This window comes from Apostichopus japonicus, chromosome 13 (genome assembly GCF_037975245.1).
Source record: "Apostichopus japonicus isolate 1M-3 chromosome 13, ASM3797524v1, whole genome shotgun sequence".
In the NCBI taxonomy this organism is placed as follows: domain Eukaryota; kingdom Metazoa; phylum Echinodermata; class Holothuroidea; order Aspidochirotida; family Stichopodidae; genus Apostichopus; species Apostichopus japonicus.
Window position 1 is genome coordinate 16,620,117 of NC_092573.1, and position 243,793 is coordinate 16,863,909.

The window sequence follows — 243,793 nt, forward strand, 5'->3', positions numbered from 1 at the left end:
GATAGATAGATAGATAGATAGATAGATAGATAGATAGATAGATAGATAGATAGATAGATAGATAGATAGATAGATAGATAGATAGATAGATAGATAGATAGATAGATAGATAGATAGATAGATAGATAGATAGATAGATAGATAGATAGATAGATAGATAGATAGATAGATAGATAGATAGATAGATAGATAGATAGATAGATAGATAGATAGATAGATAGATAGATAGATAGATAGATAGATAGATAGATAGATAGATGCAGTAAATACAGAGTCATTGAGATGATCATGTATAAGATGCAAAATACATCTTAATCTCAATCACAGTCAACCTTTAAATAAATCTGGTTCGTAAGAAATATGAGCACACGAATCAATCAACTCGTTGACTTTGTGCACGGCTCCGAAGATAATTGTTTCAAAGTTTGACGTAATGCAACCTTCCAGTTCCCTGTATGCTTCGAGCTGGCTCCCAAGTAGTGTGAAAGTAAATTACGCCCCAAAATAACCCGGTTAATGTACATTTTCAAGCACAAACCGTGAAAGGAAATTCGATAACAATGACGCCGTGACCATTGACTAAAATCTGTCTGATACCGAAGCAAGAGCCTTGTTCAAGGGTTCTCACCAAGACATGCAGATCGACATAAGCTCTTTCATTCAATCTTCGGAATTCTACCGTCGTCAATGGTTACGGGAATTAATACACACGTCAGAAAACAAATTGATCCACAATTCGAAACCACGATAAACATGGAAGATAGTTGTTCGTCAGCTGTAGCTTTCCTCTCGGCTGTAGGAGAGGAAGTTAAGAACCATACCTCTTCCCTGATTTACTGAAAATCTTAGCCATTTCGAGGGCAACAGTCATCACTCTTTTCAAGAGATTATTTCCTACCCAAGATTTCACAAGACTGGCGGCTACTAAGATAGGCCAATAATTTGTGGCAATGGCACTCTTACCAAAATGTCTCAACATTTTCGGATTTCCTATTTAAAGCTTCTGTTCTTACTCTTCTTATTAAAGGACACTGCTAATTTCATTCCTAAACCAACATTATAACCAGCGAGGATATTTCAGCTTACAAAGAGTTCTGATGTTAAGATGTTAGCGATTTTATCCGATAAGTACTGACCAACAACAACTTTGCCTTTGACACCGAACATTACCATCAACTGTCATGGAGACGAAAATGGCACCATAATAATAAATGAACTTATAAAGCGCTAAAATCTACGAAGTATTCAATAGCGCTGTACAACCCTAATAGAACGCCAACTTGAAAAATGGGTCTTCAAGAAAGACTTGAACTGACTGAGAGTAGGAGAACTCCGCACAGATATGGGCAGACCATTCCAGAGCTTGGGCCCGGCTGATGGAAAGGCACGGTCGCCATAGGATTTCAGTTTAGTTCTGGGAACAGTGAGAGTGAGTGTATTGCTAGAACGCAAGGTATAACGAGTATTGACCTGGAAGGACAGATCGTCTGACAAATAGGCGGGTGCCATTCCATGAATGCACATATAGACCAGAAGCAGTACTTTGAACTTAATTCTGAATTCAACAGGCAACCAGTGCAAAGAATGGAGGATACTCAACGATGGTGTGTTGATGTCATAGCAGTCTACAACAAGCCTGGCTGCGCTGTTCTGCAGACGTTGCAGTCTCTGAATCAGATACCCTGGAATACCATGGAGCAAACTATTGCAATAATCCAAATGGCTATGAATGAATGAATGAACCAAGGTGCTCATAGTTCTAGAAGACATATGTTTCCTAATCTTCTTTAGATTAAAAATATAACAGAAACCAGTCTTGCAAACTTTACTGATATGTTTATCCATTTTCATGTGTTTGTCGAAAATAACCCCGAGGTTGCGGACTTGATCACAAGAAGCAATGGAAGCACCACCAACTTTGATAGACTTATTGACGACCTTTGTGAGCTGGACTGGAGTGCCGAGAATAATGAACTCAGTTTTACTATCGTTCAGCTTCAATTTATGAGCAGCCATCCAATCCCTAATATCAGAGATACAATTTTGCATAAGATTGAAAGCATCAATTTCTGTGGTGTTATGCTGCGTGGATGTGTGGAAATGAGTTTGAATAGAGATGCAGTGTACAGCGTGAAACACAGCGGACCTAGACACGAGCCTTGTGGAACCATATTAAGTATGGGACATTTCGAGAACACTTTCCTAAACCAACAAGTGTCAAAACCGAACACTTGTCTTCATCATGTTGACCAATTTTTTTTATGATTTGGACACATGGCAAAGACCGTCTGAAAGCATTATCACATCTACAAATAAATAATCCTCGACCAGTAAGTTTCAAGTTTATTTTTTTATTCTCAACTGACAAGTAAAAATACAATATACATAACATATAATAGTGTGGACAGTTCTTGTGTGCGAGGAAGTGTTCATAAAACCTGAACAGGTTTAACAGAGTAGAACACTCCCAACCAAAAAGAAACATAAACAATGTGTACATTTACTTATTACATTTGTGTTCACAATTACACTACATTAATTTAATAATTTGAATCCCTTGTCAGTTGTTGTATAATAAATCGGGTGCTAATTAGATAAATAATATGAATACCATTTATAAGCTCAAACAGAGTAATGAAAGATATAATTTAAAATGTTCTTTGTATTGTGTAGTTGTCATTCTTTTTAATAGAAGCAGACTTTAACATGTTAATATTTGTTGGTATTGTATTCCAAGCGCTAATGACACATCATCTTTAGCTAAACATTCCAAAATGTGTACGAGCTGGACAACAGCGAATGTTATCATGTCTTGTGTAGTAGTTATGAATCATTAGAAATAACAGTATAACTAGAGAAACACTCTTTAAATACAAGGGTTCGATAGTTATTTAAAGGTTTGTAAACGAAGCATGCAGTATTTATTTTAATAAAATCATCAAGTTATTAAAGATTTAAATTGCGAAATAAAACACAGTTCTAGTGTGATCACGAGATGCCACATTGACAATATGAAAAATGATTCGTATTTGTAAATATAAACAACTGGTTCAAATTAGATTTTCTAGTTTACAGCATAGTAGTAGGTGAGGAACAATCAACGTTTGATACAATACTCTTAGATCACACTGTGGAAGTAAATGTCTTAGCTTAGAAATTATTTTAGAGAGTGTTGGCCAGATGAGTTTTGAATCAATATACACACCTTCAAAATGTACAGTTTCAACCAGAGTAATGCACTTACCGACTATTGTAATCTGACGATCATACTTATGCTTATGATGTGCATTAAAAAATATCATTTGACTTATCAATATTTGCAGCAAAATTTCAAAATATATTAAGTTCATTGCAAACAGTTTACTTTAAAAAGAATATATTACTGCCATCGGCAAAGAATATAGTGTTAGCTATACCTTCAATTATACCTGGCATATATCATTGACATGGATGAAGAATAAGAGGGTCCTGAAATTAGAGTCCTTTGGAACTCCACATTGAATTTCTCGAAGCTGAGAATTATGTTTTTGTATAGATATAAACTGGTGCCTTTTTTTAAGGTAGCTCTGAATCCATTTGATAGGAACACCTCTTATATATCATACAATAAGAGCTTAGATAATAAAATATCATGATCAATAGTATCGGTGGCCTTGGAAAGGTCGAGGGATACACCTATAGTAATTTTGTTGCTGTCAAGATTAAAGATCCAAGGAGGTCCAAAGTTATTTGGGAGGGTCCAAAAGTCAAAATATCAAAATGAATTTCTTGATTTTACCTTCAAAAGAGATTATACATTCAGTTAGTAGATTACCCAAATGATAAGTAAAGTTGCTCCACAATTTGGTATAGGTGAGAGTTTATTTAAGGAGCGCAGATTCAAACCCTACAAAAATTATAAAGGTCATGAGGTCTCACTAAAGCTTTGAAACTTATGCTGACTTAACTTCCCCATATGTAGTAGAACCTCCTTGCTGTTTTAGGTGGAGGTCAAAGGTCGGCTTAGGTACATACAGTATAAACTTCAGCCAGGGCTATTAGCTTGCAAACTACTCTTGTGCTGCATATGTATTATGTTTTTAAAGGCAAGTAACTGCTTGGGCGGAAGGGTGTTTCCTCTGGATTCTATTTACAATGGTTTGGAGTTCGTTCCTTAGAGCTTCGATCAAGCTAGCATTCCAGTCCGTGGATGCGCCCTTCGTGGCGATCCATCCTTCTTGTGAGGTGTTCGTTGGATAAGATAAAAGCCTCAGTAACCGTCGATTTGATGACAGTTTTGAGTTGATTACTCTTCAGTAAGGTTTGATCAGGTTGTCCCTGTTGGTTCTGTCTTGCATTAATTATTCTAGCCAGTATAGACGAGGTAACAAAGGATGATAATCGATGTCTACAAATGAACATTAAACGGAGACACCAGAGGTTGCAGTTCATTCCAAAAGTAGTGTTCAAAACAGTTTCCGTAATCGTGACATGTCTAAATCAAAGCTGGCTTGTTTCGGCCAAGCCCTCGGACAAGCACGACCACCATCTTTCTAGTAGCTACCATCCAATTGTATCATAATATTTCCGTATAGTAAGACATTGTGCGTTATGAGGCTTTTACTCTCGAGGACTGGCACAACATCTTCAAAATGAGCATTTTCTTAGAGGAACTACTGAATACTTCATCAATAGGCTATTAATATCCCCCGCCCCCAGATGATTGCGTACAACATACGCAAGCAAAACCCTAGTTGGGTACCTCGTATCCTTCAGTACCACTCCCTTGTTTCTCACCATTGGGAAAATTAATTCAGAAACACCTACCCAGTCACTATAGTATACATATACCGAATACAGGCAGTCTTTACAGAAACTCCTATAATTACTTATTCCAAACCGCCCAACTTACGCGACAGCCTAGTTCGAGCTACCTTCAGGGAAAAAGCAATATCTACAGACTACTGTGTAATGAGCGGCTAAAATTGTCCTTTGCATTATAAAACCTGTGCTATAGTTGATTATCCACGAACATTCAAAAGCAACACAACATCTGGAAGCTTAAAACTTGGACAACAAATCAATTATCTGTCGAACAATGTGATTTACCTGATACATCACATCGGAGGTTCTAAAATCACTACTCATATGGGTATGACTCAGCACAGTGCAGCCATCCGAACCAATGAGCTCTCCCAGTCAGCCCAAAATTATTTCAATTTGCCTCAACATGCTATCGAAAATTTACGTGTAACAGGTACTGACCAAAATATCAAATTGCGTGATAAGTAAGAAAAGCCAAATATAATTTGGGGGTACTGTTCTCTGAAACGAAAAGTTTCCTTTGGACGGAACATAGGCAACGACTTGTCGACTATTTTAAATTACGGCACGGCAACTAACCAGTAATTTTCTTATTCGCCAAATAACTGTTGCAATCTTATTTGCAGATAGTGTTTTTAAAATTTACTCCCATTGTTGGCCTATGTAGTTCTTTATGGAGCCGATTTTCCCCAATGGAACCCTCCTGGGAGTAGAAGAGGGTCACTCGTATCGCATTCTGGGCAAGCCGTATTGATTATTGCCTCTATATGGTAAACAGCTTTCAAATGATAAGCGTCTGTAGCTCTCTGTACCACTGTATCAGCCTATACAACAGGCCTATACATCAACGCGTATGTTTATATATGAACGTCTGTTAGCAAATACCGGTACAAAAAATACCTGGGCACAAAAGAGTTACTTGACTCTATGACAAATATCCCACACATCACCATTAATTAATGGAATAGAAAGAGAATTATAAGAGCAGGAATACTCTAAAACCGAAACATAGTGTCTAATTTGATAAGCCATCTGGAAAGGTGAAATTTTCTTAACTAATCAAAATGACCAACAATCACTCAAAATCATTCGAAACACAAAAATGAAGAATACTAAAACAACCACAAAACATTCAATGTTTGAAATGTTAGATGATAAGGCATACATACAAACACAACTTGAAATAACATGCCAATGACTCAGATGCGGAAAAAGTCACATATTCAAAAATTGTCAAAAAGAAGGTGAACAAACCAAATATGCAAACTCATATAGGGACCGCCTGTATATAGGATGTCCCAATTATAACAGCCCAGCAAGAAGGCCAAAGAAAACAACAAGCCAAACGAACGTGCGCATATTACACGAAAACAATTCCTAAAATCAACACCTTCATAAAAAAGAAATCAATATATAGCCTACTAATTAAAACTTTTGGATAGTTACACTTAAAACACCACTACCACTGAAGATCTAGAACGTCTCAAAAAACCTTCAATATAATGTCTTAATCCTTCCAAATTTGGATGAGAGGTAGATCACACACACACACACACACACACACACACACATATATATATATATATATATATATATATATATATATATATATATATTTATATAGCAAGGATCTCAAGTCTTTGCAAGCGCTACCAGAAGACCTAAAGACCAACCCCTACCATGGTACCTAGTAAGGTATGTTTAATTATATAACGTATCCTGTATACCTAAGCTCAAATTAAGTGTCAAATTAATTACAGTAAATGATCTTACCCTAACAATTAGACTTGTACAGATTAGTAAAAGACAGTGGTTGAACGAGAATTATATGTAACCGAAATATAATACATTAAGTATCTTTCAATTAATTGTCTACCTGGGTATATAAATTATTTGCATGTTTGTTTTCTGTTGCCATTTATTCAAGTTTGGGTACGATCGCCAAACTTCTTGTCTTTCTTGCACGACTTTATATTTCAATCTCTGGAATTGATTTATATTTCTTCTTAAATTTCAAGAAGGACAGTGGGCGACTATATGCATTCTATCCAATACGAAGGAGATATTTTGGTAGTCACACTGCTCGTGCTCCAAATTCGCAACAAAGATAAAATAATTGTTCAAACTAAAATTTAGAGAATGAACAGATTTTGTCCGAAAAGAAATGCAACTTGCATGTCCATCAGTTTTAGATGCTGAGTATCCTGTGAGTCACTTCATTCAAGTGTGTATGCCTTTAGCACTGGCAACGGTATGTAAATAGAAGTGTCTGAGCACAAATTGAAGAGCCTTCTCATCATGCAAAATAACTAAGATTGTCAGCATTCTAACCTGCGGTCGTTCCACACTATAGGCAAAAACTTTCTTCGTTCTGTACTCGACAATGGGCTCTAAAAATAACAGGAATAAGCAATCTGCCGATGAATGCTCTTGGTCCATAGTCTCCATCATTGTACCTTACAGCAAGGTTGGACTTGCTAATTATCTATCCCGCGAGTCAACCAGGGACAACCATAGCCCCTCTTCTCCTAGCTTCTTTCATCCCCAAAAGTTATGACCTATGACTAGATTGATTACAATTTTATCAAACAGTGCTCACCTCATCAACGAGTGAAAACCTGCCGTGGAATATACGCTTTCTTCTGGATATTTTTTCGCGACCCTCAATTCATCCCCAGTATGTCATTCTACCGATTTTTTAATTTGTTTGCACATGACATTTAAAATAATAGTTAGAGATATCTAGATGCGTAATCATAGCCACCTTCTAATCGAAACAAAATGGATTGAATTCGAATTTAAAAGGCGGAGGTATGTAGAGAAAACGATTTTTGGCAGGTATTACAACTTTATGTTCCTTATTGCAAGTGGTTGACTCGACTTACTTGGTTGAATTCGGTAGTGGGTTTATATATTAGTTAGCTTTGTTCTTTTTTTTTAAATAAAAGTGGAATTGGCAAACATTGATCAATTTTTTTTTTTTAAGCCATCATTTATTGTTCATCTTTTGCAACAACAACATTCATTACACATTTTTCCTTAAAGTACATAAACGCAAACATTCTGCATTAAAACCTTTATGCATATAAACATAACAGTAATGGCATAACAGCAACCACTATTCTTCAAATAAAAATGGGTACGTACTAAAAGTGGCCTTTAAGGTCTGGAACGGAAACGGCCCACGTAATTTGTTCTTATGTAATTGATGTTCCACTTGTAGTTGAAATTTGAACTTATACAAAAATTCGTTTACAATTAACGAACCATTGTTAACTTTCTTCTGAAAAATGTAATATTTGATATAAAAAATTAGAAAGTTCAATGGATGTTTTGATAACAGTTGATATCCAAAGAAAACATCTTTCTTGGAAAAAACAAACTGTCTATTGAAAAATTTTTGCTCAACGTCTAAAATAAAGCTAGCACTAATATTACATTCCCAAAAAAGATGTTCTATTGTTTCATCATTAACTCCGCAGAAATTACAACGAGGGTTATCTGTCATTTTCATTTGAAATAATAAATAATTTGTTCCCAAAATACGGTGAAGAAAGCGATACTGGAAATACTGTATCTTTGTTTCCTTAAAGACTTAAACGGAGTTTGAAAGATAACATTCCATTGACTCTCATTAAAATCAAACGTATCATTCCATTTAACAATAGACTTAGGGCGAGTGATTACTCTTTGAATAAGCTGCTTATAAATGAACCAAAAAAAACACATTGATCAAAGTAATATCGCAGTTTATAGAGTGTTACCTAATAATGTCGTTTGTGTTAGCAACAACGCATATTAATTTATCCAAGCAGACGAAGGGAAGACATCGCTTTCAACTGCAAGCGACATTTTGACGACATTCTCACTCTACAACCAACGTACCGGTAACATGACGAAGCAAGACGGAACAAAAATTTTCGTCGTTTGGGGAATTCTGTTCATCAGAATGCGAGTCATTATCAATAAAATATGATTTTCTAGTATACTTCATTGGACGATCTTAGTTGTGTCAACGAACATATCTCGCCTGGTACCGTGATCTATTCTAACGATATTTTAATGTTACAATAGAAGACAAATTCCCAAAATGTGACATTGTGCCACATAACGCTTTGGTGAGATGTAGGTAGATCCCTTTTCAAGTTTGTTTGATACTTTCTTGTTTGATACTCTGAAGTATAAATTACTAATATATATGTATATATATGTAAATAGATATCCGCATATAAAGCGGGAGGCCCGGGTTCGAATCCTGCAGGTGGGGGCTGGAAGTTTTTTCACTGTTCTGATTTTCCAACTCACTACGATTTCAATTATATATATATATATATATATATATATATATATATCAATATATATATATATCAATATATATATCAATATATATATATATATCAATATATATATATATATATTGAGATATATATTGAGATATATATGAGATATATATGTATATCTTGATATATATATATATATATCAATATATATATATATATTGATATATATATATATATATGTGTGTGTGTGTGTGTGTATATATATATGTGTATATATATATATATATCAATATATTGATATATATATATATATATATATATATATATATATACATATACATATCAATATATATATATATATATATCAATATATATATCAATATATATATATATATATATTATATATACTACTACTAATGTCCTTTAACCATATCATCTGTTTAACGATTAATGCATGTTTCATCTCAAAAAAGAACAAAATGTTACAACATTTTGACAACAGAAGTACAGCATGTATCCTATTGCCTCGGAATTACCATTGGAATTATCAACGAAGAAAGTTCTTCTGTTGTGTTCAAATAATGTCAAACACGCAATGGCTGCAAACTTCGACATCGATGCACTTCCTTGATGCCTAGGCTCAAACAATATTTGTTCTGGTTGAATATACCAATCATACTAGTTACCTCTACAGGCTTCAATAGTTTGTTCTAGCTCATTAAACATATTCAGAACAAAGGCTAACGACCGCCCATTCACTTAGGCGTAACCGTGTAGTTACTAGTTCATAACACTTTTCAACTGGAACTGCAATGAAATGTTGCTTAATCTAAAAAGTTCCTTACGGTTCCGTGAGAGCATACCATTATAAAGGCGTTGCATATTGGACAACTGAGTCACACGTTTCCAAATAAATATACCATGGAAGGCGTATTGTATTTGTCTACTCTGTGCGTAGGCTTAAATTTGAGCCTCTAATTTGAGCCGTCGAATTGGAATCCCAGACCGTTTCTGGAAACGAAGTAATGAATTACATAAATAAAAGGTAATTCCTGATACCAACATTTGAATTACATGTCTTCTCCAGACATAAGTACCTAAACTTAAAAATTAAAGCTACAAATGATGTGTATAGGAATCGTCCGCTTCCCTGTGTTAACTGTGAAGTTCAATTTAAATCGTGATCATTCAAACAAATTTCTTATTTCAGTTTCCGAGTAGGCCAATACACAAACTACTGTACTTGCACTGTTGCGTGTATGAGCACCCTGCATCATACTAAAGAAAAGATGATAACAACTTGTACTAAGAGAACGGCTGATGCATGGTTTAGAATGAGGACAATGTAACGTAGGTCTGGAGGTAAGCGCTAAGAGATGATAATTGATTTCAGGAAATGTAATCTGAGGCCGCATGAGGTAATTATCAAAGACATTGTCGTTGAACGTGTATCAACTTACAAATATTTGGGTATTGTTATGGATGATAAACTAGCCTTGCATGATCACGTTAGTTACTTAGTCAAAAAGATCAATCCGAGTATGTATTGCTTTCGCAAACTTAATAAGTTTAATATTGACTATCGCATCGTTACTATGTTTTATAATTCTGTCATTAGCAGTGTGTGGTTATATTGTATTCTTTGCTGGGGTGGGAACATGGGCTGCGAAGATAATAAAAGTATCGACACAATTATTAAACAAGCTAGTCTTATTTTAGGAGAAAATCAGCCAACGGTTGACACATCCTACCAAAGTCTTCTTCAAATTAAACTTAATGCAGTACTTGCCGACAATACCCATCCCCTATATGCAGATCTTGCCGGGGTAGTAAATTCCTCGTAGTGGACGGATGAGACTCCCGTATGCTGCCACTAACAGACACAAGTCATCTTTTATTCCACAGTGCATTATACTCTTTATAACAACCTTTTCATTCGTTAAGCTCTTTCTATTCTTGTATATATCTGTTTTGGTTTGGGGCTGTGCATTTTCATGTTTGACAATTTTAACTATCTTACTTGTTAACTTTTATTTCTGAACTTTCCTTTATTCTACTTGTAAATTTATCCTTTTACATGTTGTATTCTTACTCTTTTAAATATGTACTATTATGCGAGCATACAATTTCCCTCTGGGATATAATAAAGTTATACTTACTTACTTCCCCCAAAACACACAGATTCATTGATATGGCTGCAACACGTTGGTTTGTCATACACATGACGAACAACGAAAGTTGTTTGCCGCGAACAAAACGGATCACATTTAAAGGCCAAGAAACAAGTGTTTTGTATGTTGCCTAATTATTTCTTGTTCACAAGACGCATCAAACTTCATGTTTCGTTAGATTTACCTACCAAAGGTATCCCCTGTTACATTAAGCCAATGTTAAGGCACTCTAATTTTGGTTATGCTGTGGTGTATAGCCATTTCATATTTTCTACCTTATGCATATGCATTTAACATGCAAGCTCTTTCGCTATCAGTGTTCTTCAACATACAACGTAGATCGTTTATTATCTCACTCATGAAAGTTGTTTTTTATCCACATATAATCACATTGTCTGATAAATCAGATGACAATGTCCTTAAGAACAAAAGCCTTGCTATTAACTCGAATAAATATGTTGTTCGTAGGAAGATTTGAGACGTTAAAGATAATTTCACAAACTCAAAACATCTTTTCACTTTATTGCAGATCGAACGCTTTACTAAAATAGTCATAGTTAGAGGTGGTAAGTGACGATGCATACGACATTCAACTTCTTAGTCAAAGTTAATCTTAAGAGCCCACCGGTGGTTATTAATTTGAAGTTTGTGTAAGACTGTTTCATTCGTATTGTGTCACATAAGCACGTAAACATGCATTTCTGCAAACCAAGAATACATTGGCATATTTTCAGCAGAAGCAGGCGCCTTGCGATCAACATACTTTACAGAATAGGTAGTTTATGACATGTCTTGTACATTATAGTTTAACCATAGGCCGTTCAGTATTGAGTTACGTGGATCAACATTCGTTGTGTCCGATTCACGTCCCTCGTTAATTGCTTAAAGATTAAGGAATGCCCAAGTAGTTCATGCCCTTTAATGTCCACGAATAGTTTTCTAGTTTTAGCAGAGAAAGGGAAGTAAACAGTGTCAGACTTAGTTTTTATTTTTTATATTTTTGTACTTTGATATTCCAGGGATCTCGTCACCCGATACTCATAGCTAGTACAGTAACTACTGTTCATGTTCCACAACCGTGCATCAGTAACTACTGCGCTGTGTTCGTAACACGGTAACATGTGTTACAGATGGCAGAGTAATTACTGCAAAGCTGCACGTTCCCATGTAAGACAAAGAACTGCGCGACTGGACAAGGAGTCTATGAATATTTGACGTGGTAAACTATTACTATATTAAGGCCTAATTTAGACATGGAGCTACCCATAAGGCTAATCTAGGTCCCCCTCCCTCACCTTAGGTCCCATTTTGTGTATCTGTTTTGTATCTACTTGAGACTTGCACACAATCACCTTTCCGTGAAGAATTTTCAATCAAATGGATTTACTAATACGATTAGAAAAAAGTTAGGCTACCATCTGAATCTCGCATGCAGTATAAAACTAGGGAGTAGTCTTCGTTACCCAGCCACCGCCCATTTTCACCTTTCGGACTCGTAGTTCAACGTGAAACAGCTTTGCAGTAATTACTGTGCCACCTGTAACACATGTTACCGTGTTGCGAACACAGCGCAGTAGTTACTGATGCACGGTCGTAGGACATGAACAGTAGTTACTGTACTAGCTATGAGTATTGTGTGGTCTCGTAGTCTACCTTGCCTCGCCCCTTGAACGCTCAATTCTTCAGTAACGATGGATGTGGCCCTAACTAGTGGTACAGAAACGTTAGAGCTAGGCCTATATAGTACATGTGGCCTTGCTTGTGGAAGAGCTCACAGAAGCCCACAGTGTACCAAATGTCAGACGTTTGGTTAGACTCAGTCTAACTTTTAAGGGCCTAACTTACAGGCCTATTAGATTCTGTGCCGGTCAGAAGTTTGCTATGTTAGCCTTACTCTGGTGAACAAATAGTGTGTTGCTCCTCTTATTACGTTGTAGGTTTTTTCGATGTTGTTGCCAAATAGTTGCTTTATTTGTTCTGAGCCTCCATTCCACTTGACACGAAGACGCAAATCGTTTATTTCAAGTTTAAGTTTAGCATTTTACTGCATCTTCTAGCATATTCTAGCATGTTTTACTGTGTTGTTAACTAATAATTTAGTTTTAATTTCAAAATTTGCTACTTTGGCACATCACCTACGAAGCCAGATTAAATTATGGTGAGAAAATTTTTTTTGCAACTGACTATGTTGCATAATAAATAGTTTAATATTGCAATAATCCATACTTCTTGAGCAAGATATGTTGTGATGGTTCATCGACTTGTTTCTTACGTGTGCTGTAATATTTACTTTTAGCATAGATAACAACGATTATATAAGCAGGCCGTTTAGGCTTTGCTGTAATATTTGCAGTCAGAAATATAGATATACTAGTTTAATCATTACATGCTTGATTGTTATAAATGGTGTAAAAGTTTTGCTAGGTGATTCCTCTGGTGGTACACAAGCTGTAGAAAGTAGCTTTGGTCAGTTTAATGTATCCTGAATATTTCATGTGTCATGATTGCACTGTTATATCTGTCATAGATTCATATATTTATTGAGACAGGGATGGAGATGTACTTTTATAACAACAAAGACGTGTGACTTGACTTGACAACAATGAAATGTTTACAACACTGGGTAAAATTACGGGCAAACAGAGGTACAGCATTCCCTTAACATTTTCGGGAAGATCTCTCAGAGAGTTACGGCGCTTATGCGATTATCCGAAACGCCAACAAGTGACACAAGAGAGGCAACTCACGTTTCAAACATGTTATAATCTGGTAGATTCAATTCGAGCTGTTCACTTTATTTAGTATTGAAGTTGCTCTTTGTATTTAGCGATTTTATAGCGAAATAATTTTCTACTCTTTATATATCATATTTCTTCACGACCAGTTATTGTCTGTAAGTGTTCCTCGCTGCACCCCCACTGTCCCATCTGTACCTCTATTTGAAGAACCCGACACATAACGAAACATGATTTATTTTTACTTCAAAAAGTTCAGATATGCCTACATAGGCGGGATGAATAAATTTAGTGACCATTGAAGCGAAACTTTACGTTTCTTTTGGTTACATCCCAGCTTCTTGGGAAGAAATATACATATCCTTATACCACAAGGCATGTGTTTTCATCAAATTCCAGCGAGAGGAAAGAGAAAATGCAGCTCGATTAAAGAAACAAGTACACATTGTAAACTGTAAAATTTGATAACTGTTGATTCTAAAACCTAAAGCAATCAGTATAGTGTGGGAAACTATAACATGGTAAGGGAAGGGTAAACAACTGGTGGTGTTTGGGGTTTGGGGTGGGAATCGTCCCAGAAAAGAAATTTAGCTTTGTAGTTGTTACTGCGGTCCAGACGGGAAATTCAGGCTGTAATACTTTGCTCATATTTTTTACTTTATGTATTTAACGTTTGATATTTTGAGAGCCTGAAATTTCTATGGTATAGTAGGGTCTTATTCACTGACGAATAACAACGATCGAACGACGGGACCCATAAATCCACAATTTCACAGTGTCATCCTTAAACATATAATTTCTTTCACGGATAAGTTTTCTTAAGTATTTGAAGAAGGTGATCATCAAAGGTGCCTCTATAGCTGATTTGATTATCCTTTAACCAACCTTTGTTGTTTAATGTATCTAATAGATGTAACTTCTTTGACTTCACACAAACACCTGGTATATTTCAAGGTTATGCATCGATTTCGTTGTTTGGTACATATTTGCTATTGTACTGTTCGGAGAAAGTTGAACATAAACCAAACAAATATTCATCACGACTACAAGAATAACAATATAAAGTTTGTCATGTTCCACAACATTACCTTAAAACTGCATTGAAGTGAGGAAAGTTAATGGCCAGTCCTGAAATTAAAATTTGGATCACACAATATAGTAGTTCAGTGATAATTCAAGCAGGACTTAGGGCAAACATCGATATATATATATATATATATATATATATATATATATATATATGTATATATATATATATATATAAATGAAAATCGTAATGAGTTGGAAAATCAAGAACAGTGAAAAAACTTTCAGCCTCCGCCGGGATTCGAACCACGGGCCTCCCGCTCTGTACGCGGACACCCTAACCACTAGGCTATGGACGCTGATTGTATGTCCAGAGGTTCGAAACCGGTAAGGTAGATCGTAATTCCACTGTAGGCGTTTGTCACCTGTATCGAACAATACTAGTTCTGTTTTTGGTGACATATTTTGCCTTACTCTAGAGATCAAACATGATAAACCAACTCGAAAATCATTTGTGATTCCTAAAGCCGGATCTCGAAAGAGATACTTTGAACAGACTTTATGTAATGGAGGTAAACGACAAAGGCAAATGAATATATGTAAATGAAAATCGTAATGAGTTGGAAAATCAAGAACAGTGAAAAAACTTTCAGCCTCCACCGGGATTCGAACCACGGGCCTCCCGCTCTGTACGCGGACACCCTAACCACTAGGCTATGGACGCTGATTGTATGTCCAGAGGTTCGAAACCGGTAAGGTAGATCGTAATTCCACTGTAGGCGTTTGTCACCTGTATCGAACAATACTAGTTCTGTTTTTGGTGACATATTTTGCCTTATTCTAGAGATCAAACATGATGCTAACCAACTCGAAAATCATTTGTGATTCCTAAAGCCGGATCTCGAAAGAGATACTTTGAACAGACTTTATGTAAATGCAATGGAGGTAAACGACAAAGGCAAATGAATATAAAGCAAATGAATATAAATGAACATAAAGTCTGTTCAAAGTATCTCTTTCGAGATCCGGCTTTAGGAATCACAAATGATTTTCGAGTTGGTTAGCATCAAGTTTGATCTCTAGAGTAAGGCAAAATATGTCACCAAAAACAGAACTAGTATTGTTCGATACAGGTGACAAACGCCTACAGTGGAATTACGATCTACCTTACCGGTTTCGAACCTCTGGACATACAATCAGCGTCCATAGCCTAGTGGTTAGGGTGTCCGCGTATAGAGCGGGAGGCCCGTGGTTCGAATCCCGGTGGAGGCTGAAAGTTTTTTCACTGTTCTTGATTTTCCAACTCATTACGATTTTCATTTACATATATGCATATATATATATATATATATATATATATATATATATATATATATATATCAGTGCGAAAAAGTAATTACAGTTATAGTTCAATATACCCATGTGCCCACATCGGAACAATAGTAAAATAAAACCATACTTTGATTAGTACATGTGATCTTGATATGAAAACAAGGTGTTTGCTAGATTTATTGGCTTTGTATGCAAGTATTAGTCAAGAAGAACAATACCAAAGGGAAATTGCATGGCTGTAAGGCCAACATGGGGTGTTTGGAGTTAAATGACACATTAGAGTAGCTGAAACAGTTCAACATATCCAACATTTGAAATTATCAACAAAAACCAGCTTAACTCAACAACCGCTTTCAAGAGAATGAAAACTTTGCCATCGGTGTTCAGTTGACAGTTCATGTGCGTTTGTGGTGTAAAATAGCTTTAATTAGGATGGTCTATATGCAAAGACATTAATTTACCATTAAAAGTTACCAAAAGAGTCAATAAATTTATCAAGTGTATATAACTATACAAAAAGACTTCCTCGTTCTTCTTGACATCACAGTAGCAACAAATAAGAATATTAGTGCAGTGTTTTCGTGTAGACATAATGACGATAAAAAGTCGCAGCACACAGTGTGATGCAATAAATATTCACAATATCTAATCTGTATGATGCATTAACTGCAACCGCGGGCAATAAACCTTCGTGTGAATTTTTATTTCACTCACAAGTTACTTTTTTGTTGTTGTTAATATACCATGTCAGGTCACAAAATACATTCTTGGAGTTTAATGCTTCCAGCAAGTTATTCCTTAGTGTAGAAATACCTAGAGTAGGCGACAAAAGTACCGAAGCTGAAGTATAATTTCAGCTCAGAATATGGATGAGGGATTTTTTGGGCAAACTTCCCAGCAATTCTCTGCATCTATAACTGAGGCTCCTTGGGTTTCACAAAAGCTACAAAATATACACACGAAGTTGTTTAATAGTCTACCATTAGACAATTTCGAAAGTATTAACTATTTAAAAAGATATATAACGTCAGACCATACAGCAGAATTATTGCCTATAACCCTTAGGATTCTCGCAAGACATTTAAACTCATCGATTATTGATGCAGGAAAAAGAAACTTTTTCAAACTAATGTGTTTGTGGTCTATAATAATAATCATAATAAACAGCAGTTATTTTTTAGGACGCTTAAGCGACCACAGATGGCTTATGGATTACAACTTACACGTCGGGTGGCTTCCAATTCAACAATTTGGAATTTTTTAAATTAAGATTCATTTCAGATGGGAATAACCGTAGATTGCTCTTGGATGATAAACCCACCTTGGGTTTTTCATCTAAGAGTAATCCCCCGCCGGGGATCGAACCCGGAACCTCCCAATTGCTAAGCTTCATTGATTCAAATGCCACCGCCTTTATCCACTCGGCCACAACACAAATTAACACATTATTTTAGTTCTCTGTAATGTTTTCGCGACGTAATATTTTTCTACAATGTACCAAACCATGGAAGTGTGCTAAAAGGCACATCGAACGTCAGAAAGAAAAGACCGCCAAAAGCCGGTGTAAATAATACATCTGAATCTGGTAGAGCCAAAAGCTTGATAATAATTCAGCAAGGACGACTTGAGCAAAGATCGCCGGCCATCGTAACCTTTTTAAAGGTGCAAATTCATACCTACCGAAAGTAGGGGTAACCCCGGTACATCACAACCAACGGATCATCTTAGCGCTTTCAAATACTCCCATAAGAAATGTCTCCTTCTCTATAAATTTACTATGTATCTGTATCTTTTCGTTTCCTCTAAGTCTGTCTATATAGACGAATTTCCATGAGGTTAGGTCAACTCCATTTTAATTATAGAAAACTCAAGACTATGGGTTAAATTAATGACCGTAACCATTACAAGGAGTCCAATCGGATAAAATAACATCAGAAAATATATTAATGTATCAATCAAAAAAATGATGGCCAACTAAATACCAATTCCGAGAAATTCAGTACTATACTATGCTTGCGATTTGTTGGCGATCGACCGCACCGAAGAACTCACCATCAACGCCGACAAACGATCCCTCCTTAACAAACTCCGGAACTCATCAAAATGGTGCCAATGTGGTCAGAGTGTGACAAACCTGCTCGAGCCGTGCAAAGCACCGCTCATGCAGGTAAGCAATATAATATTTTAAACAAAAATGGACTATTATTATTACTTTTGCAATATTGGTAGGCAGACGAACAAAATACTCAGAATGGAAGCTTTAGTACTGAAATAAATACTGGATGGCTGCTCCAGACCTGGCAATAGGCACCCTCCCGAGATGAGACCATTAGCTAAGAAAAACAAAAAAGTTCCGGTGGCTAGGCTGTTCCCCAGAAGAGAACTGTTCTTAAGGGTCTTCACTCAAAAGCTCTCTAGCCGCCGGGTCCCTAAACAAGGGGCCCTCTCTCTAGTATATCTAAGGAGGATTTTTGATTTTTTTTTAATAGGATTTATTAATGAGGTACTTAAGATGGAGAATTTGAATTGGGGGTCGAGGATGAGGGTTTTTTTTTAAAAGATATTTTTGATTTACAACTGTTAATTGATCAATTAGAGGGTATGTGTTTGCAACTTCATGTAGCTTGTTGGTGGCAATATAACCGGGGATATTAACGTAAATTCTAAGGGCTTTATTATTAATTAAGTATAAAATAAATAAACAATGGCGCCACGATGTATTATCTATATAAAGAGTGGTTATTCTGTGTAAATTGTCAGATTCAAAAAGCACCAAGGGTGCATTCTGTACAATCATAACACTTGGGTAATACGCCCTCAATACCAGTTAACAGTTATACAAAGCCAATTTATACGCATTCACACACCAGTGAATCACTGTAGTCGAGTGGTACGGACTTCGGATTTATATTTATATATATATATCGGTGCGAAAAAGTAATTACAGTTATAGTTCAATATACCCATGTGCCCACATCGGAACAAAAGTAAAATAAAACCATACTTTGATTGTGTGTATATATGTATATATGTATATATATATATATATATATATATATATATATATATATATATATATATATATATATATATATATAATTGAAAACGTAATGAGAAGGAAAACCCAGAACAGTGAAAAAACTTCCAGCCTCCACCGGGATTCGAACCCGGACCTTCCGCTTTGTACGCGGACACCCTAACCAACAAGGCCATGGACGCTGATTGTATGTCCAGAGGTTCGAACCCGGTAAGGAAGGTCGTAATTTCACTGTGGGCGTTTGACACCTGTATCGAACAATACTAGTTCTGTTTTTGGTGACATATTTTGCCTTACTCTAGAGATCAAACATGATGCTAAAAAACTCGAAAATTGTGATTCCTAAAGCCGGATCTCGAAAGAGAGATACTTTCAACAGACTATATATATATATATATATAGTTATATATATAGTTATATATATAGTTATATATATAGTTATATATATAGTTATATATATAGTTATATATATATATATAGTTATATATATATATAGTTATATATATAGTTATATATATAGTTATATATATAGTTATACATATAGTTACACATATAGTAATATATGTAGTTATAGTCAGATCGTAGTCATTCTTGTACAATGGCCTAATGTAGGGTGCATATACGTCACTTATATTTTCTGCCTGTATATGGACATAACTAGTTGACTTAATCGAACTTTTATGCCTTATTTTGCATTTTGCTTGTTTGACATATGAAATCATTGAAATATTGAGATGTTTATGTAGTAAATCGAGTGAAACTCGTAAAAATGATAAAATGAACTGTGGGTTAGCCTTGTTGAGAGCTTCCGGTGTTTTCATATAATGATCATTGTAAGAGACCTAACATGAGTTCCTAACGTTTGGTTTTCAGGACAATACTGCTTCCTTAACTGCGGACTAAAAAAGCTCGTTACAAAGAAAGCCACTCGTTGTAATTAAGAATGTCACATACATATTGAAATTGGTGTCATAAAAATTCTTTGTCATCATATATTGCAGCAAAACGTCATTTGTTCTGATATGCGCATGTCCCATCATTACAGCAAAACCTGATGTGCATCTTTATCAAAAGTAATCTGTCTTGTGAAGTAATTAAACAATCCGTCCAACCAACGGCGTTGAGTGCTTCTCTGTCTCGGATTGGTTACGAATCTGTGTGCACCATTTCCTGAAACGAGAACAAGCGAGAAACGCCGCGATATGTATGTTCTTCATTTAATCATCGGTTAGACGTAGCAACAGACCAACAGGCAACTTCTTTCGTTGGAGATTGTTCCGCTGCTGTGGTATGAGCTCATTACAAGCGCCATCAGGTAGGTTTAAGTAATAATCTGTATCTGCCTCGAAAATTCTCCAAATGTTGTCCATTGTTGGCATTTTGCTCACTGAGATTCTGAACCTAGGGACATCAAAGACTCATGCGATAAGATCAATAGGGTTTGTTTATACGCTCGATGCTCCGAATAAACGACAGATAGGATATTACTTATTACAGGAAAACTGTTCTTAAAATTTTCCCTTTTCTCAGGACAAGTACAATTAAGAATGAGCGTCTGTTGGCACATATATTTCAATATTCAAAATCGATGGTGCAAAATGTTTGATACAAATTCAATTACCTTGTTTCACGTTGATAACGCTTCAAGTGGTACATCTGGGGTTTACTTTCTGTTATAAATGACACAATAGCAAACATTGGATTATGAATATGTTATTCTCTGTTGAACAAATGTAGTGAATACTAATATTTAAAAGCTTTGTCTTTGTGAGATACATTTCTGCCGATGGCGTGGAGGAATTTGTGGAAACTTTACGATCGTTAATGACTCGTTTGAACTAATTTATATTTTACAACAATGTTTTTTTTTCTTATTTCCATGCATGGAGTCAGAGCGCAGACTGGAAAATTCTACTATCAATAGTAACGAGTTCCAATTTCAAAATATCTTTCGTTGAACGATCCGAAAATCAATTAGTGCAACAGAAACACCACATAGACATTTTAGATTTTGTCTTACAATATGTTTGGGACAGTTTATGTCATAATAACCGGAGCTGCATTCGTTGTCAATAACTTGCGACCATTTTGTACATGACCATAGCGAGAATTAATTTAGTACCATGTCGATATAAATACATTTGCCCTACGTTGCTGGCGCATAGATTCGTACATTTTATGTAGTTCAAGATGCCCAAAGGGATATATGAAACTATATTAAAGAAATACAATCTGAAAAATACTGACCATTCAAGGTTTAGCTAATATTACAGAAGGTAAGTTGTGAGACGCTTAAAACGCAAAAGGTCCCCTCCCCTTTTTTCCCTTCTTCTTCTTCTTATTATTGTTGTTATTGTTTTTTTTGGGGGGGGGAGGGACATGTGCTTATGGTGTCAACACGAATTGCACCTTACCACTTTACAAGGAGTAGCACGAACCTCAAGGAATAGGAAGTGAAATTATTGATGCCAGGGTACTTTAAATGATTAATTTATTGTCCTGTACCTTATGCGTTATTTTCTGTGAAACGGGACCCTTGTTTATAAAACATCTTTCCTTCTTCCAACAGTTGTTACTTGATCCTTTTGGTGATTATTTGATAAATCCGAGCGGAGAATCCGATAAATAATTGACATTCTCAAACATCAAGGAAGCTTTCTATACCACCCGTATACATGATGTCTCTCCAAACCACCGAGTTTTTTGCAACCGTCTTCGATGAAGAGAATACGAAGATGGAATATGAAGTTACTACTATTCCTTCCTCTCCTCAGCCAGAATACCGAATAGCTACTCTTCTTGCTGCTATCATTATGTGTACGATATCGGTTATTGGTTTAATTGGAAACTCATCCGTTTTGTTCATCATACTGAAATATAAAGAAATGCAGAATATAACTAATTACTTTATTGCAAATTTAGCGATCACCGACATCGCTATGTTGACAATCTGTGCTATACCAACCTTACTGTTTTCTAATGCTGTTATACCGCTCACCCCGATCATTTGCAAGACTGTTCAGTACATGCAGTTTGTGAGTATATATCAATTTTTATATCATTCTATTACAAAAAAAATGGTGATTAACTTTTTTTTTGTAGCAGTCGTCATTTTGGAAGAATTAATCATTACAATAAAACTAAATACTAATGTAAACCTGATCAACTTAAATTCATGATACTGGTATTAGCAGAAAATCATGTGACAAAGTAAGTAGCTTCATTCAAAATTCCTTCAATCAGTAATCGAAAATTCTTGTTCGTTCTCTCAAGAGTTTGTGTGACCACTTATAAAATCCTGAAGTACATGTTCTACTAAGTGGTCATGTAGCTTTTGAATAATTTAGAACAGAAATTATACAATTTGTGATTTTTACTATGGCCTTCGTCATACCTAGATCTACTTAACAGTTTAAAGCCGCATGGTTATGTGTAATTACTTCACAGTATCAAACTAATGGAGTTTTCCTAGCCAGAGCACACTGCTTCCTTTGACTAATGAAAGTAAAAATCTATCAAAAGTGTTTGGATATTTTGTTTTGCCGTAATGTCATCTTTCCTAGCGCGATATTTAGGTTAATGAACTCCAATATTGACAAACTCATCAACCCCTGAAGCTTTCAATGATTAATCGAAAAACGATTGGATGCTGGTATTTAATCATTCTAAATGAGACACAATGGTGACACTTACCATGCGTGTCAAATTTCCACTTGTCTACAGGGGTTGTGCAAAATAGCATTGATAAAAGTAGACTTATGGTAAAAATGTTATACTTTTATGAGTCATCTTTATTACAAGATCATTGTCAGATCGTAAGGATATACCGTACTTGATATCTATTACATTGTTTTGTTGTATGAAGAAACCGAGTTGCAATTTCATTGTCATGCCCTCCAAAAAACTCATCTCTCTAAGATGCGAGCCATGCTGGTGTACAGCCGAATCAAACATAATTGGTTGGGAAGTTATAATCATATTACATCCCTTCACGCACGACGATATATATATATATATATATATATATATATATATATATATATATATATATATATATATATATATATATATATATATATATATATATATATATACATATCACTGGATATTTATTAGAACTACTCAAGACTATATTGACGTCTATTCCACGAACATTTCAAACTTTATAAATTGTTCGATCTCAACGCCAGTCCCAACTTGTGGACAACTTCTTTCTTGTCCAGTTCAACTTTCTTTAGACATCATTGTTGAGCTATTTTCGTATCGAGTGGGAATTAAGAGACTGACTATCAAGTAATGTTATATTTTACTATATCAAGCAACTGCATGGCGGTTTCTCAAATAAGACCGTGTATGAGCAACGTAACACCAGCTGGTGAAGAACTGTTTTCATATTGTAATCCTAAGATATAACGGTGAAAGTCTAATTCTTTCACAGGATAATTGATCTCAAACAATTAATAGACACATATATACAAGTAAAAATTATTATAATTATTTTAAAATAAACAGTTCGAAAGAAGTTGATAAAATGAGCAAAAGTTGTCAGCTTCAAGTTAAAAGGGCGCCATAGAGATATGAAAATGTTCTGAAATTAACAAAAGAAACCCGGGAATTCTTCGTATTCTTTTCCGAAAGCGTTGTACAATCAATAACGTGGCATTATACTTTTCGTTGGGAGCTACATGTTAAGTACATGCAGGACATAATGTAAAACCTCTTGTTAACCAAATTGTCATTTTGCCGCTGTAGTTAACATAACTGCAATTATCAATCTTAATTTCTTGAAAGCTTGAACGTCCTTAAGAATCTGAAATTGCTGACTTGAAGTACAGTGTATCCGGACATCGATCAAAGGTCGTTTCTGGGAACAAATAGGCTATACAAGATATAGCCTACATATCTTGGCTGGTAAAACTGTGTGATATATTCCTTCATTGCTATCAAATATATTCGTTGTTTAGAAAACATAGGATGAGACTCATTGTTGGTCAGGCTCATTAAATTCAGCGGTGGTGTCTAATGTCGAATATTTCACAAGCCAATGATACATTCTCTTCTAAAATGGGTGACGGGAAGGAAGGCAATGTATAAATAATGTAAAGAAAACACTTAGGTTCTATAAATTACGCACTCGCCGGCAATCGAGTCTTTTTGAAATATGGGCTAAACTGATCTCCCTACACATGAAATCTGAACACATTCTTTGTTTATAAACATACAAAAAGAAATTAAATATGCTTCCCATAATTTTGACATTATTAATTTAGTTAAAAATTCAGCCATTGTGAAGGGCAACTGTTGATTTTTCTTAAATACTCCTTTTTCTTGTGGATTGCTTGTGCACATTTTTTATTTGATCATGTAAGAACTTTTCGGTTAACCATTTGCTTAAGTTATATATTTACGAATTGCTGTAGCAACAAACCGGACGGAAGAGAATTAGAATTGCTTCCATTTTCCAGATATGTTAAAGAACGTAGAGAAAGGGTAGAAGAAAGGAGATTTATACATATCTGCGCCAACTATTTCAACCACAAGTTTCTGCGTTTTAAAATTTCATGCGTACACACTTTTGACTTTGCCCTTACCATTTACGTTAATCGACTTACTGGTAAAGAATGGGGAAATATTCCGACATTATTTTTATAAACACTCAATGATTGTTACCGTGTGTTCTACTTTTCGCGAAAATAAAATGTCGCGACCGACATATAATGAAATAATGCTGTCTAATTACGTCACAATGGTGAAAACATAACATTCAATGATTTGGATGGCGTTGCAAAATTGTTTCATCCAGGCACTTTCTGTGCGACATACAACTTGAGAGTACTGAATCGATACATTGCAGAGTTCTCGCAATTTTCAATCCAGATGGCCTCTCCTCCGTTGGCTAATTTCTACACTGACTATAATATATACGTTCTTTATTTGAAGAATCGTGACTAGATTATTTCACTTGAGGTTTAAATATACACACAGACACCTACACACAAAAAGTTGAAATGACAGCCTTCATAACAAATGTGTTATTATGTATATTGTATTTAAGTTGATGCTACTCGATTTTACCCTTGTCAAAGAAGAATTCTTAGTTGAGTGTTAAACCTTCCTCGATAATTACACTAAAAATTACCTTCCGTTTTGAAATTTGCTCTGAAATGCACAAGGCATTTACGTCCCCCGTAAATACTCCCTAAAAGAGGCTCAGATGTGTGCACGGGTATTAAGGTGCCAATCAACTGGATGGTGTCTACAATGTGTCCCGAAAATGGTTATAAAGTGATACCCTTTCGAGCACTCTCACTGAACGACTTCTTACAAACAAACGATGTCACTGAGTCCAGTGAATAGCCCAAAACGATTATTAACCATTCAATTCTTAACCATGCAAGGGAATCACATGGGTCTCCAGTTTTAATACTCTAATAGTCGTGCCTATTATCATTTAGGTTTTGACGTCAAAGTCTTAAATCTCTTCCCCAATAAAGGGATGTGCTATGTGAGGATCATACATCATTTCCGGTCCCCTCCCACACACCACCTCCCTGGGAACATGCACATGCATTTACAGTGCGACTGATACGTGTTTACTGCATGTAACATGAACTACCAATATCATCTTTCCTTTTAAGGATTTTTCTGGATAAAGAGCTACCCATCACCAGCAGCCAGATCAGGTTATTGATTGCCTGCCTCTTTTGCGGCGTCTTACTCTGGCGGAAAATAACTATTTTATAGATTGAATCTTAATTGTGAGTGTATTCTTGTACTAAACATTGGTAATTACCAAATCTAAAATATTTAAACGATTGTGTATACCAGCACGCAGTTGCGGCGCCACGCGGATACGGGTGCATTTGCCACTCCAATCATGATGCTTGCTCCCCCATCCCCCCCCCAGCCCCTTCCCTCCCCCAGTCGGCTGCGGTCAAACAATCTGACTCTCGGCGAACAAGAAATACAGTACTGCAGCTTAGGAGCCCTGCTCTCCAAGCCAATAACACAGTACAGTTGTAAGTATAAACAAGTTGCCGCTTTTGTTGGTTTATTTTTCGAGCGATTGCTCAGCTAGTTACTGCAGTCACTCACAAAGAGCCAACTCGGTCTAGAAATCAGTCAAGCTTCCCTCTTGAAGAATGCTGAACGTAAGACCATGATTATATGAGTAACAGTTTTTAAATTCATGCAAAATTTATTGAATTAAAATTTGGTTCATCGATGCAGCATGGGGCGTGTGAGGGGTATAGAGCGTGTTTCCTCTCTCCCTTAATGTTCCGGTGCTGTACGATTTCTACTTTTTCATTTATATTCATTTTCTCTGGTTGTTTGTTATGTTTATGATCGAGAATGACACATGAGGGGGAAACGTTTTCCATTCACCTTGATGATGGAAAACTTAAAGAATTAGCTCAAGTGAACACCTAATGGAGAAATTTGTTATATGGTAACGTTTGTGCATGAATATTATATAGATTCTTTATTACGTTAAAAGAGCCTGCCTCTTACGCGTGTAGTTTTACTGAACACAAATCGTTTGCTTTCCATTTTTAAATGTCACCTTGCTTCATTTGCGGCAATCTACAACCTTTTGTAGCCAAACAAAACTCATGTTAAGGTTCTGAATTTAATAAAAGTACAAAAAAGGTGTATACATTGGATATGCATATTCATGTAGCCTACATACATACAGAACACAATGTGTAAAATAATGTTATGTAGATCACGGGTTATAAAAAATACATGGCATTTTGTTAATATTACACAACATTCAGTAAAAGTATACGTATGCATACGAAAGAGGATTGCCGAAAACTATAGTAAAAGTCCACATAGTCATTTTACATTATTAAAAGTAACTTTTGCCAAAGCGTTAATCAACGGATGCAGAGTTAGATAATGCAACCTAACTAATTGTACCAGTTTGTCAAGTAAAGTCATTTATCGTTACTAAATATACTAGTAATCCACGGCCATACACGCGCAAGCCACATTCACTTCGCTACCACTCGAGCTACAATGGCATGGAAAATCACGTCAGGACTGGGGCCTGGAAGAGTTGATTGACAAATTCGAAGGTAAGTTTAGTTATTCTGTAAGTGAACGTGACAATACTGAGAAATGCTTCTAGACTCACGACTAAATTAAATAGAAGACTGCTTTTGATTCGCTTGCGTAAACGTAGACCTAACGTTAAATGTATACATTAAGTTATATAATAGGCTAGCAGCTGTTTGTCATGGTCAACTCATACTTGTCAGAGAATCACGGACGAACGGAGGATTTATACTGCTACTTAGTGTATTCTATTCGTAAGTTTAGTTACGCCTAGTCCTATAACTTAGTGTATCCTTCTAGTCCCTTTTACATAGTAGGGCTTATACTTAGGCTATACTAGGCAGTACGTTTTAAAATGGCCTTGAGCATTGGCCTATCGTAACGCTAAAACCATTTTTTTTTAGAGTAAACGTATTCATTAGATGCAATTTATTATTACTGGTTTGCCATTTTAGCAGGTAGCAAGTATACCAAGGCTGATGTGGATTGGTGATACAAATAGACCTAACTAAGGCTATAATATGGTAGTGATCTAGCCCTTATCATAGCAGTGTATGCAAATGCAGACAGTTGGAGTGAGTATTTTGAAAGCATTGTATCTTCCCAATACTTCATCCTGCATACTTTTTTTTGAACCAAAATGAAGCCCAGAGAACGATCTTACCAATGATGTATATATTTTTTTGGAGGGGGGGGTGTGGTTATATTGAACATCTTTCCAAACTATTCATTTGAAAGTTTGTTTACGTTTAAAATTCTTAGAAATTTGACCTATGACCTATTCATGTTTCTAAAAATCAACTGGAAGTTAGATCAGCCCAGCAGCCTCATTAATCTTCAGAAGAAGCTAAATACATTACAAAGATACCTTGAAAAGCATTGGTCTATTTAGTGTGGCAGAAATTATGACTGAAATTTCCCCAACAATCCTGAAATATTTGTCAAAATCCAGCAAATTACCGACAAAAGTACTGAGTATACATACTATACAGACACAGACTACACTCTCCTTAAAGAAAAACAACTCATATCTCTGCCATTTTCCAACCAATTTCACCACAATTGGTATCAGAAGAAAGGAAATTTTATAGAAAAATACAAAATAACATAAAAAACAAGATGACAACCCAATTCATTGACGTTTAGTTAATTGCTATTAGACAGAAGAGATGCCATTTGGGACCTAATTTGCATATTTGCATACAGAATGAGCTCAAATTGAATAAAAGTCATGTGCCATGAAATTCTGAACTTCGCACCTGTCCATTGATATATAGGTTCCTGTACAAAATATTCTAAATTATTCTAATATTCTAAATTACATTAAAAGAGACACCCCCCCCCCCCGAAGACTGCATTATTATCTCATGAGTTTACAAGGAGTTAAATATTCTGAATGTTTACCACTTTGAAAATCGAAGCAAGCCAATTATATGTAAATGTGAGTGTCACCATGCCTACCTGTACTTTAGGGCTAACTTTAACTTAAGCTGTGGCTGTATGCAGTTAGCACACTAGATGTCTCATTTTTTCTTTGATTGCTTAAATAATTCGTTTAGTTGGTATAACACTACTGTCTGTGGATATCAAGGAAACTTATGTACATATAATATAGTCAACAAAAACCATAGTGTTTAAACTTGTCTTTTTTTCAGATGGGAAAAACAATGCTGCAATCCATTTGTTACCACATTTGTTTCCTGAGAGACGCAAAGGGGCAAACTATCTGTAAAGGAATCATGTGCAGCCATCGTAGACTTGCATTGTGTAAGTTTGCATGTCCTTGTGCTCACCAAATTTGTAATTATGTCAGTTTGTGTTTTAAATTGACTTCAGGAAGAGTTGTTTCTTTGTCATTACATTTTCAGACCCGTCACATCGGATGACTTGAGGGATTGTTGTTATTGTAAGAGTGTTTAGATTCGTTGTGCTTAATACTCAGCAGTACAATAAAAAATCCAATCAATGTGATGATTGTGTGTTTTACATTGTAAATGTAATATTTAGTACACAAACAGTAACATGAAATTGATATACTGTCATAGCATTCAGTGTCCCAAGAATGCTAATGGTCAGTTTAATGCAAATATGTTTCATGTCACAAACTTCACTATTGTTCCATTTTCTTTCAAGAAGATTATATCGGTTCATTTCATTCTTCATTCTTTATTTGGTCCTGGTTGATTGTTGACTCTTAATTGAAATAAAACTATTATCTCTGCAGCAGATTATGAAAATACTGCTTCTGTATGGGTGACTATAGGAAAGTTTTATCTTTGTCATTTTCGTCATGGCCGACAGTTGATTATGATTTAAGTTTAGCTTTAAAATGATATTTACTATAAACGTTGAAGAGGTGGGGTATTTATGTGAAAAGTGAAGGCAAAATAACTTCAGTGTTAACTGGCTACCACCAAATATTCAAGATCCTTCCTCTTACTTGAGGATGTATAAGTATTGATCCGTTGTGCTTAATAGTATTACATCATAATCATGTCAAAGAGCTGATAGTAAGTTTAATTTGTTGGAACAGTACTACAGTGCTCCATTATATACCAGCATGTTTAAGTCACATGACATAGAAGATTATGTTAACTTGGAATGTTCATGGGTTGATGTTTGTAATTGAACCTAAAGTAACTATGAACAGATCATTTTATGTATCTTTGCAAGAAATTTTAGCTAGTGCTGCTGGTAGAGTTGTATCTTTGTCAAATTTTACAATCAGACAGTTGATTATGTTAATTTTGGTGAGCTTTCAATATCTTACTACATGTCGAGGGAGTTGGTTGAAAAAGTCGACCAAATGCTTTTTGTACATGCATCTCAGAAAATAAAACAATAAATCAGTTAATTTTCGTAAGCATGCACCTTTAAGAGATAGTACCTCTTGTTCATGTTTTTGTTATTACCTTTTGTTTATGTTTTTGTTATATTTTTGTATTATAGGTAAAAGTGGGATATACATTGCTGAAAGATTTCAACCGTTTGAAAGTATGCTATCAATGTGGTTACGACCGCCTAATGTATCTGATGCAAACTGTCATCCATAACTGGACACAAAAGTCAAAATATCATGGCTGTAGTTCACTATTCATGCATCATTGTAGATGTACGGGATACCATCTTAAGTGTTGAAATAAAAGGTTTGAATTCATCGAATGTTCTGAATTATTTGTGTTGTCATTCCTTTTTGTTGTCTCTTAAATGTGCCTTTCTGTGATCGATTTAATAAAAAAAAGTGCATCAATCTGCTTTTAATAATTAACCTAAAACATGTGTAATCGCTTACTGAACGGGTGCTATGTAGAAATCGCTGCAAAATTTTACATAATAATTTTGCAGTTGCGTTACATGCTGATCAAGTCAAACTTTACAAAACAGCAGTAAAGTGATATGTTTTAGTGTTCTTATTCGACATGAAAATCAAGTAAATTTTTACTTAACCTATGTAAACAATTTTCTCAGTGTAAGAAAAAGTATAAGCGGTGATAATTTCAACCTTTTTAAGGACAATTTGATAGAGCAACTTCATGCATAGTCACTAGTTTACACTTTACCCGATCTTATTTCTTTATACATTAAGCCGCAAGCAATTATGTATACCGACATGAAGAAATCATGTTTACAACACTGCCCTGCATACTTTGTCTTCAGTATATATTTTTATGCTGATACTCCGAAGAACTTTTTAAATCTGGTTAGTTCTAGGATGAACCCATGCATATGGATCATCGAGTTATCGAATTGTCTAAGATTGAATATAAGAAGGAAGCTATGATCACCAAGCATACTGACTCATGTTGACACATTTCAAAGACAGTTTTAGTCTCTATAATAAGACCACCAGTGAGCATCCTCTATAACAGAGATATAGTTCACGGCTGTCGCGGCTTGATCCTAACTTACAGAGAGGATTCATGCATTCTTTTAGGCGTTAACACACACAAACACAACTGCCCGGATAAACGTCTCGAAATAGCAAGATCCTTGAATGACAGTGCGCATGCATATACGATCACTAACGTCTAAATTTTATGTTCTCAACGGAAGGGAATAAATCTTATGTAGATCTGTAGAATACAAGAAGTGTCTACAGGCTAGTATTTCATCATTTACATTTTAGTTAACGTTGCAACTGATATGATTACCCTTGCAGACTTAACCTAAGCGAAATGTTCATGTTTTTGATTGCAGTTGTCAAATCAGCGGTTAAGGCACATCTACCGATGGGTTTACTTACCAAAACAATGTGACGAAAGGTATTCACAAACAGCTGGCTATTGAACTAATACAATAACTTTTTGTCACATGTTTGTCCTTCGTATTCACAAGAATTACCTGACATATATGCATTGCCATGTACGTCGCTTTCTTTCAAGTGGGTCGGTGACATTGTAAATGAAATCTGAGTGCCATTTTTGGGTCGGTCCTCAGCAAAAGTGTGCAAATGTGGACCATGAGCAAGTTTTTAGCGGCCTTTCAGAAACAAATGTATTGAAAAAATTTGTTTAGACCCTGTCACTATAGTACCCTAGAAATACTTCTGTTTTTATTCGGTCAGTGCGACTCTAGTTTGGGTCAAAGTCATGACGTATGTAGGGAAGCGCGGAATTTGGTAAATCTCGTTGAAGCGATGATAATGTCAGGCTGTCGGATAGATTCATGCTCGCCTGTTTTTTTTTCGGATAGGAATTGGTAGTGTCCGTGTACATTTATAATAATAATAATACGATTACGAAAGTTTTTATAATTTTCATCAAAGCTTGGTAAATATTAGGATTATACAAATCACTTCTCCGATCTGAATTAATAGTTATGGCTTGATAATGTTCGATAGACCGAGTGTTCCGAATCGTCGGAACCACCCACAGTTTAGACGTAATAATAATAATACGATTACGACTCGAAAGCTTTCCTTTAGTTGACGTTTTAGCGTTTTATCCAGAAATTTCTATATGTTTATGAAATGGCCACGTTTAATCCGACCATTATCACGTCCTTTGCCAAATTTCGAAATTGTGGAATTACTCCTTTTAAATAGGCTTTATTTCACGCACGAATTTGTTTGCCACCATCCTATAGTGCCTTACTACTATAGGCCTACCTAGGAATATAGCTCTATCAATGTTACATATATGGGCTAGGTCAAAGGCGCTCCCAAAGTTGGCCAAACATTGGCCCGACTATTCGTGATTGTCCCATTTTTGCATCGAACAACACTAACAGAGGAACAGCCCAGTCACAAACTGGGCCAAAAACACTAAGTTAAAACTTGAGTTAAAACTTAATAGTTAATCGTATTTGGCTAAACTATACTATTTAACTAAGTTTGCCTAGAAAGCTGAAAATGTCATAATTTATGTAGCAAACTTTAAATCCAACATTTTCTTGTGGGGGTTGCCTTATACCCCTCCTCATGACTCGTTGTGCAACTAAAGAAATATTGTTACCCTATAGCCAGGCAACATATATATAAACGAAAAGACAAGAAGCTAGCCGGGCAACCGTACACTACAAGACACCATCGGTAATGTTGTGGACAAGATTTACTAAAGTATTGACGACCAATTCTACCCTCCCTGATCGACTAGATGGAAAAAGTAATTTAATGAGGATAGCCATTTATTTGGTCGAATAATAAAGCTGGTTTGTCAGTTATTACTTGGTAAATATGGTCAACGAATATTTATTGAATATTGTAAGGTCAGCTACAGCACTGAGTAGAAACTAGGAAAACTCAATTACCTGCGTGTGAATGCGGGTGCGTGTGTGGGTGTTTTTAATGTCGATTTCTCGTTCCGAAACATATGTTATATAACTCTAATGAGCGGCAGTACTCAGAATGTAGTATTTGTGTAACAAAATGTCAGTTAATTCTGAAATAACAGCTCGAAACTTCCGCGCTTGGTCAGTCTAATGTTAGCTTAAGCTCTGGCAGATTCTTGCCGTATCTGAAATCTATCGCGTTGACCAACTACTACCTTTCTATACCATGTGCAGCACTGAATCGCTAGGGGCACTTACCGTGTTATGCAGAGATACGTAGGCCATATTCTTTATATTTTCAGTTATGTTTAAAACCAACCATAGCAATTCGTTTGGCATTCGCTTGGCACTGAACTCGGCGTGAAGTCATGTTAGAGTGCAGTAACATATGTACGGTTTAGTGTACAAAATGTGCCATGTTTATGATTGTTGTACAGTACGATATCCCCACAAAATTGTATCGTTGCCCTAGTCAGTATAACCATGAAAGGTGTATTTTGTTTAGTTGGCGATCTGTCACTGAATGTTCGTAACTAAAACGAAAGAAAGGAAAGAGAAAAAACAGAAGAGCTTGGAAGAAATAAAGTATTGTAGCAATCACAAGAATTCGTGGGCATCCCAAACTAACACAGCATTATTTTGAAGCATACAAACTATCCGTCTAAACTAGTTTGCCCAAAATCAATCACATCTGTTTTGATCAAATGAAAGCGTTATCAATAAGAGAAGAGCATATGAATTTCGTGGGCACCCCCAAAGTAAAATATTCTGCGGTTTATGCTCGCAGCATAGAGTCAATTTCAACAAATCTCATACCCTGAACCCATACCGAAGGACCACCGGAAAGTACGGAATCAAGTGAAATGACACAACGTTTGGAACATTATAGCATGTCACATCCCCGCCTACACCCCTCGATGTCCATATCCGTTGTAACATGTTACATAGTTTTCTTTTTAAGGCTACAGTAATAACGTGCTATAGCCTTCTTCTAATAAGCTTGTATTTAATGTATATGTAATTTACAGAAAACAATTAATTGCGCATAATTGTAAATGATGTGAAACGATGTCAAGCTTATGCTACATTGATTAAATGCCGTAATGCTGCTAACATGTCAGCAATCATCTCATTAAAATTTACAATTACGGATGTTCAAAGCGTTCGATTTACTCTAACGTGCAAGGAATTACTCCACACTGATCCATTTGTGATGCAGAATCTAAACAAAATACACACTAGAGTGTATTGATGCAGATAATTCAGTTCATGTAAGATAATTTCTGCACCGCCCTTGTGTCGACTGCAGGTTCACCTAGTCGATAATAATGTGCTTATAAATAATGTACATAGATACTGAATATACAAATGCTTCAAGAGCTTTAAGAAGAGAAGCATGTTAATAACTGATATCTTCATTCTAATTAGTGATAGTGATGCATCATGGTAGTCTCTCTGAATCACTAACTTGTCGCGGCCAGCCAGTGAAATGATTTTGCTCGGAGTGTCACCCTTCACTAGACCTTCACCCATTGTTGCGATGTTTCAATGTAAAGGGATTGAGACTGTAAGTTCGAAACCAGAGTTAACTTGATAAATGTTCAGACTTGAAGGGCCAGGTTTTACAGGTATCATTAAATCTCGTTTTGATGGATACAAAGGCAAGCGTATAGAATGTAAGACTTATTGACTGAGGTCGCAGTAATATTTGGGCATTCCTCCAGTTGTTGGACTACTTTCCTATGATGTATTGGTAACAACAGTGATTTTATGTGAACCTCTCAAAATTTTAACTCGATGGTTCGTCACAACGTTACAACAGATAGTACGGAAGTATACACAGGGCATTTTCATAAACTTACTGACTTCCTGAACATGTTCAGAAACAAACACAATGAGTTGTTTACGCAAGAGTGTGATTGCTTGGCATTCTAGATTTCAGTTCGCTGTGGAACAAGCATGTACATTATGATTGTACACCGCGGACTATAAGCAACTGCAGCTGATTCTTAAATCACGTAAACTACCTTTCACTGACTAAAAGGCATGACTTATCGTTTATCTCATGGTCGATATAGATCGTAAACTTCCGTTGAAGGTTGCGGAGCCTCTTCATGAATCAGACACCCATCAAAGTTAAATTGCAATTTCAGGCTCCTCTATCCACGATGTGTTTGAAATCGATGTTTGCTGTAAAAATGAAAGGAAAATCAGACCTCTTAGCAAAGTAATAAACAATTGGAAGGTAAGTTGACGAGATCAGTGGCAACTCACGAAAGCTTTTAAATGTATTAACATAAAATGAGCGACTTTGCTAGCAATTCAGTGTTTTCATTACTAATCTTCGAATATTTCAAATAATAACAATACTGTTTTTTTGTAATGAACATTCGATCACGGTTCCTTTTTTTAGGGAATGTTATTTTAATATGCGGAATGAAATATATGCTACTTTCATTTAAATATATCTGGAGATACATCTATTAAATTGTATTGAATTTATTGAGATCAATTCTAGAAAGTTATTTTGAAAGTTGATTGGTCCAATGACTCTTATGTTATTTAAACTAATTTGTGAGTTTTTTTTATATATTTGGTGCAACCATCATTTCATAATTTGAAAGAAATGATTTTGTTTGAGTCTTTAAGAGTTCGGCGTTGTTCGTGGCGAGTGGATAAGGACAAACTGCACCATAGAAACGTATTATCCAAGAAAGGTTTTATACATATATTTTTTTTAAATTAAAGAATCGTTACATGCAATTAATGACTGTGGAAGCATTCGTTCTTTGTAGTCATGCATCCCCTTTAACGGAGAGTAGTTTTGTATCACCTTCGCAACAGCGTTGCCCACTATCCACTTATGTGCAGATAAGTCAGTTACAACCATTTTGTTCAGTGCAAATTCAAATTTATATATATATATATATATATATATATATATATATATATATATATATAGGGACGGAATCAATAGCTTTTGTGGTACCGGTACATCACTTCAACTGTTTTCAAATGAATTTAACCGCAAGGAGTTATTCACAGGATTTATTCAAATATTTACGGCTGCATACCTTTGAAATGAAGCCGTGAACACGTTGCCAGTGGTTACGATCTTGCAGCAAACAAATATTAAATGAAATTACATGACTGCAAGTGCTACTGCGCTACAATTGATCATATTATAGATATGTCGTCCACAGTCGTCTGGAAAAATTCATTTCAAGTCAAAGACATATTCACATATGTACGTACTATACAAAGGACACACGAAATGTATAAGAGACAGTATCATGGTTGAGCCTTGAGTTAGCCTCTCATGATCATGAATGATGGATCAAGATAGCACCTGCTATAATCAGTGGAGCAAGACAAACGACCTCATCATGATTGTCGCAACCTGTTGATTAAACTTTAATGTACATCTATAGACTATACTTGAATTTTAGAACTTTTTTCTTCAATTTTCCAGCAACGTCCAATGTCAAGCTGTAGTATTGCGCCAGACCAACCGTAACTTGTTTTCATTAAAATTTACCTTAATTTAATACCTTTACTTGGAAACGTTAAGGAAAGTAAAGTTTTATTCAACCATAGAAATATATCAAAGTCATGAGGGGTTTTCCTTAGCGATTAAATGCAACATTTTCTAAACGTCGTCTCCATCCCCCGCACCAACCCCCTCACTTCTTTGCAGCTACAAATGTTCTACAGCAAGAGTGAGTAACATAGATACAGTCAATGTTAACAGCCATCATCACCTTACATTTTAACGACATGCCATCCATTTTTTGTTTAATGTTACTGTTTATTGGTTTAGTAGTTATCTTAGTTCTTTCCGTTTTTGTACACGTTAAATGCTACTGTTACAAATTAAAACTCTTGCTTGGGCGCTGTCTGTTTCAATTAAATCTTAAGATTTATCGATCATTCATCGTGGATACTCTATTACTTCCTAATTTTGTTCTTTATATAGATTTACGTGAGTCGATTTCTCAGTTGAATTAACAGTGTTTTTTTTTTATAATCATCAAATTTTTTAAAGTACTTGTCAAATCAAGAATGGATAAAGTGGATTCCATGAAGTTGTCAAGGGCATGAATATGCCACTAATTTTCTATGAGTCGCACTTAACCGACCCACCTGCGATCCACTCTTTCTTTATTTGCTTTATTGATTCAATTATATTAAAACCATCGCGATAAAGAATGTTTATTTCAAGTGTGCTTTATGTGGCCTTAAAAGATTGTTAGGAAAGTCTGTAGTTTTAAATTTAATTTAGCTGCACAAGAGTGAGCTGCGAATCCCCAAAGGTTGAATAATCACAAGGACATTGCATGCATTGACTTTGTGTCTTTACTTTCACTGAAAGTGGTCAAGAGAAAACATTTATTGTTGATTTAAGGACAAATGCATATCTCTCTACTTTTCATTCTGAAAAGATATAGCAAATATGAAAGATACCTTTAAAGTGATGTATTGCTTACATATAGATGTATTTATTAAGCAATGGAAATGTTTCTCAAAATGCACTTTCAAACTGAATTCCTACGAAAATAAAGTATGAAATACGATGCCTCCTGTTTGTAGATATGCATGTGTGCATTGCCAGTAAATCTCTAATGAGATGGGAGATTCCAAATGCATAATCTTATATTTGGAAATTTGTATTTCGTCTCCACTGTTAGCCTACAGATTTTGAGGATTATGTCCTTATATAAAATATCGTGAAATGGACAACAAAGAAGTCAGATATGATAACATGTAGCATATTTATCAATTTATCAATACTTTCAATGTGTTCATTTCACTGTATCGAATAATACTAGTTCTATGATGTGACGTATTTGCTATACTCCAGAGATCTATCATGAAGCTATCCGACTCGGAAGTCATTTGTGCATCCTAACATCGGTTCACGGAACAGATTATGTGTGTCTTACTTTGGTTGGGGGGGGGGGTGGCCTGGACATGAGAGTAAGTACTACATGTGTAGCATTTCAACCTTGTGTCAGGTTGGATTTTTGAAGGCCTTTGGGAAGATGAGCTACGGTTAACCATATAACCCTGTTCAAATTACGTTTCCCATAAAATCATGACACATACATTTACGTTATGGGGAAGTTATAGCAAAACGTTCGATATGACATGAAAACGGGCTAGACATACCAGTCAAGAATTAACTGCATAACAATTATACAAGTCAAATTCAAAACGATTTCAATTCAACGCGGCGATATTAAGATAAAGCCCAATCTAGATCAGCAGTTGGAGCTACCAAATCACGAATAGGCAAATTCGTTTGAAGAGCACACTTGTGTAAAGGATGCTAGGCATTTCAGTTTTTATTATTCTAACAAACGAATCATCGATATGAAGTGGAGAAGTTGAGACAGCTATGAAGCATCTCCAAATCTGAAGTGTTTATTGAGTGTGTTCTGCCGTTTTGGGTATAATATCTGCATGAAATGCAATCATTCATCCTGCTTGAATAATCTGAATATCCGAGGGGAAATTGGATGCTGCTTTACATGTTATGCAGCCGTTGACCCCTTCTTAGTGTATATTTCACGTGTTGTAATACAAGCTGTAAGTTGTATAAATCAAGCTAACGATTCTCAACCAAATTATCAGACACATGTTATTATTTGCATACCAGTTATACATTTTATTTCAAGAAAATGAACTTGCGCTTTCCTTGCCTGAGAATATGAAAATATTCAATGCAAGGTAGTATATGAAACGCTTCATATAGCTTACTGTCTAAGAGTAAAAAGTTAACATAGGTTTAATATAGCCTATTTGTAGGTTGTGAGACGTTTGCCTGCAGTTTTGAGAAATACATGGACAAATACAAAGTTAAGACTTGAAGATAAGATAAGAGTGATAGATCTAGATTGTTTACAAATTTGCATGCAATCAGGGTGTAGGAAGCTTCCAAAAAGTGGGGGTGGCACAACATCAGGGGGGCCCCAGTGCCCCCCCCCCCCCCGCTCCTACCCCCTGCATGCAATATACATCGACCTCTCGATACAATCAGTATGTGCTATTTCGTGAAATGTACTACAGAATTAATGTTAACGTGTATGACTTTTCACTTGACATTGTATAAGAACAATGATATATATTGCTTATAATCATTCCTCCTAGTATAGGCATTTAGCTATATATAGCGTCAATCATCATGTTCAGCAAAGTCTAGCAACTATTGAATTCTAATTGCTTAATTAATTACTAAATGTTTATAGTGACTTTATCGTAAAATGTGTGCATAAAATATGAAATTGGGTAAACGAAATGTAAATCTCATTAATGCGATAGGTTCAAACCAAAATCCAAACGTTTCTCAGATTTAAAGATTTTTTAACATGTAGACATTTTGTTGATGTTATTTTGGATATGCTGATATTATTGAAACATGAAATGGTTATATTAATATTGGCATGGTGATGTTACTTACTGATTCCAATTTTGGGTACCTTTGTTAATAAGGTGGTGTTCCGTAGGAGTTGACTTAAATAATACAATATACGATGCACTAATCACCCAATTGAGACAATTTTCTACATATTTTACTTTCACGTCATGCTTCAACGCATATATACTCGCAGTACGAGTAGCACAGATATAACGGTTTCTATTTGATAAACTGTTCAATGCTTTGAAGCTTCGTATATAAGAGGATAATATAGAATGATATTAGCATTGGAAAATTATCCCAACTGAAGTATGACAAAGGTTACATAAAGTCAAACAATAATATGCTTGGTTCTGACCCTAAACCAGCCTAACCCTATCTAATGGTAGCAATTAGTGCAATTATTATAACAGTGTTGATTATCAAAATGAGTCATATACACATCTCAAGGAAACGCATTCGATCTATGAATCTTATGTTCCTTAGACGTTACATGCTACAGTGTGATTTTTGTTGCTTAATTTCATAATACGTTGACACAGTTTATGTTATAAACACATGACTATCGATTGTTTTCTGATGAAACAATTACAATGTTTCTATCAAATCTTCCTGAGATCGCAGAAAACCGACTGTCTGATCATTTTAAAACGAGAAGATTGCATTGACTGATTCGCTATTCTCGAAAATTAATATTAGGGAACCCACTTTGAGTGAAAATAGTGCATTTATTTTGAAGACATCTTGACTCCAATTAGATCGAAAATGTTTATATGAACACAGGTTGCATATTTTGATATTACTTAAGCACTTTTCTTACGAGGCTCTCCATGATTATGTCTAGGCATATATGTTAGACAAAGGAGGTTAGTTTTTTACTTAATTGCTTTAGGCAAAAAATTAATTTTGATATTTTGCCACTATTGAAACACACTGCTATCGGCACGCGTTGTAGTTTTATACCACTTTGGATTGTTGAGGAATGACCCTTAAAGCACGTGAGGCTGGCCAATTTAAGTGATTGGACTATCGAATGAAACACACCGGCCATTAGATTAGTTCCGCAGATGCAAAACAATTACTCAATAGGAGAGCAAGAGTGTTCAAACCTAAACTACTATACGTTTAACGTATAACAAATTTAAAATAGGACACTTGATGTTGAATATCATCCAATGGTGCTCTGTTCTTCGTAGTATTTAACAGAACATGTTTTGAATGCAACATTAGAATTACTAAAACAATTGATTAGCATCTACATGTAGTCCTACACTATAAGGATACCACATATGACAGCCAGGTATGTTTTATGCAAGTATATGATTCACCATACGACAGACAGGTATGTGCATATAAGTACATAATGAATACATGATGCACTATATGACAGCCAGGTGTGCATATATAAGTACATGATGCACCATACGGCAGCCAGGTATGTGTATATAAGCACATAATAAAAACATGATGCACCATATGAAAGCCAGTTATGTGTATATAAGTACATATAAATACATGATGCACCATATGACAGCCAGTTATGTGTATATAAGTACATAATAAAAACATGATGCACCATATGACAGCCAGGTGTGCATATATAAGTACATGATGCACCATACGACAGCCAGGTATGTGTATATAAGCACATAATAAATACATGATGCACCATATGACAGCCAGTTATGTGTATATAAGTACATAATAAATACATGATGCACCATATGACAGCCAGGTATGTGTATATAAGTACATAATAAATACATGATGCACCATACGACAGCCAGGTATGTGTATATAAGCACATAATAAATACATGATGCACCATATGACAGCCAGTTATGTGTATATAAGTACATAATAAATACATGATGCACCATATGACAGCCAGGTATGTGTATATAAGTACATAATAAATACATGATGCACCATACGACAGCCAGTTATGTGTATATAAGTACATAATAAATACATGATGCACCATATGACAGCCAGTTATGTGTATATAAGTACATAATAAAAACATGATGCACCATATGACAGCCAGGTGTGCATATATAAGTACATGATGCACCATACGACAGCCAGGTATGTGTATATAAGCACATAATAAATACATGATGCACCATATGACAGCCAGTTATGTGTATATAAGTACATAATAAAAACATGATGCACCATATGACAGCCAGGTGTGCATATATAAGTACATGATGCACCATACGACAGCCAGGTATGTGTATATAAGCACATAATAAATACATGATGCACCATATGACAGCCAGTTATGTGTATATAAGTACATAATAAATACATGATGCACCATATGACAGCCAGGTGTGCATATATAAGTACATGATGCACCATATGACATCCATGTATGTACATAAGTACATGATGCACCATATGACAGCCGGGTATGTGTATATGATGCACAATATTACCGCCAAGATGCAGAGCATATGAATGAATTAATGAACATAATTAACGTTTGATGTTGGGATTAAAATTGTTTGATATAGTCCTTGAATAAGTTCATGTAACATATATCACTTGTAATAAATAAATATGTTGCCAGTTAAAAAAATCACCTTTCTAATTTTGAGTGCCTTTCCGATTGAACTTATTCTCATAGTTCAAAGAAAACTTTAGATGAAATTACAAGTTTTTCTTTACTAACTTTCTCATTTTCTCAATCAGAAGTTTTAGTTAAATATCATTAAATTGCTAAGGAAATTTCTTGTTACAAAATGGGAATTATAGATGTTATATCCTTAATTATCTTCTTTCGTAATTGAGTTATTGATGCATTTGTTTGAATCATTTAATGCAAGTAAGATATGCGCCACATGTTTCCGGGATTTACACTAAACTCCTTTATAAATTCTTTCGCAAACAAATTTTTAATAAAAGTAGTTGTCAGTATGACGTATTATTGACGTATGACAATTGCAATATGATCACCATTTAAGCTCCAGGTTACTACTTTTGATATCAATTGTTCCAATTGTGATCTTTCAGTTATTTAGTTAGCTCATAGTATTGTATTTGTAATGGGAATAACAATTGAAAGCGTTCCTTTTAAACAGCTGCGTGAAATTGAAAACTTTAAGTTACTTATTCAAAGTAAACTGATACCGACACGTGTAGCAAAGTATAGAATATTATCTTCTGGCGGCTTTAATGAGTTGGCTAGATCTGATATGAGTCTTTCATAACAGGGATGACAAATGTCTTTATTAGAGTTTGTGTCATTGCCGCTTACATCTTCTAATTATTTGGTTCCTCCAGGATTTCACAACACGTGTTTTTCAAACAAACAAAACTTGCTCCGAAAAAAGGTAACCTTGAAGCCAATACATATTTTGTTGCGCTTCATTGATCTTAAAGCAAGGTTTGATTCCCAAATTTTTAATAAGTTTCAAAAGTATTTCTGCATTATTCTGAAGCTCTTATATAACAAAAGCATCGTTACAATTCATCTTGCTTAAGACCTCTCGGTTTTTTTTTTGGGGGGGGGGGGGGGGTTTGCCATCTTCGTGTGTGAGGTTTTTGTAGTTAATTTGGAAACAGATTCCGACCCAATTCCAGCTTGCAGCTTACCAGTGCCCTTCAGAATAAAACTTAAAAAGTAGAACTAAAAATGACAGGCTTTGTATTTTTGGAAGTTTTGTTACTCATAAAAGAGTAAATACAGTGACCATGTTTGATTTATGTTCTCTGCAGTTCCCTCGTTAAAAATGACAAGGAAGTATTTATTTCACCTCAATATAGGCTATATGAAAAGAGGAAGCAGGAGGCAATATACATTGTTATTAACACATATACATGCATAAGGGACCTGGCGCGTAGGCAAAACTAAATGTTGTCCCTATTTTAAGAGTTACGGAAGTTAAGTCAATTGACGCGTGTATTGATATGACTTTTCATGACACCATATGTTTTGAACTCCGTATGTTACGAGTCCGGACTCGAGTCCATTTTTTGTCTGGACTTGGACTCGGACGACTCGGACTTGGCTCAGATTCGGACTTCTGTGGACTCGGGCTTGGGGCCGAGTCTAGTCCAAGTCCACCAGTATTATTTTGACAATGTGGCAATCAGAAGATATACTGGCTATTTTTGTGTGATTAGGAGTTTCACTCTATTACAAGTACAACAGTCAAGTTGAAACCACTTACATGTAACAGTGCTATGTTATGTTACTAATGGATGTGTTGTATACACTTCTACAGTGGTAGCTATACTACAGTAAGAGCTAATCACTGGTTTAACAGTTAAGAGCAGTTGGTTTGCTGGATCTGAAAGTATAAGAGGGGATTACAGAAAGCTTCAATCAATAGAAGTGCCAACGACACTATGATACCCAAGAGCTTGAACTGTCACCATGGCTTTGGTATTAAAATGTACTTTTTGACTATTGCAAACCTTGCACAATACAAAACAATGAACAGGTAGGCCATATAGTGCATTTTTGTCAGTGAAGCAGTGGGCTCTGAGGAGGTGATTTATTTTGAGACCTGGAGTGTTCACAGAATTGATTTAAAAACAAAGCCACTGTGTAGACTACTGTATAGTGTACAAGGCTTAACAACTGCTATAAAGTAGGTGCTTGCTCTTAGACTGGTAGTTGACTTGATCAGCTGTGAATAAACTACAACAGCATGGTTGCAGCTGGCCTGCCTATATGAAGTTTGTAGAGCAATTATCTAAAGATCAATCTGGATGGGATGTATGCATGCACTAACATCATGAACCTTGAATTTTGATATCTCATTAAAGTTTACGCAGGGCCTATATGGTACTATATGTTACTGTATGATATCTTCTTGATTTGTTGTTGTGGGTGCATGGGCTTGAGCACAGCACTGGGGGGGGGGGGGGGGCGCGGCACGGATGTAAAGCCCATCCCCAGGCCCTAATAAAAACTTTGTCAAACTAGTACTATAAGCTATACATCATATCATACTTTGAGCATTTCGAATGTTGTACCAGGGAGCTGTTAGGCCAACCCCCTGGTTGTACTAACTGGCTTACATCACATAGTTCTATGCTAATGTCTCCTAATGCCCATCGTTGTTTTGTACATGTGGTACAGTTCTGCTAGAATGTCGACTCCTACATTAAGTTATACAGTAGCTTGTTGCTACCTAGTCTACCTGGGAACATAGAGATAATATATGATTAATAGATCAATCGCGTCCATGAAAAATAAGAAATTTGAAGCCAACATGGAGGGTCACGTGCCGGGTTCCACTTACTCAAGTCTTCAAACCTGCAACATAACTTTCTCTGTAAAATGTGACGCCAGGATACCTATGAAAGCGGTAGTTTTCCTCTGGGAACATAGCTCTAACCGCCCAGTGTATATCCTTCAAACACCATTCATGAATTGACGTTTTTAAAATACAAACATACAAAGATTAAGACGACATGTGACAGTATTGCCGGCGTTAGGTTTGCGTACTGCGTGTACTGGTAGATATAATGCGCTGAGTCGAGAAACAATCGTCTCCTTGGCAACCATAGACATACAGGTCGCAAGTGTACAGTGAACGCGTAATGAAGTGTTTACAGCAAATTTCTAAATGGACTACGACTTGAGCAAGTGGAACCCGGCACGTGACCTATCGTAGCTGTTTCAGGTATACGTGGGATGAGCGGTCTAGCTTATAGTAAAAGTCTATGCTCCGAAATACTGTGACTTTGTTGACATCCTAGTATTGTAGTTCAGTTCTAAAAGCATCATCAAACATACTCTACCTTGCAGAGCTCACCCGTCACTTGGACTACATAGTAGGGAACGTTTAATTGTCAGGAAAGATCTAGCTACCGCTAGCTAGTTCTGTTGTACATCGCAAATATCATTGTATCACAACTACAGTACCACTCAGTGCCCGCATATCAACCACTTCTTTCCTACGCTATAACGTAGGAAAGAAGTGGTTGATTTTTTGTTTTTCGTGCTTCGTATGGAAGTTTATTGTCGTCATAAATTAAAGCACGTCACCATTTGGGTCAATGGCACGAGATACCTGCGTGTACCAACAACCACACGTACTTTTAAGTATTTGTAAATGTTTGATATCGTTAATATATACCGGTACTGGGAGCATGGGGACACGTGCCTCCTCCCCCCAAACTTTCTTCCAAATTGTTTACATTTTATAGCACACGCGCGCAAAGTCGTATACGCACATGTATAAATGATGCATGTAAGACCAATACCGAAACAACATTTTCTCAAAGGGGAGACGGTGGATTACGGTATGGTTACGCCGCCATTAACGTTGAAACACTGAATAACATAACAGCTGCATTACCAACATAATGTAGATATAAAGAAATAAGAGATACCCGCGTTTATACCTACCCACGCGTGGTAATGTGTATTTGTGAACGTGTCTTATACCGCGCTATAATACTTTAATACAACCAACAAAAGTGATGATAATAAATGTGGTATACCCACAGGAGTTTTACTCTAAAATTTCATGTTTATTGTTAGTAAACAGACAACTGTTCGATCTTGACAAATTACAGAAAGGTGTTTTTACACACTGTTTAGTTAGTACATACTATGGTAGTTTTTGGACTGAAAGTTGTCTCCAAAGTTGATAAGAAACCATTTCGTGACTGAAACATCACTTTTTGCAGGGGAAAGCGCACAAAAAAAGTGATTCACAAAAAGGAATAGTCTACCTACATAATTAATTTACTTCATTTGTTGTAGCTGTTCATTGGCTCAACCAGGAAGCAGAACAGACCGTGCTTTTACCGGCGATAATCTTGTGGTATCCGTTGTATTTGTCTGTACTACACTCATACGTAAACAAAAGTATGACGATGTTTATATGGGAAAGGCTGTTGAGCACGAAAGTAAGCTAGGTATCATGCAGTTAGTCTTGCTGAATAATTATACTTATACAGTTATTCTCAATGCAGTCTTTGCACTCGTTGTTTGCTTATAAGCCAAATTGGTAGTTTTCTGAAAATGACATTTTTTAGTATCCATACATGAACATATTTTGCATGATGTGGTTGAACACATGGTAAAATGTTTGAAATATATTGATTTCACGTGTTACCTTTAACTTATTGACAATTCGATCGTAAAAAAAACATTTATAGTTATACAAATTTATACAATATTTACCAACTTGGACATGAATAGAAAGAGATTTTGACATGTTATATCAAGTACAGTTGAGAGAAAACTGAATATGTCAAACACCGAGCAACAGAACTGTGGAATATCGAAACGGCATCGATGTGAAATTTAATATCTTTAATAAGAAACGACAATCTTTCGTTTTTGTTTATCCTTCACACAGGGAAAGTGACAAACATGACATGTGTCTATTAGTGTCCAACAGTATGACAACACATTAGTTGGCTTAAAGTTCCCTTTTTTTGGTTTCGATGATAATCGTAATATTTGAATCATGTATGTGTGTGTGGGTGTGGGCGTTTGTGACGCCCAGCTTGTAAACACGATTTCTGAAGAAGGGAAGGTCGGACCAATTTTATATTTGGTGTGCAGAAGTACCACATTGAGTACATTAGCAAATTATTTTTTGTGGAGGTCAAGTCATTTGGGGTCACCAGGGTCAAACTGTGAAAAACTTTGTAAACACCATATTTCAAGAATGTAAGCTTGGGCAGATCTCATATTTAAAATGTATATTTACCACATTGAGCATACAAGAAGCCTATAGGTTTGGTGGAGGTCAAAGTTCATTAACGCCTATTTTCAAAACTGGTGATCCCTCGGTGCTTTCAAACTACCGACCAATCTCGATTCTTTCAACAATTTCTAAAGTTCTCGAGAAAACCATGTATAAGAAACTCACAGACTTCCTAGACAAGAATGACATCATTTCATGACGTCAATTTGGTTTTCGTGAGAATTTTTCCACTTATATGGCGGCAGCAGATATAGTCCAGTACATCGATAATGGCTTCAATAACAATGAATTTACTATTGGTGTTTCTATATCTTTCTAAAGCATTCGACACTGTCAACCATAACATCTTACTAATGCAGGCGTCACACTGTCGCGAAATTGACACCAGATGGCCATACGAATATGGAATTTTGAATTTCGCACGAAGATAGCCCCGAAATTGGTCAACAGCCAATCAACAGCCGAAGCAAGTACGATGCCTACAGAAGGTCACACGATGGCACCCGAACCACACACGAAGGCAACATTTCTATTTAAGTAGTTTACCCGCAGGACACACGAATGCCACACGATGGCTACACGACGACGTATTGATAAGTACATTGTCGAAATGCTAGAAAGGCAAATAGCAAGAAATGACAAAGTGAAATCAAATAATGCTTTGTTATTGTAAGAGGAGGTGCTGGGCCTGTAAGAAGTGCTCATCATGTTCTCTGAGGTACATCAAAACAAGCAATGCTGCTGCTTTCTTTTTCCTGGTTGTCTCATCACCAAAGTATGCCATTCTGCAGGAACTGAATTGTGGTTAGTTGGGATTGTGATTGTAGCTTTGGGAGTTGCACACGCCTCTACTCTGTAGAGTTGCTTAGGACTGACTGAGGAAGATTCTTTGAGGCTGGCCTTTATATGTCCACGTTACCATGACACCTGGGAAACGCTTGAGGTTCACAAATTCGGCTGTCTTCGCCGACACCGTGGTCCCATCTCCATGTCATCGTACTATAATACGATGGTTACTCGACGGCATTGCGAGGGCTTCACGTATTCGTGTTACCTTCATAAGACAATCGGGCAGCTTCTTGTTTCCTTCGTATTGTCTTCGTGAGGCGAAAATGCCCGATAGCACCGATGATCACACGAAGTAAAAAAGAAGATGACACGATTTGATAAGATGCCCTCACAATGGCCTTACGAAGGGCAAAATGGACGCACGAATTCAACACGAAAATGAACCTTCGCAAGGTCTTCGGGCAATTTTTTGGCATGCCAAAGATTTTGCCACCACTCACGAAGTTGCTGCCGGAGCCTGCAAAACTCCACCGGAGGTCATACGATGGCTTAAGATGCCCTCACGAATGGCCCGATGTTTTTACGATCAGAGCCGAATTTGAACATTTTCTTTATCGTGTGTCCATCTGATGTCAACTTCGAGACAGTGTGACGCAAGCATAAACAACCATTATGGAATCCGTGGTGTTGCATATGATTGGTTCTTTTCAAGAGAGAACAGGTTATACGCATTAATGATCAAACTTCTAAGACTAGTACATAAGCTGCGGCGTCCCACAGGGTTCTGTACTTGGACCACTATTTTCTCATATCTACATAAGTGACTTGTGTAACTGTTCTCGTATCCTTGACTTTACACACTTTGCAGACAACACGAGTATTCTTTTTGAGCACAGTGATATCCATTGTGCTGCTCGTTGTCGTTAACTCTGAACTATTATTTATAAACTATATATTAATTTATTTTTCGTCCTGTTCAGCGAAAGGTTGATACAGTTAACTATGCTCCCAAATCTCAAAGAGTATTGGAATACTTCATAAAATTTGCTATGTTGTACCATCGCATACACTTAAAACGATTCTCTCATTAATTCAACGCTGTCTTACTGCAACATAATTTGGGGGACACACCTATCCATCTTACCTAAATCGCCTGTTTAATCTCCAGAAGAAAGCCATTAGACTGATTACAAATTCTGGTTATCGTGCTCAGAGTAAAATCATATTTTCAAACTTAAAAATCTTAAATATCCTCGACACATATATCAATCTCCAAGTTGCTCTATTTATGTATAAATATGTTAATGGACTTTTGCCCTCTAATTACTGATTACTATCTTTTAATTGTGACATTCATAACTACAATACACGCTTTTGTCAAAATTTCCGTACAAATTTGATCACTTCCAAGAGGACTCTTCGACTTTTCATCAATACTGGAGTTACAATCTGGACTAGTTTGGACAACACAATAAAAACATCCAAAAGTATTCATTGCTTCAAACAAAACATGAAATCCATTTAACTTACGATTATCATCATTGAGCAGTGTTTCTTTCTTTCTGGCTTATTTTCTAGGTTCTTTGTTCTTTGTTCTTTGTTCTTTTCTTCTTCCTCTTACTTATCCTTTGTATTCTTTCGTTTATTGTTTTTGTAAAGGGGGACTGCTCGTAAAAGCTCTGCTTCTTCAGTCCTCCTTCACCTCCTTGTAATTTAATTAAACACCATTGTATTTATATTATGTGGAAATAAATCAAACTCAAACTTGAGCCTATAGTTTGGTGGAGGTCAAAGGTCATTTGGGTCGGTTCACCAGGGTCAAATTGCGAAAACCTTTAAACATGATATCTCAAGGACAGAAGGCTGGGCAGACCTCATATTTGGTTTGTAGATGTACCATATCAATCAATGGGCCTATTATAGCTTTTGGTGGAGGTCAAGGTCATTTTGAAGTCAAGAACCGCAACACATTTACTTCACTCCCCTCTTAACTCTTTCCCCCTCTTGCCTACACGAACACCTCTTCCTAAACATAATATCGCAAGGGAAGCTTGGACAGATTGCATATTTGGCAAGAGGGGGAAAGAGTTAAGAGGGGAGTGAAGTTAATGTGTTGCGGTTCTTGACTTCAAAATGACCTTGACCTCCACCAATAGCTTGTTGAGGTCAATGGTCATTTCAGGACAGCCTGTGACATTGTGAATTTACTGTTTGTCACATCACACTGCTTTTTCACTGTATTACTAAGATCAAGTATGTTGTACACCCTCACTATACATTATACGTCAGATTCATGAAGAAAAATGCTCATGTTACATCATCGAAACCTGAAACGCATTTTTGTATTCTGGTTTGCAAACTATGACTTTTTCAATAACCAATATCTCGAAAACCTTGTAGAAAGTGCATGAAAGTTTCAGCTGGATGCTTAGAATATGTTCCTCTTTTATCAGTCAAAAACAAATTGAAGGAAATGAATTAAAACATGATTTCATACGGCTAAGGCTTCTCTTGCAAATTGTAAAAGGAAATAACTGACAATGTGTGTATATAAGTATATTTGAAATATTAATATCAAAGGTTACATTCACTGAAATCGAGGGCGACCGTCCCATTTTATCTTGGGTGCAATTGAAACGAGACCAACTACTATCACAGTATAGTTTGGTACAGGATAAGGTATCGCACATACCGCCATATATGTTTAATTTCCTCAATGTGTGAGGTCACCATAATTCAGTTTGAAAGTAGATCAGGATACAAATCATTATCAAGTAAATGTTTTCGTGCAATTTGGATCAATCTTTTGCAATATCAACATTTCTGTTCTTATTTCCTAGGTAGCCGTTCAAGCCACATGCTGTACTTTGACCGCAATGACAATTGACCGATATTACTTGATTGTACATGCTGTTAAATCAAGACAGACTAGAACAACCAGGAAAGCAGTAATTATCAATATTAATATTTGGATCGGTAAGTATGCTCCAATATCATTTTCAGCTTCTTTAAAATTGAACAATGGAACAACGTGACGACAGACAACTGCTGCTCATCACGAATGATTTATAAATTGAAAAGATTCGGTTTTATTTTTCTTATGGTCAATATCTACAATTGATCATCTTGTAACGATACTATATCGTTACTAGAAAAATATTGCAAAAGATGTTTACTAGAAAAATAAGGATATCTTTGGGGGAAAAAGTTTCAAGAAATGTTGATGAATATCATTTCCAAGAATTGCTTGTTACACATAAAGTGATAACATTTTCTGCATGTGTTTACTAGTTCTCTTTTGTCTTATAGGTTCTTTCGTGGTGCACTTGCCCGCGTTCATCTTGTCTGACATTAAGACAGATCACTGTGAAATGGCATTTACAGGATTCAAATATTATTTTCTTGGACTTGTCCTTCTCATGTACGTTATCCCGCTGGCTGTGATCTCTGCATGTTACGCTAACATTCTGGTCATCGTTTGGAGAAAGACCTCTGCTGGAACTGAAAGTGCTCAAGCACACGAACGATCAATCCGTCAAAAGAAAAAAATAACCAGAATGGTTTTCCTCGTTATTCTTGCCTTTGCTGTATGTTGGCTCCCAATTCACGCGTATAATTTGGTTAACGAGTTCAAGCCAGATCAGTTCAGAGTGACAAATGTTACCGTCTTTATGCAGGTGTTTGCATTAAGTCTATCGTACTCAAACAGTTGCATCAATCCTTTCATTTACGCATTCACAACTGCAACTTTCAAGAAACATTTTAAGAAAGTATTTAGCTTAAAGTTAGTCGATAGTGAGACATCTGCGGGTGCTAAAGATGATAGTGTCTCAGGATATCGTAAAATTGCTAAGGATGAGATGTCCTCAATGACCTGTGATACCAAGGTTTGATATTTTCGCATTAAGAAACTAATGCTTTATAGCTTTCGACAGGTTCCCATAATTGGTGAGAATGGAGTTTGCGTTTCACGTTTGTTAATTACAAAGTAATATTGCAAAGTAATATTACAAAGTAATATAATTACATAAGTCTGTTTGGCAACACAATAGGAAATTTACCAACTCCTCAAAAGGCCTTATATATAGAACAATAGCTTGAAACTATCAATTGAGAGGGAAAAAAACTTATCAAAAGAAATGTAATTCGTGAATCTTCACAACAGTTGCTAAAAACACAATAAAAAATTATTTATGAATGACAGTTTATAAAAAAGTAAGCAGTACCACAAATTACGTTAAAAATATTTTTTGACAAACTCTTCCCATTTATTTTTATCAATTTCTTCTTTAAATATTAATTCTAAGTAGTATTAGTGATTCCTCTTATTTAGGAATTTCAGTTATTGTATAGATTAGTAGATTGTCATGTTGCAACGAGGTCGTGAAACCTTACAAAGCTTGTATATGCTGCAAAGGCCAACTGTTAATGTGTTCAGTGCAATTCTGTACATATTTCATAATGGATATAGAACAGATATCAATGTATGTACTATATAAATTGTAACTTATAATTTGACTTTGCTAGATATGGTCTCATATGATAATTACATCAGGAGTGTGCGACCCACACAGACTTGTATCATACGAAATGTATCAATTGTATCAATGCTCATTACTTGTGTACTTGGTTACAGATAATAATCAATTAGTCCTGGTTTGATTACAAGATCACTGCATCTGAGAAGTTTAAACATTCGTGATGAAGATATATGTAATTTCCCTGCCTTTCATCCTTTCATGTTTGCAGTATGCCTGGAATACAATATGATTGTTCTTCTGTTGAGATTTCCAAGAAGGAATAGACCATGGTTAATGTTTGATATTTGTTCATTTATTTATTTGCTTCATTATAGCTGTGACTTAAAGGAACAGAAACACTTTGGTAACACCAATACCAAGATCGTTTACGTACATTCACTTCCACCAACTTTAAATCAACTCAATTTGAAGAGAATTTAAAGCCCTAGATCTCGCAATTGTATCCCCAAATGCTTAAAGGGATGACGAGGTTTGATTTTAACAAAATGTGTAATACAAAGCTTATTAAACGATTCACATTGATCTCCCAAACAGATTCGCAGTTCTGTTGTTGAGATACATAAAAAGACATTGTTGTATTTCCTTCTCTTATTTGGGTGATAGAATTACCCGATAATATATTTGTAATACCAGACTATATATAGACACACTATTCACCGCTTTTATATCCTCTTAAAAACTTTGTGATGGGATGTTATTTTTTTGTAAAATCTAAGGGACTTCATCAAATCAGTCAATGGTTTGAATGAATGTGTCCAGATCACATTAGGGAGAAACCAAAAAAGTTTGATATGTTGCCCACGTATTACATTACAAATACTGCAGCCCAAGAATAATGCATCCTCGAAGAGCTCTAAAACTCAAACAAATTCTCGGTATCAACTTTACATTTAATTTATATTCTTCTGTCAATGGCAATAGTGGTGTTTTCACTCACGGTTTAGTTCGTATACGACAGATTCCAGACGGGAAGATATCTCCAATGAGTGTAGGAAGTGCATAATTGTGCACTTTACCTTGAACTTGTATTACAAATACCTGCAGCGTAACAGAGGGCACAGCCTACATCATTCATGAAAGTCATATAAATACCACTTTCAACAATTCTGCGACTCTCAAAATTGGGTCAAAAATTTGACTTTTCATTTTCATATGTTAATTAACAATACGCACAGTTATGAAGCATCTATTATATAGTTCGTGTCATATATTAATTGATGATGCAGGTGCTTGGTGGTGCAATTACAACCCTCTCTGGTTCCATATCACATATGTGAAACCATTCTGGATAAGACCTCCCAAAATATAATTGGCTCTATACTATTTGACTACTGGCAATGGACATATCAGGTTCGGCCAGTGTGAAAAGGTCTACATAACTGTAAAATAAAAGAAGTCATGTGGAAAATTGCAAATTTTTCAGCAGTCTATGGACAACATTTTGTTGTCTATAGCTATAGGTCTCTTACTTCTATTATATTATAATATTTTCAGTATGTAAATTTGATCTATTTCGTAGCACACAGACGTAAGTCTCAGATTTAATCAGCGATGCATGGCGACTCACATGTTCATACTTTCAACTGTCAAGAAATACACATTATCAGTTCATCGCATTAAGAGGGCGTATTCATTTCCCACAAACATATAATCTGCCAACTTACATCGGTGCAGTGTACCACACCTTGCACATATGTTATCCAAGTAATTGTAATTAATGGCTAAAGGAAAGACTCAAAAAGTAGGTTCTGTACTTCTGTCAATGACTACACCAGAGTCAACACCTCCAAACTGTCAGAACAGTGAAGGAAGATATACCATGGAGTTTTAATTCAAGGTCTTTACTCTAGTCAATTAAATAATATCCAAACTTTTGAAACAGCAATTCATAGTTTCATTATCCTGGTTTTTTGCACAGGCAAATACAACTTGGACCAAGCTCATATATGGTGAGTAGGTGTAACACATTGAGAAGAAAGAAGCCTGTTGTTTTAGAGGAGGTCAAAGTTCATTTGGGGTCACTAGGGGTCACAATGTGAAACAATTGTAAACACTTTATCTCAAGAAGAGAACCCTAGACAAATCTCATATTTAGTATGTAGTTGTGACGTTCAGTACAAGAAGCATAATGAGCACATTAAATATGATATCGTTAGTAAAGTTGACCTCTCGTGACCTCAGTTGAGATTTGACCTCACAAGCAACATAATTGTTGCACTCAATATGGCAAATCCATGTGCCATGTATGAAAAGTATCCTTGATTTCTACTATAAGAAATCATGTTTTAAGGTTTTCAGGCCTCGACACTGAAATATTTTTAAAAATACTCGCTATTTGGAGACCGTTACTAAAAATATACTCCCCAAAACACAAAATTCACTCGGCAATATGATTGATGTTTAAGTCTGCATAGTACAGATCTAAAACATCAATACTTTCGATGAACAAAGGTTAGGCACTTAGGCAGATACATGGTACTACGTAATTGCAATTGGAAAATTATGTTTCTGTGCAGTATTAAATGTGCAGTATGAAATTTAAACTATTTTCCACCAAAGTAAATCATGAACAAAATCAAACATGTCGCAGGACCATAAATGATCAGCTAGGCCTACTGTAGTGTCTCAAACAAATACAAATAAAGCATCTGCAAAAATACCTACAAAGATAGCTTGGCTTCTGTTTCACTAGGGCTCCTCTAGTACTAGGTATGTACTATACAGTAGCTAGGTGTGCGCGCGTCCTAAGCCTATACACGTACCTCGCTGCTACTTTGAACCGTTACTCGATTAGCGCGATTCGTACATTTTCCCAATTATTTATCTTGTCTTTTACCTGCAGATTGGTGTGCGAAAAAAATATCACTATTACCCCATTACACTGCCTACATCATAGCGATCTTTTACGCAATGAAAATCTAAGGTTGAAAGAGAATCTATCTTCCACTTGCAACTGGTGTTGAGTGAAAATCTTTGCACAAAATCCTAGAGTAATAACAACAAAAGTGTCTCAAAACTCCTTAATTTTTGTTATATGTATTGCGAATTATGACTGATGGCACGTAGTAAATGCCTTAAGAAATAATTTTAGGAAATATTTGGCCAGCTTAGGTATTGGTATTCTGACACGAAACATTTTGACAATGCTTATTGTTTGTAGTCTACCTGCATATACTCTACTGTGCAGGGGTTGCTTACGCATAACCAAGCCTTCATGATATGGACGTTTTAATCCTATTTTCAAGTGGTTGAGAAATTAATATATGAACACAACATTTATGAATGCCTTTAAAACACAATACGTACTGTGTAAGCTCAAACCCTTCCTTCTAATAAATTGTTACTTTAGATTTTAAATGATGCTCTCGCTGTATGTTTGTAAATGGTCGTTGAAGTTGAACAAGAAGTTGAACAGGAAAACTTCCCGTACATAATGCACGTGCAAATAGCGAACCATTTTACACAGTTACTTCGCATTGAGATCAGTCATTGATAAAAATCTAACAAGGCGACAGTCAATTTTCATAAACGGCGCCTAGCCATTACCCTAACGTAACGACATCCAAACCTGAAGTTTTTATTTGGCACTGAATTTTGACAACTGCGATATAGGCTACGACGGAAAACTTCCAATACCACCGCTGTATGTACAAAGAGTACACCTTTTGCACGCAATGTATGTAGTGAAATTATGCAGCTCAAGTAACATGATGATGCCTGCGTAACTTTGTTCGCAAGAATTTCATTTGATTCCACCGATGTCTATAAGCTAATTTGCAATTGCCAACAGCCTCCTATTCTTATAAGGCGTAACGCAAATGTTATCGAATAGGCTGGTCGGTGGAATATACGGCGGTAGATTGTAAAATAGGTTTCGATAATTTGACCCCTGGTGACCCAAAAATGACCTTTTACCTCCTCTAAAACCATAGCCTTCTTCTACTTAATGTGTTACACCTATTCACCAAATATGAGATTGGTCCAAGCTTCCCTTCTTGAGATATCGTGTTTACAAGCAAGGCGTCACACCCATACACGCGCGCGCCTGATCACGCGCACGCTCACACACACACGCACGCACGCACCCACACACACACCCACACGCACACGAACACGCACTAGCATGATGACTTCCATGAAGAATGAACGGGAAGGAAGAAAATGCTATAAACATATTTTAACATATGAGAAAGAAAATGTAACATCTAACTGCCCAAAGAATCACTAGCGTGTATACGTGGTCTTTTATCTCAAAACGTTCGAATAATGGTATTTTATTCATAACTACTAATTAGTAGGATCCACGGGGATTTAGTATATCTCCAATCTATCAAGTTATACAAGAAATGGTATTAACCAGTCAGAGGGTAAAACTCTAACAAAGCACGCAGTACTACCCTTCATAGACCCCCTTTCGTGTTTTCATTGACACGTTTGTAGTACAAAAGTCTTTCCATTAGAATGTCAAGTCTAGCGGCATCAACAGACTCTAACTGCAATTAGCATTTTTTATGAACCGTATCTAATTGTATCCACACTGCATACACCCACCCATGCCGAGATTTCCTTACGAAGAGTCAATGACTCTTAGTGTATGGAATGCAAAAACAAAGTTATTTAAGATATGATAGTTTTCTTTGTCATCGGTAAGGACTTCTAGTCTATCTTCAAATGTTCCCTACGTGACAGATTAGTAAATAATATATTAGAGAGTATCATAACGCTCATCCTATGAGTGAAGGTAGTATTCTTTTTCAGACGTTCGTCATTCAGTGCAATTTCACGCGCATAGTTCAGCAGCAACGGACTGTTAAATGATTCTCACCGTCACATCATTCATTGCTGACTACTCCGTTTGCCAGCGAATAGTAAGTTCAATCAGCGCATAATCGTTTGACTAGAGTCATTGCTGCTGGCGAAAAGTTCTGTTTTGATAAATTGGATGGTGAGGCATTTATAGACAAGACAAGTAAGTATCTTGGTTTTCAACGTCCTGTTTTACTCTTGTGACATTTGAGGTACATATTGTTCACGTGAACACGTACACGTTCACACACACGAACACGTTCATGATATTATCGAAACAATGTACAACGAAAATAATATTTAAAGTAACTATTTAATTTCAATTGTCTTTTCTAACATGGTATGCATATTACAGATGAGCATATACTTTGCAAATATATTGTTATTCATTATTTTGTGGCCTGTTGCAAATTTGGCAAAGCAAACCATTTGTCTAAACGTATTGATAAGGGCATAATTAAACCGTAGAAAACATCAACGTAAAATAATTTGTTAATTGTTTTAAAGGGCCTTTTATTTGGCGGCCATTTACACAACTGTATACGTATAAAGTCCTGCCGTGCAGTGGTGTGCGCAAGAGGGGGGGGGGCATGACCCATAACTTCCATTGTTAGTCCGAAGATAATGGTTCAGCCGGATTTTTCTGTTCATTTTTTACATTAAGCCGGGAAGATTCAGACCACTGCTCCGGGTGTAAAACCCCTTTTCACCCCCCCCCCCCCACCAAAACATCAAGAATAATTATAAGCACATGCTTTCATTTACAGCTATTAATAAACTATGCCTCAGATTGCACAATGTTAAGTCTAAATTTTGTAAACCATTTTTTATTGGGAGACCACATGCGCACCCGCTTCATTGGAGTCAGCTTTCAACGACCCCAGCTTTCTGCTCCTTCGTCCAAAGCCCTATCTTAATCACTCGGTGGAATTAATAGGTTTGCTACAATCCCCACCGCCATGGGCGGCGATCATGGGGGGACGGGGGGACATGTCCTCCCCCAATATTTTAGGTGGGGGATATAGTATCTAATATCCCCCCCCCCATATTTGGTGGCATAGGTTTTTTGTGGCTATAAATAGAAAATAATGCGTGAGATTATTTATCCAAAACATATTTGGCGGTGGCTAAAATTTCATCCAACACATGATGCACGAGGTAAATGACTCTTCGTGGTCGTTTCTGTGACCTGTGACCGTATAGCAAGTTGTCACACAGGATTATTATCATAATGCCTGTACATCTCTGGTGTATGAGTGGAAGTACGTACAATCATATATATGATCCACATCGATATGGGTTCACTGGGTTCTGTTTAGCCTGTTTCCTACAAGATTTCTAAGCGCAGGCGCGTAGCCAAGGGGGGGGGGGCGAAGGGGGCGACCGCCCCCTCGAGCATATTTTTTATATTTTGTTGATGAAATCGCTAGTAATTCCAAATTCTTAGATGCAACTTACAAGGCCTGGGAAGTGCCATTTCCAGCGATCTGGGAGGCATTTTCGGCCACAATTTTCTTTTACGCTTCGCGCCAACTTATGGTGGCGCTACGCTTAGATAGTTTGTCTACAAGCTTCGCCCCTCCCTTGGCAAATTCCTCGCTACGCGCCTGTCTAACCGTGTCACAATTTGTTATTAAATATCACCAAAAAAGTCACAGACTTTCACCGAAAGTAGTTATTACTTATTTTCGAAATTAATTAGCTAGACGGACCGCATGCGTAATGAAATTTGGTTTGCCGATAAAAAAGGAAATTAGGGCTGTAGCAACCAGTAACCATATATATATATTTAAAGATATATATGTATATACAAAATATCACGAAGCGCGCGAACAATTTGGGGGATGAAAGTTGTTACGCGCCTGCACCCAAGCAACCTCCCAAATATTTGCAACAAATCGCCGCCCTGCCCACCGCCACCGCCCACCCCCCCCCCCGCCACTTCCCCTCAAACGAAATCTATTGACTTAGCTGCTGTCGTGAAGCAATTGGGGTAGAAGACCAGGTAAACAACATCGTTGAAGACTGTGGGTTCAGGAATATAGATAGCTCAGGGAAGCGAGGTACCAATATATGAGTAAAAGCGTATATAAGAGCATGGAGGTCTGTTTTACCTTCATGATAAGAGGTAAAGTTAAATATTACATAGAAAATAATATCTGCCAGGGACCATATACTGCTTGCGGACGCAAATTTGTATAACTTGAAGTCCGTGTCACGCGTGTTTCCATAGCTATAGGCTACTTTAGTGTCAAACCGTAGAGCGAAAATTTTAATATTACGCACAACACCTTGGAATTTCTCATTGCTTTGTCCAGTGGTTGTTGCGCCGGAAATGTTTGTCCATGTAGATGTGTTAATGCTGTCGTATTAATGTTTCTACTGTTGTACCTGATATGCCCTTTTTTATATACATATGATAATGATTAACGTATTCCCAAATAGAACTGCAAAGACCTGTTTTGTTGTCGATTTATGGTACGTTTCTCTTTAAGTTGTTTAAGTCCCAAAATATTTTCACACACCATTTTTCAACAGTCTCATCGGTGATTCAACATGTAGTGTCTTCGAAGTGGTTGCTAGCAAGTAACTATTTCTACTCTTTATTGGTGTATTGTATTGATATTGGTGTTGCTATATCACGTTTCAAGTCTGGTTCCGCTCCAACAATGATTCTTTGTTTCTCTTTCAATAAATAATACATTCTTTTGGTAAGTTTGTTTTTGTGTACTATCGGTACTGAAGAGTTTGTATAATACTCTGATATATATTATTGCAACAGTGATTGTTAAAATTGAACTATCCCTGTTACTGGGACAGTCACAAGCGACCTATGTAGGGGCGTGGTCGTCAAGAAATACCAACATGAATTTATTTTTCGATTTTCTTATTGGTTAAATATATTCCAGTTGATAAACAACGTGATTCATTATTATACAAGTAATTCTAGTGGGAAATTGACAGACATTTTATTGTTCAATGTTAAGCTTTTTAATGTTACAAGTATATATTACAACTAATATCATAAAAAAAATTATATCTTAATGTTTCGATCATCGTGACTCATGTGTTGGATTTTACTTTAGGTATGAGAGAACTGTTTATTCTATCTGACCACTACTTTCCAAGACGTCTGGCGAACGGTTTGCATACAATGTTACTCCAGTGCTTCGCGTGCACAGTACATGTACCCAACATACGCGACTTACACGTACAGTTCACATCGTACAGATTAATTTAGCTGTATTGTATGGACTTGGTTGGGACTGACACAGGAACTATCATAGCAAAGATAACACACACTGGCTGTCTGTACCCAACTGAATCTACTCTAACACATAATAATGCATAGCCTACCAACAAGACTATAGAATAAGTAACAACCTAACTATGCATAGCAATAATACATATCAACATAAAAATAATATATCAACAAGACAATATAATAAGCAACAACCTAACTATGCATATCAATAATACATACCAACTTAACAATACATACCAACAAGACTATAGAATAAGCAACAACTTAACTATGCACAGCAATAATACATACCAACATAAAAATAATATATCAACAAGACAATATAATAAGCAACAACCTAACTATGCATATCAATAATACATACCAACTTAACAATACATACCAACAAGACTATAGAATAAGCAACAACTTAACTATGCACAGCAATAATACATACCAACATAAAAATACATACCAACGAGACAATATAATAAGCAACAACCTAATTATGCATAGGAATAATACAACATTAAAGGTAACAGCAACATTATATGAGACAAAAACATCAAAAGAGACAACAACATGATAACAGAGTGCCCTTTTGGCGTTCCATACCTTGCAGCCCCTTTCTTCTAGAAGTTCTGCAATGGCAAAGCCTCCATTTCAACTGTAATTGTTACAGCTTCCCCGTAGGATCGCAGGCCCAGATTGGTAAACCCGCCATCTGTTATCTGTATCTTGCAAGAATTCAGCGAAATCATCTTCGCCAATGCATCATGCATAGAGCAGGGAGCATCGGGATAGGCCTTAACTACTTGTCTAATCAGATCTTGTTCCAATTCTGGTAGACTCTCGGACGTTTTACGGCTTTCTGTTCCGGAGTAGGGCTTTGTGCAGTTCGCATTGATTTTCTGGAGCGAACCTCTGCTTTTATGCTGCTTTTAGAGCCTGGTAACTTCTCCTATACTCTTCAGGGAGATCTGCCAATAGCGCTTGGGCTGGCCCTCTGAGATTTGCTGCCAGGTTTAATGCCATCGAATACGGGCTTCAGCCATGGAGTTCCGAGACTATCTCGAATTCAACGAGAAAGTCTTTCCAGGGGGTTGATTCGTCATATGTCGGAGTGTTCGCAGTTACACGAGCTCCGGATGGTTGGGGGTACCTGAACTGATTGTTGGATCTGGGCACATATCCACGACTTTCTCTCTGCTACGGAGTGTAGTATAGGGATTGATTATGTCCTATTTTTGCAGTCTTTGTTCAGGAAGGGGTTGGTCTGATGTCTTTCTACCTTCTGGAATGGATTCCTTGATGGCTGTGAGCTCACAGGTGACCTACATTCGTTCATTAGCAGCCAGTTCTCACTTGAATGTGCCTCAGACATAGTTGGTGTATGGCTTGATATCCTTGCAGGTAGAGTGTCTTCTTTTAGTATCTCTCTTCGTTGGCTGCAAGACATTTCTTTTTCTCGAGTTCCCTCTATAGTTGCCACAGAGCAGTTTTCTATATCTGTTCTTTCAGATAGGAATATTCCGACAAGTCAGAGTATTCTTCCACCAGATTCTAGAACTTTCCTCTATCAGTGGTTTATCTCTAGTTTTGTCAGACTGCCCATCTTTCCAAGGTATCTCAGAAAACTCCTCTTGTTTCCTCAGCATACAAAGCCAGGTTCCTCTTCTCTGCAAGAATCTTCAGAGCCACTTGATCCACCAGAAAACTACTTAACGCATATAGAGCCAGTGTCTTATCTGCTGCTAAATTCCCGGGAGCACTCTTGTTCCACTAGAACCAGCTGCCTCCTTCACACATAGCTGGACCAGCATGTAGACTTATTCGTCAGGAATCCAGATACAGACCACAGCATTCAGTGTCTTCTCCAGGAGATCCTATAGCACTTGCCACCAACAGGGAATGCTTACACCCTTCGCATTGATATCACTACTGCAGACGGACAACCTCTATATGATGAATATACAGAGTTTGCAATTGCATCGGAAACCACACACTACAGGATAAATCAACTATAGGCACCCACAGTGGTAATGCAGGTAATGCTTTCTCCCGCAATCAAGGGAAGTATTTCAGCACTTACGACAACGATAATGATGCCTGTACTACCTTCAACTGCTCTGACAGGCACAGGAGTGGATGGTGGCACACCGATGCGTGGTGTTTCATCTGCTGGCATCGCGTCTGCTCATGTTTCGAATCCGGTAGTTGCTATTTTTCTGCACGGTTGAAAACTTGAATGGAGATTACAACGGAGCAATTGGAGAAAATAGTTTTCTCATTTGAAGATGTTTACTGTAATATCAATTTTGTGGAGATAAAAATTCGACTAAACAACCTGACGCACAACGACTTTACAGCAGAAGCAAAGATTGCTCTCTTCTCAAAGTTATATTTTTACCATAAAAGTTAATAACACTAGCGATAATCCCCTAAAGAGCTGCGAAACATTGAGAGACACTAATCTACATTAGCACTTGGCACATTGGCCACTTCTACAAAGATATATATAAAAAACGCACCAGATAAATTTGTATGTATGATCCAAGACGAGGTGTTTAATAAAGAACATTGTTGCGTACTGTGATCATTTTATTCATATTTATTTGTATGTATTAATCATATACTAAATCGAAAGCTGGTATTTCACTAGTGTATTCTGTTAAAGATGTTTCTTTCTTTACTAACGAAACAATGCCAAGTGTGGTTATAAAGCACCACAAGACAAAATGTCCTGGCATATAACTTACACACATCACAAGTGTGTACCAACTCTCAAGAGCATGCTCACTTTGCATACATGCCTTCGTGTGGTAAATTCCCAGCCCTATTTTGGGGTATTTCTGATAATATAATATAATGTGGTGACATCATACCACAAGAAAATGCAGTTTGTGATGTCAATCAAAATAAGGAAACACACATAAGGTTCATATATATGTTTAAAAATACTTACTGCTTGTTAATACTGCGGCGTTTCTCTGTGTTCAGTCCATGCACGGAAATGTTGATACGTTATGTTGCAGGTGGTATCATCTGTACATTATTGTACTGTACATTATTAATCATATGCATGATCTCACTGGATGACGAAACAAATAAGTAGATACAGCCAATGAAAAGCACACCATTAGCTACTAGATGACAGTATGAATAAGTAACTCTAATTAGTGCAATATAATGCAAACATTGCCTAACTGTATGTCTCACCAGGTGCAATATGAGATGCAAGGGGAACAAATTATTAAACTATCCCAACACTAACCAAAATAATATATTTGAAGACATATCACTAAAAGTAGAATACACACTGAATAAATTAAACATTTCATCAGCAACAAATTTAGAAAAGAACAAAAATTTGCACACAAGTTCAATACCTCTTAATACATTTAAACTGGAACCAGAACCATTCAATTCATAGGAAAATTTCAGTAGGCAGGCAAATATTAATCTGAGGGATGAAGTTGTATACCAGCATTATAAGTCATTATTACAACAATGTTGTTAAATAAGTTATATACACTGTGTGAGCAGCAAGCTAGTACATTAATTTAGTTGTATGAACTTGTAACCTTTTTGAGATTCATGAGCACAGAGGTTATCCTCTGCATCAAAATACGGACCTTTTATGACAACAGAAAGGGAAATTCTCGAAATTGAATCAGAATGAATCATGTTTTCAAGACTATAGTTAAAACAAATTCCACTACAATGGTCAAGCTGCTTGCTATAGTAGATTGTTGTCCTGGAAAACAATGCAATTGACTTATTTAACAGCATATACCAAACATCCCGAAGGGTTCAGTTTTATCGCACCATGCTACAGGTTTATGAATGATATTTTAATTACGAAATAAAATGCAATCTTTCATATGCTTGTTGGAAAGTATATGTGTGTACAATAATCGATAAAAAGGAGAGGATAAGTGATGACACTATCTCGGTTCACTGTACAAATTGTGTAAGGCCGATTTCTATGTTGCACTAGACTGATGCTTGTTAACCAGAAATAGCTGTAACAATATAAATGGCCTGAACCATTATTTTGATGTACAATTACACTATGGCATGATAACACAGGTCAGTCTACTGTACGTGGCAATATATATATATATATATATATATATATATATATATATATATATATATATATATATATATATATATATATATATATATATATATATATATATATATATACTAATAGAGAAAACCAGAGAAATAAGACATTTTCGGTCCCCCTAGAACCTTCGTCAGCAGCACTACTTGGCAGTCGAAAGAAAAGTACAAAATGTAACACAATGAAAGTATGACGCTAGATAAGTGTAAGTTGCATTGATGGAATTAGAGCCAAATAAACCATGACTATACAGGAAGCGGATTAAGGAGCAAAGAACGGATTACATATGTATATATAACTGATAGTTGTTAAGGGGTCCCAAGTCCTTGTTGAGGCCGGTGATGTGAGACTTAATACGAAAGATCCAACGATTTCTTTACGTTTACGTTCAGTAGCGGATTTGAAGTTCGAGGCGATTAAAATACATTTTAGGTTTTTGAGAGAATGACTATGAAGATTGAAATGTTCGGAAACTGGGAATCCTGCAAAGTTATCACGAATAGATTTTTGTGATTATTTAAAACGTAAGCGGAACTGGGAGCCTGTTTCACCCACAGCATTGACCTCTTTGCAAAGTATGTTTCTCGAAGTTACATCAACGAATTAGATTATAGAATACAATAATATTCTATATTTTTATAAAACAGGACAAACATTTTAAACAGAATTAACTTACATACATTTTCACGGGTATTCTGTCAAGTAGGTTTGCATAAATACTGCAAGAATCGTTATCATATTTTATCACTGGTTGGAAACTAAGACTAATTTACAAAGGAAAATTTGGACCAGTCGGAACAATTGAGAATATTCCCTTAAATCCAATACATTTCATGTCGTTGACCTATCTTGTCGGAGAATCGACCTACTCATGTTTATACTATGTAGAGTTGAAACTTGATTTGGAAATCTTCTTCTCTGATCGATGCAGAAATTCAACAGCCATGCATTTTCATTGGCTTAACTAGAAACATTGAAGTGATGTGTGTGATTGTGTCTGCAGAATTTTGCCTGATTGTGACTAGTAGCCGAAATTATTTGCATGGAATGGAGCCAATTATTCTTGACTACGAACGTTTGTTTGGTAAACCAGAAGATTCTTGTCATCTTTTCATTATTACAAACCTTCAGGAAACTGGCTAAAAAAATCAAAGGGTAAATTTGAAATTGCTTCAATTATTTACAACATTTTGGGTATATTTTATCATTGGTTTCGATGATATTCATAACCTATGCATTCATGCAGGCGGCGAGTGTTAGTATGTGATTATGTATATATGTTCGGGTATGTGTGTTTCAGTGTGTGTAGTGATGTTTTAGTGTGTATAGTGATGTTTGTGTGTGTATGTGTATGCGCGTGTGTGTCTGTGACGCCTCGCTTGTAAACACGATATCTCAAGAAGGGAAGCTTGGACCAATCTTATATTGGTGTACATGAGTACCACTTTGAGTAAAAAAAAACCATTGTTTTGTGCAAATGAATGGTCATTTGGGGTCACCAGTAGTCAAGTTGTTTAAACCATGTAAATACGATATCTCAATAAGAAAAGCTTGGATCAATCTCGCATTTCGTGTGTAGGAGTACCACATTGAGTTCAAGATCCCTATTGTTTTGATGGAGGTCCAATTTGTCCATTTGGAGTCACTAGAGGTCAAATTGTGTAAAATCTTGTACACACGATAATTCAAAAAGGGAAGGTTGGACGAATCTCATATTTAGTATGTAGTTAGTACACGTTCAGTACAAGATTTTATTGGGGTCAAAGGTCAGTTGGAGTCACCAGACGCCAAATTGTGGAAACCTTGTTTTATAAGCTACCGTATCTCCCACAGACCAGCCTATCAGATAACATGTGCGTTACGCCTCATATATAGGAGGCTATTGGCAATTGGAAATGAGCTTATGGGCATCCGTATGTTCTAAAACTTAAAACTGAAAACTCGAACATATTTGCATTGGCTTCAACGTGCCGCTCGTTATGATTATGATTCTGCTTATTTATAACTTTTCGTGCAAAAAGGTGTACTTTGTAGTAGAGCGGTTCTATTGGACGTTTTCCGTCGTAGCAACGGTTGGGTAGAATAGGGTTCGTTAACACAACAGCGTGAAGAATACCAGTCAGAATACTAATACACTTAAGATGGCTAAACATCTTAATTATTTTTTAAGGCATTTTCCTATTGGTTATCAGTCATAATTCGCAAAGTAGAGAACAATTTAAGGAGTTTTGAGACAAGTTTGCGGTAGTTGCTGCTATGATTTTTGGAAGACGGATGCTCTTACAACCTCATATTTTCATTGCGTAAAAGATCGTTTGATTTAGGCAGTCTAATGAAGTGATAATGATATTTTTTTCGCGCAACAATCTGCAGCTAAAGACAAGATAAATAACAGGGGAAATGTACGAAGTCGCGCTAATCGAGTAGCGGTTCAAAGTAGCAGTAAGGTACTCTATAGGCTTAGAACTCGCGCACACCTAGCTACTGTATATATTATATGCCTAGTAATTTAGGAGCCAGTATGTAACAGAAGCCAAGCTATCTTAGTAGGGTTTTTTTACAGTCGTTTGACTGTTAATTGTTTAAGACATTACAGTGTGCCTAGCTGCTTATTTATGATTCTGCGACATGTTTTACTTTGTTCAACACTTACGTTTGGTGGAAAAGTTTAAATTTCATACTGCAAAGAAACATGGCTTTCCAATGCGCACCATGTATGTGCCTAACATTTGTTCATAGAAAGTATTGATGTTGCAGATCTGTACTTTGGAGAATTGAGCGACAATTATAGGCCTACTGGCGAGTGAAATTTGGTGAGTAGATTTTTAGTCACGGTCGCCAAATAGCTTGTACTTTTAAAAATATTTGTCGAGGCCTGAAAACTTTCAAAAAATGATTTCTCTTGGTAGAAATCATGGATAGTTTACATACATGGTATATGGATTTGCCATATTGAGTACAAGAAGCCTATTGCTTGTGAGTTCAAATCTCCTATAGGTCACCAGAGGTCAAAACTCTGAAAAACCTTTCACATGATATCTAACGATGGAAATCGTGGATACCTCTAATATACTTGGTGTGTGGATTCATAACATTGATTACAATACCCCTATTGTTTTTGATGGAGGTATGTATAGCCACGTAGACTGACCTGTGTTCATGCCATAGTGTTATTGTAACAGCTAGTTCTGGTTATACTAACAAGCAGAAGTCTAGTGCATTGAAGTCATCGAAACATCAATGCATTTTGCATTCTGGTTTTCAACGTTCAGTTGTAAGAATTTCATTTGTTTCATAGTATACTGAAACATGAACTAATTTGTCTACTTTTCGAGGTTGCCAATCTGCTAAATTTTGGTGTGTTTGTATTCATTATTATCACCTCTAACCAGCCACACCTGTCAAAATGCTATAATTTTGTCAGCCAAAATATGAAAAGCTGAAGAGAAACTCACAATTTGTAGGCCCTCGATCGATAAACAGGGAGAGGACTCATCGGACATCGCTTTATCTTTATACAACGATGTGAACATACAGCCTATTTCTTCATACGATACAAGGAAGTATTTATTGCAGATGGCTTACATAGTTCCACATCCGAAAAAACGCGTTTAATCCGCCTAAAACGGACGGCCCTGCCAAAGATAAACTTGGGATGTTGCAGTATATTACTGTGCTCTATTGGTTACCATGGCAACGGTTGCCGTGGACATGGAAGGAGTGATACTAGGACGTCTCTCATTGTAATCAAGGAATAGGTGGTTGGGTTTCATTGTTGGGTCAGGTGCTGTAGCATGTACGTTTACATGGTTGTATATGTAGTAGGGGTGAGGTCGGTGTGTTAGTGAGGGCTTCAAAGTGCAGTGCGAACTCTTCCTGAACGTGAACCAACGGACTTCAAATTTGGTGGGAGTGCGTTGGCATGGGATGTAGTGCTTCCGTTCCATAAGGAATCATAGCAACAGAGGCCAAAGGTCAAACAACCAAAACAGCATTTTGACCATATCGCGCATACCAAACTTATAAAATGACCGAAACCCTCATACTCATGTGGGAAATCAAATTGTATAAGTTTAAATCATGTAAAACACCAAATGTAACGTGATCAAAGAGGTTAAAAGCCAAACTTGGCAGTAGTTGTGCGACAAAGTGCTTCGGGAACAACTTCCAAGCCATGAGGCAGATGGACTTCAAACATTTTGCAAAGTTTTATAAACATTCAAGCCACAAAATGAAAAAAAACAAAACATTTTTATCATTATGTCCAAATATTGTATTCCCTTTGCTTTTACAAGGCGCGAGAGGAAGAACTTAAACTAACTTGTAATGCTGTATTTAATTAAAAGTATTAAACCTATGTTTTCTCCCATGCAAACCTTTACTTTGGCAGCAGGAGGACATTGTTTAGATATGAAAACGCCAATATAGTTGTTTAGGAACTACCTACGAAGTTCTCTCAAGTTCTTTAATATAGTACCAAATATATATCTTTGATGTAATTTCAAAGATATATATGATCAATGGTTTATCGACCGAATGCAAACAGAATGAAAACTATATGTAGAGTGTTCGATAATTAAACTTAAACAATATTTGTCTATTTTCTGAGAGAGGTATGCTTGTTATCTAATGTGGTTGATATTAATTAAATTAGGATATATGAACATTGTATGAAGAGACGTGTGGTCGTTCGCAGAGTAACAAAATCCAATGCGCAAACAGCCCAAAGAGTTAACCGTTTAACTAATTACATTTAAGAATTAACCGGTTAATTGGTTAACCGTGATATGAATATCTCAGCACCGGTTGAGTCTAAGAGGCAAAACCGCGGAAGCTGCAACATTTGGACAAATTTCTTGTTCTCTCGTAGTTATGATTAAGCAGAAAAAGTGAACATCAGAAAGAGTAATTAAATGTCATTGTTGTTTTCTGATATTTCTTGTTCCCTCGAAGCGGCTTTGGAAGCCCAAAACCGATTTCAGGAAAAGGAATTAACCCTACTGTAAAATTGTAACTATACTTGGAATGAATTGCTTCCATCGTTGTTCTGGTCGTTTGAAAATCTTTTGAGGGTTAAATAACCCTCCTACTGCCTTATCCCTACCTCCCCAATGTTCCTAAGTCCATTGGACTGGGTCCAAATAACATCAACTTGTTACCGCGCTATGGCAGCAGATCAGCTCTCTTCATTCAAATGAGTATATGAACTAGCGGTTTAATATTTAAGGTGTTTTTGATTCGAAACTCCGCATTTTCTTTGTCCACGTTGTTCTTCAATTACTCGTCCGTTCATTTCTTTAAAACCACGCTGAATTCTGCAAGTATAATTTGAGACCGACCTGTGATTTTCATAAGGGTGTGAGGCCCTGTAGGTTACATTCACACAGTGATGTGCCATCTTAGATTTCATTTACTGAATCTTATTGGATGGTTGTCATAGGAACATATAGCAGACCAAGTGCTGGCCTACATAGCATTCGTATACCTGGTTTATCAATCGATATCCCTTAACGATTATTCACGTTTATTATTACTTAGTTTGCCATATATAGTATGGTACCTGATAAGACCTGCTACATAATCCGGAAATCCTCGACCTTGACCCTGATACACACATTACCGGACCCAAATTCTCTATGCATTGATACCAAGATATAGAACAGCATATAGAGTTCTGCCAAATAAACTGACAAATCGCCCTGTACTTGAGAAAAAGTCGACAAAATCCGCACATTTGCATGATGTTAAGTGACAGATTATTGCATGGTTAGAATGTGACATTCAACTTTATGGGGTTTCTCCCAGGAAAAATGAGGTTAAATGGTGCATTCTGAGTCAAACTTATACCATAACTAAAGTTTTTGGTTTCGATGATAATCTTAACCTATGCGGTCATGCTGGCGGATGAGTGCGTGTGTGCGCGTGTGTGTGTGTGTGTGCGCGTGTGTGCGTGTGACGCCTTGCTTGTAAACACGATATCTCACAGCTTAGACCAATCTCATATTTGGTGAGTAGGTGAACAACTTTAAGTAGAAGAAGTCTATTGTTTAAAGAGAAAATCAAAAGTCATTTGGGGTCACCAGGGGTCAAATATTGTTAATAGTCGGGGCGGCTTTCGGGCGGCTAGTTCTATACTCTACTGTGTGCGGATGCCTGCGCAAAACCAAGCCTTGGTGATATCGATGTTTAATAACTTTTTAATTGCTTGAGAAATTAATATATGAACCTAACATATTAACGAATGCCTTTAAAACACATTACGTACTTCGTAAGCTTAAACCGTTCCCTGTAATTAATTGTTATTTTATATGTTAAATGATGCTTTCGCTGTTTGGTTATACGCTCCGTGAAGTTTTTGAACAATCTCCGCACATGAAAACCTCCCGTACATAATGCACGTACAGCTAACGAACCATTTTACACACTTAATTCGCATTGAGATTGGTTATTGATACAATCTAAATAGGCAACATTAAAGTTTCGTAAACGGAGCCTTGTCATTTTCCAACGTAACTACATCCAAACCTGAAGTTTTTATTTGGCACTGAATCTCGGCAATTGCGAAATACGACGGAAACCTTCAAAACGGAAAGATTTAGTAAAGGTATGTGATTCACGGTATGAACGTTGTATTTTCAGGCAGCACACGTTTGTAATGCAACGACGTAGGCGTTAGCGACATGGTTAATTCAACGTAACTATCGTCGTTGATTGGCTAATACTATCTACAGATGCCCATAAGTTATTTTCCAATTACCAACAACCTCTCCTATGTTATCGAAGTAGGCTGGTCGGTGGGAGATACGGTAGATTACAAAACAGGTTTCCATAATTTTACCACTGGTGACTCCAAATATCCTTTGACCTCCACAATAAAACAATAGGCTCCTTGTGCTGACGTTTCCCAACTGCATACTAAATATGAGATTGGTCCAAGCTTTCATTCTTCAGATATCGTGTTTACAAGGTTTTCACAATTTAGTTTAGTTTAGTTTAGAAAAAAGGATCAGGAGGGACACTTAAGTCCCCATCAAGGACCCTAAAAAGAGAGGGAAAAAACTGAAGACACAAACACTCAGACCCGATTACAATGCTTAAAGTGCTTGTCCAAAGCATTCTTAAACCCATTGACACTACTTGCAAGTACAACTTTCTCAGGCAAACTATTCCACTCATTCACAACCCTATTAGAAAAAAAAGTTATGCCGAATATTAATCCTACTATGCGACTTTTGAAGTTTTAGACAATGACCTCTAGTACAACTACTGTTTGCAAACATGAAAAAGTCGGTGAAGGATAAATTGTCGAAACCATACACAATCTTGAAAACCTGGATCAAGTCCCCACGTAACCTCCTAAGCTCCAGTGTGGTGAGATTCAACAGTTGTAACCGCCTATAATAAGGAACCCTCTTTAAGGAACTAATCATCCTAGTAGCCCTCCTCTGGACCTTTTCAAGTACTTTCTTATCCTTAGCAAAATAAGGGTTCCAAGCCTGCACAGCATACTCCAGATGAGGCCTAACCAACTGCTTATAAAGCCTAACTACGATGTCCTCTTTCAGAAAACCAATTTGACCCCTGGTGACCCAAAATGACCTTTGACCTCTAAAATATGCTTCTTCTACTCAATGTGGTACTCCTTCACACGATATACGAGTTCGATCCAATCTTCCCTTCTTGGGATATCGTGTTTACAAACACACATACGCACACACATACATACTCATCCGCCTGCATGACCAAGGGCGGCGGAAGCACTTTTAATCTGGGGGGGGGGGCACCAACGTCGAAGGGCACTTTGCAGAAATTCGATTGGACTGATGCAGCCTGACTTTTAGTACCCTTTATAACTCTTACTGTATTATCTTATTTGCGTATACACATCACTCCATCAACGCCCCCCCCCCCCCCCTCAAGGAAACAATGCATACTAGCACTGCAATATCTAATGTGCAAATTGGGAAATAAGGAAAAAGACAAAATGAGGTGAAATCATTATAAAGTCCAAGTCCCTGCACACGCGATCGATACATGCATGAAAGCAAATGAAATATGTCAAAATACTGAGAGAAAATTAATTTTCTATGTGCTTTGCAATGGTTAAACTGATATTATTATGATGATTATTATTGTAACGACTTTTCCAATAATTCTAACCAATTTGGAAGGGTTATAACACGGCAAATGATTGTATGTTATTGGCATGCGATGTAATAACCAACGCATGCCTATATGATATGCACATTTACATGTTGAACGCGCGCGTAGCGCGCGAAAAATGTTGGTAATGTTTTTCGGGCAAGTCGTTACAGCCCCCCCCCCCCCCAAATCAAATTGGGCTCCTACGCCTGTGGTAGTAAACATTTAAAAATTCCCGAAATATTTCATTCGACGTGGGTTTCGCTTTGTAAACTCTTTTTTATTTAGAAATTTTTATGTAGAAAAAGGGCACATTTTTAACCTGACGAAAAGTGGGGGGCACGTGCCCCCTGTGCCCCCCCCCCCCCGGTTCCGCCGCCCTTGTGCATGGCTGCATGGGTTACGATAATCATCAAAGCCAGAAATAGAATAGAATGAAGAGCTTAACTACAAAAATTGTCAGTTATATGTTGTAGTGAAACGTGGAATCAGCTCTACTACAAATTTGCCGCCAATTAAGACAAAATCTACGTTAATAACAATGTACAATTTTGTAATTGTATTCTGTCAAAGTTTCTCTATGTTTATATCGAGCTTGATCTAGATATACAGTGGTGTTTGATGTAGCTATGTATTCGTATATAAAGATTGCCTGCGCATTCAAACTTGTAGTGAATTTCATCACTAAGGATATCACTATCACATGAAAACATTTCATATCATGAAACAAAATGTCCTGATATCTTCTATAACAAAATGAATATTAGTATATTGGCACAATCGGACTGTGACTTATCTTTGTACGAAACTTTAACGTAACCATATATTTCTCAAATTCGTACTTTTCTTGTTTATTCTATTAGTTGTACACTAACTGTGAACTAATTGTAATAAATCACCTAGCCAATCCTGCTCAAAATTATCCTCATGTCCTAGTTTAATTACTTTTCTTTACTTATTAATTGCCAAGTTTTGGAGATTTTGTTGTCTGTAACTTTGAAAAGGTAATTGATTAGTAATATTCCAAATATAAGACTCTCCAAGCTTTGTCAAATATGGTTTTAAGTAAAATTGTGTGAGCTACCGTATCCATTGTTTCGTCGTGAAGGAATTTAAGAAAAATACGGGACACTTATAGAGCCGTTTACAATTCTTCACCAACAATTTATTGTTCTTGTCTGAAATATTTTCTAAATTTATGCCTCTCTTATTTGCCATAAGCCACACAATTCGGGGTTTACTTTTTAGTTTAAGAATTTGTTTGCAATGCCTTCAGTAAAGGCTTCAACTTTATTCAAACAACATCTCACAACCAATAATTTAAGATATGGACGAGGAGCTGATTAAGCAACTGTGCCTGTAAATCCAATGGTAAGTTGAATGTTGTATTTTATTTTGTATAAGGCTCGTCCAGCTTGAGTAATTGACTTAACTAAATGCCTCGGTAAACCTATTGTCGTAATCAAAAGCGTAGATAGAAATAGGTCGTAGGAAAAAGTAGGAAAAGTGGCTTATAAGTTCATCTCTGTTGCAAAATCACTCGATCTACATTAAAATCTTAGGTTTTTGTTGATAACACATAGTATTCCCCCAATTTAATTGTTCTCAAAATGTCAAAGTTGCATATTAATGTTTTACTGTACAAAATGGCGGCCGATTTTTTTTTAAAGTGTACAAAATGCAAAATATTTATGATTGTACACATTTTTTTCAGGGACAGAATCCATTCATATTGGAAAACCATGCATAAAGATCTAGGTACGGATTATTTACTTATTTGTTACGAATGTACAAGTCTTCTCAATGTCACAAAATAGCAAGAATACCAAATAAGGACATTGTTTGTGGCAGTATTACTCCCAATGACACTTTAAGAATGATTAAGTTAAAAATATGTTGTGATTGACCTTTTCACAACAGCATAATGTAATTAAGACCACCTTGCCAACCCCTTCCACCCCACCCCCACCATAGTCAGCTACAAGGTGCGACTGCAGTATTCTATTCCATTTATTTGTAGTAAACGATGATAACGAAAATGGATGCATACATTTATCTCACACCAAAACTAAATATTGTTTACAAAAAATGGTGGAAGAGAAGCTTACAAATATATCTCAACATTACTGGACTTAAAAAGCATGAACACAACATTTTGTTAAGACTATTGAAAAACAATAAATATTTCACTTTAAGTTTGTACAACTTCAAACTTTTAAGTTTTCCTGATTGATTCAACAGCCCCTCCGCCCCCCCCCCCCCCCTCCAAAGTGAATTGTGTTCTCCTTTACTATCTCATCTTACATATAATCTAAAGCAAAACTGTTACTGGAACAACAAAACAGTTATGAACATAGAACTTTGGCTTCATACATGCACATTTCACAACACTTTCAGGTGCAAGAGAACGGACCCTCCAGTCAATAGCAAGGTTATCTGGCCACCCCTGACCCTCCCCAACCAGCTGGTCTCAGAAGTGCAGGTACCATTTCCAAGCATGCATGCATGGAAGTCTGGTAGTTTTCATTTAAAATATGCTTTAAATGCTATATTGCAAGGTATTTTGTTTCGGAAGTATTCTAGCACCAATTAACATATTTATAAGATACGCAAACCTGCTTCATTCATAGAAAACAATTGAGTGCAATGATGTTAACAAATCATCTGAGACATTAATATCATCGAGAGATGAAAGGCTTTACCACGTAAGTACAGTGACTCAACTATTCAACAGTCCAATTAGTTGATCTGACCCAATCATATGACGCACTTCATAGTAAGGGAGAAATACCTTGGGACTGGGCTTTCATCTCAAAGGTAGCTTCATATCACCTGGGACACTGGGAGTAACTTCAGATGAACTAAATTTGCCTACATTCTCTATAGCGGGGACACTTCTTTCGTTTTTCATTTTGTGTTAAATTTCCAGCTTCCCCAGATCATTTTGCCTTTTCACTTCCTTCTATGTTCATACACCTACTAAATCTTTGGTAACCATAAATTGATCACGGTTATGTGTCTCCACAAGATTTAATACGATAGAACGTCTGCCGTAAAGGTAGCATCAGTAGGCCAAAAAAAGTACCAAAATTATACACTTTCATCTCAAAAACATTTAAAATAAGACTTCTTGCTTTAGACCTAAGTAATAGTTCTGTTTCACTTCCAGACCCAAACTAGGCCAAGCCACATCTCACAAGCACCTGTTCCAGTACCTAAGTTAGTACTTGTAGTGCTATAGACTTGACAGTCCAGCTAAAGGCATAGCCCATGATATACATAATTCACGAAGTCTAAGTTAGCGTTCGTGAACCAAGCACTTTAGGCAAGGCCTCTACCAAATTAATGTTAAATATGTACAAAAGACAAACATTTTGGTCAATATAACGTAAGCTACATGTGTACATTGTAGACTGTACAGAAAATGAAATCTCTGGATATTTTCCATTTCTTTCTGGTTTGGAATACCTCTGTAACGTTATAAACTTCAATATTTCGGTGAGGATGTAGACGTAGTATCGGCCTTGGCAATGCTAACGTTAACCTAAAGAGTGAAGAAGAGGTGAGGCAGATTTTCTGCATTCGACGTTAAAATTGTCTTTGCCAATTCTCCCCGTTTGCCGCCTATAATTTATATTCCTCAACGCAGATGTGTATCTTGACATTTATGGTTTCAGTCACTTCCCAAACGATATATTTCAGAGACGTGAATAACACATTCTAATTTGTTGCGTTGTCATCAGGCTGTCCCGGCAGCGATTTTTTTCTCGTAGTACAGCGAGGGGAAAGTATGAATTATTCATGATCTTACAGAAATATCCCAGCCAATCGCAAAAAAACTTGAGGTTTTGGTGAAATATCCACGTTGAGATATGAATTATTCATTTGCCACTTGTAACAGCGAACAGCGCCGTTGTACAACTTGCGCATGCTCGTGAACGTACTCTGAACCATTGGAGGAAAACAATCCACCTGTTGTCCATTGTAAATGTAATGAATATATGCTGAAAAAGTGAAAAGGGAGGGAGTTGGGGGGGGGGGGTTCTGTGAGGCCCCGTGCAACTAGAATTGGTTTTATGATACTTTGAGTCGATTTATTACATCCTCAAATATATGTTCCATCCAATTCAAAACTTTGCTTGTCCACAAAGGCTTCATCTCAATCAAAGGAAGCATAGGTATAAGGACGGCAGGATCTGGACTCATCACACCCCAATTCCCAAATTGTTTGGATGATTCGAAGCTTTTGCGAAAGCTTGGGCAAATTCAAGGTTCTTGAGGGAAGTTATTTGGAAATCAAAGGTGTTAAAATGATACTCGATTGACACTGTGCATCAATCTATTTAGGCCTATTTATACATTACTGGTGCACATGCCTTCTGCTCAGAATTTGATCAGAATTTTGGTGTTTTTTTTCTTCTATTCTATACACTCTCTACTATATCGATACAGTTACTGCATATGGACAGCCCTTAATTGTAAATTTCTATCCTGAAATTGCCAAAATATATTGTTTGTTTTTTTAACTCCACATCACTTTGGAGGTAATTATTGGAGAACTGCCACTTAAATGTTTTATTCCCATTGACTCTGCCGGCAGACGGCCCTACCACAGGCCAATGAATCCCACATGACTTAAAGGTTTGCACAATACAGCAATTTCAGGTTCAAAGCTTGCTACCACCCATCACTGGCAATGCACAAATATGAAATTTGGTCAAGCCCCCTTTCCCCTTCTTGTTATTTCAATAAACTTACATTCAAAATGCATGGTTCTTGTCCTGATCATCTTGGTGTGTGTGTGAAATTTTGGCAAGATTTCGCAAGAATATGTTCTCCTCCCCAAACTTAAATGATCACTTACATCATGCATAAAAAAGAGTAAACAATTTATGATGCGGGAGATCAGTTTGGTATGATTTTTATGTGGCTAATGTTAGCTTGTAGGCCTAGTCTGTTTTTGTTTCTCAAGTTATTATCACCCCACCGTGGTACGTTGCACCAGTTTGCCAGTTCATTTCATTTGATGTGATCCCTGAAAGCACAAGTTGAATCCATTTTTGTCAGTCATCAGTCAGGGGCTCACTACTTTATCTGGTAGAGGCACACAATCATTTATTTAGAATATTGTTTTACAGCAGATTTGATAGAAATCCGGATTTGGGCAGTAGCTATTGCAATTAAGCTTCCCATATGATATGGAGGGATTCTCCATCTTATTGCCGTATGTTTGATAAATAATTCACCATGGAATGTTAAAACAAAAGCCATTTGAAACATGAAATGGTTGTCTCTTTGGTAAAAATAATCATTTATATTTGGGTCTGTTATACATTGGTTTGGCATAAGTACTGCATTTTCATGCAAACTTGCCCAATCACCTTGCTAAAACAGGATTAGTTTACGTTATCAGTAAAGATAGGCCTATATCACTGTTAGAAATGCTTTTGGCATTGGAGTGAAGAATGCAATTTTCATGGAGTGATAATGGACTGAATTTTAATAAGAATATACTCCTCAACTGTTCAATGCTGACTCATTACACGTGTGTGGTCTTTGTTTAGTCGTTTTTAATGAAGATTACAACTTACTTCTTCCAAACCATTGAACTTGACTGATATAACTTTTATTTATATTGTTATGTGTCATTTGCCATAGCTGAGTCAGGCATGATTCAGTTCTTCTCGAACTTGAATATTGCTAATTCAATCAAGGTTATAACTAATACCCTCTAGAAGTAAACCCAAGGGGTTAGTGTATGAGTATACATGGTAGATACCAAATATATATTTTCCCATTAAACCTGAAATGACTCTTTTATCTCAAAAATTTGGAAAAAGTAAATATTTCCCCAGCAGGACAGAACTTAAGCTGTGATTGGAGTTGCTGTTTGCGACTGATTTTGTTGTGCCGGTGGGAGGAGGGGGGAGGGCTATCTAGGGGGTGAGGTATTCTCTGTCAAAGCGTTCAGGATGATTGTATAAAGAAAACCAATTAAAAAAATATTTAAAAATACATCTGAAATGTTCACTTTCCAGTTTAGCTACCTTTCTTGCTTTTAGACGAGCAGTCAAATTCAATATGTCAAATCCCTTATATGTTATATGCATGGGCAACAGAACCTTTAGATGACTCATCTCGCGGAAGGTCCCACAGTATACTGAAATATAACTCGGCGGGCAAAAAAGGATTAGTCCGGGAGCCCAGAAGGTTTATTCAGCTGAAGAGGTACAAAAGGTTTGGTGGCCTGATTGTGTTGGTAGGTGACCAAGCATCAATAAAATGTGTTGCTGCCGGGGCACACCCTGCATGGTAGGTGAGGGGGTCACAAAATAGGGGGGCAAAATATGCTTTTATTTAGCTGAAGAGGTACAAGCACAAAAGTTGCTGGATCTTATTCCCAGGAGGGTACCTTGCATCATGGTGGCAATGACAGCAATATCTGACTGCATGGGGCCCCAGACAGTAGCCCAAAAGAGGCCCGCCCATATGGTATTATTCAGCTGAAAAGGTACAAGGGTGAATTCTTTTGCATTTGAACTATTACACATTGTGGTGTACTAAAACACTAATGACAGTAAATTTGTCCTGCATAGGGGCCCAAACAGTAGCCCTAAGAACGGGCCATGCGGTACAACCAGCTGTTGGCTAATTTATCTAGCTGAAAAGGTACATGAAAAAAACTTGTTGGGTACTGCTCCCAGCAAGAACTAATTTCATTGCTGTAGCAACAACAGCAATATCTGACTGCATGGGGCCCCAGACAGTAGCCCAAAAGGGGCCCGCCCATGTGGTATTATTCAGCTGAAAAGGTACAAGGGTAGATCCTTTTGCATTTGAACTATTAAACATTGAGGTATACTAAAACACTAATGACAGTAACTTTGTCCTGCATAGGGGCCCAAACAGTAGCCATAAGAATGGGCCATGCGGTACAACCAGCTGTTGGCTAATTTATCTAGCTGAAAAGGTACATGAACAAAACTTGTTGGATACTGCTCCCAGCGAGACTAATTACATTGCTGTAGCAACAACAGCAATATCTGACTGCACGGGGCTCCAGACAGTGGCCCAAAAGAGGCCCGCCCATGTGGTATTATTCAGCTGAAAAGGTACAAGGGTAGATCCTTTTGCATTTGAACTATTACACATTGGGGTATACTAAAACACTAATGACAGTAACTTTGTCCTGCATAGGGGCTTAAACAGTAACCCTAAGTATGGGCCATGCGGTACAACCAGCTGTTGGCTAATTTATCTAGCTGAACAGGTACATGAACAAAACTTGTTGGATACTGCTCCCAGCAAGACTAATTACATTGCTGTAGCAACAACAGCAATATCTGCCTGCATGGGGCCCCAGACAGTGGCCCAAAAGGGCCCAGCCCACATGGTATTATTCAGCTGAAAAGGTACAAGGGTAGATCCTTTTGCATTTGAACTATTACACATCGGGGTATACTATAATGCTAATGACAGTAACTTTGTCCTTCATAGTGGCCCAAACAGGCCCGTATGGTGTTATTAAGTCAAAGTAGTACAAGGGTGAATCTTTCAGCATTGATGCTGATACATTTAGGTTTACCTAAGTAGATCTACCAATGACACCAACTTCGTTCTGCACTGGGGCCCAGACAATATAGCCCAACATAGCCCCTCCTTTCATGTTTATTGTCTCTTGCCACGATTGGACGAGCAGTGAGAGAAAACAGAAATGATATAATTGCAAGAGATTTATGATTTATTGGACCTGGTTAACAACGTTATTTGTCTTCTTCGTTAGAAATCCAGTGTAACGTACCTTATAATTGGATTGCGAGGCAATTCAAAACTGTGAATACCACCATACCTGAACGCTATGATAGGTGCACTTTTTTTAAATGTAATTTAAAATACTTTGTGTAGCCAGAATTGTATCTTTCAGAATGACCTAAAACATTGTACTGGCCCTAATTAACTCAAAGTTGGTCTCCATCGTTGTAGCATTGAACTGATATACTTTGATTCAAATTGCTCAATCATTGATCGTAATGATTTATCAGTGATAATCATATGAAGGCATGTTAACATCATCACTTGCTGAAATAACATATTTACAGTTTTGGTTAAAATGATAACATATAGTAACATCCATAATACATGTACACTAGGGTAATGTACCGTAAACAGTCAATTGGACACCATTTTGTATATCTTAGGCAACATTGATAACATAAAGTTTAGCACACAGAATTATAACGAAAGAGTGTTACTAGATTCCCATAGCTAGGTACAAAAGTTAGGAATGTACAGACAAGTAACAAGTACTGTAAGTCAGTGGAATTTTCTGAAATGTAAGCTGCTGACATTATTATTGTCCATTGTCACAGCAGTACATGGAAAATACAGCACTTGATTTAGCGAGTAATACACTAATGTTACATGTTAGGGTCAACCAAGAAAAGGCCAAATATCAAAACTACATCAATCTTCAACAGCCTCATAGGTTCTGGGTAACAGGTTTTGTACATGTCAAGCAGATGAAATGTTGCTCCAGGGTGTGGTGGAAGTTTTGTTTTAACCACTGCAAACAGATGGGTTTTATTACATAATAACTATGAAATCCATAAGTTCCTGTCAATAGAGAATATTACCTTTCTGCCCGTTCTATTGTGTTGATGTATGTCACAATATAATGATTATTTACGACATAGAAATGGCACAAGTAATTGTTTGCGTTCTCATCAAGGGTCATACCTAATCCTCATCCTCACATTCACCCTCACTGTCATCACTCCATGGCTGATCATCCAACTCACTGTCATCATCAACATCTGCTACCTCCATATCGTATTTTCTCATATTTTCTGCATAGTTATCTCTTAGATCAACGACAGCATCCAAAGCCAGAGTCATTTCTTCACGCTCATGTACTGGCTCCGAGTCTTCACTGGACAATGTATCGGGTAGAGCTTCTCCTTCATACCAATGGGGCACATATACAGTCCATCATCATTGGCGATCCATCCATAATTCAGTGGGTGCAGGTCTTTGGTTGGTTGTTTGGTATGTGCATGGCTCCACATCGTAGCAACGAAGTTTGCCCGTAATACGTGTTGATACAGTACCTTCTCACATGGTGGTAAAGATGAGCAATTGATCTTCTTTACGTGTACCGCTTGCTGTTTTCTTTTAGTCATCCTGGTGAAAGACTGGTGCCTGGCTTCATTGATGTCGTCCAATGCCTTGAATCCATAGATCCTGCAAACAAATGCAGTCACTGCAGGTTTATCGACAGCATTGGTGCATAAGGACTTCAGTGCGTCAACGTAATCAGGGTCTTTCTCTAGATAACTGAAGGGTACAGACTTGCCTTTCTGGTAGAACGCAGAGTTGTAGTCACAACCAGTCAGAGCATGAAAACTAATGAGAGCTTCACTCAAACCTGTTTGCTTTCTTTCAAGCTCACGTGAAATGTTGGTTACGTTTATGAATCGTCTCTTGTTTCCTGAACCGAAGTCCAGAGTGATCATCGATGAGGCTGGCATTTTGGGGACAAGACCATGATTTGATGATTTAATTGTTATCCGCCGTCTTGCCCCATGCAGGCAGATATGCTGTCAATACTGCAGCAATAGATTTAGTCCTGTTCGAAGCGGTATCCAACACGTTTTGTTTATGTACCTATTCAGGTAGGGATATTAGTTAAAAGCTGGTTGGGCTGCAGGGCCTATCTTTAGGGTTACTGTGAGGGCATATATGCAGGACAAAGTAACTGTCATTAGTATTTTAGTATACCCCAATGTGCAATAGTTTAAATGCAAAAGGATCTACCCTTGTACCTGTCCAGCTGAATAATACCATATGGGCGGGCCTCTTTTGGGCCACTGTCTGGGGCCCCATGCAGTCATATATTACTGTTGTTGCTACAGCAATGTAATTAGTCTTGCTGGGAGCAGTATCCAACAAGTTTTGTTCATGTACCTTTTCAGCTAGATAAATTAGCCAACAGCTGGATGTACCGCATGGCCCATTCTTAGGGCTACTGTTTGGGCCCCTATGCATGACAAAGTTACTGTCATTAGTGTTTTAGTACACCACAATGTGTAATAGTTCAAATGCAGAAGAATTCACCCTTGTACCTTTTCAGCTGAATAATACCATATGGGCGGGCCTCTTTTGGGCCACTGTCTGGGGCCCCATGCAGTCAGATATTGCTGTTGTTGCTACAGCAATGAAATTAGTCTTGCTGGGAGCAGTACCCAACAAGTTTTGTTCGTGTACCTGTTCAGCTAGATAAATTAGCCAACAGCTGGATGTACCGCATGGCCCATTCTTAGGGCTACTGTAGGGCCCCTATGCAGGACAAATTTACTGTCATTAGTGTTTTAGTACACCACAATATGTAATAGTTCAAATGCAAAAGAATTCACCCTTGTACCTTTTCAGCTGAATAATACCACATGGGCGGGCCCCATTTGGGCTACTGTCTGGGGCCCCATGCAGTCAGATATTGCTGTTGTTGCTACAGCAATGAAATTATTCTTGCTGGGAGCAGTATCCAACAAGTTTTGTTCGTGTACCTTTTCAGCTAGATAAATTAGCCAACAGCTGGTTGTACCGCATGGCCCGTTCTTAGGGCTACTGTTTGGGCCCCTATGCAGGACAAAGTTACTGTCATTAGTGTTTTAGTACACCACAATGTGTAATAGTTCAAATGCAAAAGAATTCACCCTTGTACCTTTTCAGCTGAATAATACCATATGGGCGGGCCTCTTTTGGGCTACTGTCTGGGGCCCCATGCAGTCAGATATTGCTGTCATTGCAATGATTCAAGGTACCCTCCTGGGAATAAGATCCAGCAACTTTTGTGCTTGTACCTCTTCAGCTAAATAAAAGCATATTTTGCCCCCACAATTTTTGACCCCCTCACCTACCATGCAGGGTGTGCCCCGGCAGCAACACATTTTATTGATGCTTGGTCACCTACCAACACAATCAGGCCACCAAACCTTTTGTACCTCTTCAGCTGAATAAACCTTCTGGGCTCCCGGACTAGATCACAACAAAGAGTGCTGTTAATCGACTGTGATTGGCCACCGTTTATGTTATAGACGTCGTGCAGAACGAAGTATAGGCTCCCTAAGCGTAAATTTCAAGAAATGTGGGTATCATTGTATACCTCACAATTGAGACAAATAGGAACACTTCAACAATGATGTCTACATATTTTGTTTTAACATGTTAGTGGCATTCCTTGGTAGTCATTTTGGTTTACAAAGAAAAATAAACAATTTGGACTGTCCCAATGACTAGTATAATTGTAAACAGAGGCTAGTCAAATTTAAACTTTGGCTTCTTTCCAATTCCCTTCTTGAAAAGATAATAACTTTAGTTTGCTTGAACTAGTAGTAGTGATATGCAAGTTAGACAATGCTTTTTAACACCATATATAAGGCGAATGATGGTCAGTAACAATTTCAGCATTCTTCTTATCCGAAGCAAGAAGGGTAAAACCTTTAAAGAAAATCCACCCCGTGTTGAACTAAATAAGACCATTGTAATACTGACAAAACCGTTGGAAGCCATTCAGAAAAATATTGGACAACATGGTGAACATTTTCAATGTTGCAATTGATATGTGGAACATAATTCGTTGTCAAACAACGACTTATTGTTATCGTGTAAATTGTCAATGAAACAGTTGAGATCACAAGTATAACATATTAATAAAATAAAATAAATTATAATCAATAGAGGTAGATTAAATGCCTTTCTTTTTTGTTAAGATTATAATATAAGCAGTTTTGGTATAAATATGATTTAATTTTTAGTGGTTACTTCTAAAACCGGGTTTTTGTGTGTGCTAAGGAATGGAGACACGAATTGCAAAACACCTCCAAATGAAATACCACATTTATAATTCCAATTCAAATTGTTAGCTTAACACACAATACATTTAGTATATTATATAGGCCTACACATCACAAATCCGTGATGAACTTCTAAAGGTAACGGATCATCTGGTATCATTCCAAAGTGTATCAATCATACGATTGTTACGCTGTTGGCCTCATTGGCCTTCAGACAAATGATTGATTATTGATGGTTTTACAAGGTAAATAACTTAAATTGCAAAGAAAACATTTCACGGTTGGCAAGCACATCAATAGTCTTCTTAAAATAAAGGATGTAGAAGGCATATTCCTGTGTTGTTTGGTTTTCCTATTGTGTTCCTCTTTGCAACTCATTACTTTTCAAAAGTCACTTCTGTATTATTCCAAGTCGTATGTCTGTTTCCTGTGACTCATAATCAGTTTTCTAAATGCACATATCAACCATGTCTATTGCAGAAATATATTTTCCGGTGCTTGAAGTTCATTGTTTAAAGAAAAATGATGGTCAAAGGTACATCCTCATAGCATATATTCTATGGCGAATATATCAACTACTTTAGATGAATTGTTGTGAATGCATATGGCAATAGTAGCTTAGAAAATGACATCATCAGAATCGGGTAGTAACTTGAAGTTTCTGGTTTTCTTTATAATCTTTAAAGCATTATAGACATATGTCTAGAAAAAATGCATTTTTTGACAGTTAGTCTAGCATTCAAAATGTAGAAAACTTCAAGAATAAACATTCAAGAAGATTATTACAGCAAAGTAAGCTCTGGAAGACACCTGAAGACATCATAATGATCCACTTCCTAGAATACGAGAGGGTTTAACTGGTCAAATAGATTACATTTAATCAACAATATATCGAGTTAACGACAAGCTATTGAAATGGTGTTTTCAACTATAGTGTGGAATATAGTTATCTTTCATTTAACCGTTACATCGTCCATCACTAGAAGAGCACTTTAATTGTTGACAAAACGTCGGAAGAAATGGAAGATATCAATGACGAAGGTGATGGCACTATGAAAAATGATAACGCTCATATCTCAATCTCATGTCAGGAACAGAATGCTTCCAATAAATAATTCCAAATAAAAGTGAATCAAGTGATCTTTCTAAATTTTCTTTCCGATGAAAATCAGTTAGATTTGGCTTCATATAGGCTGTTGGCCATTACCTTCTATCGTTTGGTTATGTGTCCCGTCATATGCATTAAAGTTTACTTCAACGTATATAATTAGAAATGTCAAATGTTAGGATGTTTTTCCCAAATAAATTCGAGAAATACGTAATTTCAAGTCTCTTCCATATGATAACGATGTACATAAACATCAACTTTGGATTCGTTGACTTACACTGCGAGAGCTTTTAATACGATGGCGTCTTCAATGGCTGCTTTGGATAACGATCTCTATGAAAACTATGACAGTGATAGCCTTTGGGTTTGAGCGCTTTTTATGTGAAAGTTTTATGCTAATCAGATACGGAATTCTAAATTGGTCGTTTACATATGTCATTTGTCACTCGTACAGTTAATTTCACACACCAGACCACGGTACATCCTGAGTAACAATGTTTAATATGTGTTTCTTTTCTCTCAACAGCCAGAACCATCTCCTACCCGAATTTTCGCTCCCTCCGTCAGCACTTCTCTCCCATGGAGCATTATTACTAATAAACTTATAAGTTTGGAAATCCACACGGACGGAAACAGTATTGTCCTTAGCTTTGTTACTTGTTCATATAATATATACCTAGTTAAGAGACATATTTAAATATCCTAGTTTGACGCCCCTACTACTTCGACTTTACCTGCATTTTTATGTATTGTCATGTTAGATTTCCAAATCCTTCAATACCCTAAGGCCTTGGCATTGAAAATGCTTTGTCTTACCGTGACGTACACAGGGGGCACATAGGCGTACGAGGCGGGGGGGGGGGGCAGGGGGCAGACTGCCCCCCCCCCCAAATTTCCAGAGGACAAGAAATTCGGGCAAAAGTTCTGAAAAATTCGGGCAGCCTAAGAGGAGGAAAAAAAAAAAAAAATATATATATATATATATATATATATATATATATTCCGCCTAAAGTGGAATTACGATCTTCCTTACCGGTTTCGAACCTCTGGACATACAATCAGCGTCCATAGCCTAGTGGTTAGGGTGTCCGCGTACAGAGCGGGAGGCCCGTGGTTCGAATCCCGGTGGAGGCTGAAAGTTTTTTCACTGTTCTTGATTTTCCAACTCATTACGATTTTCATTTATATATATATATATATATATATATATATATATATATATAAATATGCAGTAGCTTGCCCGAATCTTTTTCAAATATTTGCCCGACAATTCCATGATTTTCTTTATTTAGCATCATGATGCCCGAATATTTCCGTGTAACACCACCGTAAGCGCAGTTCATCTGGGCTACCACGCTTTTTGCACGATCAATTTTTTTCTAACTAGTCAATTGTATACCTGGACCAAGGGTGGCGGAACCGGGGGGGCACAGGGGTACGTGCCCCCCCCCACTTTTCCTCAGGTTAAAAATGTGCCTTTTTTCTACATAAAAATTGAGGTGCCTCAAGTTAGCAAGAGGCCAGGGAACCAGAATGAACACTCGGGAAGGGCCGTTTCCGGCCATCTGAGGGGTTTGTAAAACCAAAAATTTTCTAGTACGCTCCGCGCCAACCGATGGAGGCGCTCCGCTCAGATAGTCGTGCATACAACTTTGCAAATCCTGGCTAAGCCGTGACTTTTAATGAATTTCTGTGGGTCAAACTCAAAACTATTTCGAATGGGAAAAATTTGTTAAGATATTAACAAGAAAAAAAAACTCTAATTCGGAAGATTCCTACATTAGCAACTAGCATGATTTCACCTCATTTTGTCTCAAAAGAAAACTTGTTCTTTGTTTCCCAATTTGCGCGTTGGATATTGCAGTGTTAGTATGCATATTTTCCTTTAGGGCGGGGGGGCGTTGATGGAGTGATGTGTATACACAAATAAGATACTACAATAAGAGTTATAAAGGGTACTAAATATAAGGCTGCATCAGTCCAATCGAATTTCTGCAAAGTGCCCTTTGATGTCGGTGCCCCCCCCCCCAGATTAAAAGTGCTTCCGCCGCCCGTGACTTGGACATCCACAACATGAGTGTATATAAGAAACATTTTCTTTTTCATGGATGGTGGGGGGGGGGCGGGAGTGCCTACAAGCCTAAAAGTACAGGTTTATCATATTCTTTGTTACATTTTATAATTTTTTGTGAGACAAATTGCAGTCTCACCCGACACAGCGACATTATCCCGCCTACGTTTCGTTGACCAATGTATGTTTTTCTGGAGGTAGCTGAGTACTGTGTTAAAATAATAAATAAGGTAACTAAATAGGATCTTAAAATATATACTGTCCCATTTTTCCCCTTCAAAGTGATGTTACCATTTTTTCTTCTTCTAATTTACCAAATTTTTGGGGAAGTGTAAATTTCTAAAACGTGAGATTATAAGATAAAGAATGTTTAGATGCAACTTGCAAGGCCTCAGAAGTGCCGTTTCCGGCAATCTGAGAGGCATTGTTTGCCAAAAATTTTCTTGTACGCTACGCGCCAACCGATGGTGGCGCTCCGCTTAGATAGTGTCACGGGAACTTTCGGGCACAAAAAGCTCTGCCCCCCCCAAACTGAAATGATCCCGTACGCCTATGGGGGGGCATGGAGTGGCCAGAGGGGCCATGCCAGTCGGGCGAAATGGCTTTGTCGGGGGAACTACTACTCCTCAATCTCACACATAATATTTTTTACCCATAGCCCCTGTATGGAAGGCAGCTTCAATGTTTCTAGGGCAGCGCCCTCTCTCTTTTATAACATTCCTTGACGTGCCTCTGCTCCTGCCATTGAGTTACAGGCCCCTTACCTAACTTAATCACGGCAAATTTGAACTTGTATTATTTATTAGCACAATTTTGCATTTAGAGCTTTTTTATAGATCTATGACGTATAACTTTTTATTTTCTTCGGGGAAGGGGGACCAGACCCCCTACATGGGAGTCGGCGTCAATCACCACAGGGCAGAATCCGCTCCGTTATAAAATCCTTGATTCGTCCTGGAATTCACCCTCAGAAAAGAAGCTTGTGGTAAAAAAAATACTAAAACATTTGTATCGTATTGAAAGGGGCTTGCACACGGTTATAATAATCATAATCATATTCATATTAATAATCATATTCATATTCATAATCATAATAATAATCATTATAAAATCATCATCATCATCATCATCATCATCATCATCATCATCATCATCATCATCATCATCATCATCATCATCATCATCATCATCATCATCATCATCATCATCATCATCATTATCATCATAATCATCATAATCAAAATCAAAATCATAATCATAATTATAACCATAACCATAATCATAACCATCATCATCATCATCATCATCATCATCATCATCATCATCATCATCATCATCATCATCACCATCATCATCATCATAACCATAATCATAATCATAGTCATAATCATAATCAGGCAGTTACTTTTTTACTTAAGCTACCACGAATGTGGGAGAAACCCGCAAGAGCTTATGGATCATGGATTACAATGTTCACGTCGGGTGTGTTCCATCAGTTTATTGCAAATTTGGAATCTTTTCTTCAATTTAGAGAATCATTTCAGATGGGAAAACCGTAGGGATGAAAACCACACCTTACTATGACCCGGCCGGGAATCGAACCCCGAACCCCCCGATTGCTAAGCCTCATTGCTTCAAATGTCACCGCCTTTATCCACTCGGCCACATCACCGGTAAATTAGGATATTGTTTCATATGCAAACCTTTTTTATTTTTTATGGAATTTTGGTGTAAAAACCAACACATTACGTTCTTTGATCTTTTCCCCCTCAATGTTATAATTTTCTTCTTCCAGATTGAGAGCACTTCACGTAAAATCCAGTTATGTCAGGGAATACTCTCAAAGAAACATAAACGGTTATGGTTGCAAAAATTGAATGCACTGTGATTGTTCAAGCCATCAGCTATCACATGGTAGAACATGTCAGTTGAAAGCTTCTATCTATCCTCTATAGGGGCCTTGGATGTTGATGAATTGTTTGCGTAATTCAAAGGTCAGGAGCAATTAATTGTGATACATCTAACCCTAGAAGCTTTTGAAGGCCTACATTCAACATCACACAGGTCATATGGTGCGCCTAAAATGCCATAAGTCCTGAATCGGCATATATCGAATGAATTTAGCATAAATGTCAGTTTCACTTGCTCTCATTGGACAAACGTGTCATATGCACGACAAATCGACATCTTACGATTTGCGCAAAATGATAGTTTCTTATTTTCTCATTTGCTCATTCAGATTATTCTTCAAATGTCAAAAGCAAATTGACATCTATTAGTTTCTCGCAATCTCATCGGAGAACTCTGTCACACGTCATACCATAACGCTTTTGATTAAAAAAACTGTCATATGTACGGAAACTCAACATATGTCGAATTAATTAAGCGTATTCCGGTTTCTCGTGATCTCATTGGCCCCCACACACATTCTATAGTTCTGACTCGAAGAAATCATCATATGCCAAATGAAATTGGCATATGTCAGTTTCTCGCAAAATCACGGAGGACTCTCGCACATGTCAATGTTTAATGTACTAGATTAGGAATTCGAGACACCTTTTAAAGCGCTAACGCCAACATACACAGATATACAATCGGATATATGTCTCCTGACCCCAAAATGGAACCCCACCGCCTCTTTCTATTTGACCATGGTGGTAAATTCACACATACAATTTTTCATGGCCATCGTTCCTAGGGTTACCAATAGAGCACGTATAAGCTGCAACACCACCTGACTACAATATCTCACCACCACGTGCATTGCATGTGGAGTGATGACAACAATGTGCTGACGTTCGACTGTATTCAAAATCAAAAATATATGGAAATTGTTTCTGTTGAGAAGTGACTAAATAATCGCCTTTAAGCGCCATATATAATATTGAATAATCCATGTATTACCCCCCCCCCCCCCACAAAAAAAAAGAGGAATTCACAGTTTTCTTGAATCTTGCTTACGATATCATATCAAGTATCAAATTGACATATCTATAGCATATGCACAAAGTTTAAAACGACAAGGCCAAAGGAACAATAATATTTCTTCGTTTTCCTCGATAGCCCAATATCCTTTCCGAACAATTTCTTTCTCTCATGACGTGTGGAGTTTTTGGAGATTTTTCTCTTTTGAGTTTAAATTCATTTTTTACGATATGTATATTTGTTCTTCCGAGTTTAAAATTTCGGGGTTTGTTTTTTCTCCTTCTAGGTCAACATGTGCAGTTTGTTGGCCTGATGCTCTTGCGCTTGCTGATACATAAAATCGTTCACATCTGCAACAATCTTGTTATTTACTGTTCATAACAGGAGAAATTGTGTTCTTGACCCCTTCTTGGAATTGAGATTTGCCTCAGTGAGTGTTGTGTTCATGGTTGTGCCTAACCATTGTCCACAGAAAGTATTGATGTTGTAGATCTGTGCTATGGAGACGCAAGTATATTTTTAGTCAGGGTCCCCAAATAGAGAGTACTTTAAAAAATATTTGTCGAGGCCTGAGAAGAAGCCTGTTGTCTTTGGTAGAGATCAATATGTATACTGAATACAAGAAAGTGTCCATCTCGGTTATCAGCTGCCAATGTGAATATTGTTTGTCATATATCAATGCATTTTACTGGACTTCTTTGTAGTATGTTGTTCATCCTGGCTATACGCTACTGCAGCCTAGTCTGTCACATTCATAAGCGTTATTCATGTAGCTTTATCGAAACCACACTGCAGTTTTGCTGTCTGGGTTTTTAATTGAATTATCACGAACTGAACTAGATACCCATTGGGTAAAATGTGAGCTCGCGCGTTCAGAGAAGATATTCTCCAGTGGGTCAGCAAATTTAGCCAATTACGGTCAAACCAAGCAACCGGATAAATGGTTGGTTTAAAGTGTTGTTGTGAAATAAAGCGTTATTTTAGTGACTACTAACTTACCAAGTAATTCGGTAAGCTGTTTCTGCTCAAGTACCAATTTGGATCACTTTTTGGCCAAATCACAAAGTGAACATAAATTTAATTTATAAAGCTGTCTGGTATAATAAGAAGTAATAAATTATACGTTACTGATTATAGCTTGAATTCGGCTCCCATGCGAATCAGCTTTCTATGAACAGAAACAAAATTTGACTTGAAGTTTATAACTTTAATGAAAATGTACTGTCCCCATTGATAGGTTCTGTGGACTCCGGGCGCAAGAATTTTACATCAGAATCAATGTTTGACACCACAGACACGATAAAAGCATTCCGAAAAATCAATGCAAAAACCCTACGGGCCGGAACTACAGTGTGATCCAGCTGGAGGTAAACAGGTTAATAACTTCAATACGCTCAAAGGGTAAACGTACTTTGGAAGATACTAATATTATGTGGCTGTATCGATAGCTTAAGGAATGGTTAGAGATTTTTTCAATGCGGTTTTCTTCATACAAGCTATCAGTTGGAAACATGCGATTTACTTGCAGCTGTATCAGCAGTGAGTGGAGCTAGTATTTTTTTTACAAGTTCTTTTTGTGACAATAAAAGATTGAATTAAATGTTATGCAATAAACTCAATGTACACGGGACAGGCATTATAACATAAATACCCAGACAGCAAAACTGCAGTGTGGTTTCGACGATGCTACTGCTTATATGAATGTGACACACTATGCTGCAGGGCAAAATATGCTCCAGGGCAAAATAAAGTAGTACAACAAGTATGTCCTCGTCCGTATATTGTGATCTACTTAAATTACAGCAAAAAAAAAAACACGTGAGAACCTATTGTCGCTCCGTTGCTCTGATTGTATACAACGATATCTCACGAAGGTAGTAAACAATAATGTAGAAAACAATAAGATTAACAATTTTATTTAAAGAATTTGTGTCCTCATCTGGTTGTATAAGCGAAAGGTTGTTTCTATAAATTATTTGTCAACCCATTTTGGAATGATAGAAAATATTAAATGACTTTAATTGTAAATCTTTAATTGTAATATTGTTCCATTGTAAGCTATCTTAAATTCTACCAGAGGTACCTTCATGAGATATGTAGTTATAATATCTGTACTTAATTGACGAATTTTTATATTAAAGTGGAGGTATCTTAAGTTAAAGATATCTTTGAATAAATGAAACCATCTTTCTAACGCCTCAGTGTTGTAGTTGCCGTCTCACTCATTACGTTATTCTTTCAAATTATGCGAAATATGCAGATCAATGATGTATCGACATATTGTAGCCTACTTGCACATGTAAAGTTTTATCTTAATTCCTCCTAATACGTGACACATAAAATTATACATCCAATCTGTCATAACTATCAACCTATTGTGTGTTTAATGTTGAACTTTCATGTAAGTTGTATTCATAATATATAGAATATATACAAGGTACTTGCTCGTAATGTTGTAATAGTTGGTAGTCATCACTAGCAACGCCAAAGTAGGCGTGGGCAAAGGGAGGGAGATGGGTGCATGGCACCTACCTTTCATTGTCAGTCGGGGGAATGGTTCAGTCAGGGTATTTTTCACATTTAGCCGGGAAAGAATTAAAGCACTGCTACGTGTGAAAACTTCTTATTAGAGTATTTATTACCACGTCCTTGTTTTAGAGCTGTTTGATGTCTAAGTTCTTCTTCTTTATTCAGTAGGACTCCCGACTCCTCTAATTGGAATCGACATGTTTGCAGTGAAAACTCTCCCACATACGGAGAAACGTGCTATTTAGAAGTTGTGTAGTGCAATAACGAACGAGAAGGGGACTTTGTTTTATTCCCTGTTAGAGATTCGACCTGTCTGAGGGCTAAACTTGCTCTCTGAGCTCGAGGCTCATTATTCTGAAAATATTTAGCTAATATTCATATTAAAAACTCATTGGATGTGACAACTGTAGGCCTAATCGTTTTGGCAAACCCAGTGCTTGTGGCAAACGCACTAGTTGTTGCAAACGAATTACTTGTGGTAAACCCAGTGTTGGTGGCAAACTCAGTGGTTGTGGCCAGTGCACAACGTTGTGGCAAACGCCCAGACCTATGGGCTTCCAAAATAAACAGATTCAGCGCAAAAAAAAAAATCTACAATTGGAGCTCAAGGAGACTTTCTCTCCCTAAAATCATTATAAACACATGTTCGACACACTTGTACTACAATACAGTAGAGGCAAATAAATATGAGCCATCATTTAAACATAGGCAAGCGCCTGATTGTCTGGTTACAAAATATTTAATTTGGTATTAAATACAAAAATGGCTTCCCATAAGACGATTTCATATGCCTATTATAATGCCTTAGCTTTGAATCATGGGTTCGCATACAAACGTTTCTCACTCGTTGGTGATTGAAGATTTAGTCCATAATTACAGACCCATATCATGATATCGTCCTTGGTGTATGTTGCATTTGTTACCTCCCTTTAATTTAAGTATGTATGCCACCATAATATAGCATGGCCACTAGCCAAAATAATTGAAATGTACCTACAGTATCTACAGGTCGATTAAAGAAGAAATAATATTCCCCGATCTACAGTATCTCCGTCGCTAACTCGGAAGTCGTTTAGCATTTTCAATAACCTATTTCACTGACACGTTCTTTTGGTCAAAATGTGTTAACAAGTTACATCAAAGATCTGATTGAATTTTTAACGTGCTTAATGTTAATTTCATGATTAAAACTAAACTATTTTCTGGCCGCTACCTCTGGTTCTGGTTTACAACCTTATGAATGCTAATGTTTTGTTTGATTACATTCAGCCATCTGATCATAAAATATTTTTGTCCGAAAATGCTTGATAATTGTAAGAAATTATTCAATTTTTTTCAATGTAATTGGATGTTATTTGGATGTAACTTTGATTTTCCCACATGTTATTTCCAGTTATGAGAGATTACATCCCTCACTCTTTTCACGTGCATTCATTACGAATCGAACAGTGCAGTTCAACAGAAAATAGCTCTCATCCATCACAGAATAATGGTAACGGCATTTAAATTGTTTATACAAACAATGAAGGTGACTTTCAAGATTCAATGTCATTTAAAGTATAACTAAGTGTAAGAATTAATTAGAATAATCCTATTTTGTGCAGATCATAGGTCCTTTGGAGTCACCAAAGATCAAATTGTGGAAACCTTGTTTCATTATCTACCGTATATCCCACCGAACAGCCTATTAAATAACATGTACGTTACGCCTCATAAGAATAGGACAGGTTGTGGCAATTGGAAATTAGATGATGGGCATCCGTAGATAGTATCAGCGAACCAGCAAATCAGCTACGAAAATGGCATTGAATTTACTGTGTCGCTATTTGATCGGCACTCCGTACAAACATGTGAATAAAATTACATATACTGCTTGTACGTACAACGGTAAGGTAAATTTGGGTTCGTTAATACAAACGCGTGAAGGAAAAAATGTTTCGTGTCAGAATACCACTTAAGGTGACCAAACATCTCCTAAATGATTTCTTAAGGCATTTCCTTCATGCCATCTGTCAAAATTTGCAAAATATACAACAATTTAAGGAGTTTTCAAACAAGTTTGCTGTTCTCGCTGGTAGGATTTTTTGCGAAGATTTTCACTCACAACACCGGTGAGAGTGGTAGATATGCTCTTTCAACCTTAGATTTTCAGTGCGTGAAAGATTTAGGCAATGTCATGAAGCAATAGCGATATATTTCGCACACCAATCTGCAGCTAAAATTCAAGATAAATAATTGGGAAAATGTAAGAATCGCGCTCATCGAGAAGCGGTTCAAAGTAGCAGTGAGGTACTGTATAGCTTAGGACTCACGCACACCTAGCTATCTATAGAGGAGCCCTTATGTAACATAAGCCAAGCTATCTTCTTAGATATTTTTGCAGATGTTTTATTTGTATTTGTTTGAGACACTACAGTGGGCCTAGCTGCCTATACGAATCTGCGACATGTTATATTTTGGTATATTGCACAGAAACATAATTTTTCAACGTTCAATAACGTAGCACCATGTTTCTACCTAAGTGCTTAACCTTTGTTCATATACAGTAATGCTGCTGTAGGTCTGTACTGTGGAGATTAGAGCAGCAGTCATAGTTAGTGGCCGCGAGTTAATTTTGCGTTTTGGAGAGTAGTTTTAGTCACGGGTCGCTGAATAGCGAGTTCTTTTTAAAATATTTCAGTGCCAAAGCCTGAAAACCTTTAAAACATAATTTGTCATAGTAGAAATCATGGATACTTTTCATACAATGTGTATGGATTTGCCATATTGAGTAAAATAATCCAGTTGCTTGTGAGGTCAAATCTCATTTGAGGTCACCAGAGGTCAAACTCTGAAAACCAGTTTACATGATATCTAACGATGGGAATTGTGGATTCTTCTCATACTTAGTGTGTCGATGCATCACATTGAGTACAAGACCGTCCTATTATTTTTGGTGGAGGTGTGTATTGCCACGTACAGTAGACTGACCTGCGTGTACCATGCTATACAGGCGCGTATCCAGGGGGGCGTTGGGGGCGCGCGCCCCCCGGGTAAGATAAAGAGGAGAGAAAGAAAGAGAAGAAAAAGGGGAAAAATAAGGGGAAAAGAGGAGGAGGAGAGGAAGGAAGGGAGGGAAAAGAAAAAGAAGAAAGAGAGAAAAGGGAGAAAAGGGGGAGTAAAAGAAAAACGCCAAGACACCGGGAAGAGAAAGAGGAACAGTGACATCATTACAGCTCTATATACACAGGGTAGAGAGTGACGGATCAAGGATTTCGGAAGGGCGTGCGCCTCACCCTACACCGACAACTCCATTTTTGACGTTTCCATATTTCCTCTCTCACTAATGTATCTATATATATATAGGGTCTATCATAACGCGTGTGTGAGTATACGCCATAAACAATTGTAGAATTGTGCTATGAAACCAACTGTGGCTGGTCTCGAACTCGACCGTGTCGTCGGGGAACATGACGCATTTCGGGAAGGGGGGACGCCCCCCCCCCTTGAGCATATTTTTTTTATGATATCGCTAGTAATTTCTAAATAGAAAATGCTTAGATGCAACTTACAAGGCCTGGGAAGTACAATTTCCAGCGATCTGGGAGGCATTATCGGCCAAAATTTTCTGTACGCTTCGCGCCAACTTATGGTGGCGCTACGCTTAGATAGTTTGCCTACAAGTTTCGCCCTTCCCTTGGCAAATTCCTCGCTATACGCGCCTGTTCGAATTTGTAAAGCAAACAGCAGATATCACATCATATCAATCAGCATGAAAATGGCGTTCCAGGATGAACAGCCTCAAAACTGTCTATGTGTTTAGTCATGGCCGTAGAAGCCCAATTTAATTTGGGGCTGTAACGACTTGCCCGAAAAAATTAACAATTTTTTTTCGCGCCCTCCGCGCGTGTTCAACTTGGAAATATCAATACAAGCATCGGTTATGAAATCGCATGCCATCGTGTACCGTACGGTCCGTGAAAGTTGCGCAGTATACCACGGGATGCTAGTGTTAACAACGAAATGTCCTATGTAGATGGAGAAAAAGCATAGAGGTCCAATTATGTCAAAATTCTCTTTTACATTGGTAATGGCGAATTAGGGGCTGCAGCCCCCCCCCCTCTCCTACGCCTATGTGTGTAGTGTTCGGTTTCGGAAATGTCTGCTATTTTTTCATTTCCTTCAACGAAGTTTTATAATAGCCGTTATAAGAGGTTTTTATATTTCTACACCAATAAATTAACAGTGTCTGAATTTTCGAAAGTTTCCTCACCAACATTCTTCATCATACTTTCCTCTACTCTTGCAATTTTGACCGGTCTGTTAGAGGTTGAAGGAGGTTTTTCTATATTGGTTGTCCATAGATGAAATTTTGTGCAACATTATGGGTATGTTTTGAAGTGAGTTTATTCACGAGAAATGTGAATTTTCAAATTCTGAACAAATAATGGGCTTAAAAACCTTGAAAAGTGGGGCTGTTGGGTATTGTGGGCCGCGACGTAGAATCACCTACAAAAGCAATGATCCACGGGAGATGCGATGAGGTCGAACATGGTGTGTGACTGGTGACAATCTTCAAAAAGGTTATGGATGGAAACAAAAAACTATTGGGAAATACTTGGTTCTCAGGCAAAAAGTGTACGCATGGTTGGTTATTTTCAAGCCCGAGAAGTGCCATTTCCGGTGATCTGGGGGGTATCAAAACCAGAAATTTTCTTGTACGCTGCGCGCCAACCGATGGTGGCGCTCCGCTTAGACAGTAATTCGCGCCCCCCGGGTTAGAACATCCTGGATACGCCCCTGCTATAGTGTAATTTTCTTTGTGAAAGATCATAAATCAAAGTACATATTGTGTGAAAATTAGGAGGATTGAAGGTGACATAAAGCCTTTTAAAATTCATTGGTAATTTGTAAATATTACTCTGAACGAGCAGCCGGAAGGGTTGGAGTCCAGTATGCTGAAAATGCTCCTCTTCCAGCTCAAAACCTTAACGGTGATGATAAAGAAATTTGATGCTGCCACGGTATAGGCCAAACCATCAGCTATCATGTAGTGGGTAGGATATGCCAGTTGCACAGTTCTTGTTATGCTGAAAGGGGCTAGGAACGTGACGAATTTAATGTGTAAGTCAATGGAACGAGCAATTGTGGTACGACACTGGCTGTAATCATGGTGCAAATAGACAAAAGATAATGACAGTCGACAAAAGTGGACTACTTACAAAAATGTGTTCGTTTTTCAACGTGAATGGGAAGTCAGACAAAAGCCAATAAAGGATCTTAAGTGGTTTTATTTTCGGGCATGATTCATTGATTGATTGACAGGCTTTATTCGGCTTTGTTCATTGCTATGTTCATTGTTGTTCATTGTTCATTTGTTCATTTGTTCATTGCGGTTCATTGCTATGTAAGGCTTAGCCTACGTCAAATTTGGTAACAGTGATACTGTTGTTGGTATAAATAAAGGCTTACAACGAAATCAGAATCCCATGAACCTTTAAAACGTTTCAATATTCGTACTCAAGGGTACTTGGGAAGTTTTGCTGATATTTATTGAGTTTGTTCAATTGCAACATGTGATAAAAAAAAATAAACAAATTGTGATAATGCTCATCATATGGAATGCATCAGATAGGCTATAGTCACAATTGTTTGATCTGAGGGTCTGAGATGATATAAGGCCACATTTCTGAAGAGATAGTGTGAGCTCCACCTCGTCTATTATAACCCCTCAATTAGGGTCTGAACGTAACCGATACACCAATAAAAGGTAACCATTAGACATTTTAAGTTTCAATTTTGCAGTTTTTTACAGTCTGTATAAATATATAACCTTCGTATATCTTGTGCTTCTAATTGATTTGTGAATGCCCGGTGACCCTGAGAGATCATGGGGTTCGGAAATTTGCATTGAAAGGTGGGTTGATTTTATCTATATAATGTATGATCTTTGTCAGTGTCATTGAAAGTGACCCGGGACTCTGTTACGTTACGTAGTATTATCTCAGTCTGTAATCTCCAAAAGGTGTTGTATAACTGGTGCATTTGTGCATACTAATGAAGTCTACATGCTAATCCGTTATTGAAAAATAACGGAAAGTAATGGTCAATATACAAATACCATATATCAGCCGATCAGAGCCAAGGATGAGAAACTAACGGATATGAAGGGGTTTAAGGATGTTCTCATTGCTGACAAATGTGGTAATCAGTCACTGAGCATTTCTGGTATTAGTACAACCAACAGATGTAGGATTTTGTGGGAGTGGGAGGGGGGAGAAAATAGCCCAAACATTGGAATCTTGTGGGTAAGAACAAAATACGGAAGAAACAGAGGCTCGCTGCGCTTTATAAGTTACAATGTGGCAATCAGTCACTAAGCATTATGATAACGTTTTCTCAGTGAAATTCGATGTAAAAAAATGTAAATTTTCATAAATTAAACTTTGCTTTATCGATTCAGCGTGGGGAGAAGGGAGGATGTGAGCCTCTCTGCCCCCGAAATTCGCCTACGATGTGCATCTAATAGATGTGCGATTTCATAAAATTTCCAAATATGTTTCCCCATTCCTATCCAAACTGCTTGTTTGCTACCCTCCACTTGGCCCCACCCACCCCACCCACACCCCTGTTGTATTTGCCCCACCCCTGTTGAATTTGCGTTATTCAAAACTCTCTGTAATTCTGTGTAATTTCTGAGTTTAATGTAGATCTTGTCAATTTGAATTAAAAAGATGTGTCTTGCTTGGGTGTCTGCTATCACGTATTGATTTTTAAGTTAAAACCACCACGTACGTCAGACAAGGTTTTGAGTCGAATGTTCCCATGTGACAATAAACCATGCGTATTTTTTGACCCGATACATCATCTTTTTTAAATTTACTTTTGTAAGAACATCTACAAGGAAGCATGCTATTGTTCAAGAGCATGTCTGAAGCTCGCAGCCGTTTGTACAAAATATCCCCTCTAGTACTAATGGATTTTACCAACATTCGTATAGTAATCATTTTTTGTAGAGTAATATATCATCTGCTCAATAAATAAGCAAAGGATACAAACAGTTCTTAGAATACATTTTAATTTTTACTCTCTTCCTAAGTGACACAGACCCGAAACCCTAAAGGAAAGGGTCGTAAGTCATAGACAATCTGTTTTTTATCAGCTGTGTTCCCTAAAGAAGAAAAGAAAAGACGGAGTCCACGAAATTTTTGCGTTTGAAATTAAGCAGGTTGACATGCGAAGACAGTCAATTGCATTAGGTATAATAGCAATTCTTCTATCCACGAAGACAGTTTTAAAAATGTTTTGACTGATTGTGATAAAATTCTTTCTACCGATCAGCTATTGTAGGTAAAAACTTACTTTGCCATTTACTTTTCCACTGGATTAAAGTGTTTATTTACCACACGTTCATTACAAAATGTGAGAGGGCAATGTCCGTCTTGGTGAACCAATGATTTAAGTTTGGCCTACTCTTCCGAAACGGCTACGTCGATTTCCTCCAACTTGGTAAGAAAGTGTCACCTCATGGGACATTGTCCCTTGGAGACTTTACGAACGAAAGCTAAAAGGTCAGAGGTAAAATTTTGTGTAAAAATATAGGGGAAGCATTTAATCGACTTCCGTCACAAAGCGGTTACCATGGTTACTGAGGCCAAAGTTCAACGAAGAAGCAACGGTCAAATGTAAATTCAGAAAGAAATGATATATATTTTCTGAAGGAAGCAATGACTTCCTACAGGTATCATGGGCATGTCAAATGCTATCAAAATATGCAGTTTTAAAGAGCAAGATATTTTGGGCTACGATGGGATTTGGATTCAGCAAAGTAATGGCTGTTGTAGCCAAAAGTTTGTTAGCCCATGACAAGTTTGTTTATAATGTACGAGCTACTTTTTTATATTTTCGTTATTACAAATTTGTCAATAATTTCCCAGCCATTTTTGCTATTTTATACATAAAAGTTGACATTCTTTTAAGGTCCCTTCCGGGTCACTTTCTGTGTAGCTTTAAGTGTGAGATCGATGGTATTATCGATATACAAGTTAACGTGGCTTTCAGCTTGCACTCCCATTAAATAAGTGCTCACATTGGGAATGCCACAATCTAAGTGCTCGATAACTTAGTTGAGCAAAGCACTTGCAATTAACTATGTTTATTATTTCCTAATCAGGTTTGCATTCCTGATTTGCCGCATTATTGTGGAAACCTTCCGTTATAATTGCAAACAAAAATTTAACAAATAAACATTACTTTCTTCCCTCGGCCCATGTTGTTTAAAATGCAAGATGTTTATTTCATTGGGTTACCAGACAATGACGGCTCCTATCTCATTCTCTCACTTCCAGTTCCCTTCACTACTCATAGAACTACAGACAGTGGGGGGGGGGGGTTGATGTTTATTTCAATAACAACAAAAGAGGAGGGAACAAAAACTAACAGTAGGGAACTTATGCTACCAGTGACGGTATAAATCAGTTGTCTCATTCAGATATTTTGTAAGGCAGTGATCTGTACATGGTGATACAATGTATACAAGTAACAATGTACTCAGTTTCAAGAGTCATGCTAAGAAGTATTCCCAACTCTCAGAGTGCCGGTGGAACAAAACAGATATTGTACTCTGGTGACATGATTTTGCAAAACACCCGAATAATTGAAGAAGCTTCCGTTGAGAGTTTCATTATGTTACAATACTGATAGTTGTTTTGAACGGCCACTATAATTTAACCATGTGGTTTGTTACGAATTTACAAGGCTTCTGAAGTGCGATAAAGGTACCACCGTGTGTAACTACATTTCAGTAATTAAAAAACAGCTTTCATATTTCCATGACCAAATAATTCGAATATTTATGTTATATATTTACCTCTATTAAACAGTACTTATGTCATTGTGTCTCACAGTGTTCTGTATCGTATAGGTAGACTGTTTATAATTGTACATCATGAATACAATTTACTCGTGCAATGTTAAATATGACCCGACTATACCTGACCATTATAATGTCGATAATCATAGGAGGTTGAGTGTTTGGGTGCATACAACGACTACTGATCAAGCTTTTGTCAGTTCACAGCTGTGGCAGCCTCAGTTGGGTGGATTCTATGGTGCGCCTAGCGTGCCATAAGTAGTGATTGTTTCTCGTGTCCTCATTGGACAGTCATTGTCACACGTCGTTTTCTGATTTCACGAACATGTCCTACCCTTGCAAAGATAGTGATACTTACGAGAGCAATTAAAAATGCATATCAATATACTGCTGGTCTTTGTTTGCTGGTTCTTCCATGGTCATGGTTTGCAATTTTGGCATTTATGCTGTAAATAAATCTTCCAACCAGAGCGCTGGAAAACAGCATGTGACATTGTCGTCGAATGAGAGCACGAAAAACCGACATATGTCAATTTAATGCGACATACGTCAATTTCAGGACTTTTGGCACAATAGGCGTCGATTTCATCCAATCAGAGCAGGACGCACTTACACTGTCAATTTAAATCGTTATGTGTCGATTTCAGGACTTACATGGCACACTAGGCGCACCACACATACGCACCTGGTATGCAATATGGGGACCGGCATTTTCGTCCCGAGTGGTTCACAGGAGTGGGGACCAGTAAAAAACTTATCTACATTTCCGGGACCACTGGAGACACATCTACATTTACAAGACCACACAAACACACCTACATTAACAAGACCGCAAAAACTCACCTACATTAACAAGACCACGCAAACACACCTACATTAGCAAGACCACACAATTACACCTACATTAACAATATCAATAACACATGTCAACATATGATTGACCAGTGATTCCCAAATTACAGTAGAGCCATCACTATATACTTATTTTCTGGCACCTTTTACATGACCAGAGATATAAGAATTCTTCAAGTTCATGACAGCTAAGAAACCTACATTTACAATATTGGAAAAATATATCTAATTTTTGAAGACTATGGAGATCAACAGAATCTCAAGACCATGCACAATGCAATTATAAACATGCATCACTTTCCTTTTTTAAATGTCATACAATAAGTATCAGTCAAACCATACCCTTGCACTGAAGTGCTTCTTTTCAATTTCGTTACAACGACCATGTGCCTAAATAAACTGCATATATTTAAATCTTTCTGAAGTTGAGGTCCCCAAATTTCAAATATAAACGTTGTTTATGACTATAAAGTAAATTTCTGGTAGAAATTGCTAGTGCTAAGGCAGTTTTTATTTGAAATCTTCGCAGGATGCATATCTATAGGTGATTTGGAGGGTCACTTATCGGTATAACTGTCAGAAAAGGAAGCAAATATAAATAGCCTATATTGCTATCTTTATTCGCTGCTTGGGTGTCAAAGCGAAACATATAGATCTACTACTACGATTTTGGGCGGAAATGATCCCAAACGAAATCATGGATAAAAGCTTATATTATTCCATTATTTTTCTCCTTTTTTTGCCCCGGTGGGGGGGGGGAGGGGTGCGGGGAGAGATGAAAACAGTAAAAAATATTTTTTTGTGTACACATCTCCCATGTTAAGAGTGCTTGACTATTCGGTCCCCTGATTAAATACACGGCCAATGAAATGTGTGTTTATCGGTCTTCGAATTGTAGGTACCGTATCGTTATTTGGAGTTACTTGAAATTAAAATGGGCCAATCAGCCGTTTCTATCACAGATTCAAACTAGCACCAGTTAGTTGTGTGTCAAAGCGAAACATATAGATCTACTACTACGATATTGGGCGGAAATTACCCCAAACGAAATCATAGATAATAGGTTATATTATTCCATTATTTTATTTTATTTTTGCCCCGGTAGGGGGGGGGTGGGGCGGGGTCGGAGAGATGAAAACATTAATAAATACTCTTTGTACACATCTCCCATATTAAGAATTCTTGACTATTCGGTCCCCTGATTATTTACACGGCCAATGAAATGTGTGTTTATCGGTCTTCGAATTGTAGGTACCGTATCGTTAATTGGAGTTACTTGAACTTAAAATGGGCCAATCAGCCGTTTCTATCACAGCTTAAAACAAGCACCGTTCTGATCTCATTATTTGTATTATTTGGGATTTTTTCTGGTATTATGTTTCGTAGCCTAGACTTCTGAAAGGAAGACTTGAGATTGAATCTGAATGCAGCTACATGACGAGCACAGATGTTTAGTTTATTATAGATTCGCTGTTTCAAGTTTGATTACAACTTAAAAGTTTTGATTGAAGACAGTACCCTTTTTCTGATCAATTAATAAGAGTTGAACGTCACAGAACAGAGTGGGCATTAGTTCCATTGGCTAAAACATATAGAAACCGATCTTCAGAGTTAAATAAATTACAGTTAAACTCGACCGGTCCACAAAACAACAAAATGAGAAAGGGATATAAGTAAGAAATACTGTCAGAAAATGAAGAAAACATAAATATCCTGTACTAGTTTTTTGATTCGCTGCGTTGTTTGTTATAGTGAAATAAATAGTTCTACTTCTACGAAATTTGCCGGTAATTATCCCAAACGTGATCATAGATAATAGTTTATATTATTATATGATTCACATCTTTTGGGGATGGGGGGGGGGTGAAAACATTTGTTATCCCTTTTTGTACAGAACCTCTCCTATGTTAAGAATGCTTGACTATTCGGTCCCCTGATTATATACACGGCTAATGAAATTTATGTTTATCGGTCTTCGAATTGTAGGTACCGTATCGTTATTTGGAGTTACTTGAACTTAAAATGGGTTATTTACCTGGTTTTATTTGAATTTCAAACATGCACCGATTTAAAACTCATAATGCTCTCTAGCTTACTAAAATAAAGGACTGAGATATTCTGACAACGGCTCAAATTGTTGTTTAAATTTAAGACATATTTTCAAACCTGTCGAAAATAATATATATTAGTTTATTAGGTTACTTTTGTTAGTTGTTTTAAGATAGTTTAGGAAAGCAATCCTTCATATAACTCTTTTCTTCACGTAATTCTATTCTATTGATGCTATGCTTCATAAACAACTATTTCAAAAATACATTGAAATTGACTTTATGTTAGAAAGGTCACCTGTTTTGATTGTCTTCATATTCGTATTAATTTATAATATACCATTATTCAGAGGCATTCACTCTCTATATCAAAGCATAAGGAAAATCCTTTTCCAAGTTAAAAAGTCCTACGGTAGTATTCTTTTTTAATGTAGATATCATTCTGTAGCTATTGGAAATATTGTGGGAAAATACCCAAACCATTTTACATGGTACATGCAAATCAAAAATATTTGTTGGAAGAAAAATCACCGTCTTTATAGTATACAAAATTCGTCTGTAACTTGCTCGTCAATGCCTTTATTCAATTAATGTTGTTTGTCCATTCTCTGTTAGAATGTGGCACATTGGTTTTACAAATTACTTTTACTTGTCTCAAAGTCTGATTTGGTAGTTGTTTGAATATTGATACCTAATGTAGTTGTCATCCTCTTCTCTATATATTTAATGATCATGCATGGCTGGTCCTGTTTAAATACAATGTTAGTCCTGAAGTATTTCTATGGTCCCCATATTTGTATGCAATATACTTTCATACCGGTGTTATGGAAGAGGTGTGGTTTTAATTTCAGGACCGAGGGCAGCATTCATTAAAGTTGCTTGTCAAAGTCAATGTGTGTTTTTAATTTTACCATGCTGAAAAAAGACACAGATGCATACTATGGGCAAAGACAGGACCATCTTAATTTAAAACTTTGAGAGGAGAAAGAGGGCAGCATGATGATGGCTATAAGCCAAAGAAATTCCAGGACCGGGTTTTCGGTCCTGTCTTTCAAAATGTCCTGCCCTTTAAGGTGTGTTTCCCAGCACCGGTCCTGACATTCTGGGTGAGGTGCATTCATAGAATCCCCGTGGTGTGTATTCCTGCCTGGCAATTAGCAATCGTTGTGCGCGTGCATCGTAGTTCACAACACGCACAGTTTCAACACATTATCATGAAGGCCTATGATTATATATTTGTGATGTTCAATTTAAAGAATGAAACCAATACAAACAGTTATTTTTATATACCGGTAGCCCTTTTGACAATAACCATCCCTGCTTCAATGTAATTGCCATATCTACTATGTATATCCATATGTAACCATCACTGTCAATATTCAAATAGCAAATTGAAGATTGATTAAGATTTATACCTTCTTTTAGTTATGTATAGTCATGTCATTGAACACTCAGTGTGTCCTTCATTGCCATTCCAGGACAGAATCGATTATATCTCTATAGTGGTATACTTTTATTCGTAAATTTATATAACATTTCATGTATAACATATCCACTAAATGTAACAGTTTTAACGCATCCGTCTCACGTAAGTTCCTATCTGGAGAGGTCACAGCTGATTGCCAAAGGAGAGCGAGGACACGCAGTTTAAAAACAGGAAAAGTTACAGGATTCTCAAGTTATATCATAACAATTAAAGGATTTATGGATGAAAAAATTACATAACAATCGCAACAGTCAATGTCAAATTGCGGTAGTACGACTGGATTATCCCGTCTATATTAGAAATGCATACTTTTTGTCTGCAGTACAGATGGTTTCGCGCACACACTTCTCATGTTGGCCTTGTAAAAGTGGATCGACGCACAACCTTATGGATTGGCGCACGCACCTCTTATGTAGTACAAATACAAGCCTTCGTCTATATAGTTTGACTATTTGACTTGTGACTGCCCTGGGACATGGGAAACCGTCGGGTTGGGGAATTCCGCCTTCAAACAAATATTATACAAGTAAACGTCGAATTTCTGCCATATCCCTTGTTTAACAGGATTTCATCTGATACAGTGGTCTAAGAGGTTTCCGCAACGAGCATACCCTACGTTATCATGGGCGGCGATCCTGGGGGGGGGGGGGAAGGGGGGATATATCCCCCCATGAAAACGGGTGGAGGGGATGTAATACACCATATCCCCCCACCAAATGCCAGGGATAAGAATTTTTTCATGCCTTCATTTATGCATCATCGTGAATGTACGGTTCTTTTTAGCTTCATTTCTCGCCTACCATAAACGCAGTGCGATCTTTTCAAATAAACCGTCTTTATAAAGCAAGAATAGTTGACTGTAGGCTTCATTGGCCCTATAACAACAAAATGTATTATTGCGCCCACGGTATTGATATAGTACATATATGCACCCTCATAGTATTCATATAGGCCCTATAGTAGGCCTACACACGAACATGTTCCCTCGAACAGCTGAGAATCTCATGTTACCAGGGTAATGCTTAATACACGTTTCACCTGGATGCCCTAGCAATCGGTACCTAGGAATGTAACTATGTGTAAGTTGTGTATTGCATGTGTATAGGCCTATAATAGCCTGCATGATACCATTTTCTTCATTGAATAATATAAAAGAGCTCTCGAACATTCTAACGTAGCGCCTGAAACAAGATTGACAGGGGCAATTTTCCCAAAATAACACCCGAAATTTAAAAAAAAGTATTTTGGATCCTGATTTTGAGATATTTCGGACATGATATCCCTATTTTCTTTCTTCAGGGAGTCTTCCACATTGCTAAGCTTTTAAGCTTTATGGAAGACTTCCCTCCACTTTGTACTTTTGTGGCAAACAAATAAATAAAATTAAAAAAATTAAAAATTAAAGTTGGGTATTATATATTATTGGAAACCTCGAGAAGTGCCGTTTCCGGCCATCTAGAGGGTTTGTAAATCCCAAAATTTCCTTGTACGCTTCGCGCCAACACATGGTGGCGCTACGCTTAGATAGTCAACAAGGTCATATCCCCCCCTCCCCCCACTCGGAAGTATGGATCGCCGCCCATATACGTTATACTACGATACCAGGATGTTAACCAGGAACGACAGGTCTTCTTTATAGATAAATAAATTTAAAAATGTGTCCAATCTGCAATTTACTACGGAATGTTCCAACCGTTATAAACAAACTCCCCAACTCCAGCTCCCATTTTGGCTTCTCACTTCGCGGGCTTATAGGTCTATTGTTACTAACCTTGACGATACAGTTCACAAACACATACTGAATGAGGCTATGAATTATGACTACAACACCATACACAATACCCACCGACATAATATTATAAACACTTATAGCCCTATATATCCTCACTCTGTACTCTGTTACTGTTAATGGGAAAATATCACAAAAGACACCCCCCCCCCACCCCCTAAAGGATGAAACTTAGCGAGACCATATCATTACGGCAGCTCACTTTTTTCACCTTCACGCCATATCGAAAAACTACAACCAAATAAGGTGACGCTGTTTAACTAAAACTAAACTTGTTCTTACAGCCTAAGCTACAACCTAAGGTATCCTTATAATAATCTAGTCTCGGAGCTACATTATCAGGCGCGTATCCAGGGGGCGTTGGGGGCGCGCGCCCCCCGGGTAAGAAAAAGAGGAGAGGAAAAAAAGAAAAGAAAAAAGGGAAAAAAGAGGGGGGAAAAAGAGGAGGAGGAGAGGAAGGAAGGGAAAAGAAAAAGAAGAAAGAGAGAAAAGGAGAAAAGGAGGAAGTAAAAGAAAAACGCCAAGACACCTGGAAGAGAAGGAGAAACAGTGACATCATTACAGCGCTGATCCCTATTATATACACAAGGTAGCCAGTGACTGATCAAGGATTTCGGAAGGGTCGTGCGCCTCACCTTACCCCTAACATCGTGAACTCCATTTTTGACGTTTCCATTTTGTCCTCTCTCAAAAATGTATATGCAAATATATACTATATATGGTCTATCATAACGCTTGTGTGTGTATATGAAACCTGCTATGAAACCAACTGTGGCTGGTCTCGAACTCGACCGTGTCGTCGGGGAACATGACGCATTTCGGGAAGGGGGCGACTGCCCCACCCCCCCCCCACCCCTTGAGCATAATTTTTTATGATATCGTTAGTAATTTCAAAATAAAAAATGCTTAGATGCAACTTACAAGGCCGGGGAAGTGTCATTTCCAGCGATCTGGGAGGTATTTTCGGCCAAAATTTGCTTGTACGCTTCGCGCCAACAAATGGTCCTGGGTTAGGCCATTTCCAGCGATCTGGAAGGCATTTTCGGCCAAAAAATTTCTTGTACGCTTCGCGCCAACACATGGTGGCGCTACGCTTAGATAGTTTGCCAACAGGCTTCGCCCTTCCCTTGGCAAATTCCTCGCTACACGCCTGCTCGAATTTGTAAAGCAAACAGCAGTTATCACCTTATATCAATGAGCATGAAAATGGTGTTCCAAGATGAACATCCTCAAAACTGTATATGTGTGAAGTCATGGGCGTAGGAGCCCAATTTGATTTGGGGCTGTAACGACTTGCCCGACTAAAATAACAAAACTTTTTCGCGCGCTCCGCGCGCGTTTAGCATGTTAATGTCAATATCATATAAGCCAGCATCGGTTATTACATCGTATGTCATCGTGTACCTTACGATCCGTGAAAGTTGCGCAGTTTACCGCGGGATGCTAATGTAAACAACGAAATGTCTTATGTAGATGGGGAAGACCTTGAAAAGTGGGGCTGACAGGTATTGTGGGCCGCGACGTAGAATCACCTACACATGCAATGATCCACAGGACATGCGATGAGGTCGAACATGACTGGTGACAATCTTCAAAAAGGTTATGGATAAAAAAAACTATTGGGAAATACTTGGTTCTCAGGCAAAAGTGTACATCTGGTTGGTCATTTTTAAGCCTGAGAAGCGCCATTTCCGAGGGGGGTTTCAAAACAGGAAAGTTTTCTTGTACGCTGCGCGCCAACTGATGGTGGCGCTCCGCTCAGATAGTAATTGGCGCCTCCCGGGTCAGAAAATCCTGGATACGCCCCTGATTATATCCTGCTACAGTCAAATTCTATCTTCGCCATCCTCCTAAATCATTTCAATGTGCCTAATCATTTCAGTAAGCCATACTGCTCCTCCAGGGAAAAGCGGTACTTTCCGCTGACAAAAACGTTGTTTTCCGATGACCAATTGTGTGTGCGGAAAGCACCGTTTTGTTTCAGCGGAAAGTATCGTGTACGGAGAATAACGGTACCCACTTCATTTTAGTTAAATTGTTTGTTTTCAGCTGCTGCTTTTTCCTAGGCCTACATCTTTTATTCTGCTGTTCCTTATTTCTTAAGTTTTTGCAATTTGTTTACACTCGTGTAATTTAAAGGGCCTTGGGGGAGGGGGGGGGGGATTGGCACTCTTGCTAACCGAGGTTTACCCTTCTGTAAAAAATTAATAAATAGCCTAATCCTAGATCAAATTTACTCTTAACTACCAAGACAGACAAAATATCATAATGAATTGCCCTATGCAGGAAAAATTAAGATGGTAAAGTAGTGGTGCTAACATGTGCATTTTCAAATGCAGGGATCATTCTTCCTACGACGGGACTACACATAGGCCTATTGTCATTTAGCAATCCTAGCTAGGACATTTTGTATGTAGGCAGTATTTTTAATTTGAGAAATTATGAATGCTTTATTAAGATATAAATATCTGTTCACAAGGGAAATAAAAATGTACATATGGTTCAAAATTGTTTTTGCTACCCCGTCTAAACACGACGATACCAGAATGAATCTTCCATAGGACCATGTGACATGAATACTACGTAAAAGAATTCAGTGGTTGTGCGGCATGATTTTTTAAATGCATAGGTTGCTTTAAGTATGTACTGCTTTCACAACTCTAGTACTAAGCTCACCAAGAGTAAGACCGGATCAAAGGAAACCAGATCTAGGCCTAATATTTGTTTTCGTCTGTCATTACCACCAGAATACCTAATGAACTGGCACAGTCCAACAGTAGACCTAATTAGCACTTGGTCAAGTCACTGTGATCATGAAAAAAATGGTTTAGTAATGACGAAACAATGGTAGCCTCTAGACTGGTGTCGCGTAGCCAGATTGAATTCAGTCACGTCGTATGTAAACAACTATTTCGGGTGTGGACAGGAAATAAAACGGGAACGCCTGGTCATCTGGACTAGGCGGAGTAAATTTGCGTAACTTCAAATGACATTCATTCAGTGTGTTTGGATGGAATGTTTGCCAGACATGCCGAGGGCTAGTATGAAAGCAGTACCGGCAGTTGGGGCTAGGCTTATTATTATTATTATCATCATCATCATCATCATTAGTATTAGTATTATTATTATTATTATTATTATTATTATTATTATTATTATTATTATTATTGTTATTATTATTATTATTATTATTATTATTATTATTATTATTATTATTATTATTATTATTATTATTATTATTATTATTATTATTATTATTATTGTTGTATAAAAGTAAGTTGGCCTGACGTTTCGATCCTAGCAGGATCTTCTTCAGAGGCTAAATGACGACACAGGCTCTCTTGTGGATAAGCAGTTTGCTAACAGTTTTATTTTATTATTATTATTATTATTATTATTATTATTATTATTATTATTATTATTATTATTATTATTATTATTATTATTATTATTATTATTATTATTATTATTATTATTATTATTATTATTATTATTATTATTATTATTATTATTATTATTATTTTTATTATTATTATTATTATTATTATTATTATTATTATTATTATTATTATTATTATTGTTATTGTTATTGTTATTGTTATTATTATTATTATTATTGTTGTTATTATTATTATTATTATTATTATTATTATTATTATTATTATTATGTCGCTGCAGGAGTGACGACGCACTCTTCCATACCGTGCAGGTGTACTGTGTGTCTTCTGCCGAATTTAGTCAAAGGTAGCTACTGCGTGTTCCTACCTATTTGTATGTATTGTAAGTCGGGTTACTGAGTGTTCCCGCATGTGGCTACAGGGTAGATTCGTCTTCCCACGTGTTTTGCTGACATTGAAGAACCGGGAGTTGCTTAAACAACGGTCCCGTAAGTTATTGCATACTTTTTGTCATTACATTTAGTTTAGAATACAATTAATTTAATATTTCTTGTGCAAAGAGTTGCTTAATATTATATTAAGTGGACGCTGGTGGAATTCTCGCACGTATAGCAGTGAGGGAATATTAATGTATGAATGTAACTGTGTCAGTCCGATTTGTTATAATATCAAAATAGTAATGTGCAAGGGTTTATGTTATGAATACACTCTAACATGTTGAGAACATCCTAACATTTCCGTCATGATATTATTCCTCTTGCAGTTTGCATTTGATTTCTTATTATAAATTAGAAACTGTACCACCGTGCCTTCATCGCTTTAGTTCCTGTCTACCGCCTTACGTAATCCGTGACATTTGGGGGCCTGTCCGGGAAACGCAACGAAGACGGGAGGCCACGAGGACTGGAAAGACCACTAGGACTAGAAAGACCACGATGACTGGAGAAGCCCAATGAACTCCTTGCCACTAATTAATTCAGAAACTATAACAGTCTTCAAGTGGAATTTCATTAACTGTTAATCAACTCATTGAGCTAGAGCCCTATCATTAAACACTTGACATCCCTTTAACTGACCCGACTGTCCACAACGATGATGTTAATCAAATGAGTTGATTAATTCTTTAAGTTTAAATAGTGTTCACATAGGGCATTGGATAAAATTCAAGATCCTTTGCACTTTTCCACCAAGTTTGCAACAAAATGGTATTCTCAGTTATAAACTCAATGATTAAATGTCTCCATCATTAATATATACCTACGTTTCTTAAACTTTATCCAGTTCACCATGACTACCCCTGGTCCCACCACTCAGTGTGTGTAGTTCCATGTATTACTCTTTTCTTGCATTAAATGTTATATATGTTATCTGTACTATGAAAGTTAATGTGCTGTTTAGAATAAGGTTTAGACTAAGTATCTTAGTACCCCAGAATAGTGGTTATAAAAAGAACATTAATCATATGAGAAGCTCAGACTCTTTATGTTGAGTGTTTGCAGTAGTCAGTGGATAAAGTTGAGGTTCCTTCGGTCTTTGCCAAAGATTAGTAACTTAGTGTCCTACAAATCATAGCCTTGTTCCATAGCATGGATTGTTAAGAAATTTATAGTAATTATTGACTGACAGCCCGAAAGGAAATAGTGGTAATTGCAAGATTCAAATTAGAATACAAATTTAAATATAATCAACTAAAATGGGAAAAGATTTCTTTATAATGGAACATTTATCTCGGTCTGAAGTTGGTGAACGATAGTTTCCTTGTTTGGATTATGGCGGTTCTCAGGAAGTAAAATAAAACTCTCCTCCAGAATTATGGCTTACTGTCAGATAAAACCAGGAACTTATCTGAATTGTTTCTTGCTGTGAAAGGGCTGAAGATAACACAAGTGACTGTGCTGACCACATAAGATATTGCCCATTATTGATGTTTTTCCTGAACTAAAGCTACATTGTCAAAAAAGTATGTATATGTACGATTACTGCAACAATATGAAATTGGTCATAACTTAATGTCTCCTCAACATTTGGGAATCATCAGAGGAAGAGTGCCTAGCTAGCAAATGCCACTTCGATTCAGATTTCAACCCCTTTTGAATATTCAGATGATGAGAAGTCTGACCATGAAGAATGATCATCCATTCCATTCCTTGCTGGAAAATCCAATGGCTGTTCAGATTCAGATCCTTTTGCATCAGACTATGACACAAGCAAAGTAACAACTGTCTGAGGTCTGCTAACCCCTTTTGGAGAAATCTCTTCGAAATAACATATATATTTATTCGAGATGAGTTATCTACCATTAATGATGATGCGACCATATTAACTTTGCCTCTCTGGAATAATGGGCTGATTGAAATTGGTAACAGCCCAGTGTATTACAAGCGCTGGTATGACAAAGGTATCCGTTTTGTTTGCGATTTTGTCACAGTTGATGGCAGGTTTTATAGTTTTGACAATTTCATCCAAAAGTATCTTGTTTCCACGAATTTTGTAGAATATTATGGTATTATTAACTCCATTAATACTTTTTGGAAGGGACCTGCTCTGGATGGGAATATGGATATTGCTTTTCCAAACAATTGCTACTTTAACAAAATGCTTTACAATGGTATGTTCCGTTCGAAAGATATTTACAACAAGTTACTACAGGATTCGAAGTTGATTCAGAAATCCTATACGAAATGGTGTGGTACCCTCGATATTACTGAGGAAGATTGGTCTTTTTATTGTTCAGTGCCATTCAAGTGTTCTAGTGATGTTAATTTGAGGTGGTTTCAGTTTAGGCTGCTTCAGAGGATTATCCCGTCCAATAAGTACTTGCATTTGATAAAAGCAATTACTCATGATACTTGTACTTTTTGTCATAGGTATGTTGAGACAATTGAACATTTGTTCTATTATTGCCCACTCTCAGCTAGGCTTTGGAATCATCTCCAAACTTTGTTAAACAATATAGATATTGGTATAGTACTAGACATTAAGACAGTGTTGTTTGGTGCGGACTTTGCCAGAGAGCTGAATTTGATTATAATTTTAGTTAAGAAATTCATTTTCAACTGCAAAGTACGGAAAGAAATTCCACTGCAGAATAAGTTACTATTGTTTCTGAGGGACTATTTTCTATTACAAAAAAAAACATTTTGTTGCGTAATATGAAAAGCAGTGTTTGGAGGAAATATTGGTACCCTTGGTATAATTTTTTACAACTTCAGAATGTATTAAAATAAATACTTTTTAGTTTTTTCTAGGAATTTTCACTAAGTCACCATTAGAGTGCTATATTATGTTAAGTTATAGTTGCAAGAGAAATAAAAAAAGAGAAAAAAAAAAAAAAAAACAACTGTCACACAAAGTTCCTGGTTTTCAAGAAAGTGTTTGAAACCTATAAGGGAGGAAGACATTGTTTCAGATTCAGGTGGTTCAGGAACCGAATATCGCTCTGAGACAAATCGTTTTGTCTACCCACATTTAAGAAGTAGAGGACTTTCCACTTCTTATACACCTTTTCAGAGTGCAGATATAACTTCTAATCTAATGAGTGCATCAGACACAGAATCTGATGGCTCTGACAACATTCCATCTGATGATAAGAAAGACAGCAGTTCAAGCATTTCTGATGACGAGCCCATACAAACGAGAGATCTGAGACAACATATGATTGCAGATACCTCTGCAAATGATCAGAGTGAATCAGATTCCAATTTTAGTCAAACCACTGATAAGCAGTCTAGCAGTGCCAATGACGAACCCACATCAACCAGGCAGGGGTCATGCCGGAAAGAAGAAACGTTTGAAATGAAACAAAGTGAGGTCCCACTCAAGTATCCTAACTAAGTAAAGAAGGATGGGAAAGGAAACTTCATCAGAGGTTTCTTCAACTTCTATGACAGTCAAGAAACAGAAAACATAAGAGAGTTTTGGATAGAAAAAGAAGTGGCCATAGCTCTCAGCAAACATGTCAAAGCTCTTTGCTACAAGAAAGGAAGTTGATGCTAGCAAATCTAACATTTCATTTTTGCCAGGTTCTTTCCATCTCAGCACCCTATTCGTGGGCCAGATTGCATTCGAAAATGTTCAGTAGATTGCGGTTTATCCCATCCTGAGAATATTATAACAACAAGACTGAGGAAACAAATTGGTGCTATGTCCCAAATCTTCAACCTGCAGAAAAATGAGCTAGATATTCTTGCAATCTTCATGGAATCTTCATGATATTAATGTCCATAGCAACTACTACAGGCTTCCAGAGCAGACGCTCCAACTTGTAAAATTGTCTAGGATTCTTCTTGCTATGGACAAAGGGAAGACAATTGACTTCCAAGGAAAATGCCTTGATGAGATCGAGGTCAACCGATACTGGTAAGTAGAGAATGCATGCAAAGTAACAACTAGGCATTACAAATGTTTGATTCAATTAATGACGAGTAAATGTATTTTGTATCATATATAGATTTGAAAAAGTCTGAGAGCTCTGAAGTGATAGAAATGACTGTGAAATAAAACCGTATTATTTTGGAGTATTGACTGTTGTACCCGATTTTTATTTCTATTGAGTTGTATCTTTTCTTTCATATTGCAGATGATGATGATCATGAAGACGACTCCTCAGAAGAGGAAAATCTGATGGAAGAAGACAACTTTGGTAAATGAGAACCTTATATGGAGGTGAACCAAGTGAGACAAGAAACAAAGTAGAGAAAGAAAGCCAAGTATGGAAGGTATAGGAGTTGATAACTGAAATAGGATTGAATCATAATGATAAAGCAAGAACTTAGAAGAATAATACACTTTTATGCCATGAGTCATTCCAAATGTTTTATTCGTATTACCATGCTTAATTGTTTCTGCAACACTCATGAGTATTTTATTTGGAATCTGGCCATTTAATTGGGTTATAAGGTGTTATGTGACCCTTCCAAAACATCTGTTATGTGCCAATAATGGATAGTTTACTTCATTAGTATTCAAAAGTCATGGGTAACACCACTTTTGAGGGGACTTGAAAGTATGTACTTGTTATGCAACAACAGTGTCAAGTTAGGGTCAAGGCCAAGGTGCTGTTTACCACACTGAGGGTCTAAGCAATGTTATGTACTTCTGGCAAAATGTAAACTACAATATAATCAAAGTTACTACTTTTTGTCACATTTTGTCATCAGTGTAGGATTATCTTAAATCAACTCAGTCCACTATCCTTCTGTATTACAATCAGTATGTAGGTCGATGTTCTACATAAGCAGTTATAATTAAGGCCAATAGCTTTTATGTTTGTAAGCACCCTGTTATGGCGATCATAACATAGTATGCTAGGAGGATTATTGCAATGAAACAAACCTGCCTAAAAAACAGAAAATCGCTTTGTTAGAGATCTTCCAGTGCTGCTGCCTTCACATACCATTAAGTGTCAAGAACAAATGGTAGTACTAGAAACCGTCAAGAACCGGGATCTTTCATTGACTGACTGCCTGTTCTTGTACTTACTAAAAATTGCCTTTTTCAGTATAGTTTGTAGCAACACTAATTTTGTTTATAGAAATGCACAAGCTTGCCTTTAAACAAAATGCAGTGAAGGTTTGGTAATCAGCCATGTAATTTACAAGTGTCACCTTCAAAGGTGTAGTAAACTTTAAAATGTCAGTTTTTGTGTCATTCTTATTTGAATAATGATAATTTGTTCTATGTTCCTGTTAAGTTGAACAATAGAAAGAGAAGAAGAGCATGGACAACATTTGAAACTGAAGCAGTGCTTAAACACCTCAAAAAACATGTCCACCTGCATCGAATTCCACACAAGTCAGAGTGCAATTCCTTTTTAGCTGCAGAAGAAGCACTAGCTCAGCAAGACTGGAAAGGACTAAAATACAAAGTATACAACCTAATACAACAACAAAAGCAGAAAGGAAAGAAACAACCCATTCGTTATTAAAAGAGTTAACCACATTGAAGTGGAAATATCTTCTTTTTGGTAGTTTCAATTTTACTTGTATATATAAATAATTTATACCTAATACAACAGCAAAAACGGAAAGGAAAGTAGTAAACGCATTCAGCCTTCCAAACTGAAGTGGAAATGTTCTTCTTTAGTTTATGCTGACCTTTTCAGATAAACGACCACAAATCTTCATAATTGGTTATACTGCTATGGAAGTATTGCATGTAGGTAATACTTAGTCCTGCATTTGAGTTTTATTCCTTGAGAGCTCATACTCATTTGCCTCTCATGCAGTTATATGTTTGTTTCATCTTATACATATATTGTTCTAGTTGTGTTTTTTCTTAAAGAAAAAGTCAACGTGATTCTGATCTTTGTGTGTTTTCTTTCCGTGCCAGAGTCAGCTTCACCCTTTTGAAAGCAGAAAACAGGTGGATGCTTCCAATATTACTCACACAGGTTGTAAACATGGGGTTCATGTCTTGAGATCCTATGTAATAAAAAATAAGTTTTAGTGCCCTATAAAAATGTTCATATCTGGCAAATGAACCTAAATGTGCACAAGTATACTGCAGAAAACCATAATTCATCTTGTACAGACAAAAGTAACAGTTCTCTTGGGTATCTTTTATTAGTCCAAATCATCTATCCCAGTGAGGGGCCTGTTCAGCCTGCTTGTATATGAGTCTTTGGTACATTTAATTGCAATTTGTATCTTGTGATATGACCAATTATACATGTCATGATTTTGAACAGCATGTCATGCAGTAGGTCCTATATAGATTAGAGATAGTAGAAACTAAACGCACCAGGCTCATGGGGTCCCCTGTTGTATATGAATACCTGCTAGTCAAGTTTCCTCTTACTAATACAATACAACTAGTTACCTGATTTTGGAAGTAGTGGTCCTCTCTAGAATGTTTGGGGCCGGTTTCGAAATTGGTCCTCCCAAAGGCATGGAAACCTGTGTGTGTGTTTACGCCTAGCTTGTAAACACGATATCTCAAGATAGGAAACATGGATACTTTCGTACTTGGCATGATCCACATGGAGGTCAAAGGTCATCTAAGGTCACCATACGTCAACTGCTAAAAACCTTGTAAACGCGATATCGCATGATGGGAAGTATGAATACTTTCACACTTGGTATGTGTTTGCATCATATTGAGTAACAGAATCCTATGACCATACAAAACAAAATGATTAACTTTTGAAAGACTACGGTCAGTGCTTGTGGCCCTTGCAGTTTGTTTTGCACTGACGGGGAGTGATTGAATTTGCGTTTGACTCACAGCCCCCATTGTTTAGATGTTCGTCAATACAATCATTACTTGATTTAGGCAGTCTGGACAAACAATCAGCATTGGCATTCTGTTTTGAAGTTCGGTATTTGTGTCATATTTATGTGATACTCTCGTACCCAATCAAAAGTATTGCCCAACATTGTAACCTTGAAGCTAACACTAAAACATAATGCCTTTGTTTGGAACTAACAAAAACTTCAATGGCTTATGGCTATGAAAAGTGAATCGTTTCCCACAAAGATACTGATGAAAATGTCGTACACCATACACAATTGCTAAAGCCTCTTTTTCAATTTGAGAGTAATTTGGTTCTGCTTTAGTCAGCTGTCTTGAAGCATAAGCATTGGCTTCTCACCTTCCTTAGTTACATGCGAAATTACTGCTGCTATGCCTGTTGGCGAAGCATCAACAGCTAATTTTATTCCTTTTGACAGGTCAAAATACGCCAGAACATTTGAAGAAATGAAAATTTGCTTGACCTCCTCAAAAGACCTTGACAATCACTTGTCCAATAAATAGCCGTTTTCAGATTTAAGCGCTGACGTGATTGGCCTTGATACAGATGGTTCATTTGGCATAAATGTAAGATAATAGTTAATCATACCAGGTGGTACTCTTTAACTAGAAATACGAGATATAGTGCTTACAAAGTTCCACAATTTGGCCTCTGGTGACTCCAAATAACCATTGACCTATACAAAAAACAATAGACTTCTTCTGCTCAATGTGGTACTCCATCACACGAAATATTAGATTGGTCCAAGCTTTCCTTCTTGAGATATCGTGTATACAAGTTGTTCACAGTTTGACCCATAGTGACCCCACATGACCTTTGACCTCCACAAAAAATGGCATTTTCCTCTACATATGTTCCTTATACACACGAAACATGAGATTGGTCCAAGGTTCCCTTCTTGAGATATCGTGTTAACAAGGTTCCACAAAAAAAAAACATAATGCTTTCTTGTACTGAACGTATCGCAACTACTTACTAACAAATTATAATGCGCTGTCTCACGTAAAACGAAAGTTCATCAACCAGCGAAGCGCTCCAAGATCAGAACTAGTAACGCAGTAGCGCCTTTCCTGTTTAGACAGTGTCCTGCTGTAGTATCCAATTACAACTTCATTTCCATCCTGAATTTGCGAAAGTACAGCCCCAAGCCCTTGGCATCTGTATCCAGTACGAATCATCCTTGGTCGGGTAGCTGAGAACTGGAGCTGATGTTAGTCGTCTCTTTAATTATTTGAGGGATTCTTCGCATTCCTTAGTACACTTGAATTCTCTGCAGTTCTCGGTGAGTCTGTGTAGTGGTTTTGCAATGGAACTAAACCTGCGTATGAAACGACGGTAATAACCACATAGGCCGATGAAACTCCTAACCTCACGTACATTCACTGGTGTCGGTCATTCCGCTACAGCTCTAATATTTCGTGTGATATAGTACCACATCAAGTGGAGAAGCTTATTGTTTTGTGTGGAGGTCAAGGAAATTTTGTGACACTAGGGGTTAAATTGTAAAAACCTTGTAAACACGAAATTTCAAGAAGGAAAGATTGGACCAATCTCGTATTTCTTGTGAAGGAGTACCAAATTAAGCAGAAGTCTATTGTTTTTGTGGAGGCCAAAGGTCATTTCGGGCCACTAGGGGTCAAATTGTGGAAACTTTATAAACACGATATGTCATGAAGGGAAGCATATTTAGTATGTAGTTGTGATTCCTTCAGCACAAGAAGCTTAACTTTTTTTTGTGGAGGTCAACGATTATTTGGAGTCACCAGTGGTCAAATTGTGAACATCTTATAAGCACGATATCTCAAGAAGGAAAGCTTGGACTAATCTCATATTCCGTGCGCAGGAGTACCACGATTAGCAGAAAGAGTAAATCGTTTTGTTGTGGAGGTCAAACCTCATTTGGGGACACTAGGGGTCAAATTGTGAAAACCTGGTAAACACGATATCTCAAGAAGGAAAGCTTGGACCAATCTCGTATTCCTTATGAAGGAGTATCACATTAAGCAGAAGACGTTTATTGTTTTTCTGGAGGTCAAACGTCAATTCTAGTCACTAGGGGTCAAATTGTAAAAGCTTTATAAACACGATATCTCAAGAATGAAACCTTGGACCAATCTCGTATTTCTCTGAAGGAGTACCACATCAAGTAAAAGAAGCCTAGTTTTTTTTTTGTGGAGGTCAAACTTCGTTTGTCACTAGGGGTCAAATTGTGAACACCTTATAAGCACGATATCTCCAATGAAGGGAAGCTCGGACCTATCTAACATTGCGTGTGTAGGAGAACCACATTTAGAGGGGAAAGACATTGGTCCTTTAGTGGAGTTCAAAGGTCATTATGAGTCACCAGAGGCCAAATTGTTCAACTTTGTAAACACGATATCTCAAGAAGGGAATTTTGGACCAATCTCGTATTTCGTGTGAAGGAATACCACATTCAGTAAAAAGCCTTTTTGTTTGTTGTGGAGGTCAAAGGTCATTTGGGGTCAATAGGGGTCAAATTGTGAAAACATTGTAAACACGATATCTCAAGGAGGGAAGCTTAGATGAGTCTCATATTTAGTATGAAGTTGTGATACGTTTAGTACAAGAAGCTCATTGTGGAGGTCAACAGTCATCTGGAGTAACCAGAGCCCAAATTGTGGAACCTTGTTTCATAATCTACTGTATCTCCCACCGAGCAGCCTGGTAAATAACAGGTGTGATACGCATCAGAAGCAAAGGAGGCTGTTAGCATTTGGAAATAAGCTTATGGGCATCCGAATAATCCAATCAAGACTCGCAGAAAAATCCCCATAGCCTCAAGCGCGTCGCTCCGGGCGCGATTTTTTTTCCCCAAACAGGTTTGCAATTGCGTGTAAATAGGCGCTCATGATTGGTCGGAAAAGTTACGTCATCACGATAGAAACCTTCACTTCCAGGTTACAAAAGTGTCTGCATCCATTCGTTGCAACGAAGATATATCCGTTCAAAATTACCCGAAGCTTTTCGTTGTAGATGTGTTTGGAATTGGTTTAGACATATTGAGCACACTTGTATGGTATGATCATCTACTTTGATCGAAGTTTTCTGTGAAGGCATTGGTCGATAACAACGCACAGTGAAATGTTCGTACAGGGTACATCACACATGCGCTGGTGGCCTATATGTATTATGTGTACACAGTGCAGTGACGGAAAAATATCATACTGTAGCATGGTGGGCTCATAATTGACGCACTTCAAGGATTTGATCAAAGATGAATATCAAGGAAAATTCCAAATCACTCAACTCTATGTGTTTTTCATATGTGTAGTTCCTCAGAAATGTTATGATCTCAAAATATTTAAGGTTCTGTGCTTATGCACAGTACAATTGAGCAGAATTTGACCACTAATGTCTGCCGTGTCAAGTTCTTTCATACCCCTAAATTGACACATTCGTCGATTAGCTAACTGTAGTCCAGGCCTTAGGCCTAGTATACATCCATTGACTTTAGATGCTGTTTGCTATGCTCTGAGCCTCTAAGCGCAGACAGTCAGGTCCCAGAGAGTAGTCTTATCATATTGAGGTAATGTTGTTATTTTTAGGATGTAGGCCTAAGATTTCCAAAGGCCCAAAAAAACGTGCAAAACTGAGGGGAGGGTGTTAAAAGCTTAAACAATACAGTACCACAATTTGGTCAGCAAATAGCTGAAATGGATTCAAACTCATGAAAAATGTAATTCTGCTTGACTGCAAAAAGTTTAGGTGGCCTGCTGTATCGTTGCTAGTAATAATTGAAGGTGCGTCAATTATGGGGGTGCGTCAATTATGAAGCCTTGACTATACACTAAACTGTTTGCGTATATTCATTCAAGACTCGTGAAGTTGATTTTAGTGTAGGCCTACCCATTCCACGAAACAAATTCCGATTGCAGTAGAACGGCTCACAAATCTTGAATAACGTAAACACGAACCCAATAGAATGTAGCGCATGTATCATAAGTAAGGTCAACATGTGATTCAAGCATTAAAAGTAAAGTCAGGGCGTTTGATGGGAAACCCCTTAACTAGACTCAATCAAGTGTCAGTGTGTAACTCGGTGCATATCTTCGAACTTCGAAGCGATGCATATTATTGATGCTGACGTCACGAGCAATCTGATTGGCGGAAAACTCCGTAATTGCAAACCTGTTTGGGGAAAAAAATTCGCCTCCGGGGCATACTTTGGCTACGTACATTGCGTGCTAAAAGGTGTAATCTTTGTATATACAGCGGTGCTATTGGAAGATTCCCGTCGTATTTCGCAAGTGTCGAGATTAACTGCCAAATAAAAACTCAGGTTTGGATGTAGTTTACGAAATTTAACCGTTTACCTTGTTAGATTTTGGACTATGACCAATCTCAATGCGAATACATTGTGTAAAACGGCTTTAGTTTGGCACTGAGTTCACGAGCTGTGTCTGAATCGGCTGTTGATCTCAAGTTATGTAGTTTCTTCTACCAGTTTTTGCATAGGTAAGCCTGAAAAGTATGGTTCGATTTTCGTCGTTTGTGATGATGGGACAACTCGAACAAACCTGGCTTGGTTTATGGGCAATTTTATTTAGGCCAGCAACGGTAGGGTAAAATTGGGTTAGTTAACACAACAACGTGAACAATACCAGTCAGAATACCAATACACTTAAGGTGGCAAAACATTATTTTCTTAAGGCATTTTCCTACATGGCTGCCATCAGTCATAATTCGCAAAATATATACAACAATTCAGGAGTTTTGAGACAAGTTTGCTGTGCTTGCTGCTGGGATGTTTTTGCAAAGATTTTCACTCTCACTGGTGAGAGTGGAAGATAGATACTCTTTCAACCTTAGATTTTCAGTGCGTCAAAGATCGATTTGATTTAGGCAGTATAACAGAGTAGTAGCGATATTTTTCGCACACTAGTCTGCAGTTAAAAGACAAGATAAATGATTGGGAAAATGTACGAATTGTGCTAATCGAAAAGCGGTTCGAAGTAGCAGTGAGTTATTGTATAGGCTTAGGACTCGCGCAAAACTAACTATTGCATAGTATATGCCTAGTATGAGCGAAGCCCTAATGTAACAGAAGCAAAGCTATCTTCGTATGTATTTTTTGCATATGTTCATTGGTTTGAGACACTACAGTAGGCCTAGCTGCTTATTTACGATTCTGCGACATGATTTTTTTTTTGTTCCTCGCTAACATTTGGTGGAAAAATGTTTAAATTTCATACTAGAAACATCATTTTCCAATGTGCTATTACGTTGCACCATGTATCTGCCTAACCATTGTTCAAAGAAAGTATTGCTGTTGTACATCTGAGTACTTTTAAAGATATTTCTCGAGGCCTGATGTAACCTTTAGGCCTAAAACAGGATATCATGGTGTGAATCATGAATACTTTTCATACATGGTATATGGATTTGCCATATTGAGTACAAGAATCCTGTTGCTCGTGAGGTCAAATCTCATTGAGGTCAACAGAGGCCAAACTCTAAAAACTCTAAAAAACATGATATCAAAACAATGGGAATCGTGAATATTTCTCATATTTGGTGTGTGGATGCATCACAACGAGTACAAGATCCCGATTGTTTTTGGTGTGGATGTGAGTATTGCCACGTACAGTAGACAGACATGTGATTATCATGCTATAGTGTAATTGTACATCAAAATAGTAATTCGGGCCATTTATATTGTAACAGTTATTTCTAGTTAACAGGCAGAATTCTAGTGCAATGAAGTTATCGAAACCTCAATGCATTTTGCATTCTGGTTCTTTCTTGTTTATTTGTTTCATCGTTGTATTTTTGGCCCAAACGGCCGCCCATACTATATAGCTTAGTACATTTAACACACTAGTAACGGTGTAGTAGTCGACAAGGCCCTGACCGATGGCCTTGACTCAGTACGCGAAGGAATTCTCAGTGCTGTTCAAGTTGCACAAGCATTGATTGTTTACTTCAGCGCCACTCAAATTCAGATATGAAACTTGTACAGTTTACAAAAAGCAAAGACAATGACCTTCTGAAGTTAAACTTTCAATCGAGCAGTCTTGATGCCCAGAGAGAAAAAGATAGCTAAACGTCCTCGGAGTAAGTCTAACTCGGCTAGGCCTAACGTTAGGCTAATTGGCGTATTGCTAGTACTAGCCTAGTAGTAGTACAAGTGGCTATTACGACAAACATGAGGAACAGTCTATAGGCTAGGCCTACACTCCTACAACTTAGTATAATAAGGCCACAGTAGCCTAGCGGAAGCTTTTGCGGTTAGGAAAGCCGTTGGGATTAGGCATAATAGTTAGCCTACGGTAGCATTACTGGTTTACTGTAACTTGACACTGTAACTTGCCCCTCAAGTGACATTGTTGGTAGGCGAAAGGAGCTTTTGCTACAAAAAAGACACCACTGTGCTCCCTGTTTTGAGTTAGTCCAAGCCTCTAAGTCGTACAGTCCTAAACTACACCTTGCACAAGGGAACGCATTTAAATTGTGTCAGTTTCCTGATCGTTTTATGTTGATTTTCCTTGACATGGATCTTTGGCAGCCTGGATGCCATTGTTATATTATTTTCAAAATAACTGTACCCAACCAATGTCCCTGACAAAATAAGCCAGCTAATCATGTTCTTGTCTGTCATTTATAATGTAAATCAACTGAAAATCACGTAAACCTTAAATTTATTTTAAATATAATTACAGACATGTAGGTATTTCCTCAAATATGTCCACTTTTGTTCTATATGTTACTTTTGGGGTCTCTGGGTGAATTTACAAAATTTAAAAAAATATCAGGATTGGGTAGGCCTAGTTCCAGCAGCAGTAATAAACTTTCTATAAACAAAGGTGAGGCACGTAGGCAAGTGCATGGTTCTACACATTGGAAAATTATGTTTCTGTGCAATATGAAATTTTTTCCACTGAAAGTAAGTGTTGAACAAAGTAAAACATGTCCAAGAATCATAAATAAGCAGCTAGCCTAGGCCTACTGTCTCGAACAATTAAAAACAAATTATCTGCAAAAATACCAATGAAGATAGCTTGGCTTCTGTTACATTATGGCTCCTATATTACTAGGCATATATACTATATTCAGTAGTTAGGTGTGCATGAGTCCTAAGCTATACAGTACCTCAATGCTACTTTGAACTGCTACTCGATAAGCACAACTTTGTACATTTGCCCCATTATTTATCTTATCTTTTAGTTGCAGATTGGTGTGCAAAAAGGATCTCTATGAGTATTACTCCATTACACTGCCTAAATCCAAGCAATCTTTTATGCAAAGAAAATCTGAGGTTGTAAGCATCTATCTTCCAAAAAATCCTAGCAGCAACCAGTGTTGGAAAACCTTGTTCAATTTCCCGCGAACACACTGCTCCCGATTTCCCACTGGAGTTCGTGCAGCAAACACAACGAGCACCCATAGCGTGTGAGCATAATGGCGTGGGGTCCAGGGGTTTGCCTTAGTTCCTCGGTGGGGTCAAGGGGTGGAACCCCTTGTGGGGGTCCAGGGGGCGAAGGCCCCCGGAAAATTTTGGTATTTTTGCGTGTCTGGCGATAACAAATTCGCAATGAGGATGCAAAATACTGACAACTTTTTGAATTTAAATTGTCACGAAACTGATGAAAATTTTAAAATGATAAGTTAGAGTAGCTATATGATGTTATAAAATGAAAAGAGATTTAATCTGTCTTACAATCTTTAAAAAGTTTAACTTACAAAACTTCCGATATTATGAAACAAACAACATTCGGCAAAGCCCCGTTTCTAGACTGCCTAACAATGAATGGCTTGCACTATACATACATCAATTTACAACTGCAGTGTTTAGCCATACTTAAATACTACGGTAGGCTACAAGTGCTGCACATTTTCCCAGGTAACTTGCCAAACAACTGTGAGCTCATCCCCTGTCTAACACCTGTTTGTTAATAATTTTTGGCACGTTTCCAAGGAACGTTTCATGGACTAGAATTAATTAGGTCAGTCAGTAAAGGATCGGTAAAGTTATGCGAATTACTATCGTAGACGTTCAAGAAAGGTAGGTAAAATATCCCCGTAACAGTTAGGTAAGTAAAACACACCTCAAGCCAACTGACTCCTCCGCATGAACAAAACAATCTATTCCCCATGAAACACGAGGCACAGTCCATACCATATACGCATAGCACGATATCAAGGCCCCTACAGTAGCTATGGCCATCTTTATGAAAGTAAACCTTGTAATCACATGTTTTAGGCCACTTGGCATGATTAACTAAATGCTTAATATTGTTTCCATGTTCTTGTAGGAAACGTAAACTTCGCAATATTCAATTGGTTGTGTTTTTGTAGTTACGTGAGATCTGTAACCGACTAGGTGGTTAGGCTATTTGCTATACACTTAACTATGGTAGGATATTATTTTTTCCGTATTTTTGGAAATTCTAGAAAATACTTTCTTTTTCCCCCCCTTAACAACAGATGTGTCTTACGGTTTATTCATTAATAGGTGTACTAGAGCCTTGTTTACATGACATTAGTTGCATTCAGCACAATATGCCAGTTTCGCGTGAAATTTTCGAAAGTGTTTTGCTCGATCTTTCGTACAGTTTGAAAGGTGTACCAACTTACCTTTCGTACACAATTGGTAATTTCTCTCCTGATTTTCAGAGTTTTGTCACAGTCAAGTGAATACCTTGTGCATTGAGTATAAACTTATCACGAATGCAAGAAAACAATGCGGGGATTTCCAGCAGACAAATTTTTTCTTTGTGGGATTACTAAGTCAGTTGAAGGACACCCAGCACCTTAGAGGGAACACTGAACTGAAGTCAAATCAATAGGAAAGAAAACGTTTACTAACTAAAATACAATATAAATTTTTTAAAATGTGACTGGCAATATTGTTCAAAACATTTCCCGGGAAGCTGATTTGTTACAGCAACCTTCCCGCGCAGTGCAGTGGGTGTCCGTGTGACCCGTATACCCTGAAGTGTGCGAAACTAGCAATTGACATTGCCCTTGAGAGTGGGTTGGGGACACATCATTACTCGTTAAAATTGCGAGCACGCTCTCTGAACATTTTTCTTTTGTTTCTGAAACTTTACTCCTGAAATTTTCCTTTTTGTTTTTTACAGATGTACTTTTTTCCTTCATGTTTTTTTTATGATTTTTCGTCCCGTTTTTTATTGTTTGGTTTGTTCAAGTTGTCCCATAAAAGTGACGAATGTCGGACGTTACATTTAAGGCCTAGCTTTGCTGAAACTTGTGGAAGAGACTACACAAATTGAGATCAACAGATCACTGTCAAACTAAGACCATTTTACACAATTTTACGCATGGAGATTGGTCATAGTAAAAAATGTAACTAGATGAACTGTTAAGTCACAACGATACTACTGTATGTCATCCAACCTGAAATACGATGGAAAACGTCCAATAGCACCACTGTACGTAAAGAGTACACCTTTTTGCACTCAAAGTAAGGCTTTGGAGGGGCATGTTGAAGTCTATGCAAATATGTTTGGGTTGTCAGTTTTGAGTTTAAGATTCTACGGATGCAGAAAAGCTTATTGCCAATAGTCTCCTATTTCAAGTATGAGGCATAATGCACATCCTCTTGGGATAAAAAACTCACCTCACAATTTCATAACTTACTGACCTCCACAAACAAAATGCATACCCGCACAGGTGTGTTTTACATTCAGACCGAGGACCCCATTGTTTTTTCATTGTTCAAATCCACGAACCCTAACCATAACAATACCCCATAACAATAGAAGTCTTTCAAGGATGTGGTGATTCTTTAGAAATAATGTAAGAGATGCAAGATATGGGGTTCTTGTCAGCAGCTAGCTGACCAGCAGGCTTGTTGGGATTCCCCCTAGTGGTTACGAAGTGTGAGGACATCTAACCACTATGTTTTGAATACAACAAGCTAAATAAAGAATAAGACTTGCTGTTAGATTCAGTATATAACTCGGCCTCAACATTTAAGTAAATATGTAAGGTGAGAAATTTGGCAAAGTACACTTCAAATGAACGCACTGTTATACAATTATACCTAAAAACAGGTATCAATTTACACTTAATTTTGGGACAAAAGTTACAATTAACTTGGGAGTGTCAAGTGACCACAGGACTAGTATATTGTGCCGTTAATAAAATAAGAGATAGGCTTATCTGTCAGGCGGGTCTGTATCTTCCAGTAGCACTGTATTCCTGTCGGCTGTTTGCTTTGTTGTTGCTGGCTAAAAACCTCTTGACCATGTGAATAAGTCCTATAGAACGGTTTTTTGTGTCCCAAAGTTATTAAATTAAACGGTAGACACCCGATGACTGGTATGCACCATAAATGATAAAAAGGGTCAATGAATGGCCGGCAGAAAACAGCAAGCACAAAAAGGGACGGTGGGCGATAGATGAACTTCCAGTAAATAACAAATAAGTTCGAATGGTGTCCTTCCCAAGGAGAGTAGAAAGTCCAGGTACAATATGATCAAAACAGTGACTAAATGACAGCTCTCCGCTCCATCAATTCCATTAGCATGAATAGGCACAGTAAACAAGATGTATCTAATTTACAAATAATTCCTCCAACAAATCATTCCTCCAGAAAAGTTAAGATACATTTTCATCAGAAGGGTAACAGCTTAGTTAACAACAACTCTATAAATATCTACACAGTGGACAACTTTAACCTCAAGAGTGCCCAGATTCTACTAATGCCCTGTTGACTGGCTCACAAGAAAACTGCATCCCTTTCTAAGACTCCTCAAAGTGAGCTCCTTAACCACAGCATATAAGCATGTGACCAACCTAACTCCTCTCATTGGCCCAACTACACCCTTGGTCCCAGTAGCAACACTTAGAACCAATCAGGGTTAACCATCCAATACTACATTTGAATACTAATAATGGGATACCCTGCTTTTAAGAAAAGGGCAGGAAGTTGGGAAGTTGTTCACTACATACAGAGCAAACAGGCAGAACAAAGAAAGTTATGTTTTCAAAGTTTAACTACTTATAAAGAGTAAAATGAACACAGCAGATGAAGGAGAGGAAGAAGCATAAATATATCTATTTACAATCACATCTGAGGACCTGGAATTCTTTTCTTCAAGTCCTCAGTCAGAATACAAAACAAGTGCACAGGACTACACACGCATGACTACAAAGGTTACGATGATCATCGAAACCAAAAATGTATATGGTAGAATATCGGCAGACTGGACACTTGCACAAGGTGGTAATTAATGGGTTTGTGAAAAATGGTGCAGCATGTTTAGTTACGAAGCCAAAGGCTCAGTAACCTTTGTGTGCATGTGTATGGGTGTGTGTGTATGCGATGGCCAGCTTGTAAACACGATATCTGAAGAATTCACAAGTTAATTCAATGTCATGCTTGGTACAGTAGGTAGATGCCCCATGATGTGTAGATGTGCCCATTGCTTGTTGTTCCAATCTCATTCATATTGATCAGTGGGCAGGGCTTAATGTTAATTCTTATAATGGCAATATCTCTTCAGTCGTATGTCCGATTAGTTCCTACTTGGTATGTTGATGATAGGTACATGGTTATATATTTAAGAATTTCATTCTCACTATTATCAAAGAATGGGCATAGCTACATGACCAGTAATTTAATGCTCTTTGCAACAACAATTTTGACCTCAGTAATATTCATGAGTTGGTGGGGCTTATTGGGGAATAATCAAAAACAGATTTTAAACTCGATATCTCATCAACCACGAGTTGAATCAATGTCATACTTGGTAGATAGATGCCCCATGATTGAAATTGAGAGAGGTCAACAGGTGTCAAAGTCTGAAAACCTTTAAACATGATAACTCCAAAATTAAGCTACAAAATCTATCAATTCTCCAGTGGTATAAGTTTCTTTTGAAGAACATAGTTTGGTCAAATTTAGCTCAGTTAAGTATTGTAAAGGAGCTATTTACTAATCTCATGTAGAGCTCTCAGTCTATAAAAACAAATCTTAAAGGAATCTGCATTAGGAATTGGAATCACAATTCTATACTGTAAAATCCTTACCAATGAATTAAATGATTGTTGCTTTTTCAACAACTTAACAAAATAATTGATTTCTAATACTTTTCCTCATCTAGATAATTCTCTTCAGTTTGGTGTACACAAGTTCATGTACAGTATATTACCATGTATAGCCTACCACACTATGAATATGTTTAGTCATTTTCTGGCTGATTCCTTGCAGTAGGCAGAAGGTGTGTGTATGTGACACTGCTTGTGGTGGAGGTCACACATCATTTGAGGTCACCAGAGGTGATATGATGTCATCGTTGTCTTGTTTTGAAATCACGTTTTTCAGAGTTCTGTTTTCGGATGTGATTATTAAAACATTAATTTCTAATTAGTCCTTGAGGTTTTGAAGGTGATGAGTTTTGAACATGGGTTTTCTCATAGATTCAGAAGAAGTTACTCTCGAGTAGTTTGATGTTTCATGTCATGGCCTCTTTAAGTTCTTAATAAAGACCTGTGGTGAGTACAACATCCCTATAAAAATGGTGAAGAAGGTGAAGAGGTCAGACTGTGAAAGCTTTGTAAACATGTGACATGCTGAGAAATTAATCAGTATTTCCTTGTCACAGATGGTATCGGTATAGTCCTGTTGTTTTGATAGTGATAATGCTTGTTCATGTTGTGCTTCAAACAGCTCACAGAAAGAGCTGGATCCAGGTTCCAGGTCATAATGGTAGTCCTGGCAATCCTGCAGAAGAATGTTATCTTACATAATTCCCCAGAACTATGTGTTTACAATATAGCTTGCTTTAGACTATTAGGTCAATTGCACTGGCAAAAGAATACTGTTTATTGAAATTGTTACCGCAGAGCCTGTGTGGTGGACAGAGGATCCTTCAATTTGAATTTGAGCAGCATTGATAGGACTCAAGGATTCACAGCTAGCATGCATGACGAGCAAGGTCGCATACGCCCATTAAAAGCCCCATTGACTTACACACTAAATCACAATGTGGCCTCTAATTCTAGGTAGAAGTTCTCCCCACTAAATGCTACCTATCACTGGATACCTGACAAGTTGGTCTTTCCATGGAGCTATAAAGCTATAACTCTGTTTATAGCTCCATGGTCTTTCACGGCACCATCAATTTTCTGTATCATGACAATGTAAATTTTTTGCTATCAGAGCCTGAAGGTTTCCTAACTTGTTAACATACAGTAGCTCTTCACTCAGTAGTAAAACAATTTTCATTCACTGCTCCTGGGAGGCCTTATGGGGTCTAAAATTGCCTCCATTGACCCAATTTTTGCACCACATTACTTCCATTCATGCTCTTCAACATGCAAGCCAAAAACAGTAGATCCTGGTTGATAACATATCAAAAAAGATGTTCTCCTACTGCATTTTGGCACTTTTCCTGTAGGAGAACACCCGGGGATATTTATATAGACTAAAACGAGTATGCCACCTGAAGTGACAGATAAATTTGTTTTTAAATTCCAAATCATACTTTTTGTAGTCATCACGATATAAACAACAAAATCCTATGCAATTATCAATTTAGGTGGGTAAAGATGTTTTTTCAGAGATTTCAGTATGCACAGTGTGTAATACACAAATGGGCTATACTGTGTATGTAAGTAACCAGGTCTAAAGCTGCAACAACACTTGCTGTCACCAATTTTGAAAAGCTTGTCCAATTTGGGTGCATTTATGATTCTTGCAGGTTTTATTAGTATCCCTGATCACAGTCCACTTGGTCTGGCTTGCCCTACCTGCAGAAACATCATCCAGAAAAGGGTCAGCGTGACGGGCTGTTTCGTCTCTGGCTCTGAAAAGTGATGAAAACTGACCTACAGGACATACCCCAATCAGTGGCGGGGCGTCCATACAGTCAGGGGGGGCGTATGCTGGCGCCCTTTTCAGCCCTTTACCACTTTTTACTTATTCGTGATTATTGACTTTTTTTTTTGCACTCTCATCTACCTATTGACATTTGTCACATTTTGTTGATGTAATTTGCGATGACACCTATTTATTCTTCGTTTATCTGCAAATTAGCCAGGCCCGAAAAGTGTCATTTCCGGCGATCTAGGGAGTATCTTTACTCAAGAACTTTCTGTACCCTATGCACCAACCTGTGGTGGCGCTCCGCTCAGATAGTGTCGAAAGCGCCCCTACAGACCATTCTCGCCCCTCCTGACCAATACCCCTAGCTCCGCCACTGTCCAATCCCCCTCCCTAACCACCATCCCAAAGATTGAAATGTTCTTCGAAGTAACAGGGATATAAGAATTAAGAGGAAGCTGGAATTGGGTGCAAGTCACTAATTATTTTGAACAGGATCTTACTCTTGCGCCACCAACCATTTCATTCCCTCTCCCACCACCACCACACCAACGAATGAAATGCTTTGCGAGGTAACAGGGATATAAGAATCAAGATTCAAGAACCAAGCTTGAATTGCGTGCAAGTCACTAATTCTAATGAACAGGATCGTACTCATGAGAGAAAACCCCTCCATTCCACCTTTACAATCACCACCACTCCAAAAATTGAAAATGCTCTTCGAAGTAACAAGAATGTAAGAATCAAGAATGAAGCTGGAATTGGATTCTAGTCACTAGTTCTATTGTACAGGATCTTACTCTTTCACCTCCAACTCTTCCATTTCCCAACCCTTCCAACCATCAACACTTCGAAGATTGAAAAAAGCTCTTCGAAGTAACAGGGATATAAAAATGAAGAAAGAAGCTGGAATTAGGTGACAGGCACTAATTCTAATGAACAGGATCTTACTCTTGTGCTACAAACCCTTCCATCCCCACCCACCACCCCCCCCCCTCATACCATCACCACTCTAAAAATTGAAAATGCTCTTCGAAGTAAAGTGGATATATGAATCAAGAATCAAGCTGGAATAGGGTGCAAGTCACTAATTCTACTGAACAGGATCTTCCTCTTGAGCCACGATCCGTTCCGAACCCAGTGGCGGAGCGTCCATACAGTCAGGGGGGCGGATCCCCCCCCCCGACGGACTCAAATGGACTGGCGCCCTTTTCAGCCCTTTACCACTTTTTACTTATTTGTGATTATTGACTTTTTTTGCGCTCTCATCTACCTATTGACATTTGTCACATTTTGTTGATGTAATTTGGCGATGACACCTATTTATTCTTTGTTTATCTGCAAATTAGCCAGGCCCGAAAAGTGTCATTTCCGGCGATCTAGGGAGTATCTTTACTCAAGAACTTTCTGTACGCTACGTGCCAACCTGTGGTGGCGCTCCGCTTACATAGTGTCGAAAGCGCCCCTACAGACCATTCTCGCCCCTCCTGACCAATACCCCTAGCTCCGCCACTGACCCCAATGTATTCCTGAACTGTTTGGAACATGTTAAACTGACATTGCATGTCTCTCCAGTACAACTGTTAAGTTGCTAAGAATAAAAGAAGAAAACTGAAGGTGGTCTTTGCCAAAAGCGGGATTCGTAAACCACAGCCTCATTGTACCAGTATGAACAATAGTCTATTAAACAGAAAGCTTTCTGAAATGCTATCTTAGACACACTGTTCACTCAAAAGCATATCCAGCCCACTTTAAGTTTGTGCATAGGTTGTTACATTGTTTTCAAAGAGAGTTACAAGGGAAGAGTGGTGAGGAGGGGGCATATATCATGTTAAAACATTAAAATTTGTTGCTCGGCAAAGAGCAACAATGACAAATTACCTTGTTCTAGCAAGCACTGGTTCCTGTAGTTACTTCAGTAGACCTATGGAAACATCAGGATATCTCTTTCTGCTGTCAGAGTTGTTTGGGATGTGTTGTTACCTCATCTAACAAGTTGAGTCCATTGATACCACATCAATTCAAAGTATATAGTTGTGAATTCTGAGGACTTAGCACATCAACTTTCTCTGATATATAATTACAAAACAAGAGAAAATTAATGACAGTGAGTAGGCTCAAGAAACCATTGATGCACATATGCAGGAGCAGAAAATGGCATACCTTAGTGGATTATTTGCTAAATAAGACTCAAAACATGCTCTGTGCAAGGTAATTAACACTAAGCAGCCACTCTATTTAGGATATAGACCTCATGCAACATTGTGCTACAGATGATTTAAACTTAGTCTAGGCTACTATCACAGCAACACATTATGACCTTGAGGCCTATCCGTATACTGTACGTTGCATGCATTGAACTAGATTTTGCCCTTAGTTTAACACCAGTTACTTCCAATTTTAGCAAAAATAACATAAAATATGATTACCATGTACTTTAGGTACACAAAGCTGTCAAATTTCACTGAACTTAGTCCTTCACGTCACACGCTGTCATTTGGGTCTGATCAGGTTCTGAAGGATTTTGAATTTTGTGCATTTGGCAACTACTTAGCAGGTTGAAGAGAAGTACCAATGTACGGAAGCTTTGGTAGGTTAAGATTTAATGACCAAATAGATTATTGGGAAGAAAAAACTAATCAGACATGCTCAGAAGGCTGTTCTAGTCTCATGCACTTTTTGGTACTTTTAGGCTAAAAAACTAATTTATGCATAAACCTCACCCAAGCATGACATTTTCAGACATTTTCTTGAAAACCTTTTCAGACACCATAGCAACTACTTTGGTCAAACATAGCCACCGTAACTGCTGGCAACTATCTGATACCTTTAACTGATACTTTTAACTGTTTTGTTCTTCACAGCAACTTCTACTGACAGTGACAGAGAAAGCACAGATAGCAGTCGTGGTTCCACAGCAAGTCAACCACTAAGTCCCACAAAGAAGGCGAAGAAGGCAAAGAAAGTGGTTAGTATCAAGACGTGTATAAGTATCACAAAGATGAGCAGAGTTTCATTTGTACTTAAATTGAGCAAGTTTCATGTTGGTTTTAAGTTAAGAGCCATGTACAACAGCCCTATAGGAAATAATTGAGATTAGAAGCTACTGTACATAGCAAAATGTTGGGCTATAGTACAGGGACTTAGTAAAGGGATTCTAGTGGCTTCAGTTAATTGCTCTATAGACAATTATAGACTGGAAAACACAACTGATTGCTGAAATTTGTGATATAATTGTCAAATATAAATAATATGAGGAAGTTTTGCTGCTTTATCATTGATCCAGTAATCGCTTGGTTTGCCTATTATTTGGACATGAATCTGTACAGACGAAATGCATTTTGAAACCATGTCAATAGTATTTTTGTCTGCTAAGATGGTATTTGTTTGTTAAGAAAAGATGTTTGTACTGAATGCCCTTGCTTGTTCATAACTTATATCAAGAATTGCAACATGGCTGGAATATATATTCAGTATGAAGATCAGGTTGTCTAGGTCTCCAGAACTGGTTATTTGTTAAAATTGGTGGAAATCAATGGCTATTTGAGGTAAACCGGTGAAGATGTTTACTGTTTGAACAAATTATGTTAATTTTTGGATTCGATGATCATAGTAATCTTTGTTATAATTATGGTGTGTGTGCTCGTGTGTATGTGTGGTTGTTAATTATACGATATCTCCAGAAGGGAACATTGCTCATTACATACTTGGTACACTTACAGTATGTCCCATATTGAGTAGAAGTAACCAATTTTTTCTTGAATATCTAAACAAAGGAATCTCCTACAGATGCATGTGGATGTATGTTATTGTTAAGAACAAGTGGTTTCATAAAACTCACACAAGTAAAACTTAACCAATAATTCTATAAACATATCATCTCAAGGCTTACATGCATGCGCCTATGAAAGCAATGACTTTTGTAGACCAGTTTCAATACAATGTTGCAATATAATATAACAATGCATTAGTTTGGAGTTAATCAATGTCTACCATGTGTTTATCACATGAGCAGGGTATAACTCAAGTGATGCACGAAGCCATAGGCTGATTGCATCCAGCGATAGGGTCATACCCCTGTGAGTGCATTATCCTGCGATTAATGCACGGTAGACCGTTTATTAACCCTGTTCATTCATACAAAGCACTAAATAAACATTAATTTTCATCCCAGAATGTTACAAGTCAATAACAAGTTTAAAATAACCAACAATTGTCTTGAAGGATACCCCATTTTTCTTTACTTTTGTTATAGTTAAAAGTCTCAAAACAATGTCAATGCCCAAATAAAGTGTGAACCAAAAGATGAGTCATTACTTCTTTGAAAAATTGCATTCACTGTTCCTTGGAATGTGCATTTCTTGAATATATTTTGCTAGCACTGTATTCCGGATCAGTAACGGCATGCGTAGTATTAATATATAATACTAATATTAACAGTGTTCTGACATTGACTACTCTACTGTGGTGTATAACTGTCTTTCATTGGATCAATTCATTGGATTGCTGTCTCATGGCATTTGAATTTTGCCTCATATGTTTATTTAAAGCCTTCAAGAACTTCTGATATCTACTGTTACAGGTACTATTACAGGTACTTACATTAGGCCTGTTTTTGATTCAATGGCTGCTGAAAGCCATTATTTCAGGGCTGTACATTAATGATTGTCATGTTGCACAGGGCAAGTGTAAATTATGTCGGGCAAGTTCTCTCTAACCTCAACTTGCCCGATTTAGCTAGTGATAGATGTGTAAATATTAACAAAGTATCTACTATTTAACCAAAAACATAATTCTTGTGAGATCGTTCCTGATTTGTCCTTTGCGAGAACGTTGCTTTGTCTCGACAATTCATTTACTTTTACACAGTAAGTGAATGGGACTTCATCATTGAGTTAACTAGGCGACAAACTGTATGTGACGGAAATCACACACTAACAGCTCATTGACTTTGTCACTTGAAATGAGACTTGCTTTTAAGTCAACTTAAGCTGCAATGCTCAGTATTGAACTTGGGGGAATGATAATACAGGAACCCCTTAATAGAAGTAGTTAACCTCCACTTGGAAACAATATCAGTCAACACTTAGTTGGAACAAAGTAGTGACCTATATCATGTATACGGCTCATGTCATGTAAGGAAAAGGGTGATTGTTTAATTATGTACGTACGTACTATGTGACATTCATATCTGTTACTACAGTATAATTACATGAATGTGCTGTAGCTGTAATGTTTTAACTGAACGATCAAGTTCCCCACCAATATGTGTGCTTTAAATAGGTTTCTAATAATTCTAGTATATCCTTCCTGTAACTTCTGTTGTATGATTCGTTACTCTGACCAACTGGCTTTGAACACTTAGGCTGTAATTCTTATAGGAAATGTTTCACTGAGTCACAAACTTGTTTGCAGAAATGTTAAATGTCATCTTGTGATGAATAAAACTGATTTCATGTAGAAAAGACATTAGCATATATATATCCTATCTTAGAATTTTAACTACAGTACCCCTTGTTTTTACCAGTCCTTCAAAACGAAAACATATTGTACAATTTTCATTAGCCTGCTGTACTGACAAATTAGCCTTGCCAAAGTAGCAAATGCTTTGTGTATGAAATGTTTCCTAACGGAACCGGTAAAAAATACGCCAACTTAAATCTACAATCTTTTTATCATTCATTGAGGGTTTCAAGGAAGCAAAACTGGGTCCATGATATTCTTTGCAATTTTTTACAAGATACGCAAGTTTTGGAGTCATTTAGTAGCCCGGTTTTCAAAGTGTTGTAACTTCTATTCTCACTGGATGCCCAGAAGCATTGTGCATGTTAGTCACTATTCATAGGCTACATAGTTTTTATCGACCGTATTTAAATATTCTTACTGTACATTGTCAGTGTGGGTGACCTGGTGCATTGTTTGAAGCTCCGAATATGGGATGCTTAAAACTCAACTTTATGTAAAAAAGCTTCTTACTTGGATTCTTGTCAAGAATTTCTGCAAGCACAAGACAGATGTCGGTAGGGTATGTTCAGTTTTCGGGCTACTTGCCCGACTGGGCAAGTTGTTTTAAAAGTTAATGTACAGCCCTGTATTTATAACATTAATGAGGTTATCTAAATGAGGTTATCCTTGTTGCTTGCAGGCTACAGTTAGTATATTTCAGGCTGAAAGTTAGCTACCTCAGAAATTCTGGAAATCTTTTGGTCAAAGGGTGTTAACACCGAGAGGCTTGATATCATACAGGCCTTACTTGATCTGATTCGTTCACAAAAGTTCTGTTTTTTGATTGCTTTGAATTAACTGAGGCAACTAGCCAGGATCAGAATTCAGCTTGCCGTGATACTTTGTTTCTTTTTTTTGCAACTTATATTAATCCGCTGGTGAGTTCATTGTTCATTATCCATAGGTCAGCAGACAACAATGTACCAGTCAGATCTGAGGATTTTTAATAAGTATGAATGAACACTCTTTTAAGTTGTATAGGGCTAAATATATGGCTACAACATTATTGCATGTTTCACACAGTAACTTACCATTAAATTGAAGAAATACTGCATCACATTTTGAACTTGCTCAAGTTCACAGTTAACAGTTAGGCATCACTAAGTAGAGTATGAGGGTTAAACGGATATTTACGCTATTAGCTGCTCACCAAATTTTCACGCCTCACAGTATATTAACCTTGCAAGCGGACTTAATATGAAAATTCACTCGTTCTTAAATGTGAACGCGTCATGTTCTTAATTGATAATCCTCCTCGCGGACTTAATATCAACAATTGCCCTTGCGTTCTTGAATGTGAACAAGGCCTTTATGAAGACTTTTAACTTGGGCAAAAGTTGAATGTAAGGTACAAAGTTCTCAGGATGTGCAAACTTGTTAAGTTTTTTTTTATGGAGGTCATATGTCATTTGAGGTCAACACAGATTGAAATCTGAAAACCTTGTAATCATGATATATCAAGAAGTGCAAAGTTGCATGTCAAACTCAGCTTATGGCTCCCCATTGTTAGAAAAGTATATATGATTCCTATTGTTTCTGGTTTGGTTAAAGGTCATTTGAGGTCAGCAGAAAATCTTCAAAGCTCTTTATCTGAAAAACCATATCTTGGACAAAGTTTGTCAGTGTAATGTGCATTGTTTAAATGATCTGCAATCAGTTTAAAACAAATCCAATGGGTAATACTTAAGGAATCTTGATGTGTTCCTGATCTTATGAAGTTATTCATTTATGCAGTTACTACAAGGTATTGTGGTCATATTAGGTCAATAATGGACTAAAGTTTCGAACCCTATAGATAGGCCTAATCATAGTATAACATAGGATAGTGATGTAGGATATGTGTAGTCAGGTTCCCTTTCCCAGTCCTTTGTCCTTGATTTGGCAAAGGAATCTTTGCGATGGTGTGTGTGTGTTAGTATGTGACATGTACTCAAAACCTAGCTTTAGTGGATCTTGTAGGTGGTTGGTGCTGTTAAGGAGCATTAATTTGAGTTTTGGTGGAAATCAAAGGTCACTTGAGATCAACAGTGACACATCAAAACTTTGTTCACAAGTTTCTCAATAACTATATTTTGGTGAATCTCCTACTTCATGTGTTAATGCCCTGTAGCGAGTTCTTTGCTTGTATAATTTTCTATCAGTGGACATATTTTAGTCAGTCGTACTTGGAGCGTCAAGGGGTGAACAGGTTATGTCATCTCTAATGGTCAAATAGTGCCAATTTCTTAGCAATATACCAAAAGATTTAGGGACGTGGTTTTGGCAATAACATGTCTAAACATTTCACAATAAACTAAACACAGCCAGGTGCCATTCATTCATTTAGAACAATTGTCAAGGGGTTGAATTCAGAACTGATATGTAAACTCAGTTAGGGAAAGAAAATATCAATGGCCATATAGACATCTATGTGACTGTATTACAAATGTTAAGACTGTTCTGGACAACAGAAAATTGCATATACAATCCTGATTGAATTGTTGGTGCCCACAGGTGAGTAATACAATGTCTGCAATTATCAAGGGAGCTGAACTCTTAGATCTTCTGAGACTGACATAATTCTTGGTTAAATTTTTTCTATGTAAGTCCAGTAGTCAAGTGAAAATTGATGTCAAAGTTTTGAGGGCCTGTTATTCCAATCCCAGTGCAGGATCTTCAAAAATAGCCAGTTCCTACATTTACCTTCGAAATGCCATTTGCTAACGATTTTTGTCCAGTTGAAAGTAAAGTAGGAATGAGGAATGATGAAGCCTTTGCCCTTCTTCGAGTCATAGGCGTACGAGGCGGGGGGGCAGACTGTCCCCAAATTTCCAGAGGACAAGAAATTCGGGCAAAAGTATTGAAAAATTCGGGCAGCCTAAGAGGAGAAAAAAAATATATATATATATATATATTTTTTCTCCTCTTAGGCTGCCCAAATTTTTCAGGACTTTTGCCCGAATTTCTTGTCCTCTGGAAATATATATATATATAAATATGCAGTAGCTTGCCCGAATCTTTTTCAAATTTTTGCCCGACAATTCCATGATTTTCTTTATTTAGCATCATGATGCCCGAATATTTCCATGTAACACCACCGTAAGCGCAGTTCATCTGGGCTACCATGCTTTTTGCACGATCAATTTTTTTCTAACTAGTCAATTGTATACCTGGAGCAAGGGCGGCGGAACCGGGGGGGGGGGCACATGGGGCACGTGCCCCCCCCACTTTTCCTCAGGTTATAAATGTGCCTTTTTTGGTTCCTTGCTTTAGCAAAAGGAACCTATGCAGTCAGGTATATTCTTTTTCATGGATGGTGGGGGGGGGGGGGGAGTGCCTACAAGCCTAGAAGTACAGGTTTATCATATTCTTTGTTATATTTTATACATTTTTGTGAGACAAATTGCAGTCTCACCCGACACAGCGACATTATCCCGCCTACGTGTCGTTGAACAATGTATGTTTTTCTGGAGGTAGCTGAGTACTGTGTTAAAATAATAAATAAGGTAACTAAATAGGAGCTTAAAAAATATACTGTCCCATTTTTTCCCTTCAAAGTGATGTTACCATTTTTGGTTCCTTGCTTTAGCAAAAGGAACCTATGTAGTCAGGTTGGCGTGTGTGTGTGTGTGTCTGTGTGTGCATCTGTGACACTTTCTTGGGTACGCTCTATCTCAATAAGGGAAAGTTGGATTGAGGCCAAACTTGGACTATAGATCCGCCATATGGAGAAGGTGTGCCCTATTGTTTTTGGTGCCCACAAAGGTCACCAAAGGTCAGTTATGGTCCAAAAACCGAACATATTAAAACTGCAATAACTCCCAGTGCCAATGTGCGACAAGGTTGATATTTTGGGACAAGTTGTGAACTGGTTAGGGGAGCATTTTCAAACTGTACGGTCATGTGATCCGAGGTCACCAAAGGTCAATTAATGATAAAAAACTAGTTTTTTGGGTATAACTTGAGAACAAAATGTCCGTTAGGGTTGGGAGTTGCTTCAATGGTATCCAATTGTTGACCCGCATCTGGGTGACCCTTGACCTCAATTTGACCTCTGGTGACCTTTACATGTTTTTGGGGATTTTTACAGTTTTGATGCTATTTTCAGATGTCAAAGGTACCTTCTGATCATAAATGTCATCAGGTTGACCCCGTGTGACCTTTATGTGCGAAGTTATATGGGGTCAAAGTTTTTCGTTCGGAGTAAGGATGGTTGTACAGACTTGTCGTTTTGTTTTTTGGAATCAGGAGATTAAACTACATCTGAAACCAAGGTCAAAAGGTCAAAGGTCACATTAGAAAAAAATGTGCTTATTTTGGGAGGAAACGAGCAAAAATGAAAATGTTTGGTTTTGATGCTAGATTTGGATCTCAAAGGTACCTTCCGATCAAAAATGTCAATTGGTTGACACCTGTGTGACCTTCGTGTGCGAAGTTATACGAGGTCAAAGTTAATTTTCAGACATTTAATGCAACAACTCCCAGTTCCAAGGTGTGACATGGTTGATATTTTTGGACAAGTTGCAAATGGTATAGGGGAATATTTTCAAATTTAATGGTCATGTGATCAGAGGTCACCAAAGGTCAATTAATGATAAAAAACTAGTATTTTTGCGATAACTTGAGAACAAAATGTCCGTTAGGGTTGGGAGTTGCTTCAATGTAATCCAGTTGTCGACCCGCATCTGGGTGACCCTTGACCTCAATTTGACCTTTGGTGACCTTTTCGTGTTTTGTTGATTTTTACAGTTTCGATGCCATTTTCAGATGTCAAAGGTACCTTCTGATCATAAATGTGAATGGGTTGACCCCTGTGTGACCTTCGTGTGCGAAGTAATATGAGGTCAAAGTTAATTTTCAGACATTTAGTGTAATAACTCCCAGTACCAAGGTGTTACACAGCTGATATTTTGAGACAAGTTGCAAATGGTATAGGGGAATATTTTCAAACTTAACGGTCATGTGATCAGACGTCACCAAAGGTCAATTAATGATAAAAAACTAGTATTTTTGCAATAACTTGAAAGCAAATTGTCCGTTAGGGTTGGGAGTTGCTTCAGTGTAATCCAATTGTCGACCCGCATCTGGGTGACCCTTGATCTCAATTTGACCTCTGGTGACCTTTTCGTGTTTTGTTGAATTTTACAGTTTCGATGCTATTTTCAGATGTCAAAGGTACCTTCTGATCATAAATGTCATGGGTTGACCCCCGTGTGACCTTCGTGTGCGAAGTTATATGAGGTCAAAGTTAATTTTCAGACATTTAGTGTAATAACTCCCAGTACCAAGGTGTTACACAGCTGATATTTTGAGACAAGTTGCAAATGGTATAGGGGAATATTTTCAAACTTAATGGTCATGTGATCAGAGGTCACCAAAGGTCAATTAATGATAAAAAACTAGTATTTTTGCGATAACTTGAAAGCAAATTGTCCGTTAGGGTTGGGAGTTGCTTCAATGTAATCCAATTGTCGACCCGCATTTGGGTGACCCTTGATCTCAATTTGACCTCTGGTAACCTTTTCGTGTTTTGTTGAATTTTACAGTTTCGATGCTATTTTCAGATGTCAAAGGTACCTTCTGATCATAAATGTCAATGGGTTGACCCCTGTGTGACTTTCGTGTGCGAAGTTATATGAGGTCAAAGTTAATTTTCAGACATTTAATGCAATAACTCCCAGTTCCAAGGTGTGACAAGCTTGATATTTTTGGAGTAGTTGCAAATGGTATAGGGGAATATTTTCAAACTTAATGATCATGTGATCCAACGTCACCAAAGGTCAGCTAATTTTAAAAAAGTAGTATTTTGGGGGGAGAAAATGGGCAAAGAAAAAATGTTTGAATTTTTACAGTCATGCTCTATTTAGGTCTCACCGATCAAAAATGTCAATTGGTTGACCTCCGGGTGACCTTTGTGTGTGAAGTTATGTATACAAGTTCAAAGTTAATTTTTTGACATTTAATGCAATTAAATCTCAATGCCAAGGTGTGACATGGTTGATATTTTGGGACAAGTTGTGAATTGGGTGGTGGAACATTTTGAAACTTAAAGGTCATGTCATCTGAGGTCACCAATGTTATCATATCTGTTGACACTCTTGTAGGTCTCTTATATTTCTTACATTTTCGATGCCATATTTAGATCTCAAAAGTGTCTTTTGATCAGAAATCTGATCACATTTTGTGATCACAATGGTGTTGGCTATAGTGTTGGTTACTTTATGGGAACATGTAGGACCACAATTACTTGGACTATTTGAGCCCAATCTGCTTGACAATATTATGTGTATTGTCATATACCCGAAGCAAGGAACCACAGTGCCCTTGGGCTCTTGTTTCTTCTTCTAATTTACCAAATTTTTGGGGAAGTGTAAATTTCTAAAACGTGAGATTATAAAATAAAGAATGTTTAGATGCAACTTGCAAGGCCTTACAAGTGCCGTTTCCGGCAATCTGAGAAGCATTGTTTGCCAAAAATTTTCTTGTACGCTACGCGCCAACCGATGGTGGCGCTCCGCTTAGATAGTGTCACGGGAACTTTCGGGCACAAAAAGTTCTGCCCCCCCAAACTGAAATGGTCCCGTACGCCTATGCTTCGAGTTGGTGGATTTACAAAAGTTGTACGGATCTTAGATAGTTTGGAAAAAGTTGTAGTAAATACAGTGGAATATTTTTGAATTGGTTGGAGTAGATAAATGTTATTGTCTAGCATAAGAACAAAACTACATGCAAATTGTCAATATTAAGAATCCTTCAAACGTTGCATTTTTGGTTTCAAGGAGAATCTGAACCAATGCAGTTGTGATGTGGTTTTGATGCCCAGCTAGAAAACAATACAGTATCTCAAGGTAGAAATTATGGATACATTTCATGCGTGGTATGTAGATGTGTCATATTGAGAGGAAGAACCCTATTGTTTTTGGTGGAGGTCAAAGGTCATCTGATGTCACCAGAGGTAAAAACTGAAAACCTTGTAAACACTATATTTCGTTAGGAAGCATGGTTACTTTTCATACTTGGCATGTGGATGCATTATAGTGAGGTTTTGGTGGTCATCTGAGGTCACCAGAGGTGAAACACCTTAAACATGATATCTAATGATAGGATTATCAATACTCTTCGTAATTAGCATATATGCATCATATTGAGGAGAATTGTATAGTTTTTAGTGGAGGTTGAGGGTTATCTGAGGTCACCGGATATCCAATATTGAAAACCTTGTAAACATGGTATCTCAATTTAGGAAGCATGGACACTTCATATTTAGCATATTGATGCGTTATATTGAATATATATAAGAACTGTTTTTGGTGGAGTACAAGGTCATCTGGGTCACCAACGTTCAAACTCTGAAAACCTTTTAAACATATCTCATGGTAGAAATCATGGATCCTTCTTGTATATGGATTTGCCATATTGAGTAGAAGAATCCTGTTGTTGGTCAAAGGTCACCAGAGGTCAACTCTGAAAACTTTAAACATGCTATCTCAAGGTTTGCAATCATGGATACTTCCCATACTTGGTGTGTGGTTGCATCACATTCAGTACAAGAGTAACAAGACCTACTTTTGGTGGTGTGTATTGCCATATACAGTAGACTGACCTGTGTTTATCATGCAACAGTGTAATTGTACATGTATCAAAATAGTGGTTGAGGACAATTATAAAAATAAGAGCTATTTCTGGTGAACAAGCTGAAGTCTAGTGCAATGAAGTCATCAAGACCTTCATGCACTTTTGCATCCTGGCATCTAACTTAACATTTCAGTGGAAATTAATATATAAATTTACCATGTACAGTACACTAGGTTGTGCTTTTCGAAGTACCATTTTCATGTGGCAACCTAACTAGGATATTAGACTAGGATATTAGACTATTTTTGACAAAGTTGTAGTACAATACAGTAGAAATTTTTTTGAATTGGAGTAACCAGATCTCATCGCCTAGCTATCATACTTATTTTACTTATTTAAGCACAGAAATTTTAGTAGTAACAACCATTGAACTTCAATTTTTGTTTCAAATTTTCTAACTTTACATTTCAGTTAAAATTATTGTATTTACCATGTACAGTATGTTATGTAGGTTAGTAAAGTGCCATTTCCATGTAACCTTTCAAAATCAATGTGACAAGTTTCTTTTTGGTGATGCAGGGCAACCTAAGAAGAACATTTTGGATGAAGCTGTTTGTTAACCACAAACCTGTTGTATGCAGGTTTGTTGCAATTAAAAGTACAGCATGTGAGGTTCAAAGGAATTATGAGAAGTAGTAATAGTGGATTTGTGGCCGTCATTGAAAACCAACTTCTTTTGCCTTCTTCGTGTGCAATATATGGTAGACAGGATAGTTACTTAATTCATTTGTTCTTTTATCTTTTTTTTTTATTTTAGCTGGGGCGAGACTCTGGTGGTATTGTAGATGTGCCTCCGCCGGGAGGGGAAAACATCATCATCAGTAATCCCTTTGAGGACAATCCGACAGCAGCTCTGTCGCTGCGGAGCCAGAATACCTTTTCCAGGCAGCTCAACCAGCAAATGATGAACTGTCATTTTAATCCTTACCAAAACTCTTTTCACACCAATATGCCTCCATCGGGATACAACAATTCTATGTACAATAACCATTCAAATTCCACCAATGGTCCAGTTCAGCCGGTCATGTACAGCTCTACGGGTGGACCAGTGTTTCCTTGTGGGACGTGTCACAAAGAAATTGGTGATGCAGAAGCTATCCACTGCAGAAGTAGTTGTAACTACTGGTTTCATCGAACTTGTGTTGGTCTTGTAGAAACTGCATATCAATTGCTCACTTCAGAACCTTTAGCTGAGTGGGTATGTGATAAGTGTATCCGGGAGAAAAAAATTCCACTTGTGAGAATGCGAACGCCACAGATAGCATCGTAGTATCTCATGTCTTCAACCTGTAGATTTTGATTAAATGTGAACCCCACAAAATACAATCAAATAGCTACCAGTAAAAATTCTTAAAATAAATACTACTCATTTGGCCATTTAATGACTGAAGTCTTACTTTAGATTATGTTGACAGTGCGTTACATGGATTCATTGTTAGTATTTTGTGGTCCATCCTTGAAGAAAAAGAAGAAGATAAAACACTGTATATAATGAATTCATCTTGTATTTGGTTAGCACATTTACCAAGCCTGCTGGGGAAAAATTTACAAGACTTGTAATTGTTCAAACTTAGACACCTAAAATTGATTCATTCACCAAATGAAGGCCAGTGAGTGAGTGAGTGCAAAATCGATTTTAAGCTCAACTATTGATTGCCTGAAAACACATACCAGAATTAAATCAGCTATTAAGAAACTTATCAAAATTGATGGCTAATTATTGAAGGCTAATTATTGAAGTTTGATCAAGCTAAATGTCTTACACTTTATGAGATGTTAGTATTAAAAATACTCAAAAAGCTGCCTTATGGCATGCCTTCTGCAGAAATCTGTAAACATTAGCTATAAGATGTTACCTTTTGCCTAAAATGCACCTGATTTCCAGAATAATAATGTAAGAAATAGCAAAAAAACAAATTTAACATTCTAAAAGCAAGGGCAAAATGATTCTCTTTTTTTAATTGTGTAGTGCAGTCTCTTCAACATCTTTGTAGTGATGACAAGGTGTCATCATTGACAACCAACTGCATAAGAAAGTAGTCAATTTTATGTTTTACATGATTGTGGTTTTCAAATTGTTGACGGTGGGTATCCTGAAATAGTTGTAAAAGTAATTCAGTTTCTGTCACCTACAGAATATGGAATATTGGTAACATCAAACAGACTATTTCAAAACAGTGCTTATGCAAAGAATAGATGGTAATGGTTGGTAATGATGTTCAAGCAAAGAAATGATTGGCACTTTGCCTCATCAGTTACTGGTCTCAGTGTAACAGACACAAGACTATTACAGCTGGTTTGGATTGACTACATTTACTTTCTTAATTTTAAAAAAAAAACTTGAAAAAAAAGTTGAACTGAGTGTTCAATACTGTTTACTTAAAGGAAAATCATTGCTGGATAAGATACTAAGGTTAGCAAAGTCATTTGGTTAAGGTTTGATCAACCTTGCTGAATTTTGCACTTTATAAGATTATTGTTCTATCAATAGGTAATCCATTTACATATGTATGTGACAAGGAACATACTGTATTACAGTATATATTAGCTCAAGTGGTACACTATTCTTATAATGATAATAACATAGATCCTCCCGGTAAGTGTATTCAACTACTTAAAAGCTACACTCATATTCCTTAGTTCTTTTGCCATGGTCCTTTTAGTAAACTGTAATAATGTTTGTAGTTTAGATAAGTAACATTGTACATTAATGTCTGTTGGGAATGTCTTCCAAGGTTTTGAATAAATTGGAAAAATGTGACTAGATACCTGCTGTGTAATTAATCTGTACAATGAGGGTCTTCATACTCTTTGACATACACAACTTTTTTCATTCAGGCACACAGGAATATAGATGAATTTTCTTTGATAATGCGATGATAGTGTTGTTGTTACTGATCTTACTGGTTCCAACACTATCTTATCATCGACTACTTTCCCAAATAATATTTTCATGGCTTTATAAATGGAATGCTCACACAGCCATTATACCCATGAAAAATCATGGAAGTATTTATACTTGGGGTACTTCCATCATTAGAATGTTAACAAGAGGTGTTTGCTTACAAGTATCTGCTATGATTCATGTATGAGTCATGTATGGGAATTAAAACCATTTGACAAAAAGCACTCAAAAGTTCTTCTTCACAACACTCCACTGTTAATGTACGCTCATTAAGTCTTGATATGCTGTGGCAATACTTATTGCTGTATTCCTCTTAGATCTGGTATCCACTGCTGCCTTGTATTCTGTGCTTTATGTTCCTTTCAGGCTACTTCATGAAATAATCTGTCTGTTTGGCCATATCTGACTAGTTTTCAGAGACTTAGAGTAAAACTCAGTACCAAAAAGTTTTGTATGGAGCCTTTTTATCCTTGATGTTGTGAATGTCCCTCAAGTTATCTTCTACAGTTTTCATAACAGGTGCAAAAGTTTTGTTACAAACATCTTCAGCTTTGGTATCATGTGATTGCTCTGGAAAGAGAACATGATATAACAGGTAGATAGGTCGGTCCATAGAGTAAAATGAAAAACAAGTTATGGATCATTTCCTTTCATACTTTTCGTTTCACAAAACAGTTAAACCAGAGAGCTAAATGGTTTAGTGATTCCAATCAACAGTAACATTTTACACAATAATTTGTATGTACTGACAATTATTGACTTATATGACCCACATATCAACCGCACAGTTCTGAAATGCAAAACTTCGGGACATCTGTTAAATGATGTCAAATGATGTTTAACACACAAAGGAAAAATAGGATTCTTGTGTCAAGTTTAACCAAGCTTTTTAGCAGTTACTTTGTTCACAAGGTTTTCAGATTTTCACCACTGTTCAGCTTAAATGACCTTTGACCACCATTTTCGACAGGACTATTGTACTCACCTGAGGACCAAAAATGAACTTCATGCAAGCTTCACTTTGTGAGTTACCATGTTTACAAGTTTTCATATTTTCAACTCTTGTGTACTAACTGCTGGGGATCAACAAAGCAAGTATAAGCATCATCCAAGCTTCAATTTGTGAATTGTGTTTAAGACAATGCTTTCAGACCTTGACCTCAAATACAAAGTTGACCACCAATTCCAGTAGAGATGTACTCACCAAGGATATCTACTACCACAGTGTACTTCTTGAGTTTACTGTGTTTACAAGCAAGGCGTGACACTCAAATATGGTGACATGCCAGCACCATTGCATAGGTTCTGTTTGCCCTTGGCAAAGAATCAAAAACATTTCAGAGTACTGGTCAATCAATCTACCAACACGAGGTTTGGAAGACACCAGTGGCGTAGCTACGGGGGGGGGGGGCATGGGGGGCAACAGCCCCACCCAGAAAGCTTGTCGCCTACCCACTGGGATTTTGGGTGTCGAAAAAAAAATTACATGTGCGAAAAATATATCATTGTTCTGAATGGTCTCGAATCTCCATCATGACCACTCATGAACGACCCTTCGACTGCGGACCGGCAGTAGGCTATAGTTGCTGAAAAACCTGACGTGACATAGCGCATAGGCCGAGAAGTCTACACAGTAGTCACACTGTACTGAAAACGCATGTTAACGATCGTCGAATAATATAATTCCTGCTCTACAAGACTACAACACACATAATGTTTACTACTGAATCTGTGTGTTCGACTGTTCGGGCAAACTTTGCCTGTGTCACTCTTTTTGTAAATATCCATAATCCCTAACATACAAATAAATACTAATACAAACAACCAATCAGTATCTTGTAACCACAGTGCGCATTATCTGATCAAACAGGCTAGTGAGCAAAACTATACCCTTATAGAAAGGTGGTTTCCAGGTAGGCCTACTTGAATGCCAAAGAAGATGTTAAAAGGTAAAAAATGCTGACATCATACACATGTTCCTCACATCACTGCTCGCATCATTGCCTCAATACCCTGTTACATTTTCAATCGGGTTTTCACTTCTGGGACGTACCCTGATGCTCTTAAACCGCTAAAAAACCAAATTTTCAAGAAAGGAGACAACACTATCGCTGAGAACTACCGGCCAACAGTGGCGCAGCGTGCAAACAGTCAGGGGGGCAGATGCCCCCCCCCCCTGACGGTCTCGAATGGACCTATTGACATTTGTCACATTTTGTTGGTGTAGTTTACTGTCAAAATGCTCTAACGTACAGCGGTATTTAATTTATCGGCACTTAATTCTGTTGTACGAAACTCTTTCCAAGAACTGTACGGGTTTTCTATCTATTTTTTCGAAAACATGAGCACTCACAAAGATTGCACAGGGATTGTGATGAAGCGCATGTACTTTCAACACCCATATAACCTTCCGACTTGTCACAAATGGCGATGACACATATTTATTCTTCTTTTATCTGCAAATTAGCAAGGCCCGGAAAGGGTCATTTCCGGCGATCTAGGGAATATCTTTACTCAATAAAATTCTGTACGCTCCGCGCCAACCTGTGGTGGCGCTCTGCTTAGATAGTGTCGAAAGCGCCCCTACAGGCCATTCTCACCCCCCCTGACCAATACCCCTAGCTCCTCCACTGCCGGCCAATCAGTCTATCACCCTAATAATATTTCAGACGCAATCTTTGATGTCAGTTTGACATATAGTTCGGTCATTTCAGTATGTTACTTGGCTGAAAGCCCAGTCAATCTTTCTTTATTTTCCACGCGCAATTTGCAGATTTGTCGAAAAATGTCAATGCCGGTGTCAAACTCACAAAAGATATGTCATGACATTTCAAAGTAACTTACCAGATTGTTTTTTTTTCTATTTCACTAAACTATTTGATGACCATATCAAAACATGGGATCTCAAAATAAAGGATGTTGAGAAAACTTTAGAGCAGCTTAGAAGGCCTGGAAAGTGTCATTTCCAACGATCTAGGCGGCCTTTTTAGCTAAAAATTTCCGGTACGCTACGCGCCAACCCATGGTGGCGCTCCGCTTAGATAGTAACAAGAAAATGGTCAAGCCCCCCATGAAATGTTCTAGCACCCCCAGAGCCCCCCCCCCACTGAAAAAATCCTGGCTACGCCACTGGAAGACACTATCGTGTTATGTAACTTTGCTATACACATGCATCCCAAAAGAGATTTGCACCGTAAAAAAAATGGTTTACATTTGAAATATACCTCCAATATAAATTTATTTACCCCAAAATAGAATAGCTTCCTAAAATGTGGATGTATCCATTCCAAGGATATCTTTTCTACCAATCAATCAGTAAATGAAGCAAGAAATTAATCAAAGAGATAAATAGATCACAAAATTATTCTAATGAACAGATATTTTTTATTGCTAGTTGTAAAAGCAACATTATTTCAGGTGCAAAACAGTACTGAGGATTTATTAAATCTTAGTCCAACAAAAAAACCTATTAGGACTCAACTACAAAACAAAACTTGATGTGACTGCAACAATACGGAGAGACCTACATACCGATATAATTAGAATGATCGTTCTCTTTGGTTGTCATCTGGGGTGTTGGTATTATCCTGCCAGTTCTAGTAGATACTCGCACCTCATCTCCAGCTTCATTGTACCTAATTTCCACTCCAGTCTGTTGACTAAAAAGAAAATCATATGTTAACGTCTGAAAAGACCATAATTTTTTTTACATCAACTCATCATAGGAAGCAATGTTGATTGCCATCTTATCATCACAAGCTGCACTTAATCTTGGAATGGTTACACACTGGGATATTCCCCCACTCCCAGTCAAAAAAAAAAGCAGCTAACAGACTCAGTACTTCTTTTCCAATCTTTTACAGTTACAGAGACTGCAATAAAATCCAAATGTATATCACTTGAGTAACACATCCAGTATTTTAGTTCAAAATGTTTCAATATCCAGAAAAAACAGTCTTCTAAATAGATGTATTAATAAAATCAGCTCTGCTACCTTGCAACCATCCCTTAAAAACTGTTATTTATGAATGAGAGCTCTACATGACATTGTTTATACAATGAAATATTTCAAAACTTAGCCAAAGCAAAACTCATCTGGTATAAATCATAGAGAAAATGGCCAATTTTGATCCCATTTGAGATAACCTGTTGACCCCTTAAAGCCATTTTTTTTTTTTGCACCATTTGAGATAACCTCTTGACTCCTTGAAGCTCAGAGGGTAAAAACTGATAAGGGCCTGCTGAGTGTCTTAAGTGCGGTGCGCGTGTGTTAAAGATTATCAACAGATTGAAAGAAGATATAATTTCCTGGATGATGGTAAGTTTTGTTGAAGACTTAAGGAGCCCTTTTTACAAAACTAAACTAAACTGAATTGGACTAAACTATGTTCACCAAAAGAAAATCATAGCAACAGAGAATTCACAGGTTAATTGTAAATTTAATTTGGAGTAATCGTGTTTAAAGGTTTTCACACTTTCACGCTTGTTGACCCCATTTGACCTTTGACCTCTTCCAATTTCAATTAGGTTCTTGCACTTACCATGCTGGATCTACGCAATCAGTATAAAGTTCTAGAAAGATGTACTTTGTGAGTTATCATGTTTACAAAATTTTCAGACTTTGACTGCAAATGACCAGCAAAAAGGCAGCTGAGGTTCATTAATTATAATGACTGGACCACTAGGTCAGTTCCCTAGCTGCACCACAAGACTCACAGGGAGAACATAAGACTTCAATGCCTCAAAAGATATGTTTGCAATGTAGAACAAAGTTTCAAAGCATAAGTAGTGTTGAATATCACCCAAGGGTGTTCTGTGGTGTCTAGTTAATAGAACATTTTTCTGTTGAGTTATTTCAATTTATAAAACATATTTAACATTAACATTAAGGCCTGCACTGATGAGCCAATGTCATCATCAAGTTCACCTTGAAAGAGCATTCCAGGGCACTAGTCAATTTCAGAGGTACATATCCTGAAAATTGGAACAGCTATAGAAACATTGCTATCAGTCAAGTTTTTCTTGCACTATTAAATATCAATTATGACAATTCTGCCTAAATTCATCCATCCTGTAAGATATTGTAACAGATACAAACTTATTCCCTCCAATTTTGTTAAATTTTGACCTAACATTACAAAAGGATTTCACTTTAGAACAATTAGGCAGCTGTATTCAAATTAATCAAACAATCCAATTGAGGAATTAAACTTATCATTCTGCTACTTACTTGTCACTAGGATCAATAAGAGCTACATCTCTGTGCAACAATGGTGCTTCACTAGCAACATAGGTTCCTTTGAAACCCTCCATCTTTCCTATTCTTCTGTAGTGCTGTTTAAATCATACAAAAATCAGATAAAAATTGAGATAATTTGTAGAGCAACTTTAGTGTGTATATTGGATCAAATAAAATTTATAAAATAGTTTAATTTGAAGACTTCAAACATTGGCTACCATTTCAATAAACATGATAAGTTACAAGTGCATGGACAGCAACAACAAAAAAGAGCTATTAGCTTGATCAAACAGCCTGTGAACATTTAGACAAGAATAAGGAACTAATGAGAAATAGTTGCATGTTCACTCATCCACAGCAGTTGATATGATATTGTAGTACAAAGGCCCTTTTGCATTGTCACAAAGGTAAGTAAAAGTGATTGTTTTAATGTAGTTTTTGAACAAATAACAATGCATGTCGGTTTGATTTTGCTTAACTTTTTGTAGCTGATGCAACATACATTATTCATGCTATTACAAAATAGGTAAGTACTTTCCATTACTTAAACTTTTTATTGGTTCAATGGTTAACACCTTAAAAGCCTTATTGTGCATCTATTGTTATATGCCAAACTGACAATAATCAAACAAACATGACATACAATTTTGCCAAACTTAAGGCCAATTTATCCCATTCAATCTACTTGAGTGAATGAAATATCCAAATGTAAACATCACCTTTGTTCACTAGCATAGACAATGTCTGTTAAAATTATTGGACGTAAACTCAAACAGATGTCTTGAGCTCAGTGTGTAACATTAACAAAGTACATAGCAAACCAATTGAGCTGGCCTCAGTGCAGTCGTAGATTCAATTGCCAGCAAAGTAACTGCAGCTCATGACTTCAGATTATTTGTTATATGTGTCCTTCTGACATAAATAAATTTGGGACAAGAAAAGCTTTGCTTGAATTTTTCATTTGATTGACCTCTGAGGATGGGCCAATTTTTGTCAAAAATGTCAATTGTCTTGATTATATGATTATTTACTATAAATTGTACCAAAGAAAGACTGTTAAGACCATCAAGGTTGAATGCACAGTCAGCCTTTAATGAAGGTAAAGTACAGACTAATTAATCTGTATTAACACTTATTTTCATACGTACACAATTCAAACCTTCGACAATCACCCAGTTTCTCTCCATAATAATGTCAATGATTGTTCCAGTCTTTCCTTTGTCTTTGCCTTTCAGAATCTCTACCTGTAAGAAAATGATGATCTTGTAGTTTTAGTTGATATGGGCTATGACCAAAAATATTGTGCAAAGGGTTCCAGCAGCTTGACCCATATCGACCATGCTGTGGTCACAACTGCCCCTTCATGTAGGTTACACATACATGTACTCTCCTTATATAAAACAGACTGGATTTCAACTTCGTACATACATGTATCAATAACTCTCTTCAACAATTAAAAATAATTTTGTATGGTGCTACCATTGTTTTTTGTCCTGCACAAACCTCCTAGCAATGTTATAGACTGAATCTTTTTCAGTTTTGATCAAAAGCCCCAATTACCAAACACCAAGTATACTTATGTGAGGATACGCAGGCATTAAGGAGACAGGAGAGGGTACAAGTTGCTACTGTACCATCGCTTGTTCGGGTGGCCAGGATGTTTATTATATTTTCCCGAAATGAGTATGTTTAATTTAGTAATGTTCAACAAAAATTAATGTGCAGGACCTTCAGGTGGCAGCAAGAGGAATTATCCAAAACCAATTTCAACAGATGTGAATTTCATCTAATCAGTGCTGGCTAACACATATAGTGGTGAATAACAAAAGAAAAGGTCTTAAATGAGTAATTACACGTATAACATTACGCCAGCGCACTCACGTGGATTGCATATCACAGGCAGTTATTCAACGATAACATGGACGCAGCCATCTTGTTGATATGAGAGGGCGCTCTCTCAGAATATAAAAAGATCACACTTCACACACTAAATAACTCACCGTAAGCACGCTTAACCAGGTAGACAATGAAACATGATACCCTTGAATACAACAATAACAGTGCATAGGAACTTATAATATATTTTAACTATATAAAGCTTAAGTACACCTTAGAAATCACTCGATTTGAAGTTGAATATCATCGTTATGCATCCTCGGAAAACATGAACGCAGGCCTACTACACGATATCATGATAGGCTACAACCCTATAACCCTCTATGGTCATACCGTACATTACCAACACCACCAGTAGTGCCACTTAAGACAAAACATGTACCTTCATGAAAAACAAAGGAATACAATACAAAGGGGAGGAGTCTACTAAGTAATAATGAGTAATTTTGTTGTTTTAAGTCAGAACAAGTAAGAAGAAAACCAGCTTGTTACTTTCTCTATCTGTGTAATAAGGACGACTAAGGCCAACGCATTGCACCGCACCCCATCAGAGAAACTGCTTAACAGGTGGACAATATAAAACAAGTCAAGTCTTGAATAAATTTGGTAAAACAAACTTAAAACAAATGCATTAAAAAGTGAGGAATAAGAATGAATAAGAAAAAGAAAGATTAAATAACAAAGACATAAACAATTCTTGCCAGTAAGTTTACACCCTGGTTATTCTTTCAAAACTTACAGTAAGAGGACTTATTTATGGTAGTTTTTGCACTCCCAACATATTCATGGTCCTAAATATTATGCTACTGTCACAGGTACTTGTAAGACTACTATGTGTCCAGTAGGGTTGGGCGATATATCAAAAATTATTGTTATCACAATAATTTTTTTTTCAGGACGATATTTTTGGAGGATTGAACAAATGACGACAATTTCTTGTGAAAGAAATTTAAAATAATGTGGAAAAAATGCGATTATCCTTTCTCCGTTTTATCTGTAAATGTTATTCTATAGCACTCCATGGTTAAGAAAGTTGAAAAAATTTATCAACTTCAATTACTGACTTTTGAACTTTGTAAAAAATGTTTTTATACTAACATTTTCCGTGGGCCTTCGCTCCCTGGACCCCCACAAGGGGTTCCACCCCTTGATCACACTGGGGCCCTAAGGCAGGCCTATGGAACCCATGAAATTATGCTCGCACGCAACGCATGCTCGGTGTGTTCGCTGTGCGAACACCGGCGGGATATCGGCAGTTGTTGTTAGTGTGTTCGCGAACACACTAAAAACAAAAAGGAAAAATTATCGTAATTATCAAAATATCGCGATAATTTTTTAACTATTTATCGTGAAGTTAAAAAGCAAATATCGCCCAACCCTAGTGTGCAGCCTTCCTCAAGTACTGGGGTGCTTCATATGACCACATAAAGATGAGACAAACACATGATTTACCGCATTACAATATAATTAAGAAATGAAAGTATAAAAAAAGGTACATATAGACTCGGGACACCGGCAGTAGCTAGATCAGCCACTCTATGGCAGTGCAAGAAGCATCTATCCCAATTTAAAAACCTTAAAAATTAAGCTACTGTATAACAACTGTGATTTCTGTCTTGGAAAATCTCATATCATTATGTGATTTCTTTTGCATATATACATGAATGTAGCATACCATCATTCAACTTTCATACTACTTTCACAGTAGTTACTTGACTTTTGCAATTGGTACACTCTGCTGTACAGTACACACCTACATCCTGACCAACAGATACACTGGATATCAGTGCAGAATCAATATCCCTAATTTAGTTACTTTATCACCATTCCCCAAATGCAAATTCACTATAATTCACTTTTACCCCAAAATGCATTGATGAAACAAAACTCTTACCATTACATGGCTTTTACAGCTTGTGTCCAGCGTCATCACTCAGCACAGCAGTGCAGCAGCTCATCCTTTTAATTTTACTTATTAACTTAGATTGGCTGAACTACACCTACACTTGATGCCTGATCTTCCCCCAGCCAGGATAACCACTTTTCACCTGGTTGTGACAAGATTCCCTCTGGAAATTTCCACCCTTCAGGTGTGACAGATTTAACCATGGAAGTTTCCACAACTAAACCATATTCCCTGAGATTATTTAATACTAATTACTTAAAAAAAAATTGTTTGGTAGCCCTTAGAAGTTAACTTGAAAACGATACACAATTTTCCAACCGTGTTTCCAAAGTATGTGAACTCTAATATATTGCAATTGACAGAAAAACGATTTTTAATCTATTAGGTTGGATATTTCAAATATACTTTGAACAGTACTTAGCGAAAAATGACTCTCATCTGGGCAAATGCAGATTGCGACATAACCTACGCTGCATAAAGTTCCTACAGTAGTCACAACAAAAAGTGCGTTTATAAAGATTAATTTCTTCCTTAATATTCGGTGAAATTTCTTATAACTTAGATATGTTTTAAAAATAATTTTATGCCGTCATATCTATAGTGCATCAGTGATTTTGTGGTCTTTGTGTAACACAAGATAAGTTTGGACAGAAGACTCTTCCTTGTTTATATTGCGCTGTCCAGCTTCAATGCGAAGAATGTTCGCATCTAGGCTACTGAAAAGTTTACAATCGCACAGTTCTACAAAGCCTATAATTTTACATATAATAGGCAATCACCTATGCATGTACATGTGGGGGGTATTTGTTGCAGAAATGGGAGCGCTAACTTCAACTTGCTTGTGTTCCCTTTTCCCGCACTACATCTTTCACCAAATTGATGGGTTCTAACAAAAGGTGCTTTTTGTGCGAAATTGGTGAATTTGAAAACAAGATTTCTACAAGAAGAAACATCGAATGGGGATCATTTTCACATGGTTAGAAAGTGAAAATAATAACTATGAGGAAAATTTATCAAAATCTCCGATCAGACAATTTCTTTAAGACACCATAAACTGGAGGTAAACCCATGGAAACACTCTCCTACCCCACAATACAAATACCACAGGGGATTCAAACTAGACATCTTGTGTGGAGGATTTCCTCTACTAATGTAGATTTCAACAACTTTTGACAGTCACCATTTTCACCAGTGTGCTATAACTTTGTTTGTCAAAGACTGAAATAAATGTGGTAGAATTCAATTTGGAGGACAACTAAGATTCCTTAGTGTATCACTGAACAATGAAAGACTTGACAGAAGAAATATTAGCATTTCATTTTATACTTACCAAGTCTCCTTTCATTAATTTCCATTCTTTGACTGGTTCCACAAAAACTTTTTTCCTTTCTTTTCCAGGCAAGTTGGCTATCTGAGCTTGAATAGTCCAAGGACGAGACATCACAAAACGATAGAACCGATTGACTCTCTGCCAGGAAGGTCTTCTACCACTTCCCTTTGCTGCCATTTGGAGCAGGATTGTCAATCTCACCATACTGGAATTATCCTATTCATGTGAAGTGACTTTAACCTGAAGGCATTGAAAACAATGGTATAGCACTAAGCAATATTATCTGAACAGCAATTGTTTGAAAAGGATCCAAAATGTTGTGTCCATTTCAAAACCAGAGTGTCAAGCCTCCAGCAGTTAATTGTCAGTATTGGAATGGATGTTCATCAACATTCATGAACCATAACTGGATACTAAATGGGATTTTATAACCTACTTGTAGGCAAACCATTGGTAAGAAGAACAATGGAATTTTTGTACTCAATCACAGAAATTGATTTTACATGCTTGACAAATTGCATATTGACATACCTTCACAAATATTTGTTGAAACCTTACAAATCATAAAAGCATGTATACATAAATACTCCATACAAGTGTTTAATGTATTGACTGCAAGAAAAACCTTGACTTGCGCAGACAACAATAGAGTTCTGTTAGTAAGGTGAATCCTTGCCTCTAAGAACTATTCATCACAGCTTTACCTGAGGAGTAACGTCATGTTCAATTGGTTTTTAAACTGTGACCTTTAGTGACCTCAAGTAAGATTTGACCTCCAGAAGAAGGGGAATAGAAATTATTTGCACCTCAGTAAGGTGAATTTTAATCTCATGCTAGAACATCAGCAATGTTGTTTCTCAATTGACAAACTATCACATTTCTAATGCAATGAAAATCCATTCTATGTTGTCTCGTTGTCTGTGTTCAACAGTCTCAGATAATGAAACAATTTGAGATACTGCTGCTTGTCACATATCTGACATCTTGCAGATTATCACTTTGAAAGACATGACCTTGGCCTACAACTATGTTAAGATATGAATAAAATTGTCTAATTTTCAGTAAGGGAAATACTATAAACTGTTGTGATTGACAGAATTCGTCCATTGCATTGCAATAAATTCCTAATGTGGATCAATTGAGAAACATACTGGTTTCAGTCTATTCTTCAAACTGCCTCTCTCTCAAAGAAAATCAATGCAATACAAATGAGAAACAAACTACACAGATTGAAAAGGAATCACTTCCAAATAATAATGGACTATCATCAATGAAGGCAACATATATAACCAGAAAGTCAAATGGCTTTGCAATGTCATGCCATTTCCTATGAGAATTATTAATGAAGCCCTGCAGACAAGATTTCAAGTTATGACCACCGTGGCAAGATCAACACGATGGCCTCATGACCAGTAATTAAATGTTTCATTTGGTTGGGGAGATGGTTGAATAATTTAATTATATTAAATATATTTTAACATAAGAACCTTAACATGAAACTTTATCTTTTGAATTCACATTTTCATAAGTTACAGTTTGTAAGGATACTTATGATTTTAGATGACATGCAGTCTGAGCATCAAACATTGTACTATGCTGAGGGGCATTAGCTTAGCTGCAGGGACAGTAACAGAGTACACATATGGTGAAAGAATTGCTCTTGCTAAATTCCCACTAAGGGTTATGAGTGAGTCCTAACATGCTTTTTGCTCTTTGTATTCATGTTTTCTTTAAGCTGACTTGACAGGCCACCTCAACAACTGAATATTTGGTAAGAAGACTAGCCTCATTCTAGATATGGTTGGAATGCTCCTGCTTCCTGCACCAAAATTTACTCAACTGTCATCTTGGAATTTTGAAAGGAAATTATTTTCGTCTAAGAGTCTGAGTATCATTATTTTCTTCATATTCAAACATTTTGGGGGGGGGGGGGGAGGGGGGGTTAGAAATTGAAAACAAGATAAAGGACCGGAAGTACAATACATGGTTCAGTTAGCAAACAAAGGATGGTCAGTTTCTTGGAAATACCATATATGTGGGCCTAACATTCAACTTTGAGAAATGGCTTATGTGATTGATCACCTGGACAGTTTTAATATATTTCAATACATAACATGTCTAAAAATCTTACTTAAGCTAGCCTAATATTTCAGTATATGCTATTAAGAAGTCGGTATGTATGTCATGCACAATTCTAGAAGCTGGTATTTGCGTTATGAAAAATGGGCGCTAGGCCTCCTAGGCTATCTTGTTTTGGCGGAAATCAAATATGATGCTATACCAATTCCCCCAACGATTGTGACGTAAATAGTACCTTGGGATTTGTTTCCTGGTTGAGGATATGTAATAAAAAGTAGATCAATTCTCAATTCAATTCTCAATTCTTCTTGAACAAAGAAATATTGAAGTTTCGCTTAACTGGTTCTATGTGTTATCGATCCAACTACTGAAGTGTAGTCCTCATACTATAGTCTATGCATACACCGCCAAGCCTAACCTGCAGCTAATGCAATGCTGATGACAAATATGATAGGGCCATATTAAGCGCTAAGCTTAGAATTTAGTACAACCATGGAGCTATCTGTTTATAGCTCCATGTAATGGTACAGCTGACAGGTACAGACTGGTGTTTAAGTATGTGTTCCAAAGGCCTTCCTCAAACGGAAGGGTTCACGTACCTTGAAAAATAACGCTCTGAACTCGTGTACAGACCCCTTGCAAGTCACCGGCGTACAGGCCTACATTCATTAACATTGATATTGCATTGTTGCAAGTAAAGAGTAGTGGTAAAATCATTAAATTTTCAACCTGCCAGTACTACTACCAGTTTGGAAAAGTTGACATTTACCAAGAAAACCTTATTCGATTTCTATGACGTGACCATTAAAATGTTCCTTTGGTTATCAGCTTTTCATCATTTGATGGTGGTTGTCGCTTTTTCAATTTACCCTAACATTACATGGGAATTATGGAGGTCAAAGGTCGCGAGTCAATTTTCACATGAAATACAACAAATCTGATAAGTTTGTTTCTCTTTCAAATTAAAGACATCGAAGACTCGCCCCAAACCGCGTGCGGTCATGTGAAAAAGTTAACTTTCCGTTGCTTGCAAGTGACCTTTTGTTTGTGTCGCTACAAAATGCAGACAGTACAGTAATGAAACGTGATACCTTGTTATCTTTAGCTGGACCTGAGATGTCCATCACTGTATTGTTTGTACACTGTGCTGTGTGTAATGACCGCAGCTGTATGTACAGACTGTATACACTAGTGTCGAATTACCGATGGTAGCAATGTGTGTGTGTGTGTGTTTTTGCGATCGATGGTGTTTAACACTTCTGTTACACCTCATTCGAAACTAGGTCAGATTACCGGCATTAGACGTTTCTTTTTGCGCGAGTCTTCACACCCTGGCATGGAGTACTTTTTTGGTGTCGATGATAATCGTAACCTTTGTAGTCATGCAGCTCAGGCGGATGTGTGTACCTGTGTACGTGTGTGCGCGGGTGTGCGGCGTGCGTGTGTACGTGTGTGCGTGTGTGCGTGCGTGCGTGCGTGCGTGCGTGCGTGCGTGCGTGCGTGCGCGTGTGCGTGTGTGCTCGTAACGACTTCCTTTTATTCACGATATCTCAAGAAGGAATGCTGGACCAATATCATATTTCGTGTGTAGGAGAAACACATTGAGTAGATGAAGCCTATTGTTGTTAGAGGAGGTCAAAGGTCAATTGGGATAACCAAGGGTCAAATTGTGAAAACCTTGTAACCACGATATCTCAAGAAGGGAATTTGGACCAATCTCATAATTAGTATGTATTTGTGACACGTTAAGTATTAGAAGCCAATTATTGTTTTTGTGGAGGTAAAAGGTCATTTGGAGTCACCTGAGCTCAAATTATGGAAACCTTTTTTTTTTAACCGTTTAATCTCCCATCGACCAGCCTATTGGATGAAGATTCATCATAAGAATAGGAGAGGCTGTCGGCAATTGTAAATTAGCTTATGGATATCAATATAATTAGAATTCAGAATTCAGAATTCAGACGAACAAACGGCCACCTGCATAGGCGTTGCATGTGTACAAAGGTGTAGTTTGTACATACAACGTTGCTATTGGAATGACGATATCATTGTGAATAATCGCTCTTATATCTTTGCTTCCCTTATTGAAGTTTGTCGTATTTCGTAATTGCCGAGATTCGCTGCCAAACAAAAACTTTAGGTTTGGATGTAGTTACGTTGGGGAAATGACCATGCGCCGTTTACAAATATTAACTTTCGCCTACTTAGATTTTTAAATATGACCAATCTCAATGTGTAACTATTTGTGTAAAATGGTTCGCTATCTGCATGTGCATGTACGGGAAATTTGTAATGTGCGGAGATTGTTCACAAACTTCACGGAGCAATTATAAGGATACAGCGAAAACATCATTTAAAACACTAACAGCAGTAGGGTAAAATTGGGTTGGTTAACACAAAACGTAATGGCAAAAGTGCTTCGTGTCACAATACCAATACACTTAAGATGGCCAAACGTCTCCTAAATTATTTAATGGAGTAATATATATATTTTTTCGCGCACCATACGAAGCTGAAAGACAAGATACATAATTGGGAAAATGAACGAAGTCGCGCCCATCGAGTAGTGGTTCCGAGTAGCAGTGAGATATTGTATAGCTAGCAATTAGGACTCACGCAGAACTATAGCTACTGTATATAGCACATGCCTAGTACGATAGGAGCCCTAATGTAACAGAAGCCAAGCTATCTTCGTATTTTTTTTCTCGTATTTTTGCAGGTGGTTTATTTCTTATTGTTTGAGACATCACAGTAGGCCTAGCTGGTTATGCATAATTCTGCGTCATGTTATAATTTGTTCAACACTTACCTTGGTGGAAAAAAGTTTAAATTTCATACTGCACAGAAATATAATTTTCCAATGAGCAATTACGTAGCACAATGCATCTGCTTAAAGTGTGTAAAGCCGGGGGAAAGGATGTTCGGTGGTGACATTCCTCAGTGGCGTAGGAAGGTACTTTTGAGTGGGGGGCTGAAAACTGATGGCCGGCCTGGGGGAGGGGTCTAAGGGGAGGGGGTGTCCCCCTCCCCTTTGGAATTTTTTGCATTTCCAGGTGGCCTCAGATGCAATTTGGTGCAATATAGCACACTTCAACACCCACTCCATTTTGTAAACTTAATTTTGTATTTTCACCTGGCCTAAGATGCAATTTGGTGCTCCAAATGAGATTTTTTTCTCATTTGGAAATGAAAAAGGGGTTTTCTGACTTGCTAACCGGGGGGGCGGAATGATACTGTCGCCCCCCCCCCAGCCCCCCGGTTCCTACGCCCTTGACATTCCTGGGGGGTTAGGTGATGGTAGCTCGGGGTCTCTGCCGATGACGACAAGAATAATTGACACGTTGGTTTTAGTACTAGTCCATGTATTATACCTGCTAGCGTGTTCTCTGATACCGACTAGCGAGCTCTCGTAGAGCTATTAAAGAAACAACTTCAATTCAATTGTGCTGCAAAGCAGACACAAAAGTGGTTGAGAGGTAAATATAATTCCTGCAGGTAATATGTAAAAGTAACGTAGTGTCTTAGAACAATGGATTTCAAGGCTACCCCACGCCCTGAAGGGTCACCTAATCTGAACGGAAGGGTTTGACCAATTCCGGTGTCCAAATTCTAAGGTAGGCCAGCTGTGCCAAAATGGCATGGCTCTACATCCTCCCCTGCTTAAATTAGGTTTGTCCTCAAACCAGAGGCTATAACAAGTAAAGCAAAGCAAGCATTTTACCTACATACACAGTATGAAGTATGAACTTGAGAAAATAAAGAAAATATAAATAAACTTCGACATTAAGAACACATGTAGTACAACCCTGCAGGTTACCATATGAATGTAGTGCACCGACACAAACTAAACTGGTTCCTGTTACACCACCTGATAAGTCAACTACTAAATTTCGAGCATGTGCATACAAGATGAATACGTTTAAGTAAAAAAAGGAAGATGCATATTATTATTCCACCTATTAAAATATAGCGTGACAAAAATCTGCAAAACCACTCTGCATGACAATAAAAATTAAGACATCCTAAAAATCAATTTTGGCACCTATAAAAACAATGTCTAGTTCAGAAGCTGACGTTTACTCGAAATGAAATTTATTTGGTCTAGCAAGACCCTATTTTGCTCCTTTAACTGTTGGGCTCCAGTTGAGCCTTGACGTCCATTTCGGCCCTCATCTCCGCCAGCTCCTGTCTCCTGGGGCACCAATGGGTCATGCGAGGCCGCGAGAACCATGGGGTCCAGCTGGGCCTTGGCATCCCTTGTCTCCAATTGATCCTGGTGGTCCAGCATCACCATCAATACCAGGTACGCCAGGTTCACCAGTTTGACCTTGGAATTTAATTGCATGCCCAAAAGGGCATGGCTCTACAAGTTCCTAACCTTTAGATTTGTCCATAGAAAGTTTTGATGTTGTAGATATGTACTATGGAGACTTGAACAGCAACCATAGCGGCTAGTGAATTTGCTTTTTTGGCCAGTAGATCACGGTCGCCAAATATAGCGAGTAGGCTACTTATGAAATATTTGTCGAGGCCTGAAAACCTCTAAACATGATTTTTCATGGTAAAATCATGGATACTTTTCATACATGGTATATGGAATTGCCATATTGAGTACAAGAAAGAAACCTTTTGCTTTTGAGGTCAATCTCATTTGAGGTCACGAGGGGTCAAACTGAAAATCCTTTTACATGATATACAATGGTAATAGTGGATACTTCTCATACTTGGTGTGTGGATTCATAACATTGAGTACAAGACCCTAATTGTTTTTGGTGGAGGTGGTGTTTATTGCCACGTACAGTAGACCGACCTGTGTTTATCATGCCATAGTGTAATTGTATCAAAATGTTGGAAGTTTAGTGCAATGAAGTCATCGAAACCTCAATGCATTTACTTTCTAGTTTTGCTCACTCACTCACATTCCTGATGTGGGGTGAAGTACAATATCTCATCTTCCTATACATTACATGATGATTCTCCTAACAAATTCTTCAGGAACACATACTGATGGACAGCGTTAACTGTGATAGCATTTACAGAAGAAGCAGGCGGAGAATAAATTTTCAGTTTTATCAGTACAGCCTTTCGCGCGACGACGGCTGAGTTCTGTAACACTGTCATGGTTGGCACTTGCGCGGGTTGTATCCAGCTTCTTTTGAACCATTTTTTAAGGTCTGCCCAAAGGTCAACAGTAGTATTCCCAGATCAGAGAATCATCCAAACAGTACTTCTGTTGTGTAGACAGCATACGAGTTTCAGCAAACTATATAGATCTACTGCTCTTTTACCAAAGTTAACTCATGAACTGCGGCGAGAGTTACTTTTCAAAAGTTAGTTGTACTGTCACGTTGTCATTTACTCAAGATGGGTTTAATGCAAGTGATTGTGGCAACAGTTGCTGCCCAAATTCTTGGAGTGGTGTGGTACACTGACCAATTGCCAATGGGAAGAATTTGGTTAAAACACTCTCCCGTTCGAAGTGGTCTTGGAAAAGACAACGTTCCATTGCTAGTAGCATTTGTTTGCAAACTAGTGTTGTCGGTATTGCTGGATGACCGATTAAGGTATGAACGTTGAAGGTACTTGGAGGCACAGAGCACGTTGGCCTGTTTCATTACCAATATAACAATCTTTCCACCTGTGAAATTAGAGGGTTTTTGGAAGGTGTCTACTAACTAATTAGGCTATGTTCTAGGTCTTGTCTGCACATATAAGGCAGGGCTCTACATAATCTCGGTTGATGTAACAGTCAAGGAATAGATTTTCGAACCGATCATTACTACTTTATTTATCGCTGGATCATGAAAGGTGTTTATTTTTTGCAATGGAGGGGGGGGGGGGGGGGGGCTTAGACCAGATTGATCAAATTTGCCCTCCGTAGAGTCAAAAGCAAGCTAAACGTACGTATACCAGACCACCAACAGCAGTGGGGTAGATACACCACCAACTGCAGTGGGGTAGTTTTAAAGCTATCAAAGTTTTGACAATTTTCGCAAAGATTCCACTTCTTTCGTTGTTATTTCAACCTGTAACAGCAGATTTTTTTTTTCTAGGTTTTTTTTTAATGTGGGATGCACTGGAGCATGTTGTTAATAGGCCTGTTCAAATTTTGAATGATTAAAGCAAGGTAAGTAATTACTATAGTTTATGAAGATTATGGTAATACTTGAATTTTTCAAATGCAAACTTTTTAAGACATATACCAAAAGTTATTTCAAATTCAAGTGGTCAGTTTTCAATACCTTGAATTATACCTAGGCATATAAAGAAGACAAATTTTACGATGGTTCAATGCAGTAGATATGGCAGTGGCATTAGAATTAGCTCCGTCTATGAGGATGTGCATGGCTTCGATCCCTAATCAGCCAAAGTTATAGGTCGATTTTACATCACGGAGAAATCTAAGATTTCTTCATTTCTGGATTTGCTTTTACTTGAAATTGTAAAACAAAATCCAAAATAAGCTATACATAAACTTTAAATTCTATGCATAGGCCTAAATGACTACTATAAAGGCCCATGATAATATTGTACAAGAACAATTAAAACTTTAAACCCATACACAACTGCTAAATTGCCTGCACAGCATACTAGCTGTTACCCAGTCACTTTTTCTCAAGGCAAGTCACAAGCTAATGTTTGTCAAGTCACTAGTCATTTTTTTCATCAAGTCAAGTCACGTAATTTATTGCAAGTAAAATGACAAGTCAAATATAAAAGCAGCGTAAAATGTCACACTATAGGTAGCTAGGCCAAACACCACATCAACCGCTCAGGTCCAAGAAAGCATATTATTGTGAAGGAGTGGATAAAGTATATCGGTGAACTGCAGTTGCACAGATATGAGACAAGTATATCTAATTATGGTAATAGCTTTGAAGACTGGACACCTACTGAGCTTTATTTTTAAAAAACACTAACTTCTCCTTCCCTGTTTCGATGTATGAAATTATGTCATAGCCTATTCATAACTATTGTACTATTCGTACAAAAATGTACCAACCAAGTAGGGTCATGTGACATGCTCCCAGGTGCTACTAACATACAGTACTTTGTCAGTTGGATGAGATATTTATAGCATTTCGTAGACAACAGAATGCCACAATAACGCATTTACGGTTAATTTCAGAATAATTATAAGGTTTGGATGATAACGTTTTAGATTCACTTTCCGGCTAATGAAATAGCTTGATCGCTTGATCTGTATGGACCCTAGCTACTATTCCAACATCTACTGTTAGAGTCTTATAGACTTCTAACATGGGTTGTATATGCTTGTTTATGTGCAAACACGGCAAGGAGCCTTGTGTTGCTAAGGAACAAAGAACCCTGTCATCTGATTCTCGTGTCTATGTGCATTTGTGTGCAGTCCTGATAAGCTGTGTCAGGCGCGTAGCCAGGAATTTGCCAAGGGAGGGGCAAAACTGTAGATTGGGCATTGCAAACTATCTAAGCGTAGCGCCACCAAAGTTGGCGCGAAGCGTACAAAAAATTTTGGCTGAAAATGCCTCCCAGATCGCAGGAAATGGCACTTCCCAGGCCTTGTAAGTTGCATCTTAGCATTTTCTCTTTTGAAAATACTAGCAATATCATAAAAACATTAAAAAAAAAAATTAAAAATTTGCTCAAGGGGGGGGGCGGCTGCCCCCTTCGCCCCCCCCCTCCTTGGCTACGCGCCTGAGCTGTGTGCAGTCCAGTTGCAGTTCAATATTTGAAATAATATAGGCCTATACTCAAAATCGCAATTTTGGAATTGAAAATTGCGGTAAACATTGGAAGTATGTACCACTTATCTAGATGACACTGTCTGTGTAGCTTCACAATGTATGTGATTGCTATAAGATCGTAACATTAGTAATTGAAAAATATACATTCAAGGAGTACTTTAAGAGTTGAGTGCTACCAGGGAGCATGTCACATGAATGTATAAGCCGATGCTGCTTCAGGCCCCTACCTTAAAAAATGGGGAATCATTTTGAACTATTTATTAGTGCAACCTTCTGCTCAAAGCTACTAAAGACATAAATTATAGTCTAAATATATGCCTAGGAATGTACGATTCAACTTTTGAAAACACAATTTGGTGGAAAGGGGGGGGGGGAAGAACCCCAATTACCCCTATACATGGGAGTCAACTTCAGTTACCCTACTGCAGCACCCCTACTTAATTAAATACTTCATTTGCATCTGTCCTTCCTATAAAGTTTCTGTCACCTAAATCAGTCAATAAATGCTGTTTATTACCATTGTTTACTAGCACAATAGCACAACCTTGTGTTTAGAACTAATACATTGACCTAAATTATACATCTGAATGTACCATTTGACTTTTAAAGTTCTATTTTTTTACTGTGGGAGGACCCACAGACACTCCAGCATAGGAGTTGGCTTCAGGGACCCCAGTGCAACTTCCTTCATTTAGATTTTTTTTTCATGTCTGTCCTATACATTAATTATTCAGGGAAATCTTGAATCCACCACCTTGAAATCCCCTGCATCCCAAGGTCACTACACATATTAGCAAAAAGTTTAAATATTATTCATACTTCATGGACCAAAGGAGAAGAGAGAATCATTGATTTATGTTGAAAGTAAATAATATAGCACATTTGAAAGGAATTTCTTGTGACAATGTGAAACTTATCTTGAAGAGAAAATCATCCACACTGCCAGTTGAAACCCCATCGTAATATCTTGCCACAAACATGAGATATGTTCCACTGCCTAAACCTTCAGCTACTTCAGGAAGTTGGCTCACTGTAGGGGTCTGGGCAAATACTCATTTGGAAGCTTTATTTATGTTATTATTATCTCCTTGTTGATTTATCCTTCAAACAATATTCAGGAGTTGGCAAGCTCAGAAATGTATAGATAAGTTTTCCAATGTCTGCAAAAGCCATGCAATCCACCAAACTTTTTGCGACCACTTTTGGTTTGTGTAACTTAAACTTTTGATGTCAACATGGAAGAAGAGGGGACTGGGGTGGGGGGACTGTGAACATCAACATGTCCCTGGATTTCTTGAAACTATGGCCCCCGAAATTTATTGTAAAGTCACATATCGCCAAGTCAAAAGTAAAGAAAAATTAAATGTGACTACAGTCTGACTGAAGTCATTGACCTGAGTCACCAACACTTCTGAATAGGTTGTCTGTTGGGCACTTATAGCTACCAGTGACAAATGGCTCCTATGTAGTCGATTTTAGGCTATGCCCCTGTCTCTCAACTTGTAGAAGTTTCCTATTCCAGTGATAATTACTAACACAATTTGAACATTTTATCTAAGTAAAATGAGGTTGTTTTGTGATGTTATTTTCTAAGCAACAAACATAACTTTTGTGACCATTACAAACTCTGCCTCAAAACATTTCTACCCCCAAGTCACAATGGGCAAATCAAGTTCAACAAGCATGACTTTTTCTTTCACATGGAGTTAATTCAATTTCTTTCTGAAACATGAATTGCAATATATTGTGACCCTTCTCAAGTCAATATCCACAAATAAATAGCTATTACAGTAGATTCTTCAATACTGTCTCCTTGTTTTCCTAACATTATGTTCTCTTTCAATGTAACATGTTGTAATCAGTGTTGTGATGTATCCAGCTGAGTATTTATTAGCTCTTTTTCTTCATCTGGTTTAATGTGGAAATCTATCAGAACTGCTTCATTTTCTTTTGCACAGATTTATCATAGCTGGTGGATCCTATGTAGCAACAGTGGAGAAGACTCTCTTGCTTTCATTAATTCCTGGTCTTTGTTTGGCAACTCATGCTGTTTTCACTGGAAAAGGTTGGCCTGCAATCTTGGTTGACGTAACCTATGATGCAGTCAGTCTTCTTGCTATGGCACTGATTATTGTGCACATGTAACTTGAAGTCTTCAATGAATCTGGTCTTCTCCACACTAATGTGACTTATAACTAACTCAAATAAAGATATAATTTACTTTGATTAATACCCTGTTTTGTATTACTTGCATCAAAGGGGTATTCTGGTGGCTGCAGAAGTTGATATTGCTTAAAGGAGACACAAACCATACCACCTCTTGGAAGCTTGGGCAGATATGAAGGTCGATAACATGGAGTGAAAGAAGCCTATTGATTTTGGTGGAGGTCAAAGGTCATTTGAAGTCAACAAATGCCAAACATTTACTTCACTCCCCTCTGATCTGTCTTTCTACACTTACGCACCTTCCTAAGCATTATATCGCAACAGAAACTTGGATCTGATCGAATATTTGGTATTGAATTGTAATATACTACAAGAAGCCTAATGTTGTGGGCTGAAGTCAATGGTCATTAGAGTTTACCAGGCGTCAAATTGTGAGAACCAATAATAAGGACAGATGTCATATGTTGATGTATCACATTTATTACAAGAAGCCTGTTGTTGAGGTCAATGGTCATTTCAGGACAGCCCATGTCATTTTGAATTTATTAAGTGTCACATCCGATGCTATTCACTGTATTACTGTACTAAGATCTAGTATGTTGTACACCCTCACTCAGGCGCGTAGCCAGGAATTTGCCAAGGGAGGGGCGAAACTGTAGATTCGGCATTGCAAACTATCTAAGCGTAGCGCCACCAAAGTTGGCGCGAAGCGTACAAGAAAATATTGGCTGAAAATGCCTCCCAGATCGCTAGAAATGGCACTTCCCAGGCCTTGTAAGTTGCATCTTAGCATTTTCTCTTTTGAAAATACTAGCGATATCATAAAAACATTAAAAAAAAATTTTAAATATGCTCAAGGGGGGGGAGGCTGCCCCCTTCGCCCCCCCCTCCTTGGCTACGCGCCTGCCCTCACTATACATTATTTCAGATTTATGAAAGAACTACTCATGTTACATCATTGAAAGCACAATGCATTTTTGCATTCTGGTTCTAGAAGGGATGTAGTACCACCCTGCTTGTGCAACATATATCAGGAGAGTATTTTGCCTAATTGTGCATGAAAAATCCTCAATATTTTTACCAAAAACATTTTTGGATGAGGACAGTGAGTGCCACTAGACTGTTTACACCTAGCACTAATACACACTGAACACTGTATGTATTGATTGTTTTTGGTTTCTTTTTAATTTACTATAAAATGAATGTCAATCAATACATACAAAGTGTGATAAATCGCTTTGCTGCAATGCAACTGAAATTGTCAGAATATGTTCATTACATGGTGTTCCAGACATATATATAAATATATAAATATATATATATATATATATATATATATATATATATATATATATATATATATATATATCAATATATCAAGGGCCTAGGAATCGGGGGGTGCTGGGGGGCGCCAGTGAAAAATATGGAGGGGCGAAAGTATCATTCCGCCCCCCCCCCCGCCTCGCAAGTCAGAAAACCCCTTTTTCATTTCCAAATGAGAAACAAATCTCATTTGGAGCACCAAATTGCATCTAAGGCCAGGTGAAAATGCAAAATTGTTTACAAAATGGAGTGGGTGTTGAAGTGTGCTACATTGCACCAAATTGCATCTAAGGCCACCTGGAAATGCCAAAAAATTCCAAAGGGGAGGGGGAAACCCCTCCCCTTAGACCCCTCCCCAGGCCGGCCATCAGTCTTCAGCCCCCCCCCCCCCACTCAAAAGTACCTTCCTATGCCACTGATATATATATTTATATATATATATATATATATTTATATATATATATATATATATATATATATATATATATAAATGAAAATCGTAATGAGTTGGAAAATCAAGAACAGTGAAAAAACTTTCAGCCTCCACCGGGATTCGAACCACGGGCCTCCCGCTATATATATATATATATATATATATATATATATATATATAATATATATATATATACATTTTACCCATCTTAATATAATATGTTGTATAAAACAACTAATGAATGGTTTCCATTCATGCAATAGTGCAAATATTTCATTTGTTGAAAGATCGATTGTTCCATTCAACTCTGCTGCGCCTTGTTGAATAGAACATTCCATCTTTCAACGAATAAAATATTTGCACTATTGCACTCATAACCATTCATTATTTGTATACTATTTAATTTATTGATGTAACACACAAAAAAATGCATATTTCTTAGAAAATTTTGGGTGACAAAAGCCTTTCTAAGTGCCACCATTTTAAATGTAGGCATCACCAAGATTCCAAAAAAAATCAAGGGGACACCCCCTCCCCTTAAACCCCTCCCCCAGGGCAGGGTTTCGTGGCATGGACCAGCATTTGCCTTCTCAAGAGTTAGGAGCTATATGCACATGCATATGAAAAGTATAACCAAACGTGAAAATTCATATATTTGCCATAGAAAATTATATGAGGGTGTGGTTTTACCTATAGTCTATTGATGCAGAAATTTCCAGCATTTTCATTAAACACTTAACTACAGCCTCAGAATATCCCTTTAATAAGTTGTATACAAGTATGCTATTCTTTCTGTTCATAGTTCATCATCATAAGTAAGTAAAATATGTCTAGGATATAGCCTAACTTACAGACCTTTGTAGTTAATTTACTGAGATACTACTGTGCCATTATATCTTATTGCACAATTTATGTTTGATTATCAAAATATATCCAGTTAGTGTTATTTTATCATAGTAAGTCTTCCTCAACTTTATTAAAACACTGCACAATTGTTTGCACAAGGTTATGCATTGATTATCAACAGTGTTATCTGAATCATCTAAGAACATGATTATTAGATAAAACAGTAATACCAAACTCTGTTTTGTAATTTGTTTTTGTTCATGCAATTTTCACCACAAATGTGAACTAAGACCTACATGTAGCAGTGTTGTACAGTCTACTTCAGTATATTTCAGGTGCAAGTTTGAGCCCTCAGCATCTACAGTATGCAGTGGTGTGCACAGGATTTCAGGGAGGGGGATTCAAAGTTCTCCCTCAACTGATTTAGTTAGGGGCATGAACCTTTATGGAAGGGCCACAGGAAGATTAAGCATTTTATAAAAGGGGTATTTTGCCCCAGGGTTGTTAATGTGGATTCTCATGTTTGGGGGAGGTCTGGAGGTCCTCCCCAGGAAATAAATTAAGGTTAAAGTATCAAATGGTGCATTTTGATGCATACTTGAACTACAAACCAAGTTTACAATAAGGTGTAAAAGCAAGCATGTGCTTAAAACTCTGTGATGTGAGGTTCCCCTGGGTCTACTCCTGAGGGCACTTTGACTCATTCTTCCCCAATTGGGTATAAAGAGAGCCATCTGATAGAAGATTATCCACTGACTGACTGACACCACTGCATGCATGTCGGTACTAATTGTCTCACAAAAAATAGGGAGATGACAATTTCCCAATCACAGAAATCAGGAGAGACTTAGGTAGAACTAGTTTGGAATTGTTGTGGGTTATATATATATATATATATATATATATATATATATATATATATATATATATATATATATATATAATATAAAAGATAAACAAGCGAATATTTTTAACAACGACATACTGCTATATTTTGGAGTGGTCACTACTCCATCGTCAGGCAATTGTACAAGATCAATTAAATACAAGAGCTAATATACATCAGAAGACGACACTATTGATAAGCATGAATGAACTTTTAAACTAGGAATGATTACAACAACCAGCAAATTTTTAGTGAATTTTTAAACTAGGAATTATTAGAACAACCAGCAATAAAAAGTAAATAGGGATTAGAATAGCTCCAACGGGTAGCTTGCTACGTTTCTATATAAGTCAGCATTTAAGTCTTTTATTAGGAGACTCTCTTTAATCTTCCTCCTGAACCACTGGGGTTCATTACCAATAGCGGCACAATGGTCAACAAAAGAAGGCAGATTATGTTTGTGCGCAGATTATGTTTGCGCACAAACATAGTATTTACTATATATCTGTCATACAACTTGCTGCACATTCATTTCTTATTTGCGGCTTGGCTTGCCTTCAAAGATTGGTTATTCTTTGTCAGATTCAAAGCCCCAGGGGTGCACTCTGTACAACCATAACACTTGGGTAATACAGTTATTAAAAGCAAATTTATATGCATTCACACACCAGTAGAATCACTTAGCAGAGTGGTACGGACTTCGGTTCGTGACACAAGATCCGGGGTTTGATTCCTACCTTTGCCTGATGAGTCCCAAAAGGACGAAACCATTCTATGGACGCTGACTGTATGTCCAGAGGTTCGAAACCGGTAAGGAGGGTCGTAATTCCACTGTAGGCGTTTGTCACCTGTATCGAGCAATACTAGTTCTGGTTTTGGTGACATATTTTGCCTTACTCTAGATCATTTGTGAATCCTAAAGCCGGGTGGTTAGGGTGTCCGTGTACAGAGCGGAAGGCCCGTGGTTCGAATCCCGGTGGAGGCTGAAAGCTTTTTCACTGTTCTTGATTTTCCAACTCATTACGATTTTCATTTATATATATTCATTTGCCTTTGTCGTTTACCTCCATTGCATTAACATAAAGTCTGTTATAAAGTCAATATATAAAAATATATATATATATTTTTTTATATATAAATAAATATATTCAGCGGATCGGTTTGCGTCTGGAGGCTTCCATTACGAGAGAAAATATGGCTAGATAGATCCCAAATCATATGCAAAACAGTTTTACATTGACTCTGTACGGGTCTGCTAGAATCAGAACTTACGAGACGTTTTCGGGACCCTGTTTTGAACCTCAACCACTCTTCGGGGAATGAGCTAGGGCCCAGCTTGTCAAGGGGACTATAAATGTTGGACAGTTTTTTTTCTCAAATTAGTTCATAGTGCGATATTCACGAGGGCGCTTTTAAAATTCAATGGACGAAATTAGTGCGCACTATATAAGGGGATCGAAGAAGAACGATTTTTGAAAAATTAATTCAGACACTTCCCATCTTAGGAAGGAAAATATTCGGAGGGTAAACCTATGGATCTCTTGTATCACCATAAAAATAATCAAGGTCCAATACCTCTACCTGGATTTATGGCCCGTCAAAGTTACTGGAAAATATGGAACCGATGGGACGTTAATTATTAGTAGTCCTAACAGGGACCGGCCTGAAATCAGATCACTCAAAGCCAGAGGGAAGAGGCCTAGGACTCCAAATTCACCCTGCACCTACCTAAGGGTGTCTTCTACTCACAATAAAAAATGGTTAACCGATACAACACCCCAGTTGAGTGTGGGGAACAATCATATGGGAGCACTCGTCTCTTACATACATTTACCACGCCGCGAATGAGTAGGCCGCTGCTTTTCAGTTCACAGGATTAGCTGCTCTTTTGGATCCATATACAACAAATATAATACTGGGTTTAAAATGTTCACGAGGGTGAGGGCTCGTCAAAAGGGGCCAACCGTTCCCTGGGGATAATGGAACCGATGGGCGGGAATATTTAGTGGTCCTAACAAAGTCGCTGCAAGGGAGGCCGAGTCAAAAATAGCTGTTAGTACACCCAGATGTCTCTACGAGGTCTCTATATATGGGTTTCAAGATATAGCTGACGTTTCTTTTACCCCCGGCAAGAGATACGGCCCCTCAAATGGGACTAATCATGAATAAATTTGGTAACAATAATATTTGCATTTTATATTTGCTTTTTATCTAGCGCTATATACCAGCGATAGGTCTCAAAGCACTTTACAGATGAGATATTACCCCTGGTCAATGATAACCTGTCCCAGAGACAGTCCCTCCAGTCGACAGCAGTTATATACTGCGCCCAATGAAAAGTTACCTCACAGGTACCCATTTAACCCCTGGATGGAGAGAGGCAAGTGAGATAAAGCATCTTGCCCAAGGACACAACGTAATGAACTAGGCAGGAATCGAACCAGCAATCCTTGGATCACGAGTCCGACGCCTTAGCCAATTGGCCACCACGCTCTCTCTACAAGCCCTACATCATAAGGGCCCGGCCCGAAATCATATAGCTCAAAGCCAGAGGGAAAGGGTCTAGTACTTGAAAATCACAGTGCATCCATCTAAGGGTGTCTACGTATTGCCATTAAATCAGTAAACCGATCGAGCTTCTCCTCAGATCTGGTCTATTACGCGGCCAAATTCCGCTGTATGTCCACCCTCATTACTTTACGCAAGTGGTATCATTAATAGGCTAGAATCTGGACAGCAACTTCATCCTGCCAAGTAACAGTATCACACGTATAAAAGGGCCCTTCATAAATATGCATGAACCATTTGTAGCGCACATCAGCATGTGTCTGCTATCTACAAATATCACTAATCCAGTTTTGAAGATGAAACAGATGGTTTTACATAAGAAACACGAGCACCAAAGACAGCTAGGTTCACCTACACACTAAACATGATAATGATCAATAATTGCCTTGTGAAGTTATTAATCATACAAGCTTGTAACCTAAATAATGCAAAGCCACACCTCATTAATACACACATAATAAATTGCAACACACATTGCCATATGTAGGCTACCTACCAATAACACACTCACATTTGATGAAACTGAGACTTATAATTGTCTAGTTATTGCAATTTGACGATTTGAATTTTGACCCTGTGACCTCATTAATATTCATTATATGAGCACCATAACCTACACGGTTTATCTAATCATACAGTCCTATAAAAAAACCACCCACCAAGTATGTTCTTGAGCAATCATTCCCTTGTCTACTTATTGTGCATACAAACTTCTGTTACAAAGTTAATGCTCAGCCTCACCTCCTCATCAATATGCATGATATCAATTGCAAGACACATCAGCATGTATAGGTGGTCTATCAATATCACCTTACCAAGTTTGAAGAAAACTCCCAACCTGTGGTTGCCAAGTTATAGCAATTTGAAGATTTTGACCCTGTGACCACCAAAATCAATAGGGTTCATCAACTCATTATGGATCACCAACCCAACAAGTATGGCATTGATCAATCATTCCCTTGTTGAGTTATCGTGCATACAAACTCAAATGTGACACACAAACACACGCACATGACCTGACTGCAAAGGTTCCTTTTCTTTCAGCAAGGAACCAAAAAGGAGATAAAAAAAATACTTCTTTAGCAGCTTAAAAAAAATTTACATCCATAAAACAGGATTAGTGATTTCTTGCCAAGTTTTACGACCACAGATAACCAATATGGCTCTAAATTGTTTGCAGACTTTGACCTTAACCATTATGGTTCTACAATTTTTTTTCAGACTTTGACCACCTCAGTAAATAATAAGGTTTCTGTACTCACTAAAAGTGAAACAAACTGTACTTTTCTTTACAAGACTAAAAATCACACATTCCAGCACCTACACACACCCCACACACACACACACAACCACCATCAAATAGATGACTCTCATCTTGGCAAGGAACAGTGTTTTTTTCTTCTTTTTTTTGTCATAGTGACTGAAGAATTGTTAAATTATGTGATACAATTTAATGAAGACAGACAAAAAAGGGAAGGAGGGAAAGAAAGAAAAGAGAATTTTGTGTTATTCTCATCAGCAGATGAATACTAAAATGACATCAGTTTAGTTCTGTGCAATGTCCTATGGCAAGCCATTTTCAAATTCATGTCAACCATTTTATCATAAAGTAACTTAAAACGTTAGCACACAAAAAATTGCAAGAGCTTTTCAAAAATACTTTCATGGAAGCTCTGATGGTCTACATTATTCCCAGCCTTTTGAGGAACTTATTAAAATAGTCGAGGAAAATATCTCAGTATGGATAACTACCTGTGGAGTGGCAGGTGAAAGTTTGAGTATGGGTGACCTTTATCTAAAATTCTAGCATATTAGGGGACAGTACTGATAACCTTCAAGGATATAGCAACAATAATTAAGCATACCTACCCTAAAAAGATTTAACAATTATCTTTAAATAAATGGTGATAAGTGTAATAATGCGTCTCAGTAAATGGATCTGTCAAATTTACTAAGATGTCTCGAGTAACTTAGAGAGTTTGTTTTCCATATCACCAAATGTTGTCATTCTACTTTATTTGCAAGATATCTTACATCAAAATACAGATATCTTTCATTAGTTGAAATTACTTTAGATATTAAAAAAACACTTTCCTGTCATTTCCCATTGTGGATTTATATTTTATATTGATATGATTTGGGAATAAAGACACAAATGGATTGCAATGTGGACTACCAGTTACATCAGTACACCTTTGACCATACTTGAAAGAAAAAAAATGATTTGTAACTGATATCACATTCTTTCTTGGAAGAGAAAATTCTGCAATTTTATTTTCAATGATTTATCTCAAATTTGATAAACATGCCTTTTGTTATATAATATCTTTACTTCATAGTATCTTTTAGATCAAAGCATTGCATCACTTTATGAGTTAATCAACATATCAACTGTGAAGACCATTACATCAGCAATGCTAACCCTCAATTAATTTTTGCAAATTGACCACCTATCTATGATCAAACACAGCAGTACATAAAACACCATTCTGTACTGTCTGTGTGTGTTACTATGGGTATTTACCCAAGTTGAGATACTGTTGCTCTTCACAATTGTCCTTTGACAAACTATTGAATATTGTTAGCAACTTTCATCCCACCCCTGTGCAAACCAAACATTTACAAATGTTTCAATATAAAACCATCAGGCATTCTGTTGATTAAATAGGTTACATAACATTTTGACCATAAAAATCAAGTTCTACTTTCACAACATGATTGAATTTCTTTTCTTTTTTTTAATTTGTTTCATCTAATGAACCATCTTACTTAGCAAAGAAGAAGAAGTCATTAGCAAGTGTGGAAGTTTGCAGCATACGTTATTGTACAAAACATATGCAAGAAAAAGAATAACTTTTAACCTTTGGCACCAAAAACTGAGTTTTCCTAGTTAACATACAATATGAATTTTGCAAAGTGGATAATTTTGTTGTAAAACAATGGCATGACGGCAGGGAGGGGGAAAAATATTCAGACTTTCAACTTTGAATCAGTGCAGCCTACGAACATGCTAGAAAGCCAAGAAAACGGTCAACAATGCCATGGATTAGTATCCAAATTTGGTTTACTGACAAATAGGCAACATAATTTCATCATAATTGTCCAACTTAATTCTAGTTTCTTTGTTTAATTTTAGAAGGTTAAATTATTCATGGAATAACTTTGAATAAGCAGAGGAAGGGGCATTTTTTTCCCTGCTGGTTTCACACCAAAATTACACTCCAGACTGTTTTTCAATATATTGTGTATCACACAAGGGTAATTAATAATATGAATTACATATACTGATGTTAGTTGGAAATCATACTAATGCGACAGCTAGGAGTATGTTCTTATCCTAAGAATAGTTGAGTATTCATCTCTTCTTGTTTCTTTAGTATAATGCTTGATATTATACAAATTACACATGCAAATGCTACAAAGGTATCCAGTATTCTGGTTATTGGCTTACATCACAAATTTACATTCCATTTTTTTAATTCAAAGTCTAAAACCTTCCTTTTGCAATATACAGAGCACCATTTCATGCAGTATGTTCCATGGAACATTCCATTATAACATGTCTGAGACTTAATATGTATCAACCATTTTTTAGGGGGGGGGCTAGTTAACCCCAACCCCCTTCACACCCCTACCTCCTTACACTGAATCAGTTCCATACCTGGGATTAAAGTTTGATCATATTGACATTCAGCACAAAACCTCACTAATATTAATGAGCAAGATTTATTTTTGAAACCATATTACAGGTTCATAGAATATGAAAATGAATGAATAATTGAGAGTGTCAAAGTGATTTAGAACTTCATAAAATTGAATTAGAATTACTGTCAACAGACTTAATGCAAGATATGATGGAATTTGTTATTAACATAACAGTACTATGTTTATAAAGAAGAGAATGAAAAGGTTCACACACAAGCCTTATGAATGCTTATCTTGGTATAGAAAAATAGAAAACAACATGTGCATCATTTCACAAAGAATTTAATGTCTGATGACATAATGAATAAAATGGCACAATGTGATCCAAGAAAGAGGGCCTTTTCATAAGCCTTACAGGGACATGATGCCCTCTTGAAATGCCAATAGGTCAACACAACAACCAGCCAAATTTATAGATGTGTACTTGTATGTGTTAGTTCAGTTGCTGCCAAATTAAATTGTTTAAATATCACTTTCTTATCAAACAATAAAAAGTTTTTTTCTTCTTACATAACCATAAACCAAAAATTACAACAGAAAAACCTCAGAAAAATTTACCTTGAAAAATTGCTTTTATCAAGTTCCCAATTCATGGTGACAAATGTTAAAAAAGTTTGAATCCAAAGAGGTTGTCAATTTTTCTCACATTCCTCTCCAGATATTAGTTTCATCCATAAACTGAGTAGACTCTTTGGCCTGATTTACTTTCCATGGGATGTTTTTCAAGTTGGATAATATTCCCTTGTGGGTCTAACAAACTAACAGTTTCAATTGGCGGCTTCTGCTTGCCTCTTAATCTTCTCTCTCATTGGTTCCGTCAAGAGCATTGGTTCCTTGATGACCGTACCATCGTAATGATTACCTAGCAGTTCAACTTTCACCTTTGTCCCAAGATCCGTCAAATCTAGAGGAAGATAGGCGTAGGCCACGCTTTGATTCAGATTGTAACTGAAACAGCCAGAAGTAGTGTTACCAACAACCTGCCGGGAAAGAAATTCATTAATAAGTAGGAACAAAAATGAGTAATCTAACAGAGATCCTCTTTACATCCTCGTCTATCCACCCCCCTCCTCTACCCTCGTCTATCCACCCCCTCCTCTACCCTCTTTTCCCTTCTCATGTTACTATGTAGAGCAACTGATCCCAAAAACACCCTTAAGTTTTGTTATATGTTTATTTGACATCAGCAACAAAAATTATCTCCAATCAAAATAACCAAGTATTGCAAAACTGGAAAAATGGTCAGTCAACCGGTTAACAAACAGACAAACAGAAAGAGAGGTAAATACTTTAACCGAAATCACCTCAGCCATTCTAGTCTATAAGTGAATCAGCTAGACTCTATTCACGCGAAGGGGGGGGGGGGTTGTTTGTCAAAAATGTAGCATAATGTGCAAAGAATGTGTTGCTTTACATATATTGTTGTTACATATAAGTTTAACAGTGATGCTAATATTTGACCAATGACAACAAGTTTGATGTCTTTCAATGTGCACCTGGGACAATACTAATTTCAAGGCCATCAGTACTACTCATAAATATGCTTCAGATTCTGGACACTCATGTTGGAACATATACGTTACTCCAACCCTCAAAGCATTATGTAATTGTTTAATTGAACATTCCTGAATGTCTCATGAATAACTTGGAGTGTCAGAATTTCCATTAAATTCCTTTGAAACCTTTTTACGATTTTTAGCATGCTAAAATGTTGATGACTTTACTACTTAAATCTTCATCTTAAATTTGATAACAGGGTTGTTACTGATTACAGTAGCCAAGCTCACCTTGTCACCAACTCTGATGGTTTCATTGCCTTCAGGGTCAATGTTGTCCGTGTCAACTTTAAGCAGGACGAGCTTTCTCTTAACACCTTCCTCTTTTATTCTTCGGATGGAATCTTTACCAATAAAATCTGACTTCTGAAGGAAAAAGAAAAGGGCAAGAAAGATATATTATTATATATATCTATAGGCTTATAAAAAGATGTGAACGAAATATAGAGTCAGCCACTGATATGACATCAAAATGGAGGACACACCTCTTTGTGCTCCTAATTTTTTTCCTGAAATATACTCATACAACTTTTTATACCCTATAATTTCCCCTTCCATACTTTTTGGGCCCCCTTATAATTATCCCCCCTCCCCCCTCCCCAAGTACTTCTTTTAGATATGCTAGAGAAGCATGCTTCCGGCAAGAGGTCAGATAACTGGATGGAGACAAATTTGCCGACTGTCTGGACTAATGCTGGGCATCTGGCAACCCTACAGAAATATCACCAACTCCTTTACTTTTGTTTCAGAAATAGTGTGAGGGAAAGCAACTTATTCTACCGATAAGCAGAAGACAGATCCTGGTTTGTTCCATGTCCAAAATGGCAACAGTTTTGAGACAAGTTAGTAGATAATTATTTAGTCTTCAAGCGCAGTAACCAGACTAACCTTTTTCATTTTAATGAACATAGACAAGCCAGCTTCAATGGGATTGTTGTCAGTAAGCATCTGCAAGGTAATTTGAGAAGAAAACTTGGATATACAAAACAAGATCATCAAAATACTTTTGTTTTTGTTTTTTCTAACAGAACATGCAATTTCTTTCACTTCTTTAGTAGAGGACTTTTTGTTTTAAACCAACAGGTCTCACTGTATTCAACAATTTTGAAAATAATCTCTCCACATTCATGATGGTTGGTGGCCTGCAAGGTAAAAAAAATCTTACAACGTTCACAATGGGTGTTAAATTGGTATTCCATTCACTAACATTGAAATACTACATAGTAGAAAATGTGTGTAGATTTTACATTAGTGTTTATTGAATCTACCTATGTGTGTCTATATGTAAGTAAATGGTTTGCTAGCCTAGGCTTCACAGGTAATGTTGTATTTTTGAGTTACTACATCAACGTGAAATGCTTAAATGTATCTAGACAGCACTTGATATCCGGTGTAATATCTGTCAAAAGAGCTTTTTAAGCTCATTAACTGGATTTTAATTGGTAATATTGAATTTGATTAAAGTTTAAGTGGCTGGTTGCCTTTTCATGTTAAACAGATTCCACAGTTCACTCAAATTTTGAACAATTTTTATCTGTCTGTTACTTGTCATAAAAACATCACCATTAGCTGGTACTCTACTTTAACATATATGAGGAGATTACAACTTTATGCCTCAGTTCTGATATGATATGTAAAATCATACTAGGTTAGATAATTCTTTTATAAAAGTAGTTTTAACAAAGTGCTGACACTTGCCATTGAAAAGCCAACAACAATTTTTAAGATCTATCTGTCAGATTTACACCCAAAAAAAAAATAATAATAACAAAAGAGAATCTTTTCCAGTGAGATTAAAAAATGAGAATATTAAGTTAAACAAATTTTGTCCAACAGTGAGTTAGCTTTTAATGCTTGGTTTTACATGTAAAATCATCAACAAAGGAAAACAAGATGCTCAAATTGAGCTGAAAAAGTTTAACCAAAATGACTCACTTCTTGTCCCCACATTCTGAAACCCTTCTCAATTCTCATGACGTTCATTGCGTAGACTCCAAAGTCTCCGATCCCATAGGGTTCCCCGGCAGATATCAAGCCATCGTATAGCTTTTCTGTGTCTCCTCGTTTATGATAGAACTCCCAGCCTAACTCTCCTGTAGAGACATATAACACAAAACTAACTTGCAAATGAATGTTTATTTAAGTGGATGAAACCAGATAGCTTACAGACTATGTGACTCCTGACCACATTTTATATGAGAGTGTTTTTAATATATCACCAGGTTGCCTTTACAATGGTGCTTCTGTTTCTTACCTGAAAAGTTTTCCCCTAATAAGTTTCTCAGTTTCTTCCCAACACAATGCATTCTGATTATGATGTCTATATTCTCACTACTTTTTGTTACTAGGTACAAAAATTTCTTACCTGAATACCTTATCACCTGGTTATCCTTGGCTGGTCCTTCAGTTTCATACATGTACTGATACTTGAGTATGTTAATTACCTGGATAACTTGCCCTGGTAGATTTAAATGGTACTACAAAGCCTTCATAGATAGGTCATCTGAACCATCATTTATTGGTACAACAGAGTCAAACAATTAGAAAATATCCTGTTAGCTCTTACTGGTACACCAAGTTTTTCACCTGAATAAGAAAGTCTGTTTGCTCAGTTTGTTACCCTAGGTTCTTAACAAAAAAGGTACTTTGAAGCTCTCACTGGTACTCCATGTTTGTACCTGCATAAGTTATCCTAATACTTCTCACTGGCACACAACTTTCTTACTTGAAAAAGGTATGGTAATTACTCATCTGAGGAAGTTATCCTACAAGCTCGTAGCCTAGTACTTTACCAGTATCAGTTATCCTTACAGCTCTCACTGTTACCCAAGTCTCCTATATGAATGAGACTTCCTGATAGCTCTCACTGGTACCCACGTCTCTTAATTGAATAGTTTATCCTTATAGCTCTCACTGGCACCCAAGTCTCTGAATTGAATCGGTTAACCTGATAGCTCCCAGTGGTACCTAAGTCTCTTACCTGAATAAGTGATCCTAGCAGCTCTCAGTGGTACCTAAGTCTCTTACCTGAATAAGTGATCCTTATAGCTCTCAGTGGTACCTAAGTCTCTTACCTGAATAAGTGATCCTGATAGCTCTCAGTGGTACCTAAGTCTCTTACCTGAATAAGTGATCCTGATAGCTCTCAGTGGTACCTAAGTCTCTTACCTGAATAAGTGATCCTAATAGCTCTCAGTGGTACCTAAGTCTCTTACCTGAATAAGTTAACCTGATAGCTCTCAGTGGTACCTATGTAACTTACCTGAATAAGACATCCTAATAGCTCTCCGTGGTACCTAAGTCTCTTACCTGAATAAGTGATCCTAATAGCTCTCAGTGGTACCTAAGTCTCTTACCTGAATAAGTGATTCTAATAGCTCTCAGTGGTACCTAAGTCTCTTACCTGAATAAGTTATCCTGATAGCTCTCAGTGGTACCTAAGTGTCTTAATTGAATAGGTGATCCTGATAGCTCTCACTGGTACCTAAGTCTCTTACCTGAAGAAGACATCCTAATAGCTCTCAGTGGTACCTAAGTCTCTTACCTGAATAAGTGATCCTAATAGCTCTCAGTGGTACCTAAGTCTCTTACCTGAATAAGTTAACCTGATAGCTCTCAGTGGTACCTATGTAACTTACCTGAATAAGACATCCTAATAGCTCTCAGTGGTACCTAAGTCTCTTACCTAAATAAGTGATCCTAATAGCACTCAGTGGTACCTAAGTCTCTTACCTGAATAAGTGATTCTAATAGCTCTCAGTGGTACCTAAGTCTCTTACCTGAATAAGTGATTCTAATAGCTCTCAGTGGTACCTAAGTCTCTTACCTGAATAAGTTATCCTGATAGCTCTCAGTGGTACCTAAGTCTCTTAATTGAATAGGTTATCCTGATAGCTCTCACTGGTACCTAAGTCTCTTACCTGAATAAGACATCCTAATAGCTCTCAGTGGTACATAAGTCTCTTACCTGAATAAGTGAGCCTGATAGCTCTCAGTGGTACCTAAGTCTCTTACCTGAATAAGTTAACCTGATAGCTCTCAGTGGTGCCTAAGTCTCTTACCTGAATAAGTGATCCTGATAGCTCTCAGTGGTACCTAAGTCTCTTACCTGAATATGTGATCCTGATAGCTCTCAGTGGTACCTAAGTCTCTTAATTGGATAGGTTATCCTGATAGCTCTCAGTGGTACCTAAGTTTCTTACCTGAATAAGTGATCCTGATAGCTCTCAGTGGTACCTAAGTTTCTTACCTGAATCAGTGATCCTAATAGCTCTCAGTGGTACCTAAGTCTCTTACCTGTATAAGATATCCTGATAGCTCTACATAGTACTCCAGCTATTGACATCTGCCTCATGGTCATGAAAGGGAATGCCTCATGGGAAACATCTTCATCGGTGAGCTGAGCAAGGATATCCCTGGATGACGGTCCAGCGATGGTCAGCGCTCCCATCTCATCGGTACAATTAGTGATGCTGACATCATACTGACCATTCACGGCATGCTCCTCGATCCATCTGTATGCACCAAAGGAGATATTATGACCCATCTACAGGTTCCTTTAAGCTACATTAAAATGATTAAACTGACATATTTTAGTGCCTAGTTGAGGATTGCGATCCACAGAAGTGTTGCTATATGTACTCTGTGAGGAATTATATTAAGATATTCTCCAAATGAATGAAAAAAAAGTAAGATATCATCCCAAAATGGTCACATATCTCCATCAATCAACCCTCATAAACTTATGTGAAGAAACTGCAAGCATATATCTATTTATTTGCAACCAATTCCCACAATTTTACCCTCAAATGATAGGAAATATTTAAGATAATATTATTTTAACATGAAATACACCAAAAACAAAACGTTTATTACTATTGGTAGAATGTATTCCAAAATAAGCATTTTGGGGACCTAATTTGCATATTTGCATACATAATTAACCCAAAATTAGTGAAACTTATCAGATATGAAATCAACAATTGTAATCTTTCCATTGATATAAAGGTTCTTACAAAATATTCCTCTGAATTGATGTAAATTAACTCCAAGAAAATCACTTTCTGCTGAAACTAAACTAGGTCACACTGCAAGGCTGTAGAGTTAACAGCAATTGTATTTCAGCACCTTGAATGCTGGGCCTCGGGTCTGCCAGTGTATGCACATATATCAATAAAACATTTGCTCACTCCCAGTCCCCTAACCCCCTCCCATCCCCTCCATGCCCATCCCCCTCCAATGAAATAGATGCAACATAAAAAGATTTTCTCTACCAAACAGGGAGGTAGACATAAATTGATACCGTAAGTCGTGCAGTTCCGACCCAGATCCGGTAATGCAGAAGAAATGATCTTCAGCGATTCTAGTGAGCGTTATTTCTGCATAAACTCTTCCCCTTGGTGTTAGCATGTGACAAACAGCACCGTACCCGACCTACAGGAAATACAAAGAAGAAACCAATGTCCATATTGGTATACAAAGGTAGATCGGTAAATAAAAGCTAGATTGAAAGCAACATGAAAGGAGACAACCATTGCCTTAGATTGGAAGCTTTGGATTATTGGATTTATAAGAATGAGTAACTGTATGAAAAAACCTTTAAAGTAGAACTGAATAACTTATACAAGAACTTATGGATACCTGCAGTTCTAGATGTGAGAGAGATTGCACTCATTGAGCAATTGAGCTTGAAAATGTTAGAATAACAATTTTGAGGGCTTATTTATGTGAACCTTCATAACATTCAGGTTGGATGAAATGTTAAAACGCAATCTATAAAGGTTAATAAACAGTCTATAAAAAATTCCAGGCAGCACCAATGAAACTTTTATGAGAGAAGAGAGAGCCAGACAGCGAGAGACAGAGATCATTTACAACAAACCTTTGGCAATTTGTTAGCTACTAAATTATCAAGGAAAGCAACAGTGTCCTTTCCTTTGATGTCATATTTGGCGAAAGGAGTGAGATCCATGATGCCTGCCGTCTTCATCACCATTTCATACTCTCTACCGACTGGCATGTGCCAGTTTGTACGACGGTAGCTGGGTTTGTAACCAGCTTCGTCTCCTTCTAAGGCAAACCAGTGAGGCTGCTCCCAGCCTGCATAAGCAACCAGAGAGGATATTTTATAATAATGCATTAATATGATATTTCCTTATATTATATATTGGCAAATCATAAGATCCTGATCGTTTAATTGTGATTGACCTTAATATAAATAGATGAATATGGTATTTTAAGTCACCACTTCTTTATTGGCTAGTTATAAGAATATAATTTTGGATTTTTAGAATCAAGCAGTATTACCGAAATTATGCTAATGAGTTTGTCACAACTCCAACATTGTTAATGTTTCTTTTACTGTTGCTTTTTGTTACATCGCATTTTGCCTCATTTGCCAGACACTATATTACCTCTCTTGACCATCATCTACATCAACTAATAATATGAAGTGTTAAAGACTTCCAAGAAATGCTTTTATAAACTTTTAGCTACATTCATATACTCAAATTCTGAAGCTGATATACTTTAAAGAAAAGCCACAGTCTACTTATAATTGTGGCCAAACAGAAAAATTCTTCATACAGCCACAAATGCACCATGAACTTAGGGGAGGACTTCAAAAGGAAGGTACCAAGTGATATAAATTTTGTACCTAGGAACCAATCTAGCTTTCTATGACCTTGGGTACAATCGGACTACTTAACATCATGAATTTATTAAGTATAAGAATATCACCATTTGCATGATATTTTTATTTGTTCATAGAAGTTAATAAATATCTGTAGTTCTTATTGAATATTTTCATCCTCATGTTTACAAACTAATGCAGTTTCATCTCTTTACCAGAATGAAAGCCATACTCTGCTCCTCTCCTTCTCAGTTTCTCGTATACCCCAGAGGTCCTTTCCGTCGGTCTTCCTCCCAGACGATCTTCTTTTGGATATCCCAGCAGGTTATTATTTCCATACGACTCCCTGGCTTTTATCGCAGTGTACTCCTGAGTTGTCCATTTTCCGTAACGGTTTGGATCCATCTCGATCAGGTCGTAGGGGGGTTCCCCATTCAGAATCCAGTCCGAGAGGAATTTCCCAGCTCCTCCCGAGTGAATGATACCGTAACTGCCAAATCCCAGAAAGTCAAGTTAGAAGCAATTACCAGAGCAGGATTTTCAGAAATAATCCTCTAAACATTGATCGTCAATGAAAGCAGATTGCATATTATAACCATACAGATCACATTAGATTGATATAGACTGAAGACCATTCTCCCATCATTTCCAAATGATCCCGGCTGGTACGTAACAGTTTGCTTGAATTAAGAGAGCTGATATGTACTTTTTTGCAATGCTTTCTTGGTTGAGAAATAACTACTATCACAGCATAACATGAAAGCATTTGAAAAATTTCCATATATCCACCTAATAAATTACTCCTTAGGGTAATCATACTAAAGTGGGAAAAATCATAAATTCCTGTATAGATGTTAACACATCAAATATTTACTTCCAATATTGTTTACTACATATGATGTTAATAAGTATATCAAATATGATCACTGCCCGACATGTCCTCTATTAAGTGTAGAATCTTTTCAGCCAAAGCAATGTTAACTTCACCTAGACAGTGGGAGAAAGGAACTGTAATTTACATATATGAATTTTACAGAAGACTAGAATGAAGAACTGAGGATCGATACCTGAATCCGACAGCTGCCCAGTAATTTCTCAGGCCCTGGAATGGTCCCAATAGGGGCAATAGGTCCGGGGAGTAGATAATAGGTCCAGATACAACGCTCTGTATATCTGCTTTGGCTAAGACTGGTATCATCTCCATGGCATGTTCTGTGTGTTCCTGGATTCTGTCCAAGTCACTCTCGTATAGCTCTTTACCAAACCCTAGAAAATTTAGAGAAGTTTGAAAGACTAACTGTGAAATTCCAACATCTATGAACATGATTCAGATTGGTATTGGGGAAGGGGATGGGGAGATAAAGGCCTTTGTGCAACAGCTTTTTAAGAAGGTTTTCATAAATGTACATACTTTGAATAGTTAAAAAGTGAGATAATACAAGTAGAAAAATCTCACCTAATTTATGAAATTTGGGAGTGAGTACATTGTGCATATATGGTGATCACAATTTTTTGTTCACTCCCAATGTGTGATGCTTTATGGGTACTTTGACCTGTATCTTAATAAGAAACTTCTACTAACAGTATCTGTGCCAGTGATATAGACAGTAAGTTTTAACAATGAAGTTCATAAAATCAATTCATACTTAAAGCCATTGCACATATCCACATTTTTAGCAAGGAGTTAGAGGGAATAGAGGGACGATGATGGAGGGAGATAGGTTGCAACATCTGATTCCCTTCCTGCAGCAGCCAAATTCTTTGCATTATTCTGATCCTCTGTAATCTGTCCACATAATGCTAGCGTTAACTAAATTAGAGATCAAACCAAATAAACCACAAAAAAAACATGTTTTACAACCAGTTGTATCAAGCCAGGTTTTATATGGTCATATCAAGAGCTTACAATCTCTATTTGGTTTAGCATTTCCTTACCTTTTGGGACGCCATCTGTCACCCAATCTTCTTGCAGTCTCATCATATGAGACTTCTCATAGGGTCCAAAGAGGAGGCCACTGCGCTCTTGTCGGCAGTAGTAGGACCCTTCCAAGTCTCGGATGACAGGAACTTCTTCTTTGAGTGCAGCGACCTCAGGAATGGTCGCTGTGACAACGTACTGGTGATGAACAGGTATCAGAGGGTGCTCGATCCCCACCATACGCCCAACTTCTTGACCCCATATCCCTATTGGAGACAGAGTATAGAAATCAATACCAAAGTCACATTTAAAATTCCACCTCCCACCAATCTACTCGATAAAGCACATCCTCATTAGAAGGATTGTACTATGAGACTGTTGCACATAAAGGCTATGTGCTTCTTTCTTCTATCAAACAGTTCTCACCTTAGTAATCCTCAGTAAAATGATGCAACAAAGATGTGTGTTGTAATGTGTCTATGTGATGACAAATGATACACTTCAGGCACAGCTAATAGCTTTAATAATTTTGTTGACCATTTGGAATTAAACATCTATTCCCAATCTCCTGCAAACTTGTAGCAGTTTCATATTCACAGTATTGTCAAGCAGGCACCATATGGTATATTTGTGTCACAACAATTCCATTGTATTAATGTGACAACAACTCACTAGTATTGACCCTAAACTAGAAAGCTTTCAAAAATACTTTTCTAGAAGCTCTGACCATCCAAATTATTCCAGCCATTGAGGATTGTTAAAACTAGAGAATTAATTGCTTCAGTTTGGGAACCTTCACAGAGGCAATACGATGCTTGTTGAAATGTTAGCATGGGTGACCACTATCTGACTTTCTAGCATATTAAGGGCGATACTCATGATCTTTAAACACCACAAATATAAACTGTCAACTTTATCCTTGGAAGAGTTGTTTAGAATTTTACTTTGACATTGTAATCAAATGTAACACATTTTGTAACAGGGAAGCAATCAACTTCAATGTGTCAGTATAATACTCATGTTCAAACAACTTCCATTTGGAAAGTGAATAAATGTTGACGAACCTGCAGCATTGACGATTCGTTTTGCAGCAATGGTACCATGTTCTGTCTCAACATCCCATCCTCCATCAGATCGAGGCACTAAGCTTGTCACAGGGGCAGGCATGTAAATATCAGCTCCGTATTTGCGAGCCCCTATGGCATATGCCTGTGTAAGGGAGTATGGGTCGATGTGTCCTTCCCCAGGGTTGTAGAGACCACCTAAGATCTGTGAACAGAAGTTTAGAGGTCAAGGGTGAAAAAAAAATGACCTGCTTCATAGGAACCTTACAAACGATTCACTTCTTTATTAAGAGCAATTTGATATCCAAGTTTGAAATTAAGGATTGAAATATCCCAGAAAACATTTAGTTTGGAAAGTATCCAACAATTTCTGTGCAAACAACTGTCATTTACTAGGGATAAAACAACTTCATGTAAAGAGTAAGTCAATGTAACTGATTTCTCTAGAATAACTGACAGTAAAATAATAAGTACACAGAGAAGTATATTAATATTCATAGAGTTGAGGGAAAATCACCAAATCAACTACATCTTCACTGGCAAATACTATCCATAGCAAATGTTCTTGTCTGTGAAGAGTACTTGCAAAGAAAATGGGTTGTTTTGATTTTAACAATTGCATTTTCATTCAGATAAAACCCATTAGAAATGCAGATAAAACCCATTAATGTTTGCACGAATGTGACTGTAAGGTGGCAACTTGAAGAATTACGGAAGCACTGAGTTCAACTATTTAGGGAGTGATAAAGAAACAACGCTCTTTTTCTGCAAATTCTAGATCGGCCTTCTTTCTAGCTCTCTGTTCTAACTGTTTTTTCGAACCTGTAGTATGTGTACTGTACAAGGCAGTTAATCCCAACCCACCGATCTTAGCCAATATACATGCAATGCCATCTCTCTCCTGCCTATATTGAATACCTTGTTAGGATTTAGGAGAGGAAACTTCTCCAGGACCTCTTCAGCAGATATCAACCACTGAGGAGCCTTGTTCCATCCCTGCCTCTGCATTTGATATCTCGCTTCATCCATCCTCTCAGGGGTGCCAAGAAGACGGATGCTTCCTGGGGTGTGGAAACCGATTTGCTGTAAACAAAAAGACCCATGTTAATAAAGTGATGGTAAACACCAGTTTAAAACCATCAACTCCATGACATAACCAAAGCAGATGTAGCAACTATAGTCAATGTACTAGCTGTGGAAAAGAAGCTTCACCAACTCACAGTATGGAATCAGTTTCAGAAATACTTGTTTCAGTACTATGGCATCAAAGGGTTAGAATCAAATGACTTGTATTATACTTCCTAGCTAGCTAGCTAACACATTAACACTGTGCAAGGATTTTATGGACATGAATTGAGTCACATGAAGATATAACCAAATCTTCTCATGTAGTTGGGTTTGGGTAGTTTTTCAAACTGCTGTATAAGGAAGAGAATTTCTGCACATTTTACGTAAGTGCAAAAATTGTGAAGAATCACATATATGTGTCACAAACTTGATAACATCAAAAGTATTTCCTTTTTTGCCCTGCAAAGCTTCACAAAGCATTGGAAACAAAGCCCCCCACCATTTCACAATGAACATGGACACATGACACATTTCCATGTCAGGCAGCAAGTGGCAAGTCAAACTCACAATAGGAAATCCATAATTCAGTTTATGTGATAATTATGAATATACTTAACTGTCACCAACGTTTTAACACATTACTAAAACTTTCAAGTTTACCTGTCCTGTCTCTTCCTCCAGTTGTTCAAAGAGTTTAATGCTGTAGTAGTGCAGGTTCTTAGCATTGATGCCAGGGTTGTAATACGTCGTTAATCCAGCCTATAAGAAGAAACAAAAAACTGAAATCAACTCAATGGGACATAATGTTAGTGGCAAGACTGCCTGAAGTAGTAACAATAACTGCTGATGCTGATGGGCAAAAACCATAATATATAACAAAAAATAAATGTCAAGAAAAGAGGTCTGTATTTTAGTCAGTGATGCAGTCTTCGTTAGAGATGGCTAGAGAAAACACATGGGACAGCTGAGTACTTTACAGCCTGTTGCTGCACACAACTTGTTCTCCCTACAAGAGTAAACAGAGACTGAGGAAAAACTGTACAGTACATATACAGAAAACTAGATTACTTAAAGGTAACACACTAACAGTACAACCTGATTAAACTAACAATAGTCTGAAGCAGAGCTGTAACAATAGACACTTAACTGATCCACAAACTGCATTCCTTCTTACTACACATAATAAAGCTAGGAACTTAAAGGTATATATATACAGTATTAACAGAATGTGAAACTACACTTATCAACAGTCTTCACAGTGCTTGCAATTGTACCCAGACTGAGGCATCTTCTTAAACCGATACAACAACAAGAGCATCAATGACGCAGTATCTCAATACTGGAAGTTCTAATTTCGATTCCTAGTTTCATATCTTTGCTCTGTCTCTACAATTATCAATATCAATCATGGTACAACAACTACAGAACTTGCATGCACGCTACTTTGCCACGAAAAGTCTCTGCAGGTTACACTTCATCCTGCGAGTGTTGCCTTTAGTGCCCATTGCCTGTTTGTCAAGAGAACGGCGTTGCAAGGTTAAGTAATGTCATATATATAATATTTAAGAACTTGTTTTTTATGTGGTATCCTTCATCTTGGGTCAGTCTCTGTTGGACTTTTTGGTCATATAGTTTATGATGTATCAGGTTCCTAGACATCAATCAGCTTACCTTCGTGATGAATTGAAAAGTATTTTTGGATACGTGAAATGTACATCTTATGTAGGAACTTCTTGTTAATTTTTCTTCACACTGGTGAATATGAATGTACGATTTAGTGCAAAAGAATATAACAGGAATGTGTTTTTTCAAGGTTAATCAAAGTTTATTGAATCAAGGCAATGAATGAAATGGCGTGAAAAGTACTGAATTAAATTAAGAAGTCCAAGTGTCCCAAGTGCCCACATAGGAGAATCCAACCTGCAGATGCAGAAAGAGTCCTGAAAATGAAAGAAAACAGAAATAAAAACAGAACGTTGGATAATAGGAGACAATATATAAAGTCACATGACAAATGACTTCACATTGCTTTTAAATGCAACAAGCCCATATTACATAACATGTTGTAGTGGAACTTGTAAATGCATTTTCTCTCTGAAAATGACAGAAACATACAGCATTTACAGGGGGAAGAACTTCAAAACAAAGTGAAATAAGCACATGCACAACCAAAAACCAAAAAAAAAAATTAACTGCAATATGAATTCACAAAAAGGATTCTGCCAAAATGCGTTGCAAACACTGTACGAAAATTCAGTGCACACTTATCCATTGGGCAAAGTAGAGAACCAATGTTAACTTGTCATTGACTCGACCAACCTGTAATGTAGCCTACAGTGACTTTATCCAGAATTAGTAGGTGGGCCTATGTATCTGGGTACACCGGATAAAATCACACAAGGGTAAAACTATACTTAGTACTAACCAGAGCCGACCAAGGCAGTACTTTTTTTAATATAAGCTTAATTACATTTCAAGTACTATTATATGTACTGGGCATGAAGGTATTGCCAGTGCTGAAAACCACCAGTGACAGTTCTAGTCAGTAATAAACTAATAATACCAACATAGGCTTAGTATTGTGTAGTTGTACTATCACTACCCTACTACTAAGTGCTTAAGTCCTCCAAAATTCAAGGCAACGACATTGTATTCGTAAACAATGTCTTGAAAGCAAACATCATAATTCATAAACACACGGTCCCGTAATATGAATACACTGCACTATAGAATACTTAAAACTACAACCCTAGGCTACACACTATGGTAACGTGCATGTACATATGCAATTAACCACGATAGGATACGATGATGCCCGTTAACAAGTGCAACCTTAAAAATGTCAGTTTAATTCAACCCAGAATGCTGGAACAACTCCGAATTTAGCCTCAAATCATTGTTTAACTTGTTTTAAACAATCGACCGGACGATGGTGGTGGAAATGTGCAATTCGAAAGATGAAAGGACTTTACTTACGTTTCGTTTTTATTTTTCAAGCCGAGGCGAAGAAATTTCCCAATTTCATCCACATTGTGAGTCCGACATCGTCGCAAACAGATTTTTAATGAATATTCAACTTCTTTTGTTCAAAGTTTTGCTTGAAGCAATTCGATTGCTGCTTTATGAATATGTATTAAAACGGATTTTCAGACGATATCCAAGCCGAAGTGTACTAAAATATAGTGATGGGCTTAGCTCCCACAATGTATTTCACCGCTTTTGCGAAGTGTTTAACGATTGCGCAATAACACAAATTTGGGAGCGTGTGCAAAAATGGCTCGCAACAACTGTGTTTCAGCCCGATTTGGATATAAATCGGTGAAAAAGTCATAGAATGAGATAAAATTCTTGAATAAACAAGAGCCCAAGGGCACTGTGGTTCCTTGCTTGGGGTATATGACAATACACATAATATTATCGAGCAAGATTGGGCTGAAATAGTCCAAGTAATTGTGGTCCTACATGTTCCCATAAAGTAACCAACACTATAGCCAACACTTTTGTGATCACAAAATGTGACCGGATTTTTTATCAAAAGGCACTTTTGAGATCTAAATATGGCGTCGCAAATGTAAGAAATATAAGAGACCTACAAGCGTGTCAACAGATATGATAACAATGGTGACCTCAGATGACATGACCTTTAAGTTTCAAAATGTTCCACCACCCCATTCACAACTTGTCCCAAAATATCAACCATGTCACACCTTGGCATTGAGATTTAATTGCATTAAATGTCAAAAAATTAACTTTGAACTTGTATGTAACTTCACACACAAAGGTCACCCGGAGGTCAACCAATTGAAATTTTTGATCGGTGAGACCTAAATAGAGCATGACTGTAAAAAATTCAAACATTTTTTCTTTGCCCATTTTCTCCCCCATAATACTACTTTTTTAACATTAGCTGACCTTTGGTGACCTTGGATCACATGACCGTTAAGTTTGAAAATATTCCCCTATACCATTTGCAACTTGTCCAAAAAAATCAACCTTGTCACACCTTGGCACTGGGAGTTATTGCATTAAATGTGTGAAAATTAACTTTGACCTCAAATAACTTCGCACACGAAGGTCAAATGGGGGTCAACCCATTGACATTTATGATCAGAAGGTACATTTAAAAACTGAAAATAGCATCGAAACTGTAAAATCCACAAAACACGAAAAGGTCACCAGAGGTCAAATTGAGGTCAAGGGTCAACCAGATGCGGGTCGACAATTGGATTACATTGAAGCAACTCCCAACCAACGGACAATTTGTTCTCAAGTTGTCGCAAAAATACTAGTTTTTTATCATTAACTGACCTTTGGTGACCTTGTATCACATGACCGTTAAGTTTGAAACTATTCCCCTATACCATTTGCAACTACTCCAAAAATATCAACCTTGTCACACCTTGGAACTGGGAGTTATTGCATTAAATGTCTGAAAATTAACTTTGACCTCATATAACTTCGCACACGAAGGTCACACGGGGGTCAACCCATTGACATTTATGATCAGAAGGTACCTTTGACATCTGAAAATAGCATCAAAACTGTAAAAATCCCTAAAACACTAAAAAGGTCACCAGAGGTCACCAGAGGTCAAATTGAGGTCAAGGGTCACCCAGATGCGGGTCGACAATTGGATTACATTGAAGCAACTCCCAACCCTAACGGACAATTTGTTCTCAAGTTATCGCAAAAAATACTACTTTTTTATCATTAATTGACCTTTAATGACCTTGGATCACATGACCGTTAAGTTTGAAAATATTCCCCTAGACCATTTGCAACTTGTCTCAAAATATCAACTGTGTAACACCTTGGCACTGGGAGTTATTACACTAAATGTCTGAAAATTAACTTTGACCTCATATACAGTAACTTTACATACAAAGGTCACCTTGGGTCAACTTATTGACATTTTTGATTGATGAGACCTAAATTAGAGCATCAAACTATAAAAATTCAAACATTTTTTTCCTTGCCCATTTTCTACCCCCAAAATACTAGTTTTTTGACATTAAATGACCTTTGGTGACCTCGGATCACATGACCGTTAACTTTGAAAATATTCCCCTATACCATTTGCAACTTCTCCAAATATATCAACCATGTCACACCTTGGAACTGGGAGTTGTTGCATTAAATGTCTGAAAATTAACTTTGACCTCGTATAACTTCGCACACGAAGGTCACACGGGTGTCAACCAATTGACATTTTTGATCGGAAGGTACCTTTGATATCCAAATCTAGCATCAAAACCAAACATTTTCTTTTTTGCTCGTTTCCTCCCAAAATAAGCACATTTTTTCTAATGTGACCTTTGACCTTTTGACCTTGGTTTCAGATGTAGTTTAATCTCCTGATTCCAAAAAACAAAACGAAAAGTCTGTACAACCATCCTAACTCTGACCGAAAAACTTTGACCCCATATAACTTCGCACATAAAGGTCACACGGGGTCAACCTATTGACATTTATGATCAGAAGGTACCTTTGACATCTGAAAATAGCATCGAAACTGTAAAAATCCCAAAAACACGAAAAGGTCACCAGAGGTCAAATTGAGGTCAAGGGTCACCCAGATGCGGGTCGACAATTGGATTACATTGAGGCAACTCCCAACCCTAACAGACATTTCGTTCTCAAGTTATTGCAAAAATACTAGTTTTTTATCATTAATTGACCTTTGGTGACCTCGGATCACATGACCGTTAAGTTTGAAAATGCTCCCCTAACCAGTTCACAACTTGTCCCAAAATATTAATCTTGTCGCACATTGGCACTGGGAGTTATTGCAGTTTTAATATTTTCGGTTTTTGGACCATAACTGACCTTTGGTGACCTTTGTGGGCACCAAAAACAATAGGGCACACCTTCTCCATATGGCGGATCTATAGTCCAAGTTTGGCCTCAATCTAGCATTCCCTTATTGAGATAGAGCGTACCCAAGCAAGTGTCACAGACACACACACACACACACATACATACATACATACACACATACACACACACACACGCCAACCTGACTGCATAGGTTCCATTTGCTAAAGCAAGGAACCAAAAATAGTAACTTTTGTTGGCCTATATATATGCTTGCTCTGGAAATTCCAGAGAAAAAGAACTTTGTATGAAGACGCTGAAAATTTTTTAAGAGAAGAGAGAGTCCCACTTACTGTTACAATATCTCTATACATGTAATGTATTGAGATTAAAATCTAAATAAGCATTGAGAAATTTAAGCAAGGAACCAATGCAGACTTTCACCCACTGTGTAGGCACATAGGCACTCTCAATTTATAGTAAAACTGTCACACGCTATTCCTTTAGACCCACTACCCCAGGCCACAAATTTAAACCCACACAATTTAAACCCTAACCGGAGTTCATACTTTCTGGCTTAAGCCCTGTTTCCTCTTCCACAAGATTAAGAAAGGATTACTTACAGCATGCCAAGTTGATCCAGCAGTCAATTCAGATTTTTCCAGGAGAACAACGTCCTTCATACCAGCCTTAGCTAGGTGGTAGGCGATGCTTGTACCTACGCATCCTCCTCCAATCACCACGGTCTCTGCAGTCTCCTTGAGCCGTTTGTTGAGTTTTCTAGATGAAGCACTTCCATTACTACTTACATAGCATAAAGACAGAAACATGTTAGCAATTAACTCACATTTCAAATGAATATCACCAACAACATAAAAACAATTGTCAAGAAAGCAAATCTTGCATTTAACTACGATCCATGCTGGGGATTTTTCTTTGAGATCAGACAGATCGGACAAATAATTTGGTACACAAAAAATATTACACTTAAAATATAGTTTCTTGCTCAAAGTATTTCAGCTATGGTTTTTATAGGCCAGTCAAAATAATTTGCTTAGGAGTGAATAAACTTTGCAAGTTTTACATGTTATTTGAGTAACACGCTACAGCCTGTCATGTACTGAGATTCATCCATGTGTTCCAAAATAGCACTCTCTATAGGTCACAATAATAAAGTATGTTACACATAAAAATGGGCAGGTCACTTCGCCCAACAACCATTTCGCCCCACTGCCATTTCGCCCAACCTTACCATTTCGCCCAACCAGCCTGGTCATTTCACCCAACCAGCCTGGTCATTTCGCCCAACCTTGATTAAATATGATCCTTCAAAAAGAAACGTTCGGGAATTGTTAACGTTACAGGAAACTTGAGAATGGATCAGTGTGTTAGGGTTTAGGTTTGATAGGTTTGATAGTAAACGTTCGAATATTAAGGATTATTAAGGAAACTTGAAGTCCTTTACTTTGTATAACTTTAGTAAGGAAACGTTCGGGAATTGTTAACGTTACGGGATACGAACCGAATATTAAGGAAACTTGAGGATGGATCAGTGTTTTAGGGGTTAGGTTTGATAGGTTTGATAGTAAACGTTCCGGAAATGTACGGGGTACGAACCGAATATTAAGGAAACTTGAGGATGGATCAGTGTTTTAGGTGTTGGGTTTGATAGGTTTGATAGTAAACGTTCGGGAATTGTTAACGTTACGGAATGCGAACCGAATATTAAGGAAACTTGAAGTCGTGGTTAAATTGAATACATATGTGAATACATATGTGGTTACATTGATACAGTGGTTACATTGATTAAATATAGTAATTCAATATTACGGACGGGTTTTATATTTTTACATTTTTTTCAATTCAATAAGGAAATGTTCGTGAATTGTTAGTCAGTAGGATGGATCAGTGTTTTAGGGGTTAGATTTGATAGTAAATGTTCGGGAATTGTTAACGTTACGGGATACGAACCAAATATTATGGATATCAACTATACAGTTCCTCAAACATGCAAACGGCTCCTTTAAGGGCCACTCAATGCTCCAAAAAAAACCAGCTATATATACAGTTCCTCAAACATGCAAAGGGCTCATTGCCTAACTTTTGTCAGACTCTGATCGATATCGAACAGACATCACTTTATTTACCTACCAATAATATAACCCAAAACAAATCAAATTGAACTAGTGAAATAGAAACAGAGATATTATTCCACACCGATTTCCCTTTGTTTGTATCATAATATACCTTCCATTGTATGCGTAACCGCCTCAAGTAGTGTACTGTAATACTACAACCCCAAATAAATCAAATTGAACTAGTGAAATAGAAAAAGTAATATTATTCTGACTGAATATTAGTAAAAAAAAAGTTGGGCGAAATGACCAGGCTAGTTGGGCGAAATGGCAGTTGGGCCAAATGGTTGTTGGGCGAAGTGACCAGAAAGCCTTGTTGTTATGATTGACGACTACATCACAGCCCAACTACTATATGATTTGTGGAACTGTGCACAAAATTTAGCTAGGTTGTGTGGCAATGCCAGTTCAATGGTTCGCATCTATACAGGAAAAACCTGGAACATCAGACCGTTCAGAACCAAATGGAGACAACATCTGGATAATTGTTTCCTGTTGTTTCCTTGTCCCATTATTGATTGTTTAATACCTTTTACAATGTGTAACATGCCTAAGGCCTTACCTGTGGAACTGAAAGAACTGTTTAAATGGTGAATTTATGTTGGCCATGAACAGACCGTGCATATTTTAGTTGTGTTGATCAATGTAAATTTTATGCACTTAATTATGACTGTTTGTGCATGGGATTCGTAGAGAATCCAGGGAGGACAAGATAATTCAGATTTGCTTTTATTCAAGTTTTCTAGTCACGTGTATGTCTCGACAAAAATTGAATTTTGCTGAAAGTGTCAACAGTCTGTGAACCCTGCCCTGTGTTTTGTATGTACATGTGAACACATTGCAACCAGCTCTGACCATTGGTTACAATAATACAGAAACACAATAATGATTTTAGGATTAGTTTTCAAGACTTGCTTAATGTGAACTGTGAATAAGTAGCAGTGGTTACTAGCAGAGTAATTTTATTTGGAATAGTAAAACATTCTGAACAAATTCACACAAGTTCACACTGCAATGGGTAAATCACAAGATTAAACAGGTCAAGGCCAAAGTTGAAAAAGCTAGGCCTATACCAAATAGAAGCCACTGTGCTCTCTAATTGTCTTCTAGATTTTTACGACAAATGAATGCTAGTAATGACTTCGCAGTCCGGGTTCATACTTGTGCCAGTTGCAAGTAACCGCACTGTGTCCTACCCCAAATGTTGCTCTCATTTTGCTGTGCACAGCATGCCCACTCCTCCCACATACCCACTTCCAAATGTCTGACAACGTCACAGTTATGATTCCTTGTGGCTCTAATTCTGCACTTTGACAACCACATTAACATATTAAGCTTCTCGGCCTTTTGGATAAGATCATGTGTAGTATTTGTTCCCTTTCGAGGGGAATGGTAATACCCACCCGACGATGATCACACAGTCACAGTCCCAATGTAAGGGGACTGGGGTTGAGATCGGATCAGTCGTTCATTGGTTTGTTTTTCATGCCCAGGTTCTTTCCTGGTGACTTTGTTCATAAGTAGTAACTTCATCACATGTTAAATGCAAGTTTCACCGTAGACTAACGTTAAGGCCTATTTTAATGTGAAGAGTCAAACTAATGATCAAGCTGCAATGGCATGGAATTTCACTGTCATCAATTTGATGAATCCCAACTGAATTCGCTGCGATGAGTATAAGAACACAATTCCTTGGCCTAGGCTATGTTAAGTCTTAACTAAATTTGTTTAAGTTAGGCCTAACTTAGTTTAGTTGAAGGCTAACTCCGTTAGGCCTACATCATATTAATAACAAAGTAGATTATATAAATGCATTGTATTGACAGGCTAGACTAGATTAGCCCATAGCCAGCGATAATTCACCGGGTCTGTCTTTACTACAGCAGTTAAGTTGAACATTAAATTTTATTACTGGGCTTGAATTAATTTTACACAGGTGGAGGGCGTGGTCTGTATATCTTGCTATGGCATGGAAGACAATACATGAATAGGACGTGACATCAAACTTCTTCAATCTTACCTGGTCTTGTCAGCACCATATGAACTTGACAAACGGACAAATGGGCTCAATACCAACTTGCCATCTTGAAGAAATTTCTTCGCCCTGGTTTTTCTAGTAAGATGTAATTGGAGGAAACGGCAAGACATTTTCTGTTTCGTATCTTATTTCCTATTTATCAGAACGTAAATAGTCACTCAAACTTGCTTCAGTAGTTACTTTTTTAAGAAAGTCCCCCAAGAAATATCCTGGGAACGAAAACCGAAGAGCTTTCTCCACTCTGCATTGTTAGTTACGCCATAGTACTAGGTTGTGTACTGCACCAAAGATATTCCACCTTGAGTTTATCCTTGACTGTACGTACTAAGCTGAACCTATTCTATTACGGTACGTACTATTGCGCGTTAGTTTTTCTCAGACTTTACCATGAACCCTTGGTACTGTATTGGTGCTCAATAATAATACGGTAGCGTTGTAGGAACGTATTATGGTCATAAAGCATTAGGATTTACATCATTGCCATCATTGTTCAAATGTACAGGTTTGAGGTTTGTATTTTTTTGCATTAAAATAACATATGATTCCTATAGCGATATCCACATCGATCACAATCATAGGTAGTGTTAATATCTTGATTCGTTTCCGCTTGAGCGTAAGAAACAGCATCTCAGAGATGTTAAAGGATTGGTTCAGGTGTTTGACATGTCTATTTTGTATGAAAGAGCACAAAAGACAAAAAGAACAGTGAAGAAACTACAATGATAGCATGCTCTGTTAAGGAGAAATGACACTTTGAAGATATCAAAATTTCTTTGAAAACGACTGGTGTAGAAAGACTTACTGTGAGGGTGTGACGTCACATCCTCACTTCCTTAACATTTGTGAATATATTTCTTTAAATATTATTTACATTTTTTAACACATTTGAAAATAATATAATCAAAAAATTTTCAGATGTTTAATCTCAAATACTTCCTTTGACAAATATGAGATCTCCTGACATATCTTTTGGTTGAAAGTCATGAAATCTCACAAAATATTTTGAGAATAAAACAAAGACTTTTCAGGAATGTGAGGATGTGACATCACAGCTAGTCAGATTTCAGCAGTTTCTACACAATCTGATAAAACTTTACACTTGAATATCTCTTTAACCGAAAAAGATATTTTTGAACAGTTTTTTCACCATTGTGTTTCTTTTATTGTCCTCTTTCATATAACATAAACATGTATGACAACTGAACCAATCCTTTAAGTTTCTGAGGGTTACCACCCACATGCATGAGACAAGCGCGAGAATCCGCGTTGAACTGTTGAATTTTCAGGCAACGTCTTTTCTCCCTTTTTTTTAACATTGCAGCTGTGAACTTGTACTGAACCTTGCATTACATCAGAGCTTTATCAAATCATACGTCGACATTAGTATGAATTTGACCTAACGTTGTGTGAACACCTTTACATTGTTTGATGAAGTGCTGAGTTATCAGAAAAGCATGATGATCAGATTATAGTCGAGTCACCACTTACGGGGCGAGGATGGGGGGGGGGGGGAGGTGCGAAGTCCTGTCTTTCCATGAAGTCAATTGCTTCCCATGCTCCAGCTGTCCTTAAAGTCATGGCAGAACTCAACGAAGCAATGATACTATATAGTAAATTCCCCGGCCCTTCCTCAATAAATAATCTCGCTCTTCTCTACCTCTCTCGTTCCCATTGAGCCATCGTCCCGTCCTATTACCGTGTCCTTTTCATTCCCCGGTCCGTAGTTCCTTAATTCCCCATCATCCCCACCCTAACTCTCCCAAGCCGTTATTAAATTGGATATACGAGTACGTTAGGTAGTTAATATTCTATTATTCGAGGATAATTAAACCGGAATATGGAGACCGAGTCATTCACAGTCGCATCTAATGGAGACGGACAAGTTCATAAGTCAAATCTGGTTAAATTTAGTTACAAAATTGAACACATCGACAGTTTCAGAGGCACTTGTTAAACAAACGGTTTTATTATGCACTATGATAATAAAAAATGAAATGATGTGATAGCACTACCGTATCTTTAGCCGGATAAATCCAGTTTTTATTTTCGACCTTGTAGAACCAGTGCTAACCGGTTTTACCAAGCTTGCAAAGTACGATCGACCACCAAGGCCTCGCCGGTCAGCTAGCTGCAGCATAGGCAGTGTTGTCACCTTCAAATGGAGAAAGAATAAAGACTCTTTGTTATTGAACGTTCGCTGCAGTTTGTACTGGTTCGTGTTGATAGCAAGTACTAACCTGAATATCCCAAATGCTCGCATAGAAATTGTTCCAGGACAAACCGACATTTGCATTTACAGAGAGTTTTCATCAGGTGTTTCTTGATAGAGAATGGCTCCAACAAAGGTAAGCTAATCTTAACATTATTTTGTCCCTCCGTACCTTATTAAAATAGGCTTATGCTAATTATTACTACTTTCCTGCTACTTTTCACCTCATTCGATAAGTTAAAAATAGATCCATGTATAGATCCAAATAGATGCTCTCATGTTTTTGCAGTTTAACTTTGACTTTGTAATAGTAATTAGCCTATCGCTGTACCACCAGTACCAGTCTCTCATCATGAATAACGTATTTTTTTCATGTCGAATCTCATACATAACTCGAACATAGGATCTATAGTCTAATGTCATGCGTTTGTAAGGTATAGTTCTAACAATATTTTACTGAAAAGGCTTTCATTTTACTGACCGGACAATGCATGTCCCGGCTGCGCTTGATAATGATTTTGATACGTGTCCTTACATCAGGTCAACCGGCCAACGATCGGGTAATATCAGTAAGGGTTCCTGCTTCATAAATGGGCAAGTTCTTGGCGAGTGTTTACCGGTGTAGAAGCCGCACTTTGACGTTTGGGCTTTGTAATACGTTTATTGTGATATAACCATAACATGCGATTTTTGTTATGTCCAGGGAACACTTCTCTCTGGCCCAATTCTTATTAGAGCAGATTTGCTTCGTAAGCGAAACAACAAACGCCACAGCTCAGTCGGTGTACTATAGATAGCATTGTTTACAATAACACATGCAATGCTACAGAGGCGTGTCCTCCAAAGTTGCTGCGTTGAGTTACTGGCAACCCGCCAAACGTATGTCGAGTTCTGATTGGTTGTTCAATGTAGGCGCGCCCAAGCACATCTGTTATGATGAATTCTAGGATTTATGAATGGACGATGCAAATGTCCCATAGTGTTACTGATAACATACGGAAGCCTATCATGTACTTTATTTTCTTGATTTAGTCTTCTGAAATTATCAAAGCTTGGGCAAAAGTCTTAATAATAAGGCATTGTTTGGACAACATGTAACTGCACTGTTACATAACCAAGGCTAGGCTTTAGCACAATAAATACATTGTGCATACACTTCTAGGAAATAGCCTGTTTGCATTAACCCTACCATTGAAGCTCATGGTCCATTTTTAACTTGGTTTTATGAATAGCCAGTTGGAAAATAACAGATTGTTTTAGTATTTGATGACTGGTTCTTATAATCTTCTAATTGAACCAACTCTGCTATTTTGATATATTTTCCCCTAACATAACTTAATTTGCAGGATTATGTACATAATATCTTCCAGTAAACACAACTGATACATTTCTCTCTCATTAACAGAAAGCAAATATTCTTGACCGTCTTAATAATGGTGAAGTAATCATTGGTGATGGTGGCTATGTATTTGCATTGGAGAAGAGAGGCTATGTCAAGGCAGGTCCGTGGACTCCTGAAGCAACAGTCGAATATCCTGATGCAGGTGATTGATCTTACTATATAAATTTATCTAAGAAAAGTGGATTTATGGTTTTCCAGCACTTTATTACATTCACTGCAGTGTTGTTAAAAAAAATGTAAAGAACAACTGGTTAAGCTGTAGCAAAAACATTTTCTGGTTTATTTTCCTGTATGATATATTCATTACTTTCCAATAATTACATTCGATTTGAAATATGACAAATATAGATTTCGCCCAAGTGCTATGAAAGGTGTGGGAAGGGTCATAGAAGTGGTGCACAGTTTAATTGTTACCTACAAAGTTTATGTATGTATATTTTGACTTTATCATTTTGTGGTCTTTTTATTCTTGTTCAGTAACACAGTGAACTAGGATCCAAGTGTATGAGCTTTTGACTTTTATTAATAATGGCCCACTTACTAATAATTAAGTTCAAAATCAAACTTGATTTGATTAAAATTTGATCAACTAAGTTTTTGCATAGTTATCATTCTTGGATGTTCAGGAATATATTGTATTAGTAGTGTACACTACAGGTGACACACTCTAGATGGAATAACATCTTAAAAAGGATTTGTCAGACTTAAAAACGATTTTCTGTATTAATTTTGTTTACAGTGAAACAGCTTGCCAGAGAGTTCTTGAGAGCTGGATCTGATGTTATGCAAGCATTTACCTTCTATGCCAGTGACGATAAACTTGAGAACAGAGGCAACAAAGCCCAGGAGACTCATTCAGTGAGTAACATAATTCTAACTGGGATGGATTTTGGGAGCTATGAAAGACCCACCCATCTGCCTATCATTTTTTACAGTTGATATGCATGCACATCAGTTAGTGGTGATGTCAAAGCCTTCATTAAGGAGTAATATGCACATGTTTGACTTTACCATTCTCTGGTCAAATTCCCCTCTTGAAACTCCAAATTATTAATGAACGCCATATGACACTTGCTAGCCCAAGAAAAATTCAGAGAGGGTTTCGAATTGCACCATATTTTGTGGTGGTGTTTCGCTCAGAACATGGCACGATTCATATTTTGCTCTGTCCTTTGCAGACATGATGGTCAAACATTACTATTCAATGCATTTGTCACCATCTGTCATCTTCACCTTGATCTTCATTTCACCAAACTGAGTATGTCAACAATGTCATCCTACAGAGCTGACTTTAAGGCCCTCATCAGAGAGAACAGTTTTACAGAGATGAATCTTGTTGCATTGCCTAACCCCTCCTGGGTCTCACCATAAAGTTGACCTTCTGGAACATCTGCAGTCAAAGTTAATTTGACGGTCATTGGTACACATCCTCTGCAGCAACCTTTCAACTGAGTAAAGTGTATAAGACTCTTTCTCCCTCTCAATAGCTATCATATTTTATGTCCAATTTCCTCTGCCTGAATGAATCATGATAGATGATATTGTTTCCCATCATTCACAGGGAAGAAAAATTAACGATGCAGCTTGCAAGATTGCAAGGGATGTTGCCAATGAGGGTGATGCAATGGTAGCTGGAGGAGTATGTCAGACCCCCACTTACCTGACCACACAGGATGAAGGAAAGGTCAGAGAAGAATTCAGGAAGCAGATGGAAGTCTTTGTTGATAATCAAGTTGATTTTATGATTGCAGAGGTAAGTTGCACAAAAATCGTTAAAATCACAGTACCCAGACTGAATTTAACGGATATCCAATGTTGATGGTCCCATATGGGTGTGGGCAATGTCCCATATGGTGTGGGCAAAAAAGTACTTTGTGGATAATTGCATTTATTAATTAAGTAAAAGTCACTTGGCCAGTCGTCCTGCTGTACATTGATTTCAGTAACTGTGGTGTGAGAAAACTGTCTGTCCAGTGGGGGTAGATACAACAGACACCATCAGCTGGGTATAAGTAAATATGATGTATTTCCATAACATCAAAGATATGTATACCACTTTTGGAAACTCAGGTGTTACTGTTTACCCTATTCTCCCCTCCCTGTTACATTGGAAACTACTGAAATGTATCAATATAATTCAGCAATCATTTGGTCCTACCCCATCCTCGATCATGAGAGTGTTAATTAGTTATATTACAACTTGATTTATCTGCTATATTTCAGTACTTTGAACACGTTGAAGAAGCAGTTTGGGCTGTGAAGTGCCTAAAGGAATTTAATGTAACGGTAGCTGCTAATCTATGCATTGGTCCAGAGGGCGACCTACATGGAGTGACCCCAGGGGACTGTGCTGTACAGTTGGTCAATGCAGGTATTTTTTCTATGTAAAAAGATTAATCATTTGTTATGATGGAAATTTTACTCTTAGCAGTGTTGGGGGGGGGGGGGGGGGTAGTACAATGGATAATTTGACAAATGCATATTTTGTGAGTTTTCCTCACTGAGAAATTTCATTGCATAATTTGCCCATCCCTACTGACCCCCCTCCCCACCCCTTTGAAAGGTACAGTGAAGAGTAGACATAACTCTTTTATCTGGATTGTGGATCTTTTCAGCTGACATCCAACCATTCATAATATTTTGTATAATACTGTATATGTACCATGTTGTAAGAAACAACACAGAGGACAAATATGAAGCAATCAACACGACTTGTTAAAAATTCCATAGTTCTCGATTACAGATATTTTTTGATATATTTTGATCTCCTACTGTCTCAATGTGTCCAGATAATAAAGATTTCACCGTACACACATGAACTGAATGCACTTTTAACTGACAGTGTACTATTCGAAAGTAATTCTGATTTTGCCAGGGCTGTTTCTTTTAGTGTTTGCAGGGGTTATCCGGGTACCCGCCCGATGCGATACTACCCGGTTCCTAATTTATTACCCGAATCCTCCGTAGTGTGATTTAAAAAAAAAAAAATGGCAAATCGACGGTTAGGCAGATTTCCCATTGACTTAGTGTGGTGTTAGGCTACCATGTGGTCGAAGATAACAGCAATAACGAAGGTACCCGCCCGACGCGATACTACCCGGTTCTTAAATTATTACCCGAATCCTACGCAAAGTGTGAATTTTTTTTGGCAAACTGATGGTTAGGCAGATTTCCCATAGACTTAGTGTGGTGTTAGGCTACCATGTGTCGAAGATAACAGCAATAACGAAAGTATTCCATGGATATCTTATAACTGCGGCACAATTTCAGCGGTATAGGCTAGATTTCCCCCATTGACTTAGTGTGGCGTTAGGCAACCATGTGGTCGAACGTAACAGCAATTATGAAAATATCCATGGATATTCTTATAACTGCGTCACAATTTCAGCGAATAAACAGATGGTTAGGCCTAGCTAGATTTCTCATTGACTTAGTGTGGTGTTAGGCTACCATGTGGAAGAAATTATTATTTATTCATTCGTTTATTTCATGGAAGGAAAGGCTGACAAGGAATTTTACGAGATGTTTACGGATTATAGACGGGATAACTAAATAATAGTAATCGCAAGTTGCTGTTTACTAATCGTTTATTCCAAATGCGATCAAATTGCACGAATCGCGCAATCTCGTGGCTAATGCGAACCCTGGGCCTGCATAATAGATAGTAGTAGTAACAACTGTTTACGAGCTAAATTGGATATTTATTTGGTGAGATCAATAGACGTGGAGAGCAAGCATAAGCAGCGACGGCAGTGCGATGTTAGTAGTAATGTTAATTATATGAAGTTATTAACAAGTTACTGAAAGAAACAATAGCAAATAGAAATTATTGAGGAAGGTTTTATACCTTATCTTACACCTACGTTTTTGAACATGAAAACATTGTTAGTAGAGAATATGATTTATTTGTAATAGCATCCAATATGTCATTTCTTGAAAATCGTGATACTCGAGGGTAAACAATTTTTTTTCCGGATACCCGATATTTGGACCTGTGTAAACACTAGTTTCTTTGAAGGCAGTTTCCTCAATATGCTTTCACCATAAAAGCAGCTTTCTCCTGATTGCCTGCTTGTGGCTGATCATTCTTCTCTTTTTCTCTTCCAAAAGGTGCTGAGATCGTTGGAGTGAACTGCCATTTTGATCCTCCGACCTGCATTGAAACTGTTCGTTTGATGAAGCAGGGCCTCGAGAAGGCTGGGTTATCTGCTCACCTGATGGTTCAGCCTCTTGGTTTTATGACTCCGGATTGTGGAAAACAAGGTTTCATCGACTTGCCAGAATTTCCATTTGGTAAGGTCTCATAAAAAATATAACTTAAACAACCTTCATGTAAATGGCCATACCTTTTCAATAACCATGGTTCCTTGCATGGCTATGCTACTCCTGTTACATGAGAGATAAGAAATACGTTCTACGCGAGGGACTTTTTGATGGCCCTATGTTTTTGGGAAGGGGGTGGTGGTTGGGAGAGAGTAAAATTTATTTAATCTCATTTGGATGGTTTCCAATACTTACTTGTTGAGTTAATATTTCTACTTTGACTGAGGAATGGCATGCAGCTTGTTAATAAATTGAGAATGGTGTACACAGCAGAACTCAAATTTGGCATGTGGCTCGATCATATTTAGTACAAGAACCCTATTGTTTTTGATGGAGGTCAAAGGTCACATGGGGTCAGCAGAGGTTAAAAGATAAAAATCTCAAAAGTCCTTTCCCCAGAATCCAAACTCAAGGAAGCTCATATTTGCATGGTAGGTTAGTGTAATACTGAGTACAATTTTTACACTATTCTGGAGGTCATAGGTCAGCAGAGGTCAAATCTTGAAAACCTTGTAAAGATGATATTTCCCGAAACCTAACAACAGTAGATCTCTTATTTAGATTGTGGCTTCCGTGAATTGAGTTCAAGGTCCCTATTGTTTTTGACTGAGGTCAAAGGTCACTAGCCATCAGCAAAAGCTTAAAAGTTTGAAAATGTGAAAACCTTTGTAATGTCTAGAACCTGAGCATCCACAAACTTCATATAAGCATGGTAGATTAGGGAAATATTGTATAGCCTTTAAACTCAGTTGTAGAGTAGGTCAAAGGGTCACTTAATGTCAGAAGAGGTCAAATCTTGACAACCTTGTACCCAAATCAAGACCTGACCTCCAATCCCCTTGGTCATAGTACAGGCTGCTATTGTTAAACAAAGCACCTTTGCTACAAAAGTACTGAGAGATATTCTGTCCAGAAGCTGTGTAGAGAGGTGGTTTTTGACCAGAGTATTTCAAAATATCTTGTTAGTATTTCCGGTTAGTATTTCAGCTGTATGTTTCTTAATTTATTATTCTTTGCAGGACTGGAACCACGGATCATTACTAGATGGGATGCACATAAATTTGCGAGGGACGCCTACGATGCTGGAGTAAGATATATTGGAGGTTGCTGTGGATTTGAGCCATACCACATCAGAGCAGTAGCTGAAGAATTAGCCAAAGAAAGAGGACACAATCCAGCAGGTTCTGAGAAACATGATTCATGGGGACAGGGATTGTATTTACACACCAAACCATGGGTTAGGGCAAGGTATGTTCAAATAAATGAATGCATGTACATCATAATGTTTTATATTATGGATATCTCACACTGTATATAATATTTGTAGTATTGATATAACAGATGTTGACACTGATAATGTTTGTTTCTTCTTAAAATGAACATCAACACTTCTCTAGGAAATGTACATAGCCTGCTGTACAGTTTAGACAATAATCTGGGCCACGCTTTATTGTCAGTATGCTAGTAAAGTTATTAACATGCATGATTATCTACAACCATTACTAAAGACAACTCTAATTTGTCTATTTTTCCAGAGCCCATCGTGAATACTGGGAGAACCTGAAACCTTCCTCTGGAAGACCATTTTGTTCCGCTCTCTCCACTCCCAGCCAATGGGGCGTAACTGCCGGTGACGAATTGTTGAAGCAACAGAAAGGCGAAACCTCTTGTGAGGAGATCAACAAACTTGCTCAACACTCCTGCAAAATCAAGCAAATTGAATCCACAGAGGTACCAACTCTAACCGAGGGGGGCCATTAATAACGGGGGGGGGAAAACAACATTTATGGACTTGTTGACAAATGAAATGGATTTTGTTTTATACCTCTTTATAACAGTTAATTAAGCACAAGATTCTCACATGGATTGTATCAATTCCTTACCAGAGGCAAATGAAATCTTTGTGTTGGTGTGCATGTAAATGTGTCACCCTGACCTATTAATCTGGTACCTCACTATGCTTAAGCTTGAATGAAAGTCAAAACTTGGTATGTGGATGTCTCTTGGTGAGTTCTCAACTGCTATTGTTATCGGTGGATATGAAAGGGTTGCTAAAATATGAAAAGTATTGTAATTTACCAATCAGCTGGAGCTCTGTCTATTATCTTCTGCTTTAGACTTGATCCTTGCTATGGGAACATTGGGACTCTTCTTGGAAGTGTTTTATTTTTAAATTTACTTGGAGAGGTGGGGGGTGGGGAAATTCTCAGTGTATGGCATTAGTCAACAGGAATTTTATACGAAGCTTATATTTTAACTGAAGTTTATATTTCAAAGATTGTAAGAACTTAACTAAATTTATGTCTGGGAGAGTCATATTCTTCTCATTTTTATTGAATTTGATTCTGTGTGCTTTCCAATGTAATCAGTTAAATTCGCTTCTTATTTTAATTCTAGGTACTCAAATGAAGTAGTGAATGATAGCAATGTATTTGTAACACAAAAATCAGAGAACAATGGATATAGATTGAAATAAATTTTGAGGCCTTGTTTATTTGTCTGCTGCAAGAAATTCATATTTAATACGCTGCACAAATGTCAATATCGGATGGTAGGTTTTTCTTTTTCTCATCTACATATTTTACAATTGTTAGCATTGAAACTGTACATATGTGCAATCAGAATGTTTTCAACAACTTTTAAAAAAATTGTCCTTTCTTTTTTTAAGCAATCATTTGTTTGCCCTTCAAATTTACTAAGAGGGAGATGGGGGGGGGGTGGGTAAAGGGTTCAGTCTCACTGTATTTACATCACCAGTTTGTACTATGCTAATCATTACACAACTGTGATCTGCCTAACAAGGATCAAAACTACCCCAAATACTGCCATTAGTATTCATCCTTGAGTGCACCTAATTTATTGACCAGTAACCTGTATGATTGTTAATTAACACAAGTGCTCTAATGGCCAGACTACTTTCCTGAGTGAAGACGAGTTTGGCTTGACCACTGAAATAAAACACTGTTAACACGTATTTGTGCAGAGGAGTGTTCAGTATGGCTAGCATACCAACTCTGGTAGATATTCGATCTCCCCATTTTTTGGCCAAAAACGAGACTTGGGTGGTATTTGCTATAGAAGGGGAAGATCGTAACGTGGGAATGTCGGTAAAAAGGGGTATTAGCATTAGAAAACTGTCCCAACAGGCTGCTTCAAGCTCTTTGACATATTTGCATAAAATGTAACATGACGACCTAGAGCCTAAAAGTAAAAGCACACGATGAAATTGAGAGAGGAAGTAGCTCTTGCGTGATATCAATCTTGAATCTACATTCCATAACGTTTATGCAAAGAATACCAACATCAAATATTTGCATAAACCAAGGGTGTAGGAACCGGGGGGGGGGGCTGGGGGTGCGCCAGCCCCCCAGTGAAAAATATGGTGGGGCGGAAGTATCATTCCGCCCCCCGCTTCGCAAGTCAGAAAACCCTTTTACATTTCCAAATGAGGAAAAAAATCTCATTTGGAGCACTAAATTGCATCTAAGGCCAGGTGAAAATGCAAAATTATTTACAAAATGGAGTGGGTGTTGAAGTGTGCTATATTGCACCAAATTGTATCTGAGGCCACCTGGTAATGCAAAAATTTCCAAAGGGGAGGGGGCCCCCTCCCCTTAGACCCCTCCCCCAGGCTGGCCATCAGTCTTCAGCCCCCCACTCAAAAGTACCTTCCTTCGCCACTGGCATAAACCATAATAATTGCATGGAAGAAAGGAATGGAAGTATACAAGAAAACATTTCCTTTCATTAAAATCTGCCCCAAAGTTGGCAATGGCTATAAACTACTTTGCTCAAAGGGACTATATGAAAATAAAAGTGCATTGGTCAGTGTGTCTCACTGGGGGGAAATGTGCAAGAAAGCAAAGGATTCAGCATACAAATGCTATGCTTAAAAACAAATATACTCCAGAATTGTCATAGAGGTGTTTTACATGTTGTGGTCAGCTTTTGGCCTGTCTAATAATCTTCCAACTTCAAATCACCACCACCCACTCCCCCTATCCCTATCCCAAACTTAAGGTGACCAAACGTTCTAGGTTTAAAACTGTCCCTGGAATTAATGTGATATCACTGATCATCCTCAAATTTGTTAAAAGGGCACAGAATTTTGGAAATTTGAGAAAACGAGAATGTATTATATATGTAAACGTGGGCATATATACATCACACTTGATACAGCATCGCCAAACACTGCGACCTCAAAATCCGACCCTGAATAATGCAGATAAGACCCCTAGATGTAAACATCAATATATTTCCTTAATCCAACTTCAGTTAAAATTGCAATATCATTTGTGTCATTCCAGTATTTCTTATTCCATTAAACTAACATCATGTTGTCATGGCAAAGGAGCATTTTGTACAGTTTTTGCGGTTATTGATGTTATGATTGTATGCTGTACTGTATTTCTCATGATAAAATCATTATGCTATGTATGGATGATGAAATGCATACCTAACATATAGGAAACTCAAATTTTTATTTTCCATATCCACAGAAAACACTGTTGACCTAGCTAACAAATATTAACAAAAGTAAAAAAAAATGCCCCCTTGATTAACAAAGGATATTAACAGCTAGCTTGTTGATGTCAGAAAAATACATAGTATCCACCGGCATTGGTGAGCATGGCAGTATATTACATACATTTACCACATTATGAACTTTAAAACTAGTTTGAGCTAAAACATATTACTATTGTAACTATACGTTCTGTGAAAACATCACATTTACTAAAAAGCAGTAGGCTACCAATTTAGCATCAGTGTCGACCATTGGGATACTATTTAAGCTTATCAATTATAAGTGTCTGTATTAGAAGAAAGAAAAGATAAAAGAGACTCACAACTAGTTTGAATAGCATTTGTTGTTTAGTGGTATAAAACACACCTTCGTTTACAACCTGCTATTATCTTGCCAATTGTTTAGTTATTTAAGTATCTGTTACAAGGTTAATCCAGAATCGGGTTAATCAAAAGTGTCCAATACGTGCCAGAAACAAGCAGAAGCAAACAATAGAATCTATAGTTTACTTATCTATTGTTGATGGACTGGTACAAACCAGTTCTTTCTGGATAATTTTACCACAGAAGAGACTCTTTAGTACTTGTTAATAATGAAGCCTGAAAGGGCAACAGTGTGCTACTCAGCTACCCTTGACTGTAAATAGACTTGACTGTTTGCCCTTGAACTGTAATTTTCTACTCCAACTGAATTCAACAGTGATGGCAGCAATGAGAGTAAACACACAAAAAACAAAAAGATTGCATGGTTAGTAGCTTGTCTCATTTTATCAGTGTAGGCTATATATAAACTAATGTGACCATACTTTTTCACATGAATTTCCAGGGACAGATTGATGTTGACATCAGGGGTATTATTGACACTGCATTTTGAGGGACCGGTCAGATTCTGAGATCTCAATGTTTGGTGGTGCTGTTTCAAACATGATGGTCAAATGCCCACATGTAATAGAATCTCTAGAAACCTTTTTTTCTTCAAATTTACAGTATTCTGGGTCTTTTTACAAATTTGGGAATGATCAGTCACATAACATGAAATCTGTGGACAATTTGAGGTTCAATTTTTAATTAGGGGACAGGCCACAAAATCCGGGGAATGTCCTCAGAAATTAAAACTACAGAATGAACTGATGCAACATATACTTCAAATTTTTCAAAGCAGTTCCAATTTTGCTGGGTTTTGTCTTTTTTTTTAAATAATTAGGTCACGTTTAGGCTATATAATCCATGTTTCAAGCAGGTTTAGGATTCCCAATTTTAAATGTCAGTCTGAAAGCAATTTTTGGGCACAGATTTTGAAAGATGCAATTTAACTATCATTTGCATGATTTTTTCTGGTTTACACAATACCTTTTTCTTCTGCAAGGAACAAAGAAATGGAAGAAGAAAAAAAAGAAGAAAAAAGAGGACTTGGACACCTTTCTTTGAATTGTTTTGTGGTAATCAAATATTAACAGGTGATGATACTGTTGTTGTAATAGAAATGTATACCAATAAGAACATATGTAATAACATACTTGCTGATTGATTCAATTAGGTCAATCGTTGGTCTGAACTTTTTGTTTGATCACCTATTTTATCAAATCTAGAGTATTATACACCAATAGATTACAACTGATGAGACTAAGAAACCTTCCTAATTAATTAATTAATATTTATTGTTTGCTTCATAAACAAGTAGTATCTCTGTGACTCTTCTACTACACATTTTAATCAAATTGACTCCCAAAGCTTTTTGAATAGTTTAAATAGAAAAGAAACACTTCATGAACCATTTTATTTAATGTTAAAGTTGTTCACAAGTCAGTACAAGTTCAGGATTGGTAGAGATACAGTATCAAAATTATCATAGCTTTATTTGATGTTCGTAAACAGCAGGCACTGTTGGGGGATAACTGCAGTTCATGATCAAATACGGTGGTGATCTGAGGATGTTGAACTATTAAAAGGCTAAACCACAAGTACACTAAAATTAGACTGCTAGATTTAGGTGATAAATCTCAAGATTTTTATCCTACTCATGCATTGAAAACATTTATCATCACAAATGGATAGAGATAGTCAGCTAAACAAATAAGTTTCAACATATATAACAGAGCATAGTGAACATCCATTCTCCAGCGGCTACTAGCTTTGTTTGTGATTCTCTTTGCACTGTGTGAGAAATGTCTCAAAATGTCTCATTTTAAAATAAAACAAAACTGTTAGCAAACTGCTTATCCACTAAAGAGCCTGTGTAAGAGAATGTGTAAAAGTAAGAGGTCCTGGCATTTTCATCCTAGCACGATAAAATGGTGGTATTAAGAATATAAAATTATAAGTCATCATCTTTCCAATAGAGTTAGCTTTGACAAAGAATATGTTGGTATGTTAGGGCAGAAATTTTATGCAATGAAGAGAGAAATCTGGGATAAGCATAGTACCCCAAAAAAAAGGAAGAGAGAAATGTAAAATATAACAACAGAAACGGTAACAGTAGACACAAATCCTAAACCTGCATTAATAGTAAAGTTTAACTTAGGGTTATGCCAATAGCTAACAAAGCAATCCAATTTTATCAGAGGAGCAGAGTGGTTAGGAAGGGGAAGAGTGTATGAAGTGGGAACAATTTCATGATTTTGCATACAGTAATAATCTTCTTGCTTGATACATGGCAATGAAGTTTGTGAAATGAAAAAATAAAGAAAAGGCTCTCATACATTTATTAATGATGTAATAGGAAATGAGTATGATATAAAATGTGCAGGAACAAGTAGAAACAGTTAACAGATTATAGAAAAGACTTGACAGCTGAAATATGCATTAAAACAATCAACTTTGTATTTTGATGGTGGTTTTATACAAAAAAAATTCTTGGTTGTCTTCATTTCAGTTTAATCTCCTTGCTTGAATTTCAGCTACATTTCATACAAGAAACACTTTCCTGACAATGGAATCGTTGCACGTCTGTATGTTGTCTCCCTTAATTAATCTCCTCTCTTGAAGGAAAATCCTTTATTGCTTTTATTGCTTCAAGAAGGAAGTTCACAAAGTACAATTTTGTAGTGACTTCTTTGACAAGTCCTCATCTTCGAAGGAATTTAAAAAAAAAAACAGGTTAAAGATAGTTACTGTCGGATTCTGTCGAATTACTTCAGAGAGCTGCTGAAGTTTCTTTGTCCAGGTGTAATTCTATTGAACAGTAAGCTATCGTTAGAGGTAGGGGTTCCAAAAAACTCCATTTCAAACCGACTCTGTACTGCGAGATCCTGCTTAGCAAGCACAGTGCGCCTCGGTCTTTGCGGGGTGCTTGCTGAGCTGCTTATGGATGGCTGGAGTACAAAATCACCTGGGAAAGGAATGAAAGCAAATATCCTGTACTTAATTAAACTTGTGTTGGCTAACGTTAACCCTGCAAAAAGCAAAACCAGAATGCAAAACTGCATAAGGTTGTGATCAATTGCTTTGTGGAATAATTTAATGAAGTTTAGAATCTGACATCTGCATTTTCCCTTTTGTGAGGTATCGGTTAACAACACAATTTGAGGTTTGCACACTTTGAGGCTTGAGCTCTCGTTACTTTTCACCATCACCAAGAAAACAATAATGTACTTATAGCTTCTACTCATTGTGCAGGGGTATGGATTTATTCAAAGATATGTATTAAGCCAGATAGCAAAATTGAAATATATCAATGTGACACACTAGGCCAAGGGCGGCGGAAGCACTTTTAATCTGGGGGGGGCACCGACATCAAAGGGCACTTTGCAGAAATTCGATTGGACTGATGTAGCCTTATATTTAGTACCCTTTGTAACTCTTATTGTATTATCTTATTTGCGTATACACATCACTCCATCAACGCCACCCCCCCCCCCCTCAAGGAAAATATGCATACTAGCACTGCAATATCCAATGTGCAAATTGTGAAACAAGGAACAAGTTTTCTTTTGAGACAAAATGAGGTGAAATCATGCTAGTTGCCAATGTAGGAATCCTCCGAATTAGAGTTTTATTTTTTGTTAATATCTTTAAAAAAAAATTCCATTCGAAATAGCTTTGAGTTTCACCCACAGAAATTCTTTAAAAGTCAGGGGCGTAGCCAGGATTTGCAAAGTTGTATGCACGACTATCTGAGCGGAGCGCCACCATCGGCTGGCGCGGAGCGCACAAGAAAATTTTTGGTTTTACAAACCCCTCAGATGGCCGGAAACGGCCCTTCCCGAGTGTTCATTGTGGTTCCCTGGCCTCTTCCTAACTTGAGACACCTCAATTTTTATGTAGAAAAAGGGCACATTTTTAACCTGAGGAAAAGTGGGGGGGCACGTGCCCCCTGTGCCCCCCCGGTTCCGCCGCCCTTGCACTAGGCTGTAGCATAATGTGTCACATTGATATATTTCAAGATCAACAACATACTTCAAAGAAGTCCTATAAAATTAAAAGCATTGAGATATGACAGCTGATAACAGAGATGGACACTTTTCTTGTATTCAGCATACTGATTGATCTCTACTAAAACAACTCAATCATGCCTCGAAAAATATGTTAAAAAGTACTCGTATTTGGGGACTATGACTAAAAATATACTTGCGAAAAGGCAAAATTCACTGGCCACTGTGATTGCTGTTCAGGTCTCTATAGTACAAATCTACAACATCGATACTTTTGTAAACAAAGGTTAGCCACTTGGGCAGATACATGGTGCTACGTAATTGCACATTGGAAAATTTTGTTTCTGTGCAGTATGAAATTGATTATATTGAATAAACTTCCAAAACAGGTGTCCATTTGACAAGAAACTTCATCGTGGTCATCATAACCTTGTATATCAGCATACACTGGGTTTCTATAGAAACTACAAGTGTAGTTAAAGTGCAATGATCAGTTCTTAACAGGAATGGATGCCTCCACAAATGAGTATTCCATCTTTCACATGGCCAAACCCAAGCCTAAGGCTTCCTTTTCAACCCCTGAATATTTGTGCTCGGCATGTGACAGTGTCCTAGAGATACATTCAACTGTAACTTCTGTACTATTTTTCATTTGAGTAAGGATAGTCCTAACCCATAATCGCTGTGTATTTATCACAGATCCTTATGCCCTGAGCAGAAATGTTGTGACCAAGACATTGTAATTCTATTGCTGAAAATTTGCACTTATGTAAATTCAATTTCACATGATATTTTGACAAGCAAGAGAGAACATTTTCCAATTTTCCATTGTATTCAGCTTGGGTAGAACCCCATATGACGATATTATTAAGATAGGATTGAACTCCTTTTAAGCCAGAAAGAATGGTACTCATCATTTTTTGAAATGCTGAAGGGACAGAGGAGAAAACAAAACAAACATGTTTGTACTGGTAGATGCCATCATGCATAATGAAAGCAGTAAGACCCTTGGAATCTGGGTGAAGCTCCAATTAGTGATATGCATGCACTAAATCAAGTTGACTGAAAACCCTTGCATTTCTAAATTCAACTAAACATTTCATCACTTTTTGGAAGTGGAAATCTATCTGGTATTATGGACTTAATAGCTTCTCGAAAATCAACACATAATCTAAAAGTACCATTTTTCTTCTAAGAAACAACAACTGGTGAGATCCAATCAGAGGGGTCAATTATTTCAATGATTCCTTGACTCTCTGATTTACGTAATTCATTTGACACCATATCACTACAGCAAAAGGAAGGCGTTGTAATGTTTGTTGCACAGGTTAACCATTTTCCTTAACCCTATGCACAAGACCATGCACAGGATTGATTGACTCATGTATCTCAAAGTGATGCTGTATGATGCCACAGAGGCAGGTAAGGTATCTTTGATTGGATCAGTGATTGTTTCTTGTACATTATAACACTGGAAGAGTACTCACTGTGATATCAATTGGTAGTGCCCTAATCAGATCACAACAAGGATGTTTGTGCCTTTGGTCACCACATGTAATGTTCCTAAGGCAGATTTGTCTCAGTAATGCACCATGGCTTTGAAACGGCCAAGAATGTTAATTTCATGTTGCGTAAAAGAAGATAGCCGCTGTCCCATCTGAGGTTTCTCTAGGGCCTCTTTCAGAAGGAACTTATTAAAAGTCTCAGCAATTAGGACTGAAACTCCGGACCCAGTGTCTACCATCAGCCGTACAGGAGCAGCATTAAGAAAAAAATCACACAGGAGGGGCTTGGCAGTAAAGTAGGCGTCGTCAGAGATAAAACGTGAAGAGTATCAGAATTTGCAGGATTCTCTGATAAACCATCGCAACTGGAGGAATCGGAAGGGAAAGGGGTAGAAGAAGCTTCAACATGCTGGACATTACAGGAAGGAGGCTCTAAAAACCAAGAATTACACACCTGCGAAAAATTATGTCCAAATTTCTGACAACGATTGCACAGTTTATCACTTGCAGAGCACAAAGGATCCTTTGCCAAATGTCTGCTGGAATTACAACGATAACTATGACGCTTATGATTGACATGTTGGTAGGGCCATCCTGGGGAGAGAACTACTTTGTGGCTTATGTCGAGAAGTGTTTGAGCCAAAAGGTTTACATTGGTTAATGGCATAAACTGCATGTGAACCAGTGGTAAAAGTTTTTGAATCACAAATTCATTCTTAACTCAATGGGGAATGCCCAAACTTTTTTCCAACGTCAAAACTTTTTCTATAAGCAATCTGTCCCCTATCTGGTTGCACCATGTTTTGTCAATAACTGGTCCCTACGCATTTTGTCATGCTTATCGCTGAAGTCACAGGTTTTGGCCAGATCGTGTATGGCCAAAATTAAAGAATCAACAGACGCACCGTGCTGCTGCGATCGTTGCTTAAATATGTAACATTCCGACACCACATTGAAAGTCCTAGAAAATTGGTTTTGTACTGTAATTTATGTTCAAAGACATTAGAGTCAGTTAAAGGGGTGGCATCATGACTTATTCTAGCACGGTCTATTTTGGTCCCTTAGAGAATATGTTCAAATGTGTCTCTGCACTACACTTAGTTCCATAGGCATAGGAGGCAGGGGGCTGTGGGGCTGCAGCCTCCTTATCAAAAAATTTTGTGAAAATTCGGGCAATATGCTGATAATTTTTCGGGCACCTACTGAAAGAAAATTAATTTGCAATGTGTTTTTCAATTGTTAAACTTATATTAGTATTGCCATTATTATTGTAACAACTTCCCCAATAATTCTAACCAATATGGAAGGGTAATAACTAGGCAAATGATTGTATGTTATTGGCATGCGATGTAATAACAGATGCATGCCTATATAATATGCACATTAAGATGTTGAACACGCTTAGAGCGCGAAAAATTGTAGTTATATTTTTGGGGTAAGTCGTTACAGCCCTCCCAAATCAAATTGGGCTCCTACGCCTATGCTTAGTTCCATATACCTTTATGATCACCATAATTACGTATTACTGTATGGTATGCTTCATGCGTTTGTTTACAAAGGGAGATGTTATATCCTTATAATGAATCAACCCCCACCCCCCCCCCCCACCAAAACGTGTCCATTTGTCAACTGGAATAAGCTGACAGGTTAACATAATCTATCCCTAGACCATCCAATTATAGGTGACATTAAACCTCTTATCCATTACTCTCAACTTGACCTTTCACTGATTCTCTGTATAAGTGCCCAAAATTCAAATATATCAGGACTTCTTCTTTGCTCAGCCTAGAAAGCTGTAGTGTTTAGTTTCTTTACATATTAGAATAAAAGTATTTGTCAAATGGACATCTGTTTTGGAAGTATATTCAATATAAGGATATAAAACTATAAAGTACCTTACTGCTAGTCGATTAGTAAGACTTCGTACATTTTCCCAATTATTTACCTTGTCTTTTAGCTGCAGATTGGTGCCCGATATCGATATTACTCCATTACACTGCCTAACTCAAAGCCATTATCTTTTACGCAATGAAAATCTAAGGTTGAAAGAGAATCTATCTTCCAATCGCAACTGGTGTTGAGTGAAAATCTTTGCAAAAAATCCTAGCAACAATAACAACAAACTTGTCTCAAAACTCCTTAAATTGTTGTATATTTTGGGAATTGACTGATGGCATGTAAGAAATGATAATTTTATGTTTGGTCACCTTAAGTGTTTCGGTTTACTGACACAAACAGTTTTAACAATGCTTATTGTTAGTAGTCTACCTGCATATAGATACTCTACTGTGCAGGGATTGCTTGCGCATAACCAATATGACATTCAATAATTTCTTAATTGATTGAGAAATTAATATATGAACGCATAATATTTATGAATGCCTTTAAAACAAATTATGTACTTTGTAAGCTCAAACTATTACCTCTAATAAATAGTTATTTTAGATTTTAACTAGGCCACAGTTTAGTTTTGTAAATGGCGCCTAGCCATTTTCGCCAATGTAACCACATCCAAACCTGAAGTTTGTATTTGGCACTGAATCACGACAATTGCGAAATATGATGGAAAACTTCCAATGGCATCGCTGTATGTACAAAGAGTACACCTCTTTGCACATAATGTATTTAGCAAAAGCATGCAGAGAACCAACACACTGTGGCCTATGAAAGTTCGTTCATGGGTCTTGATTCGAATCTATGGATGCCCATTAGCTAATTTTCAATTGCGAACAGCCTCCAATTCTTATGAGGCGAAACGCACATGTTATGTAACAGGCTGTTAGATGGGAGATACGGTAGATTATAAAACAAGATTCCACAATTTAGCGTCTGGTAATTCCAAATGACCTTTGACCTCCACAAAAACAATAGGATTCTTGAACTGAATGTGTCACAACTACATAGTAAATATGAGATTGGTCCAAGCTTTCCTTCTTGCGATATGGTGTTGACAAGGTTTTCACATTTCAACTCCTAGTGACCTGAAATGACCTTCGACCTCTGAAAACAATAGGCATATTCTCCTACATGTGGTTCTCTTGCACACAAATATGCGATTGGTACAAGCTTCCCTTCTTGAGATATCGAGTTTCCAAGCAAAGCGTCACACACACACACAAGCACACACACACTCATCCGCCTGCATGGTATTAAACGATTTAAACAAAACCAAAAAGTGCTTTTCTGATGGGCACAATTTAGCACAAAATGATGTAATATACTGATGAACTTTAACAAAGCCAGATTTACATAGCTGAATCATATTTTATTTACATTAATGCCTCTATTTAATCATAGAATTATGTAGGCTTTTTAAGACTTAAAAAAATGTATTATAAAATGATACAAAACACTTCAATTCACATTACATTTCTTGGTATTATTGTGCATCAATTTCTCAAATTTGCATGAGAACATATCCATGCCATGCAATGCTAGAAAATAGTATCCCCTGTATTTGCGATATAAGTGTGCCAGAGTCAATTGTACTTATTCAATGAAAAAAATATGGATTGCTTTTTTTAGAGAGCAGCTCAAACACTGTCTGTGTCAGCACTGACCTACAATTTATAATTTCAATATATAAGAATCCAATAACAACAACCACATAATGAACCCTCTGTAAAAAGGTCTCACAGCAAATTGGTTTCAGTCACGCAATCTTCACGAACGTGACCCCTAGCTGGTTGAATATACAGAAGACTCACAAAGTCATGATAAAAAGTTTGATCGGCATACCTTGCAAAACAGAATTATATTCCAGCTGATTTGCCATCTCTGTGGTTTCTTTTGTTGTTTTTTAGTAACAAAAATAATGATCAAAGCCCATTCAACAAAACAATTGAATATAAAATTTAAAGGAGTATTTTGAGAGAAAAGAAACAAACAGGCCAAAAAGTTGCCACACCTTCAGCCATGCAGTGAGTTTGAGCTGCTCACAATGCAATCAAAGTAACATGACCTCCAAATGCCTGAGATATCATACATTGCATGCATACATAGACTGTTCCATTATTGAATGGATGGGTGTACATTTTCCTATGAGAAACAACACAAATTAACTTAAAAGAAAAGGAAATATAAGCAGGAAAAGAAATATTAGGAAGAAAGGAAACCAAAAATGAGGGATAAGTACTTGTCCTAACAATGTATCTTCATGCAATAGCATATGCCATATGGCATATGCACAATTGACAATTAACTTCCTGTATAAACAAATAGTCATTCTAATAGTGGAAAATATAGGCATGGAGGAATCTCTATACATGGTGAGCTTGATGATATAGAGAGTTAATCAGCTGTGTGTATCTGCCTAAGGTCGACAAACAAAACTTAACATATGCACTACTCAATGCTGCATGCCTCTTTGATATAGCTAGTGTACACTGGCCATCTATAGGCTGCTGGAAGTGCTAGAAAATCATGGCAGCAGTTTTCTCTTGAACTGGAATGGTTTCATCCAAGACTTTTCACATGCCTCACTTTTATCAGTGCTGCAGGTTGGATCATAAATTCTAACTGACTTATGTCCATAAGTTTGTGTGGTTTTTACTGACTGACATGTAGCTATAAAAATAATCATAATAACCATTATTGGTTGTTTCTGCTGTGAGATTGAAGTCTCCAGAAAGTACTCAAAGAAAATTTGTTACAAATTTAGAAAAGAGCAATAGACATATTTCAAGCTTTCAAGATTAAACTCAATTGTGAAACTGACACAACATTTGTGGGCCAAATCAGATAGACCAAAGTCCAGTGGTGCCATGGGAAAGTGCCACGTATACAAATGAGAATCACAGCTTTGATAAATGTTGGGGGCCATGTGTCCCTAGCTCTCCCCTATCCTCCACCCCCCTCCCTTATTGTTGTGTCCCTGTTGTGTAACAGGAGAAATATACTATACATACGTTCTGCTGGTGACTGGTGGTGCCCAGCGCTGTCACCCCCTCCAAAATGAATATTCCTAGGCAACGGATCTACTGGAAAGAATAAAAGGAATATCACCATGAATAAAATCATAAAATAAATTAAAGAAGTTGATGAAATAAGTGACTGAAAATATGTTCTTTCACATTCACAGGAAAATAAGGTGCAATCAAGTTGGAAAACATAAATAGCCAGAACCAAATATATTAATCTAGCTCACTCAAAACCAAAACACCACTTAATGGCCCTAAAAATTCCACCTCTCCCTTTAAACATATTTAATGTAGGTATAACTACGCCTTCATATCAACTAGAGAGCTGAAACAGCAGCAACATTGGGAATTTATTCTGTCGAAACACTTGCTTAAACGCATGCCTTGATAATGTTGCACCTTCTGTGATATGCACATGCATATTGGCGTTTTTCTTTGCTGACTTACCCTGTTCTGCCAAGAGAGGTATTTCAAAGGGTAAACCTCTGGGGATAAAGTTATCGACTTTCTCGTTGTTGTTTCCCTCCTCCTCAGATGGTTCTATATTGGAAATCGAAATCGTCCGCCTGAAGAATAGAGATTGTTGAACCAGGTGAAAAGTAAAGAGAATAGTATTTTCCATGGCAGATATCCAAGCAAGAAAGAAGTTATGGTCACTAACATAGACGTAGGAGCCTAATTTGATTTGGGGGTCTGTAACGACTTGCCCGAGAAATATAACCACAATTTTCCACGTGCCCCGCGCGTGTTCAACATCTTAATGTGCATATCATATAGGCATTCATAGGTTATTACATCACATGCCAATAACATACAATCATTTCCCGTGTTATTACCTTTCCATATTGGTTAGAATTATTGGTGAAGTTGTTACAATAATAATGATAATAATAATAGAAGTTTAACCATTCTAATAAACATTGCAAATTATTTTTCTTTCAGTAGGTGCTCGAAAAATTCTCAGCATATTGTTCCAATTTTCACAAACATTTTGGGTTGGGGGGTCTGCAGCCACCCCCCCCCCCCAGCCTCATACGCCTATGGCCACTAATAAGCCAGAACTAAAGTACAACCAATATAGAAAAACCTCCTTCAACCCCTAACAGACCGGTCAAAATAACACCAGTATAGTAGGAAGTATGATTAAGAATTTTGGTCAGAAAATTTTCGAAAATAATTTCTTGGTGTACAAATATTAAACCCTCTTATAACGGCTATTATAAAACTTGGTTGAAGGAAATGAAAAAATAGCAGATATTTCCGAAACCGAACACTACACACATAGGCGTAGGAGGCGTGGGGAGGGGGCTCCTCCTAAAAGAAAAATAAATTGCAATGATGTAGCTAAAGGAAATGAATCTCCTTGATAATTAAAATAAAGTTGTAAGCTTGGCCAACTAATTCGCCATTACCATGGAGGTAAAAAACAGACCATTACTAATGTAAAAGCATGGAGGTAAAAACAGATGGTAAAACAAAGAATTTGACATAATTTGACCTCCATGCTTTTACTACATCTACATAAGACATTTCGTTGTTTACATTAGCATCCCGCGGTATACTGCAATTTCCACGGACCGTACGGTACACGATGGCATGCGGTGTAATAACCGATGCTTGCTTATATGATATTGACTTTAGCATGTTGAACGCGCACGAAAATTTTTGGTTATTTTTTTTCGGGCAAGTCGTTATAGCCCCCAAATCAAATTGGGTTCCTATAACTACACACATCGACAGTTTTGAGGCTGTTCATCCTGGAACCGCCATTTTCATGCTGACTGATATGATGTCATATCTGCTGTTTGCTTTACAAATTCGAACAGGCGCGTAGCGAATAATTTGCCGAGGGGTGAAGCCCGAAGGCAAACTATCTAAGCGTAGCGCCACCACGAGTTGGCGCGAAGCGTACAATACAATTTTGGCCGAAACTGCCTCCCAGATCGCTGGAAATGGCACTTCACAGGACCATGGGTTGGCGCGAAGCGTAAAAGAACATTTTGGCCGAAAATGCCTCCCAGATCGCTGGAAATGACACTTCCCATGCCTTTGAGTTGCATCGAAGCATTTTCTATTTTGAAATTACTAGCGATATCATAATAAAAAAATATACTCGGGGGGGGGGGGGGCGTTGGTCCCCTTCCCGAAATGCGTCATGTTCCCCGACGACACGGTCGAGTTCGAGACCAGCCACAGTTGGTTTCATAGCACAAATGTTTAAGGCGTCCATACACACACACGCGTTATGATAGACCATATATAGTATATATATATAGATACATTAGTGAGAGAGGAATAATGGAAACGTCAAAAATGGAGTTGTCGGTGTAAGGGGTAGGGTGAGGCGCACGCCCCTTCCGAAATCCTCGATCCGTCACTGGCTACCCTGTTTATATAATAGGGATCAGCGCTGTAATTATGTCACTGTTCCCCTTTCTCTTCCCTTGGCGTTTTTTTCTTTTACTCCCTCCTTTTCTCCTTTTTCTCCCTTTCTTCTTTTCCCTTCCTTCCCCTCCTCCTCCTCTTTTCCCCTCTCTTTTCCCTTTTTTCTCTCCTCTTTTTCTCTCCTCTTTTACTGACCCGGGGGGCACGCCCCCAGCCTGGATACGCGCCTGATATGAAAAAAACTCCATAATTTTTTCATCATCATCATAGGAGTGTTAATAGCTCAGTGGTTAATGCCGGTGCCTTTCAATCATTAGGTCCCAAGTTCAAGTCACTCCAAGATTAATGTATGTTGTCCAGTTACAGAGTTGTTGACGATTAAAAAATTCATAATCATGGATGTTAAATATGAATCTAAGAGACTGACTTCGGTCAGCCTGCGGCCTTGATAAGCCAATGATGGCTTCTTCGCGAGTTCCTGCTTGCAGAAGGATCTAAAATACATACATTCATACACACACCCATACATCATCACAGTCCTAGTTCGGGAACTTTCATCCTATGATTCAGGAGAGGTGAAATTTTTAACCTTACGCTAATTTAATCTAATATAATATAAACAGTGGAGAACGATGAGAGTTGTGACGATATTGAAGCACTTTGTTTCGGGGGCTGCAGGGATGCTTTCATTAGCAAGCTACACTGTAGCCAGGAAAGTTAACATTTCTGAAAGTAAAATAACAATTTAGATGGAAATTTCATGGTGTAGTTGCAAGTTAGCAATCTTTTGAAGAGTTAAAACGTTCAAAAATTCCCTAACTCAGCTTTCTTCATAATATATTGTTCAGTTATTTGAGCGATTTTTTTTAATGATGTAAAGTCTGTACACATTCGTGTATATTGTATCAACACCAAGCTTAGAGTGAACTCGGATCGATTCTGACCAATGTGCCGCACTGATGTCACATCTCCACGTTTTAAGTGTTAGATTCAAACATTTCAAGCACTCCATCACAGAAACTAAAATGCATCACAGGGCAAGGCTTAGGGCGAAACACAGACAAAAAATGATATGACCAAAAGGACAGGATCCCATTTTTCACTAAACAATTCCTTTAATAGCCTACACCTACAGTATGTCAACTAGATTTCCATAGAGGTCAATGTATGCAGTGGGGCCTATAAGCAAATATTGCTGTTTGATATATTTATGTAAATGTTCTTATAATGGTGTATAGTTGCCTCCTTTTCTTTTTGCTGATGATCATGTAAACATTTGAGTTTTGGCAAACAATAGAGATCCTTTTAATAGTTAGATCTATAGATTGCAGAGCTCAAGAAGCTATTAAAAATTTCCTCCAAAGCACATTATCATTAATTAAATTTGTTGGTAATAAACAGATTACACAATAGATTTTTGTGATATTTCCAGACTCCATTCCTGTTATCAAAGGTTTGGATTTCGAAGTCATAGAAATTGGCAAACACTTTAATACTACAGGAAAATTTTTTAATGGTCTTCTGAGATGACAAAATTTCTATTCAGACAACCAAAATCAACTGAACAACTAGCTGTTTACATCAAACTTGTAAACTAAATGCCCCAGATAGGAAAAGTGATAGATTGGTATCCACCACTTTGGAGATACTAAAATAACACAAGCACAACCATATGTCAACAAAGGGTTTAGTCATGACTTAACCTATGAGAACCCATGGTAGAGAATCCGTAGTAATAGATAGAACAGACAAAGATCATATAGTGATTTGAGCAGGGCTCCAGATGATGCTACTTGTCCCAGTATCATCTGGCCCCAAAAACTTACATAATTGCAAGCAGCTGACCATTGTGACTGCTTGGGATGTGGGATATCAAATTATACTACAACCAATGTGTAAACTGAGACAGAAGTTCCCACTAACAACATAAAATGTCTGTTTTGCACACATATTATAATATGTAAAGAAAATACACACAACAGCTTTCTAGGCTGAGCAAAGTAGAAGTCCTGATATATTTCAATTCTGGGCACTTATACAGAGAATCAGTGACAGGCCAAAATGAGTAATAGATTATGTAAACCTACTGTCAACTTATTCCAGTTAACAAATGGACATGTTTTGGGGGTTTATTGAATATTAGGATTGGGACAAACTAAAACAAATGACAGCGAATGACCGAATGACAATTGACTTTGTAGAGGGTTAATTATCATTCGCGAATGACAGCGAATGACAACGAAGGATAGTGGTGAGAAGAGATAGAATGATTAACGGAGTGGAGTAAATGCGGTTATTGGTTTTCTGCGCAAAAATGATTTGAGGAAAAACGCATGTTACGTGGTTGCAGGGTTACAGGGTTTTGGTGTAATTTACGGATAGAAACCACAGGGAAAGTTTTTGTGTGAGAATGCGCTTGAGTGCTGTGCTTTTGACATTTACCTCTGTAGATTTATGTAGAAAGATAACTGAAGCCGTTTCAAGATTATAGTATTGTTAGTTTCTAACAATTAATATCGGAAAAATGACGTTAAATTTACACTTTAAAATCAGACTTACAATTTCGCTTACTATAAGGTGCGTTTGTATCTTGTCCGTACTTTACTAGATCTGTAAGCCACGCACTTCGCGTCCACTCGGCGTGCGTGGCTTTAATATAGCCACGAAGTCTGAACTGTGATATCCAGTTGAAGCAAATGTCTGTGCTGTCATTACCGTCAACGCAATTTTTTAGTGTGTACAACATATTGTCATTCGTTATGTGTAACGCAAATGTCATTTGTTTTAGTAACACCCTTAGGATTGAAATGTCAAATGTTAAACTTTTTTTTCAATATTTGATTTTCAAAGGGGGGCAAGGGGGGGAAGTGCCCCTTGCATTGATCCTGCATAAATCCTTGGACCCATGGGCATCCACAGGGGGGCAAGTGCCCCCTCCGATTGCCCCTCCTTGCGGACGCCCATGGGTCCAAGGTCTAAGAATTGATGCAGGATCAATGCAAGGGGTCTTGGTTTAGAAAATTTGAATGGCCATGTAGCATTTTAACATTGTTTCCAACTGACAAATATGTATTAATGCTAAAATACATCAAGAGAAATGACAGAACAATACTATCAACATAGCTATAAAAATTCTTTGTAACTATATACCATGGAATGAGGAATGAGGATTGAGGAATTCTGCTTCTGGATACATCTTTAAAGTTGTATGAATGAGAAACAACATTCAGTCTTGCATGAGTTTTTCTTTCCCAGTAAAAATGGGCCTCCCTATCCAAAGAGGTATCCTTTTCTGTGCTTCAGTATAGCGGGGGGCCCCCTTTTGGTCGGGGCCCCCAGCTCAGCACAGTCCGAGCCCATAGGAATTACGCTACTGCTGTTGAACAAGTCTAGCTGTAACAGTACACTTAAAATGCATTCATGTATGTGATAAATGGTTGGGTGAAACTCCAAGCCTTGGTTGGTAAGGAATCTGAGTGTTAAGCATGCACTTAATTGCAGGCAAATAGGTTTTCATTTTCAAATTTGCCAGCTGTCCCATTGTCTTGTTGAGTGTGTTTAGTAGCTCCTTGGTCAGCTAGTGCTGACCTAGTCTTGTTAAGTCCCAAATTTGAACAGCTTGTGTACCTTTCTTTTTCACATAGCTATTTTCCTGTATGTATTTGCTGTACTGCCCAGAGAACGCCCGCGGCAATGCTTTCAATTCATACTAGGGTCTTGCACATTTCTCACAAGCTATCTTATGTTTTCCTTTGATTTTGGCAGACTTGCTTCGGAATACAGAAGAAGCCAATCAGGTTTGCCAATTGGGCCCACTTCCTCCAAAATGTTTATTCAAACTGCCCTGTCTCCCGCAGTGAACGTTCACTTGACCTTAGATTGGTTGCTACACTGCGAGACAGTCGCTTATTGCTGTAGAAGAAACATGATCTCAAATGACACACAATTTTTTTACAAAGATTTGTTGCTATGCAAATTCAAGAATTGGTTCCCCATTTCCAAATATAACTAATCTGTAATATTCCCTACCTTCTTAAGGCATCGTACATCAACTGAAAAATGGAAAGAGAATGAAAACTAAAAGTGATCAAATTAATCAACAATGGGAAAAGTCTTGAAGATAGATGATGTAGAGTGAATCGTGGTGATAAGAGGTATATAGGAATGGGAAAGAGGTGGTGATAAGGGGTATATAGTAATGGGAAGAGGTCACGGTTATAGAATTGAATTTGATTTTGTTATGTCAAAATACAGTTGCAACAACAAGTCAGAGTCACAGAGCAAAACAAAGAATAGGGAGTGAAATGGTCCTGGTTTAGGCCAGTATTATTGAATATCTTTTGAGTTATTGCTAAGCATACAGCAACATAAACAGGAGAGTAAAATGGAGAACGCAAGTGTAAGACGGAAGTTTTGGAAAAAGCTAAACTAACTTGTTTCCAATAGAGATAATCTATGCTTTAGTAAAAACTATAATTAGTAAGGACCATTTTAATGGAGACAATTTGATTGTGTTTGAAGTTTCATGAAGTTAATTCTAACAATTGTAACCAGAAAGGTTTTTGGTATGGGCAAGATTACGTGGTGGGGTTGAAATACCCTATCCACCCCCACCCCTCCCCTATACTGGCCACTTGAAGATTATGTAACATTGTAGAAATACAAGATTATTAACTTGCATGCACACTCAGTATAGATATGATATCATCAATATAGCAGCAATACATTAAATCATCATTACGAATAACTTGGAACAGTAAGGAGGGGGTGGGTTGGCACACCCCTATGCTCACTCCCAGCAATGTTGCCGCTGTTTGCATCAGAAATGTCAGAAAGTGAATGAAGGAAACTTAATTAAGAGGATTTTGAACAGATACAAAGCAAACCAGGTTGCTTACCTGCAGCTTTTGGTGTTGTCTGCTTTTCTCTTTGATTCTGTCTGAAATCTCAAGATACTGTTTCTTTGTTGTTTCCATTTCTCTTTTCAGGCCTGCAGAAGATTTTTATATTTACAACAAAAAATAAGATTGTGTCTGCAAATAATACTTAGCCCCAACTTTGCATTAGTCTAGATAATTCCTATAAACACCTTTTGTTTTATTAATCATTTTTGATTACTCTTCCTGGTAGATTAATTAATGATTTTGCAGTGATTATTGTTCCCCTCAGCAGCTTTTTTATTCTGTTGGTGGAAGATCTGAGCTGGAAGCTGAAATATATTTCATGGCTTCATAGCAATTGAATGGAATTAATTGTTTTTGTCAAGTGTGAAATGTGGACCATGCTGTAATTACAAGTATCTGGTGTGATATATAACAATAAAAGCAACAAGCTGTTTTGGTACAGTATCGTTTAATATTGATTTACACTACTGTACAACTAATCTGTAACTCATTGCTCATGTGTAGTTTTCACATATGTTTACAAAATTCTTTGCCTTACAATTGTTGAAGTCCAATTTGATTCATTATTTTGTTTAACTAATAAATATTCATTAGATGAGTTAAAACCTCACTTCTGTCTATTAATGTCTCAATACTTGTTTGCTGATGAATTTCGAAAACAAACTTCCATAGCAGATTCAATGTTTCTTAATATAAATGCACACTGACCAGGTGGGGTTTAATGGAGAAAAGCTGTCGCAATCGAAAGAATTTTTTCTGTTGTCCTTATGGTGGGAACAGTTTTCATTACACAAATGTAACCTATATATACTTGTATTGTCCACTTGTTAGTCCTATGCCTAACAGTCCTAAACAAAACAGAGAGATTTGATTGGCACATGATCTGTTGGGCGGGGCTTTCAAATCTCGAGTGAAGTTTGTAGAATCTACGCACTCGTTAAAAATTCTGGCGAATTTTATTCAGCTTAAAATGTTTAACGACAGATAACTCAGTAAAATAATGATTATTATTATGAAAATTGCATAGAACTGTGTTATTTTCATTGAGCTTTTAGGGCATTAACATGGAAAGATCGAAGTTAAAATTTGGCAAACACACATTGAGTTTCTTTGAAATTGTAATTATTCAATTTGCCAACTTGAACATCACATATCTGCAACTTTGGTAGTATGGTTTAAGAAACATTTCAAATTATTCACAAACTTCATTGATCAGGGTTCTACCAGGCACTTGTTACGGAATAACAATTCCCTGGTTCTACTTACTTGCATTTTGCATCTTCAATGCTGTGTGTTAGTAAGGATTTAAGAACATAGAGTGTTTATATCATGGCATGCAATGCATACGAATTAGAAGGGAAAAAATTAAACCTACTTTATTACCAAAGTTATACTTAAACTGTAAATATTAAACCTACAGAAAGTGCATTCCAATTAACAAAGAACACACTACCTACATATATCCTTCAGCAAAGAAGAATATTTCATAGGGATATTCCCTAGAGAGGGTGTGAATAATTGGATACTAAACCATAACATGCAATGTGAATATATGAGCCATGCAGAAAGTTTGCTACATATTAACCAGAATTCTTACATGCATTGTGGTTCCAATGATGTAACATGAGTAGATTTCTTCATGAATCTGACGTAATGGATAGTGAGAGTGTACAACATATTCGATCTTAGTAAAAAAGTGTGATGTGAGAAACAATAAATTCACAATGACACAGACTTTCCTGAAATGACCATTGACCTCAATGTTTAGGAAGATGTGTTAGTGTGGAGAGACAGGTAAGAGGGGAGTGAAGTAACTGTTTGGTATTTGTTGACTTCAAATGACCACTTTGACCTGCACCAAAATCAATAGGCTTCTTTAGTCAATGTAATACACCTTCTCACCAAGTATGAGATTTGCCAAAGCTTCCAATATTGAGATATCATGTTTACAAGGTTTTCACAATTTCACCTCAGATGACCCCATGCAAATGACCTTTGACCTCCACCAAAGCAAAAGATTTCTTGTTCTTGATAAGGCACTCCCATTCACTAAATATGAGATCTGTCCAAGCTTCTCATATTGAGATATCATGTTTACAAGGGTCAACAATTTGACCCCTGGTGACCCCAAATGACCTTTCACCTCCACCAAAAACAATAGGCTACTTGTACTCAATAATGTACTCCTACACACTAAATATGAAATCTATCTGAACTTCTCATCTCGAGATTTATGTTAACAAGGTTTTCACAATTTGAGCCCTAGTGACCCCAAATGACCTTTGATCTCCACCAAATGCAATAGGCTTTTTGTACTTAATGTGGTTCACCTACACACCAAATATGAGATCTGTAGAAGCTTTTTTTCTTCAGATATGTTTGCCAGGTTTTCACAATTTGACCCCTGGTGACCTCAAATGAGATTTGACCTCCACTTAAAACAATAAGCTTCTTATACTCAATAATTTATTCCCACACACAAAATATACGATCTGTCTAAGCATCCCTTCTTGAGATATAGTGTTACAAGCTGGGCGTTGCAAACACATGCACAAAAACATGCACACCCTTATACACGCCAGCATGAATGCAAAGGTTGCAATTATCATCAAACCAAAAAAGACTCCAAAGACCCAAGCAACTAGTTATTATAAGTCATAAATAGTTAGCACCGTGGCATCTACATACCTAGATCACAATCACCAATTTTGAAGGTGATTCAAATGTTTTAGAAATGACTACGACCTTAAGCTAGTGATTGACTGAAAGGTGTAATGTATTTCACATAGTAGTACAAATTTTAAGAATGACATTAACATAATTATAATTTTCACTAAGTCACTGGTGACTACGCAATTTTTCATAAATGGCCCACGCTACCCAGGTTACTAAATTTTGGCCAAAGCCACAAAAACTGTTCACAATAGCACCTTATTGCACCATCTTGATTATTTCTGTCCTAAGATTTTAACCATTGATTCAATACCCTTTGTTATACATGACCATTATCCATTCTTCAATGATTTTCCATTTAAAGTAAGGGTGGGATGCCACGTTCAAACTGTGTTTTCCCATATAGCCAGCCATAGTCCTTTGGTTAAATATCCACAGCAACGCAAGGAACCAATACATTCTCCTTCCACACCCAACTGGTTTTGAGTTACCTCATAGTGATGTTAGTAGTGACGGTAATAGTCCAATGTCAGGGTCATAAGAAAGTGAAAGGCGGGGAGTGGTGCCATAGCCCTACAAACTCCAGAGGGTGTAAATTTGGCACTGATATTTAAACAGTAATAAATTTGAGCACAAGTTAAATGCAGTTGATTCTTTCATCCCTCTAATTAATCAGTATCCTTAAACTTCGCAATGTTACAATTATTTTCTTAATTATATAAGGAATGTATGTATCTCATGACTTTCTACTTTTAAGAGTTACATAAAGATTCATTTCTTTACTCGTTCATTTGATTGTGATCAACTTGTTTTGCTAAGCGCCTAGAGTAGCTACTTCTTGTCTCTGCTATATAAATCCACTGTATTATTATTATTTAATTCTGTTTTTGTCAATTGCTTAAGCCCTCATCTGCAAGGATTCTCCAAAGGGTACATCCCCCAATCTCTTGCTTTATTGATTCCCACACAAAGGATGAACTAGAACTAGCACCTAACAGATTGTAACATTACTAGTGTGCTATTCCAGTGTGTGTGTGCATTTCAAAACTATTAGACAATGTTGTGGGAATACAGGCAGTGTTACATTCTGTGCTGTACATGTTCTCAATAAACTTGAACAACTAGGACAACTCTTGATGGTGTGCTAAAAGGATAGTAAAATCTTTTCATGCATATTATGAAATAGCGCCATCATTTTTCAGAAGTTTCGGATACAGTTTGCTTCTGCCTGAATTCTGTTTAACAATTGTTCGTAATACTGCTCCATCTGGATAGCCCTCTCTTTGGCCTTCGTTGCAACATGTTCTTGGTACACTCGATCCTGGTGGACCTGAAGCATCGCAATGGAAAAGAGAGGAAAATACAAATTCTTCAAGAGAACTACCACTACAAAGCTTATAAAAACTAATGATTTCATTATAAATAAATGGTGGGGGGAGGGGTGTTGTTTTATCTGATCAAGATTCATGAAATTTGTTATATTGTAAAGATCAAAAATTGGTAATAAGTGGCAGTTCAGTTTTCCAAGTCTTATCTGCTTTCTACTCATTGGAGGCACCATGTCACAAATGAAAGCTGAGCAGCTGCAAAGACTTGAATCAATATTTAAAACAACAGCGATCTCTATAGGCCAGCAGTGCCACTTGTGTGAGACTGTAGTGCCTACTGTTTGCAACTGCACAGCACGAAATATTACATCTTACGAAGCCTAACTGCAAGCAAGGGCGGCGGAAGCACTTTTAATCTGGGGGGGCACCGACATCAAAGGGCACTTTGCAGAAATTGATTGGACTGATGCAGCCTTATATTTAGTACCCTATATAACTCTTATTGTATTATCTTATTTGCGTATACACATCCCTCCATCAACGCCCCCCCCCCCCTCAAGGAAAATATGCATACTAGCACTGCAATATCCAATGTGCAAATTGGGAAACAAGGAACAAGTTTTCTTTTGAGACAAAATGAGGTGAAATCATGCTAGTTGCTAATCTTCCGAATTAGAGTTTATTTCTTGTATATCTTAACAAATTTTTTTCCATTCGAAATAGCTTTGAGTTTAACCCACAGAAATTCATTAAAAAGTCAGCGCCGTAGCCAGGATTTGCAAAGTTGTATGCACGACTATCTGAGTGGAGCGCCACCATCGGTCGGCGTGGAGCGTGCAAGAAAATTTTTGGTTTTACAAACCCCTCAGATGGCCGGAAACGGCCCTTCCCGAGTGTTCATTCTGGTTCCCTGGCCTCTTGCTAACTTGAGACACCTCAATTTTTATGTAGAAAAAGGGCACATTTTTAACCTGAGGAAAAGTGGGGGGGCACGTGCACCCTGTGCCCCCCAGTTCCGCCGCCCTTGACTACAAGATGTTACGGCCCACAGCACCCAAAGTTAATTAACTCTCACCTGATATGTCCAAAATGAGATCGCCCTGGAACAAACCTCTAGGATGACTTCAGGTTTCTGTCCTGCGAGCACCATTGACTTGTACTGTTCAGTTGGAGACAGGTCAATACGAATGATGTCAAACTTGCCGGGTAAGTGGGTGTCACCTGTAGTACCAGCAAGCAAATGGTTACAGTGATTCCTTGACAACGAGAACATTCATCTGTAACATCGCATGCAAGATATTACTGGTTGACTGTCCAGAAATAATATCAACAAAGTGATGAGCAAATGTTTTTGCACTAATGTAGAACTACATGTAAAATATTCAGTTCGTACATGCACTACACGCTACCTGTGCATGTTCACCACAGGTATGATGCTTTATACTTGGGAATTATCATGGTTTTCAGACTTCTGATTTCTGCTGACCTCAAGTTACATTTAACCTTCACAGAAAGCAATAGGATTCTCATACTACTCACTAAATCTGGTTCTACTTGACGATTGTCAAGTTATAGGAACTTACCATTTAAAGTTTTTGTTTGGGTGATTCATCTCAACTTCCACTAGAACATTACTACCATCCACTCTCAAAGTACTTTTCTTTAGTGAGACATTCGATCATCTTTTTTTAACTCTTGAAAGATTGGATCAAAACTTCAAGAAAAGTATTTTGAAACATAAATGTTACTGGACGGGGAAGATAAGAAATTTATAGAAGAACCTCACATCTCTTTAAGTGGAAGATGAGGAAGGAGTTCACCTGTATGGGATGCAATAATCAGTAAAATTGATTACATTGACACTTACAAGCAGGACAAGAAAGGTGTTTGTTAAATTCTCTTGTACCATCTTCATCACAAAATATATCTGAAACAATATGTTAAGGACTATAGGGCTTAATGATCCTATTTGAAATGTGCAGTCATAGTCCTTCACAACATTTGTCCAAACTAAGCTGATTTCAACAAATTTATTAGATTTATTTTATTTCAAATGAAGGATGAAAAGCCTGTAAAAAAAATACAGTAGTCATTGCAAATTACTATTTTTATTTATTTTCTTATTTATAGAAAGAAAATATTATGCATTGAATATGGAGGTAGAACATTGTATTAAAGCTGGAGGAAAATATTTATATCAACAGTTACTCCCACAAAAACTCCGTAGACATGCCAATTTTATTTAAATTTTACAACTACTCTTCTTACAAGATATTATCTTTTAACCATTTTTAATATTTCTTCACCTTCTGAAAACATCTGTTATGACAATATGAATTTATATCTCCATACATTTCAGGCTATATAATATATTTTGATTTGCAATAATTTCCACTGAAAAAAAGTGCTAAACTGTCTGGAAAGGATACGGGAGCATGAAGTAACCCATCCATGTAAGCTGATTCTCTTTCGACATTTCTTGTAGTTACAGATCATTTCATCCACCACTGTGCTCACTACTGTTTCTTTGTCCTGAGAATAAAGATTTGAGAGTTAATCAATGCTTCAAAAACTCAGGCAATAGGCCCATGAAAGTAATTGAAACAAGGTCACATAAGGGTAAATGCCTTTGGGTAGTCTTCAACAAAGAAAAGGATATCAATTCCTATAAATGTACTGAACATTTTTTTTAACGTTCTTGCAAGTTACTGCTTGACTTCTGTATACAAATATGCAAAGGCCTTCACATGTTAGTGTTGTGCAAACAAGTACAATTTATTTGCGGTTAATACCTTTGCAAGCTTTACATAACCATATTGAAAGTAGTGTTTACACGGGTCAAATATTTTGGAACCGGGTACCCGAGAGCCTTTACCCGTCGGATATCAGGGTAATGTGTAAAATTAAGTTGGCCTGACGTTTCAATCGTAGCAGGATCTTCTTCAAAGGCTAAATGACAAGTAAGAGTAACAGAAAGGACAAAAACACGCACAGAGTACAGACAGGTTAAAAATGAAATGAAAATCTGAAACACAAGAATACAAATACAAGTACAAATACAAAGTAGATAAGGAGGATCACCTGAAGAGATACAGTAACAGAGCAGCTGAAATCAAAATAAATTAAAACTGTTAGCAAACTGCTTATCCACTAGAGAGCCTGTGTAGGAGAATGTGTAAAAGGAACACATTCTCCTACACAGGCTCTGTAGTGGATAAGCAGTTTGCTAACAGTTTTATTTTATTTTGGGTATCAGGGTACCCAGAAAAAAATTGTTTACCCTCGTGTATTGCGATTTTCAAGAAATTACATATTGGATGCTATACTAAATGAATTATATTCTCCACTGACAATGTTTTCATGTTGAAATAGGTGTAAGATAAGGTATAAAACCTTCCTCAGTAATTTCTATTTGCTTTTGCTTCTTTCATTAACTTGTTAATAACTTGTGTAAAAGTAAGTTGGCCTGACGTGTATTTTGTATGTGGTTTTGTCCCTTCTGTTACTGTTACTTGTCATTTAGCCTTTGAAGAAGATCCTGCTAGGATCGAAACGTCAGGCCAACTTACTTTTACACATTCTTCTACACAGGCTCTCTAGTGGATAAGCAGTTTTTATTTTGTTAATAACTTCATATAATTAACATCACTACTAACATCACACTGCCGCCGCTGCTTATGTTTGATCTCCACCTCTATTGGATTAGACCATATAAATATCCAATTAAGCTTTTAAACAGTTTTTAATACTACTTCTATCTATTATACAGACCCAGGGTTCACATTAGCTCTGGGATTGCGCAATTCTCACAATTTGATACATTTGGAATCAACGTTTAGTAAAATGCCACTTGTGATTATTAATTTTTTGTTATCCTGTCTATAATCCATTAGTAACATCTCGTAAATTTCCTTATCAGTGTTACCTTCTATGAAATAAACGTATGAAAAGGAAATAATTGTGAGAATTCTTTCAATTTCTTCCACATGGTTGCCTAACACCACACTAAGGCAATGGAGTAATCTAGCCTCACCGTCTGTTTATTAGCTGAAATTGTGACGCAGTTATAAGATATCCATGGAATACTTTCCTTATTGCTGTTATCTTTGACCACATGGTAGCCTAACACCACACTAAGTCATTGGAAAATCTTGCCTAACCATTGGTTTGCAAAAACAAAAAATAGCACACTTTGCGTAGGATTTGGGTAATAAATTAGGAACCGGGTAGTATCGCGTCGGGCTGGTACCCGGGAACCTTGTGCAAACACTAATTGAAATGGAATTTACTTTCTACATCTATAGCCATGAGCCTAAGGACTATAACAATGTGTAACTAAAAGCTTTAGCACATGGTTCATGACTAGCTTACCATGTCATTTTATAATGTTGTCTCCTGGTTTCATAGATGTTTCAAGGCCTGACCAAGAAGGGATAAAGCCCTAGGCAGCCACAGGGGTCAATTATGGGCCCAAGAAAAATTAGAGGGAATATGGGATAAAAAATAGGCCTATGTGTAAGGGGTACAAAGATAGGCCAGTGAGACCCACGTTGCTTGGGAGACTCCGAATGTGTCTTTCATTTTGATGTTATGTCAATGGCCACCCTAAGATAGGGCCTATAGGCTAAGCCTTGGACAGCTAGGCCATTTCAGATAATCTTATCAATATCAATCAATCAAGGAGTATTAGCTCAGTGGTTAACGCCGGTGCCTTCCAATCATAAGATCCCAGTTCGAGTCACTCCAAGATTAATGTATGTCGTCCAGTTACAGAGTTGTTGACAATTGACAATTCATAATCATGGACGTCAAATATGAATCTAAGAGACTGACTTCGGTCAGCTTGCCGCTTTGATAAGCCAATTAGGCTTCTTTGCGAATTTCTGCTTTCAGGAGGATATAAAATACATACATACATACATCAATCTCACTAACAATAGTAGTACTAGGCCTAGAAATACTAGTTTTACTATTAGTTCATCCTTAAAGTTATTGTGTTAATTTACACCTTCAGAAGAAAACATAACGTTCGTTCCCCTATTCGTCAAATAACGTTAGATTTCTAGGCCAAGCCAAACATGTCAAGTCTATAATTTATACACTGCATAGGCCTAGTACTTTAGCATCTATTTTCTATTAATAGAATTTAATATGATCGTATAAGGCGATGAACCTATTAAAGTCAGTATTGCAAAGTTCGGAACACTGCGAAGTTTGGACACCCCTAAGAAATACACGATATCACCATGACAACCTACACGAAGAGCCAAATTTCACGAAGTACGAAGCTACAGCTATTTTCTCTCCAAAATGACCCGTGTGCAAGCAGGTACTTACATATTTGTCAATAAAAGGAAGTTATAGTTTTGGGGTGTTTAATGCTTAGGTGTCCGAACTTCGCAGTGTCCATGCTACTAGACTATAGCCTAGGCCTATCTTTCACGCAATGATTATATGTTAGGCTAATCACATCTCATAAAAAGATGAACACTTAGTTATGGATCACACGGTACGCTTTTCCAACATAGAATGAAGATCTCTAAATAAACAGGAATTGAACAGGAAGTTCATATTTACAGCCATGCCAAAACTAGCAAGAGGATAGTGGTAATTCAATTCTTCACATTCAAGTACTGTATCTTCGTTACGCTATCAAAATAGCAAAGGTTGCACAAATATATCTAATTGTAAAGGAAAACACTAACAGATTCCGGACCACTGTTCTGGACATACCTACCTTGCTAGGCTGTACAGGTTGCCAGATGATAAGGAAATTTTTCGACCAAAACCTTGCCAAAACTTACACCGTTTTTCTGTGTATCATTAAATCGTTTCGAATGTTTAGCTGTCAAGCAAAAATGGCAAAGACTGTTAATTTCTGACAAATTTAACTTGCTTTTTTTCTCTTATACTTTACTCTTTGGGAATAATATTTTACAGCGGGTGGATGG

At 37.3% G+C, this 243,793-nt stretch overlaps 7 protein-coding genes across 13 annotated transcripts; 4 read left to right on the forward strand and 3 right to left on the reverse strand.

Annotated features, from left to right (window-relative positions):
- Positions 1–20,486: 20,486 nt before the first annotated feature.
- Positions 20,487–52,928, forward strand: LOC139978854 (G-protein coupled receptor 54-like). The gene is made up of 4 exons (XM_071989384.1): positions 20,487–20,699; positions 21,954–22,419; positions 50,950–51,085; positions 51,419–52,928. The coding sequence occupies exons 2-4, from the start codon at positions 22,060–22,062 to the stop codon at positions 52,000–52,002; spliced, it is 1,080 nt and encodes a 359-aa protein (XP_071845485.1). The 5' UTR covers positions 20,487–20,699; positions 21,954–22,059; the 3' UTR covers positions 52,003–52,928.
- Positions 52,929–125,000: 72,072 nt separating this feature from the next.
- Positions 125,001–148,828, forward strand: LOC139979205 (uncharacterized). The gene is made up of 3 exons (XM_071989965.1): positions 125,001–125,210; positions 135,813–135,916; positions 146,825–148,828. The coding sequence occupies exons 1-3, from the start codon at positions 125,174–125,176 to the stop codon at positions 147,335–147,337; spliced, it is 654 nt and encodes a 217-aa protein (XP_071846066.1). The 5' UTR covers positions 125,001–125,173; the 3' UTR covers positions 147,338–148,828.
- Positions 147,557–162,317, reverse strand: LOC139979204 (large ribosomal subunit protein uL24m-like). Of its 3 annotated transcripts, none has more exons than XM_071989964.1 (6): positions 162,192–162,317; positions 159,344–159,583; positions 155,360–155,455; positions 154,203–154,306; positions 152,504–152,631; positions 147,557–149,542 (listed from the first exon to the last, which is right to left on the reverse strand). In XM_071989964.1, the coding sequence occupies exons 2-6, from the start codon at positions 159,545–159,547 to the stop codon at positions 149,406–149,408; spliced, it is 669 nt and encodes a 222-aa protein (XP_071846065.1). In that variant the 5' UTR covers positions 159,548–159,583; positions 162,192–162,317; the 3' UTR covers positions 147,557–149,405. The 3 variants fall into 3 exon arrangements, with proteins under 3 accessions (XP_071846065.1, XP_071846063.1, XP_071846064.1); XM_071989962.1 differs by lacking the exon at positions 162,192–162,317 and adding an exon at positions 162,022–162,180; XM_071989963.1 differs by lacking the exon at positions 162,192–162,317 and adding an exon at positions 161,658–161,998.
- Positions 162,318–166,312: 3,995 nt separating this feature from the next.
- Positions 166,313–173,027, forward strand: LOC139979211 (uncharacterized). Its single transcript, XM_071989971.1, has 2 exons — positions 166,313–166,986; positions 171,108–173,027. The coding sequence occupies exons 1-2, from the start codon at positions 166,787–166,789 to the stop codon at positions 171,292–171,294; spliced, it is 387 nt and encodes a 128-aa protein (XP_071846072.1). The 5' UTR covers positions 166,313–166,786; the 3' UTR covers positions 171,295–173,027.
- Positions 173,028–179,471: 6,444 nt separating this feature from the next.
- LOC139979185 (dimethylglycine dehydrogenase, mitochondrial-like) lies at positions 179,472–203,659 on the reverse strand. Of its 2 annotated transcripts, none has more exons than XM_071989924.1 (15): positions 203,283–203,659; positions 199,751–199,928; positions 193,974–194,072; positions 193,164–193,328; positions 192,246–192,450; positions 191,199–191,447; positions 190,331–190,529; positions 189,479–189,753; positions 188,514–188,731; positions 187,935–188,065; positions 186,929–187,146; positions 184,568–184,725; positions 183,521–183,580; positions 182,864–182,998; positions 179,472–182,056 (listed from the first exon to the last, which is right to left on the reverse strand). In XM_071989924.1, exons 1-15 carry the CDS (start codon positions 203,408–203,410, stop codon positions 181,844–181,846), a joined length of 2,631 nt encoding a protein of 876 aa, XP_071846025.1. In that variant the 5' UTR covers positions 203,411–203,659; the 3' UTR covers positions 179,472–181,843. The 2 variants fall into 2 exon arrangements, with proteins under 2 accessions (XP_071846025.1, XP_071846024.1); XM_071989923.1 differs by having other exon boundaries at positions 199,751–199,931.
- Positions 203,660–205,432: 1,773 nt separating this feature from the next.
- Positions 205,433–213,726, forward strand: LOC139979195 (betaine--homocysteine S-methyltransferase 1-like). The gene is made up of 8 exons (XM_071989944.1): positions 205,433–205,645; positions 206,915–207,053; positions 207,651–207,769; positions 208,473–208,664; positions 209,135–209,282; positions 211,022–211,204; positions 212,254–212,482; positions 212,770–213,726. The coding sequence occupies exons 1-8, from the start codon at positions 205,631–205,633 to the stop codon at positions 212,993–212,995; spliced, it is 1,251 nt and encodes a 416-aa protein (XP_071846045.1). The 5' UTR covers positions 205,433–205,630; the 3' UTR covers positions 212,996–213,726.
- On the reverse strand, positions 213,396–243,577 carry LOC139979199 (E3 ubiquitin-protein ligase CCNB1IP1-like). Of its 4 annotated transcripts, none has more exons than XR_011797106.1 (12): positions 243,420–243,577; positions 240,272–240,374; positions 239,710–239,769; positions 238,918–239,063; positions 237,730–237,844; positions 235,108–235,128; positions 233,836–233,927; positions 232,967–232,989; positions 227,000–227,118; positions 226,541–226,609; positions 221,616–221,998; positions 218,947–219,086 (listed from the first exon to the last, which is right to left on the reverse strand). XR_011797106.1 is itself a non-coding variant. In XM_071989954.1 (11 exons), exons 1-11 carry the CDS (start codon positions 243,423–243,425, stop codon positions 218,887–218,889), a joined length of 954 nt encoding a protein of 317 aa, XP_071846055.1. In that variant the 5' UTR covers positions 243,426–243,577; the 3' UTR covers positions 213,396–218,886. The 4 variants fall into 4 exon arrangements, 2 of the variants coding, with proteins under 2 accessions (XP_071846055.1, XP_071846054.1); XR_011797105.1 differs by having other exon boundaries at positions 226,541–226,612; XM_071989954.1 differs by lacking the exon at positions 221,616–221,998 and having other exon boundaries at positions 213,396–219,086.
- Between the last annotated feature and the right edge of the window lie 216 nt (positions 243,578–243,793).

Bases quoted from the DNA above. Each gene is read 5' to 3' on its own strand.
- LOC139979205 (XM_071989965.1), top strand. From the start codon at position 125,174: ATGCCCAGAGAGAAAAAGATAGCTAAACGTCCTCGGA. The intron at 125,211-135,812 runs GTAAGTCTAACT...TGTTCTTCACAG, and splicing joins GATAGCTAAACGTCCTCGGA to CAACTTCTACTGACAGTGAC. The intron at 135,917-146,824 runs GTTAGTATCAAG...TTTTTATTTTAG, and splicing joins CGAAGAAGGCAAAGAAAGTG to CTGGGGCGAGACTCTGGTGG.
- LOC139979199 (XM_071989953.1), bottom strand. The intron at 237,845-238,917 runs GTGAGAGTTAAT...GCGATGCTTCAG, and splicing joins TCTCATTTTGGACATATCAG to GTCCACCAGGATCGAGTGTA. The intron at 233,928-235,107 runs GTAAGTAGAACC...AATCTTCTGCAG, and splicing joins ATTGAAGATGCAAAATGCAA to GCCTGAAAAGAGAAATGGAA.
- LOC139979211 (XM_071989971.1), top strand. From the start codon at position 166,787: ATGGGTTTAATGCAAGTGATTGTGGCAACAGTTGCTGCCCAAATTCTT. The intron at 166,987-171,107 runs GTATGAACGTTG...TCTTTTGCACAG, and splicing joins TTGCTGGATGACCGATTAAG to ATTTATCATAGCTGGTGGAT.
- LOC139978854 (XM_071989384.1), top strand. From the start codon at position 22,060: ATGATGTCTCTCCAAACCACCGAGTTTTTTGCAACCGTCTTCGATGAA. The intron at 22,420-50,949 runs GTGAGTATATAT...CTTATTTCCTAG, and splicing joins CTGTTCAGTACATGCAGTTT to GTAGCCGTTCAAGCCACATG. The intron at 51,086-51,418 runs GTAAGTATGCTC...TTTGTCTTATAG, and splicing joins CAATATTAATATTTGGATCG to GTTCTTTCGTGGTGCACTTG.
- LOC139979185 (XM_071989923.1), bottom strand. From the start codon at position 203,410: ATGTCTTGCCGTTTCCTCCAATTACATCTTACTAGAAAAACCAGGGCG. The intron at 187,147-187,934 runs GTATCAATTTAT...TGGTGCATACAG, and splicing joins TCGGAACTGCACGACTTACG to ATGGATCGAGGAGCATGCCG. The intron at 182,999-183,520 runs GTTAGTCTGGTT...TTTTTCCTTCAG, and splicing joins TGTTCATTAAAATGAAAAAG to AAGTCAGATTTTATTGGTAA.
- LOC139979195 (XM_071989944.1), top strand. The intron at 207,054-207,650 runs GTGATTGATCTT...TTTTGTTTACAG, and splicing joins AGTCGAATATCCTGATGCAG to TGAAACAGCTTGCCAGAGAG. The intron at 209,283-211,021 runs GTATTTTTTCTA...CTCTTCCAAAAG, and splicing joins TGTACAGTTGGTCAATGCAG to GTGCTGAGATCGTTGGAGTG.
- LOC139979204 (XM_071989964.1), bottom strand. From the start codon at position 159,547: ATGGTGAGATTGACAATCCTGCTCCAAATGGCAGCAAAGGGAAGTGGT. The intron at 155,456-159,343 runs GTAAGTATAAAA...ATTTTCTTACAG, and splicing joins AATTAATGAAAGGAGACTTG to GTAGAGATTCTGAAAGGCAA. The intron at 149,543-152,503 runs GTATGTAGGTCT...TTCTCTTTCCAG, and splicing joins CGATCATTCTAATTATATCG to AGCAATCACATGATACCAAA.